Consider the following 226,887-nt stretch of genomic DNA (forward strand, 5'->3'; position numbering starts at 1 on the left):
AAGTTTAACAAACCATTTTTGAATTACAATAGCCATTAGTAAAAAAGAATGCTGAGATACTGACCTTGTTGACGTAACCTTTCTAAATTCACTTATTAGCTCTGGTAGTTTTGGGGGGCAGACCCTTTAGGATCTTTGTTCTTCTGAATGTAACTTTTCTCCACAAATTTTCTCTTCGTCTTTGTCTTTCTCTGTCTTTTCTCTTCCCAGTCGTTTGTCTGTGGTACGTCCAGGAGTGTGTGTGTGGAAGTTCTAATACCCTTGTTGAGGTTCTCTGAGTTTCTTGGATCAACGGTTTGTGATTTTTCAGTAATGATGAAAATTGCTTCTTCGAACGTGTCTTCATCCCTGTTTTCACCCTTTGTTTCCTTATGAGACCCCAATTGCACGTGTGCGCGACAATGTGATACTGTCTCGCAGCTCTGGCATGCTCCGTTCTCTTTCTCTACTGTTTTCTCTCTCTATGCTTCATTTTGGACACTTTCTAATGCTTCAATTTCAAGATCACTAATCCTTGAAGTTGGAGAAGGAAATGGCAACCCACTCCAGTATTCTTGCCTGGAGAATCCCATGGAGAGAGGAACCTGGCGGGCTACAGTCCATGGGGTCGCAAGAGCTGGACACAACTGAGTGACTTTCACTTCACTACCACTAATCCTTGAAGTGGAGGTGCAATGTAGAGATATTACTTACACATGGGGTCGCATTTGTTGACCAAAATGCTTTTCCCAGGATAGTAAAGTTCCTAACTTTAAAATACATACGGCGTTGTATTACCGTCCTGTCTTTTATATCTCCCAGTTTTATCTTCTCTTAGCTTCAATTATCATATCTACTTTTTCTGAAACTGATGTATCTATAACTAGCTGTATTTACCTAAGAAATGTCCTCCTATATTAAAATTAGCTTAGGACTTAATACTTCGCACCTAAGTTTGTTTATCTGAACAACCTATGATAAATCTACTTTTCTTTATCTTCCCTACATCCATCTGTTAAATGTAGTAGAAATATTCTTTCTCTCTCTGTGACTGGAGAAGAAATGGAGTAGCCATCATGGTCATCAAAAGAGTCCGAAATGCAGTACTTGGATGTAATCTCAAAAATGACAGAAGGATCTCTGTTTGATTCCAAGGCAAACTGTTCAATATCACAGTAATCCAAGTCTATGCCCCAACCAGTAATGCTGAAGAAGCTGAAGTTGAACAGTTCTATGAAGACCTTCTAGAACTAACACCCCAAAAGATGTCCTTTTCATTATAAAATGGGGACTGGAATGCAAAAATAGGAAGTCAAGAGATACCTGGAATAACAGGCAAATTTGGCCTCTGAGTACAGAATGAAGCAGGGCAAAAGCTAACAGAGTTATGCCAAGAGACGCACTGGTCATAGCAAACACCCTCTTTCAACAACACAAGAGAAGACTCTACACATGGACATCACCAGATAGTCAACACCGAAATCAGATTGATTATATTCTTTGCAGCCAAAGATGGAGAAGCTCTATACAGTCAACAGAAACAAGACCTGGAGCTGACTGTGGCTCAATGAACTCCTTATTGCCAAATTCAGACTAAAAATGAAGAAAGTAGGGAATACCACCAGACCATTCTGGTATGATCTAAATTAAATCCCTTACGATTATACAATGGAAGTGACAAATTCAAGGGATTAGATCTGATAGAGTGCCTGAAGAACTAGGGACAAGGTTCGTGACATTCTACAGGTGGCAGTGATCAAGACCATCCCCAAGAAAAAAATGCAAAAAGGCTTAATGGTTGTCTGAGGAGACCTTACAAATAGCTGAGAAAAGAAGAGAAGCTAAAGGCAAAGAAGAAAAGGAAAGCTATACCCATCTGAATGCAGAGTTCTAAAGAACAGCAAGGAGAGACAAGAAAGTCTTCCTCAGCGATCAATGCAAAGAAATAGAGGCAAATAATAGAATGGGAAAGACTAGAGATTTCTTCAAGAAAATTAGAGATACCATAGGAACATTTCATGCAAAGATGGGCTCAATAAAGGACAGAAATGATATGGACCTAACAGAAGCAGAAGATATTAAGAAGAGGTGGCAAGAATACACAGAAGAACTGTACAAAAAAGATCTTCACGACCCAAATAATCATGATGGCGTGATCACCAGCCTAGAGCCAGACATCCTGGAATGCAAAGTCAGAGGACATTAGGAAGCATCACTATGAACAAAGCGAGTGGAGGTGATGGAATTCCAGCTGAGCTATTTCAAATCCTGAAGGATGATGCTGTGAAAGTGCTGCACTCAATATGCCAGCAAATTTGGAAAACTCAGCAGTGGCCACAGGACTGGAAAAGGTCAGTTTTCATTCCAATCCCAAAGAAAGGCAATGCCAAAGAATGTTCAAAGTACTGAACAATTGCACTCATCTCACACACTAGCAAAGTAATGCTCAAAATTCTCCAAACCAGGCTTCAGCAGCAATGTGAACCACAAATGTCCAGATATTCAAGCTGGATGTAAAAAGGCAGAGGAACCAGAGATCAAATTGCTAACATCCATTAGATCATAGAGAAAGAAAGAGAGTTTCAGAAAAACATCTATTTCCGCTTTATTGACTTTGCCAAAGCCTCTGACTGTGTGGATCATAACAAACTGTGGAAAATTCTTAAAGAATTGGGAATACCAGACCACTTGACCTGCCTCCTGAGAAGTCTATATGCAGGTCAAGAAGCAACAGTTAGAACTGGACATGCAACAACAGACTGGTTCCAAATAGGAAAAGGCATAGGTCAAGGCTGTATATTGTCACCCTGCTTATTTAACTTATATGCAGAGTACATCATGAGAAACACTGGGCTGGATGAAGTACAAGCTGGAATCAAGATTGATGGGAGAAATATCAATAACCTCAGATATGCAGATGACACCACCCTTATGGCAGAAAGTGAAGAAGAACTAAAGAGCCTTTTGATTAAAGTGAAAGTGAAGAATGAAAAATTTGGCTTAAAACTCAACACTCAAAAAACTAAGATCATGGCATCTGCTCCCATCACTTCATGGGAAATAGATGGGGAAACAGTGGAAACAGTGTCAGACTTTAATTTTTTGGGCTCCAAAATCACTGCAGATGCTGATTGCAGCCATGAAATTAAAAGACGCTTGCTCCTTGGAAGGAAAGTTATGACCAACCTTGATAATATATTAAAGAGCAGAGACATTACTTTGCCTACAAAAGTCCGTTTAGTCAAAGCTATGGTTTTTCCAGTAGTCATGTATGGATGTGAGAGTTGGACCATAAAGACAGCTGTGTGCCAAAGAATTGATGCTTTTGGACTGTGGTGTTGGAGAAGACTCTTGAGAGTCCCTTGGACTGCAAGGAGGTCAAACCAGTCCATCCTAAAGCAAATCAGTTCTGAGTATTCATTGAAAGGACTGATGCTGAGGCTGAAACTCCAATACTTTGGCTACCTCACGCGAAGAGTTGACTCACTGGAAAAGACTCTGATGCTGGGAGGGATTGGAGGCAGGAGGAGAAGGGGACGACAGAGGATGAGATGGCTGGATGGCGTCACCGACTCAACGGATGTGAGTTTGAGTGAACTCCAGGAGTTGGTGATGGACAGGGAGGCCTGGCGTGCTGTGATTCATGGGGTCGCGGAGAGTCAGACACGACTGAGCGACTGGACTGAACTGAGCAGCACCTGAGAAGGACCCCAGTTCAGTTCAGTTCAGTTCAGTCGCTCAGAAAAGACTCTGATGCTGGGAAAGGTTGGGGGCGGGAGGAGAAGGGGACGACAGAGAATGAGATGGCTGGATGACATCACTGACTCTATGGACATGAGTTTGAGTGAACTCTGGGAATTGGTGATGGACAGGGAGGCCTGGCGTGCTATGATTCATGGGGTCGCGGAGAGTCGGACACGACTGAGTGACTGAACTGAACTGAACTAGGGACATCAATGAAAGCTGATACTTCTGAAGAGTGGGTGGGGATGTCACAGCAAACCATAGAGACGTGGTGTGTTTGTTTGGTTCGCTGAAACAAAGTCACGCAAACCAAGTGGCTTAAACGATAGCAACTTACTGTCTCCTAGTTCTGAAGGCAAGAAGTTTGAGACCCAAGTGTTGCTAGCCCTGGCTCTCTCTGAGGGCCCTGCGGGAGGGCTGTGCTCCACACCTTTCTCCAGGCTTCTAGTGGTCGTGGTGACCCTTCCTTGGCGTGTAAGTCTCTGCTTTCATCTTTACATGGCATTTTCCCTGTGTGAGTGCCTGGGTCCAGATCCCCCCTTTCTAATTTTCACTGGAGTAGAGTTGACTCACAAAGTTGGGTCAGTTTCAGGTGCAGAGCAAAGTGAATCAGATACATACATTGGCCACAAAAATTCAGTTGGATTTTCTGTAAGATGTTACAGAAAAATCCGAACGAACTTTTTTTTTTTTAACCTATTTATTTTGTATTAACCAACAAACTTTTTGGCCGATCCACTATACCTGCCTATATCTGTATATCTCTCTTCCTTTTCAGATTCTTTTCCCTTATAAGTCATTACCGAATACTGAGTAGAGTTCCCTGTGCTGTACAGTAGATCTTTATTTTATTTACAGCAGTGTGTATGTGTTAATCTCAACCTCCTAATTTTTCACTTTCTCCCACATTTCCTCTTTGGTAACCATAAGTTTGATTTTGAGATCTGCGACTCAGTTTCTGTTTTACAAATAAGTTCATTTGCATCATTTCTATTAGATTCCACATTTAAGTGAGACCATGTGGTATTTGTCTTTCTCTAAATGTCCTTTTTTAAATAAAGACACCAGTCATACTGGATTAGCATCCCACCCTGTTCCAGTATGACTTCATCGTAACTAATTACATCTGCAATGATTCTATTTCCAAATGAGGTCACATTCTAAGGTACTGGGGATTAGGACTTCAGCGTATAATTTGGGGGGACACAGTTCAACCCATAAGAAGATGGTACATTTGAGCCGGACCTCAAATGTTCAGGAGTTTGCAGGCCGACGAGAGCTGAGATTACACACATCACGAGTGACACATGGGTGCATGGAGTTTTGGAACTGTCTAGCTAATTTGGGGAAAGATCAGAATCTAGTATGGCTGGATAGTAGAGCCAGTTCAAGGCAGAGGGGAGCTGACTGAAGATGGCGTGGCAGGCAGGCTAGAGGCTCATGTGTCCCAGGGAGGAGGTGGCCCTTTATTCTGGAGCCCATTGGAAACTACCCAGTGTTTGCTGAACTGACTTTTGTTACTTCTTCCTAATTACAGTAGCAATTGGTGTGTTTAACTGTCATATTAGCTGGGACTTCCCTACCACTTGGAGGCTTTTCAGTTCAGTTCAGTTCAGTTCAGTCGCTCAGTCGTGTCCAACTCTCCGCGACCCCATGAATCACAGCACGCCAGGCCTCCCTGTACATCACTAACTACCGGAGTACACTCAAACTCATGTCCACAGAGTCGGTGATGCCATCCAGCCATCTCATTCTCCGTCGTCCCCTTCTCCTCCCGCCCCCAACCTTTCCCAGCATCAGAGTCTTTTCCAGTGAATCAACTCGTCACATGAGGTGGCCAAAGTATTGCAGTTTCAGCTTTAGCATCAGTCCCTCCAATGAACATCCAGGATTGATCTCCTTTAGAATGGACTGGTTGGATCTCCTTGCAGTATAAGGAACTCTCAAGAGTCTTCTCCAACACCACAGTTCAAAAGCATCGATTCTTCGGCGATCAGCTTTCTTCACAGTCCAACTCTCACATCCATACATGACCACGGGAAAAACCATTGCCTTGACTAGACGGACCTTGGTTGGCAAAGTAATGTCTCTGCTCTTTAATATATTATCAAGGTTGGTCATAACTTTCCTTCCAAGGAGCAAGCGTCTTTTAATTTCATGGCTGCAATCAGCATCTGCAGTGATTTTGGAGCCCAAAAAATTAAAGTCTGACACTGTTTCCACTGTTTCCCCATCTATTTCCCATGAAGTGATAGGACCAGATGCCATGATCTTTGTTTTCTGAATGTTGAGCTTCAAGCCAACCTTTTCACTCTCCTCTTTCACTTTCATCAAGAGGCTTTTGAGTTCCTCTTCACTTTCTGCCATAAGGGTGGTGTCATCTGCATATCTGAGGTTATTGATATTTCTCTCAGCAATCTTGATTGCAGCCTGTGCTTCTTCCAGCCCAGCGTTCCTCATGATGTACTCTGCATATAAGTTAAATAAGCAAGGTGACAATATACAACCTTGACGTACCCCTTTTCCTATTTGGAACCAGTCTGTTGTTCCATGTCCAGTTCTGACTGTTGCTTCCTGACCTGCATACAGGTTTCTCAAGAGGCAGGTCAGGTGGTCTGGGATTCCCATCTCTTTCAGAATGTTCCACAGTTTATTGTGATCCACACAGTCAAAGGCTTTGGCATAGTCAATGAAGCAGAAATAGATGTTTTTCTGGAACTCTCTTGCTTTCTCCATGATCCAGCGGATGTTGGCAATTTGATCTCTGGTGCCTCTGCCTTTTCTAAAACCTGCTTGAACATCTGGGAGTTCACAGTTTACAAACTGCTGAAGCCTGGCTTGGAGAATTTTGAGCATGACTTTACTAGCATGTGAGATGAGTGCAATTGTGCGGTAGTTTGAACATTCTTTGGCATTGCCTTTCTTTGGGACTGGAATGAAGACTGACCTCTTCCAGTCCTGTGGCCACTGCTGAGTTTTCCAAATCTGCTGGCATATTGAGTGCAGCACTTTCACAGCATCATCTTTCAAGATTTGAAATAGCTCAACTGGAATTCCATCACCTCCACTAGCTTTGTTCGTAGTGATGCTTTCTAAGGCCCACTTGACTTCACATTCCAAGATGTCTGGCTCTAGGTCAGTGATCATGTTATCGTGACTATCTTGGTCATGAAGATCTTTTTTGTACAGTTCTTCTGTGTATTCCTGCCGCCTCTTCTTAATATGTTCTGCTTCTGTTAGGTCCATACCATTTCTGTCCTTTATCGAGCCCATCTTTGCATGAAATGTTCCCTTGGAATCTCTAATTTTCTTGAAGGTCTCTTGGTTTTCCTATTCTGTTGTTTTCCTCTATTTCTTTGCATTGATTTCTGTGGGCAGGAATCCCTTAGAAGAAATGGAGTAGCCATCATGGTCAACAAAAGAGTCCGAAATGCAGTACTTGGATGCAATCTTAAAAATGACAGAATGATTTCTGTTCGTTTCCAAGGCAAACCATTCAATATTACAGTAATCCAGGCCTATGCCCCAACCAGTAATGCTGAAGAAGCCGAAGTTGAACAGTTCTATGAAGACCTACAAGACCTTTTAGAACTAACACCCAAAAAAGATGTCCTTTTCATTATAGGGGACTGGAATGCAAAAGTAGGAAGTCAAGAAACACCTGGAGTAACTGGCAAATTTGGCCTTGGAGCACAGAATGAAGCAGGACAAAGGCTAATAGAGTTTTGTCAAGAGAATGCACTGGTCATAGCAAACACCCTCTTCCAACAACACAAGAGAAGACTCTACACATGGACATCACCAGATGGTCAACACCGAAATCAGATTGATTATATTCTTTGCAACCAAAGATGGAGAAGCTGTATACAGTTAGTGAAAACAAGACCAGGAGCTGACTGTGGCTCAGATCATGAACTCCTTATTGCGAAATTCAGACTTAAATTGAAGAAAGTAGGGAAAACCACTAGACCATTCAGATATGACCTCAATCAAATCCCTTATGATTATACAGTGGAAGTGAGAAAGAGATTTAAGGGACTAGATCTGATTGATAGAGTGCCTGATGAACTCTGGACGGAGGTTCATGACATTGTACAGGAGACAGGGACCAAGACCATCCCCATGGAAAAGAAATGCAAAAGAGCGAAATGGAGGCTTTTAGAGGTCTGGAACCCCACGTTTACCATTTGTTGGTATCCTGGGCTTCCCCTGCTCCCTCCCAGAAACTTTATAATTCTCTTCATGGAGGGCTGCTTCCTACTACATCAACCTAGGTAAGAAGCCCTGTTTCTCTAGCTTCCTTTAAGAAAAAATAAAACTAACACTTCGTGTATTTGGAAACTTTTAAGATCTGAGAGGCTTTGGAGAGGGCGGCGTGGCAAAACTTGCAGCTTCCCATCTCTCTGACTTCATGCCTTCCTAGTCTTCCTGGAGCAAGAAATCATTTCTCGTTCCTCATGCAAAAGAGTTCGGTGACATTCAACTCCTCTGGGATCTCATTTTCTGTGCCAAGCACCCATTCGAGTATTTTTTCCCAAACAAATATCATTCTCTTCCCATGAAGAATTGAGAGGTAGAATTCTCTCATATATTTTTAAAAAGAACTTAGAATATTGAAGTTGTATCACCAATAAATGGTACACGTATGAATATACCAATAAATGTGTAAAACTCACCCATCGTATTATAAACTGTTAATATTTGGTATCTTTTGTTCCAGTTTTTAATATATTTCATAACTGGGCTCATTCTGTAGATACACTTTATTTTGTAACTAGATTAAAAATTTTTTGATATTACATTAAGGGAAATTTCCAATGTTGCCAAAATGAATTTTAAAACCTAATTTTCAATGGTTTTATATTTTCATATGGCCTGAATCAATCTACTTAAAGTTTCCCTGAGGTGGCACAGTTAGGTTTCTGGATTTTATTGCTCTAAATTAGGCCATAGTAAATGTTTTGGTGCGTGAATCTTGATCTACCTTTTAAATGATTACAGTGTGGCAGATAACTGAATGAGAAGTTATTGAGCCAAATGCTAAGAATATATTAAGACTCAAGAGGCCTCCACTGCTTCTGGAAAATTTCTTGACACGGGAAAGTAGCATGCTCAGACATGATCTTTACAGATTACTGTGTTGCAGAATCTGGGGAGAAGACAAGGAGAAGGTGAACTGAACTGTGGCAAATGGAGTTTGGGAGGGTGTGGCTACAGGGATGGGGAGGCAGTTTAGGGATGTTTCTAAAAATAGTCAAAAGGACTCGCTAACTGCCTATGTGAGAAGAGAAACAAAGAACCAAAGAAAACTACCTAGCTTTCCAACCTGACAGCGTGGAATACTGCCAGAGAGTATACTGATGTTTCTAAAACAGAAAAAGACTAGATAGTAAGGTGTGTAGATATGCAGAAGAGGATCACTTGGCTTGCGGCTTTTTTTGTTTGAATAATATACTCATTTTTAATGGCTTTCAGTGGGCTCTAATAGACATTTGGGATGATGTTTATTGGTGGGGGAAAAAATCTGTAATTTTTCTTGCCCAAAATATGTGGCTAGCTTTAGAATTCTTTTAAAAGAAGGGCATTGGGGTGGCAACCTGGTTAGAAGAAGTCTTGTCTTAAAACTGCAATGTTTTTTTTACAGCAAACCCGTTTTTGTTTTTGCTTTAATTTAGATTGCATGCAGACTTAGTTACATAAACAGAGGTTGAAGAATATTAAAGATATTCAAGTCAGCCCTCGACAGCTGCTCCCGGCGCCCATCCCTTCTCACTCCAGCGATATAACTCCAGTTTTCTTTGGAAGGATCACCCCTCCCCCACTCTCCCTCCCTGTGCTTTTAGCCCACCTGACCCTACTCTGTGGTGCCAAGCGTGGGCCGCCAATCAGTGTCAATGGTGTTGAAGTTAAGGAGTTTTCAGCAGAAATGCTGAAAAAAATCTTTCCACAGGGATTTTTTTTGTTTCAAAAAATGAATTAATTTATTTCAATTGGAGGGTAATTAGTTTACAATATCGTGATAGTTTTTGCCATACATTGACATGAATCAGTCATGGGTGCACATGTGTCCCCCCATCCTGAACCCCCCTCCCACCTCCCTCCCCACCCCACCCCTCTGGGTTGTCCCCAAACACAGGCTTTGAGTGCCCTGCTTCATGCACTGAACTTGCACTGGTGATCTATTTTACATATGGTAATACACGTTTCAATGCTATTCTCTCAAACCTTCCCACCCTCGCCTTCTCCCACAGAGTCCAAAAGACTGTTCTGTACATCTGTGTCGCTTTTGCTGCCCTGCACACAGGATCACTGTTACCGTCTTTCTAAATTCCACATGTATGTGTTAGTATACAGTGTTGGTGTCTCTTTCTGACTTACTTCACTCTGAATAATGGGCTCCAGTTTCATCCACCTCATTAGAACTGACTCAAGTGTGGAAAGCAAAACCAATACCCAGTTGTGGATGTGACTGGTGATAGAAGCAAGGTCCAGTGCTGTAAAGAGCAATATTGCATAGGAACCTGGAATGTTAGGTCCATGAATCAAGGCAAATTGGAAGTGGTCCAACAGGAGATGGCAAGAGTGAACATAGACATTCTAGGAATCAGCGAACTAAAATGGACTGGAATGGGTGAATTTAACTCAGATGACCATTATATTTACTACTGTGGGCAGGAATCCCTTAGAAGAAATAGAGTAGCCATCATGGTCAACAAAAGAGTCCGAAATGCAGTACTTGGATGCAATCTTAAAAACGACAGAATGATTTCTGTTCGTTTCCAAGGCAAACCATTCAATATTACAGTAATCCAGGCCTATGCCCCAACCAGTAATGCTGAAGAAGCTGAAGTTGAATGGTTTTATGAAGACCTACAAGACCTTTTAGAACTAACACCCAAAAAAGATGTCCTTTTCATTATAGGGGACTGGAATGCAAAAGTACGAAGTCAAGAAACACCTGGAGTAACAGGCAAATTTGGCCTTGGAGCACGGAATGAAGCAGGGCAAAGGCTAATAGAGTTTTGTCAAGAGAACGCACTGGTCATAGCAAACACCCTCTTCCAACAACACAAGAGAAGACTCTACACATGGACATCACCAGATGGTCAAAACCGAAATCAGATTGATTATATTCTTTGCAGCCAAAGATGGAGAAGCTGTATACAGTTAACAAAAACAAGACCAGGAGCTGACTGTGGCTCAGATCATGAACTCCTTATTGCGAAATTCAGACTTAAATTGAAGAAAGTAGGGAAAACCACTAGACCATTCAGATATGACCTAAATCAAATCCCTTATGATTATACAGTAGAAGTGAGAAATAGATTTAAGGGACTAGATCTGATAGATAAGAGTGCCTGATGAACTCTGGACGGAGGTTCGTGACATTGTACAGGAGACAGGGACCAAGACCATCCCCATGGAAAAGAAATTCATAAAAGCAAAATGGGTGTCTGAGGAGGCCTTACAAATAGCTGTGAAAAGAAGAGAAGAGAAAAGCAAAGGAGAAAAGGAAAGATATAAGCATGTGAATGCAGAGTTCCAAAGAATAGCAAGGAGAGATGAGAAAGCCTTCCTCAGTGATCAGTGCAAAGAAATAGAGGAAAACAACAGAATAGGAAAAACAAGAGATCTCTTCAAGAAAATTAGAGATTCCAAGGGAACATTTCATGCAAAGATTGGCTCGATAAAGGACAGAAATGGTATGGACCTAACAGAAGCAGAACATATGAAGAAGAGGTGGCAGGAATACACAGAAGAACTGTACGAAAAAGATCTTCATGACCAAGATAGTCACGATAACGTGATCACTGACCTAGAGCCAGACATCTTGGAATGTGAAGTCAAGTGGGCCTTAGAAAGCATCACTACGAACAAAGCTAGTGGAGGTGATGGAATTCCAGTTGAGCTATTTCAAATCTTGAAAGATGATGCTGTGAAAGTGCTGCACTCAATATGCCAGCAAATTTGGAAAACTCAGCAGTGGCCACAGGACTGGAAAAGTTCAGTCTTCATTCCAATCCCAAAGAAAGGCAATGCCAAAGAATGCTCAAACTACCGCACAATTGCACTCATCTCACACGCTAGTAAAGTAATGCTCAAAATTCTCCAAGCCAGGCTTCAGCAATATGTGAACCATGAACTTCCAGATGTTCAAGCAGGTTTTAGATAAGGCAGAGGCACCAGAGATCAAATTGCTAACATCCGTTGGTACATGGAGAAAGCAAGAGAGTTCCAGAAAAACATCTATTTCTGCTTCATTGACTATGCCAAAGCCTTTGACTGTGTGGATCACAATAAACTGTGGAAAATTCTGAAAGAGATGGGAATACCAGACCACCTGACCTGCCTCTTGAGAAACCTGTATGCAGGTCAGGAAGCAACAGTCAGAACTGGACATGGAACGACAGACTGGTTCCAAATAGGAAAAGGCATAGGTCAAGGATGTATACTGTCACCCTGCTTATTTAACTTATATGCAGAGTACATCATGAGGAACGCTGGGTTGGAAGAAGCCCAAGATAGAATCAAGATTGCTGGGAGAAATATCAATAACCTCAGATATGCAGATGACACTACCCTTATGGCAGAAAGTGAAGAGGAACTCAAAAGCCTCTTGATGAAAGTGAAAGAGGAGAGTGAAAAGGTTGGCTTGAAGCTCAACATTCCGAAAACAAAGATCATGGCATCTGGTCCCATCACTTCATGGGAAATAGATGGAAAAACAGTGGAAACAGTGTCAGACTTTATGTTTTTGGGCTCCAAAATCACTGCAGATGCTGATTGCAGCCATGAAATTAAAAGACGCTTACTCCTTGGAAGGAAAGTTTTTACCAAAGTAGATAGTATATTAAAAAGCAGAGACATTACTTTGCCAACCAAGGTCCATTTAGTCAAAGCTATGGTTTTTCCAGTAGTCATGTATGGATGTGAGAGTTGGACTGTGAAGAAAGCTGAGCACCGAAGAATTGATGCTTTTGAACTGTGGTGCTAGAGAAGACTCTTGAGAGTCCCTTGGACTGCAAGGAGATCCAACCAGTCCATTCTAAAGGAGATCAATCCTGGGTGTTCATTGGAAGGACTGATGCTAAAGCTGAAACTGCAATACTTTGGCCACCTCATGTGACGAGTTGACTCACTGGAAAAGATTCTGATGCTGGGAGGGATTGGGGGCGGGAGGAGAAGGGGACGACAGAGGATGAGATGGCTGGACGGCATCACCGACTCGATGAACATGAGTCTGAGTGAACTCTGGGAGTTGGTGATGGACAGGGAGTCCTGGAGTGCTGTGATTCATGAGGTCGCAAAGAGTCGGACACGACTGAGCGACTGAACTGAACTGAATAATGAGTGATGTGAGCATTTTTCATGCGTGTATTAGCCATGTGTATGTCTTCTTTGGAGAAATGCCCATTTGGTTCTTTGGTCCACTTTTTGATTGGGTTGTTTTTCTGGTATTGAGCTTCATGAACTCCCATAGGGATTTCTAAGAGAAGAAGATGGTAGAACTGGAGCTGCTGCTACTTCTCTTGCCTATCTGGCAGTGGCATCAGCTCAAAAGAAATTCGAACTTGGTTCATTCTGATGACCTGGTTCTAATGGCATCTTGAGCCCCTAAGACCCAAGTGTTTTGATGCCAGTTCTAGTTTCAGTTCTTTTTGACATTAAGATTCCATTTTTATCTAAAGCCATTTTGAGTAGGTTTCTGTCACATACAACTGAAGTTCTTACTAATACAGTATTGGAGATCAGAAGAAGGTTCAGGTTTTCAGAAGTTTCAACTATTCAAGATAAAACTAAAAGGAATTCTATTGTGACTACACAAGTGTTCTTTTTAGTATTTAATGGCTGACAAATACATATGAAACATCTACTGTAGTGCCAAGCACTATGTCAGGCTCTGTACACAAACCAGGTTCGTTAAAGCTATGGTTACAGAAACACTTTACGCACAACATATTAAAAATCAAATCGTTACAATCCATAAGTTGGCTGAATGAGCTAGCTAGAATTAGTAGCATGAATTTTGCCTTCTATGTTTTATATACTTTGTCTTTAATTTCTTTTTGTAAAGACCTGAGGGTAACTAAAATTGGTAGGCAGCAAAAAAGAAAAAAGTATTTGCTTGCATTTTAATATTTCAAATATTTGGAATATACCACACTAGGAACTCAAGTTTCAAGATATAGATTACCAAATGGTGTTGTAGCTTATATTTAAAATGCCTAACAAATGGGTGCACCTGCTGATGTGTAGAATTTAGGGGTCTTTCTCCTGCATCTTTATTTGCATTCTTTCAAAAGATACAGATGTAAAAGCATACCTAGCAGTAAAAGGTTGATTAAGTTTTCTGAAGTGACTCTAGTAAGAACATTATATAAAAACTAAGGGTAAGAACTAATCAGGGCTTTTTCTCTGTTATTCAGGAATGTGTTACTCTTTAGCTACACTTCTGCTTCAGCTGTCTCTTTTGGTCTGGAGTTCTCAGTTGAAGATTGTTTAATTAAGAATGTTTTTGCTTCACACTCCACTCTTGGGTCATTAAAGATTGCAATGGAAAATATAATAATGGAAAGATTATTTAGATCTGTTATTAATGTGATACTTAAATATATATCATGGGATCCATAAGAGAGTGTACTGAAAAGATCTGAAACATGGAAAAAAATATTTTATTCCTCACCATCCTCTATCTCATAAAAACTACATGTAACCAGCAATGAATGTACCACAATTATACAGTAACAAAATATTTCATCTTTTCTAAATTCATTGGTTAAATTTAAATAACCAACAACATTTCCTTTTTCCCACCAGGGATTTTCAGGGAACTCAGTAGTGTGTTAGCAAACATATTCTTATTAAAAAAAAACAAATACTTGTGACAAAGAGAAATTGTGTATGTCCTTGTCCAGGGAACCCCACACAGGTTGTTTTATGTCTTCAGAGCAACTTCTCAAGCCTGAGCTCTTTCTTCTTAGCAGGTGTCAGAAGCCTTACTCTGCAGTCCTCTTCTCTTTATTCTTGTCATCCCAAGCCAAAGACAAGCTGTTGAGTGTGGCACATTTCCCCCAGGCTTGCTCACCTTCCCCTTCTAATTTTTGGCTGCCCCCATTACAAGAGTTTTGATGGAAGATATTTTTCACATACTGAAGTATAGCAAAGTCATTCTGGCTTATATATGATTTAACTTAAACCTTATGCTAACTAGAACAGTCTGTTTTGTGCATCACTGACTCAGTGGACATGAGTTTAGGTGGGCTCCAAGAGTTGGTGATAGACAGGGAAGCCTGGTGTACTGCAGTCCATGGGGTCACAAAAAGTCGGACATGACTGAGCAACTGAACTGAACTGAAACATGCCTTGTACATCTGCTTTAACCATTAAAGGAAAGAATTTTTTATGGAGAATAAAATGGAGGTTCTTTAAAAGACTAAAAATAGAATGACCATGCATGCTTGCACGCTAAGTTGCCTAAGTCGTGTCTGACTTTTTGCGACCCTATGGACTGTGGCTCACCAGGCTCCTCTGTCCATGGGATTCTCCAGGCAAGAATACTGGAATGGGTTGCCATGCCCTCCTTCAGGAGATCTTCCTGACCCAAGGGTCGAACCCATGTGTCTTATGTCTCCTGTATTTGCAAGTATGTACTTTACCACTAGCACCACCTGGGAAGCCCAGAATGACCATATGACCCAGTAACTCAGCTCCTAGGCATATATCTGGAGAAAACCATCATTCAAAAAGACACACGCGCCCCGATGTTCACTGCAGCACTATTCACAACAGCCAGGACGTGGAAGTCACCTAAACGGCCATCAACAGAGGAGTGGATAAAGAAGATGCACACATATACAACAAGTCTGATGGCAGGAGGAGAAGGGGACAACCACTGAATCAATGGACATGAGTTTGGGCAAACTCCTGGACATGGTGAAGAACAGGGAAGCCAGGCGTGCTGCGGCCCATGGAGTCACAAAGAGTCAGACATGACTGAACAACAATATGTATGCAACGGAATATTCAGTTCACTTCAGTTCAGTTCAGTCGCTGTCATGTCCCACTCTTTGCGACCCCACGAATCACAGCACGCCAGGCCTCCCTGTCCATCACCAACTCCCGGAGTTCACTCAAACTCATGTCCACAGAGTCGGTGATGCCATCCAGCCATCTCATTCTCTGTCGTCCCCTTCTCCTCCCACCCCCAATCCCTCCCAGCATCAGAGTCTTTTCCAGTGAGTCAACTTGTCGCATGAGGTGGCCAAAGTATTGGAGTTTCAGCTTTAGCATCAGTCCTTCCAATGAACACCCAGGATTGATCTCCTTCAGAATGGACTGGTTGGATCTCCTTGCAGTCCAAGGGACTCTCAAGAGTCTTCTCCAGCACCACAGTTCAAAAACATCAATTCTTCGGCAATCAGCTTTCTTCACAGTCCAACTCTCACATCCATACATGACCACGGGAAAAACCATAGCCTTGACTAGACGGACCTTGGTTGGCAAATCTTTCAGGATTTGAAATAGCTCAATTGGAATTCCATCACCTCCACTAGCTTTGTTCGTAGCGATGCTCTCTAAGGCCCACTTGACTTCACATTCCAAGATGTCTGGTTCCAGGTGAGTGATCACGCCATCGTGATTATCTTCGTCATGAAGATCTTTTTTGTACAGTTCTTCTGTGTATTCTTGCCACCTCTTCCTAATATCTTCTGCTTCTGTTAGGTCCATACCATTTCTGTCCTTTATCGAGCCCATTTTTGCATGAAATGTTCCCTTGATATCTCTAATATCAACAGAATATTCAGTTCAGTTCAGTCGCTCAGTCGTGTCCGAGTCTCCGCGACCCCATGAATCACAGCACGCCAGGCCTCCCTGTCCATCACCAACTCCCGGAGTTCACCCAAACTCATGTCCATAGTCGGTGATGCCATTCAGCCATCTCATTCTCTGTCGTCCCCTTCTCCTCCCACCCCCAACATTTCCCAGCATCAGAGTCTTTTCCAGTGAGTCAACTCGTCACATGAGGTGGCCAAAGTATTGCAGTTTCAGCTTTAGCATCAGTCCCTCCAATGAACACCCAGGACTGATTTCCTTTAGAATAGACTGGTTGGATCTCCTTGCAGTCCAAGGCACTCTCAAGAGTCTTCTCCAGCACCACAGTTCAAAAGCATCAATTCTTCGGCGATCAGCCTTCTTCATAGTCCAACTCTCACATCCATACATGACCACGGGTTTATTACTCAGCCATAAAAAGGAACAAAATGGTGCCATTTGCAGGGATGTGGATGGACATAGAGACTGTCATATAAAGTATGTCAGAAAAAAAAAAACACAAATATTGTACATAATGCATATGTGTGGAATCTAGAAAAACAGAACCGCCGAACCCATTTGCAAAGCAGAAACAGACACAGATGTAGAGGACAAACTTACGGACACCAAGAGAAAAGCGGGGGATGAACTGGGAGATTGGGACTGACTGTGTATAAGCTGGGTGACTAATGGGAACCTACTGTGTGGTACAGGGGAAAAAGGTACAATCTGTTTTTAGTGCATATATTAAGTTAACCTTAAAAACACATTTCAATATACAGGGGTGGTGGTTTAGTCATCTCTAAGTCTTGACCAACTCTCTTGAAACCATGGACTGTAGCCCGCAAGGCTCCTCTGTCCATGGGATTTCCCAGGCAAGACTACTGGAGTGGGTAGCCATCTTCTTCTCCAGGGGATCTTCCCAACCCAGGGACTGAACCTGCATCTTCTGCACTGCAAGGGGATTCCTTACTGCTGAGCCACCAGGGAAGTCCTATTTTGTAGTCCAGGGGAGAACAATTCAAGTGCTTCTTGGATCTGTGTATCCCAGGCTATCGTCCTCAGTTTGGCTCAAAACTTTTCTATTTCTATTATAGATTGGTTTAGTCACTAAGTCGTGTCTGACCCTTGCGACCCCATAGACTGTAGCCCATCAGGCTCCTCCGTCCATGGGATTTTCCAGGCAAGAACACTGGAGTGGCTTGCCATTTCCTTCTCCAGGTATAGATTGCTATATTGATTATTTCCATTGACAGTTTTATAGCTTAGCACCTGGGAATAGTAAAAATAGCAAGAATTTAAAATGTCTGAAAGCTTGGAGATTTCATGAAGTGCTGACAGTTTTTCCTGAATTGTAGTTCCTCACTATTTTGTTAGACGATTATTGTGAATTAATTGGATTCCATTTCTACTTTCAGCCTTCCTGCTGGAGTTCACCAAATCTACTTACGCCTTCATAGTTTACTTTCCATGACACTGATAGAAATTCTTTCCTCTGAAATAGCCCTTCTTTCCTGTATGTCGACTAGAAGTCATAGCCAAAACTGAAAAGGTATCCTCTTGTCTTAAATTGTTAATTTGCATCTTTAAGGAGGCAGAAATAGGGTAACATTCAGTCCAAGGTATGGATGCCATGTAGGAATCATCACCTCTTTCTTAAAAAGATGCTAGTTTATTCCAGCTTTTTTTTTTTTTTTAAGATTTCCAAGTTTTGGTATTTCCCAAGGAAATAAACACACTGATTTTTTTTTTCCAGATATAAAAGACTCATACTTGTGTTTTATAAGTTATTTTTTCTTGTTGTAAACCTTGGGGTTATCATTCTGGATTTAAAATCTTTTAAAACACTGACTTCAAATTATTTTTACAGGTACTGGTAGATTCCATGAGAGAGAAGACATTCAGAAAACTTGAGTAGGAGAGGAACTCATTGCTTCTAGTATTTGTACTTACAGGCTCATTCTTCAGCGTCATTAAGACTGAAGACATCTTCATCATCACCACCATGCGAGAAGTATCAATACAGTTGCTGTTCAAAACAGTTCTCTAAAAAACAAAATCAGGTACCATTGCTGCTGCTAAGTCGCTTCAGTCGTGTCCGACTCTGTGCAACCCCACAGACGGAAGCCCACCAGGCTCCCCTGTCCACGGGATTCTCCAGGCAAGAACACTGGAGTGGGCTGCCATTTCCCTCTCCGGTACCATTGCTATTTATCAAGAAATAGGATCTGGCATGTGCTTTTGCGATTTAAATTCTACTTTTAGCTTTGAAAGTACCATTGCTGTTTATCAAGAAATAGGATCTGGCGTGTGATTTTACGAGTTAAATTCTACTTTTAGCTCTGAGGTCACGTATACAGATAAGAAAACGTGTGTTTAGGAAGTCAGGTTTTTGTCCCACGCAATGTCTGCTACAGCGAGCGCGATGAAGCGGCCAGAAAAGCATACACACGCACAAGGTGAGAGGAACAAGAAGGTGAGCATCCTGGCGCTGATTCTTCCACGCACAAGCGTAGTCCTGGCCGCGGACAGGGGCCTGGTGAGACCGACAGGCGCCCTGCAGCAGCAGGGGACAAGGGCGGCCGAGAGTCCGCCCGGAGCAGGAGCGGGATGCGGTCAGGGCAGCCGAGGTCATTGGTCCTGGCCGTCCTGGCCGAAGGTAGCCGAGCTAGAAACGTGCAGCGAGAGGGAGAGTAGGAGAACCCGGGCCCAGAGACGGTCCCGGGAGCGCCCCCGCTGGGAGGGGCGGGGCGAGGCGCGCGCGGGCGGCGGGGGCCAGGGCCGCGGGTCTGGGCTCGGGGGCGCGCACGTCGCGGGTCTGTGCTGAGGGGGAAGGCAGCACGTGTCTGACCTCGGGCACGCGCGCGCGCACGCCGCGGTTCTGGGCTCGGGCGCGCGCACGCCGCGGGTCTGTGCTGGGGGCAGCACGTGTCTGGCCTCGGGCACGCGCGCATTCGCCGAGTCTGGGGTCGGGCACGCGCGCTCGCCGCGGGTCTGGGCTCGGGCTCGCGCACGCCGCGGGTCTGTGCTGAGGGGGCGGGCAACACGTGTCTGCCTCGGGCACGCGCGCTCGCCGCGGGTCTGGGCTCGGGGGCGCGCGGCGCGGGCCCGCCGAGCTGTGGGACGAGGCCGCGGCGGGACGCGAACGCCGCAGGGGGACCGGGGCGGCGGCGGCTGAGGCGTGGAGACGGGAGGCGGGTCCTCGCTCGCTCGGCTCACGGCTTGGGCGCTGCGGGCTGAGGAGACCAGGCGGCCGAGGCGGCGAAGGCGGGGCGCGCGGCAATCCCCCCGCTCACCTGACGGCCGGCGGGCCCGCGGCCCTCAGCATGCGCGTGAGGCGAGGGCTCCCCTCCCGCCCGTGGGCTGAGGCGGCGCCGGCGGCAGGCGGCATGCGGCGGCCGGGCGCGGCGTAGAGGACGCGGCAGGCGGCGAGTGCGGGCCGCCGGGGGCGGGCTCGCTTCGCCCCGCCGCCGCCGCCCGCCTCCGGGCGCCTGAGCGCAGCGGCGCGGCGGGCTGCGCGCCCCGCCATGGCGGCCAGGAGCGCCCCGAGCTGCCACCTGCGGCTCGAGTGGGTGTACGGCTACCGGGGCCACCAGTGCCGCAACAACCTCTACTACACGGCGGCCAAGGAGATCGTGTACTTCGTGGCGGGCGTCGGCGTGGTGTACAGCCCGCGCGAGCACCGGCAGAAGTTCTACCGCGGCCACAGCGACGACATCATCAGGTACGGCCCGCGCGGGCAGGGCGCCGCGCCCGAAGGGGAGGCCCGGGGCCGTCTGCTCCCGCCCCTGCCCTCGGGGCACCGGGAAGCCGGCGCCCCTTCCCGTCTCCGTATCCCGAGTCCCCGCCTCGGGTCGCTGCGACGGCCTCAAGTCCGCGGGTCCTCCCGTCTCCCTTCCTCAGATGGGTGCAGTGTACCGAAAGCTGCTGTGGGTTTCATTTTCACCCCTTGACATCTCGCCGGAGACTGCTTATTAAACGAATTCTTAAAGCGCCGGAGGGAAGTCATTACCTAGTAGACAGCGCACAAGAGTCCCGTAAACTCGAGGCTGGTCCCGGGGAGCGCGCCCCGGGTGGCATCCTAGAGGGCACTCGGCTCTTGGCCATAACAACTCGTTGAGGTTTCACCGCCTGCTGTTAATCAGCAGATGGAAATCCCGGCAACCTTCAGGCATTTCATCGGACTTTAAAATTTGCACACCTGAAGGCAGTTTGAGGGAAACGATTGATTAAACCCATCCACACCCCATCCCACCCCCCCAATTATTTTAGGTGCTAAAGTAATTCTGATTTCCATTTCTCTTGTTTCCTTTTTGGTAAAGCACTCCTAAATAAGTTTAGTTTTTTTGTTTTTTTTTTTTTTTACTTAAATCACAGTTTTGTCTACATTTTAATTCTCCTTTGACCGTCATCTTAAAGTTGGTCCCAGTGCTTGTTTCCATTTCTTTAGTGAGCGGTCTATTTGAAATAGTATTTTCCATCAGTGTCTCAGCAGAACTTTTGTGGCAAATGAAGAGCAGCAGAGATTATTTTAGACCGTTGATTATTGTCTCAAGCACAGCATATTTGTCATCGATAAATAGAGATGTGTTTTAAAACATTTTGAGACTGTGTGTGTGTGTGTTTTTAAGAGATTCTATAATTGGGTTTGATTACTCAGTTTTATCCCCATATCTATATTGCACAGGACTTAAACTGTTCAACTAAAACCCATTTGGTAACATGGTTTGATGTTTTGTAGGCAAAACACTCTGGAACTTAAATACCATAAATAAAGATCTGTTTTGCATGTCTGCACATTTATGCTCTGTAAGAGAGAGAGGGAGGCCAAGGACAAACAAAAGGTCGGGCAAGATAGAATAAAGATAAAGAGAGCAGAAACACATTGTGGAATAGGAGATGAGGCAGTGTTTGGAGTTCAGTGTGTGTGTGTGCTTACTCCTGTCAGACTCTGAGACCCCATGGACTGTAGCCTGCCAGGATCCACTGTCCATGGAATTCTCCAGGCAAGAATACCCGAGTGGGTTGCCATTTCCTTCTCCAGGGGATCTTCCCCCATGCAGGGATCGAACCCCAGTCTCCTGCACTGCAGGCAGATTCTTTACCATCTTGTGTGTGATTCATCCCAAGAGTAGAATTTCCCCCAGTTCTTTGTCCTTTCCCCTGATCCTTTCCAGTTTCTTCTTTTCCATGTGTTAAGTCTCCGACGGTTCAGGGGATAGTTGAGTTTATCTGGTTGAAGCAGCCTTGACTGAAGCCCTCCTCCAGCTATTCAGTCTATTAGGCTCCTTTCAGGAGGAGGGGTGGGTAGGTGTGAAGGGTGTTGAGGTACACTTCTGTTGTTTTTACTCCTTGGTGGTTGAGAGTAATATGGTATGAAGATCTTCTGAAACTAGATACAATTTTTTTTGATGGGGTAAATGATGCTTTGTTTATTCTTCCAGCAATAATTTGAACCTGTATGTCACATGGCTTGAATTCTTAAAATTGTGTTTCAGTAAACTGCAAGGAAGAAATGCTTTTGCTTTCCTTTGGTATACATAGTTGCATAACCATACATGTAATGTCTCAAAATGTTTCAAAATGACAGATTAGTCTAATTTTTGCCTTAATTGGATACTTGCTTGTGACTTTATGCAAATGATTCACCCTCAAAATAATTTGTAACAGTAAAAAGTTTGCTTGAAAATTGCCATGGCAATTGCATCCTGAAATTGTGGCACAAATTTAATACAGTACTAAGACTATAACTTATCAATCAAAGAGTTCTGGAAATTTTGTTTCAAGCAGTAATGGTAGAAATCATTCTTGTTTGTGAAAGTTCAACGTTTTCAAATTGTTTCAATTCAGTGTTTGAAATACAGGTATAGTTACTACTGTAATTTTTCAATCATGTCACAGCAGAAAATGAAATTTTATAAATGGTACCATGGTGGAAAACAGTGTTGCTGTCATGTTAGTCTTATTAGTAAAATGTCATTGCTGTATTTATCTTCTGTCTTGTTTTCATATTTGCTTGAGACTTAGGTAAACTTATCAGACATAACTGAGTCCGAATGCCGGACTGAGCCAGAGTGAGTCAGTCATTGTCTTTAGGTTGAAAACCTGAGTGCTGCACTGGTTGGAAAGACGAAAGTGATGGTCATTTGTTTCCAGTTTGTCATCTCACTGCACCTAGCACTGCCAGCGGTGGTGCCACATGACCGTCATTCTGCCTGTGTTACATGTAGTTATCTTACCTCTTTTTACTAGATATGTATGTATATAGCGTTCTGTCCTTTAGTTATCTTTATTTCAGTATGACTGATTTATGTAGAAATTTGTTTCAATGTCAGAATTTTAGTCACTTTTTTTCTTAATTTGCTTTTTTTTCTGTGTCCCAAGTTATACTGATAAAATTCTCTAGTTATTCAATGTTTGTTCCAGGTTTCAGAGTAAGGTATAGACTGCTGGCAGTTTTAATATAAAATGCACATCTGTAGCGTGGTCTATGTTTTGAAACTTTTGCCAGCTGCCTTCCCAAAGGACACAATAGCTTTTTAAATTAGTTTTTCTAGATACCACCCATTAACACATTTTTGACAAGTTTGTATTTGAAGTAGTGGCTGTTACTGATAGTTCTCGAAACATGGATCACCAGTGAAGACCATTAGTGGGATGGAGTTGACTTGGTGCATTTTGTTACTACTTTTTTTTCTTTAGACGAAATAAAAGACAGAGTAGCTCGTCAATTGTGGCAGGTGGTGCTCTTAAGAAAAAGTACTGATCAGGCTTCACCATAGTCTAGTAAAAGTGGTTCCTAACGACTCTGTACTTAGAGTATGAAAATTGCACTTATTCAACACAAGTCAGAATTGTGGTTGGAAAAGTGTTTTGGAGTGTGTGATGTTGCCATGGTGGATCAGTGGTTTTGTGTTTATGGGTTGAGGGTAGCAATTTTCTGACGGGAATTACCACGAGCCTACTTGTTGCCTACTTAATGTTTCCAGATATATGGTCAGTATTTCCCAAACCTGACTGACCATCAGAGTCATTTAAGGAGCTTTCTGCCATTTTTTTAGCCTTTTCATGAGATGTACTAAGCTAGAATCCTCTAGAGCTGGATCCCAGAAATTTGTTTTTCACACAGTGCCCCCAGATGATTCTGTTTAGGAAACACATTGCCAATCTGTATCCCAAAACATGAATGTGTAGAATTATTAAATAAGCAGTTTGAGAAATGGGTAGAACTCCTTCCTTCAAGAATCAAAACTTGATTCCAGAATTTTCTTAAGCATTGTGTAATATCCGGAAGTTGTACTTCAGAAATTATTAAGCAACATGCAGATTTAGTAAAATGTCCTCATGTTTAAGTAACTAGAATTAGTGGTCTTACCTTTCACAGACTATATAATAATTTTTTTTCTGTAAGATTTCACTTTGTGTGTTTGGATATCAAAATATTTATGGTTGTTTTTCAAATGCTGCATAGTTTAAGAGGTAAAATTAACATGTTTTCAGGCAAAGGTTGGAATTATATAGAATAATAGTTCAAACTATCATAAATGTATCTTAAGTGTATATTATTAGGGTAAAAGAGAAATTTTAGATTTGTATTATAATTGTTTCTCTTTTTATTTTATGATGTCTAATATACAGATAACTAATAAAATTTATTTTGGGTATAAATTAAGGAAAACATATGTTAAATAAATTCTTAGAAACTGTTAAGAATAGTTCCTTAGAAACTATCAACTTACTGTTCCTTCAAGGCTTTTCACTCATCCAAGAAATATTTATTGAACTCCTTTGAGCAAGGGTCTCAGCCTTAAGGTATTGGGTGTTAAACCCTGTCAGTCAAGTGTAAGAACCCTGTATGTACCAGGGGTACCATTAGTGTACCTGGGGTATGGTATATGCAGGCATATAACAGTTCCAGGGATGTGTCCCCGTGAGTGGGACACCTCAGCAGGCTGGGTCTTTAAGGACAGCAGAGAGGCAGAGTCATCAGGGGAGGTGAGTGAAGGTATGGCACTCTGAAGAGAGACGACGTCATGTGCAGTGGCTTCAGGTTAAGAGATCATAACTGAAAAAGTCATCTGTGCGCTCTGGCTTCAGCTCTTTCTCCCACTCAGTCTTGGAGCTATTTCATTTCACCATTGCAACTCTTGTCAAGGTCACCAGTGACCTCCACAGTGCTCTATCCAGTGGTCAGTCCTCTGTTCTCATCTTTTTTGATTTATCATCATCATTTGCCACCGTTGGTTACACCCACGTTCTTAAGGCACTTTCTTAAGTGGCGTCTGGGACACATATTAGTGTAAAAATAGGTATTTCTTGCTTTATTGAGTCTTTCAGCGGATATTTATTGAGCACCTATTTGTGTTTGCCAGTGGCTGTTTTTAGCACTAGAATTATAGCAGTGAACCAAACAGGTGAAATTCCCAACCTTCATTGACACTTTTTGTACTGGGGGGAGATAATAAGCAAGGTAAATTTCACATTTATGTACATATATTGACTTATGTATTTGGTATGTATGTATATATTCTTTTGTATGTGTAGTGGTGTGTCTGTCTGTATGTATGTAGTATGTAAGGGCTAGGGGAAAAAGCAGGAACGTGAGACACAGACTATCAGAAAGAGTTTAGATGGGAGTTTGGGTCAGGGAGCCAGGAAGGCCTCCTTACAGTATAAATGTGATGCTTGAGTGGAGCCGTGCAGGTGAGGGACTGTGCCGGGTGGCTGTCTGCAGGGAATGACGTTGCAGGCAAAGGGACGTCATGTTCAAAGGCCTGAAGTGGAATGCCTCGTGTGTTTGAGTGGGAGTAGGAAAGTTAGAGTGGCTGGAGTGCAGTGAATTCCCATAAAAGCAGCACAGAGATGGGGTCTGATGAAGAATGGTGGTGGGACAGATTGTTTAGGACTTTGTGGGCTATTGAGAAGATTTTTTTGCTTCCCATCTGAGGGAGATTAGAAGTCATTGGAACAATTTAATCAAATTAGTGACCTAATTCGGAGAAGGCAATGGCAAGCCACTCCAGTACTATTGCCTGGAAAATCCCATGGATGGAGGAGCCTGGTAGGCTGCAGTCCGGGGGGTCGCTAAGGGTCGGACTCGACTGAGCGACTTCACTTTCACACATTGGAGAAAGAAATGGCAGCCCACTCCAGTGTTTTTGCCTGGAGAATCCCAGGGACGGGGGAGCCTGGTGGGCTTCCGTCTATGGGGTCACACAGAGTCGGACACGACTGAAGTGACTTAGCAGCAGCAGTAGTGACCTAATTTGAGTTAATGGTTTGACACAGTCACTCTGGATCCTGTATTGATGACAGACAGAGGGAGAGGTGAAAGATGGAAGTAGACAGACCACCTGCTGCTGCTGCTGAGTCACTTCAGTCGTGTCCAACTCTGTGTGACCCCAGAGACGGCAGCCCACTAGGCTGTCCCTGGGATTCTCCAGGCAAGAACATTGGAGTGGGTTGCCATTTCCTTCTCCAACGCATGAAAGTGAAAAGTGAAAGTGAAGTCGCTCAGACGTGTCCGACTCTTCGTGACCCCTTGGACTGCAGCCCACCAGGCTCCTCCACCCGTGGGATTTTCCAGGCAAGAGTACTGGAGTGGGGTGCCATCGCCTTCTCCGACAGACCACTTAGGAGACTTAGAAGAGATGTTGGTGGCTTGGGCCAAGGCGGTAACGACAGGAGCAGTGAGAAACCACTCAATATACTTTGAAGACTGAGGCAGCGTGATTTACTGGTGGACCAGGTGTAAATTGTGACAGAAAAGAAAGGTCAGTGTTGATCATAATTTGGGATCAGAACACCTGAAAGAATGGAGTTGCCTGTTAGTGAATTAGCAAAGGCTGTGGGGAGGGCAGATTTTCTGCTTTGGGAGAAAGGGATGATCATGAGCTGTTTTAGATACTGATAGACAACCAACCAAGTGGGCTTGTACATTAGGCCAACTGAACATATATGTCTATAATCCAGGGAAGCAGTCTGCGCTGGGATAAATTTGAGTGTTATCAGCATGCAGGTATTATTTAAAGCCATAACCCTGGATGAGATCACCGAGGGAGTGAATATAAAGAATCTGAACAATGAATTCCTGTGGCCCTCTGACATTTAAATATTCAGAAGATGAAAAAGAACTGACAAAACAGTGGCCAGAGAGACAGGAGAAAAAACAAGAGAGTGTAGGGTCATGGAAATCAAGTTAAAAATAATGTTTCAGGGAGAAGGAAGTGACCAGCTGTATCAAGTCAGATGAGTAGTACTTCACCTTAGTGGAGATGTTAGCTGTTCTGCAGTAATCACATTGTGATCATGACTGTCAAGGAGACCGTGTACGGATGTTTATGTGATCAGGGGAACAGAAAGAAGTCATCAAAATGAGTCATGTCATCACAGGTGTACAGAACTGTCCTCCTTCAAGGTCTGCTCCAGCAGCTTCTAGTTTGGTTGATTATTTTTAAAATGGCACATGGCTGGTAGCTCTAGATACTTGCTGTTCAAAGATGTAGTCCTTAGACCATTAGTTTCAGCATTACCTCGGAGCGCATTAGAAAAGCAGATCTCAAACCGCACCCCAGGCCTGCTGAATTAGACTCTGAATTGTAACAGCATTCTCACGTAGTGTTATGGGTTTGAAATATTAAAATTGTGGGTTTTGATATTAAAGTTTGAAAAGCACACTCTAGACCAGTGGTTTTCAGTGCTGTCCTTTAACCAACACATTAGCATTACCTGGAAGCCTGTTAGAAATGCAGATTGTCAAACTTCATCCCAGACCTAATCAGAAACTGAATAGATGTGGGGCCCAACAACCCACTTTAATTACCTCCATGTGATATTGATGTATTCTGAAGTTTGAAAAACATTGCTCTAGATTCTTGATTTTCAATCCTGGCTGCATACTAGAATCACTTGGAGAGTTAAAGCAAAGTAAAACCACCAGTGCTTGAGTCTCATCCCTAGAAATTCCAATTTATTTAGGATGGGTCTCAGGTATAATTTCTATGTTGCTGTTTGCGTCTGTCTGTAAGCTTCCTAGATGATTCCAGTAAGCAGCCAGGGTTGAAAACCACTGCTCTAGATATAGAAGTAATCCATGGTGGTGGGCTGGGAAGTCAAACTCAAAAAACTCCAGGCCCACCCAAATTTATTCATTTACTATTATACAAGATCCCTTGGATGAGGAAATGGCAGCCCATTCCAGTATTCTTGTCTGGGAAATCCCATGGACAGAGGAGCCAGCCCAAGAAGTTGCAAAGTGTTGGACACGACTTAGCAACTAAACAATAACAACAAATTATATCACAGTATTGATCATTTGCCAAGTATTAAGACCCCTTTAAAAAGTCTGGGCCTATTGCAAAAGGCATATTTGGAGATTTTTTTTTTTCATCAAGGAAAGCAGTGATTAGTAGGGTTTTCCATTAATGGATCTGCCCAGTGTCATCAGTGGCTGAAAACATGAAAAGACAGATATCTTCCATTGTCAGTCCATAAAAATGCTAACAAACTGGGGACCCGGAAGGTTCACTTAATGGGCAAAATTATGTGCACCCTGGATAGTACCAAGTGAGGTGTAACCCAGTAGTTGATTTCAACAGACTGACGGGTCAGTTGCAGTAGGTTTGGCTCATTGATTTGGACCATGAAAAGCCCAAGATTGTAAATAAATTTCCAATTTGGAGCCAGAGTCTGCAGTCAGAAATAGACCGAATATCCAATATGCTAGTATTGAAAAGGCATATAAATGATCTCACCCTCACCCTGTGAAATTCTGAAGTGGACATATTCATAAGGACGGTTGCTGCAGCACCCTAGATTCACTCTGGGAGAGGGCAGAGTAGCTAGGATACTGTGTTTTGTAACGCTTGAGACCACATATTGCCACAAACCAAGATGAAGCAGCCACTAACAGCTGACTGGCTTCTCTTCAAGCCACGTGTCCTCCTTTGTGAAAGGTCAGTGTTCTCTGACAGCAAAGGGCTGGACGGGGCTATACTGAGCCATTGTAAACAGTCTGCCTTGCTGCAGTGGTATCTCTTCTACTTATAAGGTGGCACGAGGTTTTACCATATTGGCCAAAGACTGCAAGAACTTATGTGAAAGCCTTAATAGCTCCCAGATTTCCTGTCTGCGGTATCATCCTCTGTTGGCTAATGTAATTTAAAAATGGACTGGATTGTTAAAAGATCAAGTGAAATATAGTGCCCATCTTAAAATAATGGTATGGTTATATCCATCTAAATTAGTAAGCTTGACAGAAAAATACTAAAAAGTTCTTGGAATGAGAGGAGAGGCAATGGGACCGAAGCTAGACATTACATCTTGGATCTAGCTGTTCTTGAGGCCACTGCTGCTGTGAAGTCACTTCAGTCGTGTCCGACTCTGTGCGACCCCATAGACGGAAGCCCACCAGGCTCCCCCGTCCCTGGGATTCTCCAGGCAAGAACACTGGAGTGGGTTGCCATTTCCTTCTCCATTGTGTGAAAGTGAAAAGTGAAAGTGAAGTCGCTCAGTCGTGTCTGACCCTTAGCGACCCCACAGACTGCAGCCTACCAGGCTGCTCCATCCATGGGATTTTCCAGGCGAGAGTACTGGAGTGGCTTGCCATTGCCTTCTCCGTCTTGAGGCCACAGATGGGCTCAATTCATCATAACACCACTAAATTCTATATATTTTTTCTTTTGGGATGTGTGGCTCATAAAGCTGGGTTGGCAAATAAGTAGTTGTGATTGTAGGAGGTGTTAACTCAGATTTCACTCTAAAAGTATCTTGTTCTTCACAATCAAGGAGAGATAACTGAGTTTACTTTAAATACTGAGCTTGGGGAGCATACTGATAAAGCAAAGAGGTTGGATGTGAGGTGGGAATTCTGGATTATATCATTGCCAAATTATGGATGGTATTCAGCCTCTTATTGGCACCCAAGAAAGGAAGAGGTCATGGTCATGGATCCTGGAAACATGGAATGTATGGCAGAATAGGAGCACCTAATTGAACTTAAAGGCCCAGAAATAAATTTTTGGTATGAGAAGTGTACATAGCCTGTTCCCCCAATCAGTTAGAAGAGCTGAGATGCACAGTTGCCATAGATCCTCTTGTTGAGGAAATCCTGCTACTCTCTGTTCCTGGGAATCATGTACCTATTTTACCTTCCAACCAAAGAGGACATTAATCTCTCTTATTTTTTCATTACTATGAAAGGACTTTCTTTCCTGGTCGGGAATACAGTACTAGACACTACTTCTTTGCTGTGAATGAATTACATATTCATTTCAGTTTATGGCATGTAATGACAATTGCCACAAGAAGTTACACCTAAGAATTTTGCAATTTTTACTTTTGTTAGGTTGGTGCAAAAGTAACTGCAGTTTTGCATTATTGAAATTTGCCACTTGTTACTGGAATATGTTCTTAAATGCAGTTGTGTTATACGTCATTTTAATGTGAATTTCTCACTTAAATTTTTTTTGCTACTGACTTATTCCAAAGAATAGCAAGAAGAGATAAGAAAGCCTTCCTCAGCGATCAATGCAAAGAAAGAGAGGAAAACAACAGAATAGGAAAAACAAGAGATCCCTTCAAGAAAATTAGAGATACCAAGGGAACATTTCATGCAAAGATGGGCTCGATAAAGGACAGAAATGGTATGGACCTAACAGAAGCAGAACATATGAAGAAGAGGTGGCAAGAATACACAGAAGAACTGTACAAAAAAGATCTTCACGACCAAGATAATCACGATGGTGTGATCACTGACCTAGAGCCAGACATCTTGGAATGTGAAGTCAAGTGGGTCTTAGAAAGCATCACTACAAACAAAGCTAGTGGAGGTGATGGAATTCCAGTTCAGTTCAGTCGCTCAGTCGTGTCCGACTCTCCGGGACCCCATGAATCGCAGCATGCCAGGCCTCCCTGTCCATCACCAATTCCCGGAGTTCACTCAAACTCATGTCCACAGAGTCGGTGATGCCATCCAGCCATCTCATTCTCCGTCGTCCCCTTCTCCTCCCGCCCCCAACCTTTCCCAGCATCAGAGTCTTTTCCAGTGAGTCAACTCGTCGCATGAGGTGGCCAAAGTATTGCAATTTCAGCTTCAGCATCAGTCCTTCCAATGAACACCCAGGATCAATCTCCCTTAATATGGACTGGTTGGATCTCCTTGCGGTACAAGGGACTCTCAAGAGTCTTCTCCAACACCACAGTTCAAAAGCATCAATTCTTCGGTGCTCAGCTTTCTTCACAGTCCAACTCTCACATCCATACATGACCACGGGAAAAACCATAGCCTTGACTAGACAGATCTTTGTTGGCAAAGTAATGTCTCTGCTCTATAATATACTATCTAGGTTGGTCATAACTTTCCTTCCAAGGAGTAAGCGTCTTTTAATTTCATGGCTACAATCAGCATCTGCAGTGATTTTGGAGCCCAAAAAAATAAAGTCTGACACTGTTTCCACTGTTTTTCCATCTATTTCCCATGAAGTGATGGGACCAGATGCCATGATCTTTGTTTTCTGAATGTTGAGCTTCAAGCCAACCTTTTCACTCTCCTCTTTCACTTTCATCAAGAGGCTTTTGAGTTCCTCTTCACTTTCTGCCGTAAGGGTAGTGTCATCTGCATATCTGAGGTTATTGATATTTCTCCCAGCAATTTTGATTCCAGCTTGTGCTTCTTCCAGCCCAGCATTCCTCATGTTGTACTCTGCATATAAGTTAAATAAGCAAGGTGACAATATACAGCCTTGACACACTCCTTTTCCTATTTGGAACCAGTCTGTTGTTCCATGTACAGTTCTGACTGTTGCCTCCTGACCTGCATACAGGTTTCTCAAGAGGCAGGTCAGGTGGTCTGGTATTCCCATCTCTTTCAGAATTTTCCACAGTTTATTGTGATCCACACAGTCAAAGGGTTTGGCATAGTCAATGAAGCAGAAATAGGTGTTTTTCTGGAACTCTCTTGCCTTCTCCATGATCCAGCAGATGTTGGCAATTTGATCTCTGGTACCTCTGCCTTTTCTAAAACCTGCTTGAACATCTGGGAGTTCACGGTTCACATATTGCTGAAGCCTGGCTTGGAGAATTTTGAGCATTACTTTACTAGCGTGTGAGATGAGTGCAATTGTGCGGTAGTTTGAGCATTCTTTGGCATTCCCTTTCTTTGGGATTGGAATGAAGACTGACCTTTTCCAGTCCTGTGGCCACTGCTGAGTTTTCCAAATTTGCTGGCATATTGAGTGCAGCACTTTCACAGCATCATCTTTCAAGATTTGAAATATCTCAACTGGAATTCCATCACCTCCACTAGCTTTGTTCTTAGTGATGCTTTGTAAGGCCCACTTGGCTTCACATTCCAAGATGTCTGGCTCTAGGTCAGTGATCACGTTATCATGATTATCTTGGTCGTGAGAAGCGCCGGCCCCGGCTGCGCCGATGCGAGAGACGCCGGCCCTGGCGCGACCGACCAGGCAAAGAGGCGCCGCCAAGAGGAGCTACCCGATGCCGGAGGGCAGGGCCACCAGCCGAGACGAGCTGCCCCATGTCCAATAGGCGGTGGCTGCGCGGGTGCAGGAGGAGCTACTCCACGTTCAAGGTCAGGAGGAGTGGCCTTGAGGAGATACCCCTTGTCCAAGGTAAGGTACGGCGGCTGCACTTTGCTGGAGCGGCTGTGAAGAGACTTTCCACGACCAAGGTAAGAGAAACCCAAATAAGACGGTGGGTATTGCGAGGGGGCATCAGAGGGCAGACACACTGAAATCATAATCACAGGAAACTAGTCGATCTGATCACATGGACCACAGCCGAACGTGGTCCACTGGAGAAGGGAATGGCAAACCACTTCAGTATGCCTTGAGAACCCCATGAACAGTATCAAAGGGCAAAATGATAGGATATTGAATGAGGAATTCCACAGGTCGGTAGGTGCCCAGTATGCTACTGGAGATCAGTGGAGAAATAACTCTAGAAGGAATGAAGGGATGGAGCAAAAGAAAAACCAATACCCAGTTGTGGATATGACCGATGATAGAAGCAAGGTCCGGTGCTGTAAAGAGCAATATTGCATAGGAACCTGGAATGTTAGGTCCATGAATCAAGGCAAATTGGAAGTGGTCCAACAGGAGATGGCAAGAGTGAACATAGACATTCTAGGAATCAGCGAACTAAAATGGACTGGAATGGGTGACTTTAACTCAGATGACCATTATATCTACTACTGTGGGTAGGAATCCCTTAGAAGAAATGGAGTAGCCATCATGGTCAACAAAAGAGTCCGAAATGCAGTACTTGGATGCAATCTTAAAAACGACAGAATGATTTCTGTTCGTTTCCAAGGCAAACCATTCAGTATTACAGTAATCCAGGCCTATGCCCCAACCAGTAACGCTGAAGAAGCCGAAGTTGAACAGTTCTATGAAGACCTACAAGACCTTCTACAGCTAACACCCAAAAAAGATGTCCTTTTCATTATAGGGGACTGGAATGCAAAAGTAGGAATTCAAGAAACACCTGGAATAAGAGGCAAATTTGGCCTTGGAGCACGGAATGAAGCAGGGCAAAGGCTAATAGAGTTTTGTCAAGAGAACGCACTGGTCATAGCAAACACCCTCTTCCAACAACACAAGAGAAGACTCTACACATGGACATCACCAGACGGTCAACACCGAAATCAGATTGATTATATTCTTTGCAGCCAAAGATGGAGAAGCTGTATACAGTTAGCAAAAACAAGACCAGGAGCTGACTGTGGCTCAGATCATGAACTTCTTATTGCCAAATTCAGACTTAAATTGAAGAAAGTAGGGAAAACCACTGGACCATTCAGATGGAATTCCAGTTGAGCTATTTCAAATCCCGAAAGATGATGCTGTGAAACTGCTGCACTCAATATGCCAGCAAATTTGGAAAACTCAGCAGTGGCCACAGGACTGGAAAAGGTCAGTCTTCATTCCAATCCCAAAGAAAGGGAATGCCAAAGAATGCTCAAACTACCACACAATTGCACTCATCTCACATGCTAGTAAAGTCATGCTCAAAATTCTCCAAACCAGGCTTCAGCAATATGTGAACCGTGAACTTCCAGATGTTCAAGCAGGTTTCAGAAAAGGCAGAGGCACCAGAGATCAAATTGCCAACATCTGCTGGATCATGGAGAAAGCAAGAGAGTTCCAGAAAAACATCTATTTCTGCTTCATTGACTATGCCAAACCCTTTGACTGTGTGGATCACAATAAACTGTGGAAAATTCTGAAAGAGATGGGAATACCAGACCACCTGACCTGCCTCTTGAGAAACCTGTATGCAGGTCAGGAAGCAACAGTTAGAACTGGCCATGGAACAACAGACTGGTTCCAAATAGGAAAAGGAGTGTGTCAAGGTTGTATATTGTCACCCTGCTTATTTAACTTATATGCAGAGTACATCATGAGGAACGCTGGACTGGAAGAATCACACCTGGAATCAAAATTGCTGGGAGAAATATCAATAACCTCAGATATGCAGATGACACCACCCTTATGGCAGAAAGTGAAGAGGAACTCAAAAGCCTCTTGATGAAAGTGAAAGAGGAGAGTGAAAAGGTTGGCTTGAAGCTCAACATTCAGAAAACAAAGATCATGGCATCTGGTCCCATCACTTCATGGGAAATAGATGGGGAAAGGGTGGCAACAGTGTTAGACTTTATTTTTGGGGGCTCCAAAATCACTGCAGATGCTAATTGCAGCCATGAAATTAAAAGACGCTTACTCCTTGGAAGGAAAGTTATGACCAACCTAGATAGTATATTATAGAGCAGAGACGTTACTTTGCCAACAAAGATCTGTCTAGTCAAGGCTATGGTTTTTCCCGTGGTCATGTATGGATGTGAGAGTTGGACTGTGAAGAAAGCTGAGCACCGAAGAACTGATGCTTTTAACTGTGGTGTTGGAGAAGACTCTTAAGAGTCCCTTATACTGCAAGGAGATCCAACCAGTCCATTCTAAAGGAGATCAGTCCTGGGTGTTCTTCGGAAGGACTGATGCTAAAGCTGAAACTCCAGTACTCTGGCCACCTCATGCGACGAGTTGACTCACTGGGAAAGACTCTGATGCTGGGAAGGATTGGGGGCAGGAGGAGAAGGGGACGACCGAGAATGAGATGGCTGGATGACATCACCGACTTGATGGACATGAGTTTGAGTGAACTCCGGGAGTTGGTGATGGACAGGGAGGCCTGGCATGCTGTGATTCACGGGGTCGCAAAAAGTCGGACACGACTGAACGACTGAACTGAACTGAACTGACTTATTACTTGCTGTTTATTTTATATGTATTTTAGACTATGGAAATGATGTTAGACAAAAAACAAATTCAGGTGATTTTCTTATTTGAGTTCCAAATGGGTTGTAAGGCAGTAGAGACAACTTGTAACATCAACAGTGCATTTGGCCCAGGAACTCCTAATGAACGTGGAGTGTTCATTAAGAAGTGGTGGTTCAAGAAGTTTTGCAAAGGAGATGAGAACCTTGAAGATGATGAGTGTAGTGTCTGGCCATCAGAAGTTGACAGTGACCAATTGAGAGCCATCATCGAAGCTGATCCTCGTACAACTACCTCAGAAGTTGCCCCAAGAACTCAACATTGACCATTCAACAGTCATTCAGCATTTGAAGCACATTGGAAAGGTGATAAAGCTTGATAAGTGGGTGCCTCATGAGTTGACCGAAAATAAAAAAATCAGCACTTTGAAGTGTCGTCTTCTCTTATTCTATGCAACAACAGTGAACTATTTCTCAATCAGATTGTGACATGCGATGAAAAGTGGATTTTATATGACAACCGGTGATAACCAGCTCACTGGTTGGACCCAGAGGAAGCTCCAAAGCATTTCCCAAAGCCAAACTCGCACCAAAAAAAGGTCACGGTCACTGTTTGGTGGCCTGTTGCCCAACTGATCCACGAAAGCTTTCTGAATCCCGGTGAAACCATAACATCTGCGAAGTATGCTCAGCACATCACTGAGATGCACTGAAAACCACAATGCCTGAAGCTGGTGTTGGTCAATAGAAGAGGCCCAGTTCTTCTCCACAACAACACCCTACCACACATCACCCAACCAGCGCTTCAAAAATTGAATGAATTGGGCTACGAAATTTTGGCTTATCCACTATATTCACCTGACCTCTTGCCAACCAACTACCACTTCTTCAAGCATCTGGACAACTTTTTGCAGGGAAAACACTTCCACCACCAGCAGGAGGCAAAAATGCTTTCCAAGAGTTTGTTGAATCCCGAAGCATGAGTTTTTACACCGTTCAGTTCAGTTCAGTTGAGTTCAGTCGCTCAGTCGTGTCCGACTCTCCGCGACCCCATGAATCACAGCACGCCAGGCCTCCCTGTCCATCACCAACTCCCGGAGTACACTCAAACTCATGTCCACAGAGTCAGTGATGCCATCCAGCCATCTCATTCTCCGTCGTCCCCTTCTCCTCCCGCCCCCAACCTTTCCCAGCATCAGAGTCTTTTCCAGTGAGTCAACTCATCGCATGAGGTGGCCAAAGTATTGGAGTTTCAGCTTTAGCATCAGTCCCTCCAATGAACACCCAGGATTGATCTCCTTTAGAATGGACTGGTTGGATCTCCTTGCAGTATAAGGGACTCTTAAGAGTCTTCTCCAACACCACAGTTCAAAAGCATCAATTCTTCGGCGATCAGCTTTCTTCACAGTCCAACTCTCACATCCATACATGACCACAGGAAAAACCATTGCCTTGACTAGACGGACCTTGGCAAAAAATATGTTGATTGTAATGGTTCCTATTTAGATTAAGATGTGTTTGAGCCTAATTGTAATGATTATAATTCTGAAACCGCAATTATGTTTGCACCAACCTAATAGTATGATATTGCTTGTGGTGTTGTTTAAATTAGCCACACGATGATGATGTAACCGTATCTAATCACCTCAATGGTCCTATCTTTACAGATACTAAGATTGATCGGGGGCAGGGCACAATTCCCAACGGGGGTTGGAAAGTGGAAGGCTATTTAAGTGTTAAAACATACGTGATAACTAATTACAGAATCCATAGACTGTTCATCATTACTTGGTTGCAGTGTGACTTTTCTAATAATAATTATTAGTTAACTAATATTTAATAATTAATGAATTGATTATCAGTTAACTAATAATTAGTTCACTCAGTCGTGTCCGACTCTTTACGACCCCATGGACTGTAACCTGCCAGGCTCCTCTATCCATTGGATTTTCCAGGCAAGAGTGCTGGAGTGGGTTGCCATTTCCTTCTCCAGGGGATCTTCTCGACCCAGGGATTGAACCTGAGTCTTCTGCACTGCAGGCAGACGCTTTACTGTCTGAGCCACCAGGGAAGCTCAGTGATCAGTTAACCCGTCAAGAGTGTAATGGCACATAAGCCTCTGTAGAGGGCGGCGCTACTAACACGGGGAAAAGTTTTACCTGTGGTCTGGGTATTAGACTGCAAGTTGACATGCTCTTACAAAGGGACTTTTGCAGCCTACAAAGAGACTATGTAGGAGTCTGAAGTTGACATAATAAAGGAGTAGGAGAGGTTTGGTAGGCACCCTCTTAGAAGGTGGTTATTTTTTAAAAATTGTTAATACCTATTTATAATACAACATTGAAATGTATGGAAAAAGAAAAATATTGACCCACAATCTTATATCTAGAGATAATACTATTTTATTTATTTTTATTTTCTAAAATTTCTGGCTGTGCTGAGTTGTCATTTCTGTCTGGGCTTTTTCTCTAGTTATGGCAAGCAGGGCTCCCCGCTAATTGCAGCGTGCAGGCTCCTCTCTGCAGTGGCTTCTCTTGCTGCAGAGCACAGGCTCTTGGGCGCGCGGGCTTCAGTAGTTGCTGCTCCTGGGCTCTAGAGCACAGTTTCAGCAGTTGTGGCGCACGGGCTTAGTTGCTCAGCAGCATGTGAGATTTTCCCAGATCAGGGATTGAACTCATGTCTCCTGCATTGGCAGGAAGATCCTTTACCACTGAGTCACCAGGTAAGACCCTACTGTTGTGTTTTAGATTATTTCCTTTGAAGTCTTTATGAGGTATGTAGCATAAGACTTTAAGACTTCACTATTTTTTAAAAATAATTTTATTTATTTGGGGACTTCCTTGGTGGCTCAGATGGTAAAGAATCTGCCTGCAATGCAGGAGACCTGAGTTCAGTCCCTGGGCTGGGAAGATCTCCCGGAGAAGGGGATGGCTATCCACTCCAGGATTCTTGCCTGGAGAATCCCATGGACAGAGGAACCTGGTGGGCTCCTCCCCAGTCCACAGGGTCACAAAGAGTTGGACACTGAGTGACTGATCAGTGACAAATGTTGTATTATCTGGTTGTACCAAGTTTATATACCTGTTTACCTATTGAAGGACTTCTCGGGTGCGTCCACGTTTTGGCTGTAATGAGTAAAGCTGTAAACATCTGTGCGCGGGTTTTGGTGGACACAAGTTTTCACTCCTTTGGATAGATACCAAGGAGTACAGTTGCTGCATTGTTTGGGAAGGTTATATTTAGTTTTGTAAGAAACTGCCAAACTCTCTTCTAAGTGACTGTTCTGTTTTTGCTCTCTCACCAGCAGTGTGTGAGAGCCCCTGTCACTCCACACCCTTGTCAGCATTTAGAGGTGTTGGTATTCCTGCTTTGGCCGTTCTGATAAGGCATGGAGTCTTAGAGTTTTGATTTGCATTTTCCTGGTGACATATGATATGGAGCATGTTTTCATATGCTTATTTTCCATCTGTGTATCTTCTTTGATGAGGAGTGTGTTAAGGTTTTTGGCCTACTTTTTAACTGGGTTTTCTTATGGCTAAGTTTTTAGTTCCTTTTCTATTTTGAATGTTGTTGTCCAGTCGCTCAGTCATTTCCAGCTCTTTGGAACCTCATGGGATGCAGCATGACTGGCCTCCCTGTCCATCACCAACTCCGGAGCTTGCTCAAACTCTTGTCCGTCTAGTCAGTGATGCCATCCAACCATCTCATCCTCTGTTGCACCCTTCTCTTCCTGCGCTCACTCTTTTGCAGGATCAGGGTCTTCTCCAGTGAGTCAACTTGTCACATCAGGTGGCCAAAGTAATGGAGCTTCAGCCTCAGTCCTTCCAATGAATATTCACGGTTGATTTCCTTTAGGATTGATTGGTTTGATATCCTTGCACTCCAAGAGACTCTCAAGAGTCTTCTCCAGCACCACAGTTCAAAAACATTGATCCTTCGGTGCTCAGCCTTCTTTATGGTCCAACTCCCACATCCATACATGACTGCTGGAAAAACCATAGCCTTGACTAGATGGACCTTTGTTGGCAAAGTAATGTCTCTGCTTTTTAATATGCTGTCTAGGTTGGTCATATCTTTTCTTCCAAGGAGCAAGCGTCTTTGAATTTCATGGCTGCAGTCACCATCCGCAGTGATTTTCAATTCAGTTCAGTCACTCAGTCATGTCTGATTCTTTGTGACCCCATGGACCACAGCACGCCGGGCTTCCCTGTCCATCACCAACTCCTGAAGCTTACTCAAACTCATGTCCATTGAGTCAGTGATGCTATCCAACCATCTCATCCTCTGTTGTCCCCTTCTCCTGCCTTCAGTCTATCCCAGCATCAGTGTCTTTTCCAATGAGTCAGTTCTTCTCATCAGTCCTTCCAGTGAATATTCAGGACTGATTTCCTTTAGGATGGACTGGTTGGATCTCCTTGCAGTCCAAGGGACTCTCAAGAGTCTTCTCCAGCACCACAGCTCAAAAGTATCAATTCTTAAGCAGTGATTTTGGAGCCCCCCAAAATAAAGTCTGTCACTGTTTCCCCATCTATTTGCTGTGAAGTGATGGGACCAGATGCCATGATCTTCATTTTTTGAATGTTGAATTTTAAGCCAGCTTTTTCACTCTCTTTAATCAAGACGCTCTTTAGTTGCTCTTCGCTTTCTGCCATAGGGTGGTATCATCTGCATATTTGTGGTTGTTGATATTTCTCCTGGCAATCTTGATTCCAGCTTGTGCTTCATCCAGCCCGGCATTTTGCATGATGTACTCTGCATAGAAGTTAAATAAGCAGGGTGACAATATACAGTCTTGATGTACTCCTTCCCCAATTTGGAATCAGTCTGTTGTTCCATGTCCAGTTCTAACTGTTGCTTCTTGACCTGCATACAGGTTTCTCAGGAGGCAGGTAGGGTGGTCTGATGTCCCCATCTCTTTAAGAATTTTGCACAGTTTGTTATGATCCATGCAGTCAAAAAGGCTTCAGCGTGGTCAGTGAAACAGAAATAGATGTTTTTCTGGAATTCTTTCACAGATATTTTCTCCCAGTCTGTGGCTTGTCTTCCAGTGCTCTTGCTATTGTCTTCCACAGGGCAGATTTTTTTTTTAATTTTAATGAAGTCCAGCTTTCTTTCTTTCTTTCATGGATCCTGTGTTTAATGTTGTATCTAAGAAGGCATCACCATGCGCAGAGTCATCTAGATTTTCTACCATGTTGTCTTCCAGGAATTTTATAGTTTTACATTTAGGTCTGTGATTCATTTTGAGTTAATTTTTGTGAAAGGTGTAAGGTCTGTGTCCAGATTCATTTTTTACGTGTAGATGTCCGGTTGTTCCAGCACTGTTTGTTCAAGGAGTCTATCTTTGCTCCATTGTAGTGCCTTTACTCCTTTGTCAAAAATCAGTTGATTATATTTGTAGGGATCTATTTCTGGGTCTCTGTTCTCTTCCATTGGTATATTTGTCTACTCTTTTGCGAATACCATATTGTCTTTTTTTCTCTTCCAATTTTATTGAGTTTTATTTGTCTCATAAGTGTAAGTTTGTACCTTCTGATCATCCTAATCCAATTCCTCATTCCATCCCCTTCCTCTGATATCTGACATCTTTTTCTGTGAGTTTGTTTTTGAAGTATAATTGACCTACAACACTATGTTAGTTCTTGTTACACAATGTAGTGATTTGATATTTCTAAATATTTCAAAACGATCGCCATGGTAAGTCTAGTTAAGATATATCACCATACAAGATACTATGTAGTTATGGGCTGTATTCTCCACACCGTACATAGCCTTCTGTATGTGTGTGTGTGTGTGTGTGTGTGTATTTAAGTTACTGATCTCTTAAGTTCAAACTCTTGTTAACAGCCCCACATCACCCCCACCAAGTTTACTGTTTTTAGCATCGTATTTTACATCTTTTTGTTGTGTGTGTCCCTTAACTACTTACTGTGGATATAGATGATTTCATGACTTTTGTCTTTAAACCTTCTTACTATGGCTCATTTACTAACTTTACTGTATGTTTATCTTCACTAGTGAGATTGTTCCTTTTCATAATTTTCATGTTTCTATTTGTGGTCTTTTCTTTTTCACTTAGAAATGTCCCTTTAGCATTTCTTACAAAGCTGGTTTAGTGGTGCTAAACTCTTTTAGTTTTTGCTTGTCTTTAAAACTTTTGATCTCTTCATAAAATCTGAACACAAGCTTTACCAAGTCATAAATCTTTACCTACTTGGTTGTAAGTTTATCCCTTTTGTCACTTAAAGTGTATCATGCCACTCCCTCCTGGCCTGCAGGGTTTCTACTGCAAGGTCCTTTGTGGGAGTTCCATTGTACACAACTTGCTGCTTTTTCCTTTGCTGCATTAAACATTCTCTCTCTCTAATTTTTATGTCTTGGTGTGATGCTCTTTGGGTTGATCCTGTTGGGGACTTCCTGTGCTTCCTGGACCTGGATGTCTGTATCCTTCCTCAGGTTAGGGAGGTTTCCAGCTGTTGTGTCTTCAAGTATGTTTTCTGCCCTCTCTCTCTCTTCTTCTGGGACCCTTGTAATTCGAATGTTAATAAGCTTGATGTTGTATCACAGGTCTCTTAAGCTGTCCTCATTTTTTTTTTATTCTTTCTTTTGTTCAGCCTGAGTGATTTCAGTTATTTGTCTTCCAGCTCACTAATCTGTTCCTCTGTACCATTTAATATACTGTTGATTCCTTGTAGTGTATTTTTCATTTCAGCTCCTGTGTTCTTCATCTCTGTTTGGTTTTTCTTTATCTTTCTAAACTTTCTGTGAGAAACTTATGTTCATTCAATCTTCTCCCAAATTCTCTGAACACTTTTACAGTCGTTACCTGGAACTCTCTATAGGGTAGCTTGCCTATTTCCGTTCACTCAGTTCTTCTTTGTCCCAACAGCACAGCCCCACTTGGTCACCAGAACTCTAGGGGTGCCTGCTACATGGGCTGTGTGGGTCCTACTGTTACGAGCATCTGATAGGTATGGCTGGCCCGCGTTCCAGTCAGTTGCCAGGCACTGACTTGTGTGGAGGATGCTGGCTGCTGGTGAGCAGGGTTGAGCAGCAAGGCTGGTGACTGTCCTGGAGCTAGTGCTGGCACACTGGTGGTTTGCACTGGTTTCTGGAGTGTTCCAGATACACTGGCCTGCAGGTGGGTGGGCCAGTTCCAGCATAGCTAGAGTCTGGGGTGTCCCAAAAGTGGTGTTGGCCAACTAGCGAGACTGGCTAGATCCTGGGGCGTCTGGCTGAGGGGCCCAAGGGGTCTTGGAGTTGTTATCAGCCAGCTGGCAGGCAGGGTTGGGTCCTGGGGTCTCTAGCTGCAAGGCCAGGGGGTTCCAGAGCTGGTGTTTGCCTGCTGGTGGGTGAGGCAGAGGCCTAAGGGATTCTAGGGCTAATGCTTGTTCCCTGGTGGGCAGAGCTGGGGGTCCCAGAGTTTGTGTTTCTCCTCTCTGGTAGTGGAGTAGGAGAATTTACAGATGAGGCATGTCTTGGGCAGCTGCGTGACAAGGAGATTTCCGTACATCCGCCATCTTTTTTTTACCCTAAATAACTATCATCTTGGTAGTACTGAGTCTTCCTATCCATGAATATAGAATATTTTTTGTAGTTCTTGATTTCATTCATCAGAGTTTTGTGATTTTCCTCATATAGATTTTATATCTATTTTGTTAGATATATGCCTAAGTATTTCAGTTTGGGGTGTTGATATAATGGTATTGCATTTTCAGTTTCAGATTCCACTTGTTCACTGTCAGTATGTAGGATAACAATTAATTTTTGTATGTTGACTTTGTGTCTTGCAGCCTTACTGTAGTCACGTATTAGTTCCAGGATTTTTTTTTTTTTTTTTTTGCTGATTTTTTTTGGATTTTCTACATAGATGATTGTGTCATCTATGAACAAAGACAGTTTTATGTCTTCCTTCCCAATCTGTATACTTTTTATTTCTTTTTCCTGTATTATTGCATTAGCAAGGCCTTCCAGTATATTATTGCAAAGGAGTGATAAAGGGGAACATTGATGACTTGTACCTGATCTTTGTGGGAAAGCTTAGAATTTCTCACCATGAAATATGATGTTAGCTGTGAGTTTTTGTAGATACTCTTTATAAGGTTGACACAAAGTTCTTCTCTATTCCTAGTTTCCTGAGAGTTTTTATCATGAATAAGTATTAGTATTTGTTATATGCCTTTTTTGCATCTATTGATATGATCATATGATTTTTCTTTTTTAGTCCATCAGTTGATTTTTTAATGATATTAATACCTCAGGTAGTACTCCGCATCGTTGTGGAGTAGAATTCTATTTATACTGCTTCAGATTTGATTTGCTAAGCAAGTTACATTTGACCTGAAGCATGAATTATCTGAATGAGGCAAGGTTCGGAAGGCCATTGTAGAGACGAAGACCTTCGAGAGCAAAAGTCTGGCCTTTGCAAGGGGCAGAAAGGCCAGTGTGTGAGACGTGGTGAGCACAAGGGAGAGCTGTAGAAGCTGCGGTGTGAGAAGCAGACGAAGGTTTGTATTGTAGAGCCTTGTAGGTGCCATAATGAATAGTTTGCAGTTTATTCTAATTGTAATAGGAAGCGGTTGGGGATTTTAACTAGGTGAAATTTACATTGTTTTAAAAGATCACTCTGGTTATGTTTAGAAAGCCCTGAAGGAATGCAATGGAGGCAGAAGGGCAGGTGGCTCAGATTCGGGTTGCAGCAGAGCAGATGGGATGATGATAGTGCCAGCAGGACAGGCTAATAGAATGTGTGTGATAAACGTGAGAGGGAAGGGGGGGGATTAAATTCAGCTTCATGGTCTCAGCAACTCAGTGGCTAGTGATGTCATATACTAAGATGGGAAGTAGATTGGGGGGTGGGGCATTAAGGATGGAAAAGTTCTGGATGTGTTAAATGTGAGTTGCCCACAACACATCGTTTCCTCCTGGCTGGAGATACAATTTGGGTGTCAGTCACAGTATATGTGATTTTAAAACTTAGTTGGAAAAATTTAATGTTATGTATTCTGATGCTCACAAAGTTAATATATACATTTAAGGCAACTCCACTAAACATCGTAGCAGATTTTCTGTGAGGTATGAGAATTAGATATAAAGTTATTTAAAATTTTATGTGGAAGAATAAATCGATAAGAACAGACAAGCAGAATTAAAAAATAAAAAAGGTATAATAAAAGAATAGTGAGGGGAGGAGTGTTAATAGATACTAGAACATACTAAAAGAATCACTCTAATAAATAGAATATGATTTTTCATGGGAATAGACAAAAAGTTCTGTGGGACATCATTGAGAATACAGATACAGGTATGACTGTATATAGACATTTAGTATATATTTAATATCAAAAAGAAATAATATATTTTACAAATAATGCTAGCTCAACTAGAATAAAGTTGGGATAAAACTGAATTGAATTCTTTCTTATGCCACATATAAAAATAAATTCCTGATGGATTAAAGACATGAGTGAAAACAGTGTTCCCTCTCAGTATCTCTTCAGTCAACAACTTAACCATGATGGCCCTTCAAATGTTATACCGCTTTTGGCATAAATGGACTAACAGAGATAATACTTCAATATTATGGCATCAGGCAGAACACCATTTGCTTGACACTCTTGTTTTCAGTCAGAGAGGGCATGATGTATAAAAGATTTGAATCGTGCATCTTATTTGGATGAACCTAAAATATTTTGCCTTGCATACACCCATCAAAGAAGGATGGAGTATTTTCTACATATTTTCAATCTGTCATACACATGTATTATTTCTACATTTTGAAATGTTCTGATTTCTTTCTGTGTTTATCTAAAGGTGCTTTCTGGGCAATTTGTGTTTTTTTTAACTTTTTTTTTTGGAGTGTAGTTGATTAACAGTGTTGTGTTAGTTTCAGGTTTACAACAAAGTGACTCAGTTGTTGGGTTGGCCAAAAAGTTCAATGCGTAGAAAACCCCAGACAGCTTTTTGGCCAACCCAATATATACATATATGTGTATCCATTCTTTTTCAAATTCTTTTCCCATTTAGGTTATTACAAAATATTGAGCATAGTTCCCTGTGTAAGTCCTTGCTGGTTATCCATTTAAAATTTGTGTACAATCCCAAACTCCCTAACTATCCTTTCCTTCCCCTTCCCCCTGGTAACCATAAATTCATTCTCTAAGTCTGTGACTCTGTTTCTTTTCTGTAAATAAGTTCATTTGTATAATTTCTGTTTAGATTCTGCATTATGAGTAATATTGTATGATCTTTCTCTGTCGGACTTACTTAGTATCTCTAGGTCCATCCTGTGCGTTCGTGTGGGCTTCACTTCAGTTGTGTCCGACTTTGTGACCCATGGGCTATACAGTCCACGGCACTCTCCAGGTCAGAATCCTGGAGTGGGTGGCTGACTCAGTATGTGTAAACAGAGACAGATAGAGACAGATGGGCACCATGTCTTCTTTATCCATTTCTCTGTCAGTGGACATTTAGGTTGCTTCCATGACTTGGCTGTTGTAAACAGTCTGCAGTGAACATTTGGGTGCATGTATGCTCTCAGACTGTCTTTCTGGATATATGCCTGTGAGTGGGATTGCAGGATTGTTTGGTGGCTCTATTTTTTAGTTTTTTTAAACAGTAGTACTGTTCTTCGCAGTGGCTGTACCAGTTAACATTCTCACTAACAGTATAAGAGGATTCTCTTCTCTCCATACCCTCTCTAGCATTTATTGTTTGTAGGTTTTTTAATGATGGCCATTTTGACTAGTGTCCAGTTCAGTTCAGCTCAGTCGCTCAGTCGTGTCCGACTCTTTGCAACCCCACAAATCACAGCACGCCAGGCCTCCCTGTCCATCACCAACTCCCGGAGTTCACTCAAACTCATGTCCATCCAGTCGGTGATGCCATACAGCCATCTCATTCTCTGTCGTCCCCTTCTCCTCCCACCCCCAATCCCTCCTAGCATCAGAGTCTTTTCCAGTGAGTCAACTCGTCACATGAGGTGGCCAAAGTATTGGAGTTTCAGCTTTAGCATCAGTCCTTCCAGTGAACAACCAGGACTGATCTCCTTTAGAATGGACTGGTTGGATCTCCTTGCAGTCCAAGGGACTCTCAAGAGTCTTCTCCAGCACCACAGTTCAAAAGCATCAATTCTTCGGCGATCAGCTTTCTTCACAGTCCAACTCTCACATCCATACATGACCACGGGAAAAACCATAGCCTTGACTAGACGGACCTTGGTTGGCAAAGTAATGTCTCTGCTTTTTAATATGCTATCTAGGTTGGTCATAACTTTCCTTCCAAGGAGTAAGCGTCTTTTAATTTCCTGGCTGCAGTCAGCATCTGCAGTGATTTTGGAGCCCCCCAAAAATAAAGTCTGACACTGTTGCCACCCTTTCCCCATCTATTTCCCATGAAGTGATGGGACCAGATGCCATGATCTTTGTTTTCTGAATGTTGAGCTTCAAGCCAAACTTTGCACTCTCGTCTTTCACTTTCATCAAGAGGCTTTTGAGTTCCTCTTCACTTTCTGCCATAAGGGTGGTGTCATCTGCATATCTGAGGTTATTGATATTTCTCCCAGCAATCTTGATTCCATCTTGGGCTTCTTCCAGCCCAGCGTTCCTCATGATGTACTCTGCATATAAGTTAAATAAGGTGATATCTATTGTATAAAAGTTTTGATTTTCATTTCTCTAATAATTAGAGATGTTGAACATCTTTTCACGTGTCTCTTGGCCATCTGTACGCCTGCTTGGAGAAATGTCTGTTTAGGTCTTCGGCCCTTTGCTTTTGATTGGGTTGTTTGTTTTGATGGTATTAAGCCACATGAGCTGTTTGTAAATTTTGGAGACTAGTCCCTTGTTGGTCACATCATTTGCAAATATTTTCTCCTATTTTGTGGGCTGTCTTTTTGTTTTCTTTATGGTTTACTTTGCTGTACAAAAGCTTTTGAATTTAGTTAGGTCCCATTTTTTTATTAGTTTTTATTTCCCTTATAGATAGTGCTGTGATTTATGGAAGAGAGTGTTCAGCCTGTGTTTTCCTCTAAGAGTGTTACAGTGTCCAGTCTCACATTTAGGTTGTTAATCCATTTTGAACTTATTTTTGTGATGATGTTAAAGAATGTTCTAATTTCATTGTTTTAATGTAGCTGCCCAGTTTTCCCAGCACCATTTATTGAAGAGATTCTCCATCATTGTATAGTCTTGCCTCCTTTGTTGATTAACTTACTGTAGATATGTTATTTCTGGGCTTTCAATACTGTTCCGTTCACCTGTATTTATGTTTTTGTGCCAGTACCATACTGTTGATGACTGTAACTTTATAATAAAGTCTGAAGTCAGGGAGCTTGATTCCTCCAGCTCTGTTTCTCTTTCTCAAGATTGTTTTGGCTCTTTGGGGTCTTTTGTGTCTTCATATAAAGTTTATTTTTTTTAGTTCTAGTTCTCTGAAAAATAGCATTGGTAGTTTGATAGGGATTGCATTGAACCTGTAGATTGCCTTGTGTAGTGTAGTCATTTAGTATTCACATCTAAGAACATGCTATCTATCTGTGTCATCTTCAATTTTTTTTCTATCAGAGTCTTATAGCTTTTGGAGCACAGGTCTTTTGTCTCTTTATATACATTTATTCCTGGGTATTTTATTCTTTTTAAGAAACATTTATTTATTTATTTATGATTGTGTCGGGTCTTAGCTGTGGCACGTGAGACCTTTCATTGCGGTGTGCAGGCTGCTCTGATTGTGCCGCGCAGGCTTTGCGGCGCCCGGGCTCCGTGGTTTGTGGCCTGCAGGCTCTCGTTGACGTGCCCGGGTTTCACAGTTGTGGTGCTAGTGTGTGGGTCTCAGTCCCCACGGAGGTCAAGCCCACGTCCTCCGCACTGGCAGGTGGACTCTCAACCACTGGGCACCAGGAAGTCCCAAAGAGGTTGTATTTCTGTCAAATGTTTTTTCTGCATCTAATGAAATGAATGTGTATGGGAGTTTGGGTGTCCTTTATTGATTTATTGATTTTTTATTTATTCATTTATCGATTTACTAGATTGGTTTTAATATGTTGAACAAGACTTCCATCCCTGCTCACATTTCCCTCAGTACTCTCTCACTTAGTATTCCTTGCCTTGATGCCACCGTCCCTGACCATCCAGATGCCCCGACCACCCAGGTGCCCCGACCACCCAGACGCCCCGACCGCCCAGACGCCCCGACCGCCCAGACACCCCGACCGCCCAGACACCCTGACCGCCCAGACGCCCAGCCAGAAACCCAGGCGGCGTCTCAGACTGTTCCCTTTCCCTCACTCACTGCATCGAATCTGCCGATTCTGTTTTTGCCCTCCTAGCTTTTCCCTCTTTCCGTTCATCTGCCACCCTGATGCCGAGAGTGATTTTGTTTCTCCCGAAGGGGAAGCTAATCATCTAAATATACTTGTAGGAAAATTTATGAAGTAGAAATTTATATTCATTCTCTGCCTTCTGCTGATGTATGTAAAGCACTGTCAACTGTTTGACCCTTGTCTTATCTTTAAAGACTTATAGACTACTTTCTGTGAATTATGAGTGACTTTTCTGTTTTTTAAGATGGGGTTTGTAATTTAATGTTAATGTTATCATAGGGGTTGCTACTAAATGTATTTTTGAACACTGAGAGTTGGTCTGACTTTTATACAGTAAAACAGTAAATGGGAGAGAAAGCTTAAAAGAAGGTTAATACTAAATGAGAAAATGGTGGGTGGTAGGGTTGATAACTAATTCATTTCTGTGGTTCAGTTGACTACTTGTGAGAATTCTTTTTTTTTTTTGAGTTTACACACACTGCATCATATAACAGGATTATAAAGCCTGTCATAACTGCTTATCACATGTACCATTGAAGTAGTAACTCTTAGCATGGGTTTTTTTGGACGTTATTTTAAATCCAAATTATTTTAAGTAGATAAATAATGAAAGTCTGATTTTCACATTGATATAACAGCTCTGTAAACAGTTTTAAATCTGTTTATTTATGATTTACTTTGCAGCCTCGCATTGCATCCTGAACGAGCACTGGTAGCAACAGGACAAGTTGGGAAAGAGCCTTATATCTGTATTTGGGATTCGTATACTGTGCAGACCGTATCAGTTCTGAAGGACGCTCATACACATGGTATAGCTTGCTTAGCATTCGACTTAGATGGACAGGTATGTTAACATTTTTTCTCTTTTTCTAAGCTGTGCTTTTAAAATGTGTATTATAATAAATTATTGTAAACCTGTAGATATTAAATTGGAAAGCAATTGACAAAAAGCATTTGTTCAAGGTGGATGTGGGTAGATGGAATGGGTGGTAGATATATATAAGAAAAATAAGAATAATGAATTTTTATTTCATTGTATGAAGAACTTTTCAGCTGAATTAATTAGTATTATAAAGGTCTAAGTGATTCTGAGTCAGTGGAACATTACCTGCTTGTTCTAGAAAATTTTACATATGACTCTTTTCCAGATATTATAAGAAGATATCTTAGAAAAATTAAAGTTTCTCTAAGTAGAGCTGTAACTATTATAATTTTAGTTATTTAAATAGTTCTATTAAAATTTTATTTTTATTTGAAAACAATGAGGTAGTTCTTATATGAGCTATTTTATATAAAGTCGACATTCATAGCAAAGATGTAATCATCATTCCACTTACTAATCAGTTCCCAAATTACTGTTTACTTCTAGTGATTTTTAAAACACTAAGCCAACATCTGTTTTGTGGTACTTTCATGGAATTTGTTATACCTAACACTTATTTAAGAAGTGGTAAGAAGTTAGTTTTTGCAGATTTAGTTAATTTATAATCTTTAAAAGTTTTACAGTGAAATTAAACTTTAAAAATAATTTTAACTTTTAGAAGAATTTTTAGTTGTCTGCTTTTTAATTCTTAAAATTAATTTTTTAGATCTATATTTCGCAGAAACACATTACATTTTGCTCTAGTCACTTGGTAGCCAGTAGATATTTTAATATATAACTCTGAGAAACAGCTTCTTTGAGTAGCATAGATTAGTATGACTTTCTGTTAAGAGTCTGGTAAGAGATCTATAAAATCTATAAAGATGTAACTTGAACTTCTCAGTTGCAGAAAAATGTGCTTCTAGGTTTAGAACCACTGGGAAGCAGTGACTGGCAATTCCAGAACCTTAATTCATGTCCTGTTTTGCTATTATTTTCAGTTCCCTTAATGTCCTCATATCAGAATTTAATTTTCCTTCTTGAAAGGAAGAAAATAATATTCACTCCTTACTTTGCAAGAGATTATTTTATGAAACAAACCAACAAAAGTTATTTTTTAAATTATTTTCCAGAAGTATTATGCTATTTAAGATGGTTTAACTATACTTGTATACTTTAAATATAGATTTTTTTTCTTAATTTTAAAATTACCCTTTCTAAATGTATTGCATTGCTGAGGAATTTCTCTTATATAAAATGAGAAATGATGCCAGGAGCTTTTACTAGCTGAAAGCTTTATTTAATTTTGCTTGTTTTAAGTAATTTATAAGAAACATCTTGGGTACATGCATTTTATTATCACAGATCTTCATAAGAACATGTTACTTAAAAATGTAAGCTTATAAAATCATAATAGCTAAAAGTTATTGAGCACATACTAATTGCCAGGCATTGTGCTAAGCTTACATTATCTCATTTAATCCTCACAACAACCCTATGAAATAGATATTATTATTATCTCTATTTTACAGATAAAGAAACTGAGACTTAGAGAGGTTAAATAACTTGCCCCAGGTTACACAGCTAGTAAATGGAGCCAGAGCGGGAACCCAGGTCAGTCATACTCCAAAGCTCATGTTTTAACCCCAATACCCTACTGCCTCCCAAACATGGAACTTAGGAGGTGGTTATTTATATTTCAGGAGGAATTCATTCATCTTAAGTACAGTTGAAACTCATAAGGAACTGTGATCAATTGAAAATTAAGAGTATTTCTGAAATTATGCTAATGAGAAGATGCTTCAGTTAAGAAATTTGAGAACATGTTATTTACTAATATCTATAACTGTTTGTGAAATACCAATTAGGAAATATCTAATTTTTGCATTTTTTACTAGATTTGAAACTGTGAGTGATCAATTAAGATTTATCCAGTGAATGAGTCTTCCTGTTGGTAGTATGCTGAATTTTCTTTTCCTAGCTGGTTTTTTCTAAATGGATTGACTATCCATGCTAATACTGGAAGCCTGTCTTATTGGGAATAATCAGGGCATGAAAAGGCTATATAAATTCACATCAAACAGGGATTAAAATTTCATAGTAAATGAGAGAGAGGAGGTATGAGAAATGCATTAATCCTTTTATCTTGAAAATACAACCATAATCTATAAAAGCACATTCATATATTTAACAAAATCTAAGTTATAGTTAAAACTCTGCTAATTTATAGTATGAACTAAGAATAAAATGTTAATTTTTAACCTGATTTTGTCAGTTTTATGCTGATACAAAGTAAAATGCTTTACTTTGCCTTTTGCCTTTGATTTTTGACACATGACTATGAAGAGAGTCAGTTTTGCAAAAATATTAAAGGAATTCACTGATTATATTCCTAGGACCTTTTAGTAATCTCTTAAAATCTAGACATATCTCAAGTGCCTATTGTATTATTTTTGAGTTTTCATCTCTTCTGTTATTTGCCAGATCCTGATTTCTTAGGGCTGTCTATATGATTTGACCAATGTTTACTCTGTTAAGTCCTAGATATTTTGCACAATTTGTGATTTTTACTTTGTGACATCTGTAGCAACTGGTCCTCACTCAATAAATATTGAAATCACAAGGACCCCCCCACCCAATACTAGACTCTCTTAAGTTTAATTGTCTACTATTTGAATGTGTTTCACACTTGCAGAAACTCGTGGAATGCATCTAGTTGTGCCTATTGAGATGTTTTTCTCATTTGAGTATTTGAGTGTACTAGAACTTTTTAATAAATACAGCTGACCATTGAAAAATGCAGGGGTTAACATGCATATAACTTATAGTTGACCCTCTGTATTCACAATTCCTCTACCTCTGTGGATTCAACCAACCACAGACGTGAAGTACTGTAGTGTTGACTGTTGAAAACACCCAAGTGTAAGTGAAGCCAGGAACTTCAAAGCTTTACTTCTAGTTTAACTAAAGGCACAACCAAGACTTTATTTGGAAATAGGATCAGGAAGGAATTTGGGAAGATGGAGAGGCTTCTTTATCTGCTTTTTTCCCTCCCTGTTACTTCTTTGTTGTCGTTCAGTCACTCAGTCGTGTCCAACTCTCTGAGTCCCCATGAACTGCAGTATGCCAGGCCTCCCTGTCCTTCACCATCTACTAGATCTTGCTCAACTCATATCTATTGAGTCGGTGATGCCATCCAACCATCTCATCCTGTGTCATCCCCTTCTCCTTTTGCCTTCAGTCCTTCCCAGCATCAGGGTCTTTTCCAATGAGTCAGCTCTTCACATCCCATGGCCAAAGTATTGGAGCTTCAGCATCAGTCCTTCCAATGAATATTCAGGACTGATTTCCTTTAGGATTGACTGGTTTGATCTCCATGCAGTCCAAGGGACTCTCAAAGGTCTTCTCCAACATCACAGTTCAAAGGATCAATTCTTCAGCGCTCAGCCTTCTTTATGGTCCAACTCTCACATCCATAAATGACTAACGGAAAAACCATAGCTTTGACTAGACAGACCTTTGTTGGCAAAGTAATGTCTCTGCTTTTTAACATGCTGTCTAGGTTTCTTGTGGCTTTTCTTCCAAGTTGCAAGCGTCTTTAAATTTCATGGCTGCAGTCATCATCTGCAGTGATTTTGGAACCCAAGAAAATAAAGTCTGTCACTGTTTCCATTGTTTCCCCATCTATTTGCCTTGAAGTGATGGGACCAGATGCTATGATCTTAGCTTTTTGAATGTTGAGTTGTAAGCCAACTTTTTCACTCTCCTCTTTCACTTTCATCAAGAGGCTGTTTAGTTCCTCTTCACTTTCTGCCATAAGGGTGGTGTCATCTGCATATCTGAGGTTATTGCTGTTTCTCCCGGCAATCTTGATTCCAGCTTGTTCCTCATCCAGCCTGGCATTTCGCATGATGTACTCTGCATATAAGTTAAATAAGCAGGGTGACAATATACAGCCTTGACATACTTCTTTCCAAATTTGGGACCAGTCCATTGTTCCCTGTCCACTTCTAACTGTTGCTTCCTGACCTGCATACAGATTTCTCAGGAGGTGGGTATGGTGGTCTGGTATTCCCATCTCTTTAAGAATTTTCCAGCTTGTTGTGATCCACACAGTCAAAGGCTTTAGTGTAGTCAGTAAAGCAAAAGTAGATGTTTTTCTGGAACTCTCTTGCTTTTTCTGTGATCCAACAGATGTTGGCAATTTGATATCTGATTCCTCTGCCTTTTCTAAATTCAGCTTGAACATCTGGAAGTTCTCAGTTCACATACTGTTGAAGCCTAGCTTGGAGAATTTCGAGCATTCCTTTGCTATCTTGTGAAATGATTGCAATTGTGCGATAGTTTGAGCATTCTTTGGCATTGCCTTTCTTTGGGATTGGAATGAAAACTGACCTTTTCCAGTCCTGTGTCCACTGCTGAATTTTCCAAATTTGCTGGCATATTGAGTGCAGCAGTTTCACAGCATCATCTTTTAGGATTAGAAATAGCTTATCTGGAATTCCATCACCTCCATTAGCTTTGTTCTTAGTGATGCTTCCTAAGGCCCACTTGACTTCACATTCCAGGATGGCTGGCTCTAGGTGAGTGATCACACAATCATGATTATCTGAGTCATGCAGATCTTATTTGTACAGTTCTTCTGTGTATTCTTCTTAATATCTTCTGCTTCTCTTAGGTCCATACCATTTCTGTCCTTTATTGTGCACTTCTTTGCATGAAATGTTCCCTTGGTATCTCTAATTTTCTTGTAGAGATCTCTAGTCTTTCCCATTCTATTGTTTTCCTCTATTTCTTGCATTGATCACTTTGGAAGGCTTTCTTATCTGTCCTTTCTATTCTTTGGAACTCTGCATTCAGGGGAGTATATCTTTCCTTTTTATCCTTTGCCTTTCACTTCTCTTCTTTTCTCAGCTATATGTAAGACCTCCTCAGACAACCATTTTGCCTTTTTTTGCTGTGCTTTTTCTTGGGGATGGTTTTGATCACCGCCTCCTATATAGTGTTATGAACCTCCATCCATAGTTCTTCAGGTACTCTATCAGATCTGATTCCTTGAATCTATTTGTCACTTCCACTATATAATCATAAGGGATTTGATTTATGAATGGCCTAGTGGTTTTCCCTGCTTTCTTCAATTAAGTCTGAATTTTGCAATAAAGAATTTATGATCTGAGCCACAGTCAGCTCCTGGTCTTGTTTTGCTGACTGTATAGAACTTCTCCATCTTCGACTGTGAAGAATATAATCAGTATGATTTTGATGTTGACCATATGGTGATGTCCATGTGTAGAGTCATCTCTTGTGTTGTTGGAAGAGGGTATTTGCTATGACCGGTGCATTCTCTTGGCAAAACTCTATTAGCCTTTGCTCTGCTTCATATTGTACTCCAAGGCCAACCTTGCCTGTTACTCCAGGTATCTCTTGACTTCCTACTTTTGCATTCCAGTCTCCTGTGATGAAAAGGACATCTTTTTTTGGTGGTAGTTCTGGAAGGTCTTGTAGGTCTACATAGAATCTTTTAACTTCAGCTTCTTCGGCATTAGTGGATTAGACTTGGATTACTGTGATATTGAGTGGTTTGCCTTGTCATTTTTGAGATTGCACACAAGTACTGCATTTTGGACTCTTTTGTTGACTATGAGGGTTACTCCATTTCTTCTAAGGGATTCTTGTCTGCAGTAGTAGATATAAGGCTAAATCACTTCAGTCGTGTCTGACTCTTTGCGACCCCATGGATGATTGCCCGCCTGGCTCCCCTGTCCATGGGATTCTTCAGGCAAGAATACTGGAGTGGGTTGCCATTTCTTTCTTCAAGTAGATACAGTGGTCATCTGACTTAAATTTACCCATTCCAGTCCATTTAGTTCACTGATTCCTGAAATGTCAATGTTCACCCTTGTTCTTAGTTATCTTGAAAGGAGCTGTTCCTCTGTCTGCTTCCTAAATATCAGTGTTCCTATTAATATAGCTTTCTTTCCTTTCACCCCCTCACTTTAGTTATTCTCTTTTGGGATTACTACGTTTATGACTTTAACTCCTGTATCAGTTAACAGTGGCCCCAGCTTCTCTCCACAACTCCATATGATGTGGTGATTTAGTCACTAAGTCATGTACGATTGTTGTGACCCTATGGGCTCTAGCCCGCCAGGCACCTCTGTCTATGGGATTTTCCAGGCAAGAGTACTGGAGTGGGTTGCCATTTCCTTCTGCAACTCCACATAGCCTCCTTGAATGTCATGTAGATAATACCATTTATTACATGTATAAAACTGAATTCTCTTTATTCTAACTCATTAAAAAACAAAACTTATTCTTTCTCCTGTCTCTGGCTACCTCTCTAGTCTTGTCTTCTGCCACTTCCCAGCAGGCAACTCTTCCCTCAGCCACATCACAGTACTTGCTCATTCCTGAAAGCACCATTATCTATCTCATCTTGGTATACTTTGGTCTGAAATACATTTTGTTTTACTTTTCTGCCCAGCTGTCTCTTACTCTGTCTTTTACGATGTGGTTCAAGCATGACTTTCACTGGAAAACTTTATGCACACCTGTGAGGAAGGATGATAAGGTACAAAATTATAGAAATCTAAGAGGTCAGTGTTTGCTTGGTTGTTTCTGCCTTTTCCTCTCTGCTGTTGCTTAATCTGTGGTTCAGTTCAGTTCAGTCGCTCAGTCGTGTCCGACTCTCCGCGACCCCATGAATCACAGCACGCCAGGCCTCCCTGTCCATCACCAACTCCCGGAGTACACTCAAACTCATGTCCACAGAGTCGGTGATGCCATCCAGCCATCTCATTCTCCGTCGTCCCCTTCTCCTCCCGCCCCCAACCTTTCCCAGCATCAGAGTCTTTTCCAGTGAGTCAACTCGTCGCATGAGGTGGCCAAAGTATTGCAGTTTCAGCTTTAGCATCAGTCCTTCCAATGAACACCCAGGATTGATCTCCTTTAGAATGGACTGGTTGGATCTCCTTGCAGTCCAAGGGACTCTCAAGAGTCTTCTCCAACACCACAGTTCAAAAGCATCGATTCTTCGGCGATCAGCTTTCTTCACAGTCCAACACAGTTAGGGAGGTTGATTTTGGCCATGCGTTGAGGTCCTTTAATGGACCGGAACCTGGTCGTCCAGAGTTGACCGATGAGAAAGTAAAGGAGAGAGAAACAGGCTGATCTTCCTTGGTTTATGCAGAAAGCCAGTAAAGCCCCTGGCACGGGGCTTGCTCTGTTCACGAAGGCCTCAGGCACCCTCTCGAGAGGGTCTTAGAACCCGGGCAGGAAAGTGAACACAGAGAGCTTCTGCTGCTGCTGCTAAGTCACTTCAATCGTGTCCAACTCTGTGCGACCCCACAGATGGCAGCCCACCAGGCTCTGCCGTCCCTGGGATTCTCCAGGCAAGAACACTGGGGTGGGCTGCCATTTCCTTCTCCAATGCAGGAAAGTGAAAAGTGAAAGTGAAGTCGCTCAGTTGTGTCCGACTCTTCGCGACCCCATGGACTGCAGCCCACCAGGCTCCTCCTTCCATGGGATTTTCCAGGCAGGAGCACTGGAGTGGGTTGCCATTGCCTTCTCCACAGAGAGCCTCTACGCTCCAGGAATTAGCCTGAAAAAGAGAGATGGAGCAAAGGAGAGAGAGAGAGAAAGCAAGACACCGGGATCAGAGCTCTGATGGAGCAGAGGTGTTTTAACCAACATGGTGTGGGCCTATGTACTGTAGTTATTCTTAGCAAAGATAAAGATTAAAATTCCAGACTTACAAAACAGGTGATCCATATTAAAGAGAGAGAGTTGTAAATAATCACTTTTACCATGTGGTTCATAAAAAGGAAGAGGGTACTTATCACTGTATAGAAAAACTAACGAAGGAAATGCCTGGATTCCTCAGCCCCCGGGAGAGGCTTGCCTCTCCTCTTAATTCCTGAATATTCAGGAACTAATAAGGAACAGAGAATTCCTGACAGATCCAAAACAGCACACAGGAAGCCTCCTGTTATGCTTCCTGACAGCCATGATATGTTTATCAGGGCTACACAGGAAGTGCTCCCAGGTCTACTTCGTTACTGCCTGTACAGAGTGGGCCCTGTTGAGGTACGTGCGTGCTCAGTCACCAGTCGTGGACTGTAGCCCGCCAGACTCCTCTGTCCATGGGGTTTTCCAGGCAAGAGTACTGGGGTGGGTTGCCACTTCCTTCCTTCTCCAGGGCATCGTCCCAACCCAGAGATCGAACCCAAATCTCTGGCATCTCCTGAGTTGGCAGGTGGATTCTTTACCACTGAGCCGCTTGGGAAGCCTGGAGTTTTAAAGCTTACACAGTTGTGGTTCCCTGTGTGTGTGATCAGCTCAGCCAGAGAGAAGAGGCGCTGATGGGATGGCCAGTGCCTTTCTGACTGTTGCTCACTTTACACGTGTCTTGTAAACTTTTTATCTTTACACAGTGTGCCATAGCAAGAGGCAGATATTTTTGTTTTAGCTCAATATATGCAGGTACTCTCTAGTTCCCAAATACTGAGGACTCTTTAGAGGAGCAAGTTGTCTTTTCTACTTCTCCTGTAATTTCTGCTACTGTGACTTGATGGAGAGCCAGATACAAACTGTATTCTGTATCTTTTTATGTAAGTCATTCATTCTCTCCATTTGGGGACTTAAATACTAATCCTGCTTTTCAGAAACTTTCTAACTAGGTCCTTAATGGCATTTCTCATTCAGATGGGTAGAAGGCATGGGTTCTTAAAGTTAGTTATGGGTATGGTAAAAATGATGATGATGATAGCAAACACTTATATAACATTAAGCATAGGCCAAGCGCTCTTCCAACTCATCTGTATGTGTTAATTCTCATATTAACCCTAAGGTTTTATTCTATTATCTTCACTTAAGAGGAACCTAAGGTACCAAGTGGAGAAGGAAATGGCAACCCACTCCAGTGTTCTTGCCTGGAGAATCCCAGGGACTGGGGAGCCTGGGGGGCTTCCGTCTATGGGGTCACACAGTGTCGGACACGACTGAAGTGACTTAGCAGCAGCAGCAAGGTACCAAGAGGCTAAGTAATTGCTCAGATTACTTGCTGTTGGGAATCCAGTCAGGGGCAGAGGTGGGACTGGCGTTTAAACCTGGAGGATCTGTGCTCTGAACCAGAGACTGGCAAAGCTGTCTGTAACAGGTCAGTAAAGATTTCAAACTTGTGAGCACACGGTCTCAGTCGCAGCTACTCGAGCTCCACGTTAGAATGAGGCAGTCATAGGCAGCTCATAAAGGAATAGGTGTGGCTGTGCTGCAGTAAAACTTTATTTATTAAAGCAGGGTGCAAGTCCGAGGGTTGTAATTTTCCTACCCCTGCTTTTAAATTAATGTTTTTCAAAGTATGTGTTGTGAGTTTGTCCTTGTGATTTTTTCATTTAACCCTTCAGTTACTTAGAATTGTATTGATAGTTGCCAGATACTTGGAGAATTTTCTGTGTAACTTTCTGTTATTCTGATTGAATTTTGTCTTTGAAATATGTCAGAGAACATACTGTGTATTTTAATTTTTTAAAATTTATTTAGGTTTATTTTGTAATTCAAAATTTTGTTATCTTTGTGTGGTTTCCTGTGCACTTTTAAAAGTATGTATTCTGCTGTTTCTTTTCTCCCTTATGTTTATTATGCTATTGTTGTCATTTATTTTACATCTTTCATTTTCGTTCATTTTACATGTTTTGTCAACTCTATAATAACTGTTGTTGTGTTTGCTTAAACAGTTTTCAAAGAAAATTAAAAATAAGAAAAGTCTTTTTTATTTACCATTTGGGTACTCTTCATTCATATATGTAAATTAAGTCTCTCTTTGGTATCATTTTCTTTCTGCCTGAAGAAACTTCCATTATCATATCTGATAGTGCAGCTTTGTTGATGATGGATTTTCTCAAAATAAAGTCAAAAAATATTTTATTTTGACCCAAGTTTTGAATATATTTGGTAGGTATATAATTCTGTGTTGACATTTTCTTCCCCTTCAGCACTTTACAGAGGCTCTTAATTGTGATTTGATGTGCATAATGTCAGATGGGAAGCCTAGGGTAATTTTTAAACCTTTGTTTCTACATACCAAAATTGTTTCCCTTTTGTGGCCACTGGTTCAACAGTTTGATGACCGTGTGTGTTAATATGTTTTTTTCTGTGTCTGAGGTTATTCTGCTTGAATCTTGAGTATCTCAGATTTGTGGATTTGTGGTTTTTTTAAATCAAATGTAGGATGTTTTGGCCATTATTTCTTCAGTTTTGTTTTTGTTTTCTTTCATCTTTTATTCTTCTTTTGTTGTCATAATTACCTGTATATTATACCACTTGAAATTTTCTAAAGATGATGAGGCTCTGTTAATTTTTTTCCTTTTTCTTTCTGTGCTTAATTTTATTCATTTCTGTTGCTGTCTTCAAGTTCATTTATCTTTTCTTCATTGTATAAGATGCTGTTAATCCTTTGGAGTGAATTTTCATTTCTGATCATTTAACATTTATATTTACAAGTTCAACATTTTTTTTCTTTTATGTCTTCCATTTCGCTTTTTATTCTTTATATGCTCGTTTTAAAATAATTCTTGAGCATCTTGAATGTTTCCATCTTAACAACCAGTGCCTCCTAATTTTAATCATATGTGTTATACCTGGGTCTGTTTCTAATAATTAATTTTTCTCCTGGTTATTGGTCACATTTTCCTCTTTTTTAACATGTCCAGTAATTTTTTAATTGGATGCTGGACATTGTGTGTATTACATTCTCAATGCTGGATTTTGTTGTATCCCTTTAAAGCATTTTGGACATTGTTCTTATAGGTGGTTAAGTTCCTTGTGAATCACTCTGGTTCTTTTGAAAAGCTTGCTTTCAAGCTTTTTTTGGTCAAGGCTAGAGCAGCTTTTCTCTAGGACTACTAGTTAAACTTCACTAGTCCGATGTGATGCTCCTGGAATCTCTGCTGAATGCACACTGAATTCGAAGATATATCTCCATTCTTGTTGTTGGAAGTCTGAAAAATCCTGACCCTTTGTGATCTCTGGTAATTGTTTGGTTTTCACTTTTCACTTGCACACATTGGAGAAGGAAATGGCAGCCCACTCCAGTGTTCTTGCCTGGAGAATCCCAGGGACGGGGGAGCCTGGTGGGCTTCCGTCTATGGGGTCACACAGAGTCGGACACGACTGAAGTGACTTAGCAGCAGCAGCAGCTCCCAGTAATTGTTCTTTTTTCAGAATGTGTTCTTTGCATGGCTTCGTGAATTTCACCCTATGCACACAAAGATTGGTGTTCTCGGGGCACCTGTAAACAGATTTTCTAGAGTTCTTTCTCTGCCTGCAAACTGTAGCAATCTTGGCCTCTCTGAACTCCAGGCTCCATATTCTCAAATCAGCAAATCTTCTGGGCTCTGTTTGGATTCCACCTTTCCGTGCTGTAGTCTGTAAATTGCCTCCTAGATGAAGGCTAGGGCAACTGCAGAATATACCTTGTTTGCTTCCCCCTCATTCAGGGTTTATACTGCTTCTCTTCCTATTAAAAATGTCCAAAAACACTTGTTTTATATATTTTGTTATTTTGGTTTTCTCGTCGTTTATGGCAGGGGGGCAAGTTGAGACCCTGATACTCTTTCCTGACGGAAAGGTCATCTCTCATGTTTCTTAACCCCTGTCATACTTCCTGTCTCACACCCCCTTTTCAACTCTTTATCTCTTCATCTCCCTCTCATCTCCTGTGTAACTTCCACTGAGGTTTTAATTTTATTTATTTTTCATTTCGAGAAATTCTGTTTGCTTCCTTACATTTGCTGGGATGCCTTTTGTAATGGCCCGTTCTTTTCCCATATGAAGATATTTTGAAACCTTAACTTTTATTTCTCTGCTCACATGAGTAGAGATACTCTCTAGTTCCCAAATACTTACTCTGTGCACATGAGCAGAGAAATAGAATTTAAGGCTTCATGATATCTTCATATGGGAAAGAATGGGTGATTACAAAAGGCATCCAGCAAATGTAAGGAAGAAAACAATTTCTAGAAACGAAAAATGAACATAATTAAAAACTCCAATGTCTGATGCTTTTCAAGGTTGATTTTGCTGTTTTTAGTAGTTTCCTGATTCTCACTCATGGTCCCTTATTTCCTCTGGTTGTCGGGTATGAGGTTGTTTGTTTTATTTTTATTGAATTACTAATTGTAGGAATTCTTTGAGGGATGGATTACAGGATCAGTCTTCCACACAGAATTTGTATTTGCCTGTGCCCCATTGTTGAAAATGCTTAAAAACTCTGCAGTCTTTAGGACCACTCTGAATGAAAGTTTTCATTTGAAGGATTCATGATTAATGTGGATTTAGACCCTACAACCATGTGAAAGTCACTGGGGCTACATACTCTAAAGGAGGTTTTCTCCTCCATTGTGCATTGCTGCCCCATTCTTTGAAAAGGGATGGTTTCTTGTTCTCCCTCACTCTGAGGAGTTCACTGCTTTAGCCAAAGGTCTGCAATTCAATTCTCTACCTTGGGCAGGCCCTAAACTTTATCTTCTATCCATCTTCAGCCTGCAGAACAAAAATCAGGCTTCCCAGAGTTAACTGATAACTTTAGAATTGAGTGGGTATAGGAGCTCTCCTACTTCTAGGATTCCCATAGAAAATCCCTTTGGTTTTGTTCTCTCTTAAGTCCTTGACAACTCAAAAGTGCATTTAAAAAAGATGTTTTTACATTTTATCTAGTATTTTTAGTTTTTAGCAGGAGATGTATAATAGGGTGTTTTGTCAGTCCTGCTGGCAGGCTACAGTCCATGGGGTTTTAAGAGTTGGACATGACTTAGTGACTAAACCACACCACCACCACTGTTAGAAATGGAAGTCTTTCTTCTGTTTCTTAATGGGAAAAGCTATGCATGTATGAAAATATTAATAAGATGAAACACATCCAGCCTTTCTATGAGGTCTATAAAATATGTGTGTAAGTTTTGTTGTTTGTAATAGCCATGAGTAGTATTTGTTTGCCATTTATAATTTGGTTCATTGTGTATTTGTTTGCTTTTTTATTTCCCTTGCCCTCCGGACTTCTTGGCCATAACTCAGCGCTTGGTTTCAGTTGGACTTGATTCAAAGAATGCAGTTTGTGTTTGGGACTGGAAAAGAGGGAAAATGTTATCTATGGCTCCAGGTCACACAGATAGAGTAAGTATTCTGCCTTGGAGTTTCTAATGGGTATTGAGTGGGAAGAAGCCAAAAGAGAGTCAGGGGATTTTATGTTTCTGTATTTTGTTATTGTTATTGTCAGTTGTTCGTATGTAATTAAAAATTTAAAGTGTAATTGAAAGTACTTCTAAAATTTTAGAATGCTTATATGTGTTGTAGTACTCAAAAACATAACTTGATATGTAGTTTTAGCACAAAACTTTTAATTCAGTGTTTGCTTCAGCAAAAATGATGAGTTTTAAGTTGTTCAGAACTAAATTAAAAAATTGAATGGGTCATGCCTAGGCTCTATTTATTATTTAGTTTGGTTTATCATTGATGTGTTATAAAAGTATTATAGTTAGGGTAAATAATATTGTGTGTGTAAATTTGAAATTATGTTAGAGACCTAACATTTTTCACTTTAGAAACTTATTAAAAATGTATTCCTTATTCCATGTTGTATGAGATTAATATAATGAACATATTGTAGTCAGCTTTTTAATTAAATATTATACTACTTTTATAAAAATACATCAAAAATTTTGTCATAAACTCTTTAAAATGTCTGATTTTTTTGGTGTATAGTAAAATCCTAACCTGAACTAGCATAGGAGCTATATTCATTGATTCTATTTGGGGATAATCTATGAATCGGTAAAAGTTGTATAAAAATTTTTGTATGCATTTGTATTTGGAAGATAAACTTGGTTTTGGCATATTCTCAGAGAGGCCTATTATACACGAACAATTTAGATAATCATTAAAGTGTTATGTGCATTTTATTATACAGTTATGTATTTTGACTTACTTAGATCAAAGCATTTCACACATTAGGACTTTGGACTCAATAAATAGACTGATTAAAAGTATTTTTAAAGGTTCATCAGTATGTTTTCCACTTAATCTGTATTATGGTGAGTTGCTAAATGTTTATTTTTAAGATGTGTTCTTTCTTCATTGCCACTAAAAGCTATCACTTTGTCGATTTTTAGAGGTAGTGAGCGCGTTAGTGATTATGCAGGCAGTTGTCAAAGAAACATGGTGAAGAATGCCGTAGAGCAGAGTTGTTTTTTCTGCTATAAAATTTTTTTCAAATATTAAGTTTTCTTTTATTGTTAAAGCTCATATTTATAATGCATATTTTATTTCATCTGGGTTTTTTCTTGTTTGATTTTGTAACAAAGATTTGTTTGTTTATAACTTATGGAGCCTTAGAAATTAAGTCTGGGGATATCCAAAATTTATACAGTAACAAAAATTTAAACAATGTAGAAAACTGGAAACAGAATTTTTACTGTGAAATAAATATTTGGATCCTTTATGTAAGTAGTTGTATGTGATAGAAAGCTGCAAAAATGTTCTCTTATTTTTATTTCTAGCTGCAAAAGTGTTAAGTGTATGTTCTGTTCATTATCTTTCCTCTGCAGAATTTATGCAGGTACCTGCCTCATGCCCTAGTTCTGTTGAATCATTCTTGTTATTTATAGACCAAAAATTTTTTTTAGATTAAAAATAGAGGTGTTAATTTTCACTCCAGTAGTTGTTTCATATGGTTCATAGAAACTAAGAAATAGTTTTTGTTCCTTATTGTTTTGCTACTTTATTTCTGATAGGATTTTTTTTATTTCTGATAGAAATGTAAAATTATGATTTTTATTTATCGAGGAATATTGTTTTCTGATATGTAGACTTTTGGGTTATTTGGGCTTTTGGACAGGATTCTTAAATGATTCTCAAAATAAGTGTCTTAACAATGACTCTGATATATATATTTTTTACAGATATTTGATATTTCTTGGGATTTGTACCAACCAAATAAACTTGTCAGCTGTGGTGTAAAACATATCAAGGTACTAGAAGAGTCTTACTTATAATAGTCATGATTACTTATTCTCTGCTATTAAGCACACATCGCACTGCAATTTATCCACACACAAACACATATACGTATATGTTTAAAATCAGAAGCCTCAAAAGACAAAAAATTGTGACTTATCCATTCAAATAGCTAACGAATGCTCTAATCAGTGAAACTTAATGATATTTAAATTTAAAAGGGTCATGATTTCTGGGCATAAGTATAGCTCGTTCTCTTCCTTTCAGTAAGTCCCAATTTCAGTCTGTTATTTTCTTCTAAATCAGTGATTATCAACTTCCGCTGCATATTAAAATCACCTGGGGGACATTACAGCATAGTATACGCAAACCCCCACTGAGATGTGCTGAGAGACTCTCTGGAGAGTGAACCCCAGGTATTTGAATGATTCTGATGCTCAGCAGGAGTTAAGAACCATTGTTCCAGAATTCAACTCAATTCTCTCCTGTAGAGTAACCGCTGGATAGATGTGGCTCTTGAGCATTTGAAATACCAAGGTGACTGAAGAAATGAATATTAGCTTTGCTTTCATTGCTAACCTATTACCAACTTTTTAATCTAAATTTATGTAGTTTTTTCCTCCCAGAAAACTAAGGGAAATAGCATATTTTAAAAAATATTCCAGTTCAGCCCCCTTTATTCTTACAGTAAGGATTGGAACCAGTGGTTTATCTGCTGTAATGTAGTTAATGACAGCACTAGGATAAGGATGGGAACACTGAATGCTATTGAGTCATAAGGGAATTCCATGGGTAATTTCTTGTCTCCTGTTCTAATATAGCATCAAAGTACTGGAAATATTTATATTGTGATCCTTCTTTGGTAATTTGTTTATACCATATACTTTTTAGTTCTGGAGTTTATGTGGAAATGCTCTGACCCCAAAACGAGGGGTCTTTGGGAAGACTGGTGACCTTCAGACCATCTTGTGCCTGGCCTGTGCAAGGGATGAATTAACATATTCTGGCGCACTCAATGGGGACATATATGTTTGGAAAGGAATCAATCTTATACGAACAATACAAGGAGCTCATACTGTAAGTATATTTAAATGTTTTGAACACTAGGTATTAATTACTTACTTCCTTGTCTTAGAATGAAAAGTTCCATAATATAGCAGACATTCTAATCAATTCAGTTACTTGAAAACTGCTATTACAATAGAATTAATTTGTCTATTTGTTTTCAAGATTTCAATGAAGAAACATTATGCAATTAAATTAGTATAATTAGTATTTTGTTCAAACCATTGTTTTAGTATGGTGTCTTTTATTGGAAAAAGCCTGTTAAATTTAACCTAGAAGTATTCTAGATTAACCACATTAGAATAAAACTAGTGCTTTTGTGGCTAACTTACCAGTGGGAAACTTGGGGATAGTTCTGGAATAATATTAACTTTTAAATTTTAATATCATTGATTAAGTGTGTGACAAAAGAAATTTTTGTACTTCATGAGATTTTCATATAATAAGTTACCAAACCAGGAAAAAGATCTGTTGTTAAACCCTTTCAGTGTTTTTTCAGAAAGAATCTCTCAATCATAGAGAATGAACTTTCCGGGGGAAGGAAGAGAGAGGAGACAGGGAGTTTGGGAAGGACATGTGCACGCTGCTGTGTTTAAAATGGGTAACCAACAAGGACCTGCTGTATGGCACGTGGAGCTCTGCTTCATGCTGTGTGGCAGTGGATGGGAGGGGAGTTTGGGGGAGAATGGATGCATGTCCCTTTGCTCTTCACCTGAAACTATCACAGCATTGTTATCAGCTATACCCCAATACAAGATAAAATTTTTTAAAAGAAAACCTAAGTGTTTTTTGATTTGGTCATTTTAGCAGTTGAGTCCCTCACATAGTGAAGGGAACTAGAGAGCATAGAGCCGCCATATTGTTATCAGGAACATCTCAAGTAGAAAAGCTATTAAACATATAAACATGAGAGCTTCCCAGGTGGCATAGTGGTAAAGAATCCACCTGCCAGTGCAGGATATACTAGAGACTGGGTTCAGTTGAAGGGTCAGGAAGATCCCCTGCAGAAAGAAATGGCAACCCGCTCCAGTATTCTTGCCTGGGAAATCCCAAGGACAGAGGAGTCTGGTAGACTATAGTCCGTAGGGTTGCACAGAGGTCAGACATGACTGAGCACAGTTCAGTTCAGTTCAGTTCAGTCGCTCAGTCGTGTCCGACTATGACTGAGCACACACACACATTAATATGAATCACTATTATATATATAATACATTTCGTGTTAAGTATACTTAAGAACTGCTTAGAGCAGGAGTCGCTTTCAGCAAAATGTCTGAAATCCAGAAATAGCAGATTCTAGCGAAAGTTGTGGCATTTCACATTTTGTCCCATCAGTATAAAAATGCCAGTTTGTTCCTCATACTTATCAGCCCAAGATGTGATCACTGTTGTAAATTTTTGCTTATCTTCTGGGTGAAATATATTAACTATTTGTTTTAATTTTCTTTTCCATCTATTTATGAAATTTCTTATATTTACTGACTAGAGTTGACCCTTAAACAGCATAGGTTTGAACCTCAAGGGTCCACTTGTATGGGGATTATTTTCAATGGTAAATACTGAGAATGTGTGTGCACATGGGCACATGCTTATGCTCAGTTGTGTGTTATCTCCCAGAGTTTGCTCAAACCCATGTCCGTTGAGTTGATGATGCCATCCAGCCATCACGTCCTCTGTCACCCTCTTCTGCCTTCAATCTCTCCCAGCATCAGGGTCTTCCAGTAAGTCGGCTCTTCACATAGATGATCAAAGTATTGGAGTTTCAGCTTCAGCATCAGTCCTTCCAATGAATATTCAGGATGATTTCCTTTAGGATTGACTGGTTTGATATCTTGTAGTCCAAAGGACTGTGAAGAGTCTTCTCCAACACTACAATTCGAAAGCATCAGTTGTTTGACTCTCAGCTTTCTTTATGGTCCAACTCTCACATCCACGCATGACTACTGGAGAGCCATGGCTTTGTAGTATTACAGAGTTTGTTGTTGGTTAAACTCACAGATGCTGTGGAACTGCAGATGTGGAGAAATCCTGGATGTGGAGGTTCACGTCTAAGCTGTACTAGAATTTTTGACTCCACAAAACTGCTGCATTGTTCAAGGGTCAACTGTACTTGAATTTCCTTTTCTATTTATCGACTTTACTTATCCTTTGCTCTTTTTGTTGTTGTTGTTGGATTTTATTTTGTTTATTTGTGTGTTAGTCATACACATTGACGTACACATACACATTTTGACAGTCATACACATTGCAAAATGTTTCCCCAGTCGAATATTTGTTTTCACTTACGATATCTTCTCATGAAAAATTTGAAAATTTTCCTTTATGGCTTGTGGATAACTGCCATACTTATAAAGTTCTTCCACAGCCCAAAGTTACATAAGTGTTCTTCTGACTCTTTTCTAACATATTTGTTTTTATTTTTTACAGTTAGAATTTTGTCTGTATGTTTTGGTTTTGTCTGATTCATTCTTGTATATGTTATAGGTTTAACTTCATTTTCTCTGTATCATTAAATACCACTTTGGCCATATATGAGTTCCTGTATATACATAGATTTATTTCTGGATTATCATCTGTATTTTCTGATGCATTTGACTGTTCTTTTGCCATATCAAAAATTTTTTCTGTGGATTTCTACTGTCACGTGTAGTATATTTTCTTAAAAAAGCATATATTGTTAAATTATTTTATTCCCTCTTCTAGGCAGGAATTTTTAGCATGAATGCTTGTGAAGAAGGCTTTGCTACTGGTGGCAGAGATGGCTGTATTCGTCTTTGGGATTTAACTTTTAAACCAATTACTGTGATTGATCTCAGGGAAACAGACCAGGGGTACAAAGGTAATAACAAAGCAATTATCTCATTACTGGGCTGATTCTCGGTATACCAAGGGTTGTCTCTTTCTTTCAGTAAATTTAAAGTATGTTTTATAAATATAAATGAGGCTTACATTTTCTCCTTCATACTGGATACATTTAATTAAAATCCTTCTGCTGATGAGAAATTTTGCCTGAAGACACTGTAGGTTTACTGTTATGACAAAGATTCTTTTCTTGTCTGATGCCAGCTATAATGGGACCCACAGAGAGATGTGATAAGTGCGTACTTTGGTAACCTTAAACTTTGGAAATATTTTACTATTTTAATGCTAAATGTAACTTTAGCAAATAAACTGTTGAAAATAGTGTGTTGAGAGAGTTAGAGGAACTTTTGTTTAAGATTGTTTAAGTGCATGTGTGTTTTTCCTCCATCCAAATTTGTCAGCAACCAAGATATAATTTTTTCTTTGGAGGATTTTTAAAAATCGATGTAATAAAACAGTCTTTCACTACAAAAGGAAACACATTACCCACTAGTGTTGTGTTATAAGAATAGGATTGGAAGTTACACAGGTCTATGTTTGTGCCACATTTTAGTCACTTCTCAGACATGTGACCTTGGGCTGCATGCCATCATTTGTAAAATGAGAAAAAGAACTATCTCAGAGGATTAAATGAGCTAATATATGTGAAATTTTTAGAAGAGTGTCTGGTACATAATGATCATCCAGTAAATGTTAGCTGTTATACTGTTTTCATGAGTTTTGCTGAACATTTTTGTACTGTAAAGTTTATAAAATAATTTGACACTTTTTTTTATTTGATTCACATACCATTGCAAGTTACATAGTACCTCATTGTTGACCATACTACATAGATGAGGAAACTGAGGCAAATACCAGCTTTCCTGAGGTTGCAAAAGGGATTGTATACAGAAAAAGTAGAAATCTTTCTTCTTAATGATTTTATGAGCACATGAAGAGGTGAAATATAGACACATAAAAGTCAGATTATTCTAAGAGAAAAATAATACAATTCTATGATGGTAGTTATGGGCTTCCCTAGTGGCTCAGATGGTAAAGAATCCACCTGCAATGTGGGAGACCTGGATTCGATTCCTGGGTTGGGAAGATCCCTGGAGGAGGGCATGGCAACCTTCTGCAATATTCTTACCTGGAGAATCCCCACGGACAAAGGAGCCTGACGCACTACAGCCCACGGGGCTGCAGAGTCGAACACGACTGAACAACTAAGCACAGGAGGGTAACCCCTGAATAATTACTCTGTGGATGACGTGCACTGTGTTACAAGACTTTGAGGAGGTGATCGGACTGTGACTGATGTTGTCTAGTGAGGAAGAAGAGCGTGTGTCCTGAAGGATGGGTAAAAGCTGGCATATAAAAAGAAACATTTCACATAGAAAGCGGTATGGATGAATGAAGAAGATGTGTGGGTCCAAGATTCCTTCTGTCTTACACTTCAGGTATAAAAGGTGCAAAAATTAGTAGGGGTTTAGGCAGATTAGCCTTCTGTTATTACAGTACTGATCTTAAGTACAATTCCATTTTGACTAGGTTTGTCTGTGAGAAGTGTGTGTTGGCGAGGAGACCACATTCTAGTTGGAACACAGGATGGCGAAATCTTTGAAATTGTGGTTCATGAAAGAAACAAGCCTTTCCTGATTATGCAAGGGCATTGTGAAGGCGAGCTGTGGGCACTTGCCGTCCATCCTACGAAACCTTTGGCCGTGACTGGAAGTGATGATCGTTCAGTCAGGTGAGCAAATCACAGAGTAATGGCATAGGCTGGGATTTGTCCTTAGAGCAACAGAAGAAAAACTTAAAAAAAAAACCCAAAACCTTAGTTTTAAATTTTATCAGCTTTGATATAACAGATGACCATAACAGGTGCCAACGGTGTATAGAATTAACGATTATTTATAAGATTTGGGTTTTTCTCTTAAAAGCCCAAGTTGGAGTTTGTTGTTTTGCATAAAAATATACAGAACTACCTCCTCTTTTATCAGCTATATAATATTTCCCTATGTACTATAGTTTATTCAGTTAAACTATCATTTGGTGGAAGTTTAGGTTCTTCCAGTTTTGTACTTCTAAATGCAGTGCTTGCAGTGAATATTATTGTACCTTTGCCATTTAGTCCATGTGTAAATAAGAATATTTCTGTAATAAATTCTTATTAGTGTTCAGAAGATACATCCTTTTTAAATTTTAATAGATAGTGCCTTACACAGAGGCAATAACAGTTTACACGCCTATCAGCAGTGTGCGACACAGCCTTTTCTCCCACACTCTTCCCACACTCGTGCCAGCACTAATCACCCCAAACTGTGAAAAATGATACCTTGTTTTAAAAATATGCTTTTCTGTCATATTGAGGGATCTTGAGTGTGTTTTCATATGTTTGGAGGACATTTATATTTCCTCTTCTTTGACTTGTTTGTTCAAGCTCTTTGCATATTTTCTCTTAGTTCATTGGTCTTTTTCTAATTATTTTAATATAGGATCTAATACCTGTCTATATGTGAAAGCAGCAATTAGCCTTTTGTCTATGACAGTGGTTTTTAAAGTGTGATTCCTAGACCAACAGCATCAACATTACAAGGGAACTAGTAAGCAATGCAAATTTATCGTGCTTTATACAGGGCCTTGTATAAGGAATCCACCCACTGAGGATTTTCTCGACACTGAAGTTTGAGAAGCGCTGATCAGTGGTACCAGTTGAGATACTTTTTCCACTTTGATATTATGTTTTGTCCCCGTTTCCTCTGTACTAGTATTTCCATTTGTATCTCTAAAAGATAACTCTAAACACCACCACAGTACTGCTATCACTGTATTCCTTTTGCTTCTTAGAATTAGACTTACAATAAGGTCCATTTATTCTGATTGTTAAAATATCCTTTAAATCTCTTTTATTCTATAGCTTCCCTTCTGCCCTTTTTGATTTTTCTCTTTACAGTTTATCTGTTAAAGAAACTTAATATTTGCCCTCCAGAGTTCTCCACATTCTGGATTTGAATATCTATAGTATATTTTAATGCATTCCCTCTTCCCTGTATTCTGTAAACTGATAGTTTGATCTAGAGTTTGATGAGATGCAGTTAGGAATTTCCACTCAGAATGTTTCCTAAGTGGTCATGTGTGTCCTTGTTTGATGGTAATATGGAGTCTCCTTTTTGCCATATTTGCAGCCACTGATGGTTGTTATCTAGATCAGTACTTCTCAAACTTTTTGAAGATTGTTGCTCTCCTAATGAGACTTTTAAGACATTTCTCCTCCTAATTGCACTCCTTCCCTGTGAAATTTTAGCACCGCAAAAAATTGTATGTAAGAATGTATTGATATGTGTGTGTGTGTATATATATACATACATGTATTTGTACTGTGGCACTTAAGAGAGCCACAAACGACCATAATATTTAAGATTTTCACCCCTAAGGACTAATTTTTAGCTTTTGAGGGGCAATATTACCCCTGTCTAGAATATGTGACCTAAATCTGTTATGAGTTTCAAGTAGTGAAGTGGTGGTCTAACTTTTATCATTCATTATTCATTTTTTTAGCTACCATGTTTGTATAAAAAGAATTTCTCCTCATTAACTGTTTGGTTATCCTAGATAAAATTTGCACAGGAAAAGCAGAAAAGTGCTTAATTCTTTGATATTTACTAAGTAAAAAATACTTGGTTCCATAGAATCCTTTCTATGACCTATTCACATTTCTTGCCATTTTTTTGTAGCTTTGTTGGTATCTTTCTCCTTTATTTTTAGCAGCTCTTTACATATTATGGATATTAAACCTTTGGAATGTAAGTTGCAAATACTTTTCACCACCTTGTTACTTGCTTTTTTATTATGCTTAGATCTTTTGTCATGAAAAAGTTTTTGTTGTTATTTTGTTTTATGCATCTGAATTTATCAACATTTTCTTATGACTTCTGAGTTTTGTAGCATAGAGAAATCCTCCCTAAGGTTAAAAAGTTTTCTAATATATTAGTGGTTTTATTTTTTATGTTTAACTCCTAATCTTTGTAAAATTTACTTCCGTGTAAGAAGTGAGATGGGGCTACAACCTGCTTCTTTCCAGGTAACTGCTGATGCTTTCAGTGGCATGTTACTCTGTCATGCCACTTACTATCTTTGTGCTACTTGGTTTTACGTAGACAGGAGATGCCATAGCACTGTCCACATGGAAGCTTGGTGTGGGGCTACACTTTACTCATGTGGTTTGCTGGGAGTTTCTTCCATTTTAGGAAGACAGCTGGTACTGGCTGCTTTCATAAAAAGGGCAGCTGGTCCTTTAAAAAGTAATTGTGTTATCTGAAAACTGGGTTCACCTCTTGGTGGGTGCCAAACCAAAAGACACAGTCAAACCAAAGATTGAGAGAAGAAAGGATGTATTACTACCTGCAACAAGTAAGAACACCAGGATCTTTCCCAAACTAGTGTCTCCCCAAATAGCAAAATTGGGGAAGTTTTAATTGGAAAGTGTTATAGGGCAAGCCAGGATTTTTAGCTTCTGTTCTTAACAGAAACTCAAAACCAACAATGGTTAAATCCACTGGAGAAAATGAAGTTCACTGTTAACATTATTGGTTAAAATAAAAGACATGATTCAAGATTGTGTGTGCAAAATTGTGAAAAAATAATACACTGAATAATCATAAGGCTTTAAACAACTTAAATTTTAATAGGCTTTGTAAATTTGTCTAAGCCATTCCCCCCCTACATATTTTTTACCCCAGTGTGATTCTACTTGATGTTGTACTGGATTACTGCTTTCTCACTAAGTGTCTTTGAAAATATTCTAGCTTATAGTTATTACATGCAAACTATTCATAAAAGCTAATTCTTTATCACTTCAAAGTTGGCATTGACTCCTCGAATAAACCACTTAGTAGTAACAATAACATTTGTTGACTTATCAAGATCTAGGAAAACCACTCAAAAGTATTTGCCTTGTTTTTAATTAACTGTTGGTGTTATTCCCAAACCCTCAACTCTGTAAGCAACTGTTCTCGCCCACAGGCTAATTGTCTTAAACAAATTTATTTTTTCTGGACAGATTTCTTCAGCTGCAACAATCCAAAATTATTTAGTTAATCCATTACCAATAAGCAACTTTCTTTGCTTGTCTAAAAAGTGAGCCACTTGTTTTTTTTACTTTCTTAGTAGGTTTTTTTAAGTAAAACCTCATTTTAATTTTTGAATGTGTAAAGAAATTCTGCTACAATGAGATTTTAAATTATCTAATTTTTCTGACCATTGCTTTCCTGTGAGTTGAAAATATCATGATAAATGCTTAGTCTGGTAATGTTAATGTACCTTTGTACTCTTTTAGGATAGCTATAATATCATTGAATAGTAAACATAATGCTTTACCATCTAATTCAGTAGTTGTGTAATCCACACTCCACTGTGCCTTAAAACACAACATTCAGAGTTCAGTTTTCTCCTTTTTCCTCCTTGTTATGATGTGATGGGTATGTGTTAGAAATAAAAAATAGTAAAATGCCATGATGTGACAATACACATAGCAGTTGAGATTCTGTCAGGTTATAAGAGTGTCACTGTAATTTGTAGTGCATCAAGGGAGCAGAACGTGGTCACAAGGGCCACCATCTACTGTCTGTTCTGTAAGCATTCAACTCTGCCTCTGCAGTATGAAAGCAGCCACAGACAGTACGAAAACAGAGCAGGGTGGCTATGTTTCCATAAAACTTGATCTGTAGACACTGAAGTCTGAGTTTGAATTTTATATAATTTTCTCATGATTCAAAATGTTATTCTTCGATAATTTTTTTCAAACATTTACAAATGTAAAAACGAGGGGGATCAAGATGGCACAGTAGGAAGATGTGGAGCTCACTTCCCCTCCACAAATACATCAAAAATACATCTAGATGTGGAAGCATTCTCACAGAAAACTAATTGGAAACTGGCAGAACTCCTGTACAACCAGAGCTACAAGAAAGATCTTCATGTGGCTTGGTAGGATGGAAATAAAAGTATCAGGTTGGAACCTGCACCCCTGGGAGGGATTTGAAAGGAGTTGGTCTGTATGGGAGGACCTAATCCTGGAAAGCGAGCAGGTTGAGCCACAATCTGGCCGTACCAGTTCTAGGGTCCAGTGCAGAGGAGATAAGCCCCCTTGCTTTCTGGGAGAGCTCCATCACCAACTCCCAGAGCTTGCTCAAACTCACGTCCATCAAGTCGGTCATGCTATCCACCCATCTCATCCTCTGTCATCCCCTTCTCCAGCCTTCAATCTTTCCCAGCATCAGGGTCTTTTCTAAGGAGTTAGTTCTTCACATCAGGTGGCCAAAATATTGAAGCTTTAGCAATATCAGGAAATCCTGATTTCCTTTAGGATTGACTGGTTGGATCTCCTTGCAATCCAAGGGACTCTCAAGAGTCTTCTTCAACACCACAGTTCAAAAGCATCCATTCTTCAGTGCTCCATTTTCTCTATAGTCCAACCATCACATCCATACATGACTACTGGAAAAACCATAGCTTTGACTAGATGGACCTTTGTTGGCAAAGTGATGTCTCTGCTTTTTAACATGCTTTCTAGGTTGGTCATAACTTTTCTTCCAAGGAGCAAACTTCTTTTCATTTCATGGCTGCCGTCACCATCTGCAGTGATTTTGGAGCCCCCCAGAATAAAGTCTCTCACTGTTTCCATTGTTTTCCCATCTATTTGCCATGAAGTTTTGGGACCGGATGCCATGATCTTCGTTTTTTGACTGTTGAGTTTTAACGCAGCTTTTTCACTCTCTTTCACTTTCATCAAGAGGCTGTTTAGTTCTTCTTCACTTTCTGCCATAAGGGTGGTTTCATCTGTGTATTTGAGGTTATTGATATTTCTCCCAGCCATCTTGATTCCAACTTGTGCTTCATCCAGCCAGCATTTCGTATTTTTGCATAATGTCAGTGGACTAAATACTCTGATTAAAAGACAGAGTGGGAGATTGGATTTTAAAAAAAGAATCTCCAGTATACTGCCTACAGAAGACTCACTTCAGGGCAAAAAATACAGAGAGTGAAAAATGTGAAGGGAAGGAAAAAGATATTTCATGCAAATTGGAAACAGCATGAAAGTGGGGATAGCAATACTCATATCAGACAGAATAAACTTTCAAACAAAGGCCGTAAAGAAAGACAAAGAAGGACACCATACAGTAATAAATAAATCAGTATAAGAGGAGAACATTACATTTGTCAGCATGCATGTAACCAGTATGTGCACGTGTGGTAAGCTTCAGGTGTGTCTGCCCTTTGAAGCCCCACGGACTGTGACCTGTTAGGTTCCTCTGTCCGTGGGATTTCTCCACACAAGAATACCGGAGTGGATGCCCTCCTCCAGGGAATTCTCCCGACCCAGAAATAGAACCCACATCTCTTATGTCTCCTGCGTTGATAGGTGGGTTCTTTACCACTGGTACTAAATATAGGTACATCTAAATATCTAAAACAAATACAGACATGAAGGGAGGCATTTACAGTAATACAATAATTGTAGGCTTCAACACTCCACTGACATCAGTGGACAGATCATCCAGACAAAAAAACTAATAAGGCAAGAGAAGTTCTAAATTACACAGTAGATCAGTTGGACTTAATTGATATCTAATTAAGAAAAAAAATAAAAAGGCCTGAATACCCTTTCATTCCAATTGTGCTTGCAACGTTGTCTGGGATGGATCACATACTAGGTCAGAAAACAAGCCTTAGCAATTTTAATAGAAATTATTTCAAGCATCTTTTCTGACTGCAGCAGTATAAAACTGGGAATCAGCCATAGAACAAAAAAACTGGAAAAGAACAACCACTTGGAGTCTAAATAGTGTGAGTGAGTGAAAGTCGCTCAGTCGTGTCCGACTCTTTGTGACGCCATGGACTCTACAGTCCCTGGAATTTTCCAGGCCAGAATACTAGGGTGGCTAGCCTTTCCCTTCTCCAGGGGACCTTCCCAACCCAGGGATCGAACCCAGGTCTCCCACATTGCAGGCAGATTCTTTATCAACTAAGCGAGTCACCAGGGCAGCCCCAGGCTGGTAGATCCCGAGACTAAATAGCATGCTATTAAAATATAGATGGGTTGATGATGAAATCAAAGATGAAATCATAGAGTTAGCTGCTGCTGCTGTCGCCAAGTTGCCCCAGTCGTGTTTGACTCTGCATGACCCCACAGATGGCAGCCCACCAGGCTCCCCCGTCCCTGGGATTCTCCAGGCAAGAACACCGGAGTGGGTTGCCATTGCCTTCTCCAGTGCATGAAAGTGAAGTCGCTCAGTCGTGTCTGACTCTTAGCGACCCCATGGACTGTAGCCCACCAGGCTCCTCCGTCTAAGGGATTTTCCAGGCAAGAGTACTGGAGTGGGGTGCCATTGCCTTCTCCAGAGTTAGCTATACACATGCAAAAGTAAAAATACAACTTTACAAATCTATGGATCCTGCAAAAACGGTTTTGGAAGGGAGATTTATAGTGATAGAGGCCTTCCTCAAGAAACAAACCTAACCTACCACCTAAAAGAATTAGAGAAGAACAAGCAAAACCCAGAGTGAGCAGAAGAAAGGAAACCATAAAGACCAAATAGGAAATAAATAGAGAATATTTTTTAAAAAAGAAAAGATCAATAAAATCAAGAGCTGATATTTTGAAAAGATGAACAAATTGACAAACCTCTGGTCAGACTCACCAAGAAGAAAAGAGAAAGGACCCAACCAAACAAAATAAGAAATGAAAAAGAGGAAAAAATAACTGATAGCACAGAAATACAGAAAAAAAGTTGTTACAGCATACTGTCAACAGTTATATGCCAACAAACTGGACAACCTGGAAGAAGTGGATAGATTTCTAGCGGCATAACCGTGATAACAAGTCCAAAAGACACGTACCTGGAACAGACCAATCACTGGGAGTGAGATATAATCTGTGAAAGCTTGTTATAGTTTAATTCAAAGTGTTACTCATTTTCATTGGTAATTTTGTCCTTGTTCAGGCTATTTAGAAGTATAATTCTTAACTTTCAAGCAGTGGGTATTTTTTACTACTTGTTATAGTTTTTTAACATTAGAGTCTGGAAAAGACTGAATTTGCATAATCTGAAGTGTTACTCTAAAGTTAAAAGACTATAAATATGGTGTATACATACATCAGTATATATGTATATATATCCCCTTTGATCAGGGTAGAAATCATCTATCTAAAACATTAGAAAAAAATTAATGTCATTACATTGTCTTAAAAATAAAGGATTCTACTAACACTTGTCATTTTAAGCCTTAACAGTATTTCTAGTTTTGTAGATAAGATTCTTTGCCACAAAGCATACAGTTAAAAACCTAGATTTATATTTCTTCCTTAAAATGAAATTATTATTTTAACCAACACTTTTTCATATAGTCTAACATTTTAAAGCATACATTAGCTAACTACTCTTTTATCTTAATTAAATGTTACAGAATATGGAGCCTGGTTGATCATGCACTAATAGCAAGGTGTAATATGGAAGAACCAATTCGTTGTGCAGCTGTAAATGTAGATGGAATCCATCTTGCCCTTGGAATGAAGGATGGCTCGTTCACTGTACTTAGAGTAAGGTATGTGTTAGGGTAGAAATAGAAACAGCAAGTTTCTGTTAAGTGAGATAGAGTCTGTAATACTTACATTTACCCACTTTTCCCTCTCCCTTATTAATATATTTTTCAGATATTAGTTTCATTAAATATAAAAAATATGTTTATAAAGATGGCTTTGTCAGAAAATTAACTCAAACTTTGGTTTTGGAGATTAAGAATGCTTAGTAAATTAATGAATAAAATTTTGAGACGAGTTTAGGTCTTGATTTCTATTGCTTGGTAGTATTGATTTTCAGTAATGATCTTCTGCCATAGAATAGGGAGAAGGAGACCTTGAAACGGTTATAAATGAGTGAGTAGTTTTGTTGCTGTTTGCAGCTTTATGCTTTGAAAAAAGCAGGAATTTAAAATGCATGTAAAACACCTAAGAATTTCTGTCAAAAAGCTGCTACACATTAAAAATAATGATGGTTATTTTTTCATTTATACATTTACTTACCCTTTCATTATTGTCTGGAAGAAACTAGGTGAATAATTTATCTCTAATAAGTATTTTAGCAACTCAAAAATATTCTTTTGTTTTGGGCCATGCCACGTGGCTTGTGCACTTTCAGTTCCCCAGCCAGGAATGGAACTCCAGGTCACGGCAGTGAAAGCCTAGAATCCTAACCACTGGGCCACCAGGGAATTATTCTAGCAAAAGCCTCTATAGTCCATGTTCTTGAATAAGTCAAAAAACTAAGCATTATCATTGATACCTCTCTATCATTTCTAATCCAGTCTCCATATCTTGTTGATTTTTCTTACCTTATGAGTTTTCTAGGAGCATTTTGATTAAGGTTTGTGAATAAAATTAGAATTAAAATATCTTTTAACATATACTATATATCATATACTATAACAATAAGGATTAATATTGTATATTTCAAATCATTTCACTTCTTTCTGAAGTCTGAGCAACCACCATCTATAGTAGACTTCTAATTGGTCTTAATCCTGCTGTTTGTTACTGTTCAGTCACTAAGTCGTGTCCAACTGTTTGTGACCCCAACATGGACTGCAGCGTGTCAAGGCTCCTCTGTCCTCCACTGTCTCCTGGAGTTTGCTCAGATTCATATCCATTAAGTTGGTGGTGCTATCTAACCATCTCATTCTCTTCTGCCCTTTTCCTTTTGTCTTCAATCTTTTCCAGTATCAAAGTCTTTTCCAGTGAGTCAGCTCTTCACATCAGGTGGCCAGTTTATTAGAGCTTCAGCTTCAGCATCAGTCCTTCCAATGAATATTCAGGGTTGATCTCCTTTAGGAGGGACTGGTTTGATCTCCTTGCAGTCCAAAGGACTCTCAAGAATCTTCTCCAGCACCACAGTTAGAAAGCATCACTTCTTTGGTGCTCAGCCTTCTTTACGGTCTAATTTCCATACTAATTTCCATCCATACATGACTACTGGAGAAACCTTAGCTTTGACTTTATGGGCCTTTGTTGGCAAAATAATGTCTCTGTTTTTTAATACGCTGTCAAGGTTTTTCATAGCTTTCTTCCAGGGAGCAATCGTCTTTTAATTTTATGGCTGCAGTCACCATCTGTGATTTATGTAATCATGTTAACTAGTGGTAAAGAACCCACCTGCCAGTGCAGGACACACAAGAGATAAGGGTTCAGTCCCTGAGTTGGGAAGATCTGCTGGAGAAGGGCTTGGCCACCCACTCCAGTATTCTTGTGTAGAGAATCCCGTGGACAGAGGAGCCTGGCAGGTTCTAGTCATGGGTCACAAAGAGTCAGGCATGACTGAAGTGACTTAGCACGGTAACATAACACGTACTATAAAACCAACCAGAATCTCTCTTTCCATCACTGTTGGTTTTGTGTGTGTGTGAGTGCTTGAGTGTAGGTTGCTGGGCAGGGGCATAGTGGTAGAAAGCAAGAGACAACCTGAGATATCCACACTTATCTCTCACTAACTGGGCAAGGTAAATCTCTCGAACAAAAAAAAGCTTTAAAAAAAAGACAAAATAACTCTGAAGAAGATTCCATGAGCAATTTAACTAATACTTGTGGTTGATATTGGAATGATCTTATCTTTAATAAATAATATAAAATAATAGAAGCTATCAAATTGTGCTTAAGGTGTTTTCTTAAAAATCTTACTCCATACAGATTTAGATGAATGGATTAGTGGATGGATGGGTGGATGGAAAGTGAAAGTTGCTCAGTTGTGTCTGACTCTTTGCGACCCCATGGTCTATACAGTCCATGGGAATCTCTAGGCCAGAATACTGGAGTGGGTAGCTTTTCCCTCCTCCAGGGGATCTTCCCAACCCAGGGATCGAACCCAGGTCTCCTGCATTGCAGGTGGATTCTTTACCAGATGAGCCACTAACTGTGGTGTTGCAGAAGATTCTTGAGATTCCCTTGGACTGCAAGGAGATCCAACCAGTCCATCCTAAAGGAAATCAGTCCTGAATGTTCATTGGAAGGACTGATGCTGAAGCTGAAGCTCCAATACTTTGGCCACCTGATGTGAAGAACTGACTCATTTGAAAAGACCCTGATGCTGGGAAAGACTGAAGGCAGGAGGAGAAGGGGACGACAGAGGATGAGATGGTTGGATGGCATCACCGACTCAATGGAAATGAGTTTGAGTAGACTCCGGGAGTTGGTGATGGACAGGGAACCCTGGCCTGCTGCAGCCCATGGGGTCGCAAAGGGTCAGACACGACTGAGCGACTGAACTGAGCTGGGTGGACAGATGGATGAATGGGTATGGAGAAAGGGGGATAAGATGCGTGGATTTAATTAGAACTCAAAGGAAGAAGTCACTGGAAAGGTACTGGTAGCTAAAAATGCGTTAGTCTGTGCTTAGGAAGAAGGCCTTGCAAGTTGCAGAGTGTAAGGCAAGAGTGATGTTGACAAGGAAAGCTTTTTTTAAAGTTTTTTTTTTCACTTCATTTGTTTTGTTCTTATTCCCTTTTATAGTTAAGGAGATGATTTGATCTCTTTGTTTATATTATTAACACCACGGTAAAGCCCAGGTTCCTTGGTAGCGTATCAGACCCGTTACACACTGTCTTCATGTGTCTCTTTAACCCCATCAGGTCATTACTTTCCCCGCTTATCTTGTTTCCATATTGTTTTATCTGTGAGCTGTGCTGAATTGCTTTCCGTTTGTCCTACTCTTTGAAACCCTGTGGACTGTAGCCCGTCAGGCTCCGCTCTCCATGGGATTCTGCAGGCAAGAATGCTAAAATGGGTTGTCATGCCCTCCTCCAGGGGATCTTCCCAACCCAGGGATCAAACCTGCATCTCTTACAGCTCCTGCATTGGCAGGGGCGTTCTCTACCACTAGCGCCACCTGGGAAGTATGATTCTTCATATGTGCCATGTACTTGGCATTGCTTGTGCTGTGTGTTCTTTCTGGAAAACCTTCGCTCGTCTTTTTTAATTAGCCAGCCCCTCAGGTTTTAGGCTCAAATAGGTATCACTCTTCCTTCCTCCCTTCCTGCATGTAGTCTTAACCCTTTTTCAGTGTTTCTCATAGAACATCATACATAACCTTTCGAGCACTTACTGCATTTTCTTAGTTATGAAGTATAATCACTTTATCTCCATCTCTCACAGAAGATGAGTTCATATTCATATCCCATGAGTCTAAAACAAAGTTAAATACTTAGTATTTCTGAAAGAAATATGAATTTTATTACTGTAAATTGTCTATTTGGGAACTGTTAAAATTGAAATAGCCATTTAAACTTCTATTCTTGAAATTATCTATTGGGAGCACTTCAGATGGGTAATGCAAAATTTATTTGGAAAAAAGTCTGTGGCAATAGTTGGAAATAAGACTCTCGCTCCCCCCTGCCCTGCTCCCTTGCTGTCTCCCTCTTCTCCGCCTTTCCACCAGCTCCATGTGTTTTCACACTCAGTAGGAGTTAGCTGTTGATCCATTTTTATGGCCGTTACCAACACCTGTATTATTCTGGAAAGTCAGTTATAAGGCATCAGTAAAAAAAATATTGCTGACTAAAATGATTGCTAATTGGGAAGAATTGTGTTCTATTCAAAGAGGTCAGAGAGGTTGAACTAAAAATAACGTGGTAGCCATATACAGATATGTATTCAAATATATTATTGAAATAATACAAATCAATGTCTCCTTTATTTCCTGGGTGTAATTTTATACATTTGGTTCATTACAAAAATTTAATTTGACTATCATGGTGTTTATAATTAAGCATTTTTTTTATAAGCTCAGTACTTATAAGAAGCTTCATTATAAAAATCCCATGACTTGATTTCTGTTATTTTATTACTGTGGAAATTTAATATGAATCTCTGAACTCCTTAAAAGTAAGTAATTTAGGAACTGAACTTATAGCATTTTTCTCTACTTCTAGCATGTACTGTCCTCATATATTTCTGTTCAGCAAAATTATTCCTGAATTAATAGTACTTTTATCATTTATGTTTATTTTATGGTTTATAAATAGTTGATACAGTCATTTTAGACCCATTGGAAAACTGAACTAATTCTGTAGTGACTTTTTCCCCCATGGTCTCTCTTTTTTTTCTTTATAGAGATATGACAGAAGTTGTGCATATTAAAGATCGGAAGGAGGCGATTCATGAATTAAAATATTCACCGGATGGAACTTACCTTGCTGTCGGTTGCAATGACAGCTCAGTTGATATTTATGGAGTTGCTCAGCGCTATAAGAAATTTGGAGAGTGTGTTGGATCACTTAGTTTCATCACTCATCTAGACTGGTCCTCAGACAGTAGATACTTACAGACAAATGATGGGAACGGTAAAAGACTTTTCTACAGGATGCCAGGTAAAAACTTCCTATAAATTATATATAATTTGTAGATTTTTATTTCCTTTAAAATATCTTAGATTTCGCTGGAGGCAGAGTGTCAGTTACATTTGAGTATAGGACGTCAAAGAAAAGCTGAGCTAATATTGGAGGCATTGTTATCTTTCCTACAAGTCTGCTTTATCAACTGAAATCCTTTGCTTCTTAATTAAAACTTCTTTGTTTGTCGGATCTAAGACCTATTTTACATTGAATTCCATGCCATACGAGTAGTATATGGTGAAGTCCTAGTATGTATTAGAAAGTCAAAATGTCATTTTTAATGGGTGCAACTAGTTAACTAAATATAATGCCTATAAATGTCTGACAATAAATTGTTTTGTCTTCTATTGTTATCTCAAACTTTGCAAATATTAATAATGTAGCTAACAAACTAATTTTGAAAAACAGAGTTTTCATCAAAGCTTTAAAAAGAAAAGAATAAAGACGGAATCATCAAAATATCTCTCAGTACTTTAGTATGATGCTTAATGAATTAGTAACTATATTGCAGTACTTTATTTAATAAGACTAGCTGCATAATTAAATTAATATATCACTCAGTTTTCCTTAACAGTCTGTAACTTAGGAGGATTGACCAGTGCTAAAGTCATGTTGCCTAACGTAAATGTATTACTTGCCACTCATCCTTCTTTTATGGTCCTTTCAATTATCTTTTTTTCCTCAACCATGTGTCTTTTTAGGTTTCTTTTTTAATATATGATTTGCTACTTTCTTATAACTTTTCCTTTTCCTTCAGAGTTACCCCATTGTGACTATAGCATGACTTTAATATAGTTCAGTTTTATTATCCACATGGGTGACCCTGCTAAGTTCCATCATCATCAGATCTATATTTCTTTGAATCAGTATAATTTTGGTAGTGGCTTTTTAACAGCTCCTTGAACTTAATTTTCTCCTTTCTTTACTACACTTACCTATTCATGTATTCTCTTTTAACTGGAATGGGAAGATACTTAAATTTTGGAATTTACCATGTTATCAGTATATCTTATGCTTGAGTAAAAATTAAAGGAAGTAACTTCTTAATACTCTAATTTATTTTTAGGAGGAAAAGAAGTGGCAAATAAAGAAGAAATAAAAGGTGTTCATTGGGCTTCATGGACATGCGTTTCAGGCCTTGAAGTAAATGGAATTTGGCCCAAGTATTCAGATATTAATGATATAAACTCAGTAGATGGGAATTATATTGGCCAAGTTTTAGTTACAGCTGATGACTATGGAATTGTAAAATTATTTCGATATCCTTGCTTAAGAAAAGGTAATACTTTCAAAATAGTATTAATTCACCTCCCTCTTACAAAAGACCTTTAGGTTCTTACAGAAAATTAGTCTTAAGATAAATAAGAGGGTTTATACTTTTTAAAATATGTGTGGTGACTCTTTGGTGAAAGATATCATGAAAGTGAACAGAAATAGCCACAATATTTTGGCAATTAAGAAATTATTATCATGTGTTACTTTTATCTTTGGATATGAAGTTTTTATTAGAAAGTTATTTTTGAATTCATATATTATAACTGGGCTAATACTTCACCTTTTTCTTTTTAAAGAGTTATTTTTCTCTCTACTTCCAGAGTTATTTCATATAGTCAGAATATACAATGATAGTTATACTTTTCTTAATACTTGTTATGTTTACTCATTTAACTTGCTGAACATATATCTCTTATGAGACATTTTTCTTACATAATTTTCTTAAGAATTCTGATGAAGTAGCCAGCAGTCTAAGCTTAAGTCACAGCGTGGAGTCTATTGGTTGGTCTGTTGGTTTTTGAGAAAGTGTTTTTGCTTAAACCCTTAACATATATTGTTTTGATATTTATTTATTTTTCATAACTGGCAGTGGAAGAAAATTAAGGGGTCTTATCACTGGTTATTTTCTACATATTTTATGTATAACCTTTTTCTTGGGTGTCTTTTAAAATGGTATTAATCGATCTGTTAATAGACAAGAGGATAATTACATGAAATGTTCTATTAGTCATTTATTTGTTCCATGCCTTGTTCCAGAAAGTATTTGAGTCAGCTTATGGCAAGTCTATCAGCACTAAAATAATTATGTAAGTAAAGAATTCATACCAAGGGAAATATAAATAGAAATACCATGTTAAAATCAGATAAAGAAATTGACAGTAGTCAAACATCAAAACTGAATCTGAGCTTCCTGAAACCAAAAATAAAATAAAGTAGGGCACAAAATAATTTTCATTGTAGCTATTTAAAAAAAAAAAAACCATACTACTCAGAGAAAGCCAAGTTTCTTCTCAGATTTAATTTTCTACGAGCCGTCTCCTGTAGTATATAGGGCCTTATATTAGGTTCAGTTGAATATATTCTTAAGAGTATCAACATCTATAGCAGATGCAGTCATAATTTTCACCTGGTTGTTAATAAAAGCATTTGGACAAATGTTAAAATGGAATTTGGTAAAAGGTAGTTTTGGAAACAGCAGACATAGTTTTATTCGAATAGTTTAGGTAGTCCATTGGTGTTAAGGTTAAGGGCCCACGTTTCCCAGAAGTCTAGACGGGTGTTTGTTATGCCTCTGCAGTCAAGTGGTGAGTTCCAGATCCTCCCAGCTGTGTCACCTTGTCCATTCCTGCCTGCCAGGTGTCAGCTTCCTAGATGCATGTGAAAGTACCTCCATGAATAGTGCTAAGGGTGTTAAAGGCTAGCTAAATCTATAGCAATTGAAGTAACCTATTTCTGGATTCTGCCACATAGCCAGGACATGAGAGTCACCAGGGACAAGTTTTATTGTGATTCAAACGATACTTTCCTAGTTAGAAGAGGTGAGATTTAGTAAGATTAATCATGATAATAATCTTAGACATTGCTTCAACTCTTTGTTTCATATAGTGACCTCTGTGCAGGAAAAAACAGTAATTTTCTGAATTTTCCTAATCAAATGGATGGGATTTACTCTCAAGTTTTATCTTTTGGAACAGAAAAGACAGTATTTTTATTGCTTGATAATTTTGTTTCATTTATAAAATAGGTAGTAGTCTTCTGAATTGCTGTAGGAATATTTTACCAAAGTCTTTAAGAGAAGTTAGTCTTGTTCAGTTACTGCTTCAAGAATATAAGTATAAATTGTTTTTCTTATTTTCTCTTTTTTTAGATTTTTGTTAGACATTTGTTTTATTATAAGAGTTTTTATTTCTAGGCATTTGTGAGTCAGCTTGAGACTGTGGGTAGGTAACTGGGAGAGAAGACAAAACATAACTATTGCACATTTAAAAGATTAGTAGAAGTATTTTAAGATTGTGTATTTATTGAAGTTGCAAGCTCGCATGAAACTAGTAGTGTCACTACAGAGAGGCTCTCTTCTTTAAGATTACTTGTGCACTTGTACACTGTTTCATTACGCTGAGTTGTGCTACTGATCCAACTTAAGTTTGGGAAAAGATTGTGTTGATATATTAATGTATTTTAGCTAACCACTTAGGTGATATCCATTATAATGTAAGGAGTAAAGCTTTTACAAAATGTGGAAAGAAGTTAAGTAATAGAAGTTGCTTATGTTATAGAATCATTGTAATTGAAACATAAAATGAAGTTAACCCAGAATTTGGTGGTGGTTTAGTCGCTAAGTTGTGTCTGACTCTTGCGATCCCATGTACTATAACCCGCCAAGCTCCTCTGTCCGTGGAATTTTCCAGGCAAGAATACTGGAGTGGTTTTCCATTTCTGTCTCCAGTGGATCTTCCCAATCCAGGGATTGAACCCAGGCCTCCCACACTGCAGGCAGATTATTTACTGTCTGAGCTGCCAGGGAAGCCCAGCCCCCTCAAATCCCAGTCCAAAGCATTACTCTTCTTTCTTTCTTTCTGTCTATTATTATCCTCTTCTCTCTGGATTCTCCTGCTCTTGACCATGACCCCTCTGAAATTATCAGGCATTTCCCAGGCAGCAGCACTGAGGCTGCCGTGGAGGGTGCGGAGGCCAGGGTGGCAGAGGGTGGAGAGGTGCTGGCAGGGTGAGTTAACCTGACACCGTCATCGCTGTTAATACTTGCCAAGACTCTCTCAGCACTTACTGACAGATGAAGATTTATATTAGGCAAGAACATTTTTTAGATTCCAGGAGAAACGTCTTTGGAAAAACAAATATCGAACAATAAAACAGATTTGTGATGGAGACTTAACCCAACACCACTTTTCTAAGATTCTAAGATTTTGTTGCATATAGTGCTATGTATTGGTTTTCCTTGCTGTAAAAACTTTTGTGAAATGTGCTACAGTTCATATGTTTGTTCTCCTGTCTGTGGACATTTGGGTTCTTTTCAGCCATTTGCTATAATTACCAGTTTTTCAAAGATGTATACTTAGGAGTGAATGCTGAGTCATAGAGAGTTTATAAGAAGATGCCAAATTGTTTTCCAAAAGAGTTATACCATTTTATACAACCCTGTTGAATAGATCTTCTTCCACACTTGGCATCACCACAGTTTTTATTTGTAAATCTAGTTAGTGTAAATGGTGTCACATTGTCTTAATTTACATTTCTCTACTATTTATAATGAGGTTGACCATCTTTCCCAATATTTTTTAATCTTCTGCACTTCCTTGTCTATCAAACACAAGTTCATAACTTTTGCCTATTTTTAGAGTTGTTTGTTTTATTGTTTAATGGAAATAATTTTATATACTCTAGATACAAGTGATCTGTAATTTTTATGGATTACAAATGTCTTTTCTGAGTTTGTGACTTGTCTTGTTATTTTCTTAATGATGTCTTTTGTTGACTAGTTTTCATTTCAATGTATTCAAGGCAGTTTCTCCATTTTTTTCTGAACAGTCCTATTTTGTGTATAAGGAATGCTACTTGTTCAGTTCAGTTGTACAGTCATGTCCGACTCTTTGCGACCCCATGAACCACAGCACGCCAAGCCTCCCTGTTCATTACCATCTCCTGGAGTTTACTCAAAACTCCATTGAGTTTGAGTCCATTGAGTCGGTGATGCCATCCAACCATCTCATCCTCTGTCGTCCCCTTCTCCTCCTGCCTTAAATGTTTCCCAGCATCAGGGTCTTTTCCAATGAGTCAGCTCTTCGCATCAAGTGGCCAAAGTATTGGAGCTTCAGCTTCAACATCAGTCGTTCCAGTGAACACCCAGGACTGATCTCCTTTAGGATGGACTGGTTGGATCTCCTTGCAGTCCAGGGGACTCTCAAGAGTCTTCTCCAACACCACAGTTCAAAAGCATCAATTCTTCAGTGCTCAGCTTTCTTTATAGTCCAACTCTCACATCCATACATGACTACTGGAAAAACCATAACCTTGACTAGACAGACCTTTGTTGGCAAAGTAATGTCTCTGCTTTTCAATGTGGTATCTAAGTTGGTCATAACTTTCCTTCCAAGGAGTAAGCGTCTTTTAATTTCATGGCTGCAATCACCGTCTGCCATGATTTTGGAGCCCAGAAAAATAAAGTCAGCCACTGTTTCCCCATCTATTTGCCATGAAGTGACAGGATCGGATGCCATGATCTTCGTTTTCTGAATGTTGAGCTTTAAGCCAACTTTTCACTCTCCTCTTTCACTTTCATGAGGCTCTTTAGTTCTTCTTCACTTTCTGCCATAAGGGTGGTGTCATCTGCATATCCGAGGTTATTGATATTTCTCCTGGCAATCTTAATTGCAGCTTGTCTTCTTCCAGGCCAGCATTTCTCATGATGTACTTGGCATATAAGTTAAATAAGCAGGGTGACAATATACAGCCCTGACGTACTCCTTTTCCTATTTGGAACCAGTCTGTTGTTCCATGTCCAGTTCTAACTGGTGCTTACTGACCTGCATACAGGTTTCTCAAGAGGCTGGTTAGGTGGTCTGATATTCCCATCTCTTTCAGAATTTTCCACAGTTTATTGTGATCCACACAGTCAAAGGCTTTGGCATAGTCAATGAAGCAGAAATAGATGTTTTTCTGGAACTCTTGCTTTTTCGATGATCCAGCAGATTTGGCAATTTGATCTCTGGTTCCTCTGCCTTTTTACTAGAGCTAAAAAAGATATTCTCCTATATTTTACATCTAGAAGTTTTAAGGTCATCAAAACACTGTTAAATGGGAAAAATCTTCTGTCACATTACTACAATTTAATGAAGAGATTTAGCTTGTGTTAACTTTGTGTTAAAATACGCCCCAAATAAATGAGACAAGAAATGAGACCACTGAAACATAAATATTGCCGTATATTGCTTTATCCTCATCAAGGATTATCATTCTCTTCTCATTTAAATTATGAACGCTTCTATAACCATTCTCACTTTTCTTGGTAAATCTTTTCTCTGAGACATTAGTCCTAATTGAGGACATACTGTTTAGGTCTTAACTATTCTTTTATCATTTCTTATCATAGATCGGTATTAATAATGAAGGGCCTTTGAGAGCTTCTAATCCAATTTATACTAAAATAGAAATGTAGTCTAAGAGAGGTCAAGTGATGTTCTCAAGCTCCTGTCCTTTTAAGTCATCAAGATAATGCTCAAACTCTGGTCTTTTGATTTCAACTCTAATATTCTTTACATCAGACTTTTTGTCCCCTTTAATGACTCATAAGGGTTGGAGTTCATGCCCTCTCAGTACTCTTCTTGTGTCCTCTAAATCTAGAGTTTCAGTTCAAGTGTATAGGCAGAGTGAGGGAAAATAGGATCTTTTTATTTTCCTTTCTTTCTCTTTTCTCAAATACCTAATGAACATTTGCCATGGGTCAGGCATTAGAGATGTATGATAAATTAGATACCATCCTGTCCTCAAAGAGCTTATAGTTTATCAGAAGAGTTAACAAGTAAATAGACTATTGTATTTTAGTGTCATAAATATAATCACATGGGGTAATCACTGGGAATTCTGGAAGCATATAAGAGGACGTGATTGGTCTTGGTGAGTCAGGGTCACTTCTTAAAAGATAGGATATCATGGGTTTACTTTTAAGATAAACTGTTTATCATAGTTAAACAGTATTGGTTATTGAGTAGTCATTAATAAAGTCACTTTGATTAGAAATAGCTGGCTTCTCTTAGACTTATTCCATAGCTTTCTTGTTGAATTGCCTTGGTTCTTCCAGAGGAATTGATCTTAGAAAAGTCACAGAGAAAATAACTTGGAAAGCCTTATAGGATTACCTGTACCTTTCTTGGAGCTGTTAACCCAATACAGTTAAATAGAATAGGTGCTCAAATAACTCTTCTTCATTTGCTCTAAACATAACAAAATTAGTACATTTTAAAAACTTGGAATTTATTTGCTAAAATTTTTGGCTTTACTGTTTAGAACTCTCTGGTGCCCATGAGTATGTGAAGGGCCCCATCAATGGAAGTAATAACCAAAGTCCTCTTGACAGGCAAATAATGCATTCTCATATAAGAAGGATGGGACTCAGTCTTAACTTACCAAACTTTGTGGAGTGAATTGTGGCAAGTTACCTATCTAGAAGGTTACTGACTTCTTTTAAGCTACATAAAAAATTGATTCCTGAAATAATAGCATTTCTTTTGGGTAGAAGTAAATTGTAATTTATATAGTTTTGGTTAAAACTTTTATTCTTTGATTAAGATGGCTATCCCTAATTTCATGACCAAGGTGAAAGATTTTCTGAAGTTTATAATTGATGGATCTTTGTCATACCGAAATACAGACCTTATATAACTTCATATAAAGCTTTTAAAACATTATCAAAATGAAGTCAAACATTATTCTGTTTACTGTACTCTCACAGGGACATAGGCATGTTGCCAAATATCAGGATTATCTAAGCAGAATATAGAAAATATATTCTGAACCTTAGAATCACAAAAATGGTTCCCATCATCACACGGATTTTTAAAAACATTAGCCAGAAAATTAAACAATTCCTTTACAATTGGAGAAATCTGTTTCCAAATGCTGCTACTTAATATCACTAATGATAGAGTTGTTCCCCTTGAAATGATGTATCCAAAAGGACACATCATTGTCTGTGCAAAAATCACATCTGAATCTAATCATGAAGAAACAGCAGACAAACTCACATTGAAAGACATTATGCAAAATATATAGGTTTAAAAAATGACTATAAAAGACAGTTGTTAGGACAACTGGACATTTTTTATTTTGGTTAGTATGGTATATTACATTGATTTTGGTATACTAAACCAACCTTGCATTCCTGGCATAAATCCCATTTGGTTTTGGTGTATAGTCCTTTTTCTGTGTATTTTGTGGATGACTTAAGCTTTAATAGGATATTCCTCAGCTAGGGCTGAGAATAGTGGGGCAAAATTAGATTGGTCAATGTCACTTAAGACTGAAGGCCTCAGACCAAAACATTCAAATATCCTAATATGAAAACATTGTGAAATGAAAACTCTTGTTGCTGCAGGCATTTCTTAAAGCAATAAGATAATGCCTCACAACCCTTGTGATTCTTACCTAATTATATTGTGAATCAATAGATTCACAATCAGTAGAGCAAAGATTTCTACCCATTCATATACACTCATTATTTGTTCACTGAATTTTTGAATTAATATTTTTCCCCTTTGATCGTAACTAAGGTAACAGAAGTAGGATGCACTGGTTCAGGTATAGAAATTGTTGTTTATATTGGCTTTTGTGTGTATTGGCATTTGTTCGTCAATTTAAAGGTATATTTTTGTTATAGGGGCCAAGTTTAAAAAATATATTGGCCATTCAGCTCATGTAACTAATGTCAGATGGTCGCATGATTATCAGTGGGTTATTTCTATCGGTGGAGCAGATCACTCTGTCTTTCAGTGGAAATTTATTCCTGAAAGAAAACTAAAGGACGCTCTTCACATAGCACCCCAAGGTGAGTGGCACACACTGCCTAAACAATTTTCCTGCCAAAGAACTCTTCATGCAACTCCCAAATAATTTTACTGTTGAAATGTACACTAGCCTTATGTTAACAGTATAGATTATTATTAATGGAAATTTTAAATTAAAATCTTAAGTCTATATGTTTAAAGTCAAATGTCACAGAGCTTGGACGACAAAGTACTTTGGTTACATTTTAATCTATCTGACGAGTGAAAAACATACATTAATAAAGCAAACATTTAATATAGTCTCTGGGAGATGGGTATCTAGGTTTCATATTTGGTGTTTTTTTTTGACAAGAAAAATGATCTAATGTCAGTTCCTCTCTTACATATAGTTTTTTCTAGCTGTTTTTCATGTTAATTATAGGTTATATTTACTTATATTTGCACTGATGTTTAAATTTGGTGTAGCGGTCATTGGGGAGCCAGTGAAGGGATTTAAAGGAACTGTTGAGTTTGCAGTGAGTGGAGAGGAAGATACTATGTAGTGCAGTTTACGGACATCTGTGTCACTTCATAGGGAATTTCATTTGATTGTTTTATGGCTTGTCTCCATGTCAGTTGGCACAGTCAGCTCGCAATCCTTAATTTTTTTGTGCTGTTTTGAATCTTACTTAAACAAGTAATGATGCATTTTTATAAATTACAGAAAGTCTTGCAGACTCTAATAGTGATGAATCAGATTCAGACCTGTCTGATGTTCCAGAACTGGATTCTGAAATTGAGCAAGAGACCCAGCTCACTTACCGTCGGCAGGTAATTTTTATTACCACATGAGCTTTTCCTGAAAAAATTTCTTGCTTCTTGTTTACTCATCTATTGTTATCTTTCATGGTTTGTAAGTTTCCAAGAAATGTATGGCTGTTTCCCTCTTCAAGAGTTAAAGTATAGTTGTATAAAATTTTATACAAAGTGCTTGATATAGTAACTGTGCCTGTATTGTGTTTTATTATATAATATATGTGCTTTTTGTCACAGTACACTTACATTGGTCTCCTTTAAAATGTTCTCTTACGAAGTATAAAAATTTCACAGAAACTGAATTTGTATCTGTCAGTGTGATACTTAGAAAATGTAAATTAGTTTGTCTTTCCAAGGAAGTAAATTTCATAAAGAACCTTCCGATTTAAGACAGTTATTAAAAGTTCAGAGATCATAGTTACCACAATGTCTGAAGTTACGTTAGGAATCAACACCTTTATTAATTTATATTCTAAGAATATTTCTACTTATGTACATTATTTAAAGGTTTACAAAGAAGATCTACCTCAGCTTAAAGAACAATACAAAGAGAAACAAAAAAGTGGTACTTCTAAAAGAAGAGAGCGGGCTCCAGGAAATAGTATTCGATTACACTTTGTTCACGGGTACAAAACAACTCCTTTTCATTTATGTGTTTGAATTTCGGTTCACATTTACTAGCTGTGTGAGTTTGAGCAGGTCACTTAACCTCTGTGTTTCTGTGTCACCGTCTGTAAAACGGAGATAACAGTGCTTTACTTCACAGGGTTCTGGTGAGGAGTGAGTGAGTCAGTACTTGTGGTGACTCAGAGTGCTGTCTGGCATGTAAGAAGCACTATATAAGAATTTATTGAATAAAAAATTAATTTGTCTTGTGAAAATTTAGTGTTTATAAGAAATTGATCTATCTTAAAGCAAGAAAAAATAAGTGAAATATAAGAGATTATCATTTCCCCTAAATATGTCTAATTTGGAATGATATTGTGGCTTGTTTTAGCCTAAGCAATTTGGCCTTCATGTCTTAATTTCAATAAAGTTAAGGATTCTCTTAGAACATCTGGCAACCCAGGGCTCACATTTCATCCTGGGACACCAGAGTCTCCAATCCAACTCTTTCCTTCCCTTCACCTAGTAATCTTCTTACGTGTCTTATAATGTTTTTAAGAATTTGAAAACAGATTTATTTAGTAAAAGCGTTTTCCCTCCAGTGGAGGCATTTGGGGTTTTGTTTGTTTTGTTGCAGTGTGTTGCTTTGAACTGTGTTAGTTTCAGGTGTGCAGCAAACTGAATCAGTTGTCCATGTACACGTATCTTCTCTGTTTAGCTTCTTTTCCCCTGTAGGCCATGGTAGAGTATGGGATAGTGTTCCCCCTGTTGTGCGGTGTGTCCTTATCAGTTATCTGTTGTACGTATAGTATTGTGTGTATGTCAGTCCCCATCTCTCAGTTTATCCCTCCCCTCAGTTTCCCCCCGGTAACATCAGTTTGTTTTCTGCGTCTGTGACTCTGCTCTGTCTTGTGGGTACGCTCACATGTGCCGTGTTTGAAGACTGCACATATTTCTGCGTCTGTGACTCTGCTCTGTCTTGTGAGTACGCTCACGTGTGCCGTGTTTGAAGACCGCACATATTTCTGCGTCTGTGACTCTGCTCTGTCTTGTGAGTACGCTCACGTGTGCCGTGTTTGAAGACCGCACACATGAGTGATAGTGCGGCATTTGTCTTCCTCTCTCTGACTTGCCTCTCTCAGTACGGCGGTCTCTAGCTCCATCCATGTTACTGCAGATGACTACCACAGGCAGTATTTCTCTGCACTTAGGTTTTATGAATTGGGTTTCTTTGAAGTGCAAATCAAGTTCCTATAAATGGAATTATATTGGTCATTTTTAGAGGACCTGGCTACTTTTTTCTGGACGTATATATTATTTTTACGTTGTAGTTTAGACTTATTTTTGTTTATATATATATATTTTCATGGGTCAACAATGTGTATAAAAGGATACACTCTGAAGATCTTCTCCCTATATCTGCCCTCCCAGCTATCATTCCGCCTTACCCAAAGGGAATTATTTTTACTTAATTTCAGAAATATTTATGTATAATACAAATTACATTCTTTTCTATACCCTTTCACTTGTAAACAGGCAACTTTTTGCTTTATAATATTTGAATTTAGTATTTATATTTATGCAAATAGTAATGTACAATATACACTTTTCTGTACTTTATTTCACTGAGTATTGTAACTTGGATTTAGCTGCCTGAAATCAGAGCAGTTCACAAAAGTTTTGGGATCTGAGATATTTGTATTTTTTTTTAATTATCAATGTCTTGTAAAACTGAAAATTGAACATCCTCTGTATAGTCTGTATTTACCAGTGAAAGACCACAGTTAGTGTCATATGACATATTTTCTGTATTTAGTTACAGAGGTTATGACTGTCGCAGTAATCTGTTTTACACCCAAATTGGTGAGATTGTGTACCATGTGGCAGCCGTGGGTGTCATTTATAATCGACAGCAGAACACGCAGCGATTTTACCTGGGCCACGATGATGACATTCTCTGCTTGGCTCTTCATCCTTTGAGAGACTACGTGGCAACAGGCCAGGTAGGTCCCTTGAAAGACCATGTGATAACAGATTAGATAGGTCAGACCTTTGTTTGGGTTTAAAGTTAGATTAGTCCATTTTTTTCCTTTTGTATTCTTGGAAATGAATTCTTTACAATGGGATTTTATTTTCATATTACAAATGAAAATTCTTTTGTTTTCTATATTATTTCTAAACTATAAAATTCTATAGTTTTCCTTAGAGTTTTATTGTTTTACTTATTATTATAATTTGAAGTTGTTATAATTTGAAGTTTGAACTGTGAGCTCTGGCTTCACTTCTTTCTGTCAGAATAATATATATTTTTTTAATTTGTGAGTAAACATTATAAAAAACATGAAGTTAAGAAGTCTGGTTTTTTAATTATCTAAAAAATGTTCTGTAACAAATAGGACGACTGTGTTTTTTTCTATCATGATAGTAACATGTTCAGGTTTACCAGGGTAGAAAACACAGAGAAGTCATAACTGATATACCTCTTTATGTGTTTATTCTTAGAGAAGGAAAGGAAGGGGTATACCTGTAAATTCTCACTGTTTAAGCACTTTACTCTGTGTAAGCACGTTACTGATTTCTTAATGTATATTTGCTTTATTCTCACCTCACCTATATGAGAGTGACACTATTTCCCCCAGCTTATAAATGAAGAATTTTAGGTTTAAGGAAAATGCATGATTTTCTCAAAGATCTCTCAGCTCATAAGTGGTGAAAACCAAACATCCTCAGTCTGTCTGGCTTTGAAAACTGGGTTCAGGGTGCCTTTGGGATACACTGAGGGCGGGGGCAGGCAGCTTGCGCCACCCAGGTGCTCCCTTGAGAAGTGAGAAAACCCCTTCTTTCCCCCGCCTCCCTCCCTGTGTCTGCATCTCCCCTCACTGTTATGTCTCCCCTTCCTTTCCTTCCTCCTTTCTTCCCCTTTTCTTCTGTTCCTTCAAAAACACTCAGAGGGACTGTGTTGTGTGCCAGGAACATCTCTGGGAATATAAATAGAACATCTTCTTGCCATGGTAAAACATTCATACTCTGTGAAGGAAGGCAAACACACAAAAAATTTGTGATGCAAGGTCAGAAGTATAGATCGGGGCTTCTTACCTTCGCACTTTTTGCATTTGGGGCCAGATAAATTTTTGTTGTAAAAATAATTGGATTTTTGAGCTCAGTGGAATCCTGTGCATTGTACAGTGTTCGGCAGCATCTCTGACCACTGTGCAGTAGATGCCAGTCACAAACAAAAATATCTCCAGACAACGTTTGGAGGGCAGAAGTCACCACCCTGCTGAGAACCGCTGTGGTAGAAATGTGTACAAAGCCCTCTTGAAATATAGTAAAGGACTGATTAATCACGCCTAGTGGAATGGGAAACCCTCATAGAGATGATGCCATTTGAACTTAATAGTTTACCTGACAGAGGGGAGGTTGGGGAAGGTTTTCTGTTATGTTGTATAACAGTGGAGCAGAAGAGAAAAAGAAAAAAACAAAACATAGCTTCTTTAAATAACTGTGAGCAATCTAACATGCAAATCTTAGAGTTCTTGGTGGACTTTAGTGGAAGAACTAATTAAACGGGTTAGCAGGGGCCTCAGGGGCGCCGTTACCTTCACTGTTAGTTTATGTCAGGGCTCCTCCTCACAGTTATGTACCTGCTGTGTGTAGCAAGATCACCGGTGTGCTGTAGGAGGGAGTTTGGACGTTATTCTGATACTCCTGCAGTAAGACTGTAAAAACTGGTCGTTCACTACCATGATTCTGACATTGTAGGGAATCTGGGCCAAATTAAATTAAAAGTCAGGATGCCCACAGGATATCCCTGGATAACCAATGTATGGGAGGAAAACCTTATCTCTTCCTATCCTAGACTTTTAGCTGGGACTCTAACAAAAAGACCAGGTTTCCCTGGTGGCTCAGGTGGTAAAGAACCTGTCTGCAGTGCAGGAGACCTGGGTTCGATCCCTGGGTTGGGAAGATTCCCCTGGAGAAGGGAATGGCAACCTCTGCCATTAACATAAGCAATTCATATCATCTGGGAGAAACCTAAACCAGAAGTAACTCAAAATGGTGATTTAGAATTCCAGCTTATATAGAAAATAGTAGATCTGTAGAGAAATGTCAGGACAGAGGAAAGCGTTTAATAACTTACTGAAATGTTTGCTGATCACAGTATTGTTTTTTGTTATATATTTATAGAAAACTAACCTCAAAATCAGTGATAATTGGCAGCCTTATTATTTCAGGAGTTGCCTTTATAGACAAAGTTATTATGTAATATATCTTAATCTGTATAGAGGAAGTGATTACTTGAGTCCAAATTTAAGTCCTGGTAACCTGCTTGGTGCTTTAACCTCTCTGCATCTTTGTTTGTACCATTATCTTAGCCTGGAATGTGCTTGCTTCCTTCTCTTTATGTCCAAGACCTACACATTTTGAAGGCCCAGGACAAGTAACATAATTTCCATGAAGATTTTCTCTACAGCCTTTCATCCTCATTAAGCACATATTACCAGAGGTCTTTATTTTAGCAGAAAAGCTCTGGTTTTCCCGAAGAGTCTGCGAAATCTGCCTGAGTGTCTCGGTGCGCGCTGCACGCACTAGGCTGCTGCCGCTGCCGCTGGAAGCTGCTCCGGGAGTTCTGGAGCATCCCTGTAAACACTGAGCCTAGTCTCATTAGCGCTCCAACAAGCCTGTGGGAAAAGTGTGGGTCACATAAGCTTTATATTTTTACTTGATATCTATAGCAAATATGACAAGTTACAAAATATCTTGTTTTATTTCCTTTTGTATATATGAAAATGGTTTAATTGCATAAAATGACTTTTATCATTCTTTCTATTTTAGGTAGGTAGGGATCCCTCAATTCACATATGGGACACGGAAACCATTAAACCATTGTCGATATTAAAGGGCTACCACCAATATGGTGTCTGTGCTGTTGATTTCTCAGGTAAGGGAATTTCTCTCTCAGTAAGAATGATCAAAATTCAGAGGCAGTAGACAGTATTTTTGTCTTAATCAGTGTTGCCTAAACTTGTCATTTAAAAATGCCTTTCATAAGAGACTATCAAGAAGGCAGAGGGATCACATCGTGAAGGACCTAGGATGTGAACTTCATTCTAAATGTGTGAGAGGCCACTGGAGCTTTCAATAGGGAATAAAGTTTTCTGGTTGGCATTTTTAAAAAAAGACCAATTATCAAGTGTGTATACTGTGGTCCTAGCCTATCAAGACTATGAAAGTGTGGGTTTGCCACTGGTTTATAATTTAATGAGTGTAATTTTAATACCCATTATTATAAAGATGTTTTTGTTAAAAGATGTTTGTCTGCATGACCTCTGAAAACATCTCAGATACCGCTAGTGGTATATGTGTCCCACTTGGGCAAACCCTGATCTCCCTTAATGTTTTGCAGTCACAGAGTGAACTTTGAAAATGTTTAGGGTGAAAGCAGGGCTTCCCTCATAACTTAGTTGGTTAAGAGTCTGCCTGCAGTGCAGGAGGCCCAGGTTTGATCCCTGGGTCGGAAAGACCCCCTGGAGGAGGAAATGGCAGCCCACTCCAGGATTCTTGCCTGGAGAATCCCATGGACAGAGGAGCCTGGCGGGCTACAGTCCATGGGCTCACATAGTCAGACATGACTTAGCGACTACCACTGCCACCAGGGTGAAAGCTAAGAAAGAAAGCGATGAAAACTAAAATACTTGTTTTATAACATTTATTTGAAGTGACAGTTCTAATCTGTCTTAGGAGAATAACTTTAGATCTCAAAGTTAAGTCTTTGCTACATATATAAACGTTTAACAACTACACCTAGGTCTACAATGAAGGCTAGGGTATTGATGGGAAAGAGGGGTCAGTTCAGTCCCTCAGTCGTATCCAACTCTTTGCAACACCATGGACTGCAGCACACCAGTAGGGAAAGAGGGACGAAATACCTTTAACAGAGAATTTTATATTCAGTTCAGTTCAGTTCAGTCGCTCAGTTGTGTCCGACTCTTTGCGACCCCATGAATCACAGCACGCCAGGCCTCCCTGTCCATCACTAGCTCCCGGAGTTCACTCAAACTCATGTCCATCAAGTCGGTGATGCCATCCAGCCATCTCATTCTCTGTCGTCCCTGTCTCCTCCCACCCCCAATCCCTCCCAGCATCAGTCTTTTCCAGTGAGTCAACTCGTCGCATGAGGCGGCCAAAGTATTGCAGTTTCAGCTTTAGCATCAGTCCTTCCAATGAACACCCAGGACTGATCTCCTTTAGAATGGACTGGTTGGATCTCCTTGCAGTAGAGGGACTCAAGAGTCTTCTCCAACACCACAGTTCAAAAGCATCAATTCTTCGGCGATCAGCTTTCTTCACAGTCCAACTCTCACATCCATACATGACCACGGGAAAAACCATAGCCTTCACTAGACGGACCTTGGTTGGCAAAGTAATATCTCTGCTTTTTAATATGCTATCTAGGTTGGTCATAACCTTCCTTCCAAGGAGTAAGTGTCTTAATTTCATGGCTGCCATCAGCATCCACACTGATTTTGGAGCCCAAAAGAATAAAGTCTGACACTGTTTCCACTGTTTCCCCATCTATATCCCATGAAGTGATGGGACCAGATGCCATGATCTTTGTTTTCTGAATGTTGAGCTTCAAGCCAACCTTTTCACTCTCCTCTTTCACGTTCATCAAGAGGCTCTTTAGTTCCTCTTCACTTTCTGCCATAAGGGTAGTGTCATCTGCATATCTGAGGTTATTGATATTTCTCCTGGCAATCTTGATTCCAGCTTGTGCTTCTTCCAGCCCAGTGTTCCTCATGATGTACTCTGCCTATAAGTTAAACAAGCAGGGTGACAGTATACAACCTTGACGTACTCCTTTTCCTATTTGGAACCAGTCTGTTGTTCCATGTCCAATTCTAACTGTTGCTTTCTGACCTGTATACAGGTTTCTCAAGAGGTAGATCAGGTGGTCTGGGATTCCCATCTCTTGAAGAATTTTCCACAGTTTATTGTGATCCACACAGTCAAAGGCTTTGGCATAGTCAATGAAGCAGAAATAGATGTTTTTCTGGAACTCTCTTGCTTTCTCCGTGATGCAGCGGATGTTGGCAGTTTGATCTCTGGTGCCTCTGCCTTTTCTAAAACCAGCTTGAACATCTGGAAGTTCACGGTTCACATATTGCTGAAGCCTGGTTTGGAGAATTTTGAGCATGACTTTACTAGCGTGTGAGATGAGTGCAGTTGTGCGGTAGTTTGAGCATAAGAAACAGTAAATTTGTGCTTTCTTCTGCTCTGTCTGAAGAGATGGTGACTTATTCATAGTAGAGTTTGGGAGGGAATGTATTTACACCTATACATATCTGCCAAAAGTCAGGAAACTGAATGATAGGGGAGTCAGTGAGAAAAATACAACTGGTAGTGATAACAAACCAATTAAGGTTTGCAAAAAGTATGGCAGAGTGGCAAACATTTTGTTACAGATTGACTCTTTCCAACTTCTAAACACATGCACACCTGCCAGTGTGACTGACTTAGCTCGATCACTTGTCTAATATCCATTACTTGTTACTTGATAGCAATAACAACTAAAATAATTGATCATCACTACAGTAATTTTTTTCACAACAGTCATATTAATGGCAATATGTAGTTGTGGTGGTGGTTTAGTCACTAAGTCATGTCCAACTCTTGCAACCCCATGGACTACCGGCAAGAACAATGGAGTGGGTTGCTATTTCCTTCTCCAGGGGATCTTCCCGACCCAGGGATCAAACCCGGGCCTCCTGCATCAGAGGCGGATCCTTAACTGGCTGAGCTGTGTGGGAAGGTGCAGCCTATACCTGTCTCACTTGACTAACTTTTTATGACCCCTATGGCTCCTTTTATCACAGTAGAGTTCCTATGGTGAATCTCATTGGTGTGTATCACTTCTTTCTTAGTTTTCTCTTTCCTTCTCATCTTTTAAGTATCTTTTCCCCACTTTTCTTATCTTCCTCCTTTCCCCTCTCCCAGGCTGAGATGAATGAGGTCAGATGAAACCGTCAACAGATAGATGCCCTGAGAAACCCTCCTTCCCCTATGGATTCTGCTGTTTCCACAGCTATGTGCATTGTTGTCTAGTCGCTAAGTTGTGACCAACATGTGACCCCATGGACTGCAGCCCACCAGTCTCCTCTGTCCATGGGATTTCCTTGGCAAGAATGTTGGAGGAGGTTGCTATTTCCTCCTGCAGGGGTGTCTTCCCAACCTAGGGATTAAACCCAAGTTTCCTGCATTGGCAGGTGGATTCTTTACTACTGAACCACCAGGAAAGCCCAGCTATATGCATGCCTACCATTTAACATTATTTTATGAAATTTTAAATATGGCACTGTGGTGACAGAATATGTACTGTTTTTTATCTTCTGAATGTTAATGGTCAGTTTGTTTCTCTGATTAATTTTCATAGCGGATGGGAAACGTTTGGCTTCAGTTGGAATAGATGATAGCCACACTGTTGTGCTGTGGGACTGGAAGAAAGGAGAGAAACTTTCAATAGCAAGGTAGGGAAAGAAACTTGATTATCACATTGGCAAAAGACTGAAATTCCTTTGGACTTAAATTTTTTAAAATTATAACAGTTTTGAAATCAAGTAAACTTGTAACATCTTTAATTGCTGCTGCCTTTATTACCATTGAATAAATAGTGTAATTGTGGTAAAAAGATTATTTCAGAATTCATTTGTAGGTTTATCCTTTGTGAACACACTTATTAGTGTAACTATAATATGATATTGGAAGTAGCTATTATCTAAAATGTCCACTTATAGGTCGATAGAGTGAATTTCACTGTAAGATAAGCTATTCTATAGTCATTTGAAAACATGATAAAATGCTCATGTATTTGAGTGAAAGGAGATACATATACACATATCACAAAGAAGCCATATTTTCTGTTGTAGTTTTCATTTCCTAAATTTCTACAGTAAGTATTATTATTTCTGTAATATTAAAAATATTAACAATTGCTTTAAAGGAGGAAATAGTCAGCAGTGTCCGAGAGTATTTTTTAACTTCGAGTTCCCTAAAGAGATACATAAAGCATTTTTAAAATATAGATAAATGCTTTTCTCACATTATATAAACAGTACCCAGATAAAAGATAGTTTAAGAGCACTTTGTAAAAATTATATTAAGCTATAACTGAGTACTATTAAAATTTTTCTTTAACTCATTTATTCCACAAGTGACATTCTGTCTACACAGTACTATAGTAGATGCTATCCAAAATAAGTTCAGTTCTCACTGTTCCTACCTTTTAAGATTCTGTTGAGAAGAGTTAATAAATTAAAATAATGACAGAATAACAAATGTACAAAAGCATGATTACATAGCCCAAACCTGATGGACCAAGCATTTAGTAATGGAGTAATCAAGATAGCGTATGGACTAGGCAAAAAGTTATTACAGGAGAAATTTATCTTTAGCGTTAAAACATTTCTGTATTTATTTCAGAGGAAGTAAAGATAAGATTTTTGTTGTAAAAATGAACCCATACGTGCCTGATAAATTAATTACAGCTGGAATTAAACACATGAAATTTTGGCGTAGAGCAGGTAAGGAAGTGCTTCTGTTTTGTTCCTTTGAAATTTTAAATGACTGTTACTTTTGAAAGTGATTTGATTAAGTGCAATGTGGTATTGAAGTCTGGAGTTCAGTCAGTAGTAACGTATCAACATGTTGGTTTTTCAGTTTTGACAAGTAGTCTACAGTATATTAAGGTGTTAATGTTATGGGAAACTGGGTGGGTGAGAAGTGTATGAGGACGCTTTGTGTTATCTTCGCATCTTCTGTGAAAATCTAAAATGATCCAAAATGAAAAGTTTATTTTTAAAAAACAATCCACAGTTTTCTTGATACGTTTTAAACAAACATTTTATCATCATTTATTGGCTGCACTGATATAGTGTTCATATTTGCAAAAAAATGTAATTTATGAAATTAATCAAGTGAAGTCCGGACTTCCTTCTTCTGTTAAAGACATGTTTTGTAGTCCTAACTGAAAATGAAAAATTTTCTCAAAATTGTTTATGTGCTATAAAATGATATAGAAGTAGAGTGTTTTATTGCCTTAATAATTTAATAAATTACTGACAGTAGAAGTTCACATTTTAAAATTAAAAAGTCTCTTTTCCAAATCATATAGTGTACTTATAAGTTCCAGCAATTTGACAAAGTCTCAGTACACTTAAACTTTTCGGATAAAATGTGAAGTTATAGAGATGAGTGAAGCATAGGTTAGGAAAGAATAGGCTTGGTGAAGACATTTCCCAGGTTGAATTAGCTTTCAAATTGTTAACTACTTTGAACATGAGTCAATTTTCAGATTTGAATTTAATACTTTATCACAAATTCACTGTATGACAGTGTTCTATTAATACATTTGCAAAGTGAAAAGTATTTTCACATTTGTAATTTTCATTCCCATATGTTTAAACAAAACTTTTTGAGTATCTTAGTAACTTGGAATTAAAAATACCCAGCAAGGCAAGTAATGCTTATTATTTCTGTATTGAAAAAAATTAAACTATAAATTTGTTGGAAATAAGAGACTTAAAGAAAGCATATATTTAAACTGAAAAGACTTTGAATTGAGTATGTTTTTTCCTTAATTTTGATTAGACGTAAAGTAGACCTGAAACTGAACCAGGAAAGGATCGATGTTAAGATTTTGGTGCATTTCAGCATTTCTCACTTTTCAGGTTCTGAGTCAGAGTTCACTAGTCAGCTGGGAAATAAGTAACCACTTTAGTAATCTGAATAAATGCCATCTGACTATCTTCTTCATGCATAGCTTTATGTACACGAAGTTAAAGATAACTTAGGACTGAGACTGAAAGGGCCTCTTACCTCCTGTCCCAGACACAGTCTTAGAGAAGTTTACTCTAAGGAGCTTGAACTGTCTTCCATGGCTGGTGGGGCCAGGAGTCACTGGAAATTTTTAAATGCAGCGATGACATGAGCTTGTACAGTACGGACATTCTATGCTGTGTGTGTCAGGAAACTCAGTAATGATCATCTAAAGCAGAGGTGGAAAATACTATAATTGGCCAAATTAGTAAATATTTCAGGCTTTGCAGACCCAGAGACAAAAATCAAGAATATGATGTAGGAACTTACAGGACAAGAGAGAAAACTCCTACCCAGGTGTGTTTTCTTACCCAGTTTATACCAAGTTGCCGTCAACTAGAGACGTTCCCTGCAAGACTGGTGGCGAACAGGACTGGCAGGTTGGGCTGGAGGGACTACGGCCAGCCTCACCCTGCCCTGGCGACAGTGATTCCTGTGCGTCTTCTTCTGGAGAGCACTGCCTTCTCAGGTTGGGCAGATGGCCAGAGGCAAGGCAGTTCTGGGACTGTGGTTTCACTGCTAAGGGCCCAGCTGTTGCCGTAGTCAAGTTCTCAGCTCACGCATGGGGACCCGCTCAGGCCATGGCAGTTGCTAGTTGGCAGGCAAAAGCTAGGGAGGCAGGCTCGGGGAGCAGAGCAGGACAGATGTTGTCCCTTCAGCTGTGCTCCCCTGGGCATCATTCAAAAGCAGGTGGTGGCAGGATTCGCCCTACAGCCCATAGTTTGCTGGCCCTGCCCTGAGTGGACAAGTGTGCTCTAGTGAAAGCCAGTCCCTCCCGCTTGCGCACCAGAACCTGCCTCTCACCATTCAAGGCCATGGCTCCAGCTCTCCTTCGCTTTCTCTCCCGTACCATCAGCTTCCCTCTCTGCTCTTTCCCTTCAGCATGCACACGTGGTGCAATTGCTCCATCTTAAGTAAAACAGGAGCCCTCTTTCAGCTCTACCCTCCAGTTGCTAATCAACTTCTCTTCTAATCTACATACGAAGGCATGTCCAAATAGTTATTTACACTTCATACACTGTTTGTGTTTGTGTGTTTGTTTTTTAATTTATGTGGCTGTGCCAGATCTTAGTTGCAGCCTAAGGGCTCTAGTTCCCTGACCAGGGATGGTACCCGGGCCGCCTGCATTGGGAGTGCAGAGTCTTAACCACTGGACCACCAGGGAAGTCCCTATTTACACTTTAAATTTCCTCTTTATCTTCCCCTTCTTTTGAGAGAAGTCTAATCTGTTTTCTCCCCCTGACCACTTGACTTTAACTGCCCTTGCAAGTGTGCTCAAAATTCTGGCTGCTGTGTTAAGAGAAGACAATCTTTCAAATACATTTGGAATATGATTGCTTTTCACCATTTTCTGTGCTGCCACAGGCCCGTGCCACCGTTACCATTTGCCCAGATGATCCATATAGCCTAATTCTTTTCATCCTGCCGCTATTCAGATTACCCTTAACACAGAAATCCGAATGAATCTGGTAATAAGTGATACGCAGAGTCTTGTCATTCCACTCCCCGAGTGTTTCTCATCTCATTTAGAATAAAAGTTAAACCCTTACAGTGCTTACCGTACTGCTGTTGCCAGACTGTCCTCTGCAGTTGAGATAACACCGTAGAGTCCAGTAATGGCGAAGAGCTCCTGGGCAAGAATGGACGGTGTAAAATACCAATTAAAGTTTATGGTGATTTTAATCTGTATTTCTCTAATTATTAATGAGCTTTTATTGGTCATTCATTACCTATTGATAGGTTCTGCCCATTTTTCCAAATGAATTCATTATATATATACATTGTGGTGGTGGATTAGTTGTGAAGTCATGTCCAACTCTTGTGACCTCATGGATTGTAGCCCACCAGGCTCCTTTGTCCATAGGATTTTCCAGGCAAAAGTACTGGAGTGGGTTGCCATTTCCTTCTTCAGGGGATCTTCCTGACCCAGGGATCGAACCTAGGTCTCCTGCACTGCAGGCAGATGTTTTACTGACTGACCTACTAGGGAAGCCCATATATATTTCTTGAATAAGTGATTGAATAATGAGTTCGTTTGGAAAAATGGGGAGAACATATCAATAGGTAATGAATGACCAGTAAGGACCAAGTGTTCCTTGAAAGGAGAGAAGGCACAGGAACTCTTTTCACCATTAATGGGACTATACATTGTTATATCAACTTTAGAGGACAGCTTGGCGACAGAGATAATAGCTCTCATCTCTATGCTACTTTTTTGCAGATACTCTGTGATCATTCCTAAGCGATCCTAGAGAATCTCTTACACTTTTATAGAAAAGGCCCTTGCAAGAATGTTTAGAGCAGCATTGTTTTCAATATCCAAATCTTGGAAACAGCTTTATTCAGTCCCCATTGATAGGAAAATGTTATATGGAATATAAAATGTTATGATAGAATGCTATATAGTTATGAAAATGAGGTTTCTAGGAGTAAACCTCCATTGCAAATCGTTGGTAAAAAGAGTAGGTTTCAAAAGAAGACATAGGATGATATTTAGGGAAAGTTTTAAACATGAAAAAAGATATGTTACCTAAGAATTCATAAGTAAGTAGTACAATATGTGCAAGGGAATGTATGAGAATAGTCATCATCACATTCGGAATAGTAGGAAGGGTGAAGAAGGGAGATGCGATTAGTGTACATTTTGGTTGTTGTAGTAGTTTTGTGTAAGTTGATAATGGATATAGAAGAGTTTGTTGCATTTTGTATTACTTTTTATATTAACTCTGTGATATATAATTTTCTCAAAAAGTAATCGAAAGATGGATTTGAACTGACTTTTAGTATATGTTTTTGTTTATCCAAAAGCTATGACCTCGTGCACCCATGGGTATGGCTGCCTCAGCCAAGCAAGATGTTGTCCAGGTCACTGATTGAGAGACATGTATTTTTCTTTTTCCCCTTACTGTTATGTGTCTTTCTCTTTAAATAAGAAAAACAGCAAAGAAGAAATTTTATGACTTTGTATTTTACATGTTTTGAAAGTGGTACTTTCATAATATTTTTTATGAACCAGGGGGAGGATTGATTGGAAGAAAAGGCTACGTAGGCACACTGGGGAAAAATGACACAATGATGTGTGCAGTGTATGGATGGACTGAAGAGGTGGCTTTTTCTGGGACATCCACAGGGGACGTGTGTATCTGGCGAGACATCTTTCTTGTAAAGACAGTTAAAGCACATGATGGACCAGTGTTCAGTATGCATGCATTGGAAAAAGTAAGTCCCTTCAGTAAATTCTGAATTGAACATAGTTTGACCATGGCATGCAAAACATTGTCACAAGTACAAGAGCACCACCTTTCTACTTAGCTGAGCCACCCAGTAATGATCCTGACCGAAAATAAGGTCTCGGTTCAAACTCCTGAACCCAGAATAGAATATGTCTGCTGTTAAAAAAATTTTTAACTTATTAATAGTATTTATTAATCACTTACTGTGTGTCGAAAATTGTTTAAGTGTTTTATATGTTGTCACCAAAATTAAGTGTTTTATATGTTGTTTATATGAGGTAGCTACTATTACTGTCCCTTCTTTTTAAAAGATGGAATTATGAAGCCTCCAGGTAAAGGTGGTAGAGCTACTTTATGGTTCCAGACTGGAAGCTGCTTTTAAAGGCCTAGCCTAAAAGTAAAAGGTTTTGTGTCACTGTAAATATTTTTGCAGGTTCCATGTTAATGTTTAAAAAATGTAATGGACTCTGTTTGTTTTTTACACGCTATAATTTTTGGCCGTAAATTTTGTTTTCTCTAGAGTTTTTCATTATAAAGGAAGATGAGTATTCTAAAAATACTTAGACTTTTATTAACGTAATTAAACCTTTCACTTTCATAGGGGTTCGTAACTGGAGGGAAAGATGGGGTAGTCGCTCTTTGGGATGACTCCTTTGAAAGATGTCTCAAGACCTATGCTATAAAAAGAGCTGCTTTGGCCCCAGGATCTAAAGGTGATTTGAGATTTGAGGATTTGTAGGAAAAAAGATTAATTGCTCATTAACATGGTGATCACTGAGGTGGAGCACATGGGGTGCAGTTTTCCTTCTTTACTAAACATGCATCAGCATTCAGTATTAAAAAGAGAAGCTACTCACCTGCATCCCAGAATCATGGCTGTCCTTTCAAAATCTATTCTCAGTGATACACATAGTAAAATGTAAGCAAATACAAGACGGTTGTTTTTAACATTTGTTATTTTTCAAAGAAAATCGCCATGTGAGTGTCACATTTATCACTAGTCGGGGATTGGCTTTCAAACTCTGCCTTTTGTTTCACCATAGAGTTTAGTTGACCCACCCTCTCTCACGCTTCCTTTCCCTGCTCTCATAGTGCATCAAGGCACTGCAGCGTTCTGTCTTTGACCTCCCGGCCTGTCTATCTGCTTTCATTTGTCCTAGAACTTCCCCTTTCCCCACCCTCCCGCTTCCTCCAGTTACCTGACGATATACCATTTTGGGGGCTTCCCAGGTGACACAGTGGCAAAGAATGCGCCTGCCAGTGCAGGAGACACAAGAGACACGCGTTCAATCCCTGGGTCAGGAAGATCCCCTGGAGAAGGAAATGGCAACCCACTCCAGTATTCTTGCTTGGGAAATCCCGTGGACAGAGGAGCCTGCGGTCCAGAGGAGTCCATGGGGTTGTGAAGAGTCGGAGGTGACAGCACACACGCACACATACTCGCTGTTCAGATCTCAAACACTGTTTCTTCTAGAATGATTCCTTACACTCCCATCCCCTCCCATCTCAAAAAAGGTTAATTCCCTTTTGTTCCCTTTTCAATGTGTTCCTCACACAGGATCTGTTTTCCTCATTGTATGCTCTGTGAGGGCAGGCACTTGGCTCTGTCACGTTTACCAGTATATCTCTGAAGCCTGCCTAGGGCACAGTAAACATAAATGAATTAATCTTAAGTCGATTTGAATTAAAATTGTGAACCAGAATATTGTACGTGCTCTAAGAGGGGCAGGAGGTGGGTGAGGAGCAAATATAAAAGGAAAAGAAACAGTTGTCAGACCGGTAGTAGGGGATCTGGGATAATACATAATAATAGGATCATAGTATGTAAGTGGTTCTCACTTTTGAGATTAGTAAATTGAATGATTGAGGAAAATGTGATATGTTTATTAGAATATTTAAGATACAGGAGAAAGCAACCTTGTAACATGATTTGCATTGTCAAAATAGCATCATTGGCAGTATATACATCCTTGTATTATATTAACTTCATACCTAGAAGAACATCTCCATTTAACATTTTAGGTCTTCTCTTGGAAGATAACCCATCTATACGTGCCATATCATTAGGACATGGTCATATTTTAGTTGGCACAAAGAATGGTGAAATACTAGAAGTGGATAAAAGTGGCCCAATAACACTTCTGGTCCAGGTAATTTTAAATGTTAATGTGTTTTTTCCCCCTTTGAATACAGTCAGTTCAATACATAAGAGCCAAAAGCTGACAATGGTGAAAAATACTGTTAAATTATTTAGGGAAATACTTATTAATATTTGAAAAAAATTAAATTTAATTATAGCTAAATGAGTAGTATCAGTAAATAATATGCACATTATCATGTGGAATAATTACCAGTATTTTCAGTAATTTATTACAAAACCAGTAGAAAGAAAAGCTAGTTGTAGTTAATTTAACCCAGTCCATTTATTTTTTATTTTATTTCTTTGAAATATATTTGTTGAACCTAAGGCAGTTATTTTGCTGTGAAACTCTTTAGTTCATTCTTTCTCAAGTTTCTAACTTAGAAAAGCAAAAACTGAATGTGTGCCAAAATTTTACTCCTGAAAACATTTATGAGTGAAAATATGTTAATAATTTTGAAAATCCAGAAGTACAAACTTTGTGTGGTAGAAATATAAAATGAAATAGCAGAATTAGCTAATCCTTAACATTTCTATCAGGAATGCTATATTAATTTTTCAGTTTACATTTCCTATATTTGTTATAGGTTTTGATACTGTAAGGCAAAGCAGGTGAGGTAGGATCTTCCCTAATGGGAAATTGCCCTCATGCAACTGTGTATAGTAACACCCTTTGAGTTTTGTCTTTTACCCTGAAAAAGACTTGTGTTCTTTCTTAATGCAGACTGATTTCTTCCAGCCCCTACTTTATTCCTGTTGTCACCAAAGAGCACGTGTAGATGAAAACACTGTGCTTTAATGTTAACAGACTGTCCTAATGTAACAAGGAGAATTTGTAAGCAAAGAGCGAAACATTGTATGTTAGATAACCTGTGAAATCTCATGTCTTACTCTTTAATTTCAGTCACATGATATTCCTTTAAAGTAAAAAGATGTTGGAGTCATGGTGTTTAAATATTTATGGTCTATGGGAAAATATTTACACAGATACACTTTTACAGATGAATCCATATATGGGCTTGTTCAAAAATACAGATGGTTTCATAATTGTAAGAAGAGATTTTTAGATGTCATAAATGACATCTTACTGTTTTCTAATATTTATTATAGAGTTAAAGATTTCAAATATCTAATGTCTCCTAAATGTCAGAAACAAGACAAGGATACCAGGTCTCACCATTATTTTCCAACATTGTGTGTGAGGTCTGAGCCAATCCAGTAAAACAAAACATAAAAGATATATGTATTAGAAAACAAATGGATGACACTGGATGGATGTCAGTATTGTAAGATGTTATAACCTTATGCCTTGAACAAGAGAATAAACTGAAAAATTACTGTAACTAATTAAGTCCTTAAGCATTTATGCAAAATCAGCATGTAAAAGTCAATAGTATTTCTACATATCAGCAATGACCAGCTAAAATATATGATACAAAAATGGTACTCACAAAGAAAATTGCATAATAAAATTGCAGAAATAAGGATGGTTAAAAAATGCAAAACCTGTATTAAGAAAGTTATACAATTTTACTAAAGACATAAGAGACTTATAAGTAAAGAGTAAATAATTAGTGTGATAAGTAAATAGTGAAGTGTGATCCTAATCCAAATCCTAATGAGATTTTTCACAAATGCTGGAAAGATTTTTTTTAATCATCTAGAAGAGAAACTATTTAAAAGTAGTCAAAAAGTCTTCTGGGGAAACTTTCCATGCTAGAAATAAAGATAATATAAAACTACAGTAATTTAAAGTGTGGGAATATATGTCCACCACAGAAGTGCATTCCTATATGTACCAAAAACCCACGTTCAACCATGTTTGTAGCGGCAGTGTTCTGTGAATCAGTTTGTGGACTAGTGCCTCTTAAGAATGTTAAATCTTCTGATCCATGAACATGGATCTCTCCATTTAGTTAGATCTTTTTAAACTGTTTTCAGCAATGTTATTTAGTTTTCAGTGTACATGTATGTATTTTATTTAAATAACTTCATATATTCTAAGAGTTTTTTTGGTAATTTTTTTAGGATTTTCTGCATACTGTATAAGATTATGTCATTCCAATCTAGATGCCTGTTATTTATTTTTCTTACCTAATTATCCTGCCTGGAATTGCCAGTGCTATGTTGAACAAAAGTAATGAGAGTGAACATCGTTGTCTTGTTTCTGATTTTAGGGAAGAAGCATCCAGATTTGTTCTGAATTTAATCAGTCTCTTCCCATCTATGAGATTTTCCTGTTTCTCCTCAACTTCAGTTTAGCCATGTCCAGGGAGTCTCGCCTGTTTCCCAGTTTCCTTTCATCACAACCTCTGTTGTTTTTGAGAGCACCCTCAGTCTTCAGCTTTTCCACACTGTAGTAAATGAAGTCAGTTCCTTTGAGAAGAAGCTGGATGCTGTGTTATGACTTGCTTCTCCCTTCAGGAAAAATTTCTGATCCAGGGCTCTGGAGTTGAGGGTGAAAACAGTGGAATGCTTCTGTTTTTCTGAACGTCCTTTGCTTTAGATGTGAGCGCCCACTCGTGTGGAGGAAGCAGTAGCCTCCGCCCTTCGTGGGTTGACTTTGAGGCCCCAGTGTTCTCACCGGCCACTGCGCCTGAGGTGGAGCTTCCATCTCAGAACCGGGAGTGAGAGGGGGCTTGTACCTCTCAGCTGCGATCGCGGGAGTTTAGCCTGAGTAACAGGGAGCCAGGAGCAGGTGGAGGACGCGGACAGCTGCCCTGTGTGGAAGGAGGGTCCCCGCGAGAGCGCGCCCTTGTTCTCAGTTCTATCAGTCTGGTGTGGAGCGTCCGTGTCAGTGAGTAGGGAGGACGAGAGTGCGTCTCAGCTCAGATACATCAAACTCCACATTGTTCTTGCTGAAGTTTAGCAGGTTTTCTTAGGTAATGCTACTTCCTTTATTTCCTTGAAACCATTTCCAGAGACTTAATTTTAAAAAGCAGTTTCCATCAGTTTCACTGGTGTGCCAGTATGCAGTACTGCTTGCTCTGTCGCAGGAAGTCCCTCACCTACGCAGTCGTTAGCGTTCCTGGGCAGCCAGCTCCTATTTTCTCTACCCTATACATGTTACATGGAGCAGGGAATGGCAACCCACTCCAGTGTTCTTGCCTGGAGAATCCCATGGACAGAGGATCCTGGCAGCTACAGTCCATGGGGTTGCAAGAGTCGGACACAACTTAGCAACTAAACCACCACCATACATAAGATTTTGAAGCTAATTTCAATACTAACTTGACTATATAGTAACTCTGAAGATAAAGTTGTTACAAAGACATTTGAAGGTATATTCCAAAGAGAGAGAAGTTTTACTAGAGTTGTTATTCATTATCCTATCATTATCATATATTATTGAATGCTTTTATTTTTCTTCTAAATACAAGTATCTTTAGGGTAAAATGATCTTAGCTGTTTTCTTTACAGGGACACATGGAAGGAGAGGTGTGGGGTTTGGCTACACATCCTTATCTGCCCATCTGTGCTACTGTAAGTGATGATAGGACCTTGAGAATATGGGATCTTTCTCCTAGTCATTGTATGTTGGCCGTCCGAAAACTTAAAAAAGGTAAGTGCCTCACAGACTTGAGCGTAGATTAAATTGTCACAGTTTTCTAACCCTCACAAATGTAAGAAAGCTATACTAAATATATAAAAAAATACTTTAAATGTTTGTTCTGTATCTGCTTGCTCATAATGGCATATAAAGAAAATTAGTTATACCCAGTCTTTGCTTTATGGGACCTTCCCTGCTCATGCCTATCCTGAGGCAGTTTTCCATATCATTTTGGAAAAAAGAAGATAGGAGGAAAACAGAAACGTCTGTCCTTTATGACTATAGATTATATGTAATTTAGAATCAGAAACTAAGAAAGCCTTAACTTAAAAGGGGGTAGCAGAGTTGAGAGGAGGATGTTTTATTTTATTTTGTTTTATTGTTATTTTTGGCTATGTTGCATGGCATGTGGGATCTTAGGGATCAGGGATTCCCTGACCAGGGATCAAGCCTGGAACCTCTGCACTGGAAACAGGGACTCTGAACCGCTGAACTTCCAGGGAAGTCCCTAGAGAAGGATATTTTAGAATGAAACAGAATTGAGTACATTTGTAGGATATCCTGTCAATATAGAACAACGAAGAGTTCAATTGTTGGAGCAAGATTTTTACTGTTAGGCTAGATGAGCTTCAGATTTCTTGGTAAAGTGGTAGAGAATATTATTTGTCGCATGGGGACATTTTAGGAGGAGCTCTAGCTGGAAAAGTTGGGAACTGTGACTAAGAAATATGACAGAGTACACAGATAAAGGAAAGAATTACCTAGCAATATAAGAACCAAATTGAAATTAGGTAACTTGTAATTCATTCAGCTGATTTATTTTTACCTCCTTCATGTGACGAGTTGACTCACTGGAAAAGTCTCTGATGCTAGGAAAGGTTGGGGGCGGAAGGAGAAGGGGACGACAGAGAATGAGATGGCTGTATGGCATCACCGACTTGATGGACATGAGTTTGAGTGAACTCCGGGAGTTGGTGATGGACAGGGAGGCCTGCCGTGCTGTGATTCATGGGGTCGCAAAGAGCTGGACACGACTGAGCGACTGAACTGATTGACTTAAGAGAGTCAGTTCTCTTCCTAGTGCTATTGTCCGGTGTGCCTAACTAAAAATCTGAAGTTAATCACAGTCTGTGGAACACTAGAACTCCAGTCATGTCCTTCCCCCTACCCCTTTTTCTTTTCATTATTGATCGCTAGCATTTTCATTCTCTGGCATGTGTGTATGCACATGCCTGCACATATTGTATTTCTTTATTTTTCTCAGAAATTAGTGAGAATTGCCAGTGGTTTTATACATGAACTTTCAATGTGAACAGTTTATAGTTAGAGTCTAAAACCACAATCACATCTTTGTGCATAGAAAACCACTGTGTCAAAAAATTCTTTCCTTTCCAAGTCCATTGGATGTCCTGACCAGTCAAATTCAGAACACACTTACTTGTCAGATTTTCTTTCTTTTTTTAAACTGAGATATAATTGACGTAGAGCTTTACCTTGGTTTCAGGTGTACAACATATTGATCCAGTGTTTGTAAATGTTGTTAAATAATCACCATAACATCACTACACATACTTAAACATTTTTTTATTATGATGAGCACTTTTAAGACCTGTTTTCTCAGAAGCTTCCAGATATGCAAGGCAGTATTACTAACTGTAGTCACCATGCTGTCCGTGACACTTCCGTGACTTACTTTCTTTGTAGCTGGAAGTTTACACCGTTTGACTCCCTTTACCCGTTTTACCCAGTCTCCCCACCCCCACCACTGGCAGCCTGGTCTGTTCTCTGTCTCTCTGAGCTTTTCTTCTTTGATTGTGTGTGTGAGTGGGGTATAGTTTTTGCCTTCCTGTGTCTGATTTAGTTCACCTGGCATAAGGCCCTCAAGGTCCATCCATGTTGTTGCAAATGGCAAGCGTTCACTCTTTTTACTGACTGAGTACTGTCAGTGTGCGTGCATGTATACACATGTACATGTGTGTACGTACAGACACATCTACATATACACACATGTACATGTGTGTACGTACAGACACATCTACATATACACACATGTACATGTGTGTATGTACAGACACATCTACATATACACACATGTACATGTGTGTACATACAGACACATCTACACCACAGTTCCACAGTTTCTTTATCCTTTAATCACTGGAGGTTCAGACGGTACAGCGTCTGTCTGCAATGCGGGAGACCCAGGTTCCATCCGTGGCTTGGGAAGATCTCCTGGAGAAGGAAATGGCAACCCACTCCAGTACTCTGGCCTGGAAATTCCATGGACGGAGGAGCCGGGTAGGCTATACAGTCCATGGGGTCGCAAAGAGTTGGACACGACTGAACAACTTCACTTCTTTCACTTTAATGCGTTCATGGACTCTTAAGTTGTTTCTGTACCTTGGTTGTTATAAATAATGCTGCAGTGAACATAGGGGTTTAATATATCTTTTGAGTTAGTGTTTTTGTTTTCTTTAGATAAATACCCACGAGTGTAATTACTGGATCATATGATGTTCTATTTTTAACTTTTTTGAGGATCTCTGTTTTTTTTTAAGCCTCCCTTCAAGTGGACATTATTATCATTTCATGCAGTCAGTGATACTTAGATTTATCTATGCATATGCATTTCTTTGTTCACATTTTTTTCTTGTATCTCAAACATTTTCTTTTGTCATTTTCTTCTAAAATACAATTTCAGAATTTCCATAATGAAGATTTGTTGGAAATTCTCTCATCTTCCTCTGAATGAACCAGTAGTGTATAAGAATAGGGCACTGGGAATGGTCTGTTCTAACAGAAATATTCTATCACTGATACTGCAGTTCTTTAAAAGCAAATCAGTTTTATTCAGCTTTTCATTGTTGTTTTTAAATTTTTGATTGGCATTATATTACCATTGTGAACTGTTACCGCTGCCCTACCCTTGGTATACTACTAGTCTGAACATGTTTTGATTTTTTTACTCTCCTTCTTGAATGCTAATTTAACTGCTTCTGGAGTTCTTGACTCAGAGTTATTATTTCAATGGTTTTCATTGTTCTCTTTTACATTTTCTATAGTTTTGAGGCTTAATAACATTGTGCATGTATGTGGTCTATTATTTATTTAGGGTCTGTGGTGTTTTCTGAATCTTTGGATTTATGTCATGTATTAGACCAGAAAAATTGTCTACCAGTATTACTGGCTCCTTCTAGAAGTAGATCTTTGTATTAGGTTGTTGAGAAGAGTCATAATACTGTATTTTTGTTCTTAAATATTCTTCTATAATAACTTTCATTTTTACTTCAGCATCATTAATTCAAGAGGAAAACAAGTGGATTTTCATAACTTTAAAGAGACGTGTGGTTTCATGCTGATTGACTTAATTATAACAAAATACTGATATCATAATGGTTTAAATATTGTAAAACACAGTTATTTCTAAAACATTCGGTAAGCAAATACTGTTTTCTTCAGAAAATGAATATGCAAATATTATGATCATGAGGCTTAACATTACAGTTAATATGAACTAGAATTTTGCCAAATAATTCAGTTTTATGGTAACTAGTTATAAAAATAACCAGAAGTATAAATATGCAACATGAATTAATGTCTGTATTCTTAATATCTGTAAAATAAATATTTGCCAGCCTTTGCAATTTTCTGTATAGGGATATATTGGGAATGTCCTATTTAAAACTTGTATCTGTGACTTTAGCTTTTAATTATAATCAAACCTGAATGTTTTTCCACTACCCCCAGCCCATTCCACCACCCCTTTGTAACTTCTGTCTGTTCTCTGTATCATTTCATGTACTTTTTGGCCATTTGTATATCTTCTATAGAAAAATATCAGTTCAGTATTTGTTCATTTTTAAACCAATGTGGATTTTTTGCTATTGAGTTTTATGAGTTCTTTATTCATTTTGGTTGTGTAACCCCTGATCTGATACATGATTTGCAGTTATTTTCCCCATTTGGTGGGTTGCTTTTTCGTTTCCTTGCTGAGTTTCTTTCCTGTGCAGCTTTAGAGTTTGGTGTCATCTCACTTGTTTATTTTGTTGTTGTTTTTGCTTTTGTTGTCAGGATCAAAAAGTTATTTCCAAGATTTATGTCAAGGAGCTTACCACCTAAATTTTCCTCTAGGAGTTCTTTGGTTTCATATCTTATATTTCAAGTCTTCAATCCATACAGAGTTAATTTTTGTTTGTGTGTAAGACAGTGATCCAGTTTCGTTCTTTGGCTTGTGGCCATTCTAGTTTCCCAGCACAATTTATTGAGGAGGCTCTCCTTTCTCCACTGTACTTTCTCTTGACTTCTTTGATAAACTAACTGACCATATATATGTACATGGATTTATTTCTGGGCTCTATTCTTTTCCATTATTGTGTGTGTCTGTTTTTATGCGAATATCGTGCTATTTTGATTATTGTAGCTTTGTAATATAGTTTGAAATCAGAGAGAGTGAGGTCTTCAATTTTGTTGTTCTTTCTCAAGATTGCTTTGGCTCCTTGGAGTATTTTAAGTAGTACCATCCAAATTTTAAGGTGATTGGTTCTGTATCTGACAAATGCCAGTGGAAGTTTTATAGGGACTATATTGAATCTATAGATTGCTGTGGGTAGTGTGGACATTTTTACTAGTGAGCGTGGACTGTCACGTGTCTGTTGATGAGCATCCTGAAGCTCCATGGGGTCTGTGGTCTCAGTTCTGGGCCTTGCAGGCCCTCAGCCTCTTTCTCATCCAGTGTAGTTTGTTTCAAAATAAGAATTCATCATCACACATATTTTTGTCTTGCATATGTCAAACCAGACTATCAACTAGTTATTTTATTTCTCATAGCAAAACTGCTTCACAACTCGTTAGTTATGTGGTGAATATGTTTGTGGCAAAATGTCTATGACAGAGTAGCTTACAGCAAAAATACTTGACACAATTAGATATAATAGTGAGAAGAGTGACTCCCACTTCCACTTCTTGATTTCTAGACCTATGGATTCTGACTTTGAGGTAAACAGCACCATATAATGATCTATGCTTTAAAGCATATACTGTATCCTGTAACCCAAAACCCTGGTCTTTCAGGATATTGCTTGCAAAAGATTCTATAAATCAGTTTTCAGTAAACCATTCCATCACTTTGTTAGTAGCCCTCTGTGGAAGATGAGGGTATGTGATAAAACTAGCTAATTCCATGGGTATGAGCCTAATGCTGCACATCCTTCACTGTTAAACAGTTCCTTGATCAGAACCTTGGAATTTGGTGATGGTGGATTAGGTATCCTGGCCATGGATAGTGGTGCTAGCAGAAGCTCTGTGGATAAGGAAGGTGAATCTGAAAGTCATGTCTGTTCCAGTGAGGATGACTCTGTCCTCTCCATAATGGAATAGGCTCAGTGTAATCGGCTTGCCACCAGATGCTGGGCTAGTTTCCCTGAGGAGTGGTGCCTTATCAGAGGTTCAGTAGGTCTCTACTGTTAGCAGATCAGGCAGTACCAAGACCAGCCTTGGTAAGAAAAGTCTGTGTTTTTTAACCCAAGCATAGACTTTGCCCTTGCCACCTTTGACCCACTAAGCAAGTGCTAGCTGGTTAGGAAAAGAGGCTGTCTGATGTCCATAAAACATATTATTTTGTCCATCTGATTATTGAGAGCTTCCTCTGCAATAGGTACACTTATTGGACTTTCTTTTGGACACAAAAATCTTCACAGCCTATGTATGCCCTTTCTGAGAGTTTTACCCACATGTTTATCTTCTAGATTTCCTTTCCTCTCATTGTCCAATTCTGTTTCTTCCAGTTCCTATTTATTTAAATAGTGAACAATTGCTAATGAATCAGTATAAATCTGTCTGTGTAGTCCTCTCTCACTACAAAAGTGATAAACCAGGTGCACTGCTTGAAGGGCTGCCCACTGATAAACCAGGCGCACTGCTTGAAGGGCTGCCCACTGGGGAGTTTTACTACAGTCCTTCCAGGTTACCCGTAGTGGGGCTGTGATGCTTCAGTCCAGTTCAGTTCAGTCACTCAGTCAGGTCTGACTCTCTGCGACCCCATGAACCACAGCACGCCAGCCCTCCCGGTCCATCACCAACTCCCGGAGTTCACCCAAACTCATGCCCATCGAGTTGCTGATGCCATCCAGCCATCTCATCCTCTGTCATCCCCTTCTCCTCCCACCCTCAGTCCTTCCCAGCATCAGGGTCTTTTCCAGTGAGTCAACTCTTCGCATGAGGTGGCCAAAGTTATTGGAGTTTCAGCTTCAACATCAGTCCTTCCAGTGAACACCCAGGACTGATCTCCTTTAGGATGGACTGGTTGGATCTCCTTGCAGTCCAAGGGACTCTCAAGAGTCTTCTCCAACACCACAGTTCAAAAGCATCAATTCTTCGGTGCTCAGCTTTCTTCACAGTCCAACTCACACATCCATACATGACCACAGGAAAAACCATAGCCTTGACTAGACGGACCTTTGTGGACAAAGTCATGTCTCTGCTTTTTAATATGCTATCAAGGTTGGTCATAACTTTCCTTCCAAGGAGTAAGTGTCTTTTAATTTCATGGCTGCAATCAGCATCTGCAGTGATTTTGGAGCCCCCAAAAATAAAGTCTGACACTGTTTCCACTGTTTCCCCATCTATTTCCCATGAAGTGATGGGACCAGATGCCATGATCTTAGTTTTCTAAATGTTGAGCTTTAAGCCAACTTTTCACTCTCCTCTTTCCCTTTCACGAAGACTAACATATACCGTGTAGGAACATCTGAAAATCTGGCTCAGTGTTTTTCTTCTTCACTCAGTTGGTCATAATGAACCCCTGTGAGGCCATAAGTACAGATTGAGAGAGAGAAGAGACTGCAGTAGGATTTATTGCTGAAGGATTCTGAGCCCCCTGTTCATACAAATTACTTGTAACTTTCAGATCTTGCCAAGCCTGGTCTTTTCTTTTCTGTGTCCAGTTGATGACAGATTGCTATTCTGCACACCCAGTCAGTAACTTGCCTGGTCATGTCATTTTCAGTTCACGAAAGGAAGCTCAGGACAGTTAACCTGATATCCCATAGTAGTATCCCATTACTTGCTGTCTAATGAGACCTGGTAGCAATCCAGAAGCTGCGTCTCAAAAGGAAAATAGTTACCTATAAAGGAGGACGTGGAATTTCTCCCATCTGAGGTATGTTCCTTTAGGACATACAGAGGCTCCACAGACACTTTGAAGGTCATTAAATCTGCTTGATCATAAGGTCAGAGTGGAAGATCAGCTTGCCTTTTCTTGTCCTGGCCCCCACCGGAAGCTTATAAGCTACCTGATGGACGGGTAGAGCAGCTCACTCAAATGTGCTGTGTGTTGCTTCCCGAAAGGCCTACCAAGCATTTGGCTCCTTGTGCTTGTGGTAGGTGATGGGAGGTGTAGCAGTTTGTCTTTCACGGTGGAGGAAATGGCTTGACATACTCCAAGATCATTGGATCCCCAGAAACATCAATGAGGTGACAGGATTCCTATATTTTTGTGGAAATTATCTGCCACTCTCCTAATTCACTTGTGTCCTACTAAGACATCTAAAGTACTTGTTGCTTCCTGCTCCCCAGATCCATTCAGCATAATGTCATCAATATAGTGGACCACTGAGATGTTTTATGGAGAGTCAAGATGATAAGGACCTCTGTGGGCTCTATTATGGCAAAGAACAGGAGAGTTGAAATAGCCCTGAGGCAAGGATTTGAAGGTGTCCACAGATGCCAGCCAGGTAAAAGCAAACTGCTTCTGGTGGTCTTCACAACTGGTATGGAGATAAAAGGGCATATTGGCCAGGGCAGTAGCTGCTTGTAAAATGCTAGGGACTGTGTTAATTTGTTCTAGTAAAGATCTGGAAGAGTAGCTTCAATTGGAATCATCTCCTAATTACATTTATTATCCAGAGTTATTAGCGAAATCTATCTTACTTCAGCACAGGCCAAACAAGCAATGACAGTATGATAGGAATTATTATTCCTGCATATTTCATGTGCTGGGTAATATCACTGATTTTTGCAGTTCTCAGGTTTGCGGTTTTGTTTCCATTTATTGTCTTAGTAGACAGAGAAATTTCCATGGGTTTTCATTTAGTTCTTCCTTACCCCTTGGATCCACCGAGCCAGCGTAGAGCATTCTATAAGTTGCCCAGTGTATCTATTCCACTTCAGGAACTGGATGGGGTCCACTGTGATTTGAAATTGGACTTAGAATCCATCTATCACATGATCACCTTAAGGCCCCACTTTTACTGCTTGTACAACAGCAGCATTTTGTGTTCTTAAGAACCAGTGTCGCTTCAGAGCCCATGTCTAGTAATTCCTAGAAGTTTGGGTCTTTCCTTTCTTCAGTTCACAGTCATTCTCTAAGTGGCCACAGAACCTTGGAGGAAGATATATGTTACATACCTACCTACCTACATACATACATATAGGTATGTTACCTACATACCTATATGTTACATACCTACATACCTATATGTTACATACCTACATACATACATATAGGTATGTTACCTACATACCTATATGTTACATCCCTGCACACCTGTGATATATGTTACATCCCTGCATACCTGTGATACATGTTACATCCCTGCATACCTGTGATATATGTTACATCCCTGCACACCTGTGATACATGTTACATCCCTGCACACCTGTGATACATGTTACATCCCTGCACACCTGTGATACATGTTACATCCCTGCACACCTGTGACAGTGCTTCATAGTTCTTCCTCATTGGGACTTGGCCTCCCCTTCCATCAACGGGCTCTGAGTATATGAATTTGCTTAGGTCTGAAAAGTTGTTGGGCATCTATGACTCTCCGCTGTGATGATTTAAGTCGGGTGTTTTAGCTATCAGGTTTGGAGTTTTTCCTATTATGTAGATCAAATACTAATCTAGTAACTTATTTATTTCATTCCTGGAGACCCTGTGATTAATTAACCACCAACAGAAATCTCCACAAGCCAAAATATTGTGATTAGTAGTACGTCCTTCCTGCCCTTTTTGGTGAAAGAACATACCTTGTTTTTTAAGCACTGCTGCTTGGCGTCTGCTTCTCCAGGAGTATCTTTTTCATCAGGGAGCCTGTTATTAATGGTGACATTTCCACTTCCTGACCTCTAAGTGGGGCACACAGAGCTTTTCAGTGATGCCGATGCTGCCCTTAATGAATATATCTCTCAATGCTTTCATGAAGGGACTGTTTTCTGGACTTCTTCAGGGGATCTGTAATTGATGGGAGGGTATGCAGGTTGCATGTGAAAGATCTTCTCCAGTGTTCTCACCTCCCTGGGGTTTTGGATGCCTTCCTTTGTCAGAGGTGAGCCCACAGATCCAGTCCAGCCCACTTCTGAGTTTGTGAATCAGGCTTTATCAGAACACAGCCATTCCCATTTTTTCATGTGTTGTCTCTGTGTGCTCTTGCACTGCAGTAGGAGAGTTCAGCCGTTGTGACAGAGCCGATGTGGTCTGCAAAGCTGAAAATATTTATTCTCTGGTCCTTTTAAGACGTTTGCCCACCTCTGCCTTAGAGGGTGCTGAGATTTGATCCAAGTTAGGGGTCTAGCAACAGCAAAGGAATGATGGTGATGGTTTTTTCAGAAGGTTAAACATCCTCTGCAAGCATCTGTTTCAGAAGGGGAGTCTTCCAGGAGAGGAAGCTCTCTGCACTAGCCAGTGAAACTCCAGAAAACTTAGAAGATCAAGACTCAGTTTTGTTGAAGTCCAGCCAGGTGCTCCCAGTCCACGGTGAAGAGTTCTTTTCCCAGTCAGTGCCCTCACTTTTTCACACAAGAAAACTAGGCAATTCTGTGAATTCAGTTAACATTGTCAATCTTCATCTGTATCAGCCCCATCAGAAATTCATTCAGGTTTGTCACGGAAGCGCTCTCTGCTCAGACCATGACTCATGCTGAGAGTTTAAAGGGCCTGGGCTTGTTTTGCATTCTGTCACCTCTGCGTGCGTTCAGTGTGCTCTTCTGTGCAGTGCAGAGCTCATGGCCCTCGTCACTGTTGTCATGGTGAAGGGCAGCAGCTTCTTGGACTCCCCAGCCCCGTACTGAAGTGGATACTTCAGTCAACCACAGGGGACAGCACAGTTCGTTGCTATGCCAGTGCACACCCTGGATGGCTCGCATCCCATTTCCCATTGGCAGGGACCCAGCACTACGCTGAAGCCCAAAGGCATGACTGAACCAATTCCACAAATCTTATCTTTGACAATATGCCTCCTTTGACCACTTTAGTACTGTTCTGTATCAATCACAGACCAAAACCACCCCAGTAATTTGAACAGGGAAATTTTAATATGGAGTGTTAGCTAATGAAAGGTGATTTAACTACCAAAAAATGTAAACAAGGATTCTAAGGGGCAGTAGCAGCTGCAGAAAGCAGCTGCCACCCACAGGGCTCCTGGACGGTGATCAGGGAATAAGCTGAGAAGGGTGGGCCCTCCCCTCGTCCCCTGGGGCGGAGACTCAACTCTTTGGAAAAGGTGTAGGTGCCTCAGGAACATACCACCTGCCAGTAGAAAAGAAACCTGCCCGCGGGCTGATCTAGCTCTTCTGCTATGAAGGCAGTCCCCCATCCCCCAGCTCCTGTGCCCTCATTAATCCTCTGGTTACAGCATGTTGAGGGAAGAAAAGGCCTTCTCTCCTCTTTGGCCCTCCCTCCAGCACCCTCTGCTGGCAATAGGGTCCAATCCCAGTCATCAGTGCATGCGTGCTAGTCGCTTCGGCTGTGTCTTTGCAACCCCATGGCCTGTAGACCACCAGGCTACTCGTGTCCATGGGGTGCTCCGGGCAAGAATTCTGTGGTGGGTTGCCAGGCCCACCCCTCCTCCAGGGGATCTTCCCAACCCAGGGATCGAACCTATATCTCCTGTGTTTCCTACATTGCAGGCAGATTGTTTACCCACTAAGCCACCTGGGAAGCCCCCAGTAATCAGAGAGCAGGAAAAATAAGGGTGGATTTGGAGTTGAGACAATAACAGTCCTCCAGTCTCATGGCTGTAACCGCTACCTCCTTTATGTATAATGTGTCTCTGCCCTATATTCTCCCTTGAGCTCCAGAGAAGTATTAATATAACAAAATGCCTCCTCGATGTCTTCGTTTGAATTTCTCACAGGCATTCTTAAGGGGCACAAAACCAAACACTCATACCTCCCCTAGTTTTTCCCATCTCAGTAAATAGCATCATCATTCAAACAGAAAGCATAGCCTCTACTTTTCTCTGTTTTCCTACTTTACTCCCAGCTGGTCAAGGTTCTGCCATCTCTTTGTTCAGGAGGGATACAGATCCTACCATTTCTCACTGCTTCCGCTGCTGCTACTCTGCTTCAGGTCACCATCATCTCCTTGACTCTTAAACATCAGAAATCACACCCTGGATTTCTAATGTGCGCTTCATAAAAGTGACTGCTTATTCTCAATTCATTCTAGAACTTTTCATTCTGTAACAGCTGTACCTTATCTGTCCCACTCCAGAGTTTATGCAAGACATCAAAAGCCTTAGGGCTGTGAGTATGCCTGCTCCATCCTTTGCTGTTGGGTAAAGCCCGTTTTTTGTGTTTGCCAGTTCAGCATTAACCCTTATTTTTTTTTAATTAATAATATTAATATCACGATTTCTTCATGTATAGATTTGAAATGTGTATAAATCTTCCTGTCTTAAACTAATAATTGCCTATTGTCAGTTTTTTTAAATTTGAAATCATTTTTATAAAGATGACCTTATTTCTTAAATGTTTTATTTGTTGGATAGAAACTGCAAAGGTAGCAAACTCCCCTAACAGAAACAACAAAATTTCCACATATATTATATCATTGGCTTTTTATGTTAGTTAAAATCTTTCATTCTTTTCATCAGCTTAGTTTCTTTCAAGGTCACTATCAGTACTCACTTTTCCTACATTCAGAAAAGGAATGATTTGTCTTAATTAATGCTTGGAATTCTGTACCATTGTTCTCAATAAAAAACTTTATTATCTGCGTCTTTATTTCTAATATTGATTTGAAGCTCTGTGAAATCAAACTTTTCTTAAGCATATACTTTTTTTTAATAGAGGAAAATCCCCTGATACATGCCATCTTTGATTTTTAGGTGGGAGGTGTTGCTGTTTTTCTCCTGATGGTAAAGCTTTAGCTGTAGGTCTCAATGATGGAAGTTTCTTAATGGCAAATGCAGATACTCTAGAAGATCTGGTATCTTTTCACCACAGAAAAGATGTTATTTCAGATATTCGATTTTCACCAGGTAAGATCTCATTGAAATTATATTTGATTATTAACTTGAGTATGACAATGAATATATTAATGTGTGACTTTTTATTTACTGTTATTTTATCTCAGAATTTTAGTTTTTTACTAGAAGAGGCAGTATAGTGAGAGGTGAAAGCTCTGTATTTAGATCAGTGGCAAAATATCTGGCTTAGGGCCAGTTCTGTCACTAAAGTTTCTGTGTGACTTGGACCAAGGCATTTATTTGAGCTTCCTTTTCCTCATTTGTAACATAAGAAAGATTAGATAACTGTTTTCATTATATTCCTAATGCTTTTGAAGTTACATTAATTTTATCAGCTTCCGTGTATTCATTACTAATGACAAAAACCTACTATAGAATTACTAATGTTAAGGCAAAATTTATGTTAGCTTACTTATATTTTTTCCTAAATTTAAAGTTTTGTTAAATGCAAAGAATATCAAAATTACTTTGTGTATAATTTTTGACATTTGCTTTCCATCACACTACCTCACTACATTAAAATTTTATTTCATTGTGTTAATTATACATGAAAAATATTACCATTAATTACTTGACTCATATGTCTTTTTATAACATGCAAAACACCTAAAGTTCCTCCAAAAAAATTAAGAAAATTAACTCTAGTTGTACAGTATAGAAAATATTTCTAACTGTAGAAACTTTCAAGCAAATATGTTTCTATTATAGGTTCTGGGAAATATCTTGCTGTAGCATCGCATGATAGCTTTATAGATATATACAATGTCATGAGCAGTAAACGAGTAGGAATATGCAAAGGCGCTACCAGTTACATAACCCATGTCGATTGGGATATTAGAGGTAAGAATTTCAGTAACTTACTATTTGATAAAGTTTCCTTTGATTTAGTACAGCTACTTTAAAGAGACAAATAATTTGACAGATGAGTTCAAAAGCACTGTGAAAAACAAACATTATTCTCAAAGTGATTTTCACTACTTTATTTCATATCTAAAGATGAATGCTGGGAGTTTAGACTTTTCAGTAAGACTTTTCAGTACCTCATCTAATATAATTCAAATGATTGTACAGTAAGTGATAGATTCTTAATTTGTAAAGTAATTTAAATATTATTCTTTTTTTAGTCATTTGTCTTAGTTTTTGCCAGATAAGTTTGATATAAATAGTCACTGAAGTTTTAAAAGATAGTTCTGTTAATTAGGGTTTTTTTAAGAGCAGCTTGCGGGCTCTCAGTTCCCTGATCAGGGACTCAAACCAGGCCACAGCAGTGAAAGCCCAGAGTCCTAACCCCTAGACCACCAGGGAATTCCTAATTTTAATGTAATTTCCCCAGCATTCAATAAAATACATTCCCTAAAATTATCATAGTTGTTTAACATACAGGATTCAGTGAATATCTTTGTTTTTTAGCAGAATGTGTGACATATGTCAGTGTTAATAATTTGGATAAAGGTTAATAGTTTAAATGCTCCATTTTGGAGGGTTGTTGTTTCAGATAGTCGCCTCTGTAAATATGGTATTGTAAATTAGTTTTTCCAAATATAGTTAAAATAGATATTTTAGAAGTTCAATTCAGTTCAGTCGCTCAGTCGTGTCTGACTCTTTGTGACTGCGTGAACTGCAGCACGCCAGGCCTCCCTGTCCATCACTAACTCCTGGAGACCACCCAAACCCATGTCCATTGAATCAGTGATGCCATCCAGCCATCTCATCCTCTGTCATTCCCTTCTCTTCCTGCCCTCAATCTTTCCCAGCATCAGGGTCTTTTCAAATGAGTCAGCTCTTCGCATCAGGTGGCCAAAGTATTAGGATTTCAGCTTCAGCATCAGTCCTTCCAATGAATATTCAGGACTAATTTCCTTAAGGATGGATAGGTTGGATCTCCTTGCAGTCCAGGGGACTCTCAAGTCTTCTCCAACACCACAATTCAAAAGCATCAATTCTTCAACGCTTAGCTTTCTTTATAGTCCAATTCTCACATCCATACATAACTACTGGAAAAACCATAGCCTTGACTAGATGGACCTTTGTTGACAAAGTAATGTCTCTGCTTTTCAATATGCTTTCTAGGTTGGTCATAACTTTCCTTCCAAGGAGTAAGCCTCTTTTAATTTCATGTCTGCAATCACCATCTGCAGTGATTTTGGAGCCCAGAAAAATAAAGTCGGCCACTGTTTCCCCATCTATTTGCCATGAAGTGATGGGACTGGATGCCATGATCTTAGTTTTCTGAGTGTTGAGCTTTAAGCCAACTTTTTCACTCTCCTCTTTCACTTTCATCAAGAGGCTTTTTAGTTCCTTTTCACTTTCTGCCATAAGGGTGGTGTCATCTGCATAGCTGAGGTTATTGATATTTCTCCCAGCAATCTTGATTCCAGCTTGTGCTTCCTCCAGCCCAGCGTTTCTCATGATGTACTCTGCATATAAGTTAAATAAGCAGGGTGACAATATACAGCCTTGACATACTCTTTTTCCTATTTTAAAAGATACTTCAAATTTTATTTCTAGGATTTTTATATGCATAACAATAGAAATAGCTTATTCACACACACGCGCATACTCAGTCACTCAGTTATGTCTGACTTTTTGCAACCCCTGGACTGCAGCCTGCCAGGCGCCTCTGTCCGTGGGATTTTACAGGCAAGAATATTGGAGTGGGTTGCCATTTCCTCCTCCAGGGGAAATACTTCCCTACCCAGGGATTGAACCCATATCTCTTTATGACTCCTGCATTGGCAGGCAGATTCTTTACTGCTGAGCCATCTGGGAAGCACACACATACACACAAACACACAAATTAAGCCATTTAGGAATTTAATAACTTTATTATATATTAATTACTTTATTATGGTTGACTGCAGAGTAAAATGGTTTTTATGTTAAGGCTAAATTTTTCCCATAAAAGTTAAACATCATACTAACTGTGTATGTATTTATATTTTATATATGTGTATATTTTTTAATTTTTTTAAGGAAAGCTTTTACAGGTCAACACTGGTGCTAAAGAGCAGTTATTTTTTGAAGCTCCCAGAGGAAGAAAACAAACCATTCCCAGTGGAGAGGTAGGAAGATGGTAGTGCTTGTAATGTTGATATGACTGATAGTGGTTAGAAAGCAGATGCCTGTCTGGGTACAGGAAAATATGCTATGTTAAGAAAGGAATAAATTGCTTACTTGTATGGCTAGCTCTTCCCTAATTACTTTCTTTAAACGATAAGAAGCATGCAATAGCATGTAAAAGACATGCCATCTAAGATTGGATTACTGCATTTCTGTCAAATCTTTTGGAACCCGTGTACCTAAGATGCTTATTGGCAAATTTCTACTTAAGGGAAAAAAAAAATGTGTGTAGTTTTGTGACTGACATTATTAGCAAAACTTTTTGACATGGCCAAGGAAGAGAAACTAAATTAACTTGAAAGTGGCTTAGTAAGGAGAGGGACTGCAAGTCAAATTCTTAATTTCCAATAATGATTGATTGGAAAACATGCTTATAAAGTACTATTAGAAGTTTAGACATGAAATGAAAGAATCAGTTTCTGATATTCTAAGAGCAGAAAAAGTCCTGTTTATTAATATCGTCATTGTATGTAGAATACCAAGTGGATAAATAAATCTTGAATGATGTTATGTTAAAATTTTTCTGCAGGAACTAGTGGACTTGGCAAGCTACAAAACCAGAGCAACTAATTGTTTCACTGTTTTTATTAAACTTTTAATTTTACTTGTGAGATCTATAATTAATTACAAAGAAAAATATTCAATTTTTTGTTGTTAATGTTTTAGAGTGAGATATTATAAACTTAGAGCAGTCTTTTTTTATTTTTTAGGCAGAAAAAATTGGTTGGGCATCATGGACAAGTGTGCTTGGTTTATGCTGTGAGGGAATTTGGCCAGTAATTGGAGAAGTCACGGACATAACTGCCTCTTGCCTCACCAGTGACAAAACAGTCCTAGCTACTGGGGATGATTTGGGATTTGTGAAGTTATTTAGATATCCTGCTAAAGTATGTGTTTTTCTTTAATTCTCCTAATGATCATAACTATGAAAATGGTTAAGGTAATGCCTTTTCATAGCAGTTCACTGTTGTAATATGAATATCACATATGGAATACATAATGTTGTAGTATGAAAGGTTCATAATTTATTTCCTGTTCTTGACATCATGTTTATAGCTTTTCTTCTAGAAGTAGTATTATGATTTATGATCCCACATAAGTTATATATTATATTGTATGGTTTCTAAGTATTGAGTAGTATAAATATTCCTTTTAGAAGAATCATTCTTTTAGTCCTAATATTAAATAATTTTAGTATTCTTTTGATAAAATATATATCATGAACACTAAATACAAACTCTTGATATTTACAACTTTAACATTTAAAATGTTCTATCTGATTAAATATAAAACACTATAAATTATAATACCTATAAAATCAAAGTAAACAATATTTGGTTTAATGTGATGTCTAATGCTATTTTTCTAAAACCAACTGTAGAGATTCTTTGGAATGTACATGACCACGTTACTGTTTGCTGTGTGATGACTAAATTCTTTTACTGCTTTCTTCTGTTCAAACTACTGGGAAACATTAGGCTTTCACTTAGCATAAAAATAAAATTCATGATATCAAGTATAGATATGCATTTACTTGTCACAAATTCAGATGTATGTTATAATCTAGCACCAACATAAACATAAATATAAATTTGAAATATGGCACTGAAATCGTGATATTCAGTGCATGATGGTCTTACTTAATTGCTCATATGAATATTTTTAGATCAGCACTGAAATGGAACCATAAGTTTAAAAAATTTCCGTAAAGAACTCAGGTATCCAAGAAAATATTTCACAAGTCCTTGTTTTAGATACACTAAAGTTGTAGTACCTTACTTGATAAGAATGTGTTCCAATGAAACATTTATTAGTAAAAAACTTCACTCTCAGTATTCTAGATGGTATAGAAGCCCAAGAATATGTTCTAGAATGTTGCTCCACAGATTTCTTCTTCTCCTTACTGTAGCAAGAACCACAAAATCATAGGGAAACTATCTTCTTCTGGTGTTTTCATGACAGATTTCTCTTTGATTTCAGCTGATTTTATTGATTCCTTGTTTCCAAAGAATCCACTGATTTAACTATTACTATGTTTTGTTTCCCTGGAGAAGGAAATGGCAACCCACTCCAGTATACTTGCCTGGCAGGCTACAATGCATGGGGTTGCATTGTCGGACACGACTGAGCGACTGAACACATTTTGTTTATTTAAGACATTTCTTATTTTAACACCCTTGAAAAGATATCCATATAAAACCTGCTTATGACATGTTGATCTGAAATTTACCTATGTAATCCAGTAATGCTAGTGTTCTAGATTTAAAAGTTACCAGTATCTTGGATTTTTCCTTATATTTAGAAGAAAAATACATTACTGTGTGTAACATCTGCTTATAATCAAACACACTAATGAATTACAATGAAAGATATTTACATGGGTATATACTGAAATGTTTGCTAATTGCTTATTGTTAATATGGCCATGCTCTATGTACATAGGTATTCGTATCCTGATTTTCCCGGTTATTGTGTTTCTTTCTGACAATAATATGTATGCATAGTCATCGTTTTTTAAAAGATATCCACCATAATTAACTATTACTATGTTGAATATTTACGGTATTTAAAATGTTTCACTGCTATAAGTCAGTACTATGGCAAATGTTTTTTGTGTCGATAAGGTCTCCTTAGCATATATCTCTTAAAAAGGGATGGTGAAATGAAGGTCAGCATTTTCATACTTTTCAATGTAGAATACCAAGTTGATTCTGAAAGAGTTATGCCCGTAGTACTAGCAGTGTGCAAAACTACTAGTTTATCGTATCCTCACTAAGTTTGGGAGCTGTTACTTTTTATTTTAGTGAGTTTTATTATTTTCTCATTTTTTTTTCAACAAAGTGCCTTTGCGATGATTAATTTCCAATCAAAGATTAAGAAAGAATTTCAAAATTATAAAAACTTTTCAAGTAATAAAATTTCTCAGAAACTTGAATTTTTTTTTAATTTTTAGGGAAAATTTGGAAAGTTTAAGAGGTACGTGGCCCATAGTACACATGTCACAAATGTACGCTGGACTTACGATGACAGCATGTTGGTTACCTTAGGAGGCGCAGATATGTCTTTAATGGTTTGGACAAATGAAATGGAGGGCTATCGAGAAAAAAGACCTTGTGATAGCGAAGAATCTGATTTAGATTCTGAAGAAGATGGGGGTATGTCGTTTTAAGATATTTTAACAAAAATGTAGAAAAAATTTAGCACAACTGATGTAAACTAGAAGTTTAAAGTAATAATAATAATAAGTAATAATAATGCTTGAATAATTATCGTTTTGGTCTTTTTGGTCTATTTAACACCAGAATTTTTTTTGTGACTCTAAAATAACAGGCTGGCATATACTGATGACTTATTCTTCATTTAGCAATGTGTGATAATCATACTTTAAGGAAGTACTATTAAAATAAATTTGAAGTATTGAACCTCATCAGTTCAGTTCAGTTCAGTCGCTCAGTCGTGTCCGACTCTCCGCGACCCCATGAATCACAGCACGCCAGGCCTCCCTGTCCATCACCAACTCCCGGAGCTCACTCAAACTCATGTCCACAGAGTCGGTGATGCCATCCAGCCATCTCATTCTCGGTCGTCCCCTTTTTCTCCCGCCCCCAACCTTTCCCAGCATCAGAGTCTTTTCCAGTGAGTCAACTCGTCGCAAGAGGTGGCCAAAGTATTGCAGTTTCAGCTTTAGCATCAGTCCTTCCAATGAACACCCAGGATTGATCTCCTTTAGAAAGGACTGGTTGGATCTCCTTGCAGTCCAAGGGACTCTCAAGAGTCTTCTCCAACACCACAGTTCAAAAGCATCAATTTTTCGGCGATCAGCTTTCTTCACAGTCCAACTCTCACATCCATACATGACCACAGGAAAAACCATAGCCTTGACTAGACGGACCTTGGTTGGCAAAGTAATGTCTCTGCTTTTTAATATACTATCAAAGTTGGTCATAACTTTCCTTCCAAGGAGTAAGCGTCTTTTAATTTCATGGCTGCAATCAGCATCCGCAGTGATTTTGGAGCCCAAAAAAATAAAGTCTGACACTGTTTCCACTGTTTTCCCATCTATTTGCCATGAAGTGATGGGACCAGATGCCATGATCTTTGTTTTCTGAATGTTGAGCTTCAAGCCAACCTTTTCACTCTCCTCTTTCACTTTCATCAGGAGGCTTTTGAGTTCCTCTTCACTTTCTGCCATAAGGGTAGTGTCATCTGCATATCTGAGATTATTGATATTTCTCCCAGCAATCTTGATTCCAGCTTGTGCTTCTTCCAGCCCAGCGTTCCTCCTGATGTACTCTGCATATAAATTAAATAAGCAAGGTGACAATATACAGCCTTGACGCACTCCTTTTCCTATTTGGAACCAGTCTGTTGTTCCATGTCCAGTTCTGACTGTTGCTTCCTGACCTGCATACAGGTTTCTCAAGAGGCAGGTCAGGTGGTCTGGTATTTCCATCTCTTTCAGAATGTTCCACAGTTTATTGTGATCCACACAGTCAAAGGCTTTGGCATAATCAATGAAGCAGAAATAGATGCTCTTCTGGAACTCCCTTGCTTTCTCCATGATCCAGTGGATGTTGGCAATTTGATTTCTGGTGCCTCTGCCTTTTCTAAACCCTGCTTGAACATCTGGGAGTTCACGGTTCACATATTGCTGAAGCCTGGCTTGGAGAATTTTGAGCATGACTTTACTAGCATGTGAGATGAGTGCAATTGTGGGGTAGTTTGAGCATTCTTTGGCATTCCCTTTCTTTGGGATTGGAATGAAGACTGACCTTTTCCAGTCCTGTGGCCACTGCTGAGTTTTCCAAATTTGCTGGCATATTGAGTGCAGCACTTTCACAGCATCGTCTTTCAAGATTTGAAATAGCTCAACTGGAATTCCATCACCTCCACTAGCTTTGTTTGTAGTAATGCTTTCTAAGGCCCACTTGACTTCACATTCCAAGATGTCTGGCTCTAGGTCAGTGATCACATTATCGTGACTATCTTGGTCGTGAAGATCTTTTTTATACGGTTCTTCTGTGTATTCTTGTCACCTCTTCTTAATATGTTCTGCTTCTGTTAGGTCCATACCATTTCTGTCCTTTATCGAGCCCATCTTTGCATGAAATGTTCCCTTGGAATCTCTAATTTTCTTGAAGAGATCTCTTGTTTTTCCTATTCTGTTGTTTTCCTCTATTTCTTTGCATTGATCACTGAGGAAGGCTTTCTTATCTCTCCTTGCTATTCTTTGGAACTCTGCATTCAGATGCTTATATCTTTCCTTTTCTCCTTTGCTTTTCGTTTCTCTTCTTTTCACAGCTATTTGTAAGGCCTCCTCAGACGGCTATTTTTTTTTTTGCATTTTAAGACAATTTTGGTTTTTTCCTATTACACTAGTAATGCCCACTCATTGTAGAAAAGTTAGAAAGTACATTTTGCAATAAAAAAATGAACACAGCGTCCATAATTTGAACACTAAGAGGTAACTTCTGTTAACATTTGAGATGTTGCCCATAGGGGTATGTGTATTTATATACTTTTTTTTTTTTTTTTTTAGCAAAAATGGCATCATATTGAGGTTTTTTTTGTAGCTTGCTATTATCACTTAATCAGTATTCTTTATCACTAAATATTCTTCTACATCATTTTTACTGGCTGTTATTTCATAATTTGACTATAACACGATGTATTTAACTTATTTCATATTGTTTAATGTCCTTGGGAAAGGTTGGGGGCGGGAGGAGAAGGGGACGACGGAGAATGAGATGGCTGGATGGCATCACCGACTCTGTGGACATGAGTTTGAGTGTACTCCGGGAGTTGGTGATGGACAGGGAGGCCTGGCGTGCTGTAATTCATGGGGTCGCAGAGAGTCGGACACGACTGAGCGACTGAACTGAACTGAACTGAACTGAATGTCCTTGTATCCGATTTTTAAGATCATAATTGAGATCCTCAGCTATAACATAGAGGATAATTCTTATATTTTGATGTTAGGCTATGACAGTGATGTCACAAGGGAGAATGAAATCAGTTACACCATCAGAGCCTTATCAACAAATATTCGCCCAATGTTTGGAATCAAGCCTCATTTGCAACAAAAAGAACCCTCAGCTGATGAAAGGTAACAATCAAGTTTAAAACTAGATGAAGAAAAACATATCAGTATTACAAATTGAATTGATTGTTTAACTGAATGAATTTTTTGCAGAAAATAAGTGGCGGTGGTACTCTTGCATTTTACAGTCCCCAGCTTCTCTTAGAAAGCATGTTTGTCCTTACGTACTTTTTGGTAATGACGCTGTCTTTTGCAAGTAGCTTAGGGAATGATGCTATGTAGAAAGTCTGTATGATTAAAAGAATCTTACTTGCTAACTTTTATAAATATATGTGATAGGGTTTCAAGAAATAATACAGACTGAATCTAATACCTAGTGTGTTTTAGGAAGCACATGAACCAGAGAGATGCTTAAGTTTTGAAAAGGCCTTTTTATCCATGTGCATTTCATCAAGGATAGAAAGTCATTATTTTAAATTTTTTCCAAAAAGGCAAGTTGAAGTATAGCTTGTCTCTGGGAATTATTGGTCCTTGTCAAGAATCAGCAAATCAAAATAAGGCTATGTGCACTGCAGTCTTATGAGGAAAGAGAACTTTATTTAATAAAGTATCTTAGTGGAGTGACAGATCAAGAGAAAAATTGTGAGCCTGATGCTTTTAAAATCATTAGAGAAGATAGAAAACAGTGGAGAGGCGTATGGATCAGTGAATTGCATAGATTCACTTTAAAAAAGGGGGTAGACAGTGATGTTCTGTTTGGTGGTGTAAGTTGTATCTGGCTCTGCGGACCCCATGGACTGTAGCCCACCAGGATCCTCTGTCCGTGGGATTTTCCAGGCAAGATTACTGCAGTGGGTTGCCATTTCCTTCTCCAGGGATCTTCCCAACCCAGGGATTGAACCCTGGTCTCCTGCATTGCAGGTGGATTCTTTACTGACTGAGCTATCAGGGAAACCATAAAGGCATAAGAAGGGGCAGAATATTAAACTAGAGGTATGTTTTTTTTAATGCTGAACATACCATGATCTAAATACTTGTATGGTATTCAAGGTTGAGGTGACTTGACACTGACTTTGAAGACAGTTCAAAGGGCATGGTTTTTGGAATAAGAGCCCAGATGGTGCCAGTGGTAAAGAACGCACCTGCCAAGGCAGGTAGACACAGGTTTGGTCCTTGGGTCGGGAAGATTGCCTGGAGGAAGGCATGGCAACCCACGCAATATTCTGGCCTGGAGAATCCCATGGACAGAGGAGCCTGGTAGGCTGCAGTCCATGGGGTCGCACTGAGTTGGACACAACTGAAGCAACTTACCCATTTGTATTATTTGCCAGTTGTGTGACCTTGAGAAACTTTTCATTTTCTCTGAGCCTCAGTTTCCTCAGAAGTAAAATAAACATTATACCCACAATTTATGGAGTATTTCATGAAATTAAGTAATGTATATAAAGAATTTAGGTAGTAATCCTTCACCACCCCTTTCTTAGAATAAAATACAAAGTAATCTAAGGAGATATCTTGTTAATACTGACACACTTCCTTTTTTAAAATTTTATTTTATTGTAGTTTAGGCCACATCACACTACTTGTGAGACCTTTGTTCCCCAACAAGGAATTGAACCCAGGACCACAGCAGGAAAAGTGCTGAGTCCTAAACCACTGGACTCCAGGGAACTCCCTAAGAGCTTTTTCTTTTAGTACTGAAATTAAATTAAATACCTATACATTTATTAATTAGAGCCATATCAGTATGCAAATGTGGATGTTCATAATTAGAATATTTTCAGTATAGTACTTAGTATTCCCTAAAAGAAATTATATCTCACAGGTAATGAAAAATGTAATTTAGGGAAGAAGAATCGCTATATATTCTCATTAATATTTTTCATTTATTATAATGATTTTTAAAGAAAATACTATCATTTATCAGATAAATGTAGTATGTCAGAAAAAGTGACCTAATTTAATCTGTAGACCATCCCTCATGGTAAAACACTTAAATTTCCTCCTTCATTGTGGAAGTGACGCAAGTTCTGACAGATATTTTACTGCTCACAAAGAATGGTTGACACTGTCATAATTGTAATCTTTGCTGTTAACTTGCATTCTCAAAATTATTTTCTATTTATTTTGTGTTTTGTGCTCAAATTATTTTATAATTCAGCTCTACTAAATTCTCCTGAAAATGCCAAGGCAGAAAAGTCATAATTGTGATTCATAGTTAGGAATCTTCATTTTCATCAAATGCAAGAATCAAAGGAGATAAAAATGAGGTTTTGTTTTTTCATCAGCTTTGAACTTCTGTGAAGAGGTTAAATGGTCTGTATACATAATTGTCTTCAGTTTTAAATAAAATATATCATCATCAAATACAAAACATTTTTTAAACAAAACAAATGTTTGTCAAATATCTACTTAACAGGAAAATATTTCTGATGACAATTTGACTTAGTTGATATTTTTGTGGATTCTTTTTTCCTAAATGACATTAATAATTTTATGTTTTTCTTTTTCTGTTTAAGTATTTTTATGACAAGTCTTATTATATTTAAAGTAGTTACTTGTCAGTCAAATTTCCAATATTTTTTAATAAATCAGAACAACATGACATAAAATTTAGGCATTATTGTATTTCCTTAGAATTTTATTGACCTGTTACCTTTATTCTGTCTACTAAACTGATATATTTTATTCATCATCAATTTTCATATCTGTTTATCTCCTTACTTTTTTCTCTTGCTTCTTTTGAAGGCAGGGAGTAGTAAGGTAAGTTAATTTATTTAAGAAAATATTTTACTCAAAAATTTATTCTTCTGTTTTGGTCTTTGTGGTATTTTAAGGTATTTATTTTTTTCCTTATAAAACACTGAAATAGTTTTGCTGAGAAAGAATTAGAAAGTGAAAGCAAACAAATCCTCCAAAAAGAGTTGCATTTGAAGATACAACATGTGAGTGTTGTTGTAAGGGTCTTCCTTATAATCAGTGTTTTTACAGATGACTTTTCATAAACACCTGTACTCTAATAGTTTTAGTTTTTCCTTAAATTTCAAAGACTTGTAAAAACAGTAATCACACATTTTTATCAGTGAAAACTTTTCCAGTTGATAGCAAACCTGTTAGTTTCATGTCATACTTGTTTTATATTCATTAATTTCAAAACATTTAAAATAGGGCGATAGTGATATTTACATGTTTAATAAAATTATATGTGCAAGAAAGGACTGTTTGGGGTCGTTTGATAGTTACCTTTAGTAAAATAAAAGTGTCTTCAGACAGTTTCTGAAACAGGACAGTATGGAAAAGCCCCATCTGTTTTGAAGTTAAAAAAGGTGCCAGCAGGAAAATGCTGACAGATAAGACAAACAAGTAAATTTGAGAAAGATTGTGCAGAGCTTCAAATATTAGGTACTCCTTAGTTAATTTGTCAGATAGCAGGAATTCACTGTTTTAAGCAGGAGGTGGTGTGTGCAAAGATATGAGTCTGGAGTGTGATGTGACTTCTTTAAAAGGCCCTCATAATCTTACACTATTTTAACAGCAGTAAAGCATGCAGACCTAGCATCAGACCTGGAGTAGCTTCTTCAGGACTGAGCTCTGCACTTTAAAGGGACATTGACAATTTACAGTGAACTAGCAAGAAACACAGGATAAAGGAAAGTTGGGTGGCCACTTCACATAAAGAATAATTTATCATTTTTGGAATCACTAGTTTCCCAAAAGAAAGAAAAGTAAGTGGAGATATAATTGCCGTCTTACAGGCAGTTGTTCATGCAGGGTTTAGTAAATGCCCACTTGTCATCAGGGTTGTGAAGGGATGCTCTAGACATGTAAGAGAATTCTGGTTTCATTGGGAGGGGGGATGAGATTAGCAGCTGTGATCCTTCCAGTTCTGTTCAGCCATTATGTTGCTATGGGGAATTTTTTTAAGTTACCTCCTTTGTTGGAACAGTCCCAAATACCACGTGGTCTCAAGACTCTCTCTGCGTGCTTGGCTACACTGGCTGACCGGGGGTCCCTCTGGGGCCAGAGGAGGGGGAGCTTCGGTTCCTGAGACAGTCCTTAATAGCAGTGCGGTGCAACCAGCCTTTTAAGTTAATAAACATTAAATAAGCTTAAATATTTTGTTTAAAATTCAGTTTGCACTGTGAAAAATAAGAATGGCAAGCTATATACAACATAGGACATGTTGAATTCTTTTCCGTTTCATCTGTTTTCTTCTGATTTCCCTGCCAGTAATGGAATAATTTAAGCCTTTTTTTATATACAGCAATAAATAAAAACAATAGTCCTTTACTATATATCATATAGTTTATTTGCGTTAAATGTGTAAAAGTATTTTATTACAGGACATATTTTACTGCTATTTTAAATTCAGATTTGTGTTGTAATCTTTTCCTTTTTTTTATCTGCTGCTGGAAAGAGGCTCCAGGTAACCCTCTCTCTTTGCTCTAGTCCATGAGGCCTGATTTTGTCTTTTTATTATCTTTGATATTTATCATTAATGTGCTGTGTTCCTTGGTGTTCTTTACCTCTGTCCACAGCTTTCCATGTTTTTCTCCTTTGAAATCAGTATCCCTGAAGTGACTATATCTTAATAATTGGATTCTTACCTGGTGGGTTATAGTCCATGGAGTCACAAAAGTTGGACACAACTTTTTCACTTTAATAATTGGATTCATAACATATAAGTAACTGCCTTACTAAAACTTAATCCATTTGACTTGTATAATTTTCCAAGTTGTATAATTTTAAGCAATAATATATCCTATATAAATTATCTTTACAAAAATTAAAATATGCTTAATTGTTATTCAGGATTTATAGATAAAAGTTATACACTTATTAAAGTTGTCAGACAATAACACTGAATAAAGGTCAACGACTTGGAGGAGAAGGCAAGGCTGCTCCCATTCTTTGATTTTAGCAGAAGTATTTTAAAATACTAAATAATATAAAGTTAATTATATTTATTACTTATAGATATTTTAAAAGTATATGAAAAAGGTTTGGAATCAAAAATTTTTGTGATAATTTGAAAAGTCCTTCGTATAGTGCTGCAAGTGCAACACTTCCATGTCACCATCATGGTTATACGCTTCTGCATCCTGCTTCAGACACTATGAAAATACACGTTTATATCACATGTTCAAGACATAACACTTCATTTACTTTGTATAGGTGTGTACCTTGAAAATGCAGATATATTGTTATGCCTTTAATTTTATGAATTTATTCAGAAATGATAGAGTTTTCTTGACTGGAAAGTTAACTTGTATCATTTTCTGATTCAGTTTTTACCCAATTAATATTAAATTTGAAGGGTGAATTGATATATGATTGATTTAGATTCACTGTTCAGCTTATTAAACATTTGAATGATGACTATTAAATGATGTGGGTTTAAAAAAACAATAAACAAAAGGCTTTTTTTAGGGAAGAGTTGCCACATTTAAGTAGCTGAAAATGGGAATTCCATATACCTAATGACACATTATAGATAGATTCTGGACTTAGTGGTAGAAACAGAGGGAGAGGAATAGATTTGAGAGCTACTGTGTAAGTTTGAAAAATATGAAGTAAATAGTGAAAACGAGGGGAGAGGAGTTGGAGGCAGTAGTAATAACCTTCTACAGAGTTGCAGTGAAAGGTCTTGTGTGCCTGACAGACAGTGTTGCCATAAATACACTAGGGACTGCAGAGGAGACAGAGGGCACGGCGGACCGGTGATGAGCACACGCTTGAGCTCAGATGTGCTTTACATCGCCAACAGTATGGAGAGTTTATGGAAATACTCCCAGAATTCAAAAAGCATATATTGAGTACTTGCCACGTGCAGGATACTGAGATAGCTGCATTCGAGCAGTCATCTAGGCTGTTGATAACGCACCCCATCAAGGAGCTTTGAGTTTGTAAAACTAACATTTGTGTATTTTTATCACCAATCTTTTCTTGTGCTGTTGTATTCATTGCATTTATGGAACATACATCAAAGAAATTAAAAGAGAAATGAATAGAAGTTCTGACATTTTCTACCTTGCTGCCTGGGAAGATACCACAATTTAGAGGGTGGAGTCTCATGAGAAACGCAGATTGATTCACGCATGGGGCAGAGTGTCAGAGACATTGCTCTTGGGAGGGCCGAGAGGAGCTCAGCTGAGAGGCGCTGGGTGATGCTTCCCCTCCTGTCTCCCGCTTCTCTGTTTCAGGCCTCCGGTGAGCAGGGCCCCACCCCAACCAGAAAAACTCCAGACCAACAACATTGGCAAGAAGAAGAGGCCCATAGAGGTGAGGAAAATCCACCCCCGGTGTTAACTGTACCTTCGAATGCATCCAGGGTTTATTCTTTTTCCTTTTCGTGAAACACCCAAATCTTACCATTATTCTTCATGAAAATAAGTGTACTGGGATTCTTTTTTGTTCAGTTGTAAAAATTGATTGCTTAACTGTCAAGTCTGAGCTTGGATTGACATCCTCTGGTTTTATTATTATTATTAGTCTTTTATTTTTCTATGAATAATACCCTGAATTGAACCATATCTCAGAGAGCTTCTAAATGTAAATGTATGGAATGATCTGTGGCTTATAGAAGCATAGTCACCTTAGAGTGTCCTGTACTTAGTGATTTGAATTTATAAGTTAAAGATTTACGATGGCACCCCACTCCAGTACTCCTGCCTGGAAAATCCCATGGGAGGAGGAGCCTGGTGGGCTGCAGTCCATGGGGTCGCTAAGAGTCGGACACGACTGAGCGACTTCACTTTCACTTTCCTGCATTGGAGAAGGAAACGGCAATCCACTCCAGTGTTCTTGCCTGGAGAATCCCAGGGACGGGGGAGCCTGGTGGGCTGCTGTCTCTGGGGTCACACAGAGTCGGACACAACTGAAGCGACTTAGCAGCAGCAGCAGGAACTTTTACCCCATGAGATATTCACTGTAGAGTTTAATAATGGCCCTGCTTCCAAGCAAAGAAACTTCCCACAGTAACTGATCAAAAGAGAAAAGCTCTCCCAGCATTCCGTAGTCCCAGCATCAGCAAAAACAGACAGACCGCTGGGTGTCTGTCAGTCGCTCAGTCGTGGTTGACTCTTTGCAACCCCACAGACTGTAGCCTGCCAGGCTTCTCTGTCCTTGGAACTCTCCAGGAAGCATACTGGAGTGGATTCCCTTCTCCAGAGGATCTTCCTGACCCAGCGATCAAACCCTGGTCTCCTGCATCGCAGGCAGATTCTTTACTATTTGAGCTACAGGGCAGTCCTTAAGCAGACTGCTCCGTGAGGTCCGAAGCAAGGTGTAAAGCTGTGGGAGGGTGATTGTTGTGCTTCCTGCCCCACTCAGCCTCACACAGTCAGTGAAAATGGGCACTTGGAGTAGCAGGATTATCTTTAGTATGAGTTATCAGAGACGGCATGCTTAGTACATGAAGCTGATAAACTGTTTGGATCCTTGGAAGCATATCTCTTGGACCTAATTTATCCTCAGTTATATATGCAGATCAAATATTTTTGACTAAGAGTTAACACAAATTGAAGTATTTTTCTTTTGGACACAAAGTATCTCAGTGTTTAACAAACAAAATCTTAAGAACTAAAATTCTTGGAGTCAGATGACAGTGTGCTTCCCTTTTCATTTTTATAGATTCATGTAGAAAAGTATGGAATGTGTGTTTCAGCTGCTCAAAAGAGCTTAATAGAGAGGCGTATCTAGTTTAGTTTTGTGTTTGAAATTTATAAATGAAAAATGCATCCTGCATTTTGACTGAAGACCACCAGTACTATATACAACAAAATAATGGTGAACATTTAGACATGAGCAGATGTATAATGGTTTTATCATTGTTTTAGGACCTTGTGTTGGAGCTCGTTTTTGGCTATCGAGGCCGAGACTGCAGGAATAATGTTCATTATTTAAATGATGGTGATGATATAATTTATCACACCGCATCCGTTGGAATTCTTCACAATGTTGCTACCGGTAGGAAACCCTAATTCTCCATTCACCTCTTTTAAAATTGAGAATTTTTTATTTAGCATCTTAAAACTCTGTTAAAAATATAAATAATTAAAATACATGAATCTGGAATATGAATATTTCATACTGTAGAATTTCCTAGTAATATTTTAAGTAATTTACAATCTTGAGGAGAGTATATCACAGCAGAAAAGGACTTCATAATGCAAAATGCTTATAGATCTCGGTTAAAAGTGAAGGATTACTGTATGTTGAAAGCATGTTTTATAGCAAAAACATTTGTAACTTTATTCTGTTTCCCCGCAAGTGGTTGTCTTTGATAGTGATTGAAAGGAGCATGTTGGGTGAGTGATTGCTGGGGACTGGCGGTGGAGTGGCAGTGTTCCTGCTGAGGGCTTGGAAAGCCAAAACGGTTAAGAAAGCTGCTTGCCTGTGACTTGACTGATGATACCTGTTAGATCCAAGAGATGGGAAAATATTTCTTGGCGTCTGTTTAACTGATTGTATTGTTGAAACAGTTCTCTAGGCATCATTTGATGACCAAGGATGTGATAATCCTCCTAGTAATACTCTTTATTAATTTTGAATTGCTTTATTACAAAAAGTTATAAACCTCATAGTCAGAAAGTTGTTCAGTCGCTCAGTCGTGTCCGACTCTTTGTGACCCCCTGTGGACTGCAGCACGCCAGTCTTCCCTGTCCTTCACCATCTCCTGGGGCTTGCTCAAAGTCTTGTCCATTGAGTTGGTGATGCCATCCAACCATCTCATCCTCTGTTGTCCCCTTCTACTCCCGCCTTCAATCTTTCCCAGCATCAGGGTCTTTTCCAGTGAGTCAGCTCTTTGCATCAGGTGGCCAAAGTATTGGAGTTTCAGCCTCAGCATTGGTCCTTCCAGTGAATTTTCAGGACTGATCTTCTTTAAGATGGACTGATTTGACCTCTTTGCAGTCCAAGGGACTCTCAAGAGTCTTCTGCAACACCACAGTTCAAAAGTATCAATTCTTTGGTGCTCAGCTTTCTTTGTGGTCCAATTCTCACATCCATACATGACCACTGGAAAAACCGTAGCCTTGACTAGATGGACCTTTGTCAGCAAAGTGATGTCTCTGCTTCTTAATACACTATCTAGGTTTGTCATAGCTTTTCTTCCAAGGAGGAAGCATCTTTTAATTTCATGGCTGCAGTCGCCATCTGCAGTGATTTTGAGCCCAACAAAATAGTCTGTCACTGTTTGCATTGAAGATATAGTTTATCTAGTACAAACATTTCTGGCTTTTTTTTTTCTAATTAGGTAGAATGGATTATGTGAGTCATAATCCCCTACCCCTGGTCAGTATTAATCATTAATATGGTATATCTGTTTTAGTTTCCTTAAGAAAATGATTCATCAAGATTACACAAATCAATGGTAATTTTCTATTCAATACTTTAGGTCATTAAAAAATACCTCTTATTAATAGAAAATCCTCTTTGCAGCTTCACTTATCCTTCACAGAGGACATAGAAGACAAGAAAAGACACGCCACATCAGGATGAAAGTGTAGACATACTTCCATGTTCACACATGTAGTTTTCTTTAGTTTCCTGGTTTTAGTTACTCACCTCCCTAATGGTGGGATATAGAGAGCCGGGGCAGATGGACGACTAAGCCCCTGCCCCAGTGGCCTCCCACCGCTCTGGGGGTACATTACTATGTGTAGGTCCAAGAAGCCCTGGTCTGTTAGCTGATCTACTGATTTAGTCAGTAGCTGCTGCTGCTAAGTCACCTCAGTCGTGTCCGACTCTGTGTGACCCCATAGACGGAAGCCCACCAGGCTCCCCCGTCCCTGGGATTCTCCAGGCAAGAACACTGGAGTGGGTTGCCATTTCCTTCTCCAATGTGTGAAAGTGAAAGTGAAGTCGCTCAGTCATGTCTGACCCTTAGCGACCCCCATGGACTGCAGCCTACCAGGCTCCTCCATCCATGGGATTTTCTAGGCAATAGTACTGGAGTGGCTTGCCATTGCCTTCTCCGTTAGTCAGTAGCACATATAATTATTTGTTTGTTCCTTTAACTGAACTCAGCCCTGGGAAATATGAAGCACATTTTACTTTCAGAAGAAGTTCAAAAATAATGTTAGATATCTTCAATATTGTGTAAAAATGTTTTTCTTTGGTTTTGTTCTGCTCTTTGGAGGACCGGGTGTCGACGGCACTCTATAACCCGGACCCAGTCTGCCACCCTGGCCTCGTTTCCCACCTCTGCATTTGACTTGCAGAAGCTTCCCTTTCTTGCCTCCTGCACAGCCATAGTCTGCCAAGGTCTCTTCACTGTCACTGCTTCTAGATGAATCGTATTACTTCTTAGATCAGAATGTTTTCAGAACCTCCCTGCTGACTACAGAATAAATATAAAATTTAATAATAGGCTTGTTTTCAGAATCCTCTGTAATTCTAGTTCGAACTTGCCTGTCCAACAATGTTTCTCACTTTTCTTTTTTGTTACCCTGAATTTCAGCCAAATGAGCCATCTGTATGCATATCCACGGCTTCCCTGCCTTTGTATCTTTGCTTCAAGTATTCCTCTTCCTGAAATGCCTGCCCCAACAACATTCACATTTCCAGAATCTGTTGTGTCAGTTCAGGAGTGCCGTCTGTTCATAAGAAGAACAGACCACTGCATATTTCCATAGCGCTTTGATCTTTACCTCTCTTGTGGCACTTGATGTCTCCAACCTGGTTTTACATGGGTGATGCGTTCAGGGTTCACTCCTTTGAGGGTTTCTCAGTCACGTTTACATCCTTAGGGTGAAATATATACACTGTGCTCAAAAAATGTGTGTTAAATAAGCAAGGAAGTTAAACAGCAGTTTATTACTCTGAGTAAAGTGCATTTGACTATTTCACGTTAAAGTTTTCAAATTTAATTTTCAAATTCTTTTTTTTATAGGGAATCAGAGTTTTTATCAGGAACATAACGATGATATTCTGTGCCTCACTGTAAATCAACACCCCAAATTTATCAACATAGTGGCAACTGGCCAAGTAGGTATGTTTCTGTATTTTAAAAAGAAATAGTATTAAGTCATGGTCTTCTCGGGGAAAAAGACCAAAACAGTTTTGTGTATTGTTTGAAATGCATTTGTACGTGAAGCACACATCCAGTTTTACCGTATTTTTTTCACTTTGTTTATCTGTATTGGTCCAGACAGTTCAGAATGAAGAGCAGTGTATTTTATGGTGGTTGAAATAGTTGGATTTGCTCCTTTAGCAGAAATTTCTGAGCAGCAGAAAGTTTTAATTTAATAGCATGTAAAGCAGGAAGGAAGAGTCTGCGGCAGGAGTGGTGAGTATGAGGATGACAAGTGGCTGACGAGCGGGCAGTGTCCTCTGCCTCGGCAGGGCACGCTCTGGACAGCGGGGAAGCCGAGCCTGTGCTGCGTCGCTGAGCCCTTCTGCCCTTTCCTTTGGCAGTGATCAGATTTGCCAACTGGTTTTGAAATCCCCCATCTTGCTATTTTCTTTCAACTCTCTAGAAAACTTTGACAAAAGTCATAACTCCACAAGCAAAATGATGAGAGGGTGGCATGTCTCTTTAGGACAGATCTACCAGTAATTGATCACTGTGCCTACTACGTAATAGACCTGATCAGTGAGATCTTCACAACCCCTGTATAGTTTGTAAAAATGATCAAAATCATTGGGTTTATTGGATTTCAGTGAGCCTCAATGGCTAAGGCAACTTTCCAGGCTTTTTTTTCTCCTTGAATAAGATAATTTACGCTTTAATATGATCAGTTAGAAACTTGTTCTCTGTTATCTATTAGTTCTACAGTTAGGCCACAAAGACCCTTGTAATCTTCCTTTCTGTAAAAATTTTCTCCTATTAAAAAGAAAGTAGGTCAGTTCTTAACCTGTTCCATACACAGTATTCTAAGCTTTGAATTTATTAGTTATTTACATTTTATTGATGTATAGTTGATACATGATGTGTTAGATTCTGATGGACAGCAGGGTAGTTCAGTTCTTTTCTGTTGCGGGTTATCACAGGGCATTGAATATAGTTCCCTGTGGTATATAGTAAGACCTTGTTGTTTATCTGTTTTATATATAGTATTTGTATCTGCTAATCCCAAACTTCCAATTTGTCCCTCCCCCATGCCCTTTCTCCTTTGGTAAGCATTCATTTGTTTTCTCTGTCTGTGAGTCTGTTTCTGTTTTATTAGTAAGCTAATTTGTGTCATTAATTAATTACTCCTTGGAAGGAAAGTTATGACCAACCTTGATAGTATATTAAAAAGCAGAGACATTACTTTGCCAACCAAGGTCCGTCTAGTCAAGGCTATGGTTTTTCCCGTGGTCATGTATGGATGTGAGAGTTGGACTGTGAAGAAAGCTGATTGCCAAAGAATTGATGCTTTTGAACTGTGGTGCTGGAGAAGACTCTTGAGAGTCCCTTGGACTGCAAGGAGGTCCAACCAGTCCATTCTAAGGGAGATCGATCCTGTGTGTTCATTGGAAGGACTGATGCTAAAGCTGAAACTGCAATACTTTGGCCACCTCATGCGACAAGTTGACTCACTGGAAAAGACTCTGATGCTGGGAAAGGTTGGGGGCGGGAGGAGAAGGGGACGACAGAGAATGAGATGGCTGGATGGCATCACCGACTCTGTGGACATGAGTTTGAGTGAACTCCGGGAGTTGGTGATGCACAGGGAGGCCTGGCATGCTGTGATTCATGGGGTCGCGGAGAGTCGGACACGACTGAGCGACTGAACTGAACTGAACTGAACTGAATTTGTGTCATACTTTAGATTCCGCATATGTGTGATGTCATGTGGAATCTGTCTTTCTCTGTCTGACTCACTTCACGTAGTATGACCCTCTCTGTGTCCATCCGTGTTGCTGCAGATGGCACCGTCGCGTCCTTCTGTGGCTGAGGATTATTCCTTCGTGTATACATGTACCACATCTTCTTTAGCCATTTATCTGCTGATGGACATGTAGGTTGCTTCCATATCTTCGCTCTTGTAAATAGTGCTGCTATGAACATTAGGATGCATGTATCTTTTAAAAGTAGAGTTTTCTCTGGATATATGCCCAGGAGTGGGATTGCCAGATCATATGGCAACTCTGTTCTTAGTTTCTTGAGGAATTGCATACTGTTTTCCATAGTGGCTACACCAATTTACATTCTTAGCAACAGTGCCCTCTGGAGGAGGATATGGCAGCCCACTCCAGTATTCTTGCCTGGAGAATCCCATGGACAGAGGAGTCTTACGGGCTCTAGTCCATGGGGTCACAGAGTCAGACACGACTGAGGGACTAACACATACATACGTACTAACAGTGTAGAAAGGTTCTCTTTTCTCCACACCCTTGCAAAAAATTTTAGACTTTCTGATGATAGCCATTCTGACCTGTATCAAGTGATTGGTTTGCATTTCTCTAATAATTTGTGATATTGAACAATATGTCTTCTTTGGAGAAATGTCTGTTTAGGTCTTCTTCCGATTTTTGATTGGATTGTTTTTGTCATTCAGTTCTGTGAGCTGTTTGTATATTTCGGAAATTAAGCCCTGTTGGTCAAATTATTTGCAAATATTTTCTTCCAATCTATAGGTTGTCTTTTCATTTTATTTATGGTTTCCTTTGCTATGCAAAAGCTTCTAAATTTCCTTAGGTCCCATTTGTTTATTTTTGCTTTTATTTCTATTGCCTTTGTAAATTGACCTAAGAAACCTTTGGAGAATGGTTCCTTTGTGTCGTTTTACTTGTATCAATCAGTGTTTCTCTGACTTTATGAATTTGGGAGAAACAATTATCTATTGTGGGCCTGAAGGAATGTTTTTATATCTAAGTGTTCCTAACCTCTCCTTAGGAAGCTCTGTTATAAAATGCTTCCTCATATAGAACAGAAATCTGTTTCTTTTTGATGGCAGTTCACTGGTCCTCATTTTGGGGCACCTAGAATGTTTAGACCTGTGATGGTTAGGTCTTTATCTGTACTCTTTATTTGCCCCAGGCCCACAGATATTCCAGGATAATCCTGTTTTCCAAAACCAAAGCCCTCAGTTTTAAACCATTCTTCATGTGACATAGTTTCAAGTGCTGTCATCACTTCGTTGTCATCAGAGCATGTTCAAATCTAAAAGTGGTATATCCTGACTGACCTTCTCAGCAGAGTCAAGTACTTTATTGCCTTTTCGCTCATATTTCAGGTCAGGACACAGTACATCTACATTATCAATATGTCCTTGAAACAGTAATTTCATAGGATTCCCAGGTGGCGCTAGTGGTAAAGAACCCACCTGCCAATGCAGGAGACATAAGAGACATGGATTCAGTCCCTGGGTTGGGAAGATCCCCTGGAGAAGGAAATGGCAACCCAGTCCAGTATCCTTGCCTGGAAAATCTCATGGACAGAGGAACCTGGCAGGCTACAGTCCATGGGGTCACACAGAGTCGGACACAACTGAAGCACACAGGGATATAAAGTTCTAATAAAGCAGAGAACAATCATCTATCTAAAAAAGGTTTCTGAATGTTTCTGCTTTCTTTCTTGCTAAAGATTATTCACTCTGAAATTTTGATTAATAAGTATTTCTACTGTAAATATGATGAATTTCATATTTCCTTTTCTGGCAATCTTTTACTCAGACAGAAAATGTTTAGTTAAGAAAAATAAGAAAGGGGTTAAGTTTGTGGCCTGAATTAAGAGCCTTCCTTTCCTTGAGTTACATGCCAACTTTTACCATCACTTCTTTCAGATGGTTTAGATCTGATTCTTCCCTTCAAGTAGAGCTACATGAAAGCCCAAAGCATCTATTAGCAGGGCATTTGTAAACCAAAATAACGTCATATCAATTTTAAACCATATCAGTACTATTTTAAACGTTTTTATAATTTCACATAACTCACTAAAGAAAATACTGATCTAAAGATTGAAAGGTCATAATCATATAATATTAATTTGCATATATAATTGAAATTAGTGGCTTCACTTATAGTGTACTCAATTTTACATAATTTTATATATGACACAATTATTTAAATTATTTAAAATTATCTTATGGTAATTGAGTTTTTATAAATTTTGCATATAGTGTTTATGCTGTTTCTGGATAATTATTTTTCTGCTACTTTTCCATTATAGGTGATTCAGCAGACATGTCAGGTAAGGAAATTTATCACTTTCTCTTTTACTCATATTGTTAAGTAGTGATAGCCTACATTTTTATAGAGTAATAAGATAGCTGAACTATTTTGGGTTTTTTAAAAGTCAAGAATACATCGATGATTTTAGACGAGATCGGGCGCGTTCAGGATGGTATGGCCGTAGACAAGAATACATCATTTTAATGTCATGATACTGAGCCTTATCTACAGTAATTTTTTTTTTAAACTGATATATTTTGACTTTCTTAGTGTGCTCAGATTTGTTGTACGCACTTTACTTGTATTACCTATTTAGTCGTCACAAGAATTCTCCATAGTAGGTATTAATTTGCCAATATCATATAGCTGGTAGGAATAAAGGTGGGGCTAAAATTTGATCTTAAGTATGAATCAGTAAATTTTATTGCCTAGAAATAAAATTTTTTCAATTACTTTTTTTATATGATCATCAAAATTATTGCATATGTGAGATCAACAGAACATTTAAAGATTTGAAAATAACTTTTTATTATTGAATTTGATCATGACTTTGTGAAGTTACAAAGCTCTTAGATGAACAAATGCATGTCAGTTGTTTTTAGATATTAGCTAGGCTTTTTCAACTCAATTTCAGTTCATATAATATAGTAAGAATTAACAGTCTGGTAAGAAAACATTTCCCAGTGATTTGTATCCATTTCCTTCTCCTCCAGGATAAAGCATGATTTTGTGATTTGACTATTTAACCACAAATGTATTCAGCAGAGCAGACAATGGCCTTGCTCTCTTGGGCTACACTCAAGAATAGAGGTTAGCAGACTTAGAGCCCTTGGGCCAGATCTGCCCACCACCTGTTTTTGTACAGCCCATGACTGAGTATAGTTTTTAGTCATTTAAATAGTTGGAAAATATCAAAGAAAGAATAAAATTTCACAAAACATGAGAAGAGTATGGAATTCAGACTTCAGTGTCCACAGATAAGGTTTCTGGACATGGTCCTGCTTGTTCAGTCACATAGTGTCCACAGCAGCTTTGGTGCTCTCCTGGCAGGGTTGCTGCAGAGACTGTTTTTAACACTCATTGCTTTCCAGTGCAGCGTGGCACACTGCAGATGGCAGTGGTTCTGTGTTTAAAGCTTGGCAGGTTTTGAGCACTCCATGTGTTGCTATATTCCGCACCATTGTGTTGTTCCTGAAGCATAGTTGATATGCAGCATTATTTAACTGTCAGAGATACAACATTGTGATTCATTTTTCATAGCTTTTTTCATACCACTAAGAGTTACTGCAAGACAATGGCTAGAATTCCCCTGTGCTATACAATATATCCTTACCTATTTTATACAAAACAGTTTGTATCTCTTAATCTCCTACCCCTAATCTGCCCCACCCACTTCCCTCTCTCCTTAGGTCACCACTAGTTTGTTTTCTGTATCCGTGAGTCTGTTTTCTGGTTTGCATATACGTTCGTTTGTCTTGTTTTTTAGATTCTACATATAAGTGATACCTCACAGTGTTTGTCTTTCTCAGTCTTATTTCACTAATATAGCATTCTTTAGGTGTATCCACTTTGCTGCCATTTTGTTTTTTTAACCATTGTATATCTATCTATCATGGCAAAACAAGAGAGGGGAAAGGAAAAATAGACTTTGTCAAATTAGAAAGGCACAGTGTGGATTTTGTTGTCAAATGAGATGGTAAAACACTGTGCTTTTCATGCAGTGACACTGTAGCTGTGCTGAAAGAATTCAGTGTATGTTAACATTTTCACACTGACTTTATTGCAATATCCCCAGGTCACAGGAAAGCAAAAGTCAGAAAAATTAGGAACTTTAAAATAGTATCTTGAGACTTCCCTGGTGGTCCAGGCTTCCACTGTAGGTGGCTCGGGTTCAATCCGTGGTCAGGGAGCTAGGATCCTGCATGCAGTGTGGTGTGGCCAAAAATAAATTAATTAATTAAATTAAATTAAACTAAAAAAAAATTATTTAAAAACACAATATCTCATCACAATAGAATTTCTTCAAAAAATAAAATGTGGCTAAAACCTAAGTAAGGTTCTGAATGACTCATTTGTTAGCTAATTAAGACAAGCTGTTTATTGCTGGCTTAATTAAGTCATGTTTGACTGCAGTGAATAAGTGTCCAGAGAAAATAAACTTGTTTAAGATCTTTTGCCAGGAACCACTGCTAAAACAATTGAGGGCTTTGCGAACAACATCAGTAGTCACAAAAAACAGGCAGAAAAGGGGGCAGATGATTCTGAATGGTTTCCCCTGGTTCTTGATAGGCTGACAGATGTTGCCAGCTGTTTATCTGAGAAATCGGTGCTGACTTTTAAGTGACAGTTTGCCTCTATAAATGGTCTCCATGGAACAACTTGAAAAGATAATATTTTCAAATAACTTAAGAAAACTTAATTCAGGACAACCTGAAGTGGAATCTGTTAAGATGTACTTCAACTGAGGGTGGTAAAAATACGTGTAGAGCTAGAGCAGAAAAGAGGATCGTCTGTAAAATGTACAAGGCTCGTGAGCCTCAGAGGCACCTGAAGCCTGTAGTTCATTCACTGCGTTGTTCCTCAGCAGCTGCTTTGTGAAAAATGTTTCAATCTATCACGTATAATTGAACCTCAGTATTTTGTTTTTGAGAGTCAGCAGTTAACTTTATTTGCTCTCATAGCCTTAACCATCATCAATTCCTTTAATTTCTGTCAGAAATAGAAGGTGAATATCTGGACTTGCCCTGCCACAGCAGTTTAGTGGTGTAGCAGTGGTAACGTTTTTTGTTGTTGTTCTTTGCAATTTCTGTCACTCAGAGCCAGGACTGAAATTTCTGTGAGACGAACTACCCTCAGTCTCTATTATGGAAAACTGAATGGCTTTGGAAATGAGTTTTTGCTGCAGATTTGATAATGTTTCTTAATGATTCAACCTGAAGTTACAAGGAAACTACAATTACAGTTACACACCTTGAAATTACAGTGCTTATATGTGAAACTTACACTGCAGGAAAATCATTTGGTGACAACTCATCTTTGAGTCACAAGTCACGCCAAACTGCACTGTGTATGTCTCATACTGTCAGAGATTAAGACAAGACCCCAGATTCTCTTTCCCACACAAATTTGCAGCAACTATATTGTCTGGGCTCAAATTTCAGTTCCAGCAGCATTTGTTTTAGATCTTGATACAAGTGTAAAGAAAATTGCCATATTTAAAAAATCTGTTTAACTCTACAGTTGAGGAACTTCCACCTAACATTCAATTTATAGTTATTATTCTGCAATATAATACATGCTAAAAAGACAGACACCAGGCCAGAACTCTAACATAGTTTTCTGAATGTCTTCCAAGTGATTAACATGTTCGGTTAAAATCATTTGCTTTGGATTGATATTCATATTTGACAGTACCTATCTGTGAGACATTGTCAGAATTGAAAATCATTATAGGTCATGATTAACAGATGAACATTTGTAATTTTTTAAAAAAATAAAGAACATTGACTTTGAACCCCACTTAAGTGAATTAATATTCCCCCTCAAAAAATTAATTCTCATTAGTAGATTGATATTATAAAAATTTTCACTCAGTGAATTTCATCAATAAAAATTTTGTGGAAATTTGTTTTCCACAAAAGAAAATTGTTTTCTTTTATTACATAAGAACATGCATAATATCTTCAGTTTTGTCTCTTTTACAGTAAAAGTTTGCTGAGTTCTGCTTTAGAGGGAGACAGGCAATACATAAGTATATTTTTAAAAATAGCATGATCTAAGATGGTGATAAACGTGATAAACAACAGGGTGATAGCAACAAAACAGTGGTTTTTTCCAGAAGTGGTAAGATTTAGCTAGGCCAATAATGATACTAAACAGTGACGGCCAAAGGGTGATCTGGGGGCTCCAGACTCAGGCCTGGGTTGAGGCTCCGAGACCACTCACACCTTCAGCGGTCCTAGAGGATCAAGGCATGGTGGTCCTAGATCTGTGTCTCTTTCAAAGCACTGCTCCAGGGGTCACACAGAACCTGCTTCTACCAGCTTCTGCCCAGGGTGGCCCGCTGAAGACTCAGAGACCAAGATTGGTTATTGGAGGCTGATCGCATAAACATAGAGCCACAAGGACTGAAATAGCATACTCTGAGGAGAAGGCAGGTATTCGGTGCCCCAGATGGACAAAATAGCCTTATCAACACAGGAAACATTTCAGAAGACAGGTTCTTACACGTTAGCAAGCAGGCCATTCTAGTGATAGTGATTTCAGTCCTGCTTGTGTTAACTCTTTGCTGTGGAGGCCCTAAAGCTGAATCAAGAAACAGGAAGGTTAGTGTGACTGCAGTAAGGCCTCTGAGACGAACTTTGAAAGAGGTTGGATCAGTCACGTGGGGCTTTGCAGGTCATAGAGAGGAGTTTGCATTCCTACTAAGTACAGAGTCCATCACCGGAGAGTTGTAGGCAGGGGAGTTTATATGCCTAATTTACACTCTGAGTATCCCTCTCTGCACTATTAGAGCACAGAGAGGAATGGGCCTCCAGAAAATTGGGAGGCTCTTGCAGTAGTCCAAGCAAGAGACATTTTAAACTAGGGTGATAGGAGTGCAAATGGAACTAGACAGAGATGGCTTATTAGGTTTTAGAGGTAGATCCAGCAGTCTTTCTGATAGAGTGGATTTGGGGCATGATGGAGAGTCAGGAATAGAAACTCACTTAATTTCTTGCTTGAGCAGCTGGCTAAATGAGATAGCAGAATACTTTGGGAGAGAGAGTTGGGCAGGAAGAAATTATCCACAGTCATTAGGAGTGAAGGGAGTGTAGGTTCAAATGCAGGAAAACTGGTAGGTTTGGAGGCAGGAAAATAAGGAAGATCCTCTCTGGTGGCTTTTGTTGATTTTTCATCATCTGAGGTCAGTGAGGAGGTGCTGAGGTAGTGGGAGAAGTTTCAAAATTCTCACTTTGGAATGTGGGAGGATAAATGTATGTATTAGAGAAGGTATGGTCTGATTACCGTCTGAATACAATAGTTGTGTTTTGAGTAGACCCTAAGGGAACATCTTTTGTCTCTGGCAGAGTTTTTTCATCCCACCTAAGACTGTGAGGAGGTAAGAATCTGACACTTTTGATCCTTAAGGCAAGTCAAGGAGAGAGAGCTCTGTCTGGAATAGGTCACTATTTGTCCCGATAGGCAGTTCATTACATGACTTAGTGGTCTTCCACGGGCCCTCTCATGACAGAAAAAAAGGAAATTGACCATTGCCCAGGAGTGCAGAGGGAGGGTACCCGCCTACCTTTGCTGGTTCAGGAGCCCCAGTGTGCTTCCCGGCCCTTCTCTGCCATCCACAGCACTGGCTTCACCCACGAGGTTGCTGTAATTGTGTTATAGAAGCGTTGGAGTTATTTGCTTCCTTCAAGTGGGAAAGAGAATAAAATCCACTTTCAAAACCGTGACCTAAAATCAATGCTTCCTGGGTCTTCCCTGGGTGGTTCAGTGGCCAAGACCTCTCACTCCCAATGCAGGGAGCCCAGGATTGAGCCCTGGTTAAGGAACTAGATCCCACATGTCGCAAGTAAGACCCAGTGCAGCCAAATAAATGAATATTTTTTAAAAAAATAATAAAATGAGTCCTGCCTTTTAGCCTGAGTGAGTCATTTTAAGATGTGAGCAAGGCCTTGAACTGAATCACGGATGCTGGGGGTGAGGGGATGGGACGAGAAGGACTGTGGGGTGTGTGGGCGTCTTACCACAGTGGGCAAAGACTATGGAGTTGACTATGCAGTGTCTTTCCCCTGAGTCAGTTGTATTGCACGAGGGAGGCATGGATTCCTGAATAAAATCAGAGCTGTATTAAGAAAGAAGGAAGGAAGGAGTGCTGGGTCCAACATTAGTGGTAATGGTGTCCAGTATAGAAGAAGTGAAGTCGCTCAGTCGTGTCCGACTCTTTGCGACCCCATGGACTGTAGCCTACCAGGCTCCTCCGTCCATGGGATTTTCCAGGCAAGAATACTAGAGTGGGTTGCCATTTCCTTCTCCAGGAGATCTTCCCAACCCAGGGATAGAACCCAGGTCTCCCACATTGTAGGCAGATGGTTTTTACCATCTCAGCCATTGGTACACTTAATGGTCCATATTAAAATCTTGTTTTTAAAATGCACTGTTTACTATGCTGCATCAAGGCAAACTAGGGGATGAAAAAAAAATCCTTTAAAACTTTGATTCTTATGAAATCCATTTGTAATTTTAAGAGACCCTTATGGGCTTCCCTGGTGGCTCCAAAAGAATCCGCCTGCCATGCAGAAGACATAGGTTCGACCCCTGGTCCGGGAAGATCCCACAGGCTGCGGAGCAAGTAAACCCAGGCGCCACAACTCCTGAGCCTGTGCCCTGGAGCCCAGGAGCCGCAACCCTGAGCCCATGTGCCTCAGCTGCTGAAGGGCCTGGAGCTCTGCGCGGCCTAGAGCCCGTGCTCCGCAGCAAGTGAGGCCCCCACAGCGAGAAGCCTGCACTCCGCAGCTAGAGAGGCGCTGTGCAGCCGCAAGGACCCAGCACAGCCGTAAATAATAAAGTTGTTTAAGAGAGAGAGAGGGACCCCATGGCATCTGTGTCCTGGAGACAGAGAGTGAGGAATGGTTACAGATCGTTGCTAGGGTTGATTTTCCGGAGAAAGTCAACGTGGGAACAGCAGGAATAGCAGCTAGGCGCTGACAGCACGCACCTTTAGAGGCTGGCTCTGCCAGCACCGAGGTGTGTGACCCAAGGCAAGTCACTTAACTTCTCTGAGCCTGAGTTCGCAAGAACACAGAACCACCCAGAAGGAGGGATTAGAAAAGACGAGATGTCCCTGGTGACATGCCAACTCCATGAGACATGGCTGTCTGGTGACCTATAGGAAGGGCAGAAGTGGGAGTAGTATCTCTGCCACTCCAGCTTCATGCATGACCACTTTCAAATTACAGGAGGAAGTTAAACGACATAATTTAACCTTTGGTAAGGTAGACCTTGAGAATGTCCAGTAATTTAAATCTTAAATGTGTAGCAGTCTCATAACATAGTCATATTTTAAGACATAAATTCTTGGTATAAGTTCTTACCATCTCATTTGATTTTTTTTTATAAAACTTGGAAAAGTTCAGTAATTCAGTTTACTGAAAGTTACTTGCTATTTAAATTTTAGATAAATATAATTCTTTGTAATTTATGAAATATCTAATTTGGAGAATATTGAGTGCTCTTTCTTAAGAATCCATTAGCTACATCATCACATTTAGACAAATACAGTATATGGATTGCCCAGAGTTTCTTTTTATAGATGTAAAAGTATTTCTGTATTACAGAAGACCTGTTTAATATTTTTCACTGGCTAAAAATTATAGAATGATCTCCAGTATGTGTGGGTGTGTGTGTGGGGGTGTGTATGTGGGGGGGGTGCGTGTGTGTGTGAGGGTGTTTGTGTGAGTGTGTGTGTGGGTATGCGTGGGTGTGTGTGTGTGCATGTCTGGGTGTGGGTGTGTGTGTGTGGGGGGTGTGTGTGTACGTGTCTGTGTGTGTGTGTGGAGGGTGTGGTTATGGGGGTGGGGGTGTGTGTGTGGGTGTGTTTGTGGGTGTGGGTGGGGGGGTGTGCGTGTATGGGTGGGGGGTTTATGTGTGTGGGGGTGTGTATGTGGGGGGGTGTGGGTGTCCGGGTGTTTGTGTGTGTGTGTGTGTGTGGAGGGTGTGGGGGGGTGTGTGGGGGGTGTGTGCATGTGTGTGTGTACGTGTCTGTGTGTGTGCGTGTGGCGGGTGTGGTTATGGGGGTGTGGGGGGGTGGAGGTGTGGGGGGGTTTGGGGGGGTGCGTGTGGGGGGGTGGGGTGTGGGGGTGTGGGTGTGTATAAATCACCTAGCATTTCTTGCTGAATTAAGTTTACCAGTTCCTCGTATCCTTTCACTTTTATTGAATGAGGAACGTTCTAATTTTAGTCCCGTGCTTAAATTACTGCGATCAGTTTTTCACACATAAATGCTCTATTATGTGGTAAGTTTTTATGTCTATTTCCATGTTGGTTTTATTTTTTTACAGTTGCATAAATCTTTGAACAATTTTTACTTAATGATACTCAAATTTAACTCCTTGGGTTAATGTAACCGTGTTTGAAGAACTGTCAGCTTTAATTTATCATTGTATACTATAAATTGTAGATGGTGTAAAATATAGTCTAAATTTATAGACTGTTTTCTTTAGAGACTAGAATTTCTTTCTGCATCAAGTGATTTTAAGACAGCTTGTCAATATGTAATATTTCTCTATTTTTGTAATATTTGTAGCAGATTTATAATTTGAGCAAATGCACTTTCATGTATTAATTAATTTACTAAAAGTACTTGTGTTCTGAGACAAGATAAGTCTGTTTCTTTTTATAGGGTGCAATTCATGAAAAAAGAACAGTTCAAAACTATGGTTTTTTAACTTAGAAAATTCAGAGGACTGGGAAATCTTTTTAAGCAGTAAAAATGGCTACAAAGAAAAAATAATAATTTTTAAAAGGATAAGCAGTTGTATTTCTCCCATAAAATCCTGTTTTTTAAAAAAATACTGTCTTATCGAGTGATACGCACTTAGCTTTTACCAGATGTATGTCTATTCGGTTGAAAATTTCCTTCTGTTTATGTGATTTCTTACCTATTGCCTTTCTCAATTTGTATTCACTTTTGGTCTCTCCTTCATATAACATAAGTACTAAATATATCTTGGTATTTCATTATTGTCTATTGTTTGTATATTTTTCCATGATATACACAATTATATAAAGACTTAACATGTATCTGGAACATGCATTTTTTTTGGAAAAGTTGTTTAGAGCTGTGATTGCCTAATTTGTGTCTAAAATCTATTTTCTCAGAAGTGCAGTTGGACTGTAGCCTGGGGAAGTAGTCTGTAGTTTTTTCCCTGTCTCTCCTTTTTTTAATTCAGTCTTAGTTTTGAGTTATTTTGTATGAAGTATACAGTCCTGTGGTGTGTGTTTTTCCGTGTTCAGAGGTAGGTGTGTGTCAGCCTCAGCAGTGGGGACACCTGTCGCAGGTGTGTTACACTGTGGGACCTGTCTTTGCTCAGCTGCAGCCCCGTCCATTCACATCTGGGACGCCGTGAGCAAGCAGACGCTGTCCATTCTGAGGTGCTACCATCCAAAGGGGGTGTGTTCCGTCAGTTTCAGTGCTACTGGGAAGCTCCTGCTCTCGGTGGGGCTGGACCCTGAGCATACACTTACCATCTGGAGATGGCAGGAAGGTAGGAGTTTTCTCTTTGTAATTTAAATAAATAAATAAAAATAGGGTGAAACGAATTTTCTATTTCATATTTGTATTAACTTGCTGATTGAAACCATTATTCATTACAGCCCTCCTCAGAACACATACACAGCTGTTGTAGGTGGGTTCCACTTTAAAAACCTAGGGAAATTGTAAACAAAGCATAAATTAATGAGTTACTAATATTAAAAATGATTCACTGGTCTCTCCTTTCAGTAAGAAATTGTGCATAAAAGGGTCTTGTCATTATTATTTGGTTGGTTATAAAGGATCTTACTGAAGAAGGGAAATGAATTATGTTGTAAGTGATAATGGAGAAACAGTAAGGTAATACTACTTTAATACACTCAGACAGAACTTTGCTGTTACAGAACTGTTATAGGGAATTAATGTGTGCATGGAGCATTTTAAACACACTGAGAGCCAAGATAGCTTCCTGAAATGCCTGAAGGAAAATGACCAGAAAAAGAAGGAAGCCAGAGAGAAAGGGACTTGGGTTCAGCCGAAGCTCTAGCCGGTCCACCCAGAGAAGCGCACTTCATGAGAACCAGTGGAAAGGAACCTGAACTGTGGGAATCCATTCCCTGTGAATTCATGGCCTGATGGGCATAAAGAAAATAAAGACCTGAACTGTGAAAAAAATAAAAAGTGAAATTCATAGAGCTACATAGAAAAGAAAAAAGATAATGGTTCCTACAATCTAAAATGCCCCTTAAATTATAATGAAGCTCTCCTTGAATCATCCGTCACTTGCAAAATGTGCAAAAAGGACCCTGGGCACTAGTAATTGTCGCTTGATTGCTAGGTAGCAGTGCAAGGGACAGGCCCTCTGTGTGTGTGTGTGGAGGGGGCGGGGGGCGGGTGCTGCACCATGAGGCTTGTGGACTCTTAGCTCCCCCACCAGAGATTGAACCTGGGCCCTTGGCAGTGAACGTAACGAGTCCTAACTACTGGACTGCTGGGGAATTCCCTGCGCTTTCTTTCTATAAGCATTTGTTTTTTGAACTATATGTTTTCAATAACTGCTTAATCCTATTTAAAAAAATCAACTTAGTTCTTATACTCACCTAGAAAATTCTGTTGTGTCTTTTTACTTAGGTGCCAAAATTGCCAGCAGAGCTGGTCACAACCAGCGTATTTTTGTGGCCGAATTCCGACCAGATTCAGACTCCCAGTTTGTCTCTGTGGGAGTAAAGCACGTCAAATTCTGGACCCTGGCAGGAAGAGCTCTTCTCAGCAAGAAGGGGCTCCTGAGCACTCTGGAGGATGCCCGGATGCAGACCATGCTTGCTGTTGCGTTTGGTGCAGTATGTCTCTTCAATTGCCTGTGGTCGTGTAGCTGTGAATTACCCAGACAGGACTGTTTGGGATTTTCTTGCCTTAGATAGATGAGCCCCGAGCACGTTGTATATGTGGCGCTGTAGTCCACCAGTTCCAGCCTGTGTCCCGGTCCTGCCTGTATCGCACCTTTCCAGGCCTGATGCTCTGAGAAGTCGGAGTGGGAAAGAAAGTGAATGAGGGAGGAAGGTTCCGATGGAGACCTGAGTCCCTGGGCCGTGGCCATTCCCGGAAGCCTTCCTTAAATTTCCGTCACCCTGTGTCTCCGAGGCCCTAATAATTTGTCAGAATAAAAGACAAATTGTGACATACGACTTCCCAGTGTTTAAGAGGGTGCTTGGTTTAGGGTTTCCTGTGCTTCCTGTCGTCTTAACTCACTGCTTGTCCTGAGGTTGGGAGTGCTCGGGGCCCATGTCTCATCAAGGAGGAACGCGAGCACAGCCCTGCCCTGGCTTCCTAGGAAGGGTGCTCCAGGGCCGTCTCTTCCCGCCCCCCATGCCACTTGGACTTCTGGTTTACAAGACACTTCTCTTTCCTTTAATATCTTGTCCTGGCCAGGCTTTTTCAGTCCTTTGGTGCATCAAAAACCTAAGTTGGTTTTCTTTAACTATTTATGTTGGGTGTGTTATACTGGAAGGAAGAAAAGTATAATTCTGGAATTTTAAAACTTACATTTTTGAGGAAAAACACCACTGACAATGCTCGTTATGCCATGTCAAGCTTCAGCTAAATATCATGGAGTTTCTTAATTTAAGACCAGTAATTTCCTTTCCAGATGAAAAATGCACACACTCAAATGCTTGACATTATTGTGCCCATATACATTAACTTTCTTCACATATAAAATTCCTTATTTAATCAATTGCCCATTCCCAACGGAAAATAAACTTGAAGATAAGCATTTTAGTCTAATTGACTTTTTTTTGTTTGAAGCAACAGTGCAAATCAATGCATATGTTTTGTTACAAAATGGGTAGTATTCATTGCATCTGCTGCTGTGGGCAGGAGTCCCTTAGAAGAAATGAAGGAGACCTCATTTTCAACAAAAGAGTCTGAAATGCGGTACTTGGGTGTAGTCTCAAAAACAACAGATGATCTCTGTTCGTTTCCAAGGCAAACCATTTAATATCACAGTAATCCAACTTTATGCCCCAACCAGTAATACCAAACTATCTGAAGTTGAACGGTTCTGTGAAGACCCACAAGACATTTTAGAACTAACACCCAAGAAAGATGTCCTTTTCATCGTAGGGGACTGGACTGCAGAAGCAGGAAGTCTAGAGATCCCTGGAGTAACCGGCAAGTTTGGCCTGGGAGTACAGAATGAAGCAGGGCAAAGGCTAACAGAGTTTTGCCAAGAGACACACTGGTCACAGCAAACACCCACTTCCAACAACACAGGAGGTGACTCTGTATATGGACATCATCACATGGTCAATACTGAAATCAGTTTGGTTATATCCTTTGCAGCCTAACATAAGCTGTATACAGTCAGCAAAAAAAAAAAAGACCAGGAGCTGACTGTGGCTCAGACCATGAGCTCCTTATTGCCAAATTCAGACTTAAATTGAAGAAAGTAGGGAAAACCACTAGACCATTCAAGTATGACCTAAATCAAATCCCTTATGATTATACAGTGGAAGTGAGAAATAGATTTAAGGGACTAGATCTGATAGACTGCCTGATGAACTATGGACGGAGGTTCATAGCATTGTACAGGAGGTGATGGTGAAAACCATCCCCAAGACGAAGAAATGCAAAAAGGCAAAATGGCTGTCTGAGGAGGCCTTACAAATAGCGGAGAAAAGAAGAGAAACAAAAGACAAAGGAGAAAAGGAAAGACATACCCATCTGAATGCAGAGTTCCAAAGAATAGCAAGGAAGAAAGCCTTCCTCAGCAATCAGTGCAAAGAAACAGAGGAAAACAATAGAATGGGAAAGACTAGAGATCTGTTCAAGAAAATTAGAGATACCAAGGGAACATTTCATGCAAAGATGGGTTCGATAAAGGACAGAAATGGTATGGACTTAACAGAAGCAGAAGATATTAAGAAGAGGTGGAAAGAATACACAGAAGAGCTATACAAAAGAGATCTTCATGACCCAGGTAACCACCATGGTGTGATCACTCACCTACAGCCAGACATTCTGGAATGTGAAGTCAAGAGGGCCTTAGGAAGCATCACTACGAACAAAGCTAGTGGAGGTGATGGAATTCCAGTTGAGCTAGTTCAAATCCTAAAAGATGATGCTGTGAAAGTGCTGCACTCAATTTGGAAAACAGCAGTGGCCACGGGACTGGAAAAGGTCAGTTTTCATTCGAATCCCAAAGAAAGGCAATGCCAAAGAATGTTCAAACTACTGCATAATTGCAGTCATCTCACACGCTAGCAAAGTAATGCTCAAAATTCTCCAAGCTAGGCTTCAACAGTATGTGAACCAAGAACTTCCAGATGTTCAAGCTGGATTTGGATCTCTGAGGACCCAGAGATCAAATTGCCAACATCTGTTGGATCAAAGAAAAAGCAAGAGAATTCCAGAAAAACATCTACTTCTGCTTCATTGACTATGCTGTAGCCTTTGTGTGGATCACAGCAAACTGTGGGAAATCCTTAAAGAGATGGGAATACCAGACCACCTTACTTAACCTCCTGAGAAATCTGTATGGAGGTCAAGAAGCAACAGTTAGAACCAGACATGGAACAGTGGACTGGTTCCAAATTGGAAAAGGAGTACATCAAGGCTGTGTATTGTCACCCTGCTTGTTTAACTTACATGCAGAGTACATTGTGTGAAATGCCGGACTGAATGAAGCTCAAGCTGGAATCAGGGTTGCTGGAAGAAATATCGGTAACCTCAGATATGCAGATGACACCACCCTTAGGGCAGAAAGCAAAGAGGAACTAAAGAGCCTCTTGATGAAAGGGAAAGAGGAGAGTGAAAAAGCTGGCTTGAAACTCAACATTCAAAAAACCAAGATCATGGCATGCGGTCCCATCACTTCATGGCAAATAGATGGGGAAACAATGGAAACTGTGACAGACTTCAGTTTCTTGGGCTCCAGAATCACTGCAGATGGTGACTGCAACCATGAAATTCAAAGACGCTTGCTCCTTGGAAGAAAAGCTATGACCAACCTAGACAGCACATTAAAAAGCAGAGACATCACTTTGCCAAATAAGGTCCAGCTTCCCTGGTGGCTCAGAGGTTAAAGCGTCTGCCCCCAATGCGGGAGACCCGGGTTCGATCCCTGGGTCAGGAAGATCCCCTGGAGAAGGAAACGGTAACCCACTCCAGTATTCTTGCCTGGAGAATCCCATGGACGGAGAAGCCTGGTAGGCTACAGTCCACGGGCTCGCAAAGAGTCGGACACGACTGAGCGACTGAACAGAACGGAACGAACAGTCAAAGCTATGGTTTTCCCAGTGGTCGTGTATGGATGTGAGAGTTGGACTATATAGAAAGCTGAGCACCCAAGAATTGATGCTTTTGAACTGTGGTGCTGGAGAAGACTCTTGAGAGTCCCTTGGACTGCAAGGAGATCCAACCAGTCCATCCTAAAGGAGATCAGTCCTGAATATCATTGGAAGGACTGATGTTGAAGCTGAAACTCCACTACTTTGGCCACCTGATGCAGAGAGCTGACTCATTAGAAAAGCCCCTGATGTTGGGAAAGATTGAAGGCAGGAGGAGAAGGGGACGACAGAGGATGAGATGGTTGGATGGCATCACTGACTCGATGGACATGAGTTTGAGCAAGCTCTGGGAGTTGGTGATGGATAGGGAGGCGTGGCATGCTGCAGTCCATGGGGTCGCAAAGAGTCAGACACAACTGAGCACCTGAACTGAACTGTCTCTGTTTAAGCCTTTTTGAATGTGCTCTAATCTTCCTGGTGGCTCCGTCGGCATAGAATCCACCTACAGTGCAGGAGACCCAAGTTTTGCTTCCTGGGTGGGAAGATCCCCTGGAGAAGGAAACGGCAACCCAATCCAGTGTTCTTGCCTGAAAAACCCCATGGACAGAGGAGCCTGGCGGGCTACAGTTCATGGGGTCGCAAGAGTTGGAAACTACCGAACCACTAAACCACCGCCATGCTAGGGGCTATGAGAAGAGCAGGGGAAGTAAGATGCTAGCTTCTACATTCCAGTCGCAGATAAGGCATAAATTAAAGATGCTCCTGTATGACAAGTATCATCCTTGTTTTCCAAATGTGAGTTATAGAGATTAAGCATAAATATGAGGAATTTGAAATAATATTACATTGTTGTAGAGAAATTAAACATACAAACTAGTATTCTCAGAAAGATTGAAGAAAGTCTGTTTTTGGTATAATTCAAATCTTATTTTCTGATTGGTTCTTTCCATATTGGTTTTGGTGCAGGATCTTATAAGAGTTGCTCTAAAAGGGAAGGTCAATTGGGACAAAATAGCACGATGCAGGATTTGGTTTCTGTTGTTTTTGCATATATGAACGGTATCAAGATCGAAATTCTCGAAGTCATCTAAAGCATTCTTAAACCTTTGGTACCTTAACAGATTTATCTTATTTTGGACTCATTGCAGAAATGCATTGACTTTTGTATTTTAAGAAATCATGGGAAATGTTAATTTTCGTATACAACTGCAAAACTACCATTTTGCTACAGATAAGTTTCACCTTCCATGACAAAATATTTTATCAAACCTATCAAAACTATCCTGAAAGTTCTTTTCACATCCTGTTCTGTTTTTCACTGTGGGTTACTGGTGACTTTGAAGTTACTCCTTGGGGAACTAGCGGGACGTGCTTCAAAGGGGTGAAATAAACCAGGATCGCAGCATTGTTAATTCAAAGGGAACTCAGAGAGTGTGCATGCTCAGTTTACACATGAAAAGCTTGATATTGGCAGGGGTTAGAAGCCTTGACCAAGGTTATTCCCGTTAATAGGAAACAGACTGGAAAAGGAAGTGGCCCTAACAATCTTGAGTTCAGGTTTTCTGACGCTTGACCCCACTGTTCTCCGGCCACCCATGCTCCTTGTATCCAAAGGGCGACAGCGGCTCATGCTTACGTAGAGAATTGCTGCTTAACTCTACCTGAACCTTTGATGAGCTTATCTCCCCTTCCCCACTCCTTTTCAGAATAACTTGACGTTTACAGGTACCATCAGTGGCGATGTCTGTGTGTGGAAAGACCACATGTTGTGTAGAATCGTGGCCAGAGCTCACAACGGGCCTGTGTTTGCCATGTACACCACCCTCCGAGACGGGCTGATCGTCACTGGTGGCAAGGAGAGACCGTGAGTCCCCTTTCTTTCCGCAGCCTCACTGAACACCCCTGCGTCATGACGCTGTGGTTCACAGTTACATCAGGGTCTCAGGGATTAGCCTCTCTGACCCTCCTCAAGTGCTTCTCCTTTATTGCCTTTTATAAAAGTGCTTTCGTGATGATTCTTACTTCTGGCCTTAAATTGCTCCCAGTTTTTTTTGACACTGTAGGTAGATCTAAGGTCCAGCAACTGGGGTGATCGTTTTTTGGAAATATTCATCCTGCAGGTTGGGAGTTGATTTTCTTCATGTCTCTCTGCTTGTGTAAATATTTGCTGAGTAGAATTCTGCTGGTGACCTTTGCGGGGATCCTTGCAGTTGGATTTGGGATACATCTTGACGGCTTTCTGTTTTGTTCAGACTGGATACTCAGGGATAAGATGCATACTGATGAAAAGGATGAGGGATTGACAGAAATAGACTTTGCCTTGTTTGCTTGTGCTTGAGGCAAACTTGTTAGATAAAGTTGAGACAAGACCTCAAAATGTAAGTCTGAAGAAAGGCCTTATTCTGACTGACTTTTAAATCTCCCAGTGGAAACCAGATGCTTATCGTTGATTTTCTACTAATACATTCATATCGTTGTTAAAATGGAATGTATGTGGGACCAGGAAGTAAGTGCATTCCTATACAGCATTGAAAGAGCCCACAGACGCGCAGCAGCGTCTGCCTTTCACATAGAGGAAGACTGTATAACAGTGCTGCAGGAGCATGGTTTTGTCCTAAGACAGTTCGTCCAGCAGAAAATAAAGGAATATATTCTCCACCTCTTCCAAAAGAAAAACCATAAATAGGCTCTATTTAATCTTTTGCATATATTACTGTGACACTTTTGTTTCCATACCTTAACTAACCTTACACACTCCTAGTCACTAGCATACTGTTAAACTGTAGCATATTTAATAATAATAGGTGGAAAAAATGTGCCCTTTTGACCCTGAAAATATATTCTGTCGCATAGCATTGCTAATCCTATTATCTAACCTTACATTTCCATTTTCCTCATACCACTGAGTCATTTGGGGGACTTCCCTGGAGATCCAGTGGTGAGGACTTGATGCTTTCACGTCCGTGGCCTGGGTTCAGTCCCTGGTGGGGGACTAAGATCCCGCAAGCCACGTGGCATGGCCAGAAGAAAAGAAAAGAATCGTTTCGCACTTTTCCTTGGTAAAAAGTGTTATGAGATGAAAGGTATATATGGTGAGGACAGGCTACGTAAACTTATGCTTACATTCAAAAAGTTAATTTCCATGAAATTTGCTTGAACTGAGTGCTTGAGACCCAGTGTGCTCTAAAATTGCCATAGAAAGTTGAGAGTAAGGTAAAGACTGGAGCAGCTTTTAGCGTCTGCTTGTAGTTAGGTCTTTGTTTATAATAAAAAGTATCTGTAAGCGCCAACAGTAAGTGCACCTGGTGTGGGCCGTTCTTTTCTCAGGTCAAAGGAGGGAGGAGCCGTCAAGCTGTGGGACCAGGAGCTGAGGCGGTGCCGCGCCTTCCGGCTGGAGACGGGCCAGGCCAGCGACTGCGTGCGCTCAGTGTGCAGAGGCAAGGTGCGCGCCGGCAGGAGTCGGGCATCCGCGCCTCTCCCCTCCTGCAGCTCGATGGACAGCACTGACAAGATGCGCCGTCCGGTTTCCCTGCCTCTTCTCTGCTACTTGCTTTGCAGAAGGACAGGAAGCCACTCCCCTAAGCTCTGTATCTATATAACTCGTTTTCTTGAATCCACTCTGGTAGACAGTTGAATTTCTTTGCCAGTTGACTCGTTTTGATTAAGACAGCTGTCTCCATTTGCTGAAAAACCACACATTGCTCTAAAAAACTTTGACCACACATGCACTCACAATACGGAGGAGGCAATGGCACCCCACTCCAGTACTCTTGCCTGGAAAATCCCATGGATGGAGGAGCCTGGTGGGCTGCAGTCCATGAGGTCGCTAAGAGTCGGACATGACTGAGCAACTTCACTTTCACTGTTCACTTTCATGCATTGGAGAAGGAAATGGCAACCCACTCCAGTGTTCTTGCCTGGAGAATCCCAGGGACGGGGGAGCCTGGTAAGAGGCTGTCTGTGGGGTCGCACAGTCAGACACAATTGAAGCGACTTAGCAGCAGCAGCACTCACAATAAGTGTATTTATGAAATGCATACATGCATTATCCTTAGTCTATTAAATATTAGGTATGCTTACTTTTATTTACAATTACTTTTAACTAAAATTCAATACTTTCTTCCCATATCCCAATGCACTTACTCCTCTTTGGAGATCTTCAGACTAAGATATCACAGTCAACGTCAAAACTTGGATGAGTGGAGAAGTGTGTGATGGTGGGCGTGGCCTAGTGCCTGGCCGAGTGCTCCTGGGGTGCGCCTCTGGCCATAGAAAGCTTTGCGTGAGCTAATGCCTGTCTTGCTACTAGATTAGTCCAGGCAAAAAGTTCTCTTAGAGTAGGTTATTTTGGTTTTGGACACAGATCCAGTGCGTGGATGCTGAGTTCAGGAGTGCTTCCCACACAGCACCAAGGAATTCTACAGTGTGTCCATAAATCAACTATATCCTGAAAGTATCTACCAGAGAAAGCGTCAGGTTCCACCGGAGGTTGGAGGCTCCGTCCTGCCAGAGTGGCCCTCCCCACACCCTTTCAGATGCCAGGTCGTTACTGCCTGTACCTCTGGTCAGCTGTCATTTGTCGTTTGGACTTGAGACAGCAGTCAGTCACCTGTGCCCTGACCCACGGGCTGTAAATGAGAGAGGGCCCCTCCTCGGGTTCAGTTAACTTGCTCGAGGGCTCACTGAACTCAGAGGCGTGTTCCTTACTGGATCCCGGTTTACTGTAAAGGTTGTGGCTTGGGCACAGCCAGACGTGGAGCTGCCCAGGGTGACGTCTGTGGAGCGGTGTGGAGCTTCAGACCACTCAGCCTGCATCTCCCCTTGTTCGCCAGCCCGAAAGCTCTCCAGACCCTGGCCTCTGTGGAGGCTTCTTATGCAGTCTTGGCTGATTAACTCTTTCACTGTTGGTCAATGTCTAGCCCCTCTCCCATCCCTGAGATGCGGGAAAGAGAGAGTGAAACGGCCAGGCTACCTCCTAAGCACATGGTTGGGTCTGCCGGCAACCCAACCCTCACGTGAGGTCCAGATGTCACCTCATTAACATAAAAGATACCCATCTTGTTCATTACCCAGGGAGTTCCAAGGGTTTTAGAAGCTTCCCCGGTGGCTCAGCTGATAAGGAATCCACCTGCAATGCAGGAGACCTGGGTTTGATCCCTGGGTCAGGAAGGTCTCCTGGAGGAGGGCATGGCAATCCACTCCAGTATTCTTGCCTGGAGAATCCCATGGACAGAGGAGCCTGGCGGGCTATAGTCCATGGGGTCGCAGAATCAGACTTTCACTTTTAGGAGCTTCATGCCAGTAACTGGGAACAAGACCAGGCATGGTGAGTGTCCACAAGTTAAGGTGTTTTGATTTTAAGGTAGTGCAAAAGTGATACACATTCAATGGAAAGCATACTTCGAATGCTTAATTTTGCTCTTCCCCAGCTAGCGATCTCTGGTCCAGTCTTCTCTTGATGCAGGGCAGCACAGCTAGCCACAGCTCCCAGTCAGCCACGCAGTCACGGGGATCAACAGTCAGTTAGTTCACCTACAGCGATTGTCTGTAGCAAGACAGTCACACTGTTCTTCACTCTCAGGACAGTGCTCAGTAAACAGCACGAGGCGGCCAGCCTGTTGCTATGGACTAGGCTCAGCTGCGTGTCCTGCGCGTGTGGAAGGCCAGGCTATCATGTTTGGCGGGTTGGGTGTGTTCAGTGCACTTCTGATATTTTCACCTTTTGATGGGCTTATCAGAGGCAGCCCCGTGGCAGGTCGAGAAAGGTGTGTACATTTCCTACTGCAAGTCGCAGCGTCACAGGTCAGTAGTTCACCCTTAGGTTGCTAAGAGGAGCAGCTATGGTCCAGTAACTGTTGGCCCCACTTGTGTTTCAGGGCAAGATACTGGTAGGGACAAGGAACGCTGAAATCATTGAAGTTGGAGAGAAGAATGCGGCGTGTAACGTCCTGGTGAGCGGGCACGTGGACGGCCCTGTGTGGGGACTCGCGACCCACCCCTCCAGGGACTTCTTCCTGTCCGCCGCGGAAGATGGGACAGTGAGGCTGTGGGACGTCGCTGACAGGGTGCGTGCAGCTTTAAACGATGTTACGGTGTCTAAGCAGCAGAGCCCTAAATCGCACTTAAAAGACTGTTTACTTTCTAAGCTCTCTACGTAATGTTCTTTCTGACCCCCCTGGTTCTGATGCAGAAGATGCTGAACAAAGTGAATCTGGGACACGCCGCTCGTACCGTATGCTACAGCCCAGAAGGGGACATGGTGGCCATCGGGATGAAAAACGGAGAATTTATCATTTTACTTGTGAGCTCCCTAAAGATATGGGGAAAGAAGAGAGACCGACGCTGTGCAATCCATGACATCAGGTCAGTCTGCCAGCGGAATGGGGTGTCTAGGATCTTCTCTCAGTGGCCCAGCTGGACTCTGGAGAAAAGGCCTTTAGTGCCCGTGGCACCTGACCCACCATAAACTGCGCCGAGACACAGCTGCTCGTGTGCGCACGCACTTCTCCTCACGGAGTCACAAAAGTCTGCTGGGCGCCAACCACAGCGCTTGTGACAGCAAGTCACCGGGGATGCTGGATGAACACGTGTCCAGCAAGCTCATCTCACCGAGTTAGCTTTCACCTGCCCTTTGAAAGCATGGAAAGATAGGGAATTCCCTGGCAGTCCAGTGGTCAAGATTGGGCGCTTTCACTGCCATGACCTGGGTTCAGTCCCTGGTCGGGGAACTAGGTTACCACAAGCAGCACAGCACAGTAAAAAAAAAAAAAAAACCTGGAAAATTAAAACCCCTAACATTTCTTACAAAGCCTAGAAAAGTAAAACTTTCAACCCCGAACACCTTTTACTTCTCTTAATGTCTACTGACTACATAGTTCACTCCTTAGACTACATAGTTCACTCCTTTAACCCGTTGTCACTGAACATCAGGGCCCCAGAATCTGAATGAAAATTTTCCTGGAGCCCTTCTCAGTGCTTAAGCTTTTGTCAACAGTGGTTACCATTTACTGAACCCAGGACTTCCTGGGTGGTGCTAGCGGCAAGGAACCTACCTGCCAGTGTCGGAAATGTAGAAGACCTGGGCTCGATGCCTGGGTTGGGAAGATCCCCTGAAGGAGGGCATGGCCACGCACTCCAGTCTTCTTGCCTGGAGAGTCCCGTGGACAGAGGGGCCTGGTGGGCTACAGTCCACGGGGTCGCAGTCAGACACGACTGAGGTGAGTTAGCACAAGCGCACAGTTTACTGAGCACTTGTGTGATCAACATAGATTACTGAATCCAGGTCCGTCAAAACTTGCACTGTTTTTACCAGTAAGCCCGTTTTTACACTGGATAGCTTCCTCAGGATGTCAGTATATAAAGCAGTAATTATGGCTTCCCTAAACCCTCCAGTGTTCCGAAGGTATGTCAGCAAGACCACGGAGCATTTTCAAAACACTGAACCATATGGCTTACGTGATCACTAGGCAAATAGTACTTTGCGTATTTATGTAGCAGATAGCATTTTATTTAAAAATAACTTCTTCCAAGCTCCAAGTCGCAACCCTTTATCTAATGGCCTGACGTGAGTTAAGCTGGTCTGTGTCCCTTGCTGTTAAGATACGATCTTTGCAGATAAAAGAATCCTATCTTACTCAATTATGTAACCTAGTAATATATGTAAATTGTTAGTGGCTTTTTAAAAGCTGAGATATTTTTAAAGAAATCAGATGAAAAATCAGGAACCACTTAACACTGACGTAAAATATAGACCTTTCTGTTTCATGTAAAACAAATATGGTATCAGTCTACAAAATCTGTTTTGCCTGTCAGGTAAATCTGTATGAGGCCGTATCATACACACTCATCTCAAATACTTACCAAGGACTAAACAGGAAGAGTCACTGTCTAAGGTGGTTTTAGCTGATGTGGCTGCCAGGGGCCTTAGCTGTGGCGCCCGGGCTGAGATGCCCCGAGGCATGTGGGACTCCAGTTCCCAGACCAGGGATCAAAGCTGCGTCCCGTGCACTGGGAGGCGGTTTCTCAGCCCTTAAATGTTGACACTGCTGTATTTCACGTAGTCTAATGCGTCTTTGCATGTAATCTCTTGTTGTATGTTCAGATTTAGTCCAGATTCCCGGTTTCTAGCAGTGGGTTCCAGTGAGAATTCAGTGGATTTTTATGACCTAACACTGGGCCCCACCCTTAACAGAATCAGCTACTGCAAAGACATTCCAAGCTTCGTCATTCAGATGGACTTCTCTGCAGACAGCAGACATCTCCAGGTAAGCACCCACACTGTACTTCTGAATAGTTCTGCTTTTACATGGCTAGTGCTTTTGAAACTCTTGCCTTTCATTCCCTGCCACTGTTCACTGTTTCTGCATAATTCCTTACTGATCTGTTCTTTTTTTTTTTGCTCACAGATTTTTATAGTCACCTTTTAGTCTTAATAATTTTAGAAGTGTAAATCAAGTAGCATTTTGCCAGTATACTATAAACTATTTCTGGATTTTTACTTCTCACATGATGGGATTCTTATTCCATTTTAATATTATGAAAGGTCTCCACTGGTTGCTATAAACGGCATATCTATGAAGTGCCTTCAGGAAAACATCTTATGGATCAGGCTGCCATTGACAGAATTACTTGGGCTACATGGACTAGGTAAATATTCTGTGTATTCAGAAGGGAAGAACTAACTAACTGAAAAGTCAGGAAAATTAGAAAATCCTATTTCTGAACAGCTAGAGCCATCCCCCTAGGGAAAGTAATTGAGTTGTAAGTTTTTGTTACCATCTAAGAGATGTTACTTCTAAGAGAATGATATACTCAGGGTGGGACCCCTCTTGATCAAATATATTTCTGTATCAGTTCTTTTCATTAAAGGAAATCAAAGTTGTGACTTTAAAGATACCATGATATTTCCTTAAGTAGGTTTAATAACAAACAGAAACATGTATTGAGTACTCTTAGGCAATAGTATTATTTCTCTTTCTATAGGAATGTTATTGATAGCAGCTGTTAGAAATGAAACCTTATGAATGGGTTCAAAGTTGCTGGCTGTGGAACAGTTAACCATGAGTAATCATCAATGAAAATGAAAGATGCCATTAAATTCCTATAGCATAAACTTAATTTTTAAAATAGTTCTGTCAGCTCTCGTAAAGTATTAATTGAATTTTTGAAAGATTGTTTAGTCTGTAAACCCTTAAAACTAAAATTTCAAAAAGAAAAAGTGTATGTGTGGGGATTCACATCCCAGGAGAAATTCAGGCTTCCAGGTAATGCCTTTTCGTAATTTATTCTTATATCTAAATAAGGTAATTAGGTACTTAGAGACTAATTACCATGAAACTTTTTCAGTATGGTAAACCTGTGTTTGCAGTGGTGGGTTTTTTCCTTTTCCTTCTCTGTAGTATTCTAGGAGATGAAGTTATGGGGATCTGGTCCAGACACGCTGAGAAAGCAGATGTCAACTGTGCCTGTGTGTCTCATTCAGGAATCAGCCTGGTAACAGGAGATGACTTTGGCATGGTTAAGTTATTTGACTTCCCATGTCCTGAAAAATTTGTAAGTTTATCTTGGGTTTAGTATTTTATGTAACTTTACCCCCAATTTACTTTTAATCATTAGTACATTTTCCCAATAACATGTGCTAAAATATATTGTCATCTCATGATTTGAAAATATTTTGAAATTTGTGATTCTAAACTTTTTTCCAAACTTCCTAAATCCATTACTGTGAAATAAAAGCGGTTAGAAATCATCTCCCCTTGCCCTCAAAAGTCCGGAGAAGGCACTGGCAAGCCACTCCAGTACTCTTGCCTAGAAAATCCCATGGATGGAGGAGCCTGGTGGGCTGCAGTCCGTGGGGTCGCTAAGGGTCGGACACGACTGAGCGACTTCACTTTCACTTTTCACTTTCACACATTGGAGAAGGAAATGGCAACCCACTCCACTATTCTTGCCTGGACAATCCCAGGGACGGGGGAGCCTGGTGGGCTTCTGTCTATGGGGTCACACAGAGTCGGACACGACTGAAGTGACTCAGCAGCAGCAGCAGCCCTCAAAAGTCATGCCATCTTCTCAAACTATCCTAACAAAGCTGCACTCAGCCTTTTACCAGACCTTTAATCCATCTGTTACCAAACTGCAGATGCTTTTCAACGCAGACCCATCCTCTGGAAAAGCGTTTAATCAGTGGCTGTGGTCCAGACTGCTCGCTCCAGTCTTTGTGATGGAGACAGTGGTTCCTGATAGAAAGCTTTGACGTCTGTGTTTATCACACACGCTGAGCCTTGTTCTTCGTTACTTTTTAGGCAAAACACAAAAGGTTCTTGGGTCATTCAGCCCACGTGGCAAACATTCGATTCACCAGTGGCGACCGACATGTCATCAGTGCTGGCGGTGACGACTGCAGGTTGGTACCTTTCTCAGCCCAAGATAGGCCAGCTGACTAGTGAAGAGCTTTCACATCACTAATCCTGACAGACTCACTGTATGGACTCAGCTAGTCAACCGCGTAATAAGGCAGCAGAACCAGACGGCGCCTTGCAGTCGCATACTGTGTACACAGAGAATAAAAGCATAGAAAAGTTTTATACATGTGTGAACTGAAAGCTTAATTGAAAAACAGACTGTTCTGAGAATCTAGAAATATCATGAACTCACTGCTGTTTTTTCTGATTGCAGTTTATTTGTCTGGAAATGTGTACATATGCCTCACTGAAAGATACGGATGCTGACAAGACTGTAAATTAACAGCCTTGAGAATTAACAGCAGGACTACAGAAGCGGAAAAAATAATCAGAACCAAGCCCTGCACGGTCCCGTGGTGCTAACTTAAGATTGGAACAGGGGTAAATGCCCAAACTTGTCAAAATGAAGAGTGATTGGCTCAAAATATCTGTAATATGCACGAGATAACTGTCCATAATCTACACACTGCCAGGCAATCCCATGTCAAGAGAGGATTAAGTGAACTGATGGTGACAGCCAGCCCCCATTCTGGGGAGTGCGCAAATCTGGCAGACCTGCTGGGGAGGTTTGGGAGACAGAGGTCCTCAAAAAAACGAACCAAAACCTCAAAAACCCAACTTGGATAATTTTCATCCTCTTTTTTAGCAAAACTTTTTTTTGAATTTTTATTTTCAAGATTCAACTGTTGAGTATTTTATCCTTGCATTTACATATACCATCACCCTAAAGGGTCACAGTTTTTAAAAGGCAAATATTATTTTCCCTAAGAAAACATACACAAGGTCTCCTGGAAAATGTAATGCTTCCTCAGCGTTAATCAAGTCCCGCTTATGAAGGACATTTTTTTCCTGAAAGTTTTAAATTCAAGAACAAATCCAAAGTCAGTAGTATATGATCACTACATTTTCATGTTTGAGCTGTCACCTTATGTTCAGAATTTGTCTCTGTAACTGAAACAGTAAAACATGATTATAGCATCATTGATGGAAAAGTATGATAATAATTTCCAGTGATGTACAGTTTAAGGTTTTAGACAGTAGTACTATTTAACTGGAAGAGAATGTGGAGTATTTAAAGATGCAGTCTAATAGAAACATTTACTTAACATGTAAACTAAAGCATTAAATTCACAAAGTTACACAATTTAGTAACTCTTGAAATAAAATTTTTATACCCTTTTTTTCTATGGAAAAATTTGTTTAATGTATGCCACCCCATAGGCTGACTTCCAAAAGGAATGACTATCAGTCCACTTATAGAGCTTGTCTATAACAATTCTTTCTTGGTGGACTGGGGCTGAACTCTTAGACCTTTACTCCTGTTCACTTTAGACGCTGCCAAAGATCAGTATTTGCATTCGGGAACTTCCTATTTAGCTTATCTGTGGTTTCCTGAAGACTGGAAATTATGCTGACTGCTATTTAAAAATATATTTTTCTAAGTATGAAGAAGTTTAAGATGCTGTATTGGTCCTATGAATTTTTAGTTTCATGTGTTAATTATCTTTGTAGTGTAATAGACCTTTTGAGGTTTCTGGTTATCTGTTTTCTGTGTCCAACACCCTGTAAATATTAAAACCAGAAAAGGCCAAGTTACATCATGGAAGCCCAACCAGTGACTGAACCTGGTCAGTTTTAGAGCTCTGAACAGCTGTGTCTGAAGGACTGACAGGTGTTCGTTTAAGAAGCTTGAAACACTAAGATCATTTTTTTTCATTTTCATGTCAATGGATTCTCCTAAATTAAGCCCAGGTTGATGAAACACTAATATTGAAAGCTTCTATTCATGTATACTATAAAGGAGCAGCTAATAAGTTAAAGCTAAAAATTCCCCTGAACCACACTCCCCCTCTATTTGAGGCGGTTGCAGCTTCAAATGTTCCTTGGGTCAAGTTTACCTGCTTTTGGCTAAAGGGAAATTCCAGTCTCGTTATAGCGCGGGTAGAAACTCTTTGGCCGTAATCAGCGAACCACATAGGGTGAACCTGCTTCCCCCGCGTTGTCCATCGGCCTTAATCCCTGCTGTCCGTGTCTTGACGTGGTCCCGCTAAGTTTAGTCGTCACCCCACAGCCGCCGTCCTTACGCCAGCCATCAACAGAAGCAAGGTGAACAGCCGTGACAGGCCGTGTGGATCACCCCGATTATTTTCTAACCCAGAGGGTTGTTTCCGTGTGCAGTACCTGACTGAGCTCCCCAATTTGTAACCTGAGCCCTCCCCTGGCACCACTGGCCTCCTCTCCGTAGGCAAACGCATGTCCAAACACCCTGGTGCCACTCACGGCCACCTCTGTTCCCTTCGTTTTCTGTGAACTTTTTTGATGGTGGTTCATTTTGGACCAAGTTATAATGAACCTTTGCCTGCCCATAAACCATAGCAACTGAAAGATGAAACTCTTACTGCGTCTCCAGGCTGTGTCTATTAAATAGGAAAAAATCTGATTTCACCATATTATTTCTGCATAAAATGGTTGAACTAAATCACTTGAGCCCTTGTTTCCCGCTTACATTCTTTACAATGAAATTCTGAGAATACAAATATACTCCGTTTATGAGCACTGATACTAAAAGTCTGTTTAAATTTCTGTAAGTACAATTTAAAACAGATTTCTTCTGCAGAAATAAAGCATCTCAAGTAAGTCAGCACTCAAATGAACAAGTACCTTAGATTCGGTGGAGTAAACCTTAGAATGAAGGGGAATCGTCATTTCACCCAAGGCCAATGGCACGGTAGCTTCATGAATGCCCCTGTGTTCACCGTCTTGCTTGTTCTAATGTTTCAAGTCTTATAAGCACAGCAAAGTGCAACTTAAAAGATGGTTTAATAACTGGTTAATTCTTTCTTCCAACAGCAAAGATATGGCCACAGGGAGCAGGTTTTAGCATCTGAAACATGGACTTTTACACACATGTAGTTTTATTATCCCTTGGATGTATGACTAATAAGCATGTCAAAAAACTTTTTTTTTATATAGTTTAATTTGGTCCTTAGAATATTTTGATCTTTACTATCCTTTTTGCATTAACTCTTTTTTTCTAACCAACTTTTAGCTTTAATTTTTAAAAAACTACATTGTCTTTAAAAATCAGTTATCTGTTATTTAATTCTAAAGCATTTGACACTTCTTGCCTTAACAATTTTAAAACCACACACACAAAAACTCTGTATTTTCATTCAATATCCCAAAAGTTTAGTCCTATTTTGCAGTTTACCCATCTGATCTCTGTAATTATATGGTCTGTCATTTAAAATATACTATTTAAATCTAATTTTTACATTTACAAAATTATCTTCAGTAATGTATTTTCTGTGGAGTTATTTCTGAGAATGTTATTTTTCAGAACGTGTGAATATGTATGTATAGCTATAATCTTGTGAGTTTAAAGTTTGTTCTGATACCTTATGTATATACTTATAAAAATTTTTTGTATAATTTTGTGATAACGTAGATCCCCAAAATACTTATTTAAAAAGCATACGTTAACAGTAAATGAAAGCATTTTAAGGAACTGTTCCTATTTTTTGCGTTTGCCGTTCCAACTATGTTCACCCTACACACCCCACCTCACTCATCCTTTCTCAGAAAGCAAGGGAGTAGATATTTTGGGAACCATTTACCAAAGCAGTACGCAACTCAAAAAGCTTTTACAGTCATGCTTTTCAGACTAAATTCACTTTAAAGAGTAGGACTGAATAACTGTTTTATGCCACCTCAGCACTTTGGGCCACTCCTGTTTTCTGGGGAGTCAAAACGTGAAAGCAGCCGTCCAACTTCTGGAATAAGGGCCCTCCCCTCATACAGCACCCTACACACAGCACTGCTGGGGCCTCAGCTGGACCATCAGCTCCAACAGTGATGTAAATTCTGACACTTGAACACAGCAGTGTACAAACATGCCTGAAATGTTTTAATAGATTTCAGCTTTTCCTTAAACTGTCTTTCCATAGTCAAAACAAAACAACAAAAAAAGACCCAATGTTAAAATCACTTAATAAACTTACAAACTTGAAAAATTAGACACTTCAGATAGGCAATAAACTTCATATTATGAAAGCAATATATTCCAAGCTTCAAAGATTTGACAAATTCTGTAGAATGTCTTTCATCAGTAGATGGAAACTTTCAAACGCCACAGTCTTCTGTCAGGTAGGACTGGGTGTCATTCACTGAATAAACAAAACCAAAAGTTTTTCAATTAACTGCTTTAATTAATGTCAATAGAAGTTGAGTACTTTCAGACAATATTTGCTGTACAGATTACAATATAAAGATAAAATCTGTAAAAGAATAAATTATATAAGGTACATAAAACATACTAAAATATGCATTTAAATGTAAGGGTCACAGTAAAAATATTTTGAAACTTAATTTCAGTGTTTAATAATGTCTAAGAAAACTGATGTGAAAATTTGTAATTTGATGGCCTTAAGTTCACATAGAGTGTGTTCAGAAGTTAAAGTCTGAGGCAAGCAAGCAATTGCTGAATGAAACAAAATTTGGTTTATGTAGTAAATTATTTTGCCAAAGACCCTTCATTGAACAGCAGACAAAAAGTGATGCTTCCCCCAAATTTATATGCTTACAAATTTAAGGAAGTGTTATATATACTAGAAAAGCATTTGAAATGACATTAGAAAAACGACTTCTACCCTTTACCTGGTCTGAGGTCGAATCCATTTCAAGGCATGCCGCGGTGGTACAGTAACGGCGGGGTGGTAGAACGCGCAGTCAGGTCGTGTACACTGAGTGTTAAATCTGCAGTGCTGAGGGCAGAGAGCAGTTTCAGCAGCGTCCGCAGAGCCGGCGCCGAGACCCACAGCAGCCTGGGGCGGCCACCGGCCCACGAGAGCAGTAGGCACAGGCCGCTCCCCTTTACCTCAATACCGCGGAAGCCCTCAGACAGGGGCCCCCACCAACACACAGTCCTAATCGAAGAGGAACAAGCTACACTTCCACAGGAACCTGAGCATGTAACAGAGTCCCTCTCACCCGTGTAATAACCACTTGCCCATCCTGCCCGGCATCCCCCCATTCCCACCCTCATCTGTGTCCAGCCACAGCTGGGGAACTACGGCCGCTAGGCTGCTGTGTCAAAGAGAAGGTGATTCATGCCGAGCAGCCAGACAGCTGGAGACACATCAACCAACCTCTAGCGCAGACAGTTAGAACCACGGACACACGTATGGAGTAAGGATGGCATCATTAAGTACTACTGGACCTCAGGATCCAGTCTGGCATGAGGGTGGGGAGGGGGACACACATTCGGGGCAAAGAGGAGCGGAACCCGGGAGCGTCCCTCACCCGGCAGGGGAGGCTGCTGTGCTGGACCGCTCAGTGGTGTCCTACTCTCGGCGACCCCACTGACTGCAGCCCGCCAGGCTCCTCTGCCCATGGGATTCTCCAGGCAAGAATACTGCAGTGGGTTGCCATGCCCTCCTCCAGGGGGTCTTCCTGACCCAGGGATGGAACCCGGGTCTCCTGCTTGGCAAGTGGATTCTTTACCGTCTGAGCCACTAGAGATGCCCATGGGAGATTAGTCTACTAACATTAAACCGGTTCAGACAACTTGGCCTAGCGGGCCACACACAGGCTCAGGGACAGCTAGGGAATAATTTAAAGGTCTTAAAAACCATGAAGTTAACTCTTAACAAAAAAGTTAAACTGGGAAAGAAAAATTAAAAAAAAGAAGACAATATAGTTTCCTAGTGAACAAGCTGCCACTAACTTCCTTTTTGGGAAGGTGGCAGTCCTTACTTTCGGATGATAGAAGGGACACTCCATTTTCTTGCACGCTGGGAAGTAGCGGCACAGCTGGCCACTGGAAGACGGTGCTGGCGCTGCGACTGCGGACAGAGCGGAGATTCGGCAAAATGATGTTTAGTGCGGTCTGTGGATGTTTTTACGGGAACTACTTTAAAAAAGGGACATTTATAACATTCACTACTCAAGGTACAATACTTCAGAATGCTATAAGAATGGACATACCTGTTCTGTAAAACTAATTAACTGATTCTTACACAATGATCTCTAAAACTATTTCTTTTTAATTCAGTTTACAGTCACAAAACTTTCCCCTCTTCACTCAAATGCAGAAGTGCCGTCACTGACCTGGTTTTGGAGGCAGTCCTGGGGTTCTTCGGCTCATGTGAGTGAAGGGACAGTCTGGTTTAGTACATTTTGCATCATATTTACAATTTGGATGAACAAACAGACACTTCTCAGCAAATTTACAATTGGGAAAGGCTCTATAAAACAAAACGTATTATGCACATTTAATCTCTCAAATACATGGTTTTTTGTAGAGATGGTCCATTGTACTCTTAATTCCATTACTAGTTTTGAGAAACACTGAAGTAACAAGAAAATAAAAAGCAAACTCCCATTTCTAAATGATGCCAGATATCAAAACAGGACACAAATGCCTGTTTCAAAGCCTGGGGGAATAACAGACTTTCATCTCAAGCCAAGTCACCATGAAAGGTAGAAGTGTTTCTTGTGACAGGAAGAGACACCGTTTATTCTGTAACTGAGGTCTCTGTAACATTTTATGCAACTGGGTGTTTGCTACCACCAGTGCGTTCTAGCAAAACTCTGTTAGCCATTGGCCTGCTTCATCTTATACTCCAAGGCCAAACCTGTCTGTTACTCCTTCAATGTACAGAATCCCCAAAGAAACCCAGAAGTTTCAGTATCTCGAGAGGCACAGAGGCGACCCCTGCTGCCTCGCCCTCAGACGACACCAGTGTGTGCTGTCCTGGAGGGCACACAAGTGCCCCTGCTGCACGCAGTTACAAAGCTCACGCCTGGTCAAGGCAAAGAGCCAACAGAAGGAAGCTCTCCTAAGGAAGTGACCTGAAAGCCAGGAGCGAGCTGCTGTGACTCACTTGCAAGGTGACACGGGGTGATGGTAAGCACACTCGTCCCCGTTCTTGCAGGCAGGCCAGTACTTGCAGCGCTCCAGCAGTTTCTCCGGCTTCTGCGCCACGCTCAGCTCGCTCATCTCAGCTACAAAGGGGAATGAATTAAAAGTCTTTTAACCAATTCAGGACATGACACCTTTTGTAAACTTCCCTCAACACCCTTAAAAGCTTATGTTCTTCTATGTCTACAGTTACACAAAACAAATGATTCCAAATAACACAACTAGAATCTAACAAAAGACTAGGATACAGACTACAGTGTTCTCACTGCAAAGAAGAAAGTGGACAGGGACGCTCAACAAAAGTCAGTTCTCCCCAAAGAAGTCCAATTCTCAAAATTATTTTAGCTGAATGACGATTGAGAGAGAAAAGTGTCAACTAGGGAACCAACAAAATGAAATGGGAGCTGAGAACACAAGGTGATAAAAGTGTGAAGGATTCTCATATTCAGGTCAAGACGCCCAGCGTCTAAAAACGAGTGTTCCCACTCGCCGAGGCACGTGGTTTTCTAGGTACAGGTGATAAATTCACATCAATGGACAAAGGGAAGAAAAGATTTTGCCTAAAGAGTCACAAATGTCATGACCTTACAGGGGCCCAGAGGATCACTTAACAGGTCAGAGTGAGGCTGTCCAGATGTAAGGTGACCCAATGGCAGAAAGCCTCAAGGAGGAAACCTGCTCAGAAGAGTGGCCTGGAGAGCACACGTGTGAGCCCGAGGTGCTCACCACCCCATCTCACGGGGCAGGTCAAACACCATCCACAATGCCGACGTCAGAAAACGGCACTCGTGCCACCAGACTGCCGCCCGACTCAGGATGCAAACACCTTTCTGTCTGGGATCTAAACTCTATTTTTGGGCTGAGCTGTGCGACACGTGGGATCTCAGCTCCCCGACCAGGGAGGGAACCCAGGCCCCTGCAGTGGGAGCTGGGAGTCCTAACGACTGGACAGTCAGTGAAGTCCCCTATGACACCCAATTTTTAAATGACAGCAACTAACCAAAACTTAAAACACAGAATAAACCACGTAACACCTGAAGACCATATTGAGACGTCAGTTACTAACCCAAGACACCCTAGGAAAAAAAAAAGAACCAAGGGTCTTACTAACAAATCTCTTATTCTTGTTTATGAGAGCAAACAGCACTTCAACCACACCACCGAGTCCTCCTGCAGCTCAAACCTGGCTCTGTTGCTGGCCGGTTGAGCTGGACACTCTGGACGTGTGTTCCAACATCTCTGAATGCCTGTTTCCTCATCTAAACCAAGAGAAACTGTCCTCCTTAGAGCTTTGTGATTCCATGGGAACAAGGCTGTAGCACAGGCAATCAATCAAAGGCAGTCCCACAGCCAGTGACGAGTACTTCCTGTTCCAGTGCGCCCACCTCCGTCTTCATGAAATGAACACGGCACCCAGCCCAGCCCTGAAGCCCACCACAAGCACCCCCGGAGCTGCCAAGACCGCGTCCACGCGCCTTTAAACACAGTAACGGTCACTGTCTAGCTCGAGGATAGAAGAGTATCCTTAGTCTCAAATTACGATGGTCTGGAAGGAGGGGTTTCCTCCAATTGTAAGGTTTTTTTTTTTGATGTGTAATTCCTGCAGAGAAAATGTGTTTCACCTTCCTCTCCTAAAGAACATACTTTAAACTCTGGCATATACATGAGAAACCAGGCCAAGTGAAAGACATTAACAGAAGACTCAAGAGCAGGGTATTCTTGAAAATGGAGTAAAGTAGCTACTTGACAGATCTCAGAAGCAATACTAAAAAAGTTACACTGTACAAGGAAACTATCTTTCTGATGAAAAAATGCCGTCATATATACACAAAGTTCACAACTCTGGTTTTCACTAACGTTTACTTCATAAGCTATCAACACTCTTCCTGTTTAAGTTTTAAGAGGCAAATTCACTTTTTATTGCAAAGTATAAAATCTGGCCTGCCGTGAAAGGCCAGCCAGAGTGGTTTAAAACAGACGCTGCAATTGGTGGCATCCTTGAAACACTGAACAGAAAAGCAACTAACGAGTGTCAAACCCCCACCTGGGTGGAGAGAGCAGGCAAGATGAGAGCCTCCTGATGGGGTCCTCTCGGCCTCCCTGCGTCCCCCGCTGCAGAGCTCCGTCTGTGAGCAGCAGCAAGAAACTGAGAGGCCCGAGTCACAGCCGTGAGGAAGGTGGCTCCCCATCACCACAGGCGTCTCCCTGATGGCCACAGCACCACGCAGCCTGAGTGACAGCTCCCGCTACCAGGAGGGCCACTGCCATGGCGCACACACCAATGCAGCTGCACACGCATATCTACGTTTAAACAAATTAGACCCGAAACTGCGTTTCTCACGTGGCTCAGGGTGAAGAATCCGCGTGCCAGTGCAGGGGACACCAGTGCCATCCCCGGGCTGGGAAGACTCCCTGGAGGAGGGCATGGCGACCCACTCAAGGATTCTTGCCTAGAGAATCCCATGGGCAGAGGTGCCTAGTGGGCTACAGTCCATGGGGTCGCAGAGTAAGACATGACTTGGCAACTAAAGAAGACCCTAAGGTACCAAAAATTAAACTACCAAACTGAAATCCAAAGTACTAAAAACACTGGAATCTTCTCATATTTTAAACAAAATATACGGAGTCAAGAAATCTGAACTGCCTGACAACTGAAGTTCTTATCACCTCCGTTATTAACACTTACAATTTTTCTCCCTTTGAAAGAAAAGTCAAGATTTTACAACTCACTCCACCAATCAAAACTGATTCATAGCAGTCCACTCTGTTCAAGATAATAGCAGTATGTCCTTCGCTCACTGACGATCTGCCCCGAAAGGCTATTGTATTTTTAGTGACTAAAAGAGGTATTTAATACATTTTTGTATCTCTAACAAGAAGAGGATTACTGTGGGAACTCTCAGGACCCGTTACTGCTTTTTCTTTGATGCTCTTCATATTTAATATTCAGTAATGTCTCCCTTACCAATGAAGGTGTTCCTAAAATCTGTATAAGCTGTGGGGAATATGACTGGTATTCACTATCAAGAATGAAAACGCTCAAGGCACCACACTGGCCACTGATTTCCAGTGAGAGAAGCGTTGCTAAGAAAGCGTTCTTCTGCCTAAAATCACATCACTGTTGGAACTAAGTTCATCCCTACTACTATGTTTCTGTATTAATTTAAACAAAAGGTTTTTTCCTAAACCTCCAAGAAGTACTTTGAAGTATCAGATAAGAAACTCCTTTCAAGGGAATTTCACTGAAGTAGAAATAACATCAAAATCCAAATAGAGTTTTCTGTCAAGTTAATTACTAATTACAAGAGTAACCAACTACTGCTGGTTCAAGGGGAATATAACAAATATAGTTTCTAAACAGGAAAAAAAGGGTAAACAAGGCACCAAGCAAGAATTCATCCTTTAACAAGCATCACGGAGGTGTTTGTTGGCCTCCATAGTGGAACTCCAGTTTAGCACACACAAAGGACAAACAGTTTCAAATTCAACTGGCCATTTTGTCTGAAGACGTATAAAGGCCACTACCAAATTATAGATAAAAGACCTCCAGCCAATATTCATTCGAGGTAGAGACACACGGCAAAGACGTCCTTCACGACGCCAGCACCCTGAGAGGGCGGGCTGAGCCCCCACACACCGTTTGCAAAGCTACCATCTGGGTCCTCAAGCTGCCTGCTCAGCACGTGCAGCTGCTGCGGGTGTGGGAGGCCCGCGAGTCCCCCGGGGGAGGCTGCAGGGTGCTGTGCGGGTCTCACTCCTTCAGAGCACATGTCCTCCTCTTGATCTGACATGTATCCTGGGGGGCTGGGGACACCATCCAGCGTCACTATAAACTTGGGACTCGCAGGTTTATCTGGTTGTACAAGATCTCTGCCAGACAGATAGAAAATACCACAGAATTAGGGAAACGCACAAAAAGTCGAGCCTCCTACAGCGCTCTTCAAAACACTACCACTGCCTTGACTGGTCTGCGGTTTCTTCACTAACAAGCAAGCCTTGACAGGACTCCCAGGGACGACTAGTGGATTCCTGCTCACACACGCTGACTAGGGCCAATCACTGTGGCGTCGACACCAGCCCTTCAGGCTGCCCTCGGGGCACTCTCCCTCAGCCCTGACCCCGGCACCCACTGGACCCTCACAGGGTCATGTGGAAACAAATGGAAAAGTCAGCATCTATGCTCAGAACACAAGAGCCAGCCGTTTTATACTTACACGAAGTCTATTAACTCTACGTTTGTTTCCTTACAGAACATTCAGTCCATTATCTACGGCAATAATCACCCCAACCCAATCTGCTAACTCTCTGATGAGATGTCCTAATTCTCTTTTAAAATTTCATTTCCTGGATGTACATAAAGAAAATAATCTTATTAAAAGAGCTAAATCATATACTGACTTATTTGTATGATAATAGATTTCTGAATAAGAAGATGAACTGAAATTTCTGAAAACTGGGTGTGCTTTATGATGCACGGCCTAACTTCTCAATCAATAGAGCCACTACACTAGGGGCCAGGATGGGCGGGAGGGAGCTGGGCACTAGCGGTTAGCCTCCACTATCTATCAACACAGATTAGCTACGCAGAAAAAAGAAGCCGTCTACCGTGTCTGCATAAGGTGTCCTGAAAGGACCCGCAGGGCATCTGCAGTCTTCATCCCCGACTCCTGGTGTGGTGCCACTACTAGCTCCTCAGACAGCTTTGGCTTCTTCAGAATAAATGATCTGGTGTCTGCATGGACCATGGACTCCATGTCATAGTAATCTGAGCCAAAAAGATTGGCCACAAATGTTTACTTTTGAATATATCTTGCATTCCCAACATCACACACGTGAGAAGAATGTCAATCCTTTATATATTTCTAATTATTTTAAAGGAAAATTACAATGGTTCTACTTAGGAATAAGGCTGCAATTCTATGCCAAACATCTTTTCAAAGAAGTCAAGCATTCCTTTTGCTCATATAGCATATTACCAAGGCATTCTAGTGAACTTCCTGCCTACAGCATAGAAAGGTTCTTCCATGAGGCACCGAATGAGATGGTAACAATACAAAGTACAACAATATTTTCTAGAAACAAAGAACACAGACTCCTAATGTGCCCTAGAATCAAGATACAGAGGCTGCTTTTAAAAAAACTCTTTCTAAAATGTTTTGTTCATTTTGCACACTTACAGAACAGAACACACCCTGATGAAAACAATAAAAGTGGCACAGTTTCTGCCTGATTGAAGACAGACTACTTTGAAAGAGAATTTTAAGATGAAAAGACATTGATAAAAATACAGCAAGGATAACACAATATAATTTTCAAGCTCAACTACTTTATAAAATATGCCAAGACCCGGAGCCCAGGACACAGACGGCCGACACATCAACAGGCATCGCTGAGTAACGTCAGAAAGCAGCAGTCTCTCTAAATTAACAGGCAACAGAAACCAAAGTGCAGATGACACGCGCTCAGGCTCCCTCATCAAGTAACATGAATGCCTAAGAGCACTGCGCTAGCCACACAAAGGGAAAACCAGGGAAACAGAGGGACACAAGAGGCAGGCTGAGCAGACTAAGCAGCAAGGAGGCCTGAGGCCTCAAGGCTACTGAGGGTGCCCCTCTGCCGATGAGCTTGGATTCTGGTCAAGAAGTAGTAAGTAAACCAGGGTTTCTAAGTAGTGAAGTGATAGGAGCACTTTTTTTTTTTTAAGAAAAACAGTGGTAGGAATGGAGTCCGGGATCTCAGCCACGGGGCTGCTGCCCACGTAGTCACCCTCTTGCACACCTAGAGGACGAGGAGACGCATCCACACCCGCGTGGGCACTAGCAGTGACAGCAGTTAAACTACCGTCCAGGAAGGAGGCAAACCTGCCTCCCCCGGCAAGGGCAGGAGAGACGCAGACAAGTGCGGGAGGGGACGGGGAGGAGCGTGCGTCAGGACAGGACAGCGAGCAGGCTGACGTGGGCAGCTGAGGGCTTCTTTAGGCTGGGGTCTTCGCAGGACTCTCAGGTGTTCAGAAAGAAGATGAAAATTCAGATTTGCTTGCGGGAAAGAAGAAACAGAGTCTCTGCTGACGGTGAAATAGGAACGTGTGGTCGACTGTACATATCCAGCACGGCTATCTTCTTCCTGAGCCCTCACAGGCTGCTCCCGGCTACAGACGCCTGGTTTGCACTCAGAGTTCTCCTCTGGTTCACCGCGTCCACACAGCTAGCGGACAGAGGGGCCAGGGTGCAGTCCGCGGGCTGCAGCTCCTCACCACCCTGCCCTTTGAGGCACAGCATTTCTACTAGTCTGCATCTCAGGAGAATACGGATGAGACGAAAATACCGCTCAAGGCAGGACACAGGATAAAGGTAACATGTTGAGGGGCAGGAGAGGAAGGGATCTGAAGGAGAAGGAAAGCGTGCAAGGACAGGCAGTGAAGCCCCGGAAGCCAAAGACAGAAGCTGGAGGAGCCACGGGGCCATCAGGGCGCACGTCACAGAGGAGAGAACGGTGCGCGGAGCACAGCTTTATCCTCGACACCAGCCCCTCGCCACCCCTGCACGGCTCCTGAGCGCGGCCCAGGCCAGGCAGAGCAGACAGATGGCAGGGCGAGGGACATCTCCTGGGTGAGGACCACAGGCTGAATCCACTCATCTGCATCCTCCTGAAACGCTAACAAAATGTCAGTAAAGGGTTAAATTAAAAAAACAAAACACCTCACAAAGAAAATAATTGCAAAAGAAGAGATAACCAGGGACTGTCCTGATGCTCCAGTGGTTAAGAGTCTACACGTCCACTGCAGGGGGTACATGGTATGTCGGGGGCAATGACTAATTTAGTACATCTCCAAAAGCTGAGTCTTCAACTAACAATGAAGAAATATGCATCCCAAGATTCTCCCCAGGCCAAGGGGGCAGCACAGGGGCCCTGGGAAGGGGCTGGGAGAAGGCAGGGCACAGAAGAAGCGGGTTCAAGGGTCCATCCAGAAGCAGGTAGCTCTCCCTAAACTCTGTGTATCTGTTTTCTTTTCTGTGATCCTTACCACAACTATTCCCCTACCTCAACCCTTGAAGACACTTGGAATAACTGGAGATACGCTTTCCTGTTGATCATTGTTCAAGAGACTTACGGCCGAAGCATCATGGTCTGACAGAAAGGTGCAAAATTAAATCAATGCATACTATTAAAACTGTAAAAAGCAGTTAGATTTCCTGATAGTCTTTGACCACTTCTCCCCTGGAGCAAAGTGGAGCTTCAGACTCCTGAAAAGGTAAAAATAGAGGGTTTCTAGACTAACGAATGCCATGTTGAAAGAAGTACCATTCTGAAAACTGTGTATTTGTGTATCTGTGTGTCTCTGTGTGTGTGTACAGTAAACATCACAGAGTAGTCACTGCTGAGGTGCCTCCCTCAGAGTTGTGTGTGTGTCTCTGCGTGTGTGTGTCTCTCTCTCTGTGTGTCTGTGTGTATAGTAAACATCACACATTAGTTAATGTTGAGGTGCCTCCCTCCGAGGGTGTGTGTGTGTCTCTGTCTATGAGTGTGTGTGTCTGTATGTGTGTGTGTGTCTGTGTGTGTATAGTAAACATCACACAGTAGTTAATGTTGAGGTGCCTGCCTCTGAGGGTGTGTGTGTGTCTGTGTCTCTATGTGTCTCTGAGTGTGTGTATCTGTATGTGTGTCTGTGTGTGTATAGTAAACGTCACACAGTAGTTAATGTTGAGGTGACTCCCTCAGTCCTATCCCCACTGAGGTCCCAGAACCCTGGCACCCAATCCATTTCTTGAACCATCTTTCTCTGGAAAAGCTGAACCAACCTAAAAGCCTCAAAGACACAAACATCACAGCACCGCCAAAGCAGACAGGCCAGACAAACCACTCTTCTACTGCAGGGACCTACATTCAAAAGTCAAAAGTCCCTTACCTCATCCTAATTAATGAACCCAAAAGGCCAATAAGCTTAAGGGCCCCATTCTTAAATACAAGCCAACCAAGGATCCTCAGATGCCTGAGACCCTCTATCGTGAAAGACAGGGATCAAAACAAACCACCTGGAGAAAGCAAGACCAAGAAGGTCGGGGAGAACATGTTCTAAAAGCACCGTTAATATCTGCAGAGAAACGGACAGAACAGAGGACACGAAATACAGCCAGGGTGTTACACAATAAAAGGAATACGCAGAAACAAAAGGGCTCTCAGAAATAACAAAACGTGGTGGGTGGTAGGCAAAGGATGTGCTCACTCCCGAGCCTTGCAGAAAGGCTTGATGCAAACAGTATGTGCACCGTGGATGAAAGTAAGCGGAGGAAACAGAGTGCCAGCAGTGATGATGCAAATACAACGCACACTGACCTCAGCCGCCGGACAGTGTGAATGGAAGTTCTCTTACGCAGAAGCAGGATGGAATGCTGGGAAATGAGGGCAAAGTCACGGACGCGGAGTATCTCAACACTTTAACAGACAGAAGGGAGAAACCAGAGAGGGAGAGACGGAAGCCCCAGAAGGGAGTCAGCACCAAAGTGTCTGCCAACTGGGTACGACCCGGCATCTGGGTAGAAGGAAATCCTTGGCGAGAATAAGCACACCTTCCTGAGCAGGAGGCCGGGAAAGGTAAGGGAGTATCGTTGTTGACTGTGGAGTCCTGAACACAGGAGGGGAAAATTCAGTCAGGAGTCGACACGGAGCAGTCGCGGAACCAGAGCTTCCAACAACGGGCAGGTTTAGAGGAAACAGAAAAAACGGGATCTGAGTCTAAGATCCTGGGATCCAATGGCTCCGTGTATTCAGCAGTTACTAGGCACTTCACACGCATCTGGCAGGGGCCAAGCACTGAGAACACAGACACAAATAAGGCACTCACCACGGCCCTGAGGCAGCCCACGGTATGTGCCTGTGTGTGCTGGGGGTCAGGGAGACAGGTAAACAAGCTATAGCAGCTCTAAGAATGATTAAGCTCTCGGTAAACACCCAGCCACGATATTCTAACATGAAGTCAAACTGAGAATAAGGTTTTACAGGCCAGAGGACACTAAAGCAGCTCAGAGCAATGGAGAAAGTTCAATGGAAAGCAGGGTAAGGATTCAAGAGGTCCCTAAAGCAGAGGCGTGAGCAGCCAACGGTTTCCAGGGACCAGGGTGAAATGTTATCAGAGGAAGCAAGTTTCTGCATGAGGTGAACAATGTAAACACCACTCAGCATGAAGAAAATGCAGATCCTGACTCCTGGCCCTAAAATATTTTCACAGATCTTAATGTAGCATCTTAGGGCATGATCTAAGAGATACAGGAAACATTAAATGAGGTGTAAGGAATGGAAATAGCAACTGAAAAATGCTAGATTACAAATGAAAATTTAATATTATTACCAACCTTGACTGATCTGCAGAGTTTCTGCCATTACGGGGTCAATTTGCAATCGGGATAACAACTGCCTCTGTTGAGTTCCTAGAACACAAATTTAAAAACTTCACTATGCTTAAAAAAAACTGTGCTTCCCAGAAATTAAGACCAAAACAATCTTTCTGGGTTCCTAATTCAAAGTCTTTAAAATAACTGAAAGCTTCCACAATACAATAATAATCCTAGACCAAAGGTCTGAAAGACAAAAACCTGTACTCGGGTTAAACCAGAAATGATCACGGTTCTCCCTGTCTGGAAGCTGGTCTCCTTGGACTGGAGAGCACAGTGATGAAGGCCAAGAGCTGCAGAAGCCAGGGGGTGGAGCTGCCTGCGCCCTCGGCTGCCTCCCTAGGAGACGGGTGACAGCCGGAGGCAAGATGCCCGCGAGGACGGTCTCCCTCTGCTGCCGGGCTCTCGGCGGGTAAGGCAGCCCCCACCGCAGAACACAGAATTCCGAAGGACACAGGGCAGGCCTGGAGGGGCACAGAGCGCAATGCAGAGGGAAGGAGACACTCGAAGCGCTGCCGCCCAGGTCCTACCACAAAACACAGGGACAAGCACTCAGATGTCCCGTAAGGAAAGACACAGTTAGAGCAGTATTTCTTAAATGGATTCACAGTTTTCTCAGTTACACTGCAAAACAAAGCAAAACAGAACTGATTTTTCTATCTTCAGGTTGAGGTTTGAGAGGGCGTCACACTTCTCCGAACGCCCCCAGCCTAGCAGATACTCGGTCCTCACTTGCTGCTTTACAAGTGATACAGTGTGGCGCAGGAAGGGACGTAGTTGATAGGGTTCTAAACACAACTGAAGCATCAGTAAGATCCCACATGCTAATACTCAGTAAATCTACTACTGTCAGCTTCACAAGGCCAGTCTGCTGTGTGCAAGCACGTTAAGTTTGCAGCTGCTTACCAACTATCATGTTTCATTAAGAGGTGTTTAAAAAAGTTTAAAATTTGCCAAATTTTTATCAGCTATTTTCTTTTAAATATAAATTACACTACACTACTCCTTAGTGATGTGCCCTGCTCCCCAAAATAAGTTAATTTCTTCCAAAATTACCATGGTTGAAAATACGGTAAATCCTCAGAAGCTGACCTGAAAACAGATATTTAGCCAAGTTGTATTCCTGCAGGACTGCCTGGGAAACAGACATGTAACTAGGTTACAGGAAATATGCTCTTCCAATTCAAATACTAACAGGTCTCTTTAGCATAAACAGTGAACAATGAAAGAATTACACATTTTAAAGTAATTTCACAAAATAGATGAAAGAAGACCATTCTCTCACATTTCAAGTTTTGCTTCAGCCCTCTAACCTTTTCATTTTTAGAGACCCACGAAAAAGGATGGACTTCTGAGGTCTAGGTTTCTGAGATAAATCATGCACAAGATTGTGTCACTAAAGGTCCACGGAAACTGCACGTTCTCTGTGACCCACTGCCTCCTATGAAAACTAGGCAAGCTACCCGATGACGCCACATTCTAAGCATTTACCTTTCTCAATGTTTCTAAGGAAACCAATTATTTTTACATCAGTAGTCCTTGACTGTGACTCAAAATCTACTTCCTCCTGAAGATCTTCAAACTGTCTGCTGCCTTCAGATGTTGAATACTCATTCATTTTAACCTCCAAAGATGAAATTTTTGCTTCATTCTGTGACACTCTAACATTAAGATCAAACAGATTTGCTTCCACTGTCAAAATTGCTGCTTTCATCCCTTTAATTTCATTGATATCAGTTGATATTTTCCTTAAAAGATGGGAAATATTGTCTAGCTCATTCAGTGAACAGGAGGAACTTGTTACGGAACCTAAGTCAACTGGCCCAGGTGAAAAGAAAACTGGTAAAGATGGTGATGGAAACCTCGATGACATTTTCACAAAATTCTCTCTCCCTCTTAATATTTGGTAATTTTTCTTTCACAGCTCACTAAGCTTTCATCAAAAATAAAAGCAATCATTAAGGCTGTGACTTAAGAAGTATTAAACATCAGTAACATTTTAAAAAATGTAATTGAAAAGACAGGATTGTACATTTCTGGAGTCAGAACTCAAAGTAAATCTGAAAATGCTCAACAAACCAGACCAATTTTCTCTCTGCTTCAACGGAGAAACCTTAACATGCAGTCCCCCTGTATCCTGTAAGTCTTACTTACAGCTCCTCTCCAAACAATGGACCCTATTATTACACAGGAAACAATTCTGGCTTGTGATTGGCTGGAAGCAGACAGGTGACACACCAAGAATTTTCTATTATTTACCTCGTATGAAAAGGGCCACTGAAGATCTGAGGCATAAATAAGCAATATAACATGAAGTACTTTACACCTGAATATGATGTGAACTTAATGTACTTTTGCTCATCAATGTACCCGTAATTGTCAAGCTTCACATTATTTTTAAATTGCTTTATCTAGTATCTTGAATTTCGCTTCCCCTTGAAAATAGTAACAGGACACTATTTGGAAGCTAACTGGACCTCTGATCACACCCATGTGTCTCTCATGAGACACAAACCTTATTAAAAATATATGTGGTGATGATGGAATTCAACTGTACTGATAAGAGACATGGTGGAAATTTAAAGACAGAGACCAAGGATTTGGCCTTGGTTTGCTGCCAAATCATTATTAGATAGGTGACTTCGCCATTCTGCGGGTTGCCTTTTTCTTGATAGTATCTTTTGAAGCACAGCTTTGAACTTAGATAAAGTCCAACTTAACCTATTTTTTCTTTAGCTACAAGTGCTTCTGGTGCCATATTCGAGAAACCACTGCCACGTCCAAGTTCACTTAGTTATACGTAACTCTTGCTCCTAAGAGTGTCGTCATTTCAGTTCTTACACTTATGCATCTGATCCGTTTTGAGTTAATTTCCATATATGGTATAGGGTAACGATCCAACTTTATTCTTTTGCATGTGGCTATCCAGTTGTCGAGCATCATTTGTTGAAAAGACTGTTCTTTCCCCCAATGAACAGCCTTTACGTCCTTGTCAAAATTCAACAGATCACAAGCACACTGGTTCATTTCTGGATTCTCACCCTGATTTGACCTATCTATACGTACACCTTTATGCCAGTGCCAGGAGATGGCATAGCCACAGCTCTGCAGTAAGCTTTGAAACTGGAAAATATAAGTCCTCTAATATTATTTTTCAATAGTTATGGCTATTCCAAGTCCTTTTCCTCTCTATGTAAATTTCAGAATCACCTTGCATCTTCTGGAAAAAAGCCAGCAGAGATTTCAACAAAGACTGAGCTGAATCCAAGATTATTTGGGGAGTATCATCATCTTAACAAAATTAAAGCCTTCCTATCCAAGAGAATGTCTCCTGCATTCAGAGAATGCATCGCAGTATCTCTCTCCGTGGCTACAGTTTGAGAAAGGTTTTTACTTTCGTTTACTCACTAAGCCAACAAATAAGCTGTGCGAAATAGGAGGATGCAAGATAGTGAACAGGACTCCCCATAGCCCCTCCACAAGAATTTGTATAAAGAACTGCAGCCTTTGGCTTCCTCGTAACAGAATAAAGAAAAAGTACTGACATTTATATAAGAATCTTTACTTCTTCACTGTTACCTGTAAACTAACCTAAATCTTTAAAATCTTTATACAGAAAATAATTTTCAAAGTCAACACGGCTTTGGAGCCACGTGGAACTCCTCAGGAGCGCCAGCTGACAGAGGCAGCGTGGCACACACTCGGCCCGGCACCACCTGCACGTCGGGGGCCCTGGAGGGCAGCAGACGCGGCTGCAGTGACAGAAGCAGGAGGGCGGCCCCACAGGGACGGGTCACAGAGGAACGGGGCCCAAACGGAGCCACCGGGTTCTCCCTGCTCACCCATGGGCGCCCAGCTCAGCTTCAGAGCGCAAAGTGAGCAAAGAGCCTTCCACAGACACCAAAGTGAATATTCATCAACAGAGAAAGTGCACATATTCTTGGGAAACCAGAACTCAAGAAAGGTTAAGGTCGGCGAGTGAGTGGCAGAGCCTGGTTTAACACCCTAGCAGTCTGTCTCCCTGAGCCCCCACTCAACATCAGTGAACTAAGATGCTTCTGAGATACAGTAAATGGAACAAAACACATTACAAAGAGAACCCATGTGGTGTAACTCTCTGTATACACATGTGTGTGTGTGCGCAGAAACACACTTAGAACTCTACTCTACCCAGAAAGGATGGGTATGTACAAACACAGTTTAAAAAGAACTAAGACTACAGACACTGTTTCCACTGTTTTTCCATCTATTTCCCGTGAAGTGATGGGACCAGATGCCATGATCTTTGTTTTATGAATGTTGAGCTTCAAGCCAACCTTTTCACTCTCCTCTTTCACTTTCTTCAAGAGGCTCTTTAGTTCTTCTTCACTTTCTGCCATAAGGGTGGTGTCATCTGCATAGCTGAGGTTATTGATATTTCTCCCAGCAATCTTGATTCCAGCTTGTGCTTCCTTCCAGCCCAGCCATTTCTCATGATGTACTCTGCATATAAGTTAAATAAGCAGGGTGACAATATACAACCTTGACGTATTCCTTTTCCTATTTGGAACCAGTCTGTTGTTCCATGTCGAGTTCTAACTGTTGCTTCCTGACCTGCATACAGGTTTCTCAAGAGGCAGGTCAGGTGGTCTTGTATTCCCATCTCTTTCAGAATTTTCCATAGTTTATTGTGATCCACACAGTCAAAGGCTTTGGCACAGTCAATAAAGCAGAAATAGATGTTTTTCTGGAACTCTCTTGCTTTTTCCATGATCCAGCGGATGTTGGCTATTTGATCTCTGGTTCTTCTGCCTTTTCTAAAACCTGCTTGAACATCTGGAAGTTCACAGTTCACATATTGCTGAAGCCTGGCTTGGAGAATTTTGAGTATGACTTTACTAGCGTGTGAGATGAGTGCAACTGTGCGGTAGTTCGAGCATTCTTTGGCATTGCCTTTCTTTGGGATTGGAATGAAAACTGACCTTTTCCAGTCCTGTGGCCACTGCCGAGTTTTCCAAATTTGCTGGCATACTGAGTGAAGCACTTTCACAGTATCATCTTTCAAGATTTGAAATAGCTCAAGAGAAGAGCACAAACAAGACACTGGGAGAGCCGCAAGCGAGGCAGCAGTGACACACCCATGAAGGCAACAGTTACTCAGCTGCTACCATATGCCCGCCATGTTCTGGGTGCTCAACAACAGCAACACACACACAACAGAGATACACACCACACACACCCTCATCAAAGAGCTTACACTGGGGTGGTGAGGCGAAAATGAGCCTCAAAAACAAATTTTATGTTCATGATATTTCAAGCCCCAAATCTGGATAAAAACTAAACGGTGAAAATATAAAATATATGTTAGATGGCAGTTACGTGCTAAAGAGGAAAAAAAAAGTTTTAGGAAAGTGGGTTAGGGAGAATGGGGCTGGAGGCCAAGGGAAGGCCTCAGAGATGAACAAGCTTACAAACAACTGGAAGAAAACATTCCCAGAAGAGGGCAAAAGCAGCTCACACGTGCTCTTCTCCGAATGCTCCGAAAGAGAAACACACCAAGCAGGTCTGGGAAAAGCAAGGGAAACAGAATGGGGCCTAGCAGGGTAAGTGATGAGATCGGGGAGGGCTTTTGTCCTTGGGAGCATAACAGGGAGTTACCGGAGGGTTCTGAGTAAGGGTGTGCTGGGATCCAACTCACCGTTTAAAAGGAGCCCTCTCTGCTGTGGGAACAGACAGCAACCGGGAAGTTCGCAAGAGACAGATCAGGAAGGAAACTGCTGCAGTCATCAAGGCAAGTCAGGGACGACGGCTTACACAAGGGCAACAGACGCAGAGCTACAAGGGGTGGGTGAACTTTAATATATTCTGAAGGCAGAAGACGACAGGATTGGCCGAAGGTGGAGGAGGGAAAGGAGGGAAAAGGGGAGAAATGGGAAAGAGGGGAGGGAAGGAGAGGAGAGCGGCCGAGGAAGGAAGGGCAGCAAGCGTGAAAGGACGAGCAGCACAGGTTTCCGGCCTGAGCAGCTGGAAAGGAGCGGCTGCCACTAACTAAAACAAGCAGGGCTACAGGAAGAACAGACGGGACGGGGAGATGTTGGCAGTCTGGTTTCAGACAAGTTTAAAAGGCTTCACTATGTACCCAAGGAGATACATAAAATGGTTGGATAGGAATTCAAGTCCAAGGTCCAGACACAAATCTGAAGGTTGACAGTGCTAAGCCAGATGAAATGAACAAAGGGGGACCCACAGATGAGAGGTTGGAGCAATGAGCAAAGATTTCAAAGGATATGAAACAAAAAACTAGGTTTTCTGAATGGTATAGGCACACATTTAAAAGATAAAATTTTTTAATTTAAAAAAACACTCTTTTCTAAAGAAACTCAGCAAATGATCTGGGGAAAATCTAGGCAGTAGTGGGAATATAAGGCCCCCCAGGGAAATCCGTCTGCAATTTCAAGGCTGATAAAGCAACCCCTTGCCTGCTTTATTTAAAACAAAACCTGCCAATGATAAAGCTTACAGCCCATGCCCCAACTCTAAGTAAGTCTGCCTTTTCTGAAACTAGGGGCTTTGCTAGTGGCTCAGATGGTAAAGAATCTATCTGCCTGCCATGCAGATCTGGGTGAGACCCCTGGGCTGGGAAGATCCCCTGGAGAAGGCAATGGCTACCCACTCCAGTATTCTTGCCTGGAGAATTCAATGGACAGAGGAGCCTGGCAGGCTACAGGCCATGGGATAGCCGTCTGACAGGACTGAGTAAGTAACACTTTCTTAAATTAGGACCAGACTTGTTGAAAAGAGCCTACAAATGAAATGGCAAAAAGAGCAAATGAAAACTGATAGGAAACTATTTTTGTGGGGACACAAAAGAATTCTTAAAAAAAAAGAAAAAATCCTTCAAACCCTCTATGTTCCTCAGACAATTTGAAATGACCCTGTATTCACAAGATAATATGAAAAACAAAACAAGAGAGAACTTAAATCTGCCTGTTTTGGAAGAAAAGAAAAAATAGGGGAACCGAAGAGAAAGTCAAGAAAAATTTCAGAGTAGAACAAGACCAAGTCAAAATTGACACAAAAGAGATAGTAACTAACTAGTACCTAGGCTCATCACAGTAAATTTTAGACATCAAGAACACAGGATAATAAGCTATAATGGAAAAGAATCTGAAGAAAAAAATATTTATGTATGTATGTATGTGTATGTATATATATATGTGTAGATGAATCATTTTGCTGTACATATGAAATAAAAATCAACTATACTAGAAAAGGAGAAAATCCTAAATATTTACAGAGGAAAAGCCCTAGTATTAATAATGGAGTAACAATCAGATGGGCAATCAACTTCTTGGTATAAACAAAGAAGCCTCAAGATAAAGAAGTCACGCCTTCTAACTTTTGAGGATTAAATTTCTGTACCGAATCAATATCGATTAAACACTAGCTTTCTAAAGGCCGAGAAAATTTATTTCCCATACTTTTTCCTAAGTTGTTTCATGATCTGGTGACAAAAATGGAAGACAAAGGGGATCTAGGACACGCAGTGTGAACCACAGGAGAGGAGCGAATGCTGGAATGGAACCTGAAGCAGACCAGAGAGCAACCAGTGGGGTGAGAAGCAAGGGACAGAGGCTCCGGGAGGAAGGCACCGAGGGGAAAAGGGAGACCCAAGATGCCGCCTCCAACACAGGAGGGCAAGGGGAGAGGGGGAGAAAGAACCTAAAGAGCAAAACACTGAACACAAGGAAAAGAAAAGAAACAACTCCAGGCAACTCCCAAACCAAGACCTGCAGGAGACAATCTAAAGCTGGGCCTGAGAAGTGTTCTGCGTCTTAGAAATTTAAATGCTGCTTATTGGTTCTCAACTTTCAGAGCCAACCTACAAAGCACAGTAGTGACCAGAGAAGCAGAACAGCAACAAAAGAACAAAACAAGAGTCAGAACATCCTGTGCACTCGATCTTCTTCAGCAATATAAAAATGGAGATGACAGAATTTAAAAAGCAAGGGGATGAGAAAAGACATGTAAGAATTAGAGGACATAAACATCTTTATCTTTCAGGAGTCAAAATACACTGATACAATTAATTACACAAGAAATAGGTATATTACTTAAAATTATAAAAAGTAATCAACAGATGAACTAAAAACAGTTAATTTACTATATAGGCATGGAGGCAAGGAAAAGTGAGGGTTAGATTCTAATATATTGAAGCAAGAAATGAAAACATACCAACTATAGGTGAATTAGGAAACAGTGGGATAAGCATATTATTACACGGCGAGAACGAAAGACAGTCCTAAGCAGAAGTGGTTGTAAGCGGTGGCCTCCAGCAGAATCAGCGAGGAAAACAACGAAGCAAGCAACGTCACTTGTTATTTTAAATCACTCTGTACTATTTATTTTCTAATCAGCAAGAATCACAATGTCTTTTTCCAAATTTTCCAGGGTGAGCATGTATCTCGTAATGTAATGTAATTCACTTTAGATATAAAACTTTATTCAAAATATACCAAATAGAAGAATAACAGGAATCCATGCCTAGACACATCGCAGTGAAACAGCAGAACCCCAAAGACACAGAGAAGATCTTGGAAGCAGCCAGGAAGAGGACAGATCACCTACAAAGGAGTGACAGACGATCAGAATAAGAGAAGTGCATTCAGCAACATTGGAAGCCAGAGACAGTGGAACAATGTCAACAAGGTGGGGAGGTGTGTCTGTGCAGATCTGTGTAACCCGGATTTCTGTGTGCAGCAGAGCTACTGCACAACAGCAAGACGCACTGAACATGCTGGTCGGGAAACAGACTCGGGAAATTCACCACCAACACACTTGCTCTAAAGAAACTTCCCAAGAATACACATCAAAAAGATATTTCCAAATACCGAAAAATGATGGTCACTCAGTAACATTCAAGAGATTTGAGAAAAAAAGTAAAAAAAAGTAAACATGATATACATTTGGTAAACCTGAACAAACAGCCTGGGTTAAATAATAATGGTGCCCAATTTATGCACTAAAAAAAAAAAAGAAAAGGACCAAGATGAACCACTGGAAACACAACGTAAAGTCTGAGACGGTAAAGACTGCAGCTTGGATATTCGAAAATCCATTTACTGTTTGCAGATGGAGTCAGAATATTAACTTTTAGAATACTAAATTTGTATGGTAAAGTGTCAGTGGTAACCAGCAAGAAAAGAAACAGAATTTTAAAAGACACAAAGTAGAGCTGGGCAATTAACAACAATCACAATGTAATGTAATTAATAAATCTTTAAAAAAAGTCAAAAAATGAAAGCAGGCAAATACAAAACCCAAAAAAAGGTGACAGAAACTAATCCAACTCCATCAATAATCTTCATAAACGTGAATGGTTTAAATTCATATAAAAAGCAAGCTCAGATGGAATTTTAAAACAATAACGTAGCTTTACAATAGTTAAAAGACATACACCTAACAAGGACAAAGAAGACTAAAAACAAATGCATGAACACAAGATATATGAGGCAAATACTAACTAGCTACATTAAAATCAGACAAAACTGAGATTTAGATGAAAGCATCATTTAATACATGGAGGGTTACAGATAAGGATAAAAGTTTCAATTCATCAGGAAGATGTACCTTACTGATTCAATTCATCTGGACAATTTTAAATATACATGTACCTAGTTCAATAGCCTCAAAGTAAATGAAGCAAAATCTACCAGAAGTACAGAGAAATTAAGACAGATATGCCATCCTGACAAGCAATTTCAAAACCCTCTCAATCACTGGTAAGCAGACCAAAAACTCAGCAAGGTCAAGATTTGAATAATACTAGCTATAGACCAGAGAAACCTGTATGCAGGTCAGGAAGCAACAGTTAGAATTGGACATGGAACAACAGACTGGTTCCAAATAGGAAAAGGAGTACGTCAAGGCTGTATATTGTCACCCTGCTTATTTAACTTCTAGGCAGAGTACATCATGAGGAACGCTGGGCTGGAAGAAGCACAAGCTAAAATCAAGATTGCCGGGAGAAATATCAATAACCTCAGATATGCAGATGACACCACCCTTATGGCAGAAAGTGAAGAGGAACTCAAAAGCCTCTTGATGAAAGTGAAAGAGGAGTGTGAAAAGGTTGGCTTGAAGCTCAACATTCAGAAAATGAAAATCATGGCATCTGGTCCCATCACTTCATGGGAAATAGATGGGGAAACAGTGGCAACAGTGTCAGACTTTATTTTTTTGGGCTCCAAAAATCACTGCAGATGCTGATTGCAACCAGGAAATTAAAAGACACTTACTCCTTGGAAGGAAAGTTATGAACAACCTAGACAGCATATTAAAAAGCAGAGACATTACTTTGCCAACAAAGGTCCGTCTAGTCAAGGCTATGGTTTTTCCCGTGGTCATGTATAGATGTGAGAGTTGGACTGTGAAGAAAGCTGATCGCCGAAGAATTGATGCTTTTGAACTGTGGTGTTGAAGGAGACTCTTGAGAGTGCCTTGGACTGCAAGGAGATCCAACCAGTCCACTCTAAAGAAGATCAATCCTGGGTGTTCATTGGAAGGACTGATGCTAAAGCTGAAACTCCAGTACTTTGGCCACCTCATGCGACGAGTTGACTCACTGGAAAAGACTCTGATGCTAGGAAGGATTGGGGGTGGGAGGAGACGGGGACGACAGAGAATGAGATGGCTGGATGGCAACACCAACTCAACGGACATGAGTTTGGGTGAACTCCAGGAGTTGGTGATGGATAGGGAGGCCTGGCGTGCTGTGATTCATGGGGTCGCAAAGAGGCGGACACGACTGAGCGACTGAACTGAACTGATAGAGCTTTATCTACCAAATGCAGAAATTTCAATTCAACAGAATCCACTTTCCTTCAAAATATACATGGAAGATGTACAAAATGGACTACGTTAAGTCTTAAACTACTTAAAAAATATATTCAGATCACATTATCTGATCACAATGCAATTAAATCCACAATATATAGTTAAAACGATTAAAAGACTAAAACCAAAATTTCCATATTCTATACATTAAATGTACTTGAATGGTAACAAAAACTTTGTTACATGCAGCAAAAATGGTGTATCAAGAGAAATTCATAGTTTAAATGCTTACATTTGCAAAAAACCAGGCTAACGTAAGTTAATAAGAATAAATATAGATGGATATATTCAAAGTAAGAGCAGAAATCAATGAAAGGGAACATACACCAAAAGAGAATTAGTAAAGCAAGAACTGCTGTTGTGATAAATCTTTCAAAAGACTGGCAAAATACACTTTGAGCGACAGATTAACCCAAGACAAAAGCAAAATATTGTGAGGTGGTTAGCCTCATTAAAATACAGAGGTCAAAAATGGGCAAACACTATCAACAACTCCAGCCACTATATGTGGATATTTAGGTTTTTAAAAACCTGTCAGAGACAAAGCTACCAGACAGTGACTAAGCTCCCAGCAGTGACGAAGCGACTAATTAATTCTGCAGTGTCACTCGGCACTCGTGAACAAATGATACCAGTAACAGCAGTAAGTCTTCAGTAGTAGAGGTACTTCACACCTTTTCAGTTTCTTAACCTTTTACTTTAAAACAAAACAATGATATAGAAAGCCGCACAAAAACACCTAATGAGTTCTTGTAAGGCAAAACACCATTATAATCTTATTCAGGTCTAGAAAATAGAACTAAGTAAGCCACCCCACAGCATGCGAAATACTGGGCTGGATGAGTTACAAGCTGGAACCAAGATTGCGGAGAGAAGTATCAACAACCTCAGAGATGCAAATGATACCACTCTAAATGGCAGAAAACGAACAGGAACAAAACAGCCTCTTGATGAAGGTGAAAGAGGAGAATGAAAACTCTGGCTTAAAACCCAGTATTATAAAAGTTAAGAACACACCATTCCATGGCAAACAGAAGGGAAAAAGGTGGAAGCAGTGACAGATCTCCTCTCTGGCTCTAAAATCACTGCGGATGGTGACTTTAGCCATGAAATTAAAAGACGCTTGCTTCTTGGAAGAAAGCTACTGACAAACCAGTTTATTAAAGAGCAAAGACAGCATTTTGCTAACCAAGGGCCATACTGTCAAAACCGTGGTCTTTCCAGTGGTCATGTATGGATGTGAGAGTTGTACTGTGAAGAAAGCTGAGCACTGAAGAATTGATGCTTTTGAACTGTAGTGCTGGAGAAGACTCTTGAGAGTCCCTTGGACTGCAAGGAGGTCCAACCAGTCCATTCTAATGGAGATCAGTCCTGGGTGTTCACTGGAAGGACTGAGGCTGAAGCTGAACCTCCAATACTCTGGCCACCTCATGCGCAGAGTCAGCTCATGGGAAAGACCCTGATGCTGGGAGGGATTGCGGGCGGGAGGAGAGTGAAACAGAGAATGAGATCGCTGGATCCAATGGTCATGGTTCTGAGTAAACTCCGGGAGATGGTGAGGGACAGGGAGGCCTGGCGGGCTGCAGTCCAGCGGGTCGAGAAGAGGCAGACACGACATGGTGACCGAACAACAAGCCACCCCACTAGCCTCCCTCAGTGCACTCCTCTATCCAAGGAATCATAGATGCTTTTTAGAGTAATACCCAGTTTGTGATTTTATCATAAAGTGTACATACCCAGACACGACACCTCACCCCTGCCCCTTGCACTCGGTCTTTTAAGTCTATTGACATATATAATGCCCCCAAACTACTCAGCCCGTTGCACACTCATGGCCTTAGTGTTTCCTGCCAGCTGACTGCTGCATGAGAGGCTTCATCACTCAGGTTCACATCCTCTGGCAAGACTAGGGTCCTCTTTTACTCTTTCATCAGGAGGCACAAAATAGTGGATTTTCACTTTTGAAAGTTTTAGTAGCCATTATCAGTGCCTAGATTCATTAATTCACTGTTAGTTGGGGGAGAAAACTACTATAACTCTATCATTTTGTTTTCACTTCTAAGCTGAAATAATTTTAAAAGATGCTCCCTTCATCTATATATATACATAGAATATATATATATACTATATCAAAAGGGATAGCAAATACTTTTGAGTTGTGTGGATTTCATGGTCTGTTGCAACTGTTCAACTCTGTGGCTATAGTATGAGAGCCACAGACCACACATAAATAAACAGACAGGGCTCAGTTTGACAAAACGTCACTTACAGAAACAAGTGCTAACTCCTGTACGACTCTGTCACCTTCTGGTACCACCGTTAAAGGAAACAAAGCATAAATGCTCAATTTTACTTCTTTGGTTCTCACAACAATGAATTAGTATTATTATCCTCCAAAAGGACCAATTAAGGGTTTACTTGGAGAAGGAAATGGCAACCCACTCCAGTATGCTTGCCTGGCAAATCCCACGGAGAAAGGAGCCTGGCAGGCTACAGTCCGTGGGGTCCAAAGAGTCGGACACAACTTAGCAACTACACCACCACCAAGGGTTTATGTAAAAATACCACCATGGGGGAAAAAACCATCATGAAATCACATATTCAAACCTGTTTAACAGACTCCAGCTCACAGCAAATCCTTACTAAAGCTCAAATCCCAGTTTCCACTGCTTTAAACAAATTGGCGCACTTATACTCTGAATCAGTCCCTACTGGCTATTTTGGGGGTTTTCCCATTTTCAGGACCATGATTCACGGGAACTGCACATATGGACACGGCAAACTGCACAGCCTAGGTTAAGGACGTTCTTAAAAAAAGGAAAGAGAAGGGACAAATATAAGATGGAAGCGTAAGGTTTCATGAACAAGTAAATCTGGGAGGACCCAGCTGAGGAGGAATGAAAACAGTCCAGAATTATAGAAGTATTAAGTCACAATTAGCAGGCAGCTTTGGTGGAGTTTTTACAGAAGAGGGAAAGAACAAACTAGAGTCTTTCCTGATGAGAACAGAAGAAACGGGGTAGAAAGCAGTGGAGAAGACCCAGGGGCAGATAATGAATGAAGCTGCCCAAAGGCCAAGCTGCTGGCATCAGTCCTGGATGACGCAGAGTGGGAGGAGGAGCCAGAAACACTCTCACAAAGGAGTTGCAGGATCAGAGTCACACTTAGACAGGAAGGTCTGTGCAAGAGTTGGGGGTGAGGGGCTGAGAGAAAGAAAGCAGGAAGGTTAGCTGGAAGTATGTCACACCCAAGGGGATAAACTAGTACTAGCGGGACAATAAGGCAGCTCTGACAGGTCAGAGGCGTGATGCTCAGAAAGGGGAGATTTAAAGACAAGACTTCAAGTTCAAGGGAAAAGGCACAGGAGTAACAAAAAGGAAAGAAGAGTGCAGGCGGCCACGTAACTAAATAGTGGCAAAATACCGAAAAAGCTGGGCGACTGGGTTCATGGGAATTCACTGCACTAGTCTTTCCACTTTTGAGAACACTAAAAATTTCCCCAATAATATGCTTTTTTAAATTCTGAAGTGTATAGACTTCCCTCGTGGTCCCTTATTCTATTCATGGGCCTAATGAGCCCTTTTCTCATAGCATAACCAAGATTTCATAAATACTCACTGGAAAATATGTAATGTCTTGTAAAAACAAGTACAGTAGAAAGTGAAACACCATTAAACTATTACCTTGACTTTTGTCTATATTATCTCCTTTCGCTTCCTCTTCTTTAATAGGAGAACTTATCCTGGGGACTCTGCCTTGTCCCTGGACCATTTCTGCTAGCAATTCTTCCTGAGAAGTTCGAGTTCTGGGAGCAACTGGAAGTGTCTGTTTCTGTGAGACTTTTACATAAAAAGCAAAAAAAGAAGGAAATTCAAATGAAGTGATATATCAAAACTCAACAGTGAGTATCACATTAAACGTAAATGCCTCCTTGGGTTTAGAATATATGAGTTGTCAGAAACAGTTCACAGATACCTCATGTTTCCTTTCAATACTCTTAGTTACCCATGCTTATACAGAAACATCTATACATCTTAAACTATATGCAATAAATACACTGCAGCAAACACGTGTTGTTAACCATATGCAGTTTGGGTTCTGCTTCATGCTTCTATAATAATTTCAAATTATAATCTAGATAGCCTGGATGAAGAATTTCAATGCTATGTCTCAAAAATCTTTGAGACTGTCTCCAATTACACAAGTAGGAAATTTCAAGTTCACAGCGATGTCTAAATTTCTCACCATTCTAAATACTCAATATTGCTGATAGACCAAAAAAGAAAATGTAAATAGAGGAAGTGGTATGTCAAGTTGGCTTTTACCTAATAATTCAAATGCTGTTTATGTTCAGGGTTAAATTAGGGTTGAGAAGAAGTAAGGGTACAGATGACTACCAGATTCGAAAGTTGCTAGCCTACAGTTTACTTCATTTTGAGAAAGGGTCACACAAAGAGATGCAAAAGAGAACAGAAAAGCGGAAAAGTGCTAAAAGAACAGTCATCAAATCCACAGCAAAGGTAAAAATTAAAAAATTTATTAGAGTGCATAACCACTACAGCTTATCAACAGAAAATTTTACATACTAGTTACAGCACGTGGGGCGCAAAGCACAGAATCTGATGGCAATATGATACCATCATTCGGCTGCATTTTAGGATGAGTTTTCTCTAAGACACTATAGCTCCTTCTTCCCCTTTGTTTTAGAAACGTGCTAACACTTCATAACCTTTCATAAACCATTCAGTGCCCCACAGGACTGGGGCAGGACCCCAAGTCAATTCTCTGCCTCATACTCCACTGACAGGGTTTACTGAAAGGGAGGAGACCAACCTATTCATGCGCCATACAGATTCTTCTAACTCCAACCGGTTCTGGATTTTGCTCCCTTTCATATAACATAAATTGATATCTAATGTTGGCTATAATGCTATAAACATAAAAATCCCATATTTACCAAAATTCCTGTTAAGATTCCCATTATATGCTTTACCCTTATTAGAAAAAGGGAATAAAAGACATTACAGTTGCTCAAAGAACTAAGTTCTACTGACAGTTGAGAAAGTTTCTCAAAGTGGTCACATCTCCTTTTAATCATTCTCACCTTGGCCCGAACATTTAGCAGGCATCTATATCACCACTTGAGGAGCAATTATCTACAGCTTACTCAGGAATCATAAACATTCAAATTACCTGTAGAATAGTTAGTTGTTTTTGTTACAGATTCTTGAGCTTCAGATATAGCCTTCAAAATTAGATTCTTGTTAGCTTGTTTAGAAGGTGGAAGTGAAGGTCTGAAAAAGAAAGTTATTTTAACTGAACTTTAGATTTGAGTTCTTTACATGCTGCCACTGCTAAGTCACTGCAGTCGTGTCCAACTCTGTGCGACCCCATAGATGGCAGCCCACCAGGCTCCCCCGTCCCTGGGACTCTCCAGGCAAGAACACTGGAGTGGGTTGCCATTTCCTTCTTCAATGCATGGAAGTGAAAAGTGAAAGTGAAGTTGCTCAGTCATGTCTGACTCTTAGCGACCTCACAGATTGTAGCGTACCAGGCTCCTCCGTCCATGGGATTTCCCAGGCAAGAGTACTGGAGTCGGGTGCCATTTACATGCTGGTGCTGCTGCTGCTGAGTCACTTCAGTCGTGTCCGACTCTGTGTGACCCCTTAGACAGAAGCCCAACAGGCTCCCCCGTCCCTGGGATTCTCCAGGCAAGAACACTGGAGTGGGCTGCCATTTCCTTCTCCAATGTGTGAAAGTGAAAAGTGAAAGTGAAATCGCTCAGTTGTGTCCGACCCCTAGCGATCCCACAGACTGCAGCCTACCAGGCTCCTTCATCCATGGGATTTTCTAGGCAAGAGTACTGGAGTGGCTTGCCATTGCCTTCTCCGATTTACATGCTAGCCATCCATTATATCTTTACTACAGCTTTCTCTGGTCTGGAACAGAGCAGCTGTAGTCTTTAGGAAATACCAACTGGACTGGAACCTTATAACTTTTCAAACAACAAATCTGGATCAACTTTCCTCCCACCCATGTTACAGTTTTTAACGGAAAAGATTACCAATGGAAAAGTCTTGTGTGTGTGCTGGTCACTCAGTCGTGTCCGACTCTGCGACCCCATGGCTCCTGTCCATGGCATTCTCCAGGCAAATACTGGAGTGGGTTGCCATGCCCTTCTCCAGGGGATCTTCCCGACCCAGGGATGGCAAAGTCTTACATGGGATTAAAATTTGTATTTTCATGATATCTGCTTCAAGAAACCCAGAAAACTCTATCAGGCAATGAAAGGTTAATTTACAGACATGCTCAGATACCTCCGTTCAGGCTTTGCTGGCACTGACACACTGCTGGAGATGCTTCCTGTGCGGGACCCACAATCATCGTCTTCCTCCTCCTCTTCTCCGTCATGACTGAACTTTTTTACTTTAACAACTGAACTTACCACTGGCAACTTTCTCTTCCGAAAGTTTTCTTCCTGCAATCATATAAATTTCCACTTACCTAGTCTCAGAAGATAAAGTTCTACTATAGAACATTTAATAAAAAAAACCCCAAGCAATATTAAGAATTAAGTTCATGGGCTATTTCCCTGCTTTCTTATATAAATAAAAGTAATATCTCTAATAATCAATCAATCATAAGCTAAAGCAAAAAGTGCTTTGCTGCTGCTGAGTCACTTCAGTCGTGTCCGACTCTGTGCGACCCCATAGACGGAAGCCCACCAGGCTCCCCCGTCCCTGGGACTCTCCAGGCAAGAACACTAGAGTGGGTTGCCATTTCCTTCTCTAATGTGTGAAGGTGAAAAGTGAAAGTGAAGTTGCTCAGTCATGTCTGACCCTTAGCAACCCCACAGACTGCAGCCTACCAGGCTCCTCCATCCATGGGATTTTCCAGGCAAGAGTACTGGAGTGGCTTGCCATTGCCTTCTCCGAAAAAGTGCTTTACTGTCATTCATAAATGGCAGCATACAGTAAAGTGGGGTTACTCAACTGTTTACTACAGCCATAAAGGATCTAAAACTGACCTAAAATCCTCCCAGTTATACCATAAGGTTAAAGCTATCTCAAATGTTAGCATCCTAGGAAAATAAACAAGATACAAAATATCTGTAGAAGCCAGTTGTGGAGACAAAAATCTAACTGGTGTATTATGCTGAGCAGCTCAGAAATCAGTTTAAAACGAACTTGCATTATGTGATGTTACTTCATATACAATTTACTATAAAGAACTGACAATTTTCAGCAGAACAGGTCAGAATTCAAAATTACATACAAACCTCAACACTCATCTTTTCTGAGTTGCTCCTGAAGAAGGGACTGTAAGTCTCTTCTAAGCTGTTAAGCACTTCTGGTTCACACAAACGTCCTGTTTCATACACCCGGCTGCTCTGAACATCAAGCTGCTTGGCAGCATGAACACTGTGCTGCTGCTGCTGAAACTGCAACCTGTTTAAATGAGCACCACTGTCTGCGCTTCGAGTTGCAGGTGGTCGGTAAATCTCAAGGGAAGGGCGAGAAGAACCGTATGTCAGTGTCACTGTAGCTTTTTTCTGAGATAAGGGATTCTCCTGCACAAAATTGAGGTCTTCATCAATGAGATCATCTGGTTCTGGCTTAATATCAATCACATCTTCAGAGGGTGCTAGCTCCCTCAAAGGTTTCACTGTGGACATTAGTCGAGTTGCAGCTCCATCATCATAAGTCTGTCTGTTAAAAAATGAAAACAAAACCAAAAAGGGTGTATTACTAGTTTAAAGCAGCATCTTCCACTATTCAAAGACTAGTCAGATACATCTTAAAATATAGATAATAACTTTATGTATTCTATTAAAAACTACTATGAAATTGTATTTTTTTTTACTTTGATTTACTACATTTTATGCAAAATATAATCATTCTTTGGTCTTATTTTATTCCAAAAAACTGCTCCCAACCACTTCATTATTTTCAAAAATGTCTGAAAATAGCAACAAAAGACATATTAACTAATGTAAATGTCACACACACCCATCTGCCCATAGGTCTACACAAGACTGTTACCTGACATTAGTGGCTTTCTGCTCCTGTGAACTTGTAGAAACTCTAGATTCTCTTTTTTCAGGTCTAGTGCTAGAAACAGCAAGAGGTGGCACTGCAGCTTCGTGCCTTCTCTCATCTCCTCGACTGAAACTGCTCTTGTTTGACGGTACGTTACCATCAAAGAGGTTGGTATCAGAAGACTTCAGACTAGAGGGGTCTAGAAAGTAAAACACATGGTCCCTTTAAGCTATATTGATTACTTAAAGGCAATAAATATGCGTGCTTGACAACATATTTAATGGCTGAACATTATTTCGTAAGTGATATAAATTTATCCAATTTATTATTACTGCACTTTTAAGTAATTTTCAATACTGAAACATCCTTGAAGCTAAATCACTGCGCACGTCTATAATTATATCCTTAGGATAAACTGCCTAGTTTCCCTTTCTTTACTTAAATTGTCTTCAAATTATATTAAATTTATTGCTCTTAAATTCATAAAAATGTGTGCTTCCTTAAAAAGTTCAAATGAACTACTGTTTTATGTTTTTTTTTTTCCCAAAGCAGTATAAATAACTTTTTAAAAACAATCACATTACAGCAAACTCCAGAAAAACCCAAACATGATTTTTATGAACCTTACCGGTTGTTACAGAACGAAGTTTATCTAATACACCATGAAGCCTAAAAGAAAAAACAAACCCAAAATGTTAAAGCTTCCTTTTATCAAGAAAGACTGGATTTCAACCGTCACTCTAAATCTTACATTACAGGTCAAATCTTTAGTTAAATACTGATAAACGGTATTAAAACAAAGTTTTACATTTTTTTAAAAAACGCTTTATATAAACACTGTAGGATAATAAAAAAAAGTCTTATTTTTTTCATCACTATTTTTGTCATCTAGCCGCTGCAAAAATAAGGGTAAATATATCATCTGACCACACAGTCTTGATCCACAAAGAATAGTATTTTGTTTCAAAAGGATGAAAGATTCAAGGCAGTTTATGATAAACTAAGACAAAATACCATAAATATGTAATATAACATTGTTAAAATTGTTCAAAGCACTGTTTAACTTTATTTTTTATCTACTTAGATGGCGTCTAGAAGAACCTAATTCTGCGAGGTGAAAAACTTAATTTCAAAATTACGATATCATCATTTTACTGTATTATTTTCAAAACTAATGCTGTAAACAAACCACCATCTTATTTATAACATAACCTATTTTAGTAGTTATATACAAGGCAAATTTGGCTAACAATCCTTCTAGGAGGCCGTGCCTTCTGAAAATATTATAATAATGTTTCACCCAGAACCCAGTCAAATGCCACTGTCCCCTAAGACACAGTTATTGCAGGGCGCCAAAGAATAAGAATAGTCTGTTTGTGGTTGGTGTTGATGGACGCTTAAGAAAGCAAAAGTGTCAAAACAGGGACACCATTAATTTTATCAGAACATGTTAAAGAACTAAATTTTTGGAAAAATGAAAGAGCTGAACTGATTTTAAATTCAAATTCAGTTCACAGTTTGTTTATGTAAGAAATTTGTCTAACTCCCTCAAGTTATCTGAGAAAGATCTACTAAGTCAATGTCCCATATTAGTGGGACTCAAAATGATCCAAATGTTGAACCAAAAGTCCAGTCATAAAAAATGTGCATGAAACAAAACAAGGGCCTGAACTGCTGAAGGCTTTAATCTAAAAAAAAAAAAAAAAGCAATAATCATAATAATGTTAATTTCCCCAGTCAAAAGCACCACAACCTCCCTTAGGCTTCTGGTAAACTCTGAGGACAAACTGTAATAAGTGGGTTAAGTCACCCACACTGCAGGAGTGCATGAACCAAAACGTTCCTTGAATGTATTCAAGGAATGTACACTGCACTCAATGTTCTTCAAAACTGTGTAATATAAACCCAGAGAATTCTGTGTGGAATTTCAAGAAAGTTTCATGATAGGTTTAAAGGATACAATTGCATGCTGGGGCAAAAACACCTTTAGGAGGAACTCTGGTTTAAAGGCAAGTCAATTAGTTTCATGTCCCTCCTCATCGCCTGTCTCTTGCTATTCAAATTAAGCTGGCCACTCTGCTCAGGCAACTATGCTTCATTATCATTCACTTGTGCAGAACTGGTGGTTGGTTCCCAGTTTACCTGAGTCCTTCCTGCTCTATTCTCAGCCACATCGTTACCCTCCCCAGCTCTCACTCTACCTCAGACCTGACACAAGAACCTGGTCTCCCTTCTCAAGTTGGACCTCGTGCTTTCAATCAGTATGCTCAACTAAAGGAATGTGTGGTTTGAAAAAGGACACTGAAAAATTATAGTATTAATTTGCATTTGAACACAAAGCCTATTTCAAAATTTCAAAGTTTAAAAAAATGATTTGAAACTTTGTAAAAAAACTTTGCCCCCTAAATTATTAGCTCATTGGAGAAAGCAATTCAGGAAGTCAACCGAGTTCAAAAAACATCTATAACTGGTTTTGGTGGAGGAAAAGGAATGATAAAATGCTGAAGTTTAAAAAAGAAACAGTAACTACAGTCAGCACATACTGAGGACTTGCTATGGGCCAGGCACAGTGGTAAACACGTATATGAGCTCATTTAATTTTCACAACCACCCTATAAAGGTGATTTACTATTTCCATTTGTGGACGGAAAAACCAAGGAAACAGGCAGATTCAGCTTCAACCTTGGCAGTCTGGCTCCAGAGGCTGTGCTCTCAGCGCTCACAAGCTGCCTCGCAAGGCTACACCTGACTTTCCCGTCAAGAACCACGCTGCAGACAGAGTACCTGTTCTTGGCTCGTGCCAGACTGTTCTGAGGGGTAAATATTCAGAAACATACCATACGGTGAATCGAACCGTGTTGTTCCCTAGAAACAGGGACAGGTCCTCTGTCATTTGGTCCTGACTCTTCTTGTTGGCCACCATCACCATAATGTAATCAGGAAGCTCCTCATCTGTGTGAAAGGAAAAGTACACACGGGCGTTTACGCTGTCCTCAGCAGTTTCTTCGACCTGAAGCTGACGCACTGGAAGATACAGATGTAGCTCTAAGGATACCTCAGCTCTGCTGGAATTACGATGGTTGAGGTGTACAGCTTTCTCTTCATTCCACAGGTATCTGAATTACTAGAACAGGAACTAGGAATACCTAGTGAACACTTACACAACCAGATATTCTGAACCACAGCATCAAGCTTGAGAGCATTCACTTCCTTTAATCTTTTTAGTAATGCTCATTAACTTCAGAAAAGCTTTCAGAAAGCATAATAGACATTTCTCAAGAATAATATTGAGTTCTGTGTTTCAAAATGACACTCATTTTTCAAGCAACACCTTTATCCTTGGTAAAGGCACATTTCAGTTAGGGTAACAAACTGGCAGAAGGCAATGGCAAGCCACTCCAGTACTCTTGCCTAGAAAATCGCATGGACAGAGGAGCCTGGTGGGCTGCAGTCCATGGGGTCGCTACTAGTTGGACACGACTGAGCGACTTCACTTTCACTTTTCACTTTAACACACTGGAGAAGGAAATGGCAACCCACTCCAGTGTTCTTGCCTGGAGAATCCCAGGGACGGTGGAGCCTGGTCGGCTGCCGTCTATGGGGTCGCACAGAGTCGGACACGACTGAAGCGACTTAGTAACAGCAACAAACTGGCAGAAACATCAAGGAAGCTAAAACGATCCCAAAATTCTACATCATTTAAAAAATTCTATCTTAAAAAGGTTAAATAATTCCTACTCAACTCATTGTTTCATTCTTACACCCTCCTAACAGATCAAAAAAAACAAAAAACCACCACAGTAAAAACAAAGCAAAAGCCATTTATCAGGAACTCTGATCCATAGCAAAAAAATTCTTTTAAATTCTTTAATACCTTAAATATTCATAACATTTCTATAGGCAGGAAGGTTCATTTCAGAAATACTACATTTGTTTCAAGAAGAAATATCAAAAAAATCTAGTTCAAGAAAAGCACAAATATAATGTGAAAATCTATCTGCAAATGGAAACAGAAATCATAAAATTTGCTGGAAGCATGCAAGTCAACCTGAGGATAAAAGCAAAAACAAGTAGCCATTCACTTATTACTTTCTTTGTAAAGTATCGAATGGCTCGCCTGCTTTCCAGAAACTTTAGTCAAGAAGCCTCCTCCCTTATTTACGCAGAGTCCCTACCATGGGCTGCCATTAGTAACCCAAAAAAGGAAACCAGGCTGGAGTGCTGTGGCAGTCTTGACACTTTTTCTCCCTCGTCAAGTCACTAATGAAAACAAATAGGCTGTGTTTTCTGACACTACAGCGTGCATTTTACAGACTTTTATCTGAATGAGATCAGTGGCTGCTCTGGCACATGGCAGGGACATGGAGGATGAGAGGGACAGAGCGATGCGAAGGAGCGCCAAGACAACCCAACAGGGAGTTCGCAGGGATAGGCATGCCCATCAGCATGACCATGATGCACACGGACCAAGACACAGCAAACCGCACTGTAAATGGGTGGTGAAGGCACACAGTTATATTCTAACAAAAATGTCAGAAATTCATAATACTGTTCTCTTAGATTCAAAATGAGAAACAAGATAATGAAAAGTTAAGGTGTTCATGATACAGTCCTACAAAATTCTAATGGCATTTGCAACATCATCTGAAATTTATGTACTGAAAAACTGCAAAATGTTGAAGGTTTCTGCAAGCTTATACGTCTAAAATGTAAACTGAAGGCTGCTCTGAGTTATAACTGCCACCTCCCTGAAGCATTCTATTTTAGACAAACACATGAATGAAGCCTCATCAACTCTTAACAAAAAGTTGCTCACTTTTGTATCCCACTCAATGGTTTGAAAATAGATACTTAAATATTCACTAAAGGATCGTTTCCATAACCTTAAAGGTTTTAGGACTCTAACACAAAGAAAGGGGTTAGAAAGTCTCTTTTCAGGACAATTATGCAAATACATACAAATAATTAAGTAGCTAATTGCAAACGAATAACATATCAGTTCAGTCGCTCAGTCGTGTCCGACTCTTTGCGACCCCATGAACCGCAGCACACCAGGCCTCCCTGTCCATCACCAATTCCTGGAGTCCACCCGAACCCATGTCCATTGAGTCGGTGACACCATCCAACCATTTCATCCTCTGTTGTCCCCTTCTCCTCCTGCCCTCAATCTTTCCCACATCAGGGTCTTTTTAAATTTTTTTATTTTTATTTAAAATATCTAATGGTGATCCCTTTACCCACTTAATCAACATTTATGAAAAAAATTAGGCACTCTGGCAGGCCACTGGGACACAATTAATATGATCTCTCTTCCCTCAGGAAACATCCAGGTAAGCAGCAGAGGCAAACAAGTTGAGAAGTTGTGCTAATCAGTTCTAGAGAAGCATACAGCAGTGACTCCTGTTCTTCTGTTAGCTCATCAAGTTTCTATTATAATAACAGAAACATCAGGGACCAGGAAGACTTGAGTTCTGCTGCTGACCAAGCTTATTTAGCTCTCCCAAGATATTTCATTTCATAATTTATAAAAAGAAGTAAATTACTTGCCATCCCCACTTCAGCATTGTGTTCAGGTAACAGAAACGTATAATAATAGTTTCAAAACTATAAAATATATGGTATCTTTACTACATTTCACATTTGGACTATGGCAAGTTTGTAATCAGCTTTTGAAGAGGCTTAAAATTCTTGAGATTTTTTATAAATGATCAGAATCATCACTATGATTGAATGTCAACAAAATTAACATATCTTTATGCTTTCATGTGCTATAATTAAGAAGGTTCTCACTGGGTTTTCTGTGGATTTCTTTTTGACTTAAATCAAGTTCCTGGCACAAAGCTGGCATCCATTAAATGTTGAATGAATAAAATAATCAATGCTGGTTCAGCTTCATCTTTAACCTCTAAGTCTCAATTTTCTTATCTGTTAAAGTCTAATAACAATCTTGACAACATTTAATTAGCATGTGGCCAACCATCTGGTCTCAGGGCCCCCTTTATACCACTGAAAATTATTGATGATCCCTAACAGTTTTTATTCATGTGCATATATCTACTGATATCTACCATTCTAGAAACTAAAACTGAGAATGTTTTATTAATTCATTTAAAATAATATACCTATCCCATTAACAATAAAACTATTTATATTAATATAACAGTATATTTATGAATAACTAAATTTTCCCAAAGAAAATGCAAAAAGTAAGTTATTTTTATAAATTTCTTAAACATCTGGTTTAAAAGAATTCTAACTTCTACTTTTGCATTTAATCTGTTGCATGTTCTATGTGAAAAATGTGAAGAAAATCTAATCTCACAAGACATGCAATTGAAAAATGAGTATTTTAGTAGCCTTTTCAGAAAATGTGGATATTTTTCTGTGACACTACACCAAAAGTCAACAAGGAGTAGTTTTTTCAAGGTTAGCAGCAACACTGAAACAAAACATCACTGATTTTTTGTACTTTTGTTACATGAAAATCCATTGGCCGTTCTGTACTTTCAATGAATTTTTTTTATCCCTGTGCAATTTTAAAACATCTTGCATTTGTCATATGAAAAAATAATGGTCCATGAGCTATACAAACCACTGGCGTGGTGGATACCTTTCATTATTCAATGTAAAAGAATCACTTGCTGATATTATCACTGTCAAATTTACAGAGGAAAACACAAATTTTAGGAAATTCTGATTTTCATTTGAAAGCTCAACCCTTTGTCACTGGCAACAAAGTCTATTAATTCTTTATCTTTGCTCATTTTCAAGAAAACGTCTGCCAAATACCCCAATGTATGGAGCTAGGAATGTCAGTCCTTCTTAGAAGTTAAAAATGATGTTCTAAAGGGTTAAGTGGGGGGAGAAGATAGATAAATTATAAGTATGTGATTAACAGAAACCAACTACTATATATAAATAAGCAACAAAGATTTGCTGTACAATCCAGGGAACTATAAAGTTTTGTAAAAGTGTGCAATGGAAAATAATCTGAAAAAAGTACATAATTGAATCACTGTGCTGTATGCTTAAAGCTAACACAATAATGTAAATCAAGTGAACTTAAAAAAAAGTTCCAAACAAAACAAAAAGAAAAAAAAATTCCATGATAAAAGATGGCTAGTTCAGTTCTCAACCCAATCACACAAATCTGTTTCAAGACAATCCATCATGCTTCTGTATGGCAGAACCACTTTGAGTACTTCCTAACACTGCATATTAAAAAAACGTAATCAAAGACAAGGTTTAAAAGACTATTTTACTTTATCACTTATCTTCTTAAGTGAAACTAGCCTTTTTTTTCCCTTTGTAATTGCAAGTGGAAGGGTGGTGAAGAATATGACGATTTCTTGTGAAGTTCGGGGTGAGATGCTGACTCAGGCTAAGGTACCTGCAGTTTCACTCACCACTTTTGCACAATCCAAATGACAGCACAGTGAAAACCGCGAATATCTTGTCAGTACTAACATGAAAATAATTTTGACTTCAGAGCCTCTTGGGGTCTCCCACACCTCGAGAATCAGTATCATGAGTATAAGCTATTATTTTTATAGGAGGCACCAGCTTTGGAGCCAAACAGACCCAGATCTCAATGTATAAAACCTTGCTCAAATCAAGCACTCAAAGCCTCAGTTTCCTTGCTTGTGTAATTCAGGATATTACCACTTACCTTTCACCGTTCTCCTGAGGATTACGGTGACCTAATGCATATAAAACAATTTTAAGCACAGTGCCTGGCCCAGAGTCAACACTCAAATTATAAAACATTAAAATAAATAAATAAATGAAAAAGCTTACTGTGAGGAGCTAAGAAAAAAACCGACAGTTAAAATAGAGACCCGAAACCATGACAGAGGCAAATACCGAAATGCATCAAACATTCACACGCAAAATGGTAACGCAGAAAAATTAAAATAAACATGAAGGAAAACATGACAGAGCCTCAACGGAAGAAGATAAACAATTTCAAATCCCCGTATTAGAAAGGGATTTGGGGGCCGGTACAAAAAATAATAATAATAATACACGCTGGACGCAGAGCCTTCAATGCCAAGACTTCGGTAAGCAGAAGTAACCAGGGAGGATGAGCACTGAAGGTAAGAAGGGCGTCTGTCCGAAACCGAAGGTCTGACAGGAAAACTGCGGTCACTCGAAAGTACACTCGCCGAACGCTCCACAGTCTGCGGGGCCAACGACTTACCGACGTACGCTCCTAATTCTTGCAGTTTCCCCTTAATGGCGCTCTGAGGGTGGAAAGACAGACGGGCGTGAGCGGCCGGCGGCCCCGGGGAGCGGCCCGAGGCGACTCGGCGGCAGCGCGCGGCTCCGGCGCCCGGCCCCGCCCCGGGCCTCCCGCGCCCTGGGCCCGCCTGGGCCCCGCGCCCCCGGCCTCCCGCGCCCCGGGCCTCCCGCGCCCCGGCCCCGCGGCTGCGCCAGGAGCGCCCCCGGCGCCGAGCAGGCCGCGGCGCCGCCCGGGCCCCCCGCCCCCGTTACTCCGGCGACCGCGCGCCCGCCGCCGGCCTCCCGCCCCGGCGCCTCGGCCGCCGCCGCGGGCCTCACCCGGATCTTGCGGCTGATCTCCGTGCCGATCTCCATGGCTCCGCGACGGGAGGCGGCGGGCACTGCGCGGCGTCCCGCGGACCAGGCGCCCGGCGCCGGCCTCCCCGCCCGCAGCCACACCGCCACCGCCGCCGCCGGCCGCGCGCCCTGCGTGACCCGCCCCCTCAGGCTCGGGCCCCCCGCGCGCCTGCGCCTGCGCCTGCGCACTGAGGCCCGCGGGGGCGCGCGCCCTGGCGCCCTCTGCTGGCGGCGCGGAGAGCGGCGGCCCGGGCTGTCCCCCGCCTCTGCCGGCACGTGGGTGACCTTCCGACCTTCCCTCCCCTCGCCCGCACTCCCCGTTGGAATCTAAGTACGTTTAAACGTGCCAGGGAAGGATCCCTGGCTTTGGTGTGAGATCTGAATTTGAATCCAACCTTCACTTGCGGTTTATTTTATTTTATTTATTTATTTTTTAACAGAGTTCCATCATTTATGAAACACTCCATTTAAGACTGTTCTCACAGAAAGCAGTACAAGAGCAGGCACTTCGATGGGGAGAAGGCTAGTGGACCACTGACTCTCAGGAACCTTCCTGCAGTGGCCACAGCTGGCGGAGAGCTCCTGCCCACCCTCTGACCTTGGCACTTGGGGGGCCTCTTGACTTTGCTGTTGTCGTTCCAGATTCATGTATCATGCCTCTTCCTAGAGAAACCGGGTAATTCCTCAGACTGGAAGCTTCAGGTGCTCCAAGAGCAAATAAGTTAGTGCTTTGAATTCACATGTTAACGAACAGGTTATTTAGCATCACTCCAAAGGAGTAACAAATTACCTCCAACAGGTGGGACAATGAGTGGATGGTTGCTGCTGTTTAGTGGCTAAGTCATGTCCAACTCTTTTGAGACCCCATGGACTGTAGCCTGCCAGGCTCCTCTGTCCATGGGATTTCCCGGGCAAGAATACTGGAGTGACTTGCCATTTCCTTCTCCTTCACTTGCGGTTTAGTGTGATACTGATCTGGATATTCGGTCTCGAGTCAATTTTCCTACATGTAATAGAGAGTCTGCCTCCCAGCGGTTGCATTATTGTTTGTTTTTCTTTAATTTTTTTAAAATTTTAATTGGAGGCTAATTACTTTACAATATTGTATTGCTTTTGCCACACATTGACATAAAATGCGTTCCCCATCTTGAATCCTCCTCCCACCTCCCTCCTTCCTCCCTCGGAGTCATCCCCCTGCACCAGCCCGGAGCACCCTGTATCATGCATCGAACCTGGACTGGCAATTCGTTTCACATGTGATAATATACATGTTTCAATGCCAGTGGTTGCATTATAATCACACTTGGAGGGAAAAATGGAATACCCAGTGCCGCACAGCCAATTCATCACAGTCATTTCTTTGATGCCACAACTACCCTGGTTCTCCTGTGTCTGGTTCTGCCTCTCTGCTCCCACGTCCCTCCGTGGCCTTTTCCCCAAATTAAATCTTAATCTTGCTGCTCCTCTCTCTGAAACCCCTTTCTTTGGAGAAATCTTATTTTCAGGACTTCTACTCTCACCTCTATAATGATCATAGTTGAATATTCCATCAGCCTTGTTGGTGGCATTCATTTGCTCAGTTGTGTCTGACTCCTTGAGACCCTGTGGACTGCGGCACGCCAGGCTTCTCTATCCTTTAATAGCTCCTGGAGTTTACTCAAACTCATGTCCATTGACTCAGTGATCTCATCCAACCATCTCATCTGTTGCCTCCTTCATCTTCTTGCCCTCAGTCTTTCCCAGCAAGAGGATCTTTCCCAATGACTCGGCTCTTTGCATCCCGTGGAGAAAGTATTGGAGCTTCAGCTTCAGCATCAGTCCTTCCAATGAATATTCAGGATTGAGTTCCTTTAGGATTGACTGGTTTGATCTCCTTGCAGGCCAAGGGAGTCTCAAGGGAGTCTTTTCCAGCACCACAGTTCAAAAACATGAATTCTTCAGTGTTCAGCCTTCTCTATGGTCCAACTCTCATATCCATCAGGCTCAAGTTCTCACCTAAACCCCAGTCCCAAATCCAGATAAATACAGGCATTTGCGTTTGCTCCAAAGCCAGCACATCAAAACTGAAATCTTCCTCGTCTTCCCCTGCCTCCACTCAGATTGGTTTCTGCTCCTGACATTACTGTTTCTATTAATAGCAGTTTAATTTTCCCTGTCCTTGATCATAAAACCTTAGAATCAGATTAAGCATAGAAAGCAGTCTCCCTCCTGCTCATGTGGAAGGCTGTGCTCTTATCTGGAGGTTCAACTGAGGAAAAAGCCACTTTCAAGCTTGATTAGATTGTAAGCAGAATTACTGAAGCTTAATGAGTGAGGGTCTCAGCTTTTTCCCGGCTGTTGTTTGGAGACTACCCTCAGGTCACAGATGTTCCCATACTTCCTTACCATGGCCTTCTCCAACATGGCTGCTCACTAAATCAAGCTCGGAGAGAGACTCTGAGCTCAGGGAAGGCCCAGTCCTTCTTTTAAGGGCTTTTATTTGATAAAATCAGGGTTTCCCAGGTGGTTCAGTGGTCAAGAATTCGCCCGCCAATGCAGGAGAGAACGAGAGACATGGGTTGAACCCCTGTGACAGGAAGATCACCTGGAGGAGGACATGGCAGCCCACTCAAGGATTCTTGCCTGGAGAATCCCAAGGGCAGAGGAGACTGGTGGGCTACAGTCTATGGAGTTGCAAAGAGTCAGTCAGTCAGAGAACACACACACAGTATTCAATATCCAAGGGCCTGACACTCAAATCATGATTTAGGGTCTTAAGTCCATTTGCAAAATCCATCATCCAGAGGACTTCCCTGGTGGTACAATGGTTAAGAATCCCTTCAAAACAGGGGATGCAGATTCTATTTCTGGTCGGGGAACTAAGATCTCACTTACCACGGAGCAACTGCTGCTGCTGTGTCACTTCAGTCGTGTCCGACTCTGTGTGACCCCATAGACGGAAGCCCACCAGGGTCCCCCGTCCCTGGGATTCTCCAGGCAAGGACACTGGAGTGGGTTGCCATTTCCTTCTCCAATGTGTGAAAGTGAAAAGTGAAAGTGAAGTCGCTCAGTCGTGTCCGACCCTTAGTGACCCCATGGACTGCAGCCTACCAGGCTCCTCCATCCATGGGATTTTCTAGGCAAGAGTACTGGAGTGGCTTGTCATTGCCTTCTGCCAGGTACATGTGCATATAATGCTAATTGTTGAAATTTAGTGGATGCTTACGTACCAGGCGCACATGCCAAGTCCTCACAGTCTTTTATTTAATGCAGTAGCTCTGTGAAGTAACTGTGCTCACTGTCTCCAGTCTAAAAAAAGAGGAGACTGAAGCTCTGGGAGGCTAAGGGCCTTTCTCAAGGCCACAGGAAGTGTGGAACTGGGACGTGCATCCCAGCAGCCTGACTCCAGGCCCCAGGCTTGTTCCTTTAGTTTAAGCTCTTAGCAAACTAGAGAGGAGCAACTAGAGAGGCTAAAAGGCAGACCAAGCACTATCAAAAAAAGAAAGAAAATCCTTCATCTGTTCCGATTAATTAGCTGCAGGCAAGTCACAGGTGCTGTCTCACCCTCAAGGGTGTAAACAGCAGGGGCAGGAATCTTGAGGCCACCTAAGGTCTGCTGGCCACATGGCCCTTCACCTCACAGAACCCTTTTCTTCTTCTGAATTACTGTCACATACGTGGGAGCTGCTAACAGGACACAAGATCCTTTCTGTAACGTTCATTTATGGGTATATGTGTGTACATAAGTGCCTCTGGCCTCTCTAACAAAATTACAAACTCCTGGTAGGTCTGTACCTCTCCCAAATCTCTTTCAGGATGCTGGACATATAGGAAGCACTTATGAAGTGTTTGTAGGATAAAATAATGACCTAAATTACAAAAGCATTCTTCATGGATGAATCCGGCGATCATGCACTCATTCAAAATGGATGAGAGGCAGAGAGCGGAGTGTCCGAGAACAGGAACGCTGGGGCCAGACTGTCTGGGCTTGGATCCCGGCTCTGCTACTCCCTCTGAGGCCTTAGGCAAGCTGCTCATCCCCTCTCTGCCTTGGTCTCCTCATCTGTGACCTAAGTATGACACCAGTTCATAGAGTTATTATGAGAATGAAGTTAATAATCGTGGAGTATTTTGAACTGTGCCTGGCTCATCGGCAGTACTGTGGTTGTTGATTAAAAATTAAATGCCTCCCCTGAGTCGGACGCTGTGCTAAGCACCAGAGCACAAAGATGAGTGAGACGGAGTCCCTGCAACCGAGACACACACAACCGAAAAGGCAGGTACGTTATTTCTCTCTCTTTACCTGCCATTTCAGTACTAAGAATGAAAACATGTGTTTAGAATTACTGGGCATAAAATCCTTAGTCAATATGTAGATCATATTGAGAGATCATTTTTGAAGTGTTCTTTTTGAAAAACAGAGTATGTTTTCATTAAAACGTATTCAGGATAGGGAAAACTTGTATTAAAATGTGTTCAGGAAAGAGTTAACTTTCAAGACAATCTATTTAAAAACGGCAGAAAGAAACTTGCAAGCTGCTTAAGAACTTGCATATTTAGACCTCAGGAGTCTGTCTGGATTACAGAGGGAACAACCCCAGTGAACCGATGGAGTTCAATGGTCTGACACTGTTACGGTATCTAAGACACGTCTTCACAAACTACACTGAATCCAGAGGAAGACGATCGTAATGATGCTTGAGAAAAACTGTTAGAGCAACTAGGAGTAGGTATTCAGCTTGAGAAAGACTAAGCAGGACAATGAGAATTATTTTCCAGCTTGGAAGAGCTCTCTGGTTTAGGAGGAAAAATGTATATTTGCTCTAGGAGACTGGATGAGGAGTAGATTTCACTCAATCGCCGTTGAGGGCTGTCTGAGAGAAGATGACTAACAAGAGCATTGGTTTTGAAGTCAGAGGCCTGAGTGCCAGCCTCAGCTGCATGGAACCCCTCGTCCTTCCACACTGGTCCCCTCGCATCTCCGGCCTCCGAGCAGGGCAGAATCCCAACTGGGTACCGCCCATCTTTTGCACATGGGGGGAGAGGAGGTCAGAAGAGGGGTGTCCTTCAGCTTGAAATGCTTTTCTCTGTTTTTCTTGGAATGCCTGAAAGAAACTGAAAGTGTTAGTCACTCAGTCGTGTCCGACTCTTTGCAACCCCATGGAGTGTAGCCCACCAGGCTCCTCTGTCCATGGAATTCTCCAGGCAAGAATACTGGAGTGGGTGGCCATTCCCTTCTCCAGGGGATCTTCCCCAACCCAGAGATTGAACCTGAGTCTCCTGCGTTGCAGGCAGATTCTTTATCATGTGAACCACCAGGGAAGCCTTGTGAACTTACATTTGTCCTTCCAGACTCAGCCAGAAGCTGATCATAGCGATAAGCCAGATATTCCCACTCCACTTAGAACAGTGGTCCCCAAACTTTTTGGCACCAGCGACTGCTTTCATGGAAGACAATTTTCCCACGGCCTGGGGTGGTGGATGGTGGAAGGCGTGGGGGTGGTACTGAGATGATTCAAGCACAGTACATTTACTGTGCACTTTATTTCAATTATTATTCCATCAGCTGCACCTCAGATTATCAGGCATTAGATTCCAGAGGCTGGGGACCCCTGACTTAAAATATCTACCTATTAAGTATACCTGCCTACTAGAATTATATATTCCCCTGTTCCTCACTTTGGCCACCTGACTCATTGGAATAGCCCCTGATGCTGGAAAGATGGAAGGCAGGAGAAGGGGATGACAGAGGATGAGATGGTTGGATGGCATCACTGACTCAATGGACCTGAGTCTGAGTGAACTCTGGGAGTTGGTGATGGACGGGGAGGCCTGGTGTGCTGCAGGCCATGGGGTCGCAGAGAGTCGGACACAACTGAGCGCCTGAACTGACTGACTGTCCCTCACGCCATTCGTCTTTGGGAACAGAGCCATGCATCTTATTTGTCTTTCTCTTTGCGGCATTGGGGTTCTAAGAAAAGCAGTTTGAATGAACGAGTGTTTTCATTAGTAAATATTATGTGGCATGTCCACACTTGGATCAAAAGTCCTTAAGTGTTGGGAACTCTAATTACAGCACTTGCTTTTGCTATTGATATTGACATACGTGTCTTCAAAGTCTTGTCCAGTTGAACAGATATATGGCCAACATCATCATTTCTCTGATTCCAGGGGTATCTGGCCCCTAAATTTTCATTTAAAAAAATATTTATTTATTTGGCCGCACTGGGTATTAGTTGCAGCAGGTGGGATCTAGTTCCCTGACCAGGTGAACATTGGTCAAACCCGGCCCCCAGCATTGGGAGAACAGAGTCTTAGCTAACCAGAGGAGTCCCTAAATTCTCATTCTTTTGCAGTGGAAAAGGTGTTGCCCCTGGGGTGGTGTTGAGTGTGGTACAGAGAGCACACAGTCAAGATTTGTAGACTGAAGATTTCACCTTTGTAGCTCTGACTTCCACTTCTCCTCCCAGGCACCATCATCTCTATGGGAATGGAGCATTCTTTCAACTTAGATTCTTTGCAAAGGATGGTAATTTTTTTCCTTTTAAATTTTTTTCTGAGGATGGTAATTCATATAGTGACGGATAGGCGGTACCCACCAAGCTATCAAGGCAGATTATAATTAAACATTTAATTCCCTATTTTTAAATATTTTTGTATTTTGGTACCCATCAGTTCAATTCAGTTGCGTCCGACTCTTTGCAACCCATGGACTGCAGCATGCCACACCTCCCTGTCCATCACCAGCTCCCGGAGTTTACCCAAACTTATGTCCATTGAGTCGGTGATGCCATCCAACCATCTCATCCTCTGTCGTCCCCTTCTCCTCCCCGCTTCAATCTTTCCCAGCATCAGGGTCTTTTCCAATGAGTCAGTTCTCCCCATCAGGTGGCCAAAGTATTGGAGCTTCAGCTTCAGCATCAGTCCTTCCAATGAATATTCAGGACTGATCTCCTTTAGGATGGACTGGTTGGATCTCCTTGCTGTCGAACATCTATTTATTTAAAATTTATTTTTATTTCTTTCCTAGCTGTGCTCTGTGGCATGGGGGATTTTAGTTTTCTGAGCAGAGATCGAACCTGTGCACACCGCAGTGGAAGTGTGGAATCCTAACCACGGGAAGGCCAGGAAAGTCCCAAAGCAGATTCATTTCTTTACTTCTAAAAATGTGTCAGTCAATGTACCACCAAAACCACAGTTTCTTTCCTTATTATTGAACATCTTTTCACTGTAGAAATTTAAAAATGTTTACTTTATTTTAATAAGAATCACCTTTACAGGAAGAAGAATGTATAATATGACACTCTGGGTAACAAGAGGAGGTGAAGATGCAGATATGTAATTGCTTATTTATCCACAGACTCTCTCTAGAGGGATACATAGGATTATGGAAATACCAGTTACCCTGAGGAGAGGAACAGGCAGGGTAGGATGGAGACTTTTGGGGGGTTGAACCATGTAAATTACTTCACTTCCTTCCATGCAAACATAAGCCAGGTAATAATTTCATGCCCCTGACTTTGAAGGTGTTGTTCAAGTGGCTTGCCATGTCATGGGGCCATTACTGTCAAATATAACGTGGTTGTGGGAAAATAGAGCTTAAGGACTTGGTCAGCGAGTGGCACTTGTGGACTGTAAGGGAGGAAGTTCAGCTGTGTCTAACATTGCTTGGGTTTTACGATCATTTTCTATTTTTAAAATTCTTTTATTTTCTTCCCGATTCAATTAACAAGTTTTTATTTAGTGCCTACTCTCTGCCCAGTAGTGTCCTAGGAATTCTAGGAGATATGAAAGAAGCCTACATGAAACAATTTTTAACGTTCTTGCCAAGTGTGGGGATCACTGTGGAATGGAGTGGTGAGCAAGTTGTCTTGGAAGCCGAGCCTTGAATTGTGGCATGGAGAGCAACGGAAGGCTTAGACAAGCGGAAGGCGGGCAGGAGGTGCTCGGAGCCGGAGACACGGCTCACCAGGGGGCCTTAGGGGAGAGGAGAGAAATGTGGATGGTCTAAGAAGCTGAGGCTGGTTTGTTACTAAGGCCCAAGGTCAAGCAGAGCAGCTCAGCTGTGAGGGTCCACTGGGAGGGATAAACCCCAGGGAGAGGTCAGCCTAGCTTCAACAATGGAAAGGAGAAAGCAGAAAGCAGAGGCCTGGAGACCACCCTTGTTGCAATAATCTAGATGTAAAATGAGGAGGGGTGAAGGTTTGGACTAGAATGATGGCCGGGAGGTGGCATTCAGGAACAAAGAGGAAAGGAAGCATTCCTGAGACACTTCAAAGGAGGAAGTAGCAAGCAGGCCTTGAGGATAGGCTCGGGATGGAGAGAACACTCACACATAATGTCAGTGTTTCTAGTTTATGAGACCAGAAAGCGACGCGTTTTCTCTTTTCTTTCCTTGCACACAAATTGACCCCCTCATGGCGTCCAGCTGAAATTCAGTTATAAGCAGAATCAACTTTTTTTTTCCCAGTTGGAAACAAGTGTAATCGTATTTGCTTTGAGCTCCATTACCCAACCTGCGTCTTGCCTGGGGTTTGTTCCCCCATAGCCCTCCCACTTTCAGGATGAAGCTTTCCTCTTAGGCCCTGTTAGTCCTGTGTGGTGTGCAGGTTTATCACCCAGTAAACCAGAAGTCCTTTGAGAGCAGGGGCCATGAGTAAGTACTCAATAAGTGTCTGTTAACTGTTGAAAAAAGGAGATCTAAACGGAATTTAACATACGAAAGCATTCCAGGGGCTTCCCTGGTGGTCCAGTGGTTACCAATCTGTGCGTCAGGGTTAGATCCCTGGCTGCAGGATCCCACACCCCTGCCTTGCAGATGGCTGCTGCAACTAGAAAAAACTTCCACACACCGGGAGACAAAGCTTTCCAGAAACAAAAGCATTTTAAAAATAATTTACATTAAATTTACATAACAGAAGCTTCTCTGCTCCAGTCACGCAAACCACTGGCCAAGTAAGAGCGAAACACCTATTGTGATGGTGTTAGGATCACACGGTTTTATTCCTTGGCTTAAGTGTAAACATGCAATAATAATAATAATAATGCAGTGTAATAATACCATATAATAATAAAAATTGCTATTAGGGGTTAGAATGAAGCACTTCATGTATGTTTTACACAAGTTGCTGGATAGTGATTATTTTCATTATTTCACAGGACATGAGTAGGCACAGAAAGGTTAAGATATTTGCAAAAGGTCCTCCAGCTAGTTAGCGTTGGCAGCTGAGGATTCGAACCCAGACAACTGGACTCTGGAGTTCCCCTATCCTTAAAGCGTCGCTTTGGACTGCATGAACATACAGCTCTGCTGAAGACTTACAGGTTATTTGAGGCATGTCAGTCTTTTTGGAGGCTTCCCTGGTGGCTCAGACCGTAAAGAACCTGCCTGCAGTGGGGAAACCGGGGCGCAATCCCCGCGTTGGGAAGACCCCCTGGAGAAAGACAGGGCAATCCACTGCAGGATTCTTGCCTTGGAGAACCCCATGGACAGAGGAGCCTGGTGGGCTGCAGTCCATGGGGTCGCAAGGAGTTGGACACGACTGAGCGACTTTCACACACAATCTTTCTTAGGGGAAGGGGACTTTGCCACCCTGTGTACCGATCCTTCCCACCCTGTTATCACTCCTTTAATGGGGTGTGCCCTTAGACGAAAGCAAGGGAGAAGAAACAGCCTATTTGAACTGTTTTCAGACAAGTAGACGAGTAAACGCACGACTCCGGCAATAATACCCTTTTACCGGTCACCTAGTAAC

The 226,887-nt window shown here is 40.6% G+C and overlaps 2 protein-coding genes across 21 annotated transcripts; one reads left to right on the top strand and one right to left on the bottom strand.

Moving 5' to 3' along the window:
- The first annotated feature begins 19,930 nt into the window (after window positions 1-19,930).
- Window positions 19,931-174,214, top strand: EML5 (EMAP like 5). Of its 13 annotated transcripts, XM_055436542.2 has the most exons (42): window positions 19,931-20,260; window positions 48,828-48,987; window positions 62,077-62,175; window positions 63,960-64,028; window positions 64,906-65,091; window positions 67,780-67,915; window positions 69,469-69,670; window positions 77,386-77,523; window positions 82,076-82,332; window positions 83,423-83,635; window positions 91,022-91,189; window positions 91,852-91,958; window positions 92,451-92,569; window positions 94,366-94,552; window positions 97,386-97,491; window positions 100,984-101,077; window positions 102,030-102,130; window positions 106,441-106,643; window positions 107,259-107,370; window positions 108,680-108,807; window positions 112,218-112,359; window positions 124,455-124,607; window positions 125,304-125,435; window positions 127,569-127,657; window positions 128,426-128,602; window positions 130,669-130,870; window positions 133,695-133,821; window positions 139,959-140,037; window positions 141,594-141,723; window positions 144,650-144,748; window positions 148,856-148,876; window positions 157,944-158,117; window positions 159,236-159,444; window positions 164,598-164,755; window positions 166,219-166,333; window positions 168,768-168,956; window positions 169,082-169,254; window positions 170,993-171,155; window positions 171,434-171,537; window positions 172,290-172,443; window positions 173,193-173,293; window positions 173,566-174,214. In XM_055436542.2, exons 1-42 carry the CDS (start codon window positions 20,064-20,066, stop codon window positions 173,600-173,602), a joined length of 5,910 nt encoding a protein of 1,969 aa, XP_055292517.2. In that variant the 5' UTR covers window positions 19,931-20,063; the 3' UTR covers window positions 173,603-174,214. The 13 variants fall into 13 exon arrangements, 12 of the variants coding, with proteins under 12 accessions (XP_055292517.2, XP_088695523.1, XP_088695519.1 ...); XM_088839397.1 differs by lacking the exon at window positions 148,856-148,876 and having other exon boundaries at window positions 144,650-144,750; window positions 157,922-158,117; XM_088839393.1 differs by lacking the exon at window positions 173,566-174,214 and having other exon boundaries at window positions 173,193-173,464.
- Window positions 174,215-177,237: 3,023 nt separating this feature from the next.
- Window positions 177,238-217,303, bottom strand: ZC3H14 (zinc finger CCCH-type containing 14). 8 transcript variants are annotated; one of them, XM_055436552.2, is made up of 17 exons: window positions 217,136-217,303; window positions 216,777-216,819; window positions 211,414-211,600; window positions 209,205-209,245; window positions 208,580-208,775; window positions 207,817-208,246; window positions 206,855-207,015; window positions 205,731-205,831; window positions 204,221-204,376; window positions 189,624-189,698; window positions 184,879-185,038; window positions 183,911-184,143; window positions 180,236-180,356; window positions 179,460-179,596; window positions 179,106-179,194; window positions 178,008-178,114; window positions 177,238-177,517 (listed from the first exon to the last, which is right to left on the bottom strand). In XM_055436552.2, the coding sequence occupies exons 1-17, from the start codon at window positions 217,169-217,171 to the stop codon at window positions 177,511-177,513; spliced, it is 2,280 nt and encodes a 759-aa protein (XP_055292527.1). In that variant the 5' UTR covers window positions 217,172-217,303; the 3' UTR covers window positions 177,238-177,510. The 8 variants fall into 8 exon arrangements, with proteins under 8 accessions (XP_055292527.1, XP_055292528.1, XP_055292529.1 ...); XM_055436553.2 differs by having other exon boundaries at window positions 211,414-211,528; window positions 217,136-217,302; XM_055436554.2 differs by lacking the exon at window positions 189,624-189,698.
- Window positions 217,304-226,887: the final 9,584 nt, after the last annotated feature.

Source organism: Moschus berezovskii, chromosome 9 (assembly GCF_049115385.1).
Source record: "Moschus berezovskii isolate FMDL1 chromosome 9, NW_MosBer_1.0, whole genome shotgun sequence".
NCBI classification, from domain to species: Eukaryota; Metazoa; Chordata; class Mammalia; order Artiodactyla; family Moschidae; genus Moschus; species Moschus berezovskii.

Coding starts and splice junctions, on each gene's coding strand:
- EML5 (XM_088839397.1), top strand. CDS start 20,064: ATGGCGGCCAGGAGCGCCCCGAGCTGCCACCTGCGGCTCGAGTGGGTG. Junction 107,371..108,679: donor TTTGGCCCCAGGATCTAAAG/GTGATTTGAGAT, acceptor TTAACATTTTAG/GTCTTCTCTTGGAAGATAAC. Junction 171,156..171,433: donor CAGACAGCAGACATCTCCAG/GTAAGCACCCAC, acceptor ATATTATGAAAG/GTCTCCACTGGTTGCTATAA.
- ZC3H14 (XM_055436552.2), bottom strand. CDS start 217,171: ATGGAGATCGGCACGGAGATCAGCCGCAAGATCCGG. Junction 209,246..211,413: donor ACGGTTCGATTCACCGTATG/GTATGTTTCTGA, acceptor TTTTTCTTTTAG/GCTTCATGGTGTATTAGATA. Junction 189,699..204,220: donor TAATATAGACAAAAGTCAAG/GTAATAGTTTAA, acceptor TTTGTGTTCTAG/GAACTCAACAGAGGCAGTTG.